Genomic DNA, 218,182 nt, shown 5'->3' on the forward strand with positions numbered 1-218,182 from the left:
GAATTATTTTATTGATTTCCTTATCATATATCACAAAGAAAAATTATGTATATAAGTTGAAATTTTAATTAAAAAATTTCCTATAACCAGTTGGCTTTAGGGATTATTTTTTCCTAGGATGCATTATCATTTATTAGTAGTAGTTGTAGTACTAGTATTGTAATTAGTGTTACTGATCAAAATTACATAAACACTTAATGAAATTTAATAATTATTAAATACAAAAAGTAAAATGTCATTCAAAATACATTGCTTAATGCGACAAGTTTGTTTCTTCTTTTTTTTTTTTTTCAGTTAGTTCATTTATCCTTTCTCAAGTACAATTTATTCTTAGAATGAGTCAAGGCCACTGGTACCTGAGGCGCTAATAATGTTCATTAATGATAATTGTTAAATGTCTTATTTTTAGAGGAATGCATACTGTATTCCCATTAAACCACTCTAAATTTAATAGGTTCATGGGTGAAATAATAAATGAGCAGAAATGTGGTTGATCAACAATAGAGAGTTCAAGTAAAAATTAATAGGATTTAGAAGTATGTAACAAACTTCTGGGAAAGGTTAACAAAAATGTTTCCTCTGCAAGTCTAACTAAATATTCATGTAAATAGAAAACACCACTTGCTAAAAAAGATAAAAAATGCTGAAAACCTTCCCTCCACCCTCACAGCACAATAAAGATGCATTTATAAAGGACACAGACGAGAAAAATGTATAATAGAAGAAACCTACATTTCAGAGTTCATCTCTTTTCCCCAACGAATTTGTAATAACCAGGAGTAGAAGTGATTAACACAAAAGAAAGTGCATTATTTGCAGGGCTCTTCTCTACTGAAACTGAATGCTTTGGCTCAGAATAACAGGTAAGAGGGACTCATTTGGCAGAACTTCACAGACACTAGAAAGTGATGCAATCAACATCATGTTCACACATGTGTGACAGCACAGTAATTTCTGCCTTTCGTTATAAATGGCCATGATTGGTGTGATAAAGATGTCTCATTTGGGAATAAACATGGAATGTTTGTATTTTCCAGTTATTGCCAACAATTATTTCTTACATTTAATCCCCTTCATGCTGGGTAATAGGACTGTTGGTAAAGACAGTCTTTTTTTTTTTTTTTAATTTTTACTTAGTTAGTTACCATACAGTGCAATATTGGTTTTTGGAATAGAATTCATTGCTTACATACAACACCCAGTGCTCAGCAGAACAATCCCCCTCCTTAATACCCATCACCCATCTAGCACACCCCCCACCCACCTCCTTCCATCAACACTCAGTTCTCTATCATTGAGAGTCCCTTATGGCTTGTTTTCCTCTCTCCTTTTTTTTCTTTTCCCCCTTTCCATATGTTCATCTGTTTTCTTTCTTACATGCCACATATGAGTGAGATCATATGGTATTTGCCTTTCTATGACTGACTTACTTCACTTAGTATAATACACTCTAGCTCTATCCGTGTCATCGCAAATGGCAAGATTTCATTCTTTTTGAAGGCTGAATAATATTCCTTTGTTTTATATTTATTTATATATATACACACATATGAATATATGTAAGAATAATATTTATATATATAAATACACACACACACAAATACACACACACACACACACACACACACACACACATCTTCTTTATCCATTCATCGGTTGATGGACATCTGGGCTCTCTCCATGGTTTGGCTATTGTTGATAATGCTGCTGTGAACATCTGGGTATAATGACATTGTCTTTCTCATGGGACTATGATGCTTGAGTACTTACAAAGCATTCTTAGTGTCACAAAGCTAAGAATGGGGGAAGAACTGATAGGAATAGTGCTATGGAATTCATGCAAAATCAGTTGAGGTAATTCCTTTCAGTCTTCAAATGATAACTTTAAATCCCTGCAGTCATTGATTCTGTCTGTCCAACATTCCTTCCTTCCTTCCTCATATCCAACTTCTGGTCTCTCTTCCTCTCACTTGGCAGTCATGGGTTTAAGAGCAAGGCTGAGCCTCCCACAGTCCCCCGATCTAGATGTAGTGTGGTTCCAGAACTACACAAATGGAGATAAAGCAATTATCTCCCCTCTTCTTGGGTAGAAGAATGATTTATAAATTTCTAGGCTCTTAACGTTCCAAATTTGGGTATTTTGTATTAAACACACTTTAAATATCTAAAAGGACAGGGGTGCCTGGGTGGCTCAGTTGGCTAAGCATCTGCCTTTGGCTCAGGTCATGATCTCAGGGTCCTGGGATCAAGCCCTGCATCATGCTTCCTGCTCAGTGGGGAGTCTGCTTCTCCCTCTCTTTCTCCCTCTCTCCCCTGCTTGTGCTGTCTCTCTCACTCCCTCTGAAATAAAAAAATAAAACTTTAAATATCGAAAAGGAGGGACACCTGGGTGGTTCAGTCAGTTAGGTGTATGCCTTTGGCTCAGGTCATGATCCCAAGGTGCTGGGATCAAGTCCCACATTGGGCTCCTTGCTCCTCCCACTGCCTGCTGCTCCCCCAGCTTGTGCTCCCTTGCTCTCTCTCTCTGACAAATAAATAAATAAAGTCTTCAAAAAATAAAAATCTAAAAGGTTAAATATTCTACAATGAATCTGGGAGACTTAATTTCTTGCCTTAATTTTTAAAGAATATAGCTTTATTGGTTTTCTTAATAGTGATAAGTACAGTTACTAAATACCAAATTGGGAACTGGGATATGGCATGTTTGGTTGCATACACAAATGTACAAATTTAGAATTGTGTTCCAACATTAAATAGTTATATTTATGTAAATTTAATGTAAGTATAGGGTTTCAAATGTATTTTTATACATTTATACAGTGTGCAGGGTTTTAAATGTATAGAGCAGAAATGTATTATGCCTGGAATGTGTAAACATTTGTACATTTTGTGAATTACTTCTAGCATGAGTTAGGAAAATTGAAAAATTCCAGAACCAATAGAGAAGTTTCTGCTTTGAAATTCTAGGTAAAGTTTAAATGTTTTGCATTTGACACTTTTTTTTTTTAAGTGATTATATCAGTCAGGTGTGTGTATATGTGTGTGTATGGTAGGGGCAGAGAAAGAGACAGAGAGACACAGAAAGAGCAAGAGTCAGGGAGATATTTTAAAGAACTAGCTCATGGGATTATAGGGACTGGCAAATCCAAAATACATAGGCAGGATAGTAACTCAGAGAGGATTTCTTTGTTACAGTCTTGAGGCAGAATTCCTTTTCTAGGAAACCTCAATCTTTGCTCTTAAAGCCTTCAGCTGATTGGATGAGGCCCACACACACTATGGAGGGTAAGCAACTTTCCTTAAAGACAGTTGTAGTAAATGTTAGTCATTCTACAAAATACCTTCATAGCAACATCTGGACTGGGGTTTGTACAAACCGGGAAATCTAACCAAGTTGACACACAAAATTAACCATCACATGGCCAATGCACACATGAAAAGATGCTCAACATCACTAATCATCAGGGAAATGCAAATTAGAAACATGATGAGAGACTACCTCATACCTGTCAGAATTGCTAAAATCAAAAACATAGGAAATAACAAGTGCTGGTGAGGATGTGGAGAAAAAGGAACCCTCACGCACTGTTGGTGGGAATGAAAAGTGGTGTAGCTACTGTGGAAAACAGTATGAAGGTCCCTCAAAAAATTAAAAATAGAACTATCGTGTAATCCAGTATTTCCTATTGCTGAGTGTTTACCCAACAAAAATGACAACACTAATCTGAAAAGATATATGCACCCCTATGTTTATTATAGCATTATTTACAATAGTGAAACTATCAAAACAGCCCTAGTGTCCATCAATAGATGAATAGATAAAGATGTGGTATATATACACAATGGAATATTAGTCAGCCATAAAAAAGAATGAAATCTTTCTATTTGCAACAACATGGAAGGCTCTAGAGAGTATTGTGCTAAATGAAATAAGTCAGTCAGAGAAAGACAAATACCATTTGATTTAACTCCTATGTGGAATTTAAGACACAAAACAAAGAAAAAAGAGACAAAGCAAAAAATAAACTCTTACCTATAGAGAACAAACTGATGGCTATCAGAATGGAGGTGGGTGGGGGGGATGGGTGAAATAGGTAAGGATTAAGAGTACACTTGTGATGAGGACTGAGTAATGTATGGAACTATTGAATCAGTATATTGTACACGTGAAACTAATATAACATTGTATGGTAACTACACTGGATTTAAGTTATTAAAAAATAAACCAGTAATCAATTTAATTAATTGATATTATCCAGATAAAATATGATTTTTAAACATTTTCTTTGTTGGCTTTTGGAGATTTTAGTTCTCAAACTAGTAAGACAATAAATATTTGTATTTGTTCAAATGTCTCTTCTAAACTGGAATTGTATATTAGAGGTAAGAGATATTTGTAATTAAAATAAAGGAGAAATAAACGTGACATTTTGGCCCATACATCAAAAGAGGATTTCAGACAATCTCAAGGATAGCCTATATTTGTATGTATTAATCTTTGCTATTCTTATGGAATTGTAAGATATCAAGATTATCTTTGATCATCTCACTGGAAAATGAAAGACTATAACTGATACTGGGTAAAGATATTTATTAACTGGGAGAATCATTTGAATTCATACTAGCATCCCCTTTTAATATAATAATGATACATAACATGATATAAATTTGGTGGGGTAGATAAACATCTTTTTAAAGAAGAAAAACTTACAGCTGAGGAAAGGGAGCAAAGTAAATTTAGAAGTTTCACCTGAAGAATCTCCTTTAATTTTTCTGAGACTCAAATTACATGTATTTTAGATCACTTGATATTATTCCACAGATCACTAGGCCCTCTCATTTTTTCGTCAGTGGGTCTTTTTTTTTTTTTCTGTGTGTTTTTATTACATCAGTTTCCTTGGTCATTTCTTCCATAGTGTCTAATTTGTTATTAACCCCATCCAAGCAAACTTTAAACTACTGTATTTGGGGGGAGGCTGAATGGCTCTTCGGTTAAGCATCCAACTCTTGATTTCAGTTCAGGTCATGATCTCAGGGTCATGAGATTGAGCCCTATGTGGGGCTTTGCTCTAGGCATGAAGCCCGCTTGAGATTCTCTCTCTCTCTCTCCCTCTGACTCTCCTACTCACGTGCTCTCTCACCCTCTCTCTCTTTCCCCTCTAAAATAAACTACTATATTTTTCACATCTAGAAATGCCATTTGGTTCTTTGTTACATCTTCCATTTCTTTTCTCATTATGGCCTTGTGTGCTTTTGCATTCTTGAGAAGTTGTGAATATTTATAATATCTGTTACAATGTTCCCAATCTACTAATCGCATCATCCCTGTCATTTCTGAGACTGTTTCTACAACTGATTTCTGTCCTTGTTAAAAGTCCCATTTTTCTCTCTTCTTTGTTGTCTGGTAAGTTTTGCTAGGATGGGAGGTGTTCTGTGTTTTACTTTATTAAATGTTTTATTTATGTTATTTTTCTTTAAAGGGTATCTGATTTCTTCTGGCAAGCAATTACTTATTTATGGGTGAACTTACTTGTTCCTAAACTCATTCACAGCAGGGCTAAGTGACCTTTATGCAAGAGGTAATCTAGCTCACTTCTCTGGTATGGATCTTCTGGAATCTCTTACAAATGTTCTATTACTAGGTGAGTTCTCTCCACTCTGGCGGGAGAAGATCCAAATTATTCTCAACTCTGTGTGATGCTAGAGTTCTCTGATACTCTACTCTTTCCTCAGAGGGTGTTTTTGTCTGGCCCTATGAGGTTTTATCCTGTGCACGTGCAGTCTGGTATCAAAGACTTGAAGGTCTTGTGTGCAGATTTCTGGAATTCTCTCTCTTTATAGCTTCCTCCTCTTGGACACTCTGTACTTCACATTCTAATGGCTTAGCCTCCCCCATTCCAATTTTTTATCTTCAACCAAAGATATCTGGCTTCTGTTGCAGTTTTCTTTCCCTGCACAACTATCCAGAAATTCCCTCCTGACAGAACCATCTCAATTTTATATCGTCTTTCAAGGTTCACAGCCTTGTACTGCCTGTTGTCTGGTATCTGAAAATATAAGAAGTAGAAAGTTGTAGATAATGTGCTATCATTTTATTAAGAAAGTGACACATACACTGTGTGTGTGTATGTGTGTATGCTTTTGTATTACAAAATTTAGTGAAAATATAACATTTTACTTTAAAAAAAGTTATCTGGATCTCTGATTCCAGCTGTAAAAGAGAAATAGGACCTAGAATTATCCTCTCAGTATAAATCACTAGAAAACTAGAAAAAAAATGGTCATGTAGAATAGTCTACTGTCCTTTTTATGGCTGCATGGTAGGTACTCTATTTAGTGGATATATCAGAGTTTATTAAACCAGTTCCTGATAGATGAATGCTTGAGTGATTTTTAATTTTTTTTTTGCTATTGTAAATAGTACCAAAATGAACAACCTTGTAAAAATGTCTTTCACAATTTTACCAGTGTATATTTGAAATGTGTTTTTAGAAGTGGGATTGCTGTCTACACATTTAATGCAATCCCTATCAAAATCCCATCCATTTTTTTTAAAGAAATAGAACAAATAATCCTAAAATTTATATGGAACCAGAAAAGACCTCGAATAGCCAAAGGAATATTGAAAAAGAAAGCCAAAGTCGGTGGCATCACAATTCCAGACTTCAAGCTCTATTACAAAGCTGTCATCATAAAGACAGTATGGTACTGGCACAAAAACAGACATATAGATCAATGGAACAGAATAGAGAGCCCAGAAATAGACCCTCAACTCTATGGTCAACTAATCTTCGACAAAGCAGGAAAGAATATCCAATGGAAAAAAGACAGCCTCTTCAACAAATGGTGCTGGGAAAATTGGACAGCCACATGCAGAAAAATGAAATTGGACTATTTCCTTACACCACACACGAAAATAGACTCAAAGTGGATGAAGGACCTCAATGTGCGAAAGGAATCTATCAAAATCCTTGAGGACAATGCAGGCAGCAACCTCTTTGACCTCAACCGCAGCAACTTCTTCCTAGGAACATCGCCAAAGGCAACAGAAGCAAGGGCAAAAATGAACTATTGGGATTTCATCAAGATCAAAAGCTTTTGCACAGCAAAGGAAACAGTAAACAAAACCAAAAGACAACTGACAGAATGGGAGAAGATATTTGCAAACGACCTATCAGATAAAGGGCTCGTATCCAAAATCTATAAAGAGCTTATCAAACTCAATACCCAAAGAACAAATAATCCAGTCAAGAAATGGGCAGAGGACATGAACAGACATTTCTGCAAGGAAGACATCCAGATGGCCAACAGACACATGAAAAAATGCTCCACATCACTCGGCATCAGGGAAATACAAATCAAAACCACAATGAGATACCACCTCACACCAGTCAGAATGGCTAAAATTAACAAGTCAGTAAACGACAGATGCTGGCGAGGATGCGGAGAGAGGGGAACCCTCCTACACTGTTGGTGGGAATGCAAGCTGGTGCAACCACTCTGGAAAACAGTGTGGAGGTTCCTCAAAAAACTGAAAATAGAGCTACCCTACGACCCAGCAATTGCACTCCTGGGTATATATCCTAAAGATACAAACGTGGTGCTCCGAAGGGGCACGTGCACCCGAATGTTTATAGCAGCAATGTCCACAATAGCCAAACTGTGGAAAGCGCCTAGATGTCCATCAACAGATGAATGGATAAAGAAGATGTGGTATATATACACAATGGAATACTATGCAGCCATCAAAAGACATGAAATCTTGCCATTTGCGACGACGTGGATGGAACTAGAGGGTATCATGCTTAGCGAAATAAGTCAATCGGAGAAATATAACTATCATATGATCTCTTTGATATGAGGAAGGGGAGATGCAAGGTGGGGGGGTTTGGGGGGAGGTAGGAAAAGAAAAAATGAAAAGATGGGATTGGGAGGGAGACAAACCATAAAAGACTCAATCTCAAGAAACAGACTGAGGGTTGCGGGGGGGAAGGGGGACGGGAGAGGGTGGTGGGGAAATGGACATTGGGGAGGGTATGGGCTATGATGAGTGCTGTGAAATGTGTAAACCAGATGATTCACAGACCTGTACCCCTGGGGATAAAAATACATTATATGTTTATTAAAATAAAAAATTAAAAAAAAAAAAAAGAAGTGGGATTGCTGGCTTGAAGGCTACGTGCATATATAATTTTGCTAGTTATTGACAAATTTTCCTTTGCAGGTATTTTATCATTTTTTTATTCCCACCAGAAATGAACAAATGCCCATTTTCTTATAGTGTGTTGTCAGACTTCTGGATTTTTGCCAACATCTTAGGTGAAAAGTGGACTATTAGTGTAATTTTAATTTGTATTTCTCATTATGAATTATTTCTCACTGAACATCTTTTTATATGAGTTAAAGACACCTGTACTTCCATCTTTATGAATCACCTATGACTTCCCATAGCTCATTTTCTATAGGTTTTTTTTTTATCTCTTCTTTATTTTTAGAAATTCATTTTATGAGGTCTGAATCAGTTGTAGATATTTTTCTCAGTTTGTTATTTGTCTGTCTAGTTTGCTTGTGGTATCTTTTCCCATGTAAAGATTTTTTATTTCTATGTTATCAAGTTTATCTATTTTTTCCTTTCTTGCTTTTGGATTTTGAGTCATGGTCCTGAAAGTTTTTCTTGCTCCTAGGTTGAAAAGAATGTACCCACAAATTTACGGAGTACTCATATAGCTTCATTTTTTATAATTAAATCTCATCGCCATTTGGAATTTTTCTTGGTGTATGGTATGGAGAATGAATCCAATTTTATCTTTTCCATATGGCTTTGCAGTTATTCCAACATGACTTTTTAAAGTCCTTCTTTTGCAATCGTCTAAAAGGCTGTTTTTATCTTATGCTAAATTTTCATATGTAATTGAATCTATTTCAGATTTTCTATTCTGTCACATTGATTTATTTATTCATGAACCAGCACTATTAATTTTAGAGATCTTACATCTTTAACAATTACAGTGTTCAAAAAAAATAGTCATGACAAAATCACAGGTACCGTTGCTGTGGAGTGACTTAGACTGTAACTCCTTACCTTTGAGGCCTGCTGGTTTCTGTATTTTTGAGCCTGGGCCCCAACCTTGCTATGATGCCTTTAAGCCCTAATATCTTTGCAAAAAATTTTATTTTTAGTTTTGGTAGTCAAAGCTGGTTTCTGTTACTGATACAAAAACTCTTACTGTGGCTCTGTGTATATATTTTTCATGAGTTGTTTATCTAAATTAAAGGGATGCCTTTAATAGTAAGAATTTTAGTCAAGGTTGGGAGTGGGGAGAAGAAGGTAAGACTCTGACACTCTGGAAATGGGTGGATCGGGGCAACATGGGGCAATTTTAAATAGAGGAGGCTTTGGTGTTCCTTTCACAAAATGTGGCGAGAACCATTTCTCTATATTAAAATTGCCTTAACTTCCTAGGGCATAAAGAGAAATGAAAATGTTGGCAAGGATGCTTTTAGAAGAAGCGTATCAAAGAAAAATAATCATTCCCACTAGAGGAGACGTGAGAAACATCAAGATCACTGCTCCCTCTCTAGTCAAGGGCTGGACTATTGTAGAAGCGTCTCCACTTCCTTTTGTGGTTAGCTGCAGGCCGAGATGTCGACATCAGAGAGTTTTCTTTTTAAAATATAGATTGGATCCTATTACTCCTCTGCTCAAAATCCTTGAATGTCTCTTTTTCTTAGAGGATGAAGTTAAATTTATCTTTCATCAAGATGCTTCAAAATCTGGCCTCAGCCTTGGTTTCCAAACTTGTTTTTTAACAACCACCGCATCAAACGTGCACTATAGTAGTAGTAATAAGAGTAATTTTAGGGGCGCCTGGGTGGCTCAGTGGGTTAAAGCCTCTGCCTACGGCTCGGGTCATGGTCCCAGAGTTCTGGGATCGAACCCCGTATCGGGCTCTCTGCTCAGCAGGGAGCCTGCTTCCTCCCCTCTCTCTCTGCCTGCCTCTCTGCCTACTTGTAATCTCTGTCTGTGAAATGAATGAATAAAATCTTAAAAAAAAAAGAGTAATTTTAAAGTAATAAGAGGTAGTAAGTAGTGTTGGTGATTGTCTAGCTATCAACACAAGCAGCATTCACCCCTGTTGACTTTAGCCTCAGATCATTCCCCAGGACTTCACTCTCCCTGGCTTCCGGTGAAAGAGCTTGCACACATAACTACTATGCACAACTTCCAGAATAACAAGTAAGAATGGTCTTTTGACATGTTATTTTAACTTCAAATTAGACAAATAGATTACTTCAACTTCTCATTGCCCTTCCTTTAAACTTTATGCAGCTATGAAATGAAATGGTTGCATGTCTTCACACCAGAGCCAAAAAAAAAAAAAAAAAGCAAGCTGTTTGGTATTTTCTGAAGTAATGATCTTATGCCTTCATTACAATAAGGAGCAGTGGGTAATAGCATAGGCTCTGGATTGAAACCCTGGTTTTGTTACTCACTCCTTGTTTGACACTGGGTAATCTTTTCTCTCTGGGCGTCTCTGCTGAATGGGAGACTGGAGATATGCATATAAAGCAGTCAGTGTGGTGTTGGACACTTACTGTTTCAACTGGAAAAGTCCCTAAGACACATTTGACCATGTTATGACTAGACAATGAACTTAGCGTCTGTTACAGTGGTAGTAACTTACTTGTGTAAGAAAATGAGCCGACCAATTTACAGAGTTTGCCACAGTTTCAATTCTATGAGTTGCATCTCCAAAATGTTTTAACCTGTTTTGGTCCTCCATATTTCTGGGAATTACTTGTGGAATCTCAGCCTTGGAGTCTGGGGCTTTGTTGAGATTCACACCCACTGTTTTTAGTATGATTACCTTATAATTGGTGGTGTGTTTTTCCTGGTTCTCTCTCTTTTCGTGATGTTAGTGCCACCATCATTGATGATCCATACCTGGATCCAAACTCATTAAAAGTTGCAAAATGGTGATATTGTAACTACCTCAGACTTTTTTATGTATATTCGCTAGAATATTTCTATAAAGAGAAAGTTCCCCCATGTACTATTTTGTTACCCGGTGGTATTTTTGTTCTTTACACATTTCAATTTAGTATAAGAACTGGTATTTCGACTGAATACTTAAACACAACACATTAGAGCTTCAAGGGATTTTCCGTTTAATCTAATTCAACACTTGATTTTATGGGTGAGGAAACAGACCCAAAGAGGTTAAATTAGTTTTCCAATTTCTAAAAGCTCATTAGTAGTTATCAGAGTCAATAGGAAACAAGATAATTTGAGGTGGGTTTATTTGCAAAAAGACTAATTACAAAGGTGTGGAAGAGGTATAAAGGAAGTTTCAAAGGATTGTGCTGAAACTTGGGGCTAAAGTCTTCAGAGTTATCATCATTTCTACGTACCAAAGGACAAGATGAGGGACAGTTACAAAGCCCTGTAGGAAAGTGGATCCTGTAGGATCTGCCCCTTGAGAAAAGCAGTGACTTACTGTTGAGGAACAAAGTTAGCCTGAGGTGACTCATAAAGTCCCAATCCCCTTCCTCCCTCAGATCCCCTACCTGGCCATTGATCAACCCTGATTGATAAAAAGAAAGCAAGGAAGCCCATTGATTTAATTCATACAGATTAGCCTCCCAAAGCAGAGACTAGGGGGGATATGAATGGAGAGGGATCTGGAAGAGAGACTCAGGAACAGATGGCAAAGTCAGGATTCGGTTCATATTCTTCTCCTCTACCATTCTACCATGCATTCAAATATTTGACTACACGCACACGTCTTATATTTGTAGAATCCATGGTCCAGGATCATGTTATCTTCCTGTAGAATAGCTTTTGTTTGTTGAAGGTCTGGAATTACCTTAAGCCAATTTCAACTTTTTTCTGGGTTACTCAGATACCTGGAGACAAGGTGCTATCCATGTAAGGGTCATTTCACTTTTATTTCACTCCTACTTTTTGATTATATCTTCCTCGCTTTTGTCCTTCCAGGTGTTGTCAAAAATGTAGCTCAGCCTTTCAGCTGCGTAATTCAGACTCTCAGAAACTGCCAGGCCCAAAGCAGCTCCAACTGTGAAAACACCCTCCAGATCCCTGGCCTCTCTTCCAAAATCTGGCCAGCTAGTTCCTCATTATCTCATTAGTGCCTCAATGTCTTCATTTTAAATTTCAAATTTTGTCTAGCATTCTTAGGCTTATTCAGGGAGAAGGAAAGACCTAATCTGTCATAATCAGAAGCAGAAATCTCTCCCTTGTATTTCTCTAGTTCTTTATTAGGAAAATTCTTTACTCTATCTGTAGGTGTTCTCAAAGGTGTCCCAAGACCTGTCTCTGAGTGGAAGAGGACTAGACTCTGAGTGAGAATATGATTCTGACCAGTACGCTTCAGTTTTGCTGCCATGCCTTTCTTTTTTTTTTTTTTTTTTTTTTTTTTTTTTTTTTTTTTTTTTTTTTTAAAGATTTTATTTATTTATTTGACAGAGAGAGATCACAAGTAGCAGAGAGGCAGGCAGAGAGAGAGAGAGGGAAGCAGGCTCCCTGCTGAGCAGAGAGCCCGATGTGGGACTCGATCCCAGGACCCTGAGATCATGACCTGAGCCAAAGGCAGCGGCTTAACCCACTGAGCCACCCAGGTGCCCCATGCCTTTCAAAAGTGTAAAGAGGTCATAGTCTTCATGATATTATGCTGCTATCATTCAGTGACTGTGATTTAATTCTTGTCAAAAGCTTCTCGGGAAGCCTGCTGTTTATGATAGGATCTAAGCAATATGTTACCTATTTCCTTGGGTTCCTTCTTTCCTCCATGCAGAATACTAAGTTATGAGCTTATAATACCCTCAATTCCCCGCATTTGTTAAGGTAATATAACCAGAAAGTATTGCATCTGATTTATATTATTTTAGATTCCTCTGAAATGCTTTCATTGAATTAATATTCAATATTATGTTCTTGGTGTCTAAAAATATCAAATATAAACTTGAAAAACATATATAATATTTTACAAATCCACATTCAATTCTATTGTATTGCTTAATGTACTCTATATCAGATTCTATAATAAAGTCTTTATAGAATTCCATGCCAGGACAAGACTTGACTCTTTGTATGAATATATGTACTCTTATGTATTTTCTTTTTATTTTGGCAGCCAAAATACATGGAGCTAAATTTAGCAATAATTAAACTATTAATTCATCCCAGGCACTTGATCCTTCTTTACTGACTTCCTTATTGATTTCTGATAATTTGAATGATATTTACATTACTACATATAAAACATTATGTTGTTTTGTCTGTAGCCTTAAATACTTTTTGGAATTAAGAATATATTGTATTTCCATTTATCTTATCTGAGGATACAGAGAAAGGCAAACTTGTCATCTAAAACAAAAGCAGGAGATCCTTGTCCATTTCAGGCTTAAAATTCACCATTTTACCTTTTCAAGAACAAACATTGCCCCAAGATAGGCAATGATTTTTCCCTGTTGACCACTACCATATTAGATGTCTTTTTGGATTAGAAAAATTGCTCCTTCTTTACAGACAAATTGCAAAGGCACAACTTCTAAGCAGACCAATTAGAAAAAGGCTTTCATTCCTCTAGGACACACTAAACCAGGCTCGGCAAGCTAAGATCAGACTGGGTCTCAGTACCCCACCTGTCCTCTCTGCCTCCACAGAGGCCCCACATCTGAGTTGAGCCATCTGAATTTAGGTGTATTTGAGTGTTGATCAGCTGTAAAAATGGAAATTTCACATGGTTCAATCTAATACATGGCATTTAAGTTTCATTAGCTAAACCAGCCATTCAGGTAGCGAGAAAGCCTTAGCACCAACTAGAATCCATCATATTGTACTGGGGGTTTGGGTGATCTTTAAAGTTACTACATCAATTCAAAGTGAAACAAAGCAAACAAAGTAAAACAAAAATAAAAATTGTGTGTATGAAAAAATGGCTCTGAAAAGATCTGGAAGGGGTCAAAGCTGAAATGATCTAAAAAGGTATAGGTTTTAGAAAATAGTTTTATATATAATCTCATATCTTATTTGTGTAGCAAAATGCAATTTGAGAGTTTAGGCATTTTAGTTTTCCACACCTGGTCCTAATGAATTTCCAGCATGTATTGTTTGGGGCCAGGATGGGGCAGAGGCTTATGTACTGCCACAAGAGTTTGGAGGTTTGACAAGTTGTTGGAAATAATAGTGTATATCTATTAGGAGCCTGTCAATATTTTACTCCAGTATGATAGCTGATTCACTAAATATCTACTTTCCTAATGAGATCAAGTCCTAAAGCAGACAGAGAGCATATAGATCCCAGCTCACATAATTTCCTTACTATAAATTTACTTCTATCATTTTACACACCTTTAGAAAAAGCTAATGTCACTTGCTTTGTTGAGGATATGATTGTGTAGCTGCTAGGTGTTTTTCTCACTATTATTTCCTTCCTTCTTTTAACTCTACTATTCAACTGTTTTATCCTTCCTTTTCTTCCAAACTTGAATTCGCACTAATAATTTGCATCATTCTACTTTATTTACAGAACTCATTAATCTCGGTTCCCATCTCTGAGATGGGAAGTCCAAAGCCGTTACCTTATTTCGTTGCAATTTTCACCGGTTTTCCCAATTAGAGCATGCTGAAGAAGTTCAGTGAGAACTTACACATGTTTTTGCTCCCCAAAGAAGTAGATCTCTTCCTTTTCATCGCTCTTAAGCAATCCAGGTATCCTCCCCCCTCCCCCATAGTGCATTTTGAAAGAATAGAATGTCTCTTAATTTCCTCCTTTCATCTGGTGGATGATGCTTTGCGGAGTGGGGTATAGTCCCCTTATTCTGTGTCCAAAAAGCATATTGAGCGTGGGGAGGGGTACTTTATAAGAACCTAAGTGAGAATGCGAAGTCGTTCAGAAGTTGGAACCAATCAATTACTCATTAGTGTTAACATAGCCGCTGGCATTTTCTAAATGGAAAGTAGCAGAGGCCGACCTGATAAATGATGCCAGCCACTTCCCGAGCGCCGCGGTCGGGAATCGATCGTGGTCCAGTTCGGTCCCCGGCTGCGGCGCGCGGGTGGAAATCCTCCGGCTTTGCGCAACGCGTGCGTCCCGGTTCAGCCCCAGCGCCTCTGCGCTGCTCCGTACCAGACTGCGCGCAGGGCGAGCCCGGCAGGCGACGGAGGGGGGCGCCCTGTCCACGGGGACCGCAGCAAAAGCTCTCGAAGCCCAGAGCGTTCTCAGAAGAGACTTTCTTTTTTCTTTTTCTTTCTTTCTTTCTTTTTTTTTTTCTTTTTTTTTTTTTTTGCCAAGCCGCCGTCGTTTGCGCTCCGGGCTTTGGCTGACTCCGAGTCTTCTTAGGTGGGGCCCGGTGGGTGACGGCAGAGAACCCCGGGCCGGCGCCGCGCTCGGGGCCCAGCCGACGTCCCGGAGCCGCGGCGCCGTCGGTTTCGTCCCGGCTGGAGCTTCCCAGCAGGGCCCTCCTCCGGGGCGGGCCCTGACTCTCGTGGCCGCGACGAGTGGGCGGCCGAAGCCAGTGGCCCACGGAGCGAGCGGCTCCGAGGAGCGGCGAGACTGCAGCGACGAGGCTGGCGCTGGGACTAAGCGGCCGCGGCGCGCTCTGGCGAGAAACGAGGCCAGGGGAGGAGGAGGAGGAAATAGAGCAGATGAAGGGGAGCTGCCGCCGAGGAGGGAGGCGGGTCCTTTCGGCTGCTGCTGTTCCGGGACGCAGCCCGGGGAGCCTGCCCGCCCGAGAGGTGCTGGCCAGGTAGCTCCCCACCCAGCGGGCACCCTCCCCGGCCCCTCCCAGCGCCCGGCACGGAAGACGCCGGGGCCGTGCTCCGGTGGTCAGGGCGCACCGAACCCCGAGCGCGGCGCCCTTGAGCTGCACGGCGGCGCACGTTTGCGAGGCGACTTGTCTGCGGGCCAAGAGAAGGAAGCACTGTCCCTTCCCGCTCAACCTGGCGTCCCCACCCCTTGTACTCTACACCCTGCCTCGGACAAGCGGCGCGGCCACGGAGGCGCAGAGGAGGGGTGAGCCGCCGCCGGGCAGCGGCGTCCCTTCGGGGGAGAGGGCGCCTGACAGGAGGCGGCGGCGCGGCGCAGAGGGCGCGACGCGCGATGGCAGCTGCTTAGCCCGGCGCGCGCGGAGCAGCCCGGAGCTGTGGCTGGCCAGACGGTGCGGCTGGGCGGGGGACGCCGCCGCAGCCCGGCCGGGAGAGATGAGCGCCGAAGCGGGCGAGGGCATCACTTTCTCGGTGCCATCCTTCGCTGAGGGTGGAAGCTGCCGGAGGGGAGGAGCGGCGGTGGCAGCCGAGGACGAGGAGAGCCAGCTACCGCCGCCGGGCAGCTTCTGGAACGTAGAGACTGCCGCCGCCCCTGGCACCGGTTGTCCCGCCGCCACCTCTGGGAGCAGCGCCACCCGGTGCCGGGGCAACTCTAGTAGCGGAGGCGGCCGACGGACCACGGTGGCATACGTTATCAACGAAGCAAGCCAGGGGCAGCTGGTGGTGGCCGAGAGCGAGGCCCTGCAGAGCCTGCGGGAGGCATGTGAGACGGTGGGCGCCACACTGGAGACCCTGCATTTTGGTAAACTGGACTTTGGAGAAACGACCGTGCTGGACCGTTTTTACAATGCAGGTGCGTGTGCAACCCCTTCCCCATCCTACACGGTCAGGGGCCACGTTTTCCCTGGCCGCCGCAGGGGGGGCAGATGTTCTTCTAGGCAGCAAGCGTGCTTCCTTACTTCTTTACTTCTTGCCCCCACCTTAGGGGCAGCGAGCGGCGCTGCGTGACTGCTCCTGGCGCTCGCTGCTCCTGGGAAAGAGTGGGTGCTGGTGCAAGATCCTATGTGTATTTGTGCTAGACCGACTGACTCACCCACACCCACCGGCCCGCGCTGGAGCCATGGGTCCTTGTGGTCCTCATAAAGAACTTTTCAGTTGAGCAGTGAGAGATAGTGCCCCAATCAGCCTTTGTCCATTTGGTGTCTTGGTTTCTCTTCTGTTAGGTTTGGCGCATATTTTCCTTCTATATATACCTGTGACTGTGTTAGATGACGCTCTCATTTTTTTCTCTGTGTAGTTTTGGGAGTACCGGAACCGCGCAGCCGGTCCCTCGCGGAGTAGATCTATACGAATTTGCATGCTATGTCGTGATCTTACTTGAACATGTTTAGTGGCTTGGATGTCCCAGTCTTACCGTTTTGAACTTCCACCTAATTACTTCCGAAAGCAATAACCTTGTCGCTTGCACTAGACTTAGGTGGTATCTTTGTAAGGATTTTGGTGGGAGAACCAGGGTCTAATAAAAAACCAGGGTTTTTTATTACCCTGTATACCATGATGGGCTGGAAAGTACATAATTTAGCATTGTTTAAAATGCTACTGGCTATTTTAATAACTAAGATTAGTTTGGCTATTTAAAGTGATTGCTAGCATAATCCATAAAAAATGTATCTTTTCATCCTATCACAGATTCCAGAAAGTGTCATTGCAGTTCCAGTGACTGATGCAATTAGCTATCTGTTCGCCAATGTCAGGAATAGTAACATGCTATTGAAATTAACATTTGGTATCCTGTACAACCAAATATGAGAATATATACATATTTTTGTAAGTGTGGGTGGAAAATTTGATTTAATGGTGGTTTCAGACAATAAGGTTCTTGCATTTGTGATCACATAAAAGGTTTTATATTCCAGTCTTGCTTTCAGTTCTGATTTTCTTCATTCTCTTCAAAACACCTGAAGTAGGCTTATGTCAGCTTTGGAATTCAGCCAACGCTGAATATTTTTAAGACCAAGAAGAACTTCATGTTAAGGAAGCCAGACTAAATAAACTAGGGCTTTCTGGTGCTGGTATTTTTTACAGTCTCGGTCTTCATAACTGAACATGAATATGATGTAGCCTAGCTTTTTGTGTGGCTTGCTATAAAAATTGCATAAACGTAACTTTTCTAAAAATTATAGTGCTCTTATTTTTGGATTATGATTTGGAAGAAGCTTCAAAGGACTGAAAGATATGTAAGGAAAACACCCAAGCAAATACTGAGCTTATTTTTATTGCTCTGATAGGTTCCATATCTTTTATAGGGCTCTGTAAAAAACATCTTAAACTCTAAGCTAATTTGAAAGAAAGTTTCCTAACAAGGCTCACTTACTGTTTATTCTCCAAATAACTATCTCTGGGAAAGGGAGAGAGGAAGATGACAAGGCAACTGACATTTGAACGGTATCTTTAACCCCCAAAACAAGCTCGTGGAGGAAGTGCTTAACTATTCTTAGATGAGAAAACCAAGGGCTCCATAACTGACCTGGACTTATAGGTAGTAACTAGTACAGGGTTTGTCTTCAGTTGGCTGACCCTAAAAGGTCATCTTTGCCCTTGCCGCCTGCATTCAGCTGGGTTGATTTACTCTGGGTTGAGGGAAGCTCTCTATCTTGGAGTCATGTGATGGAGAGCTGGCAGGGACCTCGGGAGCCATGGAGGTGCAGTGTGGAAGAGTGGGGAGGACACTCTGGGAAGACCTGCGTTTCTCAGCCAGCTCTGTCCTATCTGCTGCCTCATTCAACCCAGGGAAGGCCCCAGTTTAACGCCTGCTTGTTCGTGTGATATGAACTTGGAGCCTTGTCATTCAACATGAAGGTGTGACTGAGTGAAGAGGGTATCAGTTTTGTCCAAATCCTCTGTTTTTCCCCACCAAGGGCTGCTGAGTTTGATGGTAGTAGAACTTTTTTTTTCTGATTTCTGAGAGAGCGCTTGCTCCTCCTCCACCAGGCATGGATTTTTCTGGGAAGGGCCAGATGGTAAATATTTTAGACTTTGCAGGAGATCCCTCTCACAGCTCATCAGCTCTGTGGTTGTTGCGACAGCAGCCACAACAGTCCCTAAACAAGTGACTGTGGCTGTATTCCAGTAAAACTTTATTAATGGACACTGAATTTGCATTTCAGATTCTTTTGAATATTTTTCTACCATTTAAAAATGTACAAGACTATGCTTAGTCTGCAAGCGATACAAAACTGGCCCTGTGAGATTTTTGGCCCCTGGGCCATGCTATCTTTTGTTCTACATTCACTCCCTCCACGGGAAAGTTGAAATCACTATGATATACTGGGAAGAACATTGTCCCGCAAGTTAGATCTGCTTCTCCATCCTGGCTCTGCTCTGAACCACGTCATTGTGAGCAAAATCCTTCATCTCCTCCAAAGGCCTATAAACTTGACCAGGGGCCAAAGTGGAGGGGGAAATGGAGCTAAATTTCTAAGGCTCCCTCATTTAATTCTGTGTGTTTACAAAGGCAGGGCAGCATGGTATCCTGGGACAGAGCATCAGAACAAGAGTGTCATGGTCTGCATTCTGGTTTTTGGTTCTTGTCTAATTTGGAGCAAGTCATTTTAAAAAATCTCAGAAAAGAGGGAAAGCTTGGAATAATTGGTCTGTGAAATTTTCTCCAGCTCTCAAATTCTGTACTTTAAAATTACATGCATACAAAATGAATTATTTCCATCCCCAGAGGTGAATGAAGTGCTTTTTTATTTCGTGTTCTTGGCCCCTCAGGGAGTTCAGGGTTAGTGGGTAGGGCACATGCAAAACCTGGTTGTGGTGCGGCCTCTGTGAAGGTCTGCACAGAACGCCTGCATTCCCAGGAAACAGATTCTAGAATCAGACTGGGGTTCAGAGGTGACAGGTGAACTGGGGTGGACAGGTGAGCAAGGACTTCTTGAAATAGCTCAGTTAATGGAGTGGACAAGGACTTGAAGCTTGGTTCCATTTTTACCAGCTTCCCCTATCTGTGTTTCCTGGAGCCTTTCTAAAGAACAGATTGCAGTTCAAGGTTTTCCCTATTTGATTATTGTTTAACTGTAATCTAGTTTGTTCTTTGACTACACTTGTCATTCTCTCTTTCATTTCTGTTCTGAGGGGAAACTAATGTTCTATCAAAGCTTTTGTGAAAATTCATCATGTTTACGTGTGTAAGACTATCACTCAGAGATGGCAAATGGCAAGCTAACAATGTGCCTTCCCAGCCCCCTGCATGGTAGGCAGTAAATTTCTATAAAAGCAAAGAGATATCAGTGATAACAGATGTTAATGAGACAGAGCTGCTCTATTCAGGCAGACAGATCCAACTGTAGCATCTTAAAAAAAACACAGATCTTTTTTAATGAACATCAGTTCTGTGATGTCTAGCTAGAGTAGACTTTATTGCCCCCCTCCCATTTTGCTTAAAAGGAAACTGAACCATAAAGTGATTATATTCATTCATTCAAGTGAAATGACTCAAGGAAGTAGCCTTGGGTCCATGTGGTCCTTTTCTTTTCTTTTCTTCAGAAGCAGTGTTATAGATGATGGTGCAAATCTGAGACTAGCCTGTGAGAAGCTTTGTTAACTCTGGGTACTTGAAGTATGGAGCCCACTCACCACTTTTAAACATTCAGGAAAGTTGTGTTCCCAAGACCGAAAACTGGGGCTTTGAACACAGCTCTCCCTATGTTTGAATCTGTAACTTCTGCTTTCATCTAGTTTCTGGTAATATTGGGCCAGATGTTACCTCAGCATCACTTTGGGGGGATGAGGATGACAGGAGATGATGTGGTAAGGTAAGGGACACAGGAAGGATGGGAAAGGCTACATGGGGAGGAGGGAGGCTGGGCAGGGGAGAAGAAGGATGCTTGGTGATGCTCAGTGCTTGGTGCATGGTGATGCTCAGTGCTCAGTACTTGATGATGTTCAGTGCTCAGTATTTGGTGACTGGACCTGGAGGAAGCGGTGCCAGCTGGGGATCCATTCATGCTTTCACCTCTTTCAGCCTTCTTCCCCTCTTGACTTTCTATTTATGGCCCTCCGCTTCCTGTTGATGTAAGAGCCAGGGACATCGCTCTGCTCAAGGCCACTCTTCATCCTCAGTGGGCACGGGATTAGATGGGCTGTCTGCTCCCCCCCGCCCCCCACCCAGCCATTACATGCACCAGCGTCTTTCTCCTCACCAGGCTCCCTGCAGATTGCAGCCTGGTCTTCAGCCCTTCCCCCTGTAGCAACAGTGGGTAATAGGAAGGAAACACACGCTGGTTGAAACGGTAAGAATTTAGCTTTTATCCTCTCATCTCTATTATCTTCCTGCTTGATTTGGGCTTGGGATGAAAGTCACCCATGTAGGCCTTGTCACTGGAGAGTTTTCTGAACTTTCTGATGGCATCTAAACTTTCTTTGGTTCCACTGGCTCCCAGCATAGCTCCTTGGGACTTTCAATCTTATTTGATAAAAAGCAAAACAAACACAACCTTTGTCTCCTGTCTATCTCAGACTGACAAGTTCTTGAAAGTCTTCCAGCCCATTTCTTCATTTTTCTATTTTTAAATCCAGGGAGGCTTTTGTGTGTGTGTGTATATATATATATATATATATATATATATATATATATATATGTGTGTGTGTGTGTGTGTGTGTGTGTGTGTGTATGTATGTATAGTTTCATATACTTTGAGGGAGAGGGTGAAGTCTGTATTTCTTTAATATTGGTTCCTATGAACAAGTTAAAAAACAATTGGAAGACTGACATGTGTTTGTCAACCTTTCATTTTTCCAAGTAAGCCTGCTGAAGAGAAGAGAGAGAGAACTCAACAACCCGCCATCTACTGCCATGAACTCTTAAAAAGAAAAGCCATGTCGGGTGCCTAGGTAGCTTAGTCAATTGAGTGTCTGCCTTCAGCTTGGGTCATGATCTCAGGGTCCTGGGGTCAAGCCCCACATTGGACTCCCTGCTCGCGGGGATCCTGCTTCTCCCTTTCCTCCCCGCTTATGTTCTCTCTTGCTATCTCCCTCTGTCTCTCTCAAATAAATAAAGAAAAGAAAAGAAAAGAAAAGCCATTTTTATGTTCAGTTAGGGAAGGCATAACCTTAAAGAGTCGCTCTTCACATGCAGTAAATGTACAGGAAGACTTGGTATTACTCTTTTATCCCCCATTTTGCTAAAGGATGAGTGAAACCTTATGTCACCAATCAACAGAGCAATGGAGCAGTGTGTTGGGAACCTCTGATGTAAACCATCTTGTAGTCCCATCATATCTTTCATCGCTGCTTCTTTGCACAAGTAACAGAGCTTAGCAAAATTATCCAAAGAGTAAACAGAGACAAACTTACACAGAAAACTCTGGTAAGGATGGTATTTTTAAAAATCCCAGTGGTGTCCCACACATGGTTGTTCTCCCGGCTTTTAACTGTTTGCTGGCACACCGTTGGGGCAATTGCCGCCTACCCCCTGTGAACACAGAGCACCGGGCTTGGCTTCCTCTTGGGTTTTTTGTTTTTGTTGTTGTTGTTGTTGTTGTTTTGGATAACTGGCCAATCGAAGCAAAATTATAATGTTCCAAAAAGAGCTTTATTAGAAAATTGGAAAAAAGTAAAACTAAAAAGAGAATTCCAAAGCATACAAATGCATTTGTTCTTAGAGCACCCACTTCTTACCCCAAATCTTCAACCGCAGATTGTCATGACTGCCCCTGCTTTCCAGATTCTTGGGATCCTGATTTCTTTCCTCAACTGGGTCACCTCTGGTCAGCTTGAGACATCCATCAGTTGGTAGTTCGAGTCCACCTCGAAGGTGAAACCTCCTGGTGAAGCCTAATTATAAGTGAACAGTTGTGGCCTTGGCTCACCCATGGCCTTGGTTGGTGCCAGCCTTCTGGGAGTTTTCTGCTACAGCTCAGTTCCCCTCTGGTGGCTACAGGGACTGTCCCCTGCTTCCTGTTTCAGAGGCCTTGTTAGAGGCCTGTTCGGTTCCTCTTTCTGATTGCAGGATAAAATTGGTTCACAGCTTCTTTGTGGAGCAATGGGGGATCGACAAGTGCAAAACCCAGTGAATACGCAGATCTCCACCAATAGGCACCAACTGTTTCTGCCTTCCAAGTTGTTGGCCCGAGTGGTCTCTTCAAACACCACCCTACTCTGTGTGGGGCAAGATGAAAGTTGAGAATGTGGTAAATGAGCGGTGTGGGCAGTGTTGTAGGAACCCACCACTCTGTGGATTGCAGGGAGAAACCCAGAACCCACAGCCTTGAGAAGGTCTTAAAAACAGCCTCACCCTCCCATAGTTTGAATATAGGTAAATGGGGACACTGACTATAGTTAAGAAAGATACCATTATTTTCAGGGAGCCAAATTAAATTAGCCAACTTTATCGTGGCATATAAAACAAAAAAGGAAAGCAAAACAAAATTACAAAAATTTTTAAAAATCCACTGGTGATTCTAATACATTGGTTTCCTTAGCTGGTTTAATATATTAGCTTTTCTCTCTGACTGGAGATACTGGTTAAAGAAACTGATCCAAAGCTGTACCAGATCATTGGAGAAGGAGGAAGGGTACAAGAGAAGGCTGATTTTTAAGATCTTACCTAATCCCAAAATTTAAAAAAGTGAGTACTTGTATCTTGATTTATTTTGTAGTGGTTTCCCGCCCCCCCAAAAGAAAACAAAAACTCAGAGACTCATAAACCAGGCTAGATCTTGGTAATTTTCTTAGGGGAGATAGAAAGGAGGCGAGAACATTTAAATGTTAACAGCATCTCCTACTGAAAATCCCAGCTGAGCAGATCTGTGTAACTTAAATGCCACAGGTTGCACAAGGAACAGTAAACATTCCATTACAAGCAAACATTTTCTATTACAGTAGGTAATCAACAATGAGGAAAACAGTTGCCTTTGGTAAATGATTCATACAGGAAGGAAGTTATATTCCTTTGTATAGCAAGTCTCTTAAAATGGTTGTGACCAATTATATCAGTATTCTCCACCACTTTTAGTGGCTTCTAAGAACTCTTAAGAAATATGGGGAAGGACTACCCTAGGGAATGTCCGTGAACTTCAAGCCATGTGTTCATTGACTCTAAGTCATGTCAAACCAAGTATTTGCCTAAGCCAAAGAATTCATTCTCCTTTAAAAAATCTTGGTTACCCCTATTTCTTATGAAAAAAAATCATCCCAGGAGAAGGAGTCAATGGAGACTATTGCGTGTCAAGTACCTCTTCATGTCACATTTAATTTTTCTAATATGTTGATTGTGACAAGTATCAGCTTGTAGCCCAGGCAGCCAGCACAAGCAGTGTGATTCCTAACACACAGGGCCCATGCGTTCATAACTCCAGCTAGGTATTTTCCACTTCATAGTTTGGTTATGTTGGGGTGCAGGTGATTTTATTTGACTAGATCAGAATGATAATATAAATATATGTTGTCCTGTGCAATGTCATCCTCTTTGGATCATCTTATCAGCTCTATAGAATAAATTAATGTGGCCAAGTAAGTACCTGGATTTTGCAGTTGAGGAAATGCCTCCTTGGAGAAGGTGTATGATTTGGCTAGAATAAATCACATGGTGGAGTAGGAGTCAAAGTCGGGTCTTCTGACTTCCAAATCGGGGTGGTTTTTCCACAGTGCCATACCTTTCTCTTGCAATGAAGGGCATTTCCAAGCACATTTGCTCTTGGAAAGGATCTGTGCTAACATCTTGGCCCATGGTAGTAGGATTATTATGAGGAAGAGGCATGGGAGTAAGACGTGACTCCTGGACTCCTCTTGCTCACAAATTTCAGTGACTTCTTATTAATAATCTGGTAAAATAACCCATCAGGAGGCTGGGGCGATCCACTGGGCTTCCTCCAGGTAAATGTTAGGCTATTTTCTGGACATGGTTCATCAGAGGGACTTGCCAAGTGTAAACCAAAACAAGCCTTTCTCTAGAGGGAACCCAAGAGCTGGGTTTACAACGTATCCTGGGGACTGTTTCTTTCCTTGGGTCCCTGAGAAATTCACCTTCCTGTGCCTGAGTCACTTTCCTCTAATGTTAGAGTAGATATGCTCAGTAATTCAATTCCATGAGCATTTATCATTTGCCTTTAATGTGCCTCTTACTCTGACGGATGCGCTGAAGAATCATGGAACAGAAGCAGGTGTGCATCTGCAGGGGAATGGAAGCTTATTACATGTGTTTGTTTTCATGGGAAAAAATGATGCTGAGGAAGAAGTCAGGAGGAGCTACCTGTACTCCCATTCTTCCTGCCCAGCTAGTTCTTTCTAAAAATCCTCTGTACCTTGTTATCTAGCTTTTCATTTGTATCCTTTACAATAAATGTGTAATAGTAAGTAAAAAAAAAATGACTTCTAAAAATGAAGCAATGAAACAGTTCAGTCATGAAGAAAGTGTATAGTTTATGACACTCATTCATTCACTACCTAGATATAGTAGCCGTTGAACATTTTGACATTTGTTTCACTTCTCCGTTCCTTTTAGAGAAATTAATTGGTCTGGACAAAACTAAAAGTCCCTTTCTGCCACCTCAGTTTCCCTTCCTGGGAAAAATGCTTCCTTTACCAAAAGTGCTAAATTATAATTTTCCAAAAATCCAAAATCATGGCTTTCTGCAAATATATGTCCAATATTTAATTAACTCATTATTTAATAAGAAAACCAGTAAGATACTAGAATCAGTTAAAGGAAAATTTGAAGAGCAGATATTATCCACACATACAGTCAGGAATGCAGAATGCAGAAATGAATTTGCTGATAGAAACTGACTAATGTTCCTTAAGGCAAATCTGTGAGTGTAAATGTTGGAGTGATCTTCATTATGGAACGGAAATCAGTTGTATCTCTACCGAACAATAATCACTTGTGTTGCTGGAGACAAGAATTATTTGCATTACTGTCAGTTCTTCACAACTTAGTGTTTATCCCAATAGCTTTGTAAAATGGACTCATGCCTTGCAGGACAAATCAGGGGCACATCCTTTAAAAAATTCAGGTAGTTCCCAGAGGAATGCACTGCCCAAAGCCAGCCCTCCACTGAAAGGATACCCAGTATTCCCTTTTACCCATTTCCAAGTCTTCGACAACTTCTCTTCACAGAAGGCTGGTCGTTCTCAGCAGGCTGTATGCCCATGATTTCCTCAGGTACTCTGACCCAACCTGATTTAGAGGGGCCCACTGTTCTCCTTTCTGAGCTGCTCTGTCCTCTAAAGTAGTGCGTGCCCTGAGAAGGTCCCAGAATCCCCCCGCTTAAGCCAGGGCTCCTGATCATAGTTGTTTCAAGTCAGGAAACACATAAAAATTGGAAATTATGGTATCAGTCACCTAAGTTTGGGATGTGATAAGCAGTCCAAACCCTGTGGCCAGAACCGTCGGAAGTATACCCGCGTGATGCCTGCAGTGTCTGCAAATCTGGTTTCCTTCTTCTATTAGGAAATCATCATCATTACTCATGGGAACTTCAGTAATCCAGGCTGCTCCAAATAGGTTTAGTTTTTGGAGGACAGAAAGTCCTTGTAATATTTTAGAGGGCTGGCAAATGGCTGTAAAATTCCACATGCCAATATCTTACTCTGGCCTGTAATTTAAGGTGTCATACCCAAATGGGCCTCATGCCTTACCATGCCCTGAGTGCTGTGCCAGTCGCTACATTCCTGATCATTTCCAATCTCTATACCAGCCTAATGAGGCAAATAGCATACGGGGATCAGTTTTATATATGGAGAAGTTGAGACCCTGCAAGGATTATCAACTTTCCCCATGTCACATGCCACTGAGGGGCAGAGCCAAGTTTTGAAGCCAAGACTGATTCCAGAGTCTGTTCATTTATAACTGTGCTCTCCTGTCCCTCTGAAACAAACTATTTGAAAACATTTAAATTATTATTAATCCCATAATTACAGTCTTCTCATCAGTAATCATTTGTCGACTACTTAAAATCTGCAAGATTTCTTTCTAAGGTCTACACAAAATTAGGTTGAAAGAGTACAATCTCTGCCTTTCATGATCTTACAGCCTACCCACTGAGTTCAACAATGTAATAAATAATTATTGGGAGGCTACCAGATGCACAGCGGTGCTCTAAGTAGTAAATAAGTGAAAAATCCAAGGGGACCTTTTTGAGGACTTTGTAATGTGGGTGATTTCATTGAACACTACACAGGAGAACAATGTTTATTACTACTATAATATGTGTGGGAATGCATTGAAAATAAAAATCTTACACAGTTGTAAACTGTGAATTAGACTCCCTACTTTATTTTTATATGAAATTAGTATCATACTGAAAATTATTTAAGTAAATTCCCAGATTTTATTAAACAACTTTAAGATCTTTTGTAACTATTGATAAAATATCATTAATTTGAATTGCAAGGGAATGTTGGAATTCTTTAAGTAGAAGAATTTTTTTACACTGACTTTTATGGAAGCAAGTAGACTTATCGCCTGAGACTCAGAGCCTTTTTTCTTACATGCTGTTTTTCTAGTCGTAGAATTTGATCTGTATTTTAATTCTCCTTGTAATTGTCTCTTCATTTTGTAAAAAAATGTAGGCTGTTCTACATAATTGAAATACACCAAAAACATAATTCTAATATACATACGAATGACTAAGTTTGAAATCTGGGCTACCTTTGGAGGTTCTAAACAATATTTTTGAATTAATACTTTACATAGCATCTCTAATTATTTGCGAGTCACATTTATACAGTTGATACATGTTAGTTCTACCAAGACAAGAGTTCCTAGATTTTTAAGAATTGGGTCTTAGGAATCTAGCTTTCATTGATCGAGTGAAAATTTAGCTATTCAGGACTGGACAGTAGGATTTTAGTTCTTCAAAAGGAACTTCTGGACAGTTTCCCAGATACACTGGCCCAGTGCTTACTGTTTATATACAAACAGGGTTAAGAAAAGTTTGTAGACAATCAGTAGAGGTAGGAAGTCTAGCTTTAACACTTTATGTGTATGTATGCATTTATTATTAGTTGGAAAGCGTGGTTGGGGTACAAGTTGCTTGGCTTGACCTAGTGAAATTAGAGAACAATGTGGTAGCTTACACATGAGTTATGACAAGAATAGTTGGCTTGGCCTTCCTTGCCAAGCAACTTAGTGCTGCCAGTATTTTATGTGCTTAAATATACTTGGCAGTTGTTAAATCTGAAATAAAATTGGAAAGGAAATGCTAGCTTAGACTTTTAACAAAACCTTAGACTCTTCTCCTTTATAAAATCAGTAGTGTAGAAAATTCATTTAATTATTGAATATGACACATGAGTGGGTTACCCGAGGACTGATACTGCTGTGTTTGTTAGAATTTCAACCAGGAAATCTGCATTGTTTCTAAAGTCTGAAATTAAGGGTTGTCAGCATTGCAAAATATTTGCATTCATTTACGCTTTTAACTTAACATTTATTTCCAGGTATATTTTGTTAGTGTTTACTAGTCCACTTAACATGTATTCAAATGAGTGGCACGGTGCTAAGTGTTAATTTTGATTAGTTTGTGTCACACTAAAACTGACAAAAACTCATACTTACCATAAACATAGTATATTGACAATGTTCACTTTTTAGGATTCTGTTTAAGAAATGAGTTAGATGCAAAGATACGTTAGTTAAGAAGACAAATTGCAGGAGCATTTAAAAGCTGCTAACATGTAAATATTCATCAGGGTTTATTAAGGACAGGGCTAGGGAATGGGTTTATGGGAAGTTTTAAAGTTCAGACAGGATCCTTCTGTTCTTGACTCTTTTGTTGAAGGCAACATTAAGGGAAGAAAAATGCAGACAACTCCCAACAAGAATTTGTAGGTGACTGAGCTTAAGTAACCTTCATGGGTTTTATGACTACATTTATAATGATCATTACCTCTGGCTCATTTGTGCCATTTATGAAATCTTTGAGAAGGTAAAACCTTGTATCCTAAGAGTGACACTCTTCTACTTCAGCCAAATCTCTTACACACTTAGAACTAAGATTAAGATATTGCTCTATGTACCTGGTTTGCCCCCAGCATTGACCCATGTTTTCACTGTTTGGTGAGATGTAAGCAAGTAATGGGAAAGCACAGCCTCATACTTTCCAAAGCTGCATGGAACTCAGGACTCTGCATTTAGTCAGATATTAGTAAAGAAGCAGGTTTCATCTCGTTGAATGTATAGTGAAAATTCTTTTTGATGGATAATCTTTTGATTATCCAGTCTCATAGCTCATGTACATGACATATTTCCATGCATTTTTATTCTGGAGAAGGCCAAGAAGGGCCAGATGCCATCCTCAAGTGGTTCCAGAAGCAAGAGAATGGTTGCCTCTGTGTTGTGACACTGGGAATTTTGAAGCAAAATTGTGCTGTGATATTTATGTGTTGTCATGCCTTGATTTTTCCCAAGACAACTGCTATGTAATAGATGTGGGCTTTCCCCTAAAAAATATCATTAGGTATATTGGAATAACTTTGCAGAGGCAGATATATGAGGCAACCATGATTTTTCTATCTTCAAATTTCACTTTTTTGTTGTTGTTGTTTGTTCTCCTTAGTTGATTTCTCAGGGGAATAAGAACATGTTACCTAAACAGACGGCTGTGCCAGAGGATAAGCCACACTTAATTTGAGAAGATTTTCTGAGCGCATTAAAGGAGAAAAAGGCTATGATTGGAGAATCCAAGGCCCTAATCTGCTTTCAGTTTTCAGTTACCTGATCTAAATGCTGGAAGCTCAATTTAAAATCTGGACTGGCTTAGAAGCTTCTGATGACTTTATGGCCAGTCTATGAGAATTGCCTTTTCAAGACTTTAGCTTTTAGCAATAGAAGGAAGCATTGCTCAACTTTAAGGCCAAAATGTGTACCTGATTCCCAGTTACCAGGGAAATTCCTTCATCCAGTATATTGCTTGGTTATTGATGAGTTTAAGCTTAACATTCTTATTCATTTAAGCTAAGAACAATCATGGAACTATTATCCTCCTATTTGTTATTCTCCCTTTAAGATCTGCATAATTTTTTATTGCATATGTGTCAATAGCACCTATTCTCTCCTAAAATGATCTCTTAAAAGCTATTAAATAAACCTTGATTTGCTTTAAGATGCAGTATTCAATGCATACTTGGTTCTTTGGGGGATATTAGAAAAAGGGTATTACTCCATAAATCTTGCATCATATGTGAAATGACTAAGAAGGAACAACTGAAAAAGTCCAGTCCAGTGTTGTAGGATAATAAGAAATCCTTCATTTGAAAGGTCTGATGTAGTAGAAGCAGTCCCAGGGTATTTAGGGGATTGTTAAAATGTAATTCCACATCTCTTTTCCTTGTCTGTCTTGTTTATCCTGTATCTCTAGTACCTAATAGCGTACTTGGCACGTAATAGGCACTTAATACATATTGATGGGTTGAACTAAGGAATATTGCACTTTCCCCTTCCGGTGTTTACTAATTGGTTTTGCTGTCTGTCTTTCCTACTTAAGTGTGAGTTAAGCTCCTAAATGGTAGAGATCACCTTGTATGGCTCTTGACATCCCCCAGGTCTTGTGTGTCTGTGCTTGACCTGTAGATGTGTTCTTGATCACAGTTAATGCTGCCGTAGAATAGAGTTCAATGAAATCAACCTTTCCCTTGGGGAGCTCACAGTCTAGTGCAGGAGACCCGCCTATAACCATAGAGTAGGTTGTGCTGATTGTGATACTGGAGGTTTATATGATGTGCTTGGAGAACACAAATGACAGGATTCTTCTCGGGGAGGAAGGGAGGGTGGAGGAGGTTGGCTAAAGCTTTGGACAAGAGGTGACATTTGAATCAGGTCTGAAGGGTAACAGTGAAACCACTTATTATGTGCCAGGCATTTTAAATTACAGGACTAAGTGAGTCTTCCCTTAAGAAAGAGGTAGAATAAAAAAGAGAGCCTATTATGGAAAACAACAACAAAAAAAACCCCACCAGCATTAAAGATGGACGGAAGCATCGACTAGTGAAAAAGAGAAATGGTCAGGAGGTTGGGCAACAGATTGGGCAGAGTTCTGAGAGAGCAAGAGTGAAAAGGAGAGTGAGCTCCCTGAAGGTGCCTAAAGAAGGCCTTCAGGTCAGTAAAGCAAACTGTTTCAGAGAAATAACTGAGGTGGTTAGAAGGCCCCTGATAACTTTTGGCAGAGTAGTTTCAAGAAAGCAGGTGCTAGCAGCCGTCAGGATAGCGTCTTGAATAAACAGCAAGAGGCACATAATGAAGAATACTATTTGAAGAAATGCATTGGTCAGAGAAGTGGAAAGAGAAGGTAGTCCTGCTCCCCGAAGTCACCTGGCCTGGTCCTGCTGTACTTATCTGTGCCTCAGAGATAGGCTGCCACGAGGAATCCTTTGTGTTCTCAGGTATTATCGCTTCTGTGGGAACGTGGAATACAAATTCCAAACCCCTTTGTTCCAGAAGGAACTTTCGGAGCATTGCCTTTTTGTAAAGGTCCTTGTTTTCTTCCTAGTCGGAATTAGCTTTTCCTTATTCTGTGACTTAGACCACTTTGAAATCACAGTGATAGCACTTGCATGAGGGGTTCTTTACTGGTTGAACTCAGTTTACAGAAGTGTAGGACTTGTTCAGGAAGTGCAGGTGTTCCCTAAGCCAATGGCTAGGTCAGGCTAGGGACGTGTCTCATTCGTCTGTCTCCAGGGGCCGGATTTCTTGGGCTTTTGAAACTAAAGAATAAGAACTGGGACCAACAATGCTTTCATAGTTTTGTCAGCCACTTGAAACACTTCATTGCTTATAACGCTGGCCATTTAGAAGTATAAATGATTCCTTTTTTAAAGGAGACGTTTTTGCTGAGTGCCATCTCACTTTGTAAACTTCCATTGAAAACACTTGTAAAAAACAAACAAACAAATAAAAAAACCTCTTGGTTCCTTTTTAGGCTTTCCTCACCTTGGGTTCCAAACCTCTCCTAAGAGGAGGACTGCTCTGAGTAGGTCACTAGAACAAACCTTGTGTTCTGAAGTTACTCTCACTACTGTATGTGTGCTTCCATTTGTACTCATTGTCTGTCCAAAGAAGCTCCCTCCTCCTCAAAAAATCAGATTATCTGAGTAGTTACAGTTGTTTTACTGGCTTCACTTGGAATCACCTCCCTTGGGCCTTATCTTTTATTTGTCCTGCACACAGAAGAGAACACGGTACTGGCTGATATTCCTGATGACACCCCCTCCCCCTTTCAGAGGGAGTCTGAAGTGCCACACTTACCAAAATGGGAGAGGGAAGGGACATATTGGCCTAGAAGACTTTTGTATATTCAAGGATGACTTTGAGGACCGAGGTCTCCCCACCCCCTTTTTTATAATAGGAGACCATTACTTAGCCAAACCTTCGATAACATATCTTGAAAATCAGTTCTTGGAGTGAAACTTGAATTTTCTAAAAGTGCATTTCCAGAGAAAACCTATTTTTAAATATTGAGTTGTTGAGATAGTACAGACTCTTTTTTGATCATAGTAATAATAAGGGTAAATATATTAATAAAAAGATAGGGTAGATGGGTTAATTGTATGGTTTTCTAGCAACCAGCCAGCCAGGTTTTTTTCCTTTGTTCATGTGGAATGAACAGAAATACCCTCTTCTGGTGTCAGATGTCTCCTGAGTTTGTGTTTTTAGCCCAGGCCCTACTCCCTACTCCCTGCAAAGCTGTAGGCTTAGCCGTCTGATTACACACCTGCCATTACACAGGTACCTCCAACTCGTTTCCCTAGAGAAACTAGTCTCCTCTCCTTAAACATCTCATCACATGGCTCTCAGTTTTCAAAACCCAAAACCTGCTCTAGATTCCTTTCAAATGATCAGGAATTGTGTATATATTAGGCATTAGTATTGTGTGGTGACAGATGGTAACAACATTTGTGGGGAGCATAGCATAACTTGGAGAAAAGTCGATTCACCATGTTCTGCACCTGAAACTAATGTAACAATGTGTGTCAGCCATATTCAAATAAAAAAAATTAAGGAAAATTTTTCCAAATGTATGACCTAATTTCCTTAATTTGAGGCTTATCATAGCATTTTAATTCTTTACCCAGATCTTTTTATTAGTTAAAACTGATCATTTACAAATTGTGCTCTTGCTTTCAAATGCAGATTCTTGCTCCATACGTAGATCTGAGAATTATTCATTTGGCTTTAGAAAGTTTAATAGATTTTTCTTCTTCTACACTTGATTCTTTCCTCCATCTTGAATTTATTTTGTTTTATGATGTAGGAGAAGTAATGTATCTGTATTCCAGTGTACTGTGACTGGTAAAAGGAAACAACATGTAAGCTACTTGAAATTGACAACTGTAACATTTCTTTAAATATCATTTAATATTTGTTCATGGCATGTTCTGAACTACATCAGTTACTTTTTTTTTTTAAGATTTCTTTATTGGAGAGAGAGAGAGAGACAGCATGCAGGGTGTGCGGGCAGACAGAGAGGGAGAAGGAGAATCTCAAGCAGACTTCCGCTGAACTTGGTGCATGGGGCGCCTGTCTCGGGACTTCATCTCTGGACCCCGAGACCATGACCTGAGCCGAAATCAAGAGTTGGACCTTTGACAGATTGAGCCACCCAGGTGCCCCTACCTCAGTTATTTTTATAAATGATCTTCTCCCTCACTCTTAACAAGAATTCTACCGAAGATAATTTAACCCTTTATACTTTGCTCAGAGTTGCTGTGACAAACATCAGTTGTTGTACTGAACTGTTAAGCTGTAATAAAATTCTGTGAAAGGAGCTGAGTTTTTTTTTTTTTTTCTTTTTAAAAAGATTTATTTATTTATTTGTCAAAGAGAAAGAGGGAGGGAGAGAGAGCATGAGCAGGGGGAACCACAGGCAGAGGGAGAAGCAGGCTCTGGGTGGGGCAAGGAGCCCGATGTGGGACTCAGTCCCAGGACTCTGGGATCAAGGCAGATGCTTAACCAACCGAGCACCCAGGACCCCCTGAGCTGCTTCTTTTACTAATGTGGCAAGCCCATTTCTTGTTGGGGTGGGGGGGCTGGGGGGGAGGTGCAGAGGTAACCCCACATGGCCTCCCCTTCCATTGAAGAAATAGGCAAGCTTAGTAACAGCCATTTGGTTACTTTTGTTAGTGTAGAGCAGCGATATGCTTGGGAGCTACTTTTGTGTGTAGTAGCTGCATACACCAAACCTTCCTTCCCCCTCCCTCTCTTCCACCCCGATCCCTCCCTCCCTTCCTCCCTTCTTCCTTCAGTAAACATCGGTTGGATCTACATCCTGAGCCACACATTGGGGATAGAAAGGCTGTGACATGAGCTCTGCCCGCAGAATAGTCAGGTGTTCATCTTCCTCTTGCTTCTCCTCACTATTTGTTTTTCTGTTTACTCTTACCCCATCCCACTTCTGGGTACTTTTTTCTATTTTTTTTACATCAGTTCTTCAAATCGAGATATAACTCACATATCGTAAAGGTTACCCTCTTAAAGTTTATTAATTCAGTGTTTTTAGTAGATTTACCAACTATGCAACCATCTCCAATATTTAATTCCAGAACATTTTCAACAACCTCACATATAAACTCTCTACCCATTAGTAGTCACTCCCCACATTCTCTGTTGTAGCAATTACTGTTCTGCTTTCTCTCTCTGAATTTGCCTATGCTAGATATTTCATAGAAGAAGAATCATACAATACGTGGTATTTTGTGACCGGCTTCTTTCACTTGGCATAATGTTTTCAAATGACATTCATGTTGTAACAAGTGTTAGTCCTTCCTTTTTTCTGGCTGAATACTATGTCATTCTATAGGTATATAACACATTTGGTTTACCCATTTATCAGTTGACAGATATTTGGATTATTTCTGCTTTGGGGCTGTTCTGAATAAAGCAATAATATACATGTTTTGGGGTGGATACATATTTTCCATTCTCTTGATTATATATCTAGGAGTGAAGTTGCTGATTCACATGGTATCTCTGCTTACCTTTTGAAGAACCATTAATCCAATTTCTGAGGTGTGTACGCCATGTTCTGGTACCACCAATAATGTATGAGTGCTCCATTTATCCACATCCTTACTAATGTTTGTTATTGTCTTTTTGATTCTAGATATCCTAGTGGGAATTAAGTGGTATGTCATTGTGGTTTTCGTTTGCCTTTCCCGAGTGACTAATGATATCGAGTGTCTTCTCATGGACTTACCGGTCATTTGTATGACTTCTTTGGAGAGCTATGTATTAAGATCTTTTGCCCATTTAAAAATTTTCTTTTATTGTTGAGCTGTAATCGTTTTTTACATATTGTACATATTCCACATGTAAGTCCCATATTAGATATCTGATTTGTAAATATTCCTTCTATTTGGTGGGGTTTTTTTTTTTTTTTCATTTTCCTTGCTAGTTTGCTAGTGTCCTTTGAAATGCAAACAGTTTTAATTCTGATGAAATTCACCTTATGTTTTCTTTGGTTGCTTATACTTTTGATGTCTTACATAAGAAACCACTGCCCGATGGTGAGGTCATGAAGATTTTCACCCATGCTCTCTTCTAAGAGTTTTATAGTTTTCACTCTTGAATACAGGACATGGATCCATGTTGAGTTGATTTTTATGTATCAGGTGAGGCAGGGGTCCATCTTCAGTTCTTTTGCATATGGATGTCCAGTTGTTTCAGCACCATTTGTTGAAAAGACTGTTGCTTCTTTCACTCCTGAATTCTCTTTGGCACCCTTGTCAAAAATCAATTGACTATAAGTGTTCGAGTTTATTTCTCAATTCTGTTCCATTGATCTACATATATTTATCCTTATGCCAGAACCACATAGTCTTGATTACTTCAACTTCGTATTAAGTTTTAGAAAGGAAGTAAAGGAAACATGAGACCTCCAACTTTGTTCTTTTTAAAGACTGCTTTGGCTGTTTTGCTTACCTTGTATTTACGTATGAATTGTAGGCTTATAATTTCTGCAAAAAAGATAGTTGGGTCTTCTTCTTATTTTTTAACTGTCCCTCATACTCTTTCCTTTCTCATTAATTTTTTTGCTTCTATTTCTTTTGCATTTCTTGGCTTTCATGACAACTGGCCTCGACTTTTGCTTCTTACTTTTTGGCTGTTGAACTGCTCGGTGAACCATGACTATAGGGTTTCCAGGTCTTAGACATTTATTGTCATTTATCACACTTAGGAATGGGTAGGTTTCACTTCCTTCTTTCATCCTGCCCTTCTCTCCTCCCTCCCTTCCTTCCTTTCTTCTCTCTTTCCTCTTTTCCTTCCTCCCTTTCTTCCTTCCTTCCAGTGGGTTTGATACTTACCAGAATTATCAATGTTAGCAGAGTCTGACTTAAGAATTAATAAGAGTCACTGCTCTGTCTGCTTATTCCCTATAACTTAAATGTTTAAATATGAAAAGTCAAAATGTTTCCTGATAGGGTTATTATGGTGATAAACTTGTTCCTTGTGATTTGGTTTCTTATACAAAACATAGAAAATCTGGGGCGTCTGGGTGGCTCAGTGGGTTAAGCCTCTGCCTTCAGCTCTGGTCATGATCTCAAGGTCCTGGGATCCCCCTCATCAGGCTCTCTGCTTGGCGGCGGGCCTGCTTCCCCCTCTCTCTCTGCCTGCCTCTCTGCCTACTTGTGATCTCTCTCTCTTTCTGTCAAATATATAAATAAATAAAATCTTTTTAAAAAATAGAAAACCTGATTTTTATAAGAAAAAAAAATTACTGGAAAGTTAATTTGCCTGTAACATACTTAGCTATTGAAGCTCTTTCTGAAAGTAGGCCCAGTCTGTAAATATTTCTAGGGCAGGAGTGGTTTAGCATTCTGTATTTTGCAGATTCAACATCTCGGTGTTAAGAGAGTAGATGAGGAAATGGAATTTATTATAGATTTAAATTTTCTGGCATGGTCTTGATTTGCTTTGAAACCTCAGAAATGTTACCTTTACTTGGGTCATCACATTGACTTGCTCTTTCTTCTATAGATATTTCAGTGACTCTGTCCCCAATCACAAATTCTGACCTGTCCAGTTTTGTTGAATTAGATCTCCTAAAACCTCCTGCCCTAAAACCCAGTTGTTGGCTGCCGTGTCTGATAATGAAGGAAATGAATCCAAACCCCCCAGATAACTCACCAGTCTGTCCCTTACCACAGGTGAGTTGAAGGAAAGCAGGTTTGAAAGGGCACAGCAGTGACCCACTTGGCGATGAGATCTGCAGTGCTCAGCTATTTTTGCTTTTAAATTGTGAAGTGATCCCAGAGGTCCTCCTTATGGGCCACTTTTTGCCAAGTGATGACTTGGCCTTGTTCTGAAAGGTACACCAGCGCTTTGACTCAGAAACCTATCTCGCACAACAGTGGGTGTGGATTTGCAGGTGAGGTGATCCTGCGGCCAGTCTCCGATGGCCCTCACTCCCCAGTGTGGGGAGCTGGGGGTAGGAGCTGGCTTGGGTCCTGGCCTCACCTGAGCTTCCAGGATTTGTTTGCTGCTGGCCCAGACAGATTCTTGTCCACCTCATGACTGGGGGTACAACCAGGATAGCTCTGCGGGGAAGGGACTGTTCTTGGCATATGGAGAATCTGAGTGTGTTCACCTTGGGGATCTATATCTCCACTGATCAGAGAACCAGAAAAAACAAAATCATGTCTTCTTAGGGAAGGGAGGGAAGCCATATGATGCGATGATCAAAACATGGACGGTGCCTCCGACAGACCTCTCTGTTTGAGTCTTGGCCGTTGCCACTTCCTGAATCTGTGCTCTTCTCTGGCCGTAGTTTTCCCAAGTCAAAAACAGCAAAGCAGCCTCTGCTTTCCAGGCCTGTCGAGGGGGTTAAATGGCATGGTGCACCTAAGGAGCTTTGCGCGGTGCCCGGCAGGTCAGAGACTGTTGGAATACAAAGGACTGTGAAGGCTGTTTAATCCAGCACTTCATCTGATGCATCAATCTATCAGGAGGCACTTATGTGCTTTTGTTATGTTGCTAAATGGCCTCATACATTTGATTTTTGAAGGGGGGAATCAAATGATGAATTCTGGGGAAAAAAAAAGAATTTTGACTTTTTTGTTAAGAGACCATTTCAGAAGCTCCCCACTGCCTGGGTATTTGGTGGCAGGATGATAGAAGCCCGCAAGCCTAGAAGCAGGTACATGGCGAGAGTGGGCCCCACAGAGACAGATTTGCAGAGAGCTGACCCCAAAGAGTGCACATGGCTCTGCTCCTGAGCTGAGCTGTGGAGGGAAGCTCAGGTGCTTCAGAGTTAGGAGGCTCCTTTGTGTTTCAATCCTGCCTCACCTAGCCTCTCTGCAGCGGGAAAGCCTGTATTTTACCACAGTTGGTTTTTTTTTTTAAAGATATTTATTTATTTATTTATTTATTTATTTATTTATTTATTTGACAGAGATCACAAGTGGGCAGAGAGGCAGGCAGAGAGAGAGGGGGGAAGCAGGCTCCCTGCTGAGCAGAGAGCCCAATGCAGGACTTGATCCCAGGACCCTGAGACCATGACCTGAGCTGAAGGCAGAGGCTTAACCCACTGAGCCACCCAGGTGCCCCATATTTTACCACAGTTTTGAGGATTTTCGGAGAAAAGAAATCTGAAAGGAGCAGGCACACAGTCGGTGCTCAGCCTACATACATTTATTCACCGTATTGACTTCCTATTTTGAGAGGTCCGTGTTTCATTTCCCTGCTGCTGCCTAACTAACTCTACAAAACCCAGGAGCTTGAAACAACAACCTGTTACTATCTCTCGCAGCTCAGGGGGGTGACTAGATCCAGCTGGGGTTTCTTTCATTTCACAAGAAGTTGGTAGGGTCTGCAGTCATCCGGGCTCTGGACGGGTTTGGAATGTCCTGGAAGGTTCATTCCCATCAGCAGATGCCAGTGTGGGCGATGTGTGGGAGCCTCAGTACTCCTCCTGTGGCCTCTCCACATGGCCAGGTTGGATTTCTCACAGAGTGTTTGCATTCTGAGAGAGAATGTCTTTGGGTAAGTGTTCCAGGAAGACTGAAGGGAAAGCTCTCAGTTCTCATGGGTTTGCTTTCAAAATCCTCAGAATATTATGTCTGCACCATTCAACTGGCTAAAGCAGTTCCAATACCAACTTAGACTCGAGGGGAAGTGGAGAGTTCAGTGGGGGAAGAAGTAGGCAAGTGCCTACAGTGGGATAAGGAATACAAGTCAGGAGCTCTGTGCCTGCTTCACTCCCATATTGTAGCTAAGTCATGGAGAGAAACTGAGGCCTGGACCTTGAGGAGAGGCATTTGATTTTGAGAAAGAAACAATTAAAATTCAAAACTGCAGGTATGTGAATAGATTCAGCAAGAGTACACTTTACATGGAAAAAAGTTTTTCCTCTCTAAATTTTCCATTTCCACAGATAAGACTGGTAGAAATTTACTGTCAAAATACTGTCCTGACACTTTTTGCTGTCTACCAGAAGAACATCAGCTTGAAAGCTGACCTGTTTCCCCACACATTGGGACCCATTGGGATTAGATGGTTAAACAGAGATAGGACAGCTAAACATTTGCTTGAAGTAGAGAAGACAATGAACAATTTTGTGAAAATTTTGTTTAGACCTCTAAGACTTCATCTTCACTGTCCAGTTATGCAAGGAAGTGGAGATTGTGACCTTTTTAAAAAGCTATACAAATTAGCCTGCATCCAAGACTCTCTACCCCATCTCAGCCTTGTGAATGGACAAGAATTTTGACATTTTTTTCCCCCTCCAGCTATGTAGAGGGTGAAACAGTGCAGGAATAGGTCTCCAGAGAAGCCCAGGCAGGAGCAGTGGCAGTTAGCCAAGAGACCTCAGGAGGTTGGGAGGGGGAGGGGGCAGTGGCCTCTCCCAAGGCCAAGTGAAAATAGGAGCATGTGGTTCATGGGCTGGTTTAATCTGCAGGCAACCTGCCTATCCCTAGAGGGGTTTGCAGCCAGTGTTCAAATTTCCAAAAAGATAAAGACAGAATACAGGACGTACTTTCTCTTGTACAATTCCCTTGTTTCTCACCCCCCACCCTTTAATTCTACTTGGCTTTAGAAACCCCAGTGGGAAGTTTATTCTTCTTTTTGTATTTTTCCTAATCTAAGCCCTCTTCGCACTTTACCCACATATACTCTGTGTCTTATTTCTGGTACTGTCCGTGGACGGCTGAACCCATGAGGAATGTAAGCCAACCTCTTTCCCTAAACTTTGCCCAGAGAACACCTGAGAGTCATGTGCAAACATGGGCAGACAGTTCTTGGCTGGGCGTCCCATCAAATGTACTGTTTATCTTTGGAAAAAGCATTGGTTCTTCTATTTGGCAAACAAAAAGTTTCCAGCTTTAAATGCATAAAGTCAGGAGCTTTGTTGATCTGTTTGCTTATGCCCATACCCATTCCCTTCGCCATCAACTGCTCTGTTTCTTTCTTCTAACTCCCTGGCTGCACCATCAGGATAGATTTTTCTTTCTTATTTTTGTCCCTTGCTGCAAACTGACAGCATTGCTGTCTACTAACATTGGAAACAAAAAGTATTTGTGTGACTATCTTTAAGGGTCAAGGATTTTAAATGTAAAGAGCCAAAAGTTAATTTTCAAATTCTTTTGTTTCCTTTTCTAACATTTTATTGGGCAATGAAGACATCCTATTAATCTTTTAGTTTGGGCTGGATTGCTGTGGACTGAGTCAGTCTTTCTGCAAAGCATGCATTATATCTGCCTTTGCTCTCAAGAGGGCCATTTGGTGGCTCACCTCTCTCACCTCCTTTTCCATCACTTCTTTGTGCTGAATAGTTGCTATGAAATGACTTTCTAATCAGTACAGTTTTCCAGGATTTCTGACCAACTCAAGGAGGAAACTCAACTTGTTAGCACAGCGTGCCAAGTCAGCCTCCTGCCCCCTCTCCACAAGCCCTATGATTGGACCCAGACCCCTGTTTCCCCAATAAACTAAGCCCAGGGATCTTGCCATTCTTGCGTGTAAATGTCATTCTACTTTTATTTTTCCATTTTCCCCTTGTAAGTTCTATAGTTTTACTGTGATGAGAGTTGCAGGACCCAAGGATTTGGGAAAATGAACCGATAGAATCTTCTAAGCTCCTTCTCCCTTCCTGCCTGGAATTCTCTTCTCACACTTCCTGGGGAATTCCTTTGCATCTTCTAGGTCAGCTCTGTGTACCTTCTCTTCTCAAAGAGTCCCCACCCAGGCATCTAGTTGTTCCCTGTTCTGTCTCCCCATAGTGCCAGCTGCTCGCGCTTCTGCATTTTTATGATTGACCTCCCTGTAGGGTGGTGAGTATTTTTAGTTTGATTAAGGTCTGGTTTTCTTTCATTTTTGTGTCCCTAGTGCTCGCATATAATAAATGTTCAATAAGTGTTTCTTGAATAAATAAATTAATAAATAGTGCCATTCTTTAAATTCATTGAACATGTGGGTGTTGACGATTTGATCATTTTCATAAGCAAAACTTCATGCCAGAGCTTCATGCAGAAAATCTTTTGCCTTTTATTCTAGTCGTTGCTCCTGGTTAAAAAGAAAAGCTAATCAATATGTAAAGTGACACATGCCGTGAAATTTGGTGTAAGATTTACTAACCCTAGGCGCCTGGGTGGCTCAGTGGGTTAAAGCCTCTGCTTTCGGCTCAGGTCATGATCTCAGGGTCCTGGGATGGAGCCCCACATCGGGCTCTCTGCTCGGCAGGGAGCCTGCTTCCCAATCTCTCTGCCTGCCTCGCTGCTGCTACTTGTGATCTCTCTCTCTGTCAAATAAATAAATAAAATCTTAAAAAAAAAAAAAGATTTACTAGCCTTAACTGCCTTTAAGTCTTTTATTGTTTTGGGGGGAAAAATAGTCTGGTGACAATCATATATATGATTGGCTGCTGACTATGCTTTGCTGTTTAGGTGTAAGTTTGCATGTTCGTGTCATCATATAGCAATTGAAATACCCTGATGGCTGAGCTTTTATTAAAAATACTATCTTGCTTTACCACAAGATGACAGAAGACCATTTGAATGGTCCCATGTGCATTCTATCCTACTTGCCTTGGTGTCTGTCCCTCAGAAGAGGCTCAAAAGTGAGGCAGTGACTGGCATCCCCTGTCCTTGCTGGTTGCATTTGTTGGGCAGTTTTCAGATAATAAAACATTAGCTGAAGACTTTAAACGTGTTCCCTGCCTCCAAAATTTAAAACATGTAAAAATAGTATTTTAGCTTATTTTTACTTCTCCTCCAAAGTTGTGCAGACTTTTCCTATTATAGTAGTAGGTGGAACCTGTTCTTTGAAAATAGGGGGTAGTTTGTCTAGGAATAGTTTTTTTATGTTCCAGACTTCTACTTTAAGTGTAGTTTCAGCTAAAGGCTACTTTAAGAAATTTCTTCTTGAAAGATCTATTCAGAACTATGTTATTCTTAAATTACAGTAGGGACTCTTGTTACTGATTCCTGCTTATTTTCAACAGTGGGAAATATGACACAATCAGGAACCAACTTCTTATTCATCTTTGTCCCTATTGTTCGGCCTAATGCCTGCTGCATAATACCTATTCAATAAATATTTATCGAGTGAACAAGTAAATAAGGCTGTGTAGAGAACAATTTATTTTCAAAAGGCTGTACTTCATAGAAACATAGGTAAGAACAGGATTCCACTGTGAATGTAAGATGTGCAGAAACAAAACACTTGTGTTTTTTTCCTCAAAAGAATGAACAATTTTAATCAAGACAGAAGAATATACTTAAGCCTATTGATTGATTCTTTATACATTATTAAACTATAAACAAATCCTTAATTTATGAATTTGCCGATTGCTTCCTGCTAGTCTGTCTTTATTTTATTGACTTTTCTAAAGCTCAGGTATGGAGGGGTAAAAAGTGGTGCTTCTAAAATCTGAGGATCTGGACTGTGAAAATTGTGTGCTATGCCAATTGAAACTAATTGGGAGGATGGGCAGAGCCCATGGATTCTTAAATGGAAAGCAGAGAGCTACTCTTGTTTATAGGAGCTTAGAGTCCTAGAAGCATGTGTCAGAGAGCTATAAATGCAGAATAAAATCAGAGAATTTCCGTTTTGGTTCAGTTTTCGTGAAATGTAAAGTTATGGCTTTTTAAAAAACACAATGGGAACAGCATGAATGATAGAAATTAAAATAATAAAAATGAAAAATTACAAGGCTTCATTATGTAATGATTTTCTTGCTATGGCTTTCAAATGTTATGCAAGAATAAACTTTTCAGGGGCAAAGAAACTTACTTTTAAAATGCAGGGAGAGTGGGGCTCCTGGGTGGCTCAGTGGGTTAGAGCCTCTGCCTTCGGCTCAGGTCATGATCCCAGGGTTCTGGGATCAAGCCCCGCATTGGGCTCTCTGCTCGGCAGGGAGTCTGCTTCTCTCTCTCTCTCTGCCTGCCTGTCTGCCTACTTGTAATCTCTATCAAATAAATAAAAATAAATAAATTAAATAAAATGCAGGGAGATTATTAAATTATTTAAATTTTATTTAATTAAATTTTATTTTTAAATTAAATTTTAAATTACATTTTATTTTATTAAAACTGTATTATGATTTAAAATTATTAATTATTTAAATTTTAGTGTGATAAAAGGACACTCAGTTATGGAATATGTAAGTGAAAATCAAATCAAAATAGTATTTGCTCCTAAACTACAAAAGAACCTAATGTACTAAAATTGACTACTTAAAATAGAAATTTTACATTGGCACCCATATCAAAATAGGCTTCAATTATTGGTACGAAGACTATTCCTTTACTATTACTTTCATTGTAATACTTTTCTGTAGTACTTATTACTACTTTACCACTTCAGGTAGTTTCATTTTTACATTCCTGATTTCATATCTAAAGTATATTCAGCTATTTCAAGTATGAAAAGGTGATCTATGAAAGGAGTTCTCTAATATGCCTAATGAAGTTTTAATTAATAGGCAAAAGTGAATCTTGTTAATAGTTGAACATTGCACAGATCTGTGGTGCTGACTAGATGGACAGGTCTTGTATAAATTCTTGCCTCCCAGTATTAAAATAGCTCCCTTGACCTTAGTTCTCCATACACCCATCCCTGACTTTCTCCTGTAAGTTATGTTGAAACTGAAATTCTGTTATGACTGTATTTGGCTGAGTTCCTAAGGAATACCATAATCCTGCCCTGCAACTTACTTCCTTGAGAGGTCCCAGAGGTAGGTATATAGTCAGAAAATGAAGTAGAGCAAGGAATCTCTTGATTATTAGATGGAGCTCTGATACCAGACCCCAGTGGAAAACTCTGGTGAACTAGGCTGGAGCCCTCAACAACCCCCTTCTCTGGGGCAGGGAGCTTGAATGGTCTAGAACTAGAGCAAGTCTAAGTGCCTTCCTACCAATTTCTGCTGCAGCACTGAGATCTGAGTTTCCTCTTGTCCTAACACTAATTCAAAAGAAGACCACAAAGGTGCTGGAGAAGCTGCGGGGAGCTTTGCTTTAAGGCCTAGAATGGATCTGAAGGGAAAGCCCATGTATATACTTAGGAAAGAGTCTTTTGGAGGAGGCTTGGGGTAACTCTTTTGACATGGTGGAAGAAGAAAGGGAAATCTTATCCATGTCCTGGACCATCAGTTCCCTTGAGATGACATGTCTCTGATAAAATTCTCAAAAAAGTAGTCTTTGTTCTCTCACTCATGTTCTTCACCTACCTCTTAACAGTTGTCTTTTTCCCTGTCACTTGATAGAAACTGTCTTCTGATGAATCAGCAGGGACTTCAAGCATCAAATAATATGGCCTTTGGTTTTCATTCCCCTTAACAGGAAAGTGGATAGGGCTGACAACTCCCCTTTTCTTGAAGTACCATTCTCTCATTATGTAGGTTACCTGGGATAAAAAGATGGGACCTTAGCCAGTTCTGGCTGCTGTCACAGAGTACCATGAACCAGGTAGCTTAAACACAAACATTTATTATCGTTCTGGAGGCTGGGAAGCCCATGATCAAGGTGCTAGGAGATATGGCATCTGGTGAGAGCCTGCTTCCCGGTTCAAGGATGGCTTTTTGCTTGCCATGTCCTCACGTGGCAGAAGGGGTGAGGGAGCTTTTTGAGGTCTCTTTTGTAAGAGTCCTAATTCCATTCCTGTGGGCTCCACCCTTGTGACCTAGTCACCCCCCAAAGTCCCCATCTCCAAATACTATCTCAATGATTAGGTTTCAACATATGAATTTAGGGGGGACACAGTCATTCAGTCTACAACAGATGGGTACACCATGGGTAGTACCCTTAAGGAGCTCACTGTTTAAGCTCCATTTGTTTCTAGCCCATTCTTCCCTCCTTAGCTTTATTTCTAGGTATCCAACAATCTAGCGAATGAATATCTCTTTCAGCCTCAAATTTAATGTCCTCATCTTCCCTGTGAAACCCATATCCCTTTGTTTATCAGTGGCAGTATTTTCTCCCCAGTCACTAGATGAGAAACATCAGTGTCATTTTTTATTCTTTGCTCCTTATTCATCCATTCATCTAAAGATGAATCCTAGCCTCTATGGATACAGTAAACCATGCAGTCTCAGCTTTGGGGTGGGAGTGGAAGATAGGAGGGTTTATCCAAGGAGACAGTCATTAAGAAGTGTCTTTTCCATTATTACAAGCTTTCTAAGGAAAGTATAAAGGGCTATGAGAGGAGGCTGCCCTCATCTGAGAAGCCGGGGAATAGGCATTTCTCGTGTGGAAGCTTTGAGAGAGAAAAGAGCAGAGCTGAGCCTGAGAATCTGGAAGGAAGCCGGGGTGGAGAGGAGCTTGATGAGGCTGGTGAAGGAGGCAGGAGCTAAACAGGGGCTAAGAGACTAAAGTGAGGAGTTTCAAGCTTTTCCTCAGCCATTAAAGGTTTTTCTGTGCAAGAGAATGCCATTATCAAGCTAGCCTTTTTTTTTAAAAGATCAAGATGACTATCTTGTGGCAAAGGGAGTGCCTAAGAATGCTTTAGGAGGCCAGATAGGCAACATGGATGGAAAGAAGTAAATTGACTCATCAGGAAGTAGAATTGGCAGGACTTCATGACTGAGTAGATGAGGAGGAAAGGGAGATTCTAAGGATAACCCCTAGATTTGGGGCAAGAGGAACTGAATGAATTGAATAATAATTTTCCCAACATCCTGAGAATTCCAGGTCTTGTAAGTGGACCTCAGGAATTGTCCCAACCTAGTTCCCTTCTTCAAGTCTGCACCGCATTATCCATCTTTCTTTCCTGTGCCATGGAAGACGGTCCTGGAAATTTCCCCACCTGTTAACTTGCTCCCCTCTGGGCTGGTGCCTGGATATTCTTCCTGAAGTGTTCCCCTGGACATAATCCTCTGCTGATGAAATAACTTTAGTGGCTGCCCATTTTCTGCAGATTAAGCATGGGGCAGTGGAGTGCTGAGATCAAACTGAACCTTCTAGCATCCTTTCTCTTCCACCAGGTGGATCTCCTTGCAGCTCCTGATAAGCACCGTCTGCTTCCCTGCATCTCTGCCCCTGCCCCTTCAGTCCCAGGTGCCTGAAACTCCCCTCCACCTCCACTGGGCTACATTCTCCCTTGGCTTCGGAGCCTGCTCCAGTATCCCTGCTCTGTCTCATCTGCCTGCAAACGCTTGGATGCCTAAACAAAACCTAGCAGGTTATTTGTGGAAGACTGAAGATGCATTCAGTGGGTACTTTTTCCCGTGACCCAGGAATAATGAATGTTCAGGCAATTTACTGTACATCATTATTGAATGCAGTGCCTTGCTTCCTATAGTATTTTCCCAAGACGATCAAAATGATTTTTTTTTCAAAGTGATTTTCAAGGGGGAAAATAAATCTGCAGTGATATTCACTTGTTGCCACAGAATTTTCCTTTCTACAAGTTATAACCTCTGGAGGCCAAGAAGGAGCCTTGCCCCCTGTCCTTACCATCCTTCACGCAGTACGCAGGATGTTTCCACTGACAAGATAGTGACCCATGTGCCCAGAGTAAGTTCTGTGGCTGCTTAACACTGGGTTCATATGGTTTCATGGGAAGAGAAGGTGGGGAATTCAGTGTTTACAGGGGGGAAAAAAAAAGCAGTAAAGCCCTCTGTCATTGTTTTAATGGGTTGATGACTCAGATTTATTTAAATACAGGCCTCCCACAGTCAGCAAAAATACTTAACATGTAGACATTCTTTTGCATGGCATCCGTTGGTCATACGGGATGTCTTTGAAGAATGTCATTCAATAAACAAACAGACAAATAAACAAATGTTGACTACCTATTAGGATAAGCACCATGAATTAAAAACAAGACGTCAGAGAGCAGAGGTGGGCTAGAGCCAGGATGCAGAAAGAATTAGGAGGAGGTGGTGTTGGAACAGAGCCTGAATGATGTGAAGGAACCACTCAGAGCCCGGAGAGGGACATGTTCAAGGCAGAGGAAGCAGAGCCGACTTTCCAGAACCTTACATTGGAACTGGACCCTAGATCCTTGAGCCCTTGAGCCCCGGCTTGACCTCTCCCTCCCTTGCCTCCAGCCCACTGTTGCAGCCTCTGTTCTTTTATAGCCCTATTCCTGTGCATGATTTCCTCTGTCTAGAGTGCCCTTCCTCTACTTCCTTGGGTGAAATCATACTCCAGAACACAGCTGAAATGCCCTGTGTGATCCACGTACCCACAAGTCTCCTTGCCTCACACCTTTCTATCCCTCGTCCGAAGAGGTGGTCTCTCTCATCTTTTTTTAAAACATTATTTATTTACTTATTTATTTGGTCTCTCATCTTAATGCTTCCTCTGCTCCTCCCCACCCCAGATTATAAACCTTCAAAAACACAGATCATGACTTAACCATCTCAGTAACACCAGTTCCTAGAACCATGCCTGGAATGTGACAGGTGCTAAGTCATTGGGGAATACATGAATGAATGGGGGAGAGAGGGAAGGGGAAAAGAGGGGAGGGTTGGAGTGAGGGAATGCATGTAAAAATCTTTCCTTGAAGGTATAAGCTCACTGAAAAAGATGAACTAAAATTAAATGAACATGACTTCAAGATCAGAAAACGGAGTTGTTGTCATGAATTGAGTTAGAGCCCAAGTGTTTGCCATGATCATTGGGATTCCAGTCAAGGCATAACCAAACTAAATGTTCATGTCTATTTCTAGGGTGGTAACCTTCTGAAAGTAGGAGTGGCTTAGTTTTTTTCTTTTAAGTCAGTGTGTTTTTGAGATTTCACATGTTTGGTGGGTGGGATTACAAGAATGCAAGCCAAAATCTACTTTCTGTATAACCACATCCCTTCTTGAGCAGCTTGGGTTGGGAAATAATACTCGGTGCCTGAAAACAAGAAACATCAACATGCTGTCTTCTTCCCGAGCAGTGCTCACGGCCTTTTTTGGCTGAGGTCATGTTTTTAAACTTCATAGAACATTGCTGATGGTTGAGCGGAGTGGGGAAGGTGGGTTTAATTCAGCACCTGTGGGCTGTGACTGCCAGCCGATTTCTACATTAGAGGCATTTGGGTATTTTTATGTTCGTTGGATAGAAGGATGAAATAAGCAGGTCTTTATTTATCGGTATGTTCCTTTGTGAAAATCATTACTATATTTGGCCAAAGTCCTCATAACTATATTTAACATTCTGTTAATGTTTGCTCTCATGTTTCTTTAATACTGGTAAACTCCACCTCTCACAAATTCCCATGGGCTATAGTAATGCAATCTAGATTCAGTTCCTCTTACTAATCTGTGATTTAAACTTCAGGAAGATAGTGCTGTAATCCCCAAATAAACACTTAGCATGTGGGAAGATTCAGGATGACAGATCTTTTGGTGACCTAATCCGAAACGCAGGTGATAAAATCATAAGCCAAAAGAGCAGCCGGAGCCCAAGGAGAAGCAAATATGATGAGCAGATTTTTGCACAGCTCTTGACTTAGAGCAAAGGAATGCTGTTCTGGAAGGACTAAAGCAGTGAGGAAGTGGGGGGGAAGCAAAAAGAATGAAATGCACTCACTGGGGCTAGAAGTCATGAGAAGATTGGGCTAAACAAGGGTCCCCAAAGAGAGGAGCAAATTCTCTGTTCAGTTATTCTGAGAAGCAAAGTTGAAAAGTGACATCAGAAATTCCTGAGCTTTTAACATCCCTGAAATACTCGGTAAGAACATTAGTGGAAAGTTTTGCACTTGCTAGTTGCTTCTTAGAAGCAGGAGACAATTGGGTAAACACATTGCAGGAATAGGATTTTGAACTGCCTTCTTTAGAAATTGGGAAAAAATGAAATGTGTGAGAATGACAGATTTTGACAAGCTCAAGACTTTTTTTTAATCTATCAATTGAAACCAAAGATAAATTGGGGAAAAGAAACCTTTTTTAAAAAACAAACAAGGGGGAACCTGGGTGGCTCAGTGGGTTAAAGCCTCTGCTTTCGGCTCGGGTCATGATCCCAGGGTCCTGGGATCGAATCCCGCATCGGGCTCTCTGCTCAGCGGGGAGCCTGCTTCCTCCTGCCTCTCTGCTTGCTTGTGATCTCTGTCTGTCAAATAAATAAAATATTTAAACAAACAAACAAACAAACAAACAAACAAGGGGTGCGTGGGTGGCTCAGTCGTTAAGGGTCTGCCTTCGGCTCTGGTCATGATCCCAGGGTCCTGGGATCAAGCCCCACGTCAGGCTCCCTGCTTGGCGGGAAGCCTGCTTCTGACTTTCCCACTCCCCTTGCCTGTGTTCCCTCTCTCACTGTCTCTCCCTATCAAATAAATAAAATCTTTAAAAAAAAAAATTAAAAAATTTAAAAAAACACAAAAAATCTTGACTCTGAAATACCTATTAAGAGCAATATATTCTAAATCTATCTAAAGATGAAACATGTTCTTGTTGAAGAAGTAATTTGACAAGTTGTTTTTAACAACAAAAATACTTAAATGCATCATGAACCTTCATCACTGAGAACTAGTTCTTTGCAACACCTAACTGGCTCATAATTACTGTGCTGCAGAGATCCATAAGGAATGTTTCAGAGCCGTTCTGTATTGGCTAATGAAAAACTAGAAGGACAGTGGGCTGCAACTTTCCTGAATCAGTAGGGTATGGAGAGAAGGGAACCACATTTTGTCCCTACTTTCTGTTTTGATGAGTATGTTGGGGCACGCGTGTTCGTATATTAACTGGTCGTTTGCCTGTTTATAGTTTGAAGAGGATGAATTTGAAAGGAGCATCAGTGGGTGGTTTACCAACACAGTTGTTCATCCAGAGCATTCTTGGGTAACTCCGTAAACACCAGATGGAGGGTTGCTGCAGGGCACAGCCTGCCCTGGGGCCCTCCGTGAGCCTCTTTCTTCCCTGACCTCTGACTTCTGGCCTTCTTCACCCTGTCATCTGGACAAGACTGACATAAGTGACAGATTCTAAATTCATGGTAATTGAAACCAGACTTGGTGCGGTGGGCAGGTCTTATAGGAGGTCATGTTTAAGCTCAGCCTTTTGGAAGACGAGTGAGCATTCTGTAGGTGCTGAAGAGGATCGTCTGGCTATATGACAATGGTCCTGAGACCCCAAAGTTGAGATTCACATTAGAGAGTACCCCCTGCCAACCAGAAGTCATGGGATGATATTTTCTCTGGTGACCTTAACATATACCTTAATGGGGCCCCCATAATTAAGTCAATTTTAGTATTTTATAACTTTTTAACTACATTATATGGTTTGCTTTATATTCTACTTTTATTTCCTAAGATCAATAATTTGCCTGTAACTGTATATGGAAGATATTAAGTAAAACCTCTTCCATGGCTGTATCTTTCCTCCTTAATTATAAATAAGTATGTGTATAGGTGTCCAAGAGCCTTAATTGGTATTGATCTATTTAAAGCTGTTCTAAAGTATTCTGTACCTTTTCCTTGGAATTTCCCTCATTTTTGACCACAGCTTTTTTTTTTTAAGAGTTTATTTATTTATTTGAGAGAGAGAGAGAGACAGAAGTGCAAGCTATGGGGAGGAACAGAGGGAGAGGGACAAGCTGATTCCATGCTCAGCAGGGAGCCTGATGTGGCGGCTCAACCCCACAACCCTGAGATCAGGACCCTGAGATCACAACCTGAGCTGAAATCAAGAGTGGGACGCTTAACTGACTAGCCACCCAGGTGCCTTTGACCATAGTTTCTACAAATACCTACTTCAGTCTTTAACTTCCTTAAATTTGCCTTCAACTTTAAGCTCTTAATCTCTAGTATTTTTTATTGCTATATGCCAAGTGTTAAATTCTCTAACTTCACCTTCATTCTTGAAAAAAAGACATGTTGATATCATGTAGTCTTTTATATATTTTCCCAGATTTTGTTTGCCCTATGCCTTTTCTTTGCATATATTTTATAAAGAATCCCACCCTACTTTTTTCTTTTTTCCCGAAGAAAATTTTCAGCTTCAGCTTTTTCTAAGTAAACATTTGTGTGAACGCACATAAATTCCCATACTTGGGATTCGTGATGGATAGTTACAGGGTCCAGGTGTGGATATTTAGCGGTAAATATTAACATTTTTGCAAGTGCCTCCTTTGTTGGACTACACTTCGGAAGCTTATCAGCTAAGATCTTCATGCCTGATGCAGAAAGGAGGGCGAAGCTGGGGAGGGCCGTGAAATGGGTAGCATCGCGCGCACAGTACGGACACATCCGCGCTCGCAACTCTATGCATGCTTCAGGGAATACGGCTTTATTTGGGATTTCTCGCTCGGGGACAGAAAATGGAAATGTGTTTCTTTTAGAAACTTGGCGTTTTGAAATCTCTCAGATCATGGTGAGAGATGTGATTGCCTGAAAAGATATATTTGATAGACCTCGGTGGTTTTTTTTTTCTTTTTCTTTTTAACGTAACAGTATGTGCCATGCTGGCTAAAGTTTGTTTCATTGTGGGCTTAAAACATTTCTTTTGTCCTGTTTATGGGTTTACAGTCTGACTGTGCTTCGAAATGTGGTCCCTGTGCCAGCAATATGGGTGTTATGGGTGCTTGTGGGAAAGGCGGCCTCATCATTCCCTCCTTCCACAACTGCATCAAAATCTGTTGTTTTACACGATTCCCTGGTGATTCGTGTACACAGTAAATTTGAGAACACTGGTCTGCACTCTTCAACAGTGATTATAGGTAGATTTTTTCTCCCTTTCTTGGGTACTAGAACCCTATATGGTTTTCTGTAGAAATGGACCACTCCTTTCTATTAGGATAGTTAGTAGAATGCATACCTCTTTCAATTTTATATGTAGGATTCTTTTTGTGGTGGTCAGTGCTTCGCTGGACAATTTGTTCTAAGGAGACCATTGAGCCGATATCTTTAGGGAATAGTGTTTGGAAACTCCTAAATTTCTAATTGGATTGCAATTAAAGTTGTAACTAACAGCTCACAGTCAGATATCTTATTACAGTTTAGATATCTTCTCCTATGTGTATCATTTTTCACAGACTTGTAAATGAACATATTTGTATTTTTCGGCCCACCCAAAATTTTATACTTTTACATTTGATTCCCTTATACACGGTTTTTTATAATAGAGACCTAGGCCATAAATGTGCTTGTATTTACCATGGAAGGTACTTGTTCTATTGGGGAAGTCAAGAATTTAAATCTAAATTTTATTGGAGTTTTATTGGGATACTAGCTGAGCCTTAGCAGTGGTGTAGAAAATGCCTACAGATGAGGCTTTCTGAAATTGATGACATTTCACTATTAATTTCCTCTTCTAAAATTTTTTATTTTTATTTTTTTGAGTAGGTAATAATATATTTATAAGATTGAGAGTTTAAAAGTTACAAGAATATACAGTCACCCTCTTACCCTTGTCTTATTACCACCTGATTATTCTCTCTAGACTCAGCCCATGATACTAACTTCTGTATCCTTTAGATAAATTCTTTAATGCATAAGCAATTCTCTGGAATGCGTGTCTTTTTACAGTCGGTGATAGCAGACTTTACTTTTCTGCGTGTCTTTTTTTGTTTTTTCACTTACTATATTTTGGAGAGAGAAAAGGGAATTTAGATACTAAATCATTTTAAGTAGCTGATGATCCTCCAAAGTGTGTCTAGAACCTATTTATACCTTGCCATCATTATGCTGCCTCCCAGCTGAAACTTCATCTCACACCTGCACCTCTGCAGTTACCACCCAATCTGTTTCTCTGCTTCTACCCTCCCCTGCATCCAGGCTCTGCTCCCCACGCAGCTGGCATGATTCACTACAAACTCAAGTCCCACCAGCAGACTACCCAGAATCAACCCAGGTTTAGCAAGAAGAAGAAATGTTAGCGGTCAACCCAATTTTGTTATTAACTTGGGATCTGACTAAGAACTTACTGGACTGTCCTTGAAATTACCTAGATTAAATAACCTCCTATAAAAAAGGACAGATTATACATGCCTTTATTGAAAATACCATTGCAAAACAGCACACGCAGATTTGACCTCTTTCTCAAGGGTGTGTGTGCTCTTTTTCTCTGCGTGTAGCTGGAAAGCATGGAGCAAAGAAGCCGTAGAAACCCGCAGAACACCTGCAGGAAAACTGAGACCTTGGCAAGAGCCAAGCTCATGAATAAAGGGATTTTATCTTCAAAGTCCTCCTTGTGTATAGGGTGTTGTGATTTTCACGGGCAGGATTGTAGGTATTCGGGGAGTCAGGGCACCTCTATACTCCCAGATCAGAGACCAGGGTGGGAGGAGGCATGCAGGGGGAGAAAGAATTCCCACCATCCTCCCTTTCTCCCTACATCACTCACAATCAGAGAGCTGGCTGGCCTTTCATTTAACTGTGTGCCTGGATAAAACCTCTTTTTTTTAGGCCATGTAAGTGTTATTTCGTTATTGAAAAGTGTGTTTATGAGTTGCGTGTGGGAAGCCGAAATCACAAGGAAACCAGTTTTCTGCCCCCGTGTGTGTGTGTGTTGGTGAAATACATGATTATAACTAACTGTAGTGAGTCCTTTTTTAAAAAGATAATTTGACATAAGAAAAAGGAAAAGGAGTCACTATTCAACCAGTTTAAAGAAACTTTTCTAACAGATGCAAAAGCTCCAATTAAATTGCTCAAAAAATAAAAATATTTAATAACTGCCAAGTGTATGGCAGCTGCTGCCCCGTCAGCATTCTGAACAGGAAAAATTGGGTTCCATCCAAACACTGCTTACACTGGTCTTCATTATAAGAACCATTTATTTCCACTATTATGCAAATTAGTGTTTCTTGCCAAAATTTGTAAGGAGCACAATAATGGGTCAAAATGCTGAAAGAAGCAGTCTGTGCTTTGTTTCTGGACAAGTTGCAGGGTTGATGAATGAGTGAAATCTTTGAAACAGCTGCCAAATTAGCGATTCTCAGCCCTATTGAAAATTAGAACCACCTGATTCTAAAAATCCTAATGCCCACACCACACCCCCTACCCAGTAAATCAGGATCTCTGCAATGGATTTGCAGGCTCAGTATGGTTTAGGAGCTCCTAGGTGATTACAACCTGTAGCCAAGGCTGTGAGTCATCCTTTCAATGACTAGACCTGGGAGCTGTACTTCATCCAACCAGGCTCCAGGTGTGGGCTTGGTGAGTGCTGTGCAGGGTGTGGATTGCCAAGCACACTGGGGCTGATGGGATTGAAGCGATCTGTTTTCTGCTCCCAGAGTGGAGCTGCCAGGTTCCAGACGTGGTGGCATGGACCAGCTCCTTCTTCTAGCACAATCTCAGGATGTCCAGGGGAGCGCTATGGCTTCTGCCAAAAGACCCTCTTTATAAACTCTGACATCATGAACACAGCCTTTTTGGAGGGAGGGACATCCAGGATTCTTTTTTTTTTTTTTTAATAGACTTTAGTTTTTAGAGCAGTTTTAGGTTCACAGCAAAATAGAGAAGGTACGGAGGTGTCCCATATGCCCCCTGCTTCCACGCAAGCACAGCCTCCTCCATAATCAGAATCCCCCACCAGAGTGGCATGTTTGTTCAATTGATGAACCTACATTGACCCATCATCACTCAAAATCCGTAGTCAATCCATAGCTAACATTAGAGCTCAGATATTGTACATTCTGAGAGTTTTGGGAAAAGTATAATGACACATATCCACAATTACAGTATTGTGCAAAGTATTTTCAGTGCCCCCCAAATCCTCTGTGCTCTGCCTGTTCATCCCTCTCCTCCCAAACTCCTGACAACCACTGACCTGTTAACTCTCTCCGTAATTTTATCACATAGCTGGAATCATACAGTATGCATTTTTTTTTTTCCAAATTGGCTTCTTTCACTAGTAATATGCATTTAAGGTCCCTGCATGTCTTCTTATGGCCTGCCAGCTCATTTCTTTTTAGTGCCAAATAGTACTCAATTGTCTGGATGTACCACAGTTTATTTATGCATTTGCCTGCTGAAAACATCTTGGTTGGTTCCAAGTTTGTGGCAATTATTAACAAAGTTGCTGCAGACATTTGTGTACAGGTTTTTGTGTAGACACAAGTTTCAGGTCCTTTGGTTAAATACCAGGGAGCATGATTGCTGGATCATAGGGTAAGAGTATCTTTAGTTTCCTATGAAACTTCCAGAATTCTTCCAAAGTGGCTGTACCAGTTTGCATTTCCGCAGCAGTGAATGAGAGTTACTGTTGCCCTGCATCCCCACCAGCATTTGGTGTTGTCTGTATTTTGAATTTTAGCCATTCTAATGGGTAGGTAGTGGTATCTCACTGCTGTAGTGTGCAATTCCCTAATGACATATGATTTTAAGCATCTTTTCATATGCTTACTTGCCATCTGTTCATCTTTTTTGGTGAGGTGCCTATTTGGATTTTTTTGCCCATTTTTTAGACTGGCTGTGTATTTCCTCCTTTTTGAGCTTGCATTCTTTGTATATTCGGGGAAACAGTCCTTCATCAGGTATGCCTTTTACAAATATTTTCTCTTGGTCTGTGGCTTATCTTCTCATTCTCTTAGCAGTGTCTTTCACAGAGCAGAAGTTTTTAATTTTAATGAATTCCCCTTATCAATTATTTCTTTCAGTTTATATCTAAAAAGTCATTGCTATATCCAAGGTCATCCAGATTTTCACCTGTGGTATCTTTTAGTAGTTTTATAATGTTGCATTTTACATTTAGGTCTGTGATCCATTTTGAGTTAGTTTTTGTGAAGGGTATAAGGTCTATATCTAGATCCATTTTTTTTGCATGTGAACGTGCAGTTGTTCTAGCACTGTTCGGTGAAAAGGCTATCTTTCATTGTATTGCCTTTGCTCCTTTGTCAAAGATCCATTGACTGTATTCATGTGGGTCTGTTTCTGGGTCCTCCGTCCTGTTCCATCAGTCTGTTTGTCTGTTCTTTCACCAATATCACATTGTCTTGGTTGCTGTAGCTTTATGGTAGGTCTTAAAGTCAGGTATTGTCAGACCTCCAACTTTGCTCTTCTTTAATATTGTTTGGACATCCTTGGTCTTTTTGCCTCTCCGTACAAACTTTGGAATCAGTTTTTCTCCACGAAATAACTTTCCAGGATTTTAATTGGGATTCCATTACATCTATAGGTCAAGTTAGAAAGAACTGGTATCTTGACAATAGTGAGTCTTCCTATGCATGAACGTGGACGATCTCTCTATTTACTTCTTTGACTTTCATCAGTTTTATACTTTTCCTCATATAGATCTTATACACATTTTGTTATATTTATACCTAAGTGTTTCCTTTTGGGGATCCTAATATAGGTGGTAATAATTTGTTTTTAATTATACATCCCCCTTGTTCGCTGCTGGCGTATAGGAAAGCAATTGATGTTTGTAATGTTAACCCTGAATCCTATAACCTTGCTGTCACCCCTTATAAGTTCTAAGGATTGTTTTGTCGATTCTTTCAGGTTTTCTATGTAGATAATCATGTCATCTGCGAACAAAGACAATTTTATTTCTTCCTTCCCAATCAATATACCTCTTATTTCCTTTTCTTACTCTGTTAGTTAGGACTTCTAGTTATCATGTTGAAAGGAGTGATGAAGAAGCCCTGTTTCTGATCTTAGCAGGAAAGCTTTTTGTTTGTCACCACTAAGTATGATGCTAGCTGTAGGTGTAGGGATTTTGTGAATGTTTGAGCACAGATTTTTAGTATCTTGATTCAACAGCAAATTGTGAACATCGTATTTGAGCTTCACCGCATGCAAAGTTAGCAATCAGAAGTGGTTATAATAGGAACATTATATATAAATTGCTGTTTTGCAAGCATACCATGTAAGTGTGTGCATGCATGTAGGTTTGCGTATATATTATAATTGTATAGGGAAAAGCTTAGAAGTAAATAAACCAGGTGAGAAATATTAATAAAAGATAATTTAAATTTGTATAACAATTTACTGCACTGATACTGAGGGATAGATACACTATTTATTTTGAGAATTGACAACACTGAAATTTTTATCACTTACCTGGATGTAGTCTTACAGTCTATAAGTTGAGTAAAGAGGGTGATGTTGCTGGATTCCTGTTGATCGTCCATTTGGCTTTAACCAAGACAGCCTTATTTATAGAAAGGCAAGAGTACATTTTATAATGAGTTGTGATGAGAAATCACGGGATGGGAATTCAACATGATAAAGTAAATAGTAGTTCTAGGAATGAAAAAAACCACTATTTTATTATTTTTAAAAAATATTTTATTTATTTATGATAGAGAATAAGTAGAGAGTGAGAGAGGGAACACAAGCACAGGGAGCTGAAGAGGAAGAAGCAGTTTCCCTGCTGAGCAGGCAGCCCAACATAGGGCTCAATCCCAGGACGCCGGGATCATGACCTGAGCCGAACGCAGATGCCCAACAACTGAGCCACTCAGGCACCCCAAAAATCACCATTTTAATTTAACTCTTCCTTCTTTCCTTTTTTTTTTTTCTTTAAAGATTTCATTTATTTGAGAGAGAGAGAATGAGCGGTGGAGAGGGTAAAGGCAGAGAGAGAGAGAGAGAGAGAGAAGCAGACTCCATGCTGAGCAGGGAGCCCAATGTGGGGCTCAGCCCCAGAACCTGGAGATAATGACCTGAGCCAAAGGCAGACACTTAACCAACTGAGCCACCCAGGCATCCCAATTTAACTCTTATTTCTAAGAAAAGTGAAAAATGTGGCTCTTTTTCAGAGTGGTAAGATCTAAATAAATGGCAAAAAGTTGCTCCATTCTTCTGCAGCACTCAGGCTCCTTCTCACAAGTCTGGGAGGTTTAAGAAAATAATTTATATAGCACATATTCTAAAACCAAGCTAACGTAAAAATGAATTCAGGAACTGTAGTAAAAATGGCATCTGGGTTCATAGTGGTGAGAGTATGGATGATGGAATTTCAGGTAATTTTTCTGTTCTTTTGTTTTTTGTGGGGTCTCAATCTTGCTCTTTTTTTTTAGAAGATTTTATTTATTTATTTGGGAGAGAGAGTGAGCATGTGTGTGTGTGTGTGAGAGAGAGAGAGAGAGAGAGAGAGAAAGAGTAGGAGTTGGGGGAGAGGGAGAAGCAAACTCCCTGCTATGCGGGGAGACCCAGGACTCTGGATCATGACCTAAGCAGAAGGCAGATACTTAATCCACTGAGCCAGAGACGCTCCTCAATCTCCTAAAAAAAAAAAATCACATGGGAGAAGCAGTGGCTGGGGAGAATAATCTTTAGATTTGGCTGCCTGGTTTCAACCAGTTCCCAAAGAGCATTTGGGACTTTCAGTCTAAGACCCAGGAGTCACATGGTCTCCTGCAAAACCAGCTCTGGCTAGTTGATGTCTGAAAGAAACTTGACCCTGGCATGGGTATTTTCAGTCAGAAATGGTGAGTAAACAGCAGAAACACAGAGGACAAACATAAGCCCTTGGAGGAAGATGTAGATTCCAAAAAAGGGAAACCAGGATTGAAGGTAAAGGAGGGGCAAGGTAAAAAGGGAAATGCTCACACGCACACACATACACACACAGAAAATGACCATGGAAAAGGTGAAAACTCCCAGCAAAAATGAAATGCATTTTACTGGGAGGAGCAAGGGGTTAGAGTCTACCCCATGCCATTTGTAAAATGTCCCTCATCGCCTTGGCCTGGGATATTTGGAAAAAGCAGCTCTGTATCTGAAAGCAATCTGAGAAATGCCGAGGGCTGAGGTCTTCATCTGGTGAAAGCCCCAGGGCCGTGCAGCGGAGGGGGATTCTTACTGAGATTTTTGGCAGCTGCAGTCAGTCCCCTTGCTGCCACTGCCCTATGGAAGGTGACAGAGGACTGCCCTTCCTGCTGCTCACGGTGACAGGGTGAAGGGTTCTCTACCAGAAATGACAGTGGGACAGTAGGCAGAATCTGGGACTGTTGGACGCCATCCAGGGTGTATATTGAACTGGCTATTCTAGTACCTTCCGAGAGAGGGGCTTGTAGGTATTTACTCTGATCTGTCCCCTTTAGACTCCAAAAGAGTAACTCTAGATATGGGTTGTTTCTGTATGGCCTAAGGCTTCTCTCAAAGATGCTCTTCAACTAGAGATTTTGTCAAAGCAGCAGGAGGGTCTGTTGAGAAGAGTGAATTGTATGGATTTCATTGTCTCCTGGTTACTAAACCAGAAAAGAACAGAAACCTATCTCTAAATTATTGACAGTTCTCTGTGGTGGGAATAAGGTGTGAGGGTAACTTCCAGTCCACGGTTCGCTCTCTAATGATGGGTAATATTTATTAAGTGCTCGTTGTTCAATCCTTTATGTGACAGTGCCTATTATTATTGTCATTTGACAGAAACGGGCTTGGGGTGGGGGGTTTCAGGCCCTGGGTCCCCAGGAATGCTTGCTGCACGGCCGAAATGCAGACCTGGGCGGCCTGCTTCAGCCAGCCACACCCAGATATATAAACAGCCGAGGAACACCCGGCTATTTGTAGTGCTGGTCCGTACTGACTGCGGATGGGCCACATTTATTTCAATCTTCCTTTATCTCTGTGCCTCCCTCAGAGCCCATCACTTTGCCAGGGAGGCCCCACCAACAATCCGTTCTCACTGTCCCTGTCCAGATGCCCTGGATTTTGTCATCTCTCCTGGAGGTTGATTTTCCTTTTTGTCTCTCCTGCTTCAGCAACGTGAATTAAAAGCTGTCTTCTTACTCTCAAATGCCTCCTCAGCAGGATTTTCTGTTCAGCTATTAAGCACCTCCTGGCTTCTGGTGAACAGACCGACATATCCTTAGCTGTGGGCTTGGGAGAGGAGCTAGGGAAGGGATGTGTGAAACTCCCCTGGGACCCAGGAGTAGGGGAGATTAGTAACGGGGCAGCCCAGCGGTACCTAAGGGAAGTGGGTATGTTTAGTAATACAATTCAGAATGTGTGAAAGCACAAGCAAAATGAAATATCTCCCTTCCTAGTAAGAAAAATGTTTTTTACTGAAAAGCGTTCCAAAGAAATGATTGTGCAATTTATTTCACTGCTTGTAAACTTCCTGCAGGAAGCCTGGATAGACAGAGTGATAAGCCTTTCCTCACTCGCAGGGAGATTGTACACATGTCCATTCTTAGGTGGTGGAACAGTTTTTCTGGTGGAGAGAAACTCCTTTATTATGCAGTGTCGGGCAGCCAGAAATGCCCTTCCTTCCCTGTCTGTGACCAGAAAGACAGCCTTTCTCAAGGCTTCCTTTGAAACTGTTGTTCCTGCAGGGCCTTCTCTGAGACCCCCATGGGAATTAATAACCCCTGGTTCTGTGCCCCTGTCAAAGATTTACATATATTTCATTTGACCTTGGACTTCTGCAGCTCACAGGCATTTAGAGATTATAAGCTCATCATGGGGTTGGTGTTGATTTCTTTGACCCGTTCACAGTACCCTGTGTGGAACAGATAATAAATGCTTGTTGAACAAATGTGAGAGCCAAGGAAGCATTTCCAGAATGCGTGATGGCTGGGATTGAAGCAAGGTTAAGAAACCCGAGCTTCCAGTGTGGTGTGATGAGAAGCTGTTGAAAGGCTCTAAGGAGGGCATAACTTCGTGGGGAGTATGCGGGGGGGGGGGGGCTCTGCCACGTCCGTTCCTCTCTGGTCTGTTGTTGTGTCTGTGGACCAGAATTGTCCCATTTTCGCCATTGGAGGGCTGCCGAGGGGGTTCTGTTCTTTCCCGTTTTCATCTCCATGTGACTGTCCTTTGAGGTGTACTGCCAGCTCCCGTTCTAAGTGATGTTTTTTATAACCACATGAATCTGTCACACTTAAACAAACCTTAACTTTCCTAGAGAGTTAAGCGAACTCCTGGCATTTAATTTTAATTGGAAGGGGAAAAAAAAACGGGGGATCCAGACTATTCCATTACAGTCAGTTAAGGTCAGCCACCCAAGTCAGCAATAAAAAGCTCCTTTAACAATAAATTGTTCTGACTCCAGTAGGTCATCCTCAAGAAGGAAGCTTTAAAAACCCCCAAAATGAATTGTTGAACTCCAAGGCCATGTCAACATGTAAGCCATGGAGGGAAATCATTCCCGGCAGAGTCATATTTACACATCTGCTGTGCGAACAGCATCACAGATCCCCTTCGAAGAAGTTGTAGGAATCTGAACACATTTTGACTAGATGTTGATTGTTTAAGTGTTGAACATAACTTTGAGGGAGTACAAAGGTCGGGAAAGCAGAGCATTCTGACTCAGATGCCTCTGCCTGCTGACCCTGAGAACCCAGGAGCAAAGCGCAACTCCCGGGCACTCACCCAGGCTTCTTAGATCCAGTTGGGTTTTTCAGTACCGGGGCTGACAGCCATCAACGCAAGAAGGAAAAAAAAAACCTTTTCAAACTGGCCTGCTCACTAGGGCGAGTAACTGTTTCGGCCTAACAAGTAGTGTGTGAGTCGGGTTTTTTTCATTTTACTACCTATATCCTTCCTGCAGCGTGAACAAGTTTAGTGTTTATTGCTTGCAAGTAAATTGCCTATTAACATGAGGAGTAACACTCTTTGATAAAGAATGTATGTTTTGTGGGGCACCATACACGAAGAATTCATTTGTTAATTTTTATTTATTTTTTAAAAAGATTTTATTTATTTGAGAGATAGAGAGTGAGAGATCTTGAGCAGGGGGGAGGCAGAAGCAGATGGGCTCAGTCGTAGGACCCTGGGATCATGACCTGAGCCAAAGGCAGACGCTTAACCTACCAAACCACCCAGGCACCCAATGGTTCATTTTTAACTTTCTAAACCATAAGGGTTCCTGCCACAGTTTCTTATCACACACTTCAAGTAATTTCTTTCATATCATCAAAAATCTTGTCAGTTGTCAAATATTCTCATGAATGTCGTGATTTTTTTAAGTTTGCTTTAGTCATAATCCAAATAAGGTATATACATGGTCATTGACAGTGTTCCTAAAGTCTTTACTATCTCTTTTCTCCCTCTTTTTTGGTTTCCCATTCCCAGTGGTTTTGTGAGGAAATCTGGTCATCTTTCCTGTAGACTTTTTCGTAATTCGAATTGTGTTGATTGTATCCCTGTGCCACACTATTTTAGTAGCTCCTATTGTTTATGTAGATATAACACATACACTCTAACTCTTTCCCTAGAATGCAAAAAATCTCAGAACAACCTCAGACATGAATGAGATTGCCACGGTCTATGGCCATTTTTTGCCAGAGAACATGGTCAGATCATGTTTCCAGTGTTCCCTGGCTACTCTCTGCTGTCTCTGTGAAAAGTTGTAAATGTATAAAACAATTAGGAATAATAGGTCACTCAGGAAGCACATCTGTGAAGCACAGTCAGATTCTCTTCAAAAATTACCACAAATCAACTCTTGCAACCATATACAACCTGACACAACTTAACACAAGTGCCAATTAAAAGAGGCAGGTTATTGGGTCCAGTTGACAAGGGGAACTCTTGTGTAAGATTCTGATACAAAGTGCTATGCTGTGTGCTTGGGAATTTCACTGAGGCAAGAATGAAGACAGCTTTGCAGATTGAGAGACCCCTCTCCCCCCAAAATGGCATGTACCTTAACCACAGTAAAAGCTATAGTAAACTCTAAAAGAGCCTGTTCCAAATTTCAGGAATAGCTTTCTCAGCATCCGATGAAAATTGATTGATTAGTTAAGTACTGAAATTTGTTACATAAAATGAGTTTATACAGATCTAAATTTATGATTATAGACTCTTCAACCCAGTATACCTTTAGGAAATGTAATAATTTCAGAGAGAAAAATAGTTTTCAGTGGGGATAAAGAAATTTTTACCGTCAAAGCCACTTTGTATCCTATTTTGGCATGTAATGGGCAGCGTGGTCCTGTCACGTAATAACCTGAGAGTTAAGTTTGACTTACACTTTTTCTTATATTCCCTGCTCTTAGATCAGTGACCAGGTCGAGTGTTATTGCCCTTACATTAAAAAATAAATTCTTAAGGTAGAATCTGGACCCTACTTTAACTTGGAAAGGGAATAACACTCTTTGATGTAGGGCCTGCTTCTATCTGTTTAATAAGCAAAATGATGTTGAAGACTGCGTTGCCCACAACCAAGGAAGGATCCCTTTATGAAACACTTGCTGTGCACCAAAGACCTAAATTGTGATTTATCTGCTTTCCTTGTGCTTTGATAGGAAGGATTCACTCGAAGACTGCATCTAATTAGAGCATTTTTACAGAGCTCTCTTAATAATACTTCCTAAACCACCATCAAAGTGCTGGGTGCTGGGAATTCTTTAAGAATAGGACAGAAGGATCCTTTATTACCCCAGTCTTCCTTGTGGCCAAGAATATTCATTGGTGATACTGAAATTTTAATATCTGGTTAAGACCTATGGCCAGTAAGAAGAATAAAACCGAAATCTGTTCTGTCTTCCTCTTTTCATCACATGCTCCTTTATTTTCATCTTAGGCCTATAGAAGTAAGGGGGAAAAATAGAGTTTTGGTTCTTTTAGGGCTTGGCTCACATCTTGCTTCTGTTGGCTGTAGTAGTTAGCATTCATAATATAGCAAGCAATAGATATGCTTACATAAATTCCTTGGAAAAAAAAAAAGGAATGGTTCATTAGTTGCATATAACACCCAGTGCTCATCACATCACTACGTCAAAACTGATGATGTACTATATGTTGGCTAATTGAACATAATAAAGAAAAGAAAAGAAAAGAAAAGGGACCACAACCTCCCAGAGGAGAGATGGTGCTACCTTCAGGTGTGTTTCTGGTCATGTTCACGGGACACAGGCTCATCCCCGCCGTCTCCGGGGCTGGGCTTTGCTTTCTGTTGGCAACCTGTACCCCAGCTCTATTGCATGGAGTCACTACCTAAATGAAAGAATCTCATCATTCTTCCTTTTACTTCATTATTTCTTGGTCTTTGCCTTTCATTAGCTCCCTTCAAGGATCCCTTCTTTTTTCCAAGACTGACTTTTCTCCCCAACTTAAATCCAGACCTTTCTATCTTATCTTAGAATATAGAGATTGTCTCCACTAATCACCTACCCACCCCCCTTTAAAATCTTCTCTTTCTACTAATGTTCAGATCCTCCACCTTGCAACTGAAGTATTAAAGTATTATCTGACCTCTTGGTTTCCATATCGAATGTAAAAATCTCTACTGTGGATCTTAGTAAATGTTAATCTTCTTCCTTTCTCTTCCTCTTTTGGAAACTTGTCTGTGCTACTTAATCTCCATTCCCTCACCTCAAATTCAACCCTTTTAATTCTGCTGTACTCACCTTCTAAATCCTCGTGGTAGGCTGAGAAATGCTCACCCCTATGCTCCAATGTCTATGCCAAAACCCTGAGATGGGGGAATGCAACCATATTTGGAAAAAGGGTCTTTGCAGACATGATTAAATTAAGGGTCTTGATAATTGGGTGATCTTGAATTACTGAGGTGGGCCCTCTCTGCCCTCAGAAGGGTCTTTCTAAGAGAGAGGCAGGGGCAGTTGGAGACCACGTGTATACACACAAGCCAAGGAATGCCCCAAGCGGCGACATAGGGGAAGAGGCAGGGAATAGATTCTGCTGTAGACCCCTTGGAGGTAGCACAGCCCTGGCCCTGCTGACCCTTTGATTTGGAGATGCCATGGAGCCTCTGAAACTGTGACAGAGGAACTTTGTGTTGTTTCAGGGACCAGGTTTATGGGACTTTGTTATAGTGTCTACAGGAAACTAAATACAGCCCTCTTTTAACACTCTTGGCAAAATTATTAACCAGCGATGCATTGATTTTCACAAAGTGAACATGCCTGAATCGCCAGCACCCATATCAAGAGGCAGAACCTTACCAGCTCTCCAGAAGACCTCCCCAAGTCCCCTTTCAGCCATTGTCCTCCACCAAAGTGTCTGCTGTTTTGACTTTTAATACCAAATTTTTGAACCTCATGTAAACAGAATCATAAGGTATCTACTCTTTTTTATTCGGGTTCTTTTAACAGTCTGTGAGATTCATTCATGTTGCCACAGGTAGTCAGATTTTTAATTCTCACTGCTGTATGGCATCCATTATCTCTGTATAGCATGCTTTATTCCTTCTACTATTGATGGTTTGCAAACAGTACTGTTATGAACATTTATTACATGTATTTTGATGAACTGTGTTTCTGTTGGGTATATGAGGAGGAAGGGATTTCCTGAATCATAGGTGCCTTTTCATTTTTCTCTATATTGTCTATGTTGTCAATCTCATCTACATGTGCTGCTTCAACTGTTACGTCATCGTGATTCTTAACTCTGATTCTGATCTCTGCTGAGATTCAAAATAACAGCTGTCAGTTAGATACACACGCATACACACACACAGGTTTAATGTGTCTCAATCCAATCTCAAGTTCCTACCAAAAAAGATATTTTTTTCTTGTGTCACTTATGTTAATGGCAAGCCATAAATGTTAACTATTCAAGTTTGAAATCACCTTTAATTCTTTCTTTATCCTGCATCCACCCAATCCCTAAAGCCTCTTGAACTCCTTGCCATGTATTCTCTGTATTAGTTTAGGGGCACACTCTCCTTTAAAGGACTCCTCACTGATCTCCCAGCTTCCAGTCTGTATTATCTGTCAGTCCATCCACAAAAATCTAGATTTATCTTCCCTAAATTTGATCCTGCCATACCCCTTCTCAAAACTCATAGATATGGATGGATCACTACTGATTATAGAATCAAGTCAAAATTCTTTATGTGGGCTTTGTGTGTTTTCATAATTGGACTTCAAACTCATTTCTATGAGTATTCATACAAGGCTTCACTGGGAATATTATATTTTAACACTGTCTTCAATAACATTTTTATGTTAAATTGTTCAAAGGGCTTCCTATTAACATTTCTTTCTTCTTTTATTTGAGAGAGAGAATGTGTATGTGAGTATGAGCAGAGGGAAGGGCCGAGAGATAAGGAGATTCCCCACTAGCGGGGAGCTTGACTTGGGGCTTGATCCCAGGACTCTGGGATCATGACCTGAGCCACCCATGTGCCCCCCCATTAATATTTCTTGTAGTAGCTCCTTATAATAGCCATATATTGAGAGTTTGCTCTGCCTAGTGCACATGTAATCCTAACAACAGCTTTGTACCGTGAATGCCTGTTCTTATTCTCCTTTGACAGCTGAGGAAACCATAGCTCAGTGAACTTAAGGTCTTGTCCAAGGTCATCCATCCAGAAACTTAATTAGGATTCAAGCACTGGAAGTCATGAAACAGCTTGTCTGCCATTTACATGTTCATCCCTCCTCTCAAGGCCCCTGGAGATGTTCTCCTTCTAGCTTTTCACCTCTGTGGTGTGCTTTCCTGAGGCTGCATCTCTTCTTGGCAGACAGCTGTGGTTCTGGGTCCTGCCACTCTGGGATGGGCGCCTTCTATGGATATGTGCTAATTTGCCCCTCATGTTCTCTAAAGCTGGAGCATCATGAACTGGATTCTTGTGGCTATTGTCTGGACAAGGGGACTTTCATTTTTATAATACCAGTCTTGTTTGATTTTGCTCCTTCCTTCTCTCCTCCCCCCACTTCCCCTTTTTCTTTCCCTTTGTCTCTTTCTTCTTTCTTTCTCTGGGCTTCTCCCTCTTCTCCCCCCCTTCCTTTTACAGGAGCCATGACTCTCAACATTTTTAAAAGCCAACTTCTGGAGGTTGATCACCTCTGATCACCTATCCCCCAGTCCTCACTTTCTAGATTTAAAAAAAAAAAATCAACACCTCTGTGTAATAATTAAACAAGCATTAAACAAGCAAATTAGGCTGGGGTGGGGACATTACGTATACACTTGTTTTAGCAATATAAGAATGAACCATGTTTTAATCATTATGCATACATGTATTTATGGATCAAAATATTTATTGTTGACACAAATATGTATCATTATACATGATAGGGTTAACTAAATAATGTACAGGGAAATAAAATACTGATGAAGCTACAGGAGTAGTAATTCGCAGCAGGAATTGCTAAATCATGATTAATTCGAGACAGCAGGGATGGTAGATTATTCTTCTGTCCTTCATGAAAATCACAACAGTTTTACCTCTGCAATAGGAGGTTTGCAATTTCCCAACATTGTATATCTGCCAAATTTTAGTAAACCGACCCTGAGTCTCTAGGGAACTCTACCGGGGCACTACTAGGTCATGAATACCATTTTAGTAATTTGCATACAGTAGATTCATGGTAATTATCCCTTATGTATTCATAATATAGAAGAATCAATGGAGGGGCACCTGGGTGGCTCAGTCAGTTAAGCATCTGCCCTTGGCTCAGGTCATGATCTGAGGGTCCTGGGATCGAGTGCCACATCAGGCTCCCTGCCCAGTGGGGAGTCTGCTTCTTCCTCTGCTCTCCCCTCTGTTCATTCTCTCTCTTCTTCTCTAGTAAATAAAGAATCTTAAAGAAAAAAGAAAAATCAATAAAATGCAAGATATACTTCCTTTAAGAATCTAAGATGGGATAAGCATTTGGGGGTTAGTATCTGTTATTTAGGGGATCTCTGTTGGTTTATCAGTTCAGAATTCCCTGGGAACTGACTCAGTTCCCCACTGAGTTTCCTCCATTGCTCTGACCAAGCCCCAGGCATCTTGCCTCTTTCCTTTTCCTATGGTGCCTTTGATATGCAGTGCTTTTGTTTTTTGTCTATGATTTGAGGTGCTCCATTCCAACTCCATGGCCTGATGATGCCTCTTTCACGTTGGCTTCTGTCATCCCTTCCATCAGGCTTGGCCTCCCTGGTCCTTGAGTGTCACCCTCTGTATGTTCCCACTGCTGGCCACATTCTGCCCTATGTCAGTATCTGCCAACTCATGATTCTGTCCCACAAGAGATGGTAAAAACCACATCCAGTTAATTTTTTCTTTTAACTTTCATAACAGCAAATAACAAAACTTTTTAAATAATAAGTGGTCAGGACATTTGTAGAATTAAATTGGTACTGGTGGGTCATCCTGGTTGATTAACCTGTCATGACTGAATGGCTAGTTCTGTGTGATAACTTGGGAAGCTCATGTATGTATGTATGTATGTGTATATATATATACGTGTATATATACGTATATATGTATGTATGTATGTATGTGTGTATATATACGTGTATATATATATACACATATATATATACGTATATATACGTGTATATATACGTATATATATACACATACATACATACATGAGCTTCCCAAGTTCCCAAGTTATCACACAGAACTAGCCATGTATATACGTATATATATGTGTATATATACGTGTGTGTATATATATATATATATACGTGTATATATACACATACATATATATATGCACACATATACCTATATGTAAAACTTGGGAAGTTGACAATGGAGTTTGGGAGTGCTTTGTAGACTATAGCACAGTCCAAATCACTACTGGGCTCTTGTTGTCATCGGTTATCTAATGCCTAAGGAAAGCATTGAATAGATAAAAAGTAACTGAACATTAATGTTCTGTTTCAACTCTACTTTTTACAAGCAACAGAAGCTCATGTAAGATATTTAACTAACAGATACAGCATTATAAAGGAAAAATGAGATAAAAAAAGAAAAACAGACCGTGAACCACTGCCATTTAATGACCAAAATGTAATTAGGCACAACAGTTTTATGTTATGCCCTAAAAATTTATTATGCTTTAATAAACCCCTGGTAAACCTAATTTTGTGCTCCATTTAACATTAACCCATTTGGAAGAAAGGAAAGAAACAATACCTCGGGTAAAAATGTAAGAGATTTTTGTACCTTTCTGTATATTTTTAAACAGACTTAGTCTTCAGTTTGTTAAATATAGCTATTTTACTCACAATATTACCATAAAAACTCAATCAGAAAATTACTAAGTTCATTTGGTCACAAAATACATAACAGAAATATACGCTTTGGTCCCCAAATCTTTTTTGTACCTCCAAATTTATGTTGTGATCTTGAGAACCTCGATATCCTGTAAATATAGGGTGTGTCAGTGAAGAATTAAGAGTGTGGTCTCTCCAGCTAGATTGCTTGGGGTCAGATCCCTCAAAGGATAGAAGTGGTACCACCACTTCCTAGCTGATTTTGGACAGATAGTTTATACATTCTCTGCCTCTGTGTCCTGAAATAGTAATATTACCTACCACAAAGGAGTATTATGAAGATCAAGTTAATATTTGATAAGCATACAGTTCCTGGCACATCGTAATTATTAAATACATGTTTGTGAAATAAAGTGGATAAAGGGTAACCCATATGAATGAGTTTCAAGAATTGTGGAGTATCAGGTGTTTATTTATTATAATTACATCCTTTTTTTTTTGCATTTTAGGCATGATTTAATATCATTTCACAAGGAAGATAATTTTCACCTGTTTGTTTTACTATTTTTGAAAAGATAGTCATCAGAGTCAGGAGGTAGCCATGATAAGATGTTATTTTTGTTAAATAATGAAGTGTTCCTATTTTAAAAATGCTGTGTTACTGGAAGCCCCAACCAGTATATCCAGGTAAAACAAGACACACAACAACAAAAACCCCAAACCATAAAAGACATACAGATTAGAAAGGAAAAAATAAAACCGTTTCTAGTTTCAAATGACATGATTGTTCATGTAGAAAATTCCAGACATGTGCAAATAAAAAAAATAAGGTCTGGAACAAATAAGTGAGCTTAGCAAAGTTTCAGGATAGAAAGTCAATATATAAAAATCAACTGTATTTTTACATACTAGCAGTGAACAATTGGGATTTGAAATTTGAAAGGATACCATCTATAATAGCATCAAAAAAAAACATTTAGGTGTAAATCTAGCAAAATACATGCAGAACCTGTGTATTGAAAATTATAAAATGCTGAGGACAGAATCAAAGAAGACCTAAATAAATGGAGAGATATACTATTTTCATGGATAGAAAGACTCAATACATGAAGATGTTAGTTCTCCCCAAAATGATCTATACATTTAATATATAATATCAGTCAAAATCCCAGGAAGATTTTTTTATAGCTATCAACTGATAGCTCTAATCACAATGATTCTAAAATTTACACAGGAAATCGAATAAAACTAAACACTTTTGAAAACAGAATAATCTAGTTGGAAGACTTGCAGGGCTTAATTTCAATACCTACCATAAATCCACAATTATCAAAACAGTGTAGTGTTGGCAAAAGATAGACACATAGATCAATGGAACAGAATCACCCAACAACAGACCCATATAAATGTAGCCAATTGGTGTTTGATGAAGAAGCAGAAGCAATTCAACAGAGAATGGAAAGTCTTTACAACAAATATGAACCTTGACCCACACCCCACGTTATTTACAAAAATTATTTTAACATGGATCATAGACCAAAATGTAAAATGTAAACTACAAAACTTCTAGAGAAAACTTTCTCTAGAGAGAAAACTTTCATGACCTTGGATTAGGCAAAGATTTTTTTTAAAGATACCACACCTAAACCGCAATCATAAAAGGAAAAAATTGATGCTTTGGACTTAAAGTTAGAAACTTCTGCTCTTCTAAAAATCTGTTAGCAGTTTGGAAAGACAAGTCACAAACCTGGAGAAAGTATTTGCAAATCCCCTTATTTGACCAAGGAAAAATATCTAGATAATATAAAGGACCCGCAAACCTTGACAATAAGAAAATAGATTCAACAATTTAAGAAATGGGGCATAGACTTTGATCACTTCACCAGAGAGACAGAAAAGTACATTTTACTCCATGGATATTAAAAAAATACATTTAGAAAAGAATATACATCTATCAGAACCCATCACACACCTGAACCTGAAGTAGAAAAAAAGTCAGTCTTTTTCTGAGTGGTTGTACTGTATTCAGTATTTTAAAATTATACAAACAAGCATTTTTAATGTCCTATATAACATCCCAAAATGGAGCTGTTCCTGCTCAGACATTCAGACCTGATGACTATGCCTTATTTTGCCTGTACCATTTATTTTGAATGTCTAATTTCTCTCTTAATCTGAGTGCCTTCTCTAGTGCCTTTATTAATTTTAGCATCAAATCCCAGGAGCCCATTCTCTCGAAATCACCATTTCCCCTCTTCTTGTGACAACTTTAACTTAACTAGTATTTTTCTTTGTGTGGCTCTCATTTATTTCTTGTCAACTACTGTTTGGTTTGGTTTCTTTCAGCCCCATTTTACGCTCTCTCTTGATTTTCAAGCACTGTGACTGACGGCGAGTGGCTGACATCTGTGGGAAGAGGAAACAGTGGGCGCAGGAGGCAGATGGGGTGTGTAGGTGGGATGCGATGACTCATTTTCTCATGTGTTGGTTTTTGGTGTAGAAATGTTAAGGACCCCAAAAGAAAACCCTTTATTTGGGTTATAAAGCCCGTAAGTCATTTTAGCCTTGGAAAAATATCTTTTGAAGCTCCTTTGACTTGGCTGCCTCTTTCGTAACCTCATTAAATTCTGTGTCTTCAGCCTTCGTTTGATCTGATCTATTTCTCTTTCACAGAATGTGAATTCTAATCTCACACTCACTAGACAAGGCCAACTGCCCCAAACAGTTTCTTGAGAGTCTGTGTTATTTTTTGTGCTGCTGTTTGGTTTTACATCCACTTGGGTTTTTAGTGTTTTTTTTTTCTTTTATTTTGGTGGGTTCCTAAATTATAAAAGTAATCAATGTTCGTAAGAGAAATTGTTAAAAAAAAATATAGAAGGGGGACACCTGGGTGGCTCAGTGGGTTAAGCCTCTGCTTTCAGCTCAGGTCATGATCTCAGGGTCCTGGGATCGAGCCCCGCATCGGGCGCTCTGCTCAGCAGGGAGCCTGCTTCCCCACCGCCCCCCCCCCCGCCTCTGCCTGCCTCTCTGCCTACTTGTGATCTCTCTCTGTGACAAATAAATAAATAAAATCTTTAAAATATATATATAAAAGGAATAAAGAAAAAAATGCACAATCCCATTACGTAGCTATTATCATGGTTTACATTTCAGTGTACAACTTTGTAGAATTTTTAAATTTCTAAATACACATATGTATATTCACATAGAATATATACATTATAATGTATTATATCTTAATTTATTTTTTTTACTTAATATACCTTGAGTTTACCTCCATTGCTAAATATTCTTCTACAATATAGTTTTCTTTTTAAAATTATTTTAATTCCAGGGTAGTTAACTTATAGTGTTATGTTAGTTTCAGGTGTACAATATAGTGACTCAACGATTTGGTTCTCAATGATACATAATAAACCACTATTTGGGGGTGCCTGGGTGGCTCAGAGGGTTAAGCCTCTGCCTTTGGCTCAGGTTATGATCTCAGGGTCATGGGATCAAGCCCTGCATCGGGCTCTCTGCTTGGCAGGGAGCCTGCTTCCCCCTGTCTCTCTGCCTGCCTGCTTGTGATCTCTCTCTCTCTCTCTCTCTCTCTGTCAAATAAATAAATGAAATCTAAAAACAAAAACAAAACCAAACCACTATTTGAATCTGTCTGTGTACCTACGTACCTATCTGCCTACCTACCTATCTAACCATTTTCCTGTTAATGGATATTTAGGTATTTTCCATTTTTATTGTAAAAATATATTTCAGTCGACATACTTACAAGTAAACCTGACATATTTATGGGGAGTTTCTCAGGGTAAATTCTCAGGAGTAGAGTTATTGGGTCAAAAAGTGTACATAGCTTTAAGGATTACTAAGGTCTCCTGGGAAGTTTAAAATTCTCCTTGGGTTGTCAGAATGTCATTTCTCTGCATCTCCACTGGGAATTCTTTAATTTTTTTGACTACTTGTTAGACAAAAAAATTGGCACTTTAGAGTTTGCTTAATGTGCATTTGTTCATAGTAAGGTATAGATTTCTTTGTGTATTTATTTATCATTTTAGTTATTCTCTTGTGAATTTGCCCGCCCGTGCCCATAGCCTAATTTTCTATTGTAATGTCTTTATGGCTGCTTCTTTGCTCTAAACTGACCGATAAGAGATAATTTATAGTGATATTAACCTTTCATCTGTCACACATTGCAAATATGTTTAACAAATTATCATCTGTTAAATTTGTGGTAAGGTATGTTAACATTTGCATTGTAATTGTGATTTGGAATTGTTTTGCCATCATATTTTCTAGATACTATGATTACAAAGGGAGCTCTTGGTTTTCTTAATGATTTTGCATCTCAACACCTTATTAAATTATATTATTGCTTATAATAGTTATTTAGTTGATTCTACTGGGTTTTCTTGGTTGACAACCAAAACATCTGCAAGTAATGATAATTGTGTGTTTTATTTTATAGTATTACATCTCCTTACTTTGTGACATTAGCTGGGATTTTCAGAAAGCCAACTAGTAGTAGGAATAATTGACTGCCTTGTCTTTTTCCTGATTTTTACAGAATACTTATAAACACAAAGTTGGTAGTTGCTGTGCATATATAATTTTTTTAGAGAGGGAGACTGAGAGCAGGGTGTGTAGGGGCAGAGGGAGAGAGAGAAAATCCCAAGCAGGCGCCACACCCAGCCTAGAGCCTGGTGTGGGCCTGGATCTCACAACCCTGAGATCATGACCTGAACCTGGAATCAGGAGTCAGATGCTCAACTCAATGAGCTACCCAGGCGCCCCAGAATATATATATTGTTTTTCATGTTAAAAGAGTGCTCTTCTATTTTTGTTTTGCAGTTATTTTTAATAAGAAATGCGTTTTGAATCTTAATTAAAAGCACTTGGGGCATCTGTTTAGATGCAGATGAATTTTTTTTTTCCCCATTGAGATATCCCTGCATTCCCAAAATAAATTTTAAACCCATGATCTAGTTTTCTTATAGTATAATGCTTGGTGCATTTTTTTTCATTTTTGTTTCATAGTTTTGTCCATGTATAAAGTGAGTTTGAGACTAACCTATATTTCATTCTTTTGACATTAGTATCAGATATTGCTATCAGGTTTATACTACCTTGGTATAGTCATCTCTGAGCTTTGGTAGAATTTTTATCTGTGTTTATATTTTCTTTCTCAGTCATAATTTTCTATACCTTTGCTTTCTTTCTTTCTTGAGTACACTTGCTGGAGGCTTGCTATATATTAATAATAATGATTAATTAGTTATAAAGTAACAGCTCTGGGGACACCTGGGTGGCTCAGTCGGTTAGGCCGCTGCCTTCAGCTCAGGTCATGATCCCAGGGTCCTGAGATGGAGTCCCACATCGGGCTCCTTGCTCGGCAGGGAGCCTGCTTCTCTCTCCACCTCTGCCTGCCACTCTACCTGCTTGTGCACTCTCTCTCTCTCTCTGACAAATAAATAAATAAATAAAATCTTAAAAACAAAATAAAATACAGCTCTGGATTAATTTATAATCTTACCTATTTCCTTTTTTTAAAAAATATTTATTTATTTAATTGGGGGAGGAAGGGCAGAGGCAGAGGGAGAGAATCTTCAGGAGACTCCACGCGGAGTGTGGAACTGGTCGTGAGGCTCTGTCACTTGGCCCTGAGATCATGACCTGAGCTGAAACCAAGAATCGGCCATTTAACTGACTGAGCCATCCAGACGCTCCCCTGCTTGCTTTCTTAAATCTCATTTTACATTTACTGCTTATTGCAATAAATGGACCTGCTTCTGGAAATTATTTTAATGTTGAAATTCAACAGTGAGCGTTAGCCCCAGCATCCCACCATTGTAGATTTTGCTCAGTTTCCAGTAATTACAGGATCACCTTCGTGCTTAAAAAAAAACAAACAAACAAACAAACAAAAAACGATGGGGGCGCCTAGGTGGCTCAAGTGGGTTAAAGCCTCTGCCTTTGGCTCAGGTCATGATCCCGGGGTCCTGGGATTGGGTCCTGGGATTGAGCCCCGCATTGGGCTCTCTGCTCAGTGGGGAGCCTGCTTCCCCCTCTCTCTCTGCCTACTTGTGATCTCTGTCTGTCAAATAAATAAATTTAAAAAGAAAAGAAATGTTCAAAAAAAAAAAGATGCAGGTTTGCTGCATTTTCTAAAAACCACTTCCGTCCGGGTAGAGCTACAAATTCAAAATTCAGTGGTAAGCAAGGAGGGAAAATCCCTATCCGTTCCTCATTTCCTCTTTGAATACTCAGTCGTTGAAACCAAAATGTGCTTACTGGGCATTATTCAGGTGTCATCTCCTGGGGGGGACTTTGTTCTCTGTTTGCAGATATCGCTGTGGTGGAGATGAGTGATGCCTTCCGACAGCCGTCCTTGTTTTACCATCTCGGAGTGAGAGAAAGCTTCAGCATGGCCAACAACATCATCCTCTACTGTGATAACAACTCAGACTCTCTGCAGTCCCTGAAGGTACCTGACCTGTTTGCTAAGTATTTACTCGGGGCACCAGGGTCCTAGCGATACCTCTTGTCCTTGTGATAACCAAAGCAACGGAAGCAGCTTACATTTGTGAAAGCTTGTTTTTGCCAGTCCAATAGTTATACAATTCCTCATGACAGTTATCTAGAATTCAATGTAGAAATTTGATAATACACAGGTAGGAGAAACTTAGTGTTGAGTTCTGAGCTGGAGTTTGAGTTGCTGTTCAGGAAACTGCGTTACTAGAAGTCGTCCGTGCCCGCTGCCTGCCCGAGAAAGACCTGGAAGTTGCGTAAGCATGGTCAGGCCCTGAGCTGTATCACCATTGGGGGTTTTTCATTGGGCACACCTGTCTTCGACTGGAAATCCACCTCCTACTGGAAGGACTCTAAATAGACCTTCTCTCACTGCTTATCACCAGAAAACTGCCATCCTCTTGACTGGGAAATGCTTTCAATAACTTAATAACTTAGGGAAAGGGGAGATAAGAACCTACCATATTTGTCTACAAATTCAGCGGATCCCATGTCATTCTCTCCAGGATAGGAACATAATGATATGAAGGCGTTTCTTCCGTCCAGAAAGATTAACTAAAATGCTTTTGCAATACAATCATTGTGCGATTCTTTGAAAAGCATTTAACAATTCAGTGAAACTCATGCTGAACCTGATATCATCCATTTCCTTTGTGAAACTTCCAGCTAGCTTTATGTGGCTTTTTCTCATCTATATCTTCCAGTTTTCAAATCGAAGCCAACCTTGGGATGTGGAGTCCTAAAATCCAGAGCCATATTTCTAGTGGCTTAGTAATTGTTATATGAAGATCTCTAACTCCACGACCATCGTGCAAAAAAAAAAAAAAAAAAAAAAAAAAAAGACAAAAAAGAAAGTAACATTTTGCTTTTATCTGAGTGTCTAAAGCTTATATGGCTTTTTCTGAGAAATCTACAGTTACTTTTAGCAAATACATTTGCTGCATGCCAGGCAATGATAGGCTAACCCTTTCCAGAATACTCTGAAATTCAAGTCCAAGGATATTTGCCCGCTCTGTCTGCATCTGTTTTTTTTTAAACCTGGGGCAATTCTTTAAGCTGCCCTACTTTATTTTACCTTAAATTTACCACTTTAAGTAAAGCATCATAAAATTTTGTGTGTTGTATTTTAATTAAATATTTTGATTTGCTACTATTTACATTAACAGTGATAAAGGAATGAGATAGTTTTATTTATTCTTTTTATTGTACTATTTTATTTTCTTTACATTAAGTATTCTAAGCAAGCAGTATAGTGTTAGACATTTTTCACTCTACCCTCTTTTTATTCTTGCCCTACTGGTAGCTGGTGATTTCATTTAGGACTGCTCTTTCCTGGGGAAATTTTTAAAAGCTCATTAAAATTACATTAGAGAGAAAGAATTGAAGCTAATATTATCAGAAATTTGTATGGGACAAATACACTGATTTATTTAATTGCTTTTTACCAGCCTTTGCTTAAAAGTATTATTGGTATATGAATACAATAGTTCTTTAAAAAGGCTAGTCTAGCTAAAACACACTCATTTATCTTGTACATAATAGCTGCTAGTAACCGAGCACTTACTCTGTGCTTTCCCCACTTATATTTTCACATCTAATTCTAAAAACATCCCTGTGGGGTATATTATGTCCTATTATATCACTGTTTTGTAGAACTGCAAACTAAGGCTCAAATAAATTCAGTCATTTGCCCTAGATCATGTAACTAGTAAAGTAAAGCCTAGGTCTGCCTAACTCCCAAGCCCAACCTCCAAACCACTAAACTTTATTGCAATTTCTTCTAGTTAGAAGGATATCCAACTTTCCCTGCTTAGTGTTTTCCTTTAGAAAACCCATCAACTATGTCTGCCCCCCGCCCCTGAGTTGTTCCATGAGACACCCATCCTTTCTTTTCTGTCCCTCTTTCCATTAACTTAAGTTTTTGCCATTGTTGTTGTTTTTAGTTTGTTCCTGGCCCAAATAAGTGTCTAGTTGCAGAGAACAAAGGCCTCTGGGATAGAAAATGTTTTTTTCAATCTAATAATTTCCCGAGCCCTAGAAATTTTTCTGGTCCTCTGCTGTTGAGAAAAGTCTGTGTGTGTGTGTGTGTGTGTGTGTGTGTGTGTGTGTGTGTGTGTGTGTGTGTTTAATTTTACTAATTTCTATTACAGTTCATTATAGGTGTAATCCCTGCCTTCTACCAATAGAAAAGAAAATTGCTACGAAATAAGGCAGAACAAGAGTTATTATACATAAGCTGTTCTGTATAGATCAGCCTAATAAAATAAAAATGAAGCTTGTCCCTGTTTTTGCAGAGCAAATACAAAATGAGAATGCTATTCTTGTCACATAGCTAGCTTCCCTTACGTTGATTCTTTGGACATCTAGAAAGTACAGCGACACCAGTTTAATTTTCATTTGCTGTTCTTTGTTGAAGACAGCAGTTTCTCTTTGGCAGTAAATTCTCTGGATGAAATCATAGGAAAAAACCTTTAAGGTTCAGCTCCTAAAAAATAATCGATAGGAATCCATAAAAGTACCTGAAAGCTACATCTGAGTTTTCATATGCAAGGATATTGGGAATTTAATCAAATCACATACTTGCAGTAAGCTTTGTATCCATTGGAAATCACAAGTACTCTTCTAGAAGAATGAAATAGTTAATTTTTTTTCCAAAAAAGAAAAGATCATTGCACGTTGAGAAAGAGAAGTTGATATTTTTCCCCTTAGCATTTTAACAACACAATTTTCACAGTTTTCTTTAAATATCGTCACAACTTCTTAGGTGTCTGCCAGTGAGACTCTATGCTAAGACTTATATTTGCTTGAAAATAAGAAATGGTCGAAATGGTATTTTTTGGATTACCTTCATGCATTACAGAAATGATCCGACCTCCACTTGGGGTCTCTCAGTAAATGGGAGCGTTAGGTCTGGACACTACTGACCAGTGAGCTCTGAGGCGGCAATGAACGGCCATTGTGTAGAGTGTGGAAATTATTTTAATGAGCCATTTCTTCTAGCATCGAAAATTCCTGTTTAACGACAGCTCTCAGCTCCACTCCTTGAGATTCTTCCCCCTTTTCCCTTCTTCAGCTCCCTCTCTTCCTTGTAGGCCACTCCCCACTTACTTCAGACAATGCTGCTTAGAAAAACAAAGCAAAACAAAACAAGGAAATACCACTGCTCACCATCAGATAGTCAACAGTTAAAAGCCCTTATGATGCCCAGGCCAAGGCTGTAGAGAGTGGGAAGCAGGCCCAGCTGATGGGAGGGGATGCTGGCACTGCTTCCAAAGAGCAGTTTGGCAACACCTACTATTATCAGATGAGCGTGGCACCAAGACTCAGCAACTCTTGCCTCTCGATTTGCACCACAGAACGAGTCTGTGGCATGCAGAAGGAGATCTAATCAACAATATTATATTGACATTGTAATAACCCCTCCCCCAAAGGAATTGGTAAATACCTATCAAGGAGAGAATGAACAAACACCTTCTGGTGTAGTCAGTTAGTGGACTATTACAGAGAACTTCACATGAGTTAACTAGAGCTTTCGTGTCACTGTCCATACAGCTCAAGAACAGTGTTGGGAGCAAAAACAAATTACAGAAGCATGTGTGTGGTATGATGCCATCCGTACAAAATCGAATCACATGCAAGACAGTGCTTTTATACCTACTTGGGTTACAAAGGACTGACATTTGCGTGGGAATCACAAACAACAAATTCAGAATAGTTAGCTCTTTGGGGGGTAGGAGTAGAACAGAACCAGGGGGAAAGACAAGCATCTTCAAGCTTACCTATAATATTAGATTTCTAAGTCAAGGTGGTATATACATGGGTGTGTACTGATTTCTGTACTTTTTATATAGTTGAAATATTTCACAATTAATTCTTTTTTTAAGGAAGAAGTCTGTGATACTTTGTTATTGTATCTACCAGGATAGTTATTTTGGGCATTTGAATCCCCAAATCGTTTATAATTTTTTTTTTCCTAATGTTCTAACTGTGATTAAAAAGTCTCAGATGCGTTCGGGTCTTTCTGCACCAAGATGGGCTTTATTCCCATTTTATCTACTACAGAGTAAAAATATCTTAGAGATTGATATGTATGTCAGTTAGTGAGGACAGAGCTTGTGTTGAAAAGTAATGATTATGTGAGAGTATTCCCTTTTCAGGAAATTTAGTTGGATTTTTCTCTTTACTCATTGCTGGAAAAGTTGTTTTACAGATGGGATTCTCCTTAGTAGATTGTTCTCTGCAGCAATCTATCTATGTGCTTAATCTTTCACAATCCCACTGAGGAGATCCACACATACGTGATAGCGGAACCTCTTCCTCTGCCTCAGTGCATCTAGTATTTTCTAGATTGGGATCTGACTAGCATGAAATCATGGGTGCACAAACCAGAATTTGTATACCATCACTAAAATAGCCCTTTAAGAATTTTTAACAGTATGGCAGTTCCTCAAAAAATTAAAAATAATACTCTATAGTGTATATGGACCACATCTTCCTTATCCATTCATCCGTCGAAGGGCATCTTGGTTCTTTCCACAGTTTGGCAACCGTGGCCATTGCTGCTATAAACATTGGGGTACAGATGGCCCTTCTTTTCACTACATCTGTATCTTTGGGGTAAATACCCAGCAGGGCAATTGCAGGGTCATAGGGAAGATCTATTTTTAATTTCCTGAGGAATCTCCACACTGTTCTCCAAAGTGGCTGCACCAGTTTGCATTCCCACCAACAGTGTAAGAGGGTTCCCCTTTCTCCACATCCTCTCCAACACACGTTGTTTCCTGTCTTGCTAATTTTGGCCATTCTAACTGGTGTAAGGTGGTATCTCAATGTGGTTTTGATTTGAATCTCCCTGATGGCTAGTGATGATGAACATTTTTTCATGTGTCTGGTAGCCATTTGTATGTCTTCCTTGGAGAAGTGTCTGTTCATATCTTCTGCCCATTTTTTAATATGATTATCTGTTTTGTGTGTGTTGAGTTTGAGGAGTTCTTTATAGATCCTGGATATCAGCACTGGGTGTGGTGAAAAAACAATGAATACTGTTACGCTGAAAATAAATAAAAAATTAAAAAAAAAAAAAAAGAAAAGAAAATATGGTCCATACATACAATGGAATATTGCACAGCCATCAGAAAGGATGAATACCCAACTTTTGTATCAACATGGACAGGACTGAAGGAGATTATGCTGAGTGAAATAAGTCAAGCAGAGAAAATCAATTATCATATTGTTTCACTTACTTGTGGAGCATAAGGAATGATATGGTGGACATCAGGAGAAGGAAAGGAAAAGTGAACAGGGGTAAATTGAAGGGGGAGATGAACCATGAGCGACTGTGGACTCTGAGAAACAAACTGAGGGTTTTGGAGGGAAGGAGGGTGGGTGGATAGGGGAGACTGCAGGTGCGTATTAAGGAGGGCACGGGTTGTATGGATCACTGGGTGTCGTGCATAAACAATGAATCTTGGAACACTGAAAAAAATAAAATCAAGATGTGAGAAATAAAAAAAAAAATTAAAAATAGAATTACCACATGATCAAACATTTTCACCTCTGGACATATACCCAAAAGAGTTGAAAGCAGGCTCTCAAAGAGATGTCTGTGCACCCGTGTCCCTAGCAGCATTAATTCACAGTAGCCAGAAGGTAGAAGTGACCTAAATGTCCATCAGTAAATGAATGGATAAAACAAAATGGTATATGCACACAATGAAGTATTATTTAGTCTTAAAAAGGAAGGAAATTCTGACACATGCTACAACAGGGGTAAAACTTGAGAACTGTCACAGTTGCTCATTCAGACAGTTCTGTGGTACTTACGCTCCTTTCTCTGCAGGTACAGGGGATCCAATCTCTTTTAGAACTTATTGTGAGAAATTGCATATTAAGTCTGTTTTTCTGATACTTATTCATTTCCACTTAAAGCAAATTGTGATAGTTTTGAAAAGAGTCGTGATGTTCTTGTTGTCCATTTCAGTGATTACGCCAGTTTCCAATAAATTGATGAAGACGTGGGGTCATTTTTGGTACAAATACCTCAAACCTAAATTGAATTACTTATGTCTGATGAATCCACTCAGATTCCATAATGTTCTCAAACCCATCAGTTTTTCCCCTCTCACACCCCCAATTCCTCTTCTTAAAGTTTTTTTTTCTTTTTTTTTTTAAGATTTTATTTATTTATTTGACAGAGAGAGATCACAAGTAGGCTGAGAGGCAGGCAGAGAGAGAAGGGGGGAAGCAGGATCCCTGCTGAGCAGAGAGCCCGATGCGGGGCTCAATCCCAGGACCCTGAGATCATGACCTGAGCCGAAGGCAGAGGCTTAACCCACTGAGCCACCCAGGTGCCCCCTCTTCTTAAAAGTTTTACCTCACCTATCAAAGTTAATTATTAAGAGGAATTTAGTTTTTGTTCGAATTGTGTATGAAATCAACATTTGTATTTTTCCAATGGTTTGTGATTTTTTTTTTAGTTTAACAGTGAATTTTACTGGATTCTTTTCAGCACTTTTTAATAGCACCTAACTTGGCCAGTAGTATAAATTACACACTCAATAAATGTTAGGGAAAGAGTCATTTGAAAATATGATCCTATAAAGTAGCTTAACAATTTAATAGTGAACTGGAAGCAATGAACCTGTGCACTTTTACTAGGAAATGCTGCCTCTGGACATTCCCGCAAGCATCTTGCTTACTTGATAACCGACCACTGATTGGTAAATCATGGCACTCTGTCCTGTCTCTGGTGCGACAAAGCCCTCACACACACTTCGTATTATTTCATGGTGAGATCTTTCTTTCTGATGAGAGAGGAGACCATCTTGTTTCTTTATTTTACTTCTAGGAATGGTCTACCTTTTCTTTGAGCTATAGTCGTTCCACGTCAAATTAGGTGGGGGGAGGAGTAATTTTGGGGAGGAGCGGATGAGCAGTACACGTGAGCACTGCTTTCTCAAGACTTGAATTGACAAACTAGACGCATGGTTTATTTAGCGCAAGTTGATTCCCAGTTGTAGAATCCATCCCTGAGGTTTGGGAAAGGGCTGGAGACTGGAGAATCCAGTTTTCTTTCATGTCAGTTAGCAGTATCACCTGAGGAATTTTCTGTATACTGGATAGATTATACCTTTGCTTTCCTTTCTAGTACCTCCTTTATCCTCCCCACCCCCACCCACCATTTCTAGTGTCTAATTACCATTTTGTCAAAGAGAGGAGAAGTCTGTGCTGCAGTGTGAATGGAAGATGTCATCATATCACTGTCTTGGCCCCAGATATTTTTCATTGGTAGAGACTTTCATCATAGGCCCATGAGTTTGAATACCTTAAAGAGCAAGAAGGAATGCTTCTGCATGCAGAAGATAGATGTCTGAAAGCCTCCTGACTCCCACCCAAAGGGGGCAAGGCTTGTCTGAATTCTATTCCCTTTTGCTCAGTATAAATAAATGATCCTTCTAGGCAGGTTGATCTCTGTGGCACTCCCACCCATCATCCGATTCTCCAATTCGTCATCTGATTTAGGTCTTTTAGAATACATCCTTGACATTTTTACTGAAATTTATGTGAAAAATGTGATTTAGTGTACAGAAATTCATGATACCTCTAGCTATACAACAATAGGGTTTTGTTTTTTTTTTTGAGAAGAAATACCTGCATTTGAATAATTTGGTCCAATTAGGTGTTGTTGAAAGAAACAGCTGGTGTCAAAGAAGAGGAAGTTAATTATAATAGCAACACATTATAAGGAGAAGTTTGTGTTAAAAAGCTGTTTCCAATTCTCTATGTGTAAAATGTTACTCGTCAGCATCCCTGCCCCATTTAAAGACCCATATCTACTTACACCAAGACATATTTATTTAAATATAAAATAAAACTCAGAGGGAAGGAGAAGAGAGTCTAGAATTTCTTTTAGGATTGCTTTCCCGCTTTGGTATAATTTAACTTGACTTTTGGTACAGGTTGTTTTAATTGACAGTTGCTTATATCAGGAGAAGGTTGTGTTTACACTACGGATCACAAAACAATACAGGTATACAGTGTCTCTAGATCTGGTAAAATAGGAACCAATTTGGGGTTGTTTACATTATAATAGTAATACTCATACTGCGTATGTCCTTAAAATGCGTAAAGTACTTTCATAAGCTTATTTCAGTTGTTCTTTAAAAGCAATCCAAGGAGATAAGACATGTTAGGTACTTGCTACATAGATTAGGCAGATAAAAGATACTTTCTTTCCAGGTAGGAAATAAACCCAGAGAGTCATAGTGACTTAGAGACACACACAGTGTGTCAGATCAGGGGGAGCCCGAGATTGTCTGACTTGTCGTTGTGTATACTTCTAAGTCTGCACACAGATTTTGTATGTCCTGTAAAAATAGGATTTTCTGGATTCTTTTTAGATTATCGAGGTTGGTTTTTTTTTTTCTTTTTTAACTTGAGCTTTTATACAAGCATAACGTATAAGCACAAGTCTAATGTGTTTCCTAACTTTAGAGATGGGCCAATTCTGTGACACCTGTGTTGGAGTGTTCTTCCTAACCTGGCTCAGCTTTATTTTAGCAGCATGCTTGAGGGGAAGGACGAGACCCACCTCCTCAGTGAGGCCCAGGGTATTCACAACAGCCCATCTAATATTTCCTAGTCTTATTTTGAAGTTTTGAAATTAGGTAAGAGAATGGAGCTGGGGAGCATAAGAAATATTCCTCTTTTACCCAACTTTGGTGGAAAACTTGCCCAGTTCCTCTTAGACAGGAAGAGGGATCAGAAGGGAGGACCCAGAAGGTCACCAGCTGGGGACCATGTTCTTTCCTGGCCAGGAACTCCCAGCCTGCTCCTTTTCTTTCAGGAAACTAAGATCCTGCTTGCTAGTTCTGCTTCTCCCACCCTGAGTCAATTTAACTTGGCAAGCCCACACCAGCTGTTCCCATTTCCTTCCCCTGGCTGTAATTACCTAAATTCTAGGCACAAACACTTTCCAATTTTGGAGATACTCCATTTATTTCTCCTTAAAATGACCTCTTCCAAGTTACATTGTCCCAAATAGCTATCAAAAGTTGTCTTTGTCTTCCCTTGCAAAGAGATGTTTGATTAGATTGTCTCTTTTGTCTTCCTTCCTTCTTTGGTTATCAAAGGGTACTGGAGAATGGGGTAAAAATTTCTGCGGTGGCGGGGGGGGGGGGGGGGGGGGGGGGGGGGAGTGTTTCTGGTACAGGCAGGGGTTGCACTGACTAGAAGGCCCCGAAAGACTTCAGACAAGTCTGAAGTTGTAGTGAGGCAATGCACCCTCAAAACATTTCACTGGGAATGTTTATTTTACTGTCTTATTTCAAGGAACTTCAGATGAGAAGCTTCCATGCTGTGATGTGAAATAGAGCAATTGTGTCTTAAATTGATTCCCCTTCCTCCTTTTTTTCTCCTTTGATGGGTTTAGTACACATTAAACGTTCACTAGTCTGCCTAAGTAGGGAGATACCTTGCAAGGTCTTGTTTGCTATTTATTTGTACTAAGTTAAAATGCACAGATTGTCCTTTTTTCTTCCGAGTGGATGCATCATGTAAGGTTACATCATAAACTGTGAGTAAACTCTGTCTCCTTCAAGAGAATAACTTATATTCATTTAGCTTCTACAAAACATAAGCATTAGTTAATAAGAATTCAGTAGATCCTAGGATTTTTTGTTTGTTTGTTTCACAGTGAATTTTTATTGGATTCTTTTCAGTACTTCTAAATAGCAGCTAACTTAGTAGTATAAATTACACAATCAGTAAATGTTAGGGAAACAATCATTTGAAAATGTGACCCTATAAAGTGGTTTAGCAGTTTAGTAGTGAACTGGAAAGAATGAACCTGTGCCCTTTTAATAGAAGTGCTGCCTCTGGACATTCCCGCAAGCATCTTGCTTACTTGATAACCGACCACTGATTTGTAAATCATGCCACTGTGCCCTGTCTCTGGTGCGACATAGCCCTCACACACACTTCGTATTATTTCTTGGGGAGATTTTTTATGGGAATGATTTTAATATAGTTTCCTAATTTGTTATATTGCAAAATGAAATGAAAGCAAAGACGACTTTTAAGAGGCTTGTTTTTCCAATGAGCCATTCTTCAGGAAGATGTAGCATATTGGTTCTAAGCCAACAGCGGCTTATTTTCTGTGGGGGCAAGCAGAGGGAGCCGTCAGCCTGCTCAGTGTTCCCCACTGCTCCTTTCATTACAACTTCCATTTCTGGGCCCAGTGCACCAAAAGAGAGATGCTGGGAGGGGAGCTCCTGTGTTGGGCATGAGGACATCTCTCCTTCCTTTGGCACAAGGACAGTGCTCACTGTGATAGGCCTTTAGCCAAAAGCAAATGCTAGAACACAGAGTTGGAAGAGATGGGCATTTGCTCAACCCAGCTCTTAGTGTGTTCCGTTAGAGGGAGGGGAAGTGACAGATGGCTAGTCAGGAGCAGAGCCAGGACTTACACATTTCTACTGTGATTCCAGAGCCCAATATTTTATACTTTCATTAACTTATTCATTTCTTCATGCTTTTATTGAGTACCTACTGTATGCCATTCGATTTACTAGGCAACCATTGGGGTATGAAGATGAATAAAACATCCAAGTTGCTCATGACGTAGGATGGGAGAATCATATGATAACACTTTTGCAATTGGTACATGTGTTGTTGTCATAGAGGTCTGTATGAGGGGTAGTCGGGGCAGAAATAAGGACATCATCTACTTCTGTTGGGAAAATTGGCATCATTGAAGGCACCTTCACGAAGAACAGACTTCTTATGCAGTCAGTGCATGAGGATATTGTGTGGTAGAGGAAGAAGAGAAGGACATTCCCTTGTTACTTGGAGGGAGGAGAGGAGCGTGTGACTGTCACAAGAGAGCAGCATCCCAAAGACTGTGATTTGCTTCTCTGAAGAGATGCTCCCTAAATCAAGTCTGGAAAATTCTGCATACTGTGTTCCTAATTTTGTGATTATCCAGCATTTTTGTATTTATTTTTTTTGTGAACAGTTGTGTGTGTGTGTGCGTGTATGTGTGTGTGAGAGAGAGAGTGCATGCGCAGGGGGAGGGGGTGGAGAAAGAGAGATGGACTAACTATCTATGAAACACCTGTGGGAAAAGCCACCTGAATTTTCCTCCACAATGTCACTCATCCATCTCTTGATTTCTGTCCCCCCGGCACCACTGTCATCCAAGGCCTTAATTTGATGTCCCTGAACTTTTGCAATGTCACCTAAATGCTCTTTTCCCTCCAATACTACATACCACCATTGAATTAGTATTTTTTTAGACTTTAACAAGGTTTACATTTTACGTATTTGTCTTTCTTGGGTAACACACTCACCTGATAGAAAAATTTAAAAGTGGAAAGGATATATAGTGAAAAATCATTCTCTCATCTTTGTTCTGCACCCAGCCAACTTCCCCTCTGCTGGCAACCACTATGACTAGATTCTTGTCTATTCCTCTAGAGAGATTTTATGAATGTACAAATTAGAATTTTCTTTTTCTCTCTTTGATACGTAAATAGGAGCATATGTTTGAAAACCATTCTGTACTTTGCTTTTTTCCACTTAGCAGTATATCTTGGAGATCTTTCCATATTGTTGCATGAAGAACTTCCTCTTTCTTGGTTCAGCTGCATTGTATTCCATTGAATGGACATACCATGGTTTATTCAACCAGTTTCTAGTTGATAGACATTGATGATGTTCCCAGCCTTTGCTTATACAGTGTCCCATGTGCTGATTCTTCTTTATGTATGTTGCTCACCTTAAAAAAACATTTTGACTGCCAGTTGCTCACAAAACAAAGTACTTTATTTTGGCATTCAGGGCCTTTTCCAGTAAGGCCCCAAGTAACTTTCTAATATTATTGGTACATGCCAAAATGAACTTTCTTCTTAGTCTAATGATTCAACACAAGATCTTTTTCATATGCCTCTTTTATTCTCTCCTTTTTACTTCCCCAAATGAACTGTCTTCTCTAGTCCCTGATAATTATGTTATTCTCCAAAGGGACCTTTGGTGTTCCTGGTCCTCTAACTTGTATCTCCACCTTCCTGCTTTGTCTTTGGAAGTTGTTCGTCCTCCTTGGCTCATCTTGAGTTCCACCTTCTCTGCTGATCTTTCCAGACTTCCTTACTGCTTAGTAAAATCCTCCTTCTCTCAGAAACACAAGGCCTTATTGGAGTGTTACTCTTTTGATTTAGCATATGTGTACATGCATGCATGTGGACCCAGGCATGTAATGTTTCTTTTTAAATGTGTACGTGTCTTTTTTTTTTCTTTTCCATTTGTGAAGTATTGAAGGGCCTCTTGTACTGTTTTATATATATCATTATGACTTTCAAAATTACCCAACACCATTCCTTCTTCTATAGCTTTTTATTTACTCATCCATTACCCTTAAACATTCAAAACTCCTACATACTGCCCTAAGCCGAAGAACTTCTCAGTTCCCCGTTGCCCCCATGTTGATCTTGGGATGAAGAGTGATGGCCAGTTGGCTGAACCTTGAATTGCTCCTCTGCTCATTCCTTACCTCACCAGATCTGGCTCTTCTTCTTAGCCAGATGGACCCACCCTTGAGGCACCACAAAAGTCTCGCAGTCCCTGTTTCCATGACAACATACATGCCATCATTTCCAAAATTCTGTCCCATTTCTCTTTCTAAATCATGATTCCCCAGCCTCAGTGAAGCCTTTATGCCACAGGATATTCCAGATTGTCTCTTCCATGCCTCTACTCGTTTAAACATCCAGAAATCATGATGATGACAGCAAGCTTTATCACGAGTTTTTATGCACCTGACACAGTATAGCTACATTATTTGCACAATCTCACTCCTCACAACCTAGAAGATAGGGAAAATGCCGTCAGTGTATTTCTCCCATTCCACTTTTTAATTGAACAATATGTAAATTATATTTGTGACTGTTTATTGTCAGATGATCTTACATAGGTGTGGATTTGCCCACTCTGATAAGTAGCCAATACCCTTTATTTCCCAGGAGACAGCATCTGCATGGTCCCATGGTCCACACCCCCCCAGAGTGTGAGTGATGTTGTACATCAGAAAACTGAACTTTTAGCCTTTTCCTAAAAAGGTTGTGGCTGATAATTCTGTGCTTACATATTCTGCAAGAATGGTTTTTAAATTATTCAGCTTTCAGATTTTATATGTTTGTACAGTTTCCTTTAAACCATTGAGAATCCTTTTATTTTTCTCTTATTTTCATCAGACTGTAAATTTCTCTGATACAGAAACTCATGGTACACTCCCTGAAATTTCAGATTGCTAAGACATTTTCCCGCATCAAATAGTTAAATTAATTATTGAATTAATTTTATATTAACTTCAACTTAATTTTTTTCCTTTTCTCATTTTTCAGGAAATCATTTGCCAGAAGAATACTGTGAGTATTTTCTTTAACTCTTTCAGAAATTTTTTATCTTTTCTGTTCCATCAACTAATCTCTGGCCTTTTTTTAATCTCTACAAATTATTAATTTCTTTTTTTTCCCTCTTTAGAGTTTCTGATAGATCAATATAAATTTGGTTATTTTATCAAAACATTTCTTTAAAAGCAAAACTTTACTGGAGAGGACACTGATGCCTATTTATTGCATATATATTTATATTTTGGAAAAAAATGTTTCCATAGTGTATCCAATTTTGTGTAATTCTGAGTGGCACTCAGGCATCATATATACACATACTGCATATATGTGTATGTGTGTGTATATATGTTTATACACATGTATATATGTTTATATACACACATATATAGATATCTGTACCTATGTATATGCTGTATAACAAATTACAGGTACAAATGTGCCCATGTATGCACATACATATATAGGTACATGTATATCTATTATCTAACTATCTATACAGTTTGATCTAAGTTCCAGAGTCTTGTAATCTGCCTTTGAGACCACACCACAGAATTCTTACCTTCCATACAGTATTAAATAAAAGCTAAAAAGTGATAAAAATAAATTTCAAATTTTAAAAATGCATGAAGAAAAATTATACTATTTAATGTCTAAGGACATCAGCCTTCTTATGCTAGTGGTTATACTTTTCATTTGGAAAATAAACCAGTATTTAAAAACCACAAAGAGTGCATCTTTGCAACTTACAACAAATAATATCCTACCTAAAGATCTGCACCTGATTTGATTTACGATGATAAGATTAAAAAATACAATTGTAATTTTTCCTTAGACCAGAAAGATTTAAAACTTACGGTTAAGATTGTACCGAGTCAGAGACTCATGGCAACATAAATAAAGTTGTCATTATGCACTTTTATTCTGCCCATCTCCACAGGAAATGAGCAGTTATTGCTTCAGGCATCTATTTCATGTAACATTTTTATTAAACAAATAGTGATTGAACACGTACCGTGTGCCAGGCTTTGGGCTTGGTGCCGCAGGGATTCACTATAGCGGCTGAAAATCGAGGCAGTCAGATTCTTAACTGCTCCGGGAGATGACCAGTGACTAGGCCCAGAGTCTAGTTTGGGGAGAAGATTGGTAAACAAATCAGCAAAGACACAGATTAGAAAACTAATGCAAGGCAATGTGCTGAAGAGTGGGTGGCCATATACCAGATGGTCACAGGTCTTTGAGAGGAGGTGGTCTTTACCAGAAACTTGGAGGAAAGAGCTAATCATACCCACTGGCAGGTCAGACCTGTGGAGAAACGGGGTTTTAAGGTTTCCAAATACTGCACATGATGAACAGGTCACCTCTTGGCTTGAGTAAGCTGCTGGATTTCAGGGGCTGGGTGTCCTTCTCAAAAGTTGAGGATTTTGAGCTGGTATATCAATATGTTTGAATGCTGAGAGCATTTCTTCCCAGAAACTTAATTCATTTTCCACACATATATATGTATGTTCATCCTTATGTAACTTTTAAAAATTGAAAAACAGAGCCAGCATTATTCTTTTAACTAAAGATCATAGAATAGGACGAGGTTTTGAATTGCAGGTTTTTATAGCTGTGAACACAGGCGTGGGCCAGAGAGATCGCTGTTGTTATTTTATGAGCACACCTCAGGTGTTTTGAAATTTAAGGAGATGTGGGCTTTCTTTTTCAAGAATCAAGCTTAAATATTTTAGAATTAGTACCTTATTAATAAAAGGCAGTTGCTATGCCCAAGGTGTCTATTCTTGATCACACGGTGTTTTCTTTTTTAATTTGCTTTGAATGATCAGTTATTTCAAACTAGGGGTGCAACAACCATCTATAAACAGAAATTGCAGTAATAAGATTCCTGAGGTATAGGTGAGCCAACCCAGGGAAAAAAGATTGCCATAGTATTAGTTTTCATTGTTCTGAAAAATGTGCTTTTTTAAGCAGAAAAAAAAAATGGTGTCACAAGCAACCCTCCCACTTTCCCCCACCGCACGCTCACAGGGGTCTCAGCTTAGGCCTACGAGCATCCCTGTGGCTCCTGAAGCTTCATCACCCGCCCCTGTGTTTCCCCAACAATGGGAGATTGGCAAAAAATACATTTATTGCCTTAGAAACATAGGGAAGAGACTCCAGAAAGTATAGTGAGGCCAGGCACTTAGAAAGACCTTAGCATGTTGGTTATTTTCTGTGAGGGCTCTGAAGCCTTATTCCATGGGGTTTGAAGGAGGCAGTTGCAAGAATCCATTTTTCTCTGCTGTTTGCATGACTCTCGTTTTTCTGTCTCTACCCCTCCGCTGCTGCTATGCACCCAGACATCCGAGAGTCATTCTCTCCCAGAATTAGTTTTACACAGATGCATTATTCCCCGATGCCCAGTATTTGAGTAGTGATGTATCTTATTTCATGTCTTAGGCATAATGACATGTGGTATTAAGGCTTCTGAGGATACAGAACTTTATCCGGCGGCAGCAGCAGCAGAATACTGTTTTGAAACGCTAATAGTGCTTTTCTGGTTTATTGGCTTTTCATCTGTTTGTCCTAACTTTTGACTTGGAATATTCAGAGCATTTTCTTTTTGAATTGTGAGTTATAGTACTTACCTAAGGAGTATTTTGTTCTGTTGCTCTTTTGTAACCCACTCATAGTTAAAGCTCTATAAGCTTTGGGAGGCAGCCTCTTGGTACACTTGCCTTTCTTTTCTGCTCAGGCAATGGATCAGGTCAAAGGATTAAATTGGTGGACATGCTGAGGGATGTCAGAAACATTTTAGAAGCAGGATATGTTTATTTTTCCTCTTCCTGACTAGCCTTCCAAATTATTTGTCCATGGAGGAGAGCTTAAGAAGGGAACAGTTTCTGGGGCGCCTGGGTGGCTCAGTGGGTTAAAGCCTCTCTGCCTTCGGCTCAGGTCATGATCTCAGGGTCCTGGGATCGAGCCCCACATCGGGCTCTCTGCTCAGCAGGGAGCCTGCTTCCTCCTCTATCTCTGCCTACCTCTTTGCCTACTTGTGATCTCTGTCTGTCAAATAAATAAATAAATAATCTTAAAAAAAAAAAAAAAAGAAAGGAACAGTTTCATGTGTTTGATTGAAAAATCAAATCTCAACCTCTGGAAGTTCCTCTCATACTCTAAATGGAAGTCAGGTCCAGTTTCTGCTTCACAACCTGACATACAACAAGTGCCTGAGAGACTATGTTCATAAATAATTCAGTCTGGCCATAAAGCCATTTATCAGTTCTCGTCTGTTTGCTGTGAGGCAGTAGCTTGGCTCATGCAGGGTTCCACGAAAGTGACCTGAGGTGAGGTGTTGGTGTGTCAGCCTGTAGAGGCCCTTTGGAAGGGTGTTGACCCCTCTAATGGATAATGGGATACCCTCTAGAGAAGAGCCCCAGGGCTAGAGTCCCAAACACGTCATGGACCAGATGCATGACCTTATCTGAGCCTTGTCTGAATTCTCACCTATAAAACAGACACTAGTCCTCCCTGCTTGGTAGAGAATCTGTTTCTTCCTCTGCCTCTGCTCCTCCCTCTCTCTGCTCATGCTCTCTCTCTCTCTCTCAAATAAATAAATAAATAAATAAATAAAATCTTTGAAAAAAAAAAACAAAACAACAAAACAGAGACAATAGTACCTTCTTTGGTAGGTTATTGGGAATGCATGACTGTTCATTCTTGACACATGGCAAGTGTGAGTCAATGTTTGCTCTCGTTGGTTTGTTTCTAAGCGAAGTGATGTATTGTTCCCCGTAATGCTGATATGGCTAGGATCCGATTATCTGGGCTCGCTGTGCTCCCCAGAACAGTGATGGGGTTTCCCACATAACTCATTTTACTTGTCAACCTTCTGCCTTTTTTTTTCCTCTCCTCTGTATGGTTTTTCTCATAGAGGTCCCTCATGTTTCCTTAGATTCAACCACACCAAATGCTTCCCAGGTCTGTACTGTTGTTGGAAACTCTCTTATGTTCCAATCATATATTTCTGGCTTTCTTCTAGACATTCTGACTCTCGGTGTCCTGCCCTCCTTAAATCTCAGCCTTTTTAATCGTGAACATTTCACGCTTCCCACCCCAGCTCAGGTTTCAACCTCTTGAAGTTCCTGTCATATATTAACGGGCAGTCAGGTTCTGTTTGTAATTTATTACCTGATATACAACAAGTGCCCTCAACTGTAATATGTTCATAAATAATGAAGTCTGCTTCTGCTGAGTTTTCGTTTTGCTAATGATACCACTCATTTTAGGTAGCCCCATTTAAGACTGTGCTCATGTGTTCTTTACTGCTCTGAATCCTTCCATGATTCCCATGCCCAGAACATACAGTTTAAGGTCCTGAGCTTTGCATCCGCATCCCTCCCCCGAGCTCTTAGATCCAGGCAGGCTGACTTACTCAGGGATGTCCAATCCAGTTTCCTTTTTATTCCTCCCAGCTCACCCTTTGTTTGCACTAATGTTCTTACCTGACATCATTGGGGATCTAGGGAAGCTCGGGAGGAGTGAGTGGAGAGTGGCGTGGGCTGAGGGCAGAGAGAGAAGTAGGATTTGGGTGGTCAGTCCCTTGTAGGCCCCCGGGACGTGTCTTATTTTCCTCCCAGGAGCAAGGGAGTGGGCCTTAGGCAGCTGAGGAAAGCGGTCTGATATAGGTTGCTAAGAGGTTGGGGTAAGTGATGAATCACTAAATTCTACACCTGAAACCAATTTTACCATGTATCTTAACTAACTAGAATTTAAATAAAAACTTGAAAATGTAAGGGAAAAAAAGATCACTTTGACTGGTGGGTAGAGAACAGATTGAGGGGGGAGAGTGGAAGCAGGACGGCCAACTGAAGGCCAGTGATGGTAGCTCAGGCTGGGTATGTTGGCCTTGTCTTCCATGTGGGCAGAGAAGATGGAGGGAAATGGACAAATAGGAGATCGATTTTGGAGGTAGAATAGACTGGATTTCAATAGGATGTGGGTGGTGAAGGAAATGGGAGCATCAGGGAAAACTTCTGGGTCTCTAGTTTTAGTAGCTAGGAGGCTAATGGAGCCGTGACCATGACAGAGCAGCCTGGAGAGAGCAGCTTTGTTTCCGCATCACTCGCAGCATAGCCTGTCAGGTGCAGAGCCCTTAAATGTTAGCTCTTATTCTTGTCATGTATTTATGCTGTGTCTCTGTGATTAAATTTTAAATTCCCCAGAAGACTGAAGGCTGTGTTTTAAACTCCTCTGTTTTTCCTGCAGCATGCATATATCATAATGCCTTAGCCATCAGAGATGGTGGATAAATATTTAATTGACTGATGGAAACCCTCCTACTGGTTTGTTGTTGTTTTTGTTTTTTGGCTTTTTAGGTTTTTTTGTTTGTTTGTTTGTTTTTTGCATCATCTGTAAGTCCTAATTATTTGCATTCAGCAATTAAAGAAATTGGAGGAAATTTCCACTTTCATAGGTCATAAATAAGAAACGAGGTTTTTCTATTTTGCTTCACATTCAGGATGACTATTTAAAATGACTCAGTGCAGTAGGACTTGGGATTTTGTTAGTGTGGAGTCTCCAGGCCAGCTCACCCGCTCCTGGCACCTCTTCTTTATACAGATGTGCACTGGGAACTATACATTCGTCCCTTACATGATCACTCCACACAACAAGGTCTACTGCTGTGATAGCAGCTTCATGAAGGGGTTGACGGAGCTCATGCAACCGAACTTCGAGCTGCTTCTTGGACCCATTTGCTTACCTCTTGTGGATCGTTTCATTCAGCTTCTGAAGGTGGCACAAGCAAGTTCTAGGTAAAGTTGAATAATGCCGTTTGATGATGATAACAGAGTTATGTCCTACTTCCTTTATTTGTGCATCTTATCAGATGTTTCTCAGATACAGCACACAGCCAACAACCAGGAAAATGAAAGTATGATATCTTCTAAGTAGATAAAAGAGATGCCTGACAGTTTACTGTATTCAGAAGAGAACCACTTGAGATCAGAAAGGGGAAAAAAAAGACTGCTAAGTACATTATGGTAATGGTAGGGATAAAAAAATATATATACATACATATATATATATATATGTATATATATGTATATATATTCAAAGTACAGAAACACTGTCAGAACTAATGTCCACAGACTTTTACTATAAGAACAGGAACTTTTCGAGAATTGCTGATGACATTATTATATTTTAGTTAAGAACAACCAGTTAGGGTAATCTGTGATGAGGCTGAGTCAGAAAGTCAGGGATATATTATATTCAAATCATAGGCACACCTGATTTATTTGGAACAATTTCTACTCAAAACAGTGCAGTGAAAAATAAAGTTGTGGTATTTCAAGTGGCACATGGCAGGTTCTTGGAAAAGTCATTAAGATGCAGTATATTTACATAAGTTTTTCTAAAGCAAAGCAGAGTATTAAAAAATACATATAGGACTCCCAAAATTCTTTATAATGCAAAATCCATGAGGTGTTCCATCTATGCATCCTGTGAACTGAAGGTTACAAATGCCGCAGATGTCATTCATTTCCTTATGCAATCATTGCTTTTCATTGAAATCCCTTCTAGTATTAACTCTTTGAAATGTGTTCTCCCACCAGCCAGTATTTCCGGGAATCTATACTCAATGATATCAGGAAAGCTCGAAATTTATACACTGGTAAAGAATTGGCGGCTGAATTGGCAAGAATTCGGCAACGAGTAGATAATATCGAAGTCTTGACAGCAGATATTGTCATAAACCTCTTACTTTCCTACAGAGATATCCAGGTGAGAAGATGCTTACAGGAAATTCTTCGTCATGTAGCATGTTGAAGGAATAAGGGAGAGTTAGCATCACATTTCAGTTAGTTGAGAGGTCATTCAGGTCACTACATGTGATTTTTTTATTGCCTTTTCTAAGCTCTCCATCCTGAGAATTTATGATGAATGAAAAAGACTCCTATGAGTTAGCCATCCTTGATTATGTAACAAAGTACTTTCATGGTAAAGGTCCAAGTTTTTCCTCCAGAAGAACAAAAAGAAAAATCTGTGTACATAGCTAACCTGTGGACAACCTATACTAATTTGTTAGCTTCAGACACACCTGTCAGATAATAAGTGAAAGTTTTGTTGTGGCAAATAGCAGAAGTGGGAGGGAGAGCTTTCTGGACATAGCTCTTACTCCTTGGAATTCTGTTGCTTGAAATTGGTAGTGCTAGATCTGACTAGCCAGGACCAAGAAATATGCAACTGATTAATTATAAAAATAACTTAGAAAATTTTTCATGTAAAACACACCAATGTGCCATTTAATTTTATTGACATGTCTTAAAATTTTTTAAATATGGTAAATAGAAGGCAATCCTCTCTGAGTTGAGAATTTGTTTTTAGATTTTTATATAGTAAAATCTAAGTGACTTCTAGTTTCTTATCCTGCCCCCCCCCCCCCCACAGCCTTTCAGGCCCAAGTAAAGCTTCATGAGAATAACAGAAATTAACATATATGTAGAGGTGTGGTATTTCAGATCCCAAGACTAGGGGAACTTGAAATGATATCATCTTGTGACTTATAAGAGAGGTTCAATCATTTGCTCCATGTCCTTGATATTTTGAAAATTCTTTCTTTGAAAATAATTGATAGGACACCATGCCAGGAATCTGGCTCCATGGGAGAGGCAAACCACCCATAGTTAGACAATAGAGTGTTATCATGCTAATGGGGGCCAGTTGTGGTAACTCTATATTTTAAGGTTTTTACCTATGTAATCCAAATTCCTTATTTAAGAAAAATCAATTTCTTTTTGCTTCTAGATTCTTCAAAGTAGTTCATGGATCCTAGTTCTCTTTTTAACACTCTTCTACAAAGATTTAGATATATGCTTGTCAAAAGTCCTCTCATTGTCAGAACTTTGTCCTAGTGGTTTAATTCTGTGTTATTCTCCTTTTGTTTGAAAGGACTATGATTCTATAGTGAAGCTGGTAGAGACCTTAGAAAAGCTGCCAACCTTTGATTTGGCTTCCCATCACCATGTGAAGTTTCATTATGCATTTGCACTGAATAGGTAAGAAGAAAAGGTTCTGTTCGTACTATGCTAACATACTATTTTATAACCTGCATTTTCTTCCTAGGATATGTTTTTGCTGTAGCATTGCAGCCACTCCCTATTGGAATGTAATATTAATATTTCTGCTTCAACCATGTGAAATATAGGGAGCATATGCATTCTGTTTTTTTATTTTTTTGACAGTAAAAAAAAGCCCCTACAGTTTATATATTTAAATTCTTTATTTTTGTTTTGTTTTGTTTAATTTATTTTTCATCATGTTCTGTGAGACACCATACAGTACATCATTAGTTTTTTGATATAGTGTTCCATGATTCATTTTTTGCATGTAACATGCAGTGTTCATTACAACCTGTGACCTCCTTAATTCCCATTTCCCCCCACTCGGGTGGCTCCCCTCTGAAACTCTCAGTTTGTTTCCCAGAGTCTTTAGTCTCTCATGGTTTGTCTCCCTGACTGATTCCCCCCCTTCAGTTTTCCCCTCCTTCCCCTAATGTCCTCCATGCTATTCCTTAAATTCTTACAATTCTTTTTTCTCGGGGCGCCTGGGTGGCTCAGTGGGTTAAAGCTTCTGCCTTCGGCTCAGGTCGTGATCCCAGAGTCCTGGGATCGAGCCCCACGTTGGGCTCGAGCCTGCTTCCTCCTCTCTCTCTGCCTGCCTCTCTGCCTACTTCTGATCTCTGTCTGTCAAATAAATAAATAAAATCTTTTAAAAAAATTCTTTTTTCTCTGAGTTTGTATTTGCTATTTATACTTGCTTAGAATTTTTTTAATTGCATGAATATAATGTTATTTTTAGGCAAATATGCTCAACCCCAAATGGTTCTTTACTTAAAAATTTACAAAGTAGGGGGGCATCTGGGTCACTCAGTTCGTTAAGTGTCGGACTCTTGGTTTCGGCTGCAGTTATGATCTTGGGGTCATGGAATCAATTTCAGTGTCAGGCTCTGTGCTGAGTGCAGAGTCTGCTTAAGACTCTCCCTCTCTCCCTCTGCCCCTTCCCCTCTGCCCCAACTCTTTCTCTCTCTCTCCCATAAATAAATAAATCTTTAAAAAAATTTGCTAAGTAGGGTAATGGTAGTTATATCTAGATGAACATATTCCTAACCAGAGAATATTTTCATTTTCACTGCCCTGAACATATCTAATTACAATCAGAACTCTGTTGGCCACATTTTAGGGCATGTATCCAGAAATCTGCTAAGACCCGCATGAAGGCTGCTACTTCCAGTCCTGCCTGTCGGCCTTCTGTCCACATCATGGCACATACGTCAGTGCCACGTCCTACCCAGAATTACCAAGGAGGCTGGCCATGCTTGGAGAGGCATGGAGAGGCCCAAAGCACTGAGCTGTCCAAAGCTTGTTAGTTGTGCTGCTGTCTTCCCTGGTGGCGAGTTAAATATATATACAGTTGCTACAACTAAAGAGAATGAGCGAAAGAGAAAGGGAGGGACATCATGACTCTGGACCACTTGCTGTGTGTCACTTAAGGCTTGATTATTTTACAGATGAGGAAGCTGAAGGTTGGAGACATTGAATCGCTTTTCTTCAGAACCCATAGTTAGCAAGTCTTAAAACTGAGGCTCAAACCTGGATCTGTCCCATACTGATGTCTCTTTGCTCTTTATCACTAGTTCCTCCTGCCTCCGTCTGCAACGAAAGAAGTCAGCACACTATTCAACCAGAGATTCTTTCTTTCCTCCTTTATCCTTGCTAACTTTATCAATAAGTGTAGAATGGAAGTATATTTCATTTCCCCATTTATTAAACATCTTTTTCTTTAGATTTGACAGAGTGAGATGAGACCTCCAGAGATTACCAGCTCCAGCTGACTCTCAAATAAATCTTTCTTGAGAGACAGAATGGAATATGTTCTTTTTTATGGAATGAAAAATCAAAGTCCATAGAGCCTGTTAGATTTTTCTTTGTGTTTTATCCTTACCTTTCCTAAAATACAGTATGATGAATTGATAAACATATTTGTATGAAGGGTTATTATAAGCTCAAGGTATTTAGGACAAAGTGTAAAAAGGTATTTCATAGACCAGATGTATTTGAAGTCATAGTGGAGAAGAGAAATAACTTTATGTAGCAGCTTTATTGAAATATAATTCATATATCATACAATTCACCCATTTAAGGTGTACAATTTGATGGTTTTTTAATATAGTAACAGAATTGTATGACCGTCAACACAATATAACATTTTCATCTCCCTAAAAGGAAACCCATTAGTAGTCACTCTCCCCTTGCCCCCAAAATCTCCCAGACCTAGGCAACCACTAATCTCTTTTTGGTCTCTAGATTTGCCTATTTTGGACATTTCATATAAATGGAATCATATTATATGTAATCTTTTGTGACTGTCTTCTTTCACTTAGCACAATGTTCTTAAGGTCCAAGAAATAATTTTTAAGAGAATTTTTTTAAAGATTTTATTTATGGGGTGCCTGGGTGGCTCAGTGGGTTAAGCCTCTACCTTCAGCTCAGGTCATGGTCCCAGGGTCCTGGGATTGAGCCCCACATCGGGCTCTCTGCTCAGCAGGGAGCCTGCTTCCTCCTCTCGCTCTGCCTGCCTCTCTGCCTACTTGTGATCTCTCTCTGCCAAATAAGCAAAAATTTAAAAAAAGATTTTATTTATTTATTCATCAGAGACTATGCAAACGTGCACATGTGAGCAAGCAGAAATAGGGGAGCAGCAGGCAGAGGGAGAAGCATGTTCCCTGCTGAGCAAAGCACCTGATGCAAGACTCAGTCCCAGAACCCTGGGATCATGACCTGAGCTGAAGGCAGACACTTAACCAATTGAGCCACCCAGGCTTCCCTTTAAGAGAATTTTTATCTGGTTTTGAGAATGAACTACACATATTTGCTATTTTAAAATGACCTACCTAAAACATCTTCCTTAGATCATCATCTGATCACACATGGACATTAGGCAACTCTTGACTTAAAGTTGGTTTGTTGGTATTGTCTGTGAATAAGTTTGTACAGTGTTTTGGAGCAAAAGCCGTTGAAACCTAAAGTCAGGGTTTGGTCCTTGTCTGGATTGGTCAGCTGCCCCATGTAAGGCCACAGACTGCATTCCTAATTGTACTTCATGCCCTTGAACCTATGAACCATGAACCTATGGACTGCGAAATTAGAAGGACTATATAGATGGGTTAATGCAAACCTATCACTGTCGTCAGGAAAGCAGCTCAAAAGTGATCCTTGTTAAATCCAGTAGACATGCAGTAGGATGAAAAGACGAAAAGGCTTAGGACAGAGCTTTACAGGGAACTCTCAAAATCTATGGTTGTCTTTATCCTGCCAGACTTCACTAGTGTGAATCAAAATATCAAGCAGAGTTTTAAAAAGGCCTACATTGCTTCTGTGATCTATATTGAAACAGTGATGTTTTTTCTCCCCCTACCTTAGGAGAAATCTCCCTGGAGATAGAGCCAAAGCTCTTGATGTTATGATCCCGCTGGTGCAAAGTGAAGGGCAGGTTGCCTCTGATATGTATTGCCTAGTTGGTCGAATCTACAAAGACATGTTTTTGGACTCTAATTTCCTGGATACTGAAAGTAGAGACCATGGAGCTTCTTGGTGAGTATATCGGATAAGATACTTGATAAATCCATGACATGAAAAAAATGGTTTATGGATGGGAGTGCTAAATTACTGTTATCCTGTAGCTTGTGTATTACAAGTAAATCTTAGAGTTTATAGCTTCAGTAAACAACTTTGATGAAATTCATTTGATATGGTAGAGTGCATTGGGGTAAGTTGGATGAAAAGATACTTTGAGAAAGTAACATTTTAAAAAGATGTTCTAAAATATAGAGTATAGCAACAAAAATATCATTTTTGGAGAATTTATAGAAATTGATAGAAAGACATGAAGGAATTCTAGAATGTATGAAAAAATATACCAGATTTGTGGATGAGAAGATTTAATATTTTAAAGATGTTAGTTCTCCCCCAACAGAGCTTTCATGTGACATGAAAAATTGATTCTAAAATTTATTTGAAAAATACAAAGGGCCAAGAAAAGGCAAAGCAATCTTGGAGAATAAAGTGGAAGAACTTGCTCTACCAGATAACAAGACCTACTATAAAGATGTAATAATTAAGATATTGCAATATAAGTGTAAGCGTAGACAGACACTGGAACAGAAGAGAGAGCCTGGAACAGACTGAGATGTTTATGAGACTAGATTTATGACAGTGCACTTCATGGATCAGAGTGAAAAGGGTGGACTCTTCAGGAATGGGACTGGGAAAATTTGTTCATCTGCTCGTAAAAATAAAATGAAATTGTATTTCTACTTTAAGCCATGTTTAAGAAGTGAAATTCCAAGTGAATTAAAGACCAAAATATTTTTTTAAATACTTCAGAAAAAAATCTTTTAGAATAAAATATACAAGTTGACCTTGGGATAGGAAAGCATTTCTTAAACAAGGCTTAAAAATACCATTAATCATAGAAAGAACAGATTGGGAAATGAGAGTGCATCAAGATTTGCTTCTGTTCATCAAGGTTCTGCCTTTTGGAAATGGCAGAGTGGGTTCTATTGCCTGCTAATCCTGCCAATTTTAACAATTATAAACTTTGGAAAAACACTTAAGAAGGAAAGCAGTTTGAAAGCACTGAAGAGTGACTATTAAGTGGTCAGAAACTGGAGAAATTTTGGTTCTTGGATGAAGGGTACCACATTGGGTAAGATCCACATTTTTCTCTTAGGGGCATTCTCCAATCTGTAAGCCCAAGGACAGATAGAACTCAAGAAGAAAATCAGAGTCTTAATGGTCAGAGGGCTTAGTTTGAGGCAGCCAGAGTGCCTGGAGATTGAGTGAGATACCACCTACATGAAGGAGCCACAAAGAGAGAGCCCCAAAATCTGTGTATAAACTCTTGTTCAATTCTCAGCTGCCCCTGGCATGTGTGAGTTTTACCCTAGGAGCCCAGGTGGAACACAGTAGCTAGAAGTCTTTGAGAGCTGAACAGAAATTTCAGCAGCTGCCCAGTGTAGGAGAGACAGACTTTGGAATTTGAACCTGATGTTAGAAGGGCTTCACGAGCAATCTGAGCTTTCCACTGAAAGTCCCGAAGGGCCACACCATAAGAATAAAAAACTACATCCCAGGACTAAAGAAGTGCACTAAAAATTAAGAGCAAAATGATACAGAGCCACTCTAATAAAACTTAAAACCAAGCCCCCACATGATCAAGGTAAACTACCAACAATTTATTTGCCTGTTAGAGTAAGACCAAATACTCTTAAGAGGAGTGTAACAGAATCCAAACTCTACAATGTAGCATCCAAAATGTCTAGAACACCATTAGAAACTACTAGATTTATAAAGAAATAGTTAAGTGTGACAATATCAGTTGTTGGCAAGGATGTTAGAGGAAAGGCAGTCTCTCCTGGCTGTGGCAGAAATGTTTATGACCACTTAAAGATTTTGATCCTATCAAGGCAAGTTGACAGCTAGCCTATCCTAGATCCAGCAGATCTACTTATATACTCTAGAGAAATTCTTAAAGTTCTTCTGTATAAAACTTCTGACATGCAAAAAAAAAAAAAAATCTTTTAAAAAAAAGTTGAGCAAGGGGTGCCTGGGTGGCTCAGTGGTTAAAGCCTCTGCCTTTGGCTCTGGTCGTGGTCTCAGGGTCCTGGGATTGAGCCCAGCAACAGGCTCTTTGCTCAGCAGGGTGCCTGCTTCCCCCTCTCTCTAGTTCTGCCTCTCTGCCTAGTTGTGATTTCTCTGTCTGTCAAATAAATAAATAAAATCTTAAAAAAAAAAAAGTTGAGCAAAATCAGCAAATGGCAGAAGATTCATGGAGTACAATATCATTTATGGGAACTTTAAAAGCAATCATATACGCCTAGTAAAGGTATATATGCATGAGTACACATCATAAATTCTCAATTCAGTATACTGGTTACCAGTGGGGATAAAGGAGTAGAAGGGAGGGATTCACATACAGCTGTAAGAATAATTACAACATTTCCTTTCTTAGCAGAACAGTGGGTATGTGGGAGTGTTGCTTATATTATTTTTCTGTATTTCTTAATATTCCTAAACTATTCTCTAATTTAAATGTATACATTAAAAGAGGTTGGCTTACCTCAGGAATTCCTCAGTGATAGCCATAAAATCTTTTTAAGTTGTGAAAGGATAAACCTTAATTTTCAAAATCTTGTATAATTTTCGCCACTGAATGAGGGACTGAAATTGGGATAATGGATTACAACCGGGGAGGAAAACTTGGGGACAGTGATTTTCTGGATCCTCATGGAAAACTTTGGTTTGGACTTTTAAATTTGTATTACAAATTTTTAGTATAATCCAGAGAGTTTTATGGTTTCTCTTAACCAAGTTTTTTGTTTTTTTTTTTCCTGCTGTTACAAAAGAGGAATGCAACTATGCAGCCTTTGTATTGCCGGATTTACACTTTAAGAAAATTCTGAGTTGTAGGAGAATTAGAATCTGGTATTTGGAAGCATTGTGTCAGTAGAAATGCTCTGATATGGTTGTGATAATGATATGCATGGGTCATCTTCACAAACCTAAGTTTCATGGTCAGTGAAATCAAATGGAAAACACCTCCTATGAAGTTAGTGCATGTCGTGCACAGAAATAAAATAAAGTATTTCCCTATTTGAAAATCAAACAGTTTAGACTACTGTGAGCTTTCAAGGTCACATAAAGTTCAGTTAAGGAACAGAGTTTTTTCCAGTTGTGTATTGTTTTAATTTTCTGTACTTCCAGATTCTGACTCCTTTTTTATGGTTCCCCTTTAGCTGAGGACTATTAACAGTCTCTCAAAAGAGCTTTGTGTCAAGGTCTTTGGGTCAAATTGAAGATGTCAGAATTTTTATGATTTTATTTTAAGCTGTCCATTAATTTTCTAGTAAGAACAAGGAAGGCTGTTAGAGATCAAAGCCTTTTAATGGTAGGGCCCCTAGGAGTTGATCTTGTGTCACTCACAAACTTATTTGGTATTAAAAGAATGTCACTTTTACTGTAGATTAGCTATCCATAACCTACCATTACTGTCGTGTAGATCCATATATATCCGTTTGTCCCAAGGGTTGCTAAGAAGTTACCCCCCACCTCCCTTTTTAAATACGGTTGTTGTTGTTTTGTTTTTTGTTTTTTTTCCCACACCCCCACACTTGTAAAGCTTCTTCGGTATTTCTTAATGTTTTGATCCAACTCCCACAGTGCTGCAAACACACTCATTCATATTGGTGTGTTGGCATCGTCCCTAACCTCCCTTCCTGTTCGAGCTGAGCTGTGAAAGCACATTGTCAAGGTGCTGACACAAGAGGGTGTCCCTGAGGTTATGAGACATCCTGCCAGATTTACCCAGGATTATATATGTCCTGAGTCATGGGTCCCACAGGGATGTTTCCACTGACTTTGTCTGAGCCATCATCTCTCTGAGTTTTCACTTGTCAGATGCCGGTGCGAGGACAAGGAGAGAGATGTCATGGCAGGTAAGTCAGTCCCTCAAGGCCTCTTTCCATGGACATTTGCCATGGCCTGAATCATTTTTTGCTGGGTTGCAGAGACAGTGATGTACTGACCACAGAAAATTTAAGGACAGGAACTTTCACTCAATAGTATAAGAGCCCCAAGCAATTGTGATTTGAGTGGCTCATCCAGCTCTTTCTTCCAGTTTCCCATTGTAACACCTTTGATGAGTTCAGGGTTCTGCTCCGTGCCAGAGGGAGAATATGTTGCCCCCCTCTGAGCATGGAACCTGGTACAGGAGCTGTGGTGAGGCACTGTTTTACACCTGGGCGCATCTATTTTTCTGAGAGCTTTTCCTGGGGGTTCAGAGTACAAAAGAAGGAAATGAGAAAAAAGTTTATGGTTTCAATTTTTTTTTAAGTTTGCAGAATTGTGATACGTTGTTCGAATAATTTTTTTTTTTCTCTTCTGCTAGAACAAACTTTGGTTGTTGAATCTTATCTGGGACAGAGGCCGAGTGGTTTGAATGAACACATCCTGCTGATTTAAGTATAAAAAAAGACTAGTTCTCTGACATTTGATGTTTTTCATTGTCACTTCCTTCATTATTTTAGTCCACTGAAGCTCTTGGGGCTGGCTAAAATAATGCTGTTTTTTTCTATAGTTAAATTTCTATAATCCAACTTAGGGTAGGAAAAATGCCTTTTTGACCTTTCCATAATTAAACTGAGTTTAGCTCTTAGTCATGAAGAGGTTGTCACTTTTTATCATAGCTGTTAAACATACAGGTAAATCTAAGTTGGACAAAACAGTAATTGTGTGGGTCACAGGCTCTGGTTAGAGGATGTTTGGGGCTGCGAGAGGATATCACACAAGATGAGGCAGTGACGCCAGGGGGGGATACTCAGCTTTCAAAGTAGGAAATATTGTGACCCCAAAGCCTAGACTCACATCCTAAAAAGAGGCCACAGAGTTTCTGAAGTGACAGACTTAACTAGAATGGCTCAAGGAAATACTGTGTACTGACTTGGAGAGCCATGGAAAATTCATTGCAAAGATTATCTCCACCATTCCTTTGTTAACCTAATCTAACAAAGAAGTAACCACGAAACAGTCATGCTGAATTCCCGTGGAGAGTGGCTTACTTAGAACATTTTGTTATGTGCAGTATTTGTTCAGTTGGTGGAAATAATTATCAATCCCTTCAACTTTGGAGTCGACACAAGGTTTCTGTATATGCTGTTAGCTGTTGCAGACTTAGAAGCACCTTGTACAGAAAGCAATGCTGACATTTTTTCCTCCCACGTTACAACCAAGGCCATTGAAACTGGAAGAACTTAAGTCAATTTTTTGATGTGCTGTTACTAATAAAATCTCAAATCTAATTTTTCAGATTCAGTGTTGTTTTTACTACATCCGAGGCTCTCTTTCCTAGAATTTTCAGGAACAGATATTTCCGGGAATGTCTATACTGTTTTGTGGAAGAGGACTTTGGGGAGACTGATGTGAGATAAATACTGAGTCAACACTTAGAAACAGTGTGATCTTAGAAAAGATACCCTTTAGAAAATTCCATTTTCTTAAAAAATGAGGATAATATTTACCTGCAGGAATTGGAATGCTCTTAGCATCTTATAAGTAGCAGAACACCTTACTCCGATGAGCTTCAACAATAAGACAGTGTATTGAAGTCCAAAAGTGAGGCTGGGTCTGAGTAGGTTGAGTCAAAACTTAAAAGTATCAGCCAAGGTCTGTTGCCTCATTATTGCTGTCGGTGGCTCTGCCCTTGGGCTGGCTTTCATAGGCTTGCAAAGTGGCCATGGTCGTTCCAGGCATCAATCCAGTTTAGCTACACCATGGCCTGGAGAGGAAGTGGAAGCCATCTTTTTCTTAGAACTGGGAAGGCACGCTCACAAAAACCTACCCCAGACTTTCCTTACTTCTTTATGCTTCTGGTATTCCTTTATCAGCCCAATACTACACAAATCACTGGGAAGGAGGACAGGATTGTTACAACTCCAACTGGCTTAAACTTACTGTTTGGGGAGGAATAAATGCTCTGTTGTGAGAATTAAAAGAAGCAGCATATGTTAAAGTCCTAGAATTTCGTAGGGACCTAGTACTATAGTTTTAGTGTAGAATATGTGAAAATATTTTGTATTTCTTTATATATTGTTACATTTATCTGCATTCAACATGAACACTAACTAGATGACGTTTCCCTTTTCCTAAAATATTCCCATGTTTTCTTTCTGTTCTTCCTGCATCTACCTGCAACTAGCTGAACATGTAGTTGATGAGGGAAAAATTAGAGTTTGTATACTTTTTATATGGGTCTTATTTAAATTTCACGTACCAGAGCTGTTGTGGGGTACTGTGGATAGGCCGTGCATGTTTGCAATTATATTTGGTTTTAGACATGATGGCATTCTCATTCTTAAGGGGAGATATGAAGTCATTTGCAGAAATTTGAAAGGAAATTAGGTGCCTGTACAATATTAATGTAATCATGTCTCTCCTGTTTTAATGCGAAAAAGGTCCATAACCAGGAAATTGAAAGCATTCAGCCTGTTTTTAGCATTAATATGTTCGTTTTTCCATAGTAACTTGCAAGAGGACAGACAGCTTTGCCTTATCAACTAATTTTCTTTGACGTCAGTGACAGTGCTATTCAAACAGTAATGTGTACCTAATAACTACTTAGTTTTTACATTATTAATAGGGTTGGCTTTACTTTGGGAGAGTTATGTAACAAGCCAATCGACCTACAAATAGAGACCAATGCCTATTTTCCATTTGCCAGATTAGCCCTTTTTTTCTTTTTCTTGGCTTCGAGATATCTTTCTCTGTGTTATCTCCATTTCCACTACCCTCTGTGTCCCCCAGAGTTTTATCTCACCATTCCCCTGACATTATTTTTGATCAGTCCTTTATTGTGTCTGTTAGGTGAGTTTCCAAATTTTAGATGATTTTTTTAAAATGTTATTTATTTATTTGAGAGAGGGAGAGAGAGCACAGCAGAGGGAGAAGGAGAAAGAGGCTCCCTGCTGAGCAAGGAGCCTGATGTAGGGTTCGATCCCAGGAGCCTGGGACCATGACCTGAGCTGAAGGCAGACATTTAATTGACTGAGCCACCCAGGCACACCCCCCCACCACCACCACTATTTTTTTTTTAAAGAACTCAAAGCCTGAAGAGTTCGTAGTAACTCAGCATGACCCCTAGCTCATTGATGTTCAGATGTAGAGGGCTCCTAAGGGACCAGCAGCTCCAGGATGACCTGGAGACCCGGGTAGAACATACACTGAACCCACAGGTGCTTTATTTATTTATTTAATTTTTTAAAAAGATTTTATTTATTTATTTGACACAGAGAGAGAGATCAAAAGTAGGCAGAACAGCAGGCAGAGAGAGAGAGGGGGGAAGTAGGCTCCCTCCTGAGCAGAGAGCCCAATGAGGGGCTTGATCCCAGGACCTTAAGATCATGACCTGAGCCAAAGGCAGAGGCTTTAACCTACTGAGCCACCCAGGTGCCCTCACAGTTGCTTTATAAGCTAGCACCCTGGTAAATTGGTTGCATGCCTTGGCCTTGCTTTAATGTCACACCCAGCAAACAATAGATTGGATGAAGCTCTGTTATGGCCTAACCAAGTTGAAATCCAGGAATGGTAGTATTCAGGATGTCACTGTGAAGATTCCTAATTGTGGCTAACAAATACTCAGCACCTAAGGAGGGCAACTAAGGCTTGCTTTATGTAACTCAGTTGTCAGAGGGTTGAGTGAGAAAACTAGATGTTTGCCAAGCATTATGCTGAAAAGGAAGGAGAACGTGGAAGAATATGGCTGATTTCACTCAGTGAATTAAAGCGATCGTTTCCAAGCCTGGCTGAACATTACAGTCTTTTGTGGAGTTTTTCAACTATGTGGATGGAGTTCTTTGCCCCTGGAGATTCTGCATAGTGAGTCCGTGTTATTGAATAGATTAACCACAATTGATAATATGCTTATTCTCTTTTTAGTAAAGGTTAGGTTTTCTCCATATTTTGCTGTCACTCCCTTCCTCCTAAATCTTCACTGTTCTTCACATCTTTAAAGATTAAGTTTAAAACCCTGATCCCATTTTTATCTGCCCTTTAGAGCTTCCCTAGATGTATCTCCTTCCATCTTCCCAGCCTTCTTAGAATATGGGGTTTACATTTTAATTTGAGAAAATTGGCAGTTATTGGAAGGGTAAGTTTAGATTGGTCATAAACACGTGAAAACAGTTCATTCTCAAGAGCAGTCGAATAAGTACATGTTTAAATCCCAAGCTAGGCTTTCTTGTTGTTATCAATTGGCAAAGATGAAAAGAGATGAGGGTACTCTATTTCGGCATGAATGCAATGGAAATGTCTCTCTCCTACACTGCTCCTAGGAAAGTGAACTGGTAAGATCTTTGTGGAAAGCAATTTGGCATTATGCATCAAAAGCCTTGACATACTTCATGTTCTTTAATCCAGTTATGTCCTTTGGAAACTATCCTGAAGAAATAGCAGATACAGAAACAAAGATGTGTTTGCAGCAGTGTTTATGACACTGAATTTTATGGTAACAAAAAATTGGAAGAAACCTAAATGTCCAACCGTTGGCGAAAATGTTAAACGAAGGATAGCCTCCCCATATGATGGACTATCACTCATTCAAAATTGTGGTGATGGGGTTTGGTGATAAAAATATAGGTACCATAAAACTTACCATTTTAACTGTTTGAAGCCTCGTTCAATAGCATTAAGTACATTTGGCTTGCTTTGCAACCATCGCCACTCTCCATCCACAACACTTCTCATCTTACAAAACTCAAACTCTATACCCATCAGACAACTTCCCATTTTCCCCTCTTCCCAGCCCCTGGTGACCAGCATTCTACTTTCTGTCTCTATGAATTTGACTACTCTAGGTATTTCATATAGGTGGAATCTTATGGCATTTAAGGCAGACTAATACTCTATTTTATGTATACAGCATATTATATTTGTCCATTCATCCGTTGATGGACATCTGTCTTGTTGTCACCCTCTGGGCCATTGTGAATGAATAATGTTGCTATGAACACTGGTGTACAGATATCTGAGTTTCCTGCTTTCAGTTCTTTTAGGTATATACCCAGAAGAAAATGGTGGTTTAAAAAAATTTTTTGATAGTAACATGCATCATGCCATCCAATCAAAATTTTAAAACAGATTATAAAAATAACATGATTCTCTTTTTTTTGGAAAAAAAAATGTCTGTGAAGAGGAAAAGGACTGGAAGAAGATAGTTAGAATTTGGGGGTGTTTTATTTTCTTCTGACTTTTCTGTATAATAAGGATCATATACAAATAACTAGTTTGAAATGAAGAGAAGGTCTCTCCCCTCCCCAATCTAAATTGATGGAGTGATTTGGCACTAGTTTTCTTCTTACACTGTCCTGCTTTGTCTGTGAGTTATTTTATGAGTGATAATTTAAGAAATATCCCTAGAGATGCAAAGCATCATGAAATTCTAATTTAATTACTTTTATGTCTCCCAGAAAGAATCACAGCTGTTATATCACAAAGCAAGAAAAATGACAGCTAAATAGAGAGAACTTGACTTGAGCTCAGTTTCTTCTTTGATAGAAAGTAGATGCTCTCTAGCTAGAAATAATCAACTCAAGAATATTTCCTTTATTCTTGACTTTGTTGAACATCTCAGTGCAGATGCAAAAAATGAGCTGTCTTTGTTCTAAAGACTTCATCACTCACTTCATAATCAAGTACTTGCCTCTTTTAGAGCTAGTTTGCAATCAGGTGACAAATACAGTTGCTAATAATAAGGCAGCCTTGAACAAAAATCTCTTGCTTTGGAAGCTCAACTAAGAAGTATGCATCTTTTCAATGTAATAATGAATTGAAGAATGCAAAGTACTTACTTTTTCCGGTAAACATTTAGTATTAAAATAGGGAAAAAATCAACAGTAGTGGACATAACTTCATACAGTTATTCAAATGTAGTCACTAGAATCCTCTTAAGATGTGAATATCTAATTTCATCCTCAAGATTTCTTTATTTCATGAAGTCATCTTTAGTTTAGCTTACTCACCTCTGGCGATTTTATTTCTCTATAGATAGCTTTACACTATTAATCATTGTTTATAGATTTCTTTATGTAAGGACTAACATTCACATTCATTTATCCTCTTGCCAGTTAAACGGTGAAGTTTTCAACAACATAGAACTTCTTTGGGGGATTTTTATGGGCACATTCAGCAGTATTGCTATATCATTCTTTTAAAAATATTAGTCTCTAATAAGATCAATCAAATATATTTTGTGACAAAATATATATAAAGAATATATCAATAGCTGTTTCTGTTGTATATGGAATATAAACTTTATCCTTGATGTAAAAGCAGTTCTTCCTGCTTTTATTTGTCATAATTTTTCCCGCTTCACCCAACTCCCTTTAACTAAAACACAAAAACAAAACAAAGCAAAAAAACGAGAAAGTAATGAAAAAGGACTAAAATTTTTTTGAACATACACCAAAGGATAAAGCAGGGTGATACCAAGAGCTCAGCTTTGGAATTGAGCAGAATTGGGTCAAGTTCCTACTGTACCATTTCTAATGTGCATGACTTAATATGTCCAGTCTTTAGTGTCCTGATCAGTAATCTTGAGAGAATCCTCTCTGCCTTGAAGAATTGTCAGAATTAGAAATACTATGCTTGAAGCATCTAATGCAATCCTTTGTACCTAGTAGGTGCTCAGTAATGAGAGGCAGCTATTACTAGTGTGTCTGTTTGGTATCGTTACTATTTGGTATTAACCACAGCTTTCTTGGGTGGAGAATATCATCTGTGCTATGTCATACTATTGTTAGAAATATCCTATCCCTGTTCATAGGTAGGCGATCTGTCCCACCCATGACACCAGGTTTGGGTGTATGTCTTGCTTGTTGCTCGTTATCAGCAGAAGCTTTAAAACCCATGTTGTGGTTGTGCTGTGTATATTTTTCCTTGGTCATTTTTCCTGGGGAAAACTGCTCCTGCAGGCTGAGTCCCAGGAGGAAAACAATGTGGAGCAAAGCTGAGCCAACTAATGTAGAAATGTGGCATGAACAGGTGTTGCTAGTTCCTAGGATTTGCAGTTGTTTGATACTGTGACACACTTTCCCTAAAATGACTGCTGCATCACCTTCAGCTAAAATGGATGCTTTCGTTCTTTCAACATCTATATGTTAACATCTATATTTTAACATTATTTTAGCATCTGCATTTTAACAGTAATTTATCAAGTTTGAGTCTTAAAAAAAAAACCAGTGAAATGATAAACTATGTTTGGAAAATTAGCATCAAGGAAGTAGAGAATACAAATATGCCCATTGTAAGGACCAACATGCTTGGTATAACTGACCTCCAAATCAATAGGCATTTTAGTAGAGCAAGAAAAAAGAATCATATGCTACTTCTTCAGAAGAAACTGTGCACTCCCTAGGAATAAATTAAAGGAATTTCTCATATAAGATACTCAATAGACAACAGTGCAAGCTATATAAACAGTATCCTCAGTATTTTATGAAACGTGAATTTCAGCAACTTTAAAATGTAATCTGGCGAAGGGGATATGCAGTGCATTAATTTAATGTGGTCAAAGGATGTAGCTTTCTGGGCATATGGTTTTTATCAAAGTCAGGGTTTAGACTACTGAAGAAAGTGAATAGATACTTGAGTCTTCTGTGAACCACTGTATTTATCACTTGTCTCAGCTTGGTTCTTGGTAAGAAATGGATGCAGACTTTCTTCACTCAGTAAGTATTTCATATTCACCTGCAATGTATCAGGCATCCTGATGATTTAGGCATTGGAGATTCAGTGTCCAACAGGAATGACAAGGTCCCTGCTCTCATGGAGTTTGCAGTCTGTTGGGGGAGACAGATGATAGAATAAAAAGTAATTTCAGATTGTTATAAATTCTATAACAGATATAAAATTACACAGTTTTCTTTTTTTCTCTTAAATCATGTTACTATGTGGTTTTCAAGAAATTTTTCCATTTTACCTAAGTTGCCATAGTTATTGGCACTAAGTTATTCTGAATATCATTTTACTTTTAAGAACTTTGTTTTGGGGGCATCTGGGTGGCTCAGTCAGTTAAGTGTCTGCCTTAGGCTCAGGTCATGATCCTAGGGTCTTGGGATGGAGCCTAGCATCAGGCTTCCTGCTCAGCAGGGAGTCTCCTTCTCCATCTGCCCCTCCCGCCGGCTCATGTTTGCTCTCTCTCTTTCTCTCTCTCTGAAATAAATCTTTAGAAAATAAAATCTAAAAATATTTTAAAACTTTATAAAAATATAATTTATTTTTAAGTAATCTCTGCACCCAGTGTTGGGGCTTGAACTCACAACCCCCAGATCAAGAGTCACATGCTCTCCCAACTAAGCCAGCTGGGCACCCCTCCTTTTCACTTCTTTTTAATACTAACAGGACGTGTACTAATGTCCTCCTTTTTGTTCCCAGTAGTGCAGCATAAGAGTAGTTTATATTCTCTCTCTTTCTCTCTCTCTCCTCTCTCTCTTGTTGTCTGATGAGCGGTTTGCCTTGGAGTTTATCATTTTATTAGTCTTCTCATGCAGAGCCAACTTTTGGCACTGCTGATTTTTTTATTACACTTTTTATTTCATTAATTTCTGCTCTTTCCTTTATTGTATCTTTCCTTCTACTTTGGGGATAATATGCTGTAATTTTTCTAGATGGGAGCTTGTGGCATTGATTTTTCAACCCTGCTCTTTTTCCAACATATGCATTTAAAGGTATAAATTATTCTACATCCCAGAAATTTTGATATATTGAATTTTCAGTATTGTTCAGCTCAAATATCTTTTCATTATCAGCATGACTTTTCTTTGACCCCTAGGTTATTCAGAAGAAGGTTGCTCAATGTCCAAACATATCTTTCTTTCTTATTCTTTAGTTTAATTCTATTGCAGTGAGAGAACACACTCTGCATTATTTTAGTTCTTTGAAATTTGTTGATAATTGCCTTGTGACCCAGGATATGGTGCACTGTTGTTGGACGTAGTTTTCCACATAAGTCAGTTAGATTACCTTGGTTAATCTTGTTGTTCCAATCTTCCATATCCTCATTAATATTTTTTGTCTGCTTGTTTGATCATCACTGCGAGAAGCGTTTTAAAATCTCCAGCTATGAATATAATTCTATCTAATTTTTAGTCCTGTCAATTTTTGCTTTTATGAATCCATGTTAATTGGTAAGTTTAGGATTATAAATTTTTTCATTCCCTTTTATTATTATGAAATGTCCCTCCTATGTCTTTTAATAACTTTTGCCTTAAAGTCTTTTATCTGATATTAATATATAATCACAACAAACTTCTTTCAGTTAGTATTTGAGCAATATGTCTTCTTGCATCATTTTACCTTCAACTTAACTGTGTCCTTGTATTTAAAGTGTGTCTCTTAAATGTGTATAATGGAAATTGCCCTTTCCTTCCTTCTTCCCTCCCTCCCTTCCTTCCTTTGCTGCTGTTGTTCAGTCTAACTTGACAAAACTCTCCTATTTGTAGTGTTTGGGTCATTTATATTTGTTGTGATAACTGATATTTTCAGTTATGTTTATCATCTGGCTATTTATTTTCTGTTTGTTTCATTGTTCTTTTTTCTTTTAGTCTTCCACCCCCCCTTTTCTATTAATTTAATATTATATTTTATCCTCTACTAGCCCTTTACTAATACTTTTTTATATTATTAGTTTAGTACTTCCCTAGAGATTGCCATCTACATCCTTGACTTTCATAGTCTACCTTAAATTTGTACTTTACCACCTCCTGAACAAGGAAAGAAACTTAGGGCAGTTTAAATTATCAAGTTTTTGAAATGTTAATATCTTTTATATACAGTCACCCATTTACCCTTTCTGATGTTCTTTCTTTCTGCAGTTCAGTGTTTCAACTGGAATTATTTTTCTTTAGTCTGAAGAAATACTTTTAGTATTTTGTGTAGTGTGAATCTGTTGGCAATTAAACCTCCCAGGTTTTGCTTGCTTGAAAGCATCTTTCTTATACTTTTTCTTTTTTCCTTTTATCACTCTAAAAATGTCATTGCATTATCTTTTGGCTTCCATAATTTGTATTGCTAAATCTGTTTCATTTTTCCTTTATAGGAATGTATCTTTTTCACTCTGGCTGATTTTAGGATTTTTCTGAGTCTTTGGTTTCGGCATTTAGACTGTGATTATTTCATTTTATCCTAACTTGAAGTTTGCTGAATTTCTTGAATCTGTGGGTTAATGTTTTCAACAGTTTGGTAGTATTTTTGGCCATTATGTCTTCAGATATTTCTTGTGTTCTGTATTCTCCCTTCTTTCTGGAGTAACAATAATACATATGTTGGATAGCTTAACTGTGTCCCATATGTCTCATGCTTTGTTGTGTTTTCCCCCTCTTTTTTTCTGTCTGCTTCCATTTAGGTACGTTGTATTGACCTGTTCATTTCACCAACTCTGTCTTTGCTCTGTCTGGTCTATTAAACCCATCCAAAGATTCCTTTTGATTCTTTTTCCTTAAGATTCCAACACTCTATTGAAATTGTTTATCTTTTTATTCCTTTGTCCATCTTTTTCTTGATTTTATCATATTTGTAATAATTAGTTTAAACTCCTTGTTTATAAACTCCAGCATCTGAATTATCTCTAAGTCAGCTACTCTTGTCTGTTTTTGCTCTTTTATTTATTGGTCACATTTTTCTGGCTTTTCGCATGTCTCATAGTTATTATATCCCATATATTTTCTATTTAAGAATTTTTAAGACTGAAGATAGTTTATTTTCTCTCACAGGAAGTTCTTACTTTCCTTTTTAGCCAGATAGGATAAAAAGATGATTACTTCAAAGAATGCAATTGAGTTGGGGCACCTGGGTAACACAGTTAATTAAGCTAAGACTCTTGGTTTTGGCTCAGGTCATGATCTCAGGGTCCTTAGATTGAGCCCACACAGGGTTCTGCATTCAGTACGGAGTCTGCTTATGATTCTTTCTCCCTTGGAGCGCCTGAGTGGTTCAGATTGTTACACCTCTGCCTTTGGCTCAGTTATGACCTTGGAGTCCTGGGATGAAGCCTCACATCTGGTTCCCAGCTGCCCCAGTGGGAATTCTGCTTCTCCCTCTCCCTCTGCCTCTCTCCCTGCTTGTGTGCTCTCTCTGTCTCTCTCTTAAATAAATAAATAAAATATTTTTTTAAAAAAAAGATTCCTTCTCCCTTGCCCTCTGCCCCTTCCCCCCAATAAATAAATAAGTCTTTATGGAAAAATGCAATTGAATTGAGTTGGTCTGGGTTTCAGTTTTGGTTGACCCAGTCTATCTTGATTTTGTCTCAGCTTTTGATTGAGAGCCAAACAGGTCTCTATCTCCTTATATCTGAGTGCTGTGAGTGATTTCATGTCTGCCCTTTGAAGTTTTGAGTTTAACTCTTTGTTCTTTCACATCATACAGCTCTAAAATTTGGCAATTTTTTTAGGGAGGAGACTGTCATATATTTGTTGCCAGCTCCTCTTGCTAGTGGCACTTTACTTCTAAGTCCTGCCAGACTTGAGGAGATTTCACTCTGCCATCCCAGCCCTGCCTCATCTCCCAGCTGCCTATACAACCCAGCATTCAACAAATGCCCTGTGGAGAGGTTCCTCCAGGTTTCATTCCATCATGCCAACCCATGCAACTATCAGGAAATCCACTAGTTTCTCTTTTCCCTGGTAGAGTTTCAAATAGGAAGTTCCTCTGCCTATGCCAAGCCCAACCCTCATCTTGTGGTCAGAATGAGCAAATGCCCCTGTAGAAGACAAAGCAATTCAGCTCATCTTGGAAGGGCACTTTCCCTCTCTGAAGCTTTATTTGAATGGTGTTTTTAAATGTTGCCGCCATAGATCTCCAGTGTCTATAAAAATATATTTTTGATTATGTATCCTTTTCCCCATAGTTGGTACAGCAGAAGTGATGGCTTCTAACTAGACTACTACATCTACTTTGAAGCTTAAGTTTTCCCCCAGGCATTGAATAGTTTTCTATAATTTAAATGGTATATAGCTTTCAAACATTTAGAATACATTTTATTCCATATCATACTTTATAATATTGGAAATTTAGAGTAGTTTTTCAACTTACAACAAATATCCTTATAACTGAATTTTTGATTACATATTTGATGCTTTTCCTTAGGAAAAATTCATTGATGTATAATTGTTGTATCAACAGGTATGCTTAATTTTTTTTAATTTTACAATTTTGATATATACTGACAAATTTTAGGCAAGAAATACTGTACTAATTTACTTTGACAGTGTGTGAGAATTTTTAATTCCTGTGGGTGGTATATTAATAATATATGACAGGGTTTTATTTCTCTTGTAACACAGCCTACATGTTATCTTAATCTCCAGGAAAATCCAGAAAACGCTAAAACTTTCTCCTCAGTACTAAAGTCATTCTCCTGGAATGCAATGAATCCTAGAAATTATTAATTTAATTGGCATTCATATTTTGGTTAAAAAATATAAAAATATATATGTACACTATATATTGTAACATACAAACACATGTAAGCCAAACTTTTTCATTTTGGTTGGTTTTGGGACATAGGAAGTCCTTAGTCAATTTTTACTGATTGGTTTGGGCATGTCTTGCTTTTTGCATTTTTACTTTAATATCTTTAAGAGAAATTCCATGTTCTTTGGTTTCAGGAAAAAGGAAAGAATTTATTTGTTGGAAAATATTGCATATCTTGATATGAATTGGGAGAAAATAAAATATACAACTTCTTTCTTCTCCTATGCTCTTTGTAGTGGGATGTTCTACTTGTCTCTGAACAAACAAAAAAACTTCTGAGACCTAAATGAGTCTAAGATTTAAAAATCATGTCTTTCCTTTATATGACTAGTTTTAAATATCAGCAGTCTGGGTGCATGTTTTTTCCATCTTAGAACTGGGAAACACCTGTACTTCTAGAGAGGTAAAAATGCTTTTTGATCACTAACAGTGGTGTACTTGGAAATTTTCTGTTCTTCCTCCCATGTCGTAATTATTTAAGCGAACTAGTTAAGATTAATACTTGCTTGATTTTTGTTTCCATTCAGAGATACTTATTCTATTTAAAAAGAAATGGGGCACCTGGGTGGCTCAGTGAGTTACAGCCTCTGCCTTCGGCTCAGGTCACCATCCCAGGGTCCTGGGATCGAGCCCCGCATCGGGCTCTCTGTTCAGTGGAGAGCCTGCTTCCCTTTCTCTCTCTCTGCCTGCCTCTCTGCCTACTTGTGATCTCTCTCTGTGCAATAAATAAATAAAATCTTTTAAAAAAATGTTTAAAAAAAAATAAAATAAAAATAAAAAGTAAGACCCGGGTGCCTGGGTGGCTCAAGTGGATTAAGCATCTGACTCTTGGTTTTGACTCGGGTCATGATATCATGGGTAGTGAGATGAGGCACTGTGTCAGGCTCTGCGCTCTGCATGGAGTCTGCTTGAGATTCTCTCCCTCTGCCCCTCTCCCCATTCACACGTGTGCACATGCTCTCTCAAATAAATAACTAAATTAAAAAAAAATAAAAACCTGGGGCGCCTGGGTGGCTCAGTGGGTTAAATCCTCTGCCTTCGGCTCAGGTCATGATCCCAGGGTCCTGGGATCGAGCCCCACATCGGGCTCTCGGCTCAGCGGGGAGCCTGCTTCCCCTCTCTCTCTGTCTGCCTCTCTGCCTATTTGTGATCTCTGTCTGTCAAAAAAATAAATGAAATCTTAAAATAAAATAAAATAAAATAAAAACCTATTGTGCATTAAAAGTGACTGTTGTGCATTAAAAAAAGAAAAGACCCTTAAACAGGTCACATAATCCTTAATATGCAGAAAAATGTACTTTTTCTTTCCTTTTGAAGCTTAACTTACCATTTTAAGTTATGGAAAATTTCAAGCATGTATAAAAGCCAAGAAGAGTATACTGTAATGCATACTGCTGTGCCTGCCACCACTTTTGCTATTCCTATCTTTTAACAGTTAATAATTTAAGTGGGAATGCCTTTATCTTGGAATTGTAGTGTATTTTTTTCTGTATAACCTTTTTTTTTGGTATCATCAAATCATCATTCATTCAGCATGTAGCCCTTAAATTTTCCTTGATTTGATTTTTTAAAGTAAAAATTTCATTTTTCATGTTTGTATCAAGCAATTTCTAGCAGTCACCAGGGTGTTTATTTTCATTTTTTTTCTTCATGCTCCAAAATGTGATAATATTGCATATGGTTGCCTGTTCAGCAATGGATGTAAGGAAATCCTTGGACAGAATCTAAAGTATCACCTTGAAAATACAGTGATGTGCAAACGCTGAAGTCTTTTCAGATGTCGAAGTGTTTTTCAAAGGTTGATATTTAGTTTCATGCATATTCAGAAAATTGTTCTTATTCTCTTTGAGCCAGAATTAGCATGCACAGCCACAGTCTCTGTTTTTCTTAATGTCTTAGTGCAATTGACATTCTTTACTTCATTTCTGCATCACTCTTGTGAAACTCATTGTTTCAGTGTTTACCTAGATGGGCTCCTCTTTGCTTTGTATATTTTTCAGGCTTTTTAAAAACCACTTTGAAAAATAGGTAGAGGGTTCTTATGTTTTAATTACCACTGCTTACACATGTGAACGAACACACGCACACACACACACACTCTCTCACATTTCTGCTAGATTGTTGAAAAGAGGATTTTTTAAAAAGACAAAGGCTACTATGGTAAAGGTAAGCTAAGCAAAGGAATGCAGTGGAGGGAGGGCAAAGAAAGGCAAAGTTACTTAAGCATTAAATCCTAATAGCACAGCACACTACATTCTGGGGTGAAGGCCAGTGGAATATTTTTGCTTGCTCAGGCATCAGAGTTATGCAAACAGAAGCTGTTGCACACCCAGAGTTTCATGATTGAGGAAGTAAACTTGTACATTTGTGGTTTTTTTGTTTTGTTTTTTTTTATTAGGTTCAAAAAGGCATTTGAATCTGAGCCATCGCTACAGTCGGGAATTAATTATGCGGTCCTTCTCCTGGCAGCTGGGCATCAGTTTGAATCTTCCTTTGAGCTCCGGAAAGTTGGTAATTGCTGCTTGATATTTTACATGGAAGTCAAGAAACTGGACCCAACTTGGTACAAAAAAAAGAATCATTGACAGATAGACCCTTTGCTTTTTAGTTCTATAGGTTTTCTGTTACTGTATCTCCTTGTTTAGTGTTTCATATTATTGCGCAGAATCCTGATATTAGGATGTAACTTGGTTTTTCATTTATTTTGCCTGTTTCTAAAAACACCCTGGTTAATATTTATTGTCCCAGCACAAACTAGTATTGAAAATATGGGCTCTGCATTCAGCCTCAACTCCCAAATAAGGTAATGTTTGGAACATCGGAAACATTTCCTGTTTTAGATTTAGAGGATGAGGAGGAGGAGGAAAGAAGGAGAAGTAGGAGAAGATGAAGAAAAGACCTCTGATATTTTCTATTTCTGATTCTCTTATACACCTTCAAGCACTGTGATTTCAGTGGTATTGGAGGTGAGCCTTCCAAAGCCCCAGAACAGTAGGTCACGCAGATGGCAATCTTGGCAGTGATGAGTCTTCTGAGAGACCATCTCTGAATTGTAACCATTGATAGAATGTGCTTTTGTCCCTTTTATCTGTGGACATTATCTCTGCTCACCCTTCTTTGGAATTTGAAGATAGACTGCATCTTAGTGAATAAATTTTGTGGGTTTTTTTTCTTCTGTCTTTAATAACATTTTTTAAAGTTTTGCGTATTGGAAAACTGTCTCTGGTAGTGAGATTTTGCTGTCTTTCAGAGAATCTTTCCAACACTTTTGGAGTCATTACTACAGACCTAGAATAATATTATGCCATATTTTTCATAAAGGAAAAAAAGCGATCTTAGTGAATCTATAAATTGTAGAAGAAGCTTTCCTTCCATTAAGATTTTAACTGGAGACTGTTTCTGTTTAATTTTTCTTCAAGAAAAATGAGTCCTAGACTTTTTTTTACATCATTTGGGAAGGGCTTATAAATGTGTAATGTTCTAGAAAATCCTTTACAACAAAGTTTGAGTATTAAATAATTTTTGAAAGGGCCCCAACTAAAAGAATGATAAAATACTTGTTGCTGCTGGATTGCACTGGTATTCAATGCACAGAGCTTTATTTGAAATAATTTTTTTAGTTGGTAAATGAAATCAGAGAAAATATGTGGCAACTTGTACTCAGGACCAGTGATTATAAAAAAAATTTTGTATCTGAGTTTGATTTTCAAACTCTACATAAGCCAAAATTCTTCAAGTACTAGTGAGCTAAAAATAATTTGTACTGCTATGTTCCTGAACTTAAGGTCAAGTTTTATTAAGGCCTCCAGATCATTATAGGAATTGACACTGATTTGCATGTGTTGATGGAGCAGTAACACAGTGGCTTGAAAATGTACCTCCTCTGAATTCTCATTTTTAAGTTAAGTACAGATTAAAATGATCAGCACTCAGCTAAGAGAGTAGATCTCATTGCAAAAAAGAAATGATAATTACGTGATGTGATGAAAGTATTAGCTAACACCATGGTGGTAACCATTTTACAGTATGTAAGTGTATCAAAGAAACACATTTTACACCTTAAACTTTCAAGATGTTATAATTAAATGTATATTACAATAAAGCTGAGGGAAAAGAAGAATGGTCAGCACTCTGAGATTTGAGGCACTATGAATAACACAACTTTGTAAAGAAAACGTACCTTACTTTTTTTTCCCAAAAGAACTCATTCATAATATATGTTAAGCAAGCATTTGGAAACATATAAGTTGAATTTTAAATTTTGGAAAATGCAAAAACATACACAGACTGAAAATGTGACTTTTTAGGTTTCTAAAACACTGTGACATGCACTCCAAATTGTATGTCCTTTATAACTAAAATGCAATTAAAACTCACTACTTTAGATTCTACTCAATAATAAATTATGCTCATCATCATAGGCTGACCTAAAGTTAATTTTTATGGCAAAATAGAATTAAAATGATTTTCAAGGAAAAACAGATCAAATAAACTGTCTAATGTAGTATTAGTTAATAGTATATAATAAAAAGATTAATAAATAACACATTTTGCCTATTTTATTTATTTTTTTAAAGATTTATTTATTTATTTATCTGACAGAGAGAGAGAGAGATCACAAGTAAGCAGAGAGGCAGGCAGAGAGAGAAGAGGAAGCAGGCTCTCTTCCAAGCAGTGAGCCCGCCACGGGGCTTGATCCCAAGACCCTGGGATCATAACCCTGCAGAGGCTTAACCCACTGAGCCACCCAGGCGCCCCACATTTTGCATATTTTAAAGATATACTTTTAAAAAGTATTTCAAATTTCAAATTTCTCAGAATTTGTATCTTCTTCTATTCCTTCTCTTGGCCCCCTGCAAATGTACAAATTAGCTTGAACTTGGAGTTCCCTTTAGTAATCAGACTTTTTAAAAAATAAGATCCCTTCTTCAGGTGAATTTTGAAATTTTGATTTATTTATAAAAGGTAAGTAATTAAAAATTAAGATACCAAAAGATAACCACTAAATTGAAGCATCTAAACATACCATCTTAAGTTTCAGACCTCTACAGTAAGACCTGATTCTTAGTTCTCCTTGCCTATGCCCAAAGACTCTCAATTCTAGTTGTGTGAGTATCTGAGATTAAGACTGTTTCATGATCTGTATTTCACTTTCCCAGTTTTTGGAAAAGCATTAATGTTTAGACTACTTAAAACACAGAACCACATCTTACATGTTCTTCCTCTTTTCAGCTTCACAAGACTTAAAATTAATGTTCAGATGTTAGCCTAATAATAGATGATTTTCCCATATTCTGGGGACCTTTTCAACTATGAGACATTTTATGGGAGAGAGTCAGAATTATAGGTTTGGGTCCCCAACAATAATGATGGTGTAATGAAAGAACATTGTGCTTGGAATTAAGACAAACCACTATTTGAATCTCATCTTCAGGGAGCAATAAAAATGAAATCTGTACTACTGAATATGAAAGTCCATGATTCTATAAAGATAATTTTAAAAAGGAAATCAAAACAAAAACAAAATCCATCACCAACTACAGAACAAATAATTTGTCCTGTATGGAGGTGACCAATTGCTCAGATACTTGGAAATTATAGGGAAGAAATTCGGTACCTTCCCTTCTTTTTCAAGAGCTATTATAGCTCATCTAGTTAATGAGGTAGACACTCTTCTTAAAGTATGCTTCTTACTAAATGTATTATTCTAAAAGAGAACATACTCCTCAAAAGAATTCTAGTTAATGAAGTAGAACGATAAGGCTCACAATGATGTTGAAATAATGATTCTGGCAAGGGTCATCAATTAGAACTAAAATCATTAAGTGAAAATGTTTATTTTTTTTAATTTCATTTTACCATATTTACCCGATACCAAAGCTCCCTCACAGGTTGCTTGTTAGTTGCAAAGGACAAATGTACCTACACAGTCCATTCTATATATGCCCTCCAGAGATCTGGCCCTCAGTGATCCAATCAGCATCCCTAACAGTGGGATGGCCCAGGGGTGCCTCTTCCTGCAATGAACAGGGGGTAAAGCAACATCTCCAGTAAAACAGTCTCACCAAAATGTTTAACCCAAATTGTAAGCTCTAATGTCCAGCTAATAGGAATTGCAGTGGCTATAAAAATAAGTCAAACAACACAAACATGTGACACATTCATGCCAAGGTCAAAGCTAAATGTCACCCTTATAATATGAACTTCCGGCATGCAAGAGTAAGTAAACCTGAAATTTTCTTTTAAAACTTTTACTGTAATTTTATGATCATACATTTTCATAGTCCCTATTTAAATGTTTGACGTGATTTGCTACTAGATCAATCCTTGGCTCATTTCCTGCAAGCATGACACAATAAAAATAGCTCATTTTCAGACGAAGTTAGTAGAAATACCCATTTTTACTATCTCATTTTCCTTCTACACTTTCTTCTTTCCTTTGTATTTGTTGGTTTTTGTTTTTTTTTTTTTTATACTCAAATAGGAGATCATGGATGTTGTCGCATACCTGGGTATAATTTTTTCATCTTATGAAATTTTTAGGAACAAAGCCATTCTCTTTCTAACTTATCACAAAATGTGAAGGATTCCCAAATGGACTTTTTCTTAAAATACTCAGGGCTTAAATGTATTATATCATAAAAAGTAGCACTGAGTTTTTTAAGGATTATTTTGTTTTGTTAAAGTATAATTTTCCAAAAAATTTTACAGTTCTCAGGAAATATAAAATATAACACTTGGAAATATTTTTAGGGGTGCCTGGGTGGCTCAGCTGACTGAGTATCTGACTCTTAATTTTTTTTTTTTTTTAAAGATTTTATTTATTTTATTTGACAGAGAGAGAGAGATCACAAGTAGGCAGAGAGGTAGGCGGAGAGAGTGAGAGAGGGAAGCAGGCTCCCTGCCAAGCAGAGAGCCCGATGTGGGACTCGATCCCAGGACCCTGAGATCATGACCTGAGCCGAAGGCAGCGGCTTAAACCACTGAGCCACCCAGGCGCCCTCTGACTCTTAATTTTGGCTCAGGTCGTGATCTCAGGGTTGTGAGATCGAGCCCCACATCGGGCTCCACACTTAGATGGGAGTCTGCTTGGTATTCTCTCTCTCCCTCTGCCCCACCCTCTGTGCTCTCTCTCTCTGTGTCTAAAAAATAAATAACATAAATCTTTAAAAAAAATTTTTATCTAACTTTGTTAATATGGAAAACAGTAAGAGGATATGTGTAGTTCAAAGTGCACTTTAGAAGCTGAGGTATTCATAGACAATTTAACAAACATTTCTGAGTTTGATTGGAAAAAAACAGAACTAGTTCAGGGATTATCTGTTTTACTAGACAGAAAGTATTCGAATCTCTACTAAACCAAAACATGCAAGTTAACAAGTAAACTTCTCTAAATCTGAGATCTTTAATGAATGGTAAACAGTGAAATTAACTTATTACACTTTCCGTAGACAGTCCTTAAATGTGGCCTGATGCCCCTGTGAAGTATTGAGATGACATGGCCCATCTATTTTACCTTGGCCTCAAATCTCAGATAATTTTCCTGATTCTTTAATGTTGTGAAAGCTAGTGGCACTTAACAATTCTACAAGGATATATTCTCTTTAAGCAAACAAAGGTTTACAAATGCAAAAATAACACAGCGCAGAGTAGAGAAAAATTTATAATGAAATGCAAAACACCAGGAAGAATCAAAATGATCTTGAAGAATGAAATTGGGAGGATTTACATTACCTAACTTTCAAGTCTTGTTATAAAGCAACAGTAATCAAACAGTACTGTCAGTTTCCTTATTTCCTTAACTTTTAAGTGTCTAATTGTTCTTGCATATTTGTAGCATTTTACTCTTGCAAAATACATATACTATATACTTTAATACTGCAAATGAGTGATCGTGTTGCGTGTTTCTGTTTCAAGCAACTAAAGAATTCATGATATTATAAGGGAAGCAAGGTGCTTTCATAACAAAATATTACCACCTTTTGATTTATGCATATGAAATGCAAGCATACATTAAAATTCAGGAATGATGTACACCAAAGTGACAGTGGCATTTATCTTTGGATCTTCAAAATAAAGGGGTTTTTTTTTCCACAATGAACGTAAGCCACTTTTATAATTCAACCTTAAAGCTATTTGAATCTAAAAGGAGGAATGAAAACTTAATTTAGTTTTTTAATAAAAAGTCTGCTCTGTCTTGGTGCTGTGTGTTTGTAACATTATGCTTCCTGATGATCTTCTAGGGGTGAAGCTGAGTAGCCTCCTTGGCAAAAAAGGAAACTTAGAAAAACTTCAGAGCTACTGGGAAGTTGGATTTTTTCTGGGTGCCAGTGTCCTGGCCAATGACCACATGAGAGTGATCCAAGCATCTGAAAAGCTTTTTAAACTGAAGACACCAGCATGGTAATAGTAAACTCTTAGGTGTTTGAGCAAGTACTTTTAATAAACAACACTTATCACTTATTTCCAAATTGTTATATTTGTTGAACTGACAATTAGATGATTTTGTTTGCTTACAGAATGAAATGCAGAATTTAGAGGGAAAACTGTGTTTATAAATGTGTTGCGTATAAGTTCTGATGACTTTGGATGCAGGTGATGTCCTCTGGCCTTCGGCTTAGCCTTGTCATGACACTGACCAATGGCTAGCCCAGGTTGGCCAGCGGTCCCCACAGGAAGCCAAATTTGACACCTGTGCATCGATTTGGTATTTTCACAATTTTCCATGTCAGCCTCCCACGTTTCTGCCCCAAACACACACCCTTTGTTCTCTTTATGGCCCTGTCTCAGTTTGGGGGTTCTTATTCTTGATTTTCACTTCTCTAGGCTTAAGGCTTATTCACACCATTGAATGTTTCATCTATGTGTGTTTTTCTAATTTCAACTTGTTCTTGGAGTGCCCCCAAGTCTCATCCTTCTGTCTGTGGTAATTGAAGAGATGAAAGCACTTAGGAGTGCATTTAGGACTATTTTGGAAAACAATGCTGATTTTATTGTGCATCCCAGGTAATGATTACTAGCTGTAAAGGCTTCAAAAGGTTTACCATGATACCAAGAAAGGCTCAGGTTGGCTCAGAGCCTGCGCCACTGACTTGTTTTCATCAGAGAAACTACTTCAGGACATGCTTCCCCAAGTAGGTTCCCATGGCTCCCCAAAGAGTTTCCTCACATTCAGGTCTTCTCATTGGCAAACCCTCCCCAGTGTCACACCCATAGAGATCCTTCCAAAATTCATGTCTGACCCTTCCCCCTTGCCACAGAAATCCTTATTACATTAAAGGAGTTTAACAGCTCTTCACAGTCTAGGGTATAAAGTCCACCTTCTTGGTTTAGGGAACAATGTTTGTCTTTAGTCACTCCAGACTCAGATCATGTCACATGCCCCCAATTACGTGGCTCTCTAGTCACACAGAACGGGCCAGGCTGTGGCTTCAGGTGCATGCTGCGCGTGCCTCTTCTGGCCTTCTTCTCCACCTGTGGATGCTCCTAGATCACCTCCACACGCAAACCAGACCCTGACCTAAAACCCTTTACTGCCTGCATCCAGATAGAAGCACGTGTGTGATTAGTTCATCTTATGAAATCTGCTTTCGTGTTTCTCTCATTTTTAAATCATACTTCTCTGGAGAGTGACTAGTCATATCTCTGCATAGTTGTAGCCCCATTGAGACGTAGGTCGCTGTGCTGTGTACCTTTCACATTTCTATCTCGTCAGCACTCTGTGCTACATAGGGACACAGCTGTGCTCTCCGTGGGATGTCTACAGTTGGTGTTTGACAAGGAATGGAGTAAATGAATCAGTCAATGCATGTGTTACATGAAGCCTCTTTTGTCATTGCCTTACAATGATCATCATGATGGTACAGAAGGGGATGGAAGCACAGGTCAAAAGAGCTCTGGTTTGAGGTGTCCCAGCTTCTGTTGACAACAGAGAAAACATTATTTTATGCAGTAGTAATAACAACTGCAAAACCATGCCTTAAGTTCCCATTCACTTACTGTTAATTTCCATGTTTATAGTTTACAACCCAGTATCTCATATAATTATCGTGCTCCTCATTTTTTCCTAGCTTTTTCCTTCGAGGCACCATCTGTCTTGTTAGGTTGGAGGATATTTGTATAACATATAAGCTAAGTTGCTTCACAGCAAAATAATGATCTCTTATGAAGGGTCTATTTAGAAAAGCTTTCTCAAGGAAGCATATTTTAAAACAAGTGCGTTAACCACTCCCTTGAAGAGGATAGGCATTATTTTAAAAGGCATGTTTTCAGTTGATGTATCATCCAGCCCAAGCAATTTGAGCTCTCTACCCCTCAATTGACTCATCTTTAAAATGGGGATAAAACAGCCTACTTTATTGGGGCACCTGGGTGGCTCAGTCAGTTAAGCAGCTGACTCTGGATTTCAGCTCAAGTTGAGGTCTCAGGGCACTTACATGGAGCCCGGCATCCAGCTCTGCACTCAGTATGGGGTCTGCTTGCCTCTCCCCCTACCCCTCCCCCTCAGGCTCTCTCTCTCCTCTCTCTCAAATAAATAAATCTTTTTTCTTTTTTTTAAAGCCCACTTTATTGAATTTCTGTAAGATTTAAATGAGAGAATGTGTATGAAAGTGCATGACATGTCATAAATAGTGAATAATGTTTGGTGAAATCTGAATGCATAAATACTGAAATCATATTTAGATCTGCCTGTTACGTGTCTTATATCTTTTCATTTTTAGGTACCTCAAGTCGATTGTAGAGACAATTTTGATATATAAGCATTTTGTGAAACTAACTACAGAGCAGCCTGTGGCCAAGCAGGAGCTCGTGGACTTTTGGATGGACTTCTTGGTCGAGGCCACAAAGACCAATGTTACTGTCGTTAGGTTTCCAGTGAGTACTCTTCGTTTAGCTTAACTTTAGCTGTACTTCTCGTTTGCTTCTTTTATTTAAAGAACATTTTTGCACGTGATTCTAACAGTACTAGTGTTACTTTTTTTTAAAATAACTTCTCAAAATCGGGGACGTGAGATACATTTTTATGTTTTTGCCGTGGAATTTGGTGATTTCTTTCGATAAGTTGTGAAGCATGCTTTCCAAGAAAAGATTGTCTCTTGCTTAGCCTCAGTCAGTCAACACGTAGCTTCAGACCAGAGCCAAGGTTGCTGTTAATTCCTACAACAGTTGTGTGAACATTGTCATCAATGTCGACACCATTACTGTGGTGAGAAGTGCTGTTACTCACCTCGGTCATTATTCCCTCTCCACTGCTCATTACCCACATGGGTCAGAGTTAGATGGAGTGTCCTCAGTTCCCAGTCACATTTTACAGTCGTTCAGATCGTGAGAAATGGTGACTCATAGGTTCCGATTTGCTGCGCATGTTGGCTAGATATAGATACAGATATATGTATAGTAGACACACACACACTTTTAAAAATATATTGCTCATCTTCTCAGCTGGTGCCTTTCCCATCCTGATGGTTCTCAGAATACTGTCCAAAGCAGTATACGCTTTAGCATCCAATTCAAGAACCACTGACAAGTCACTGTGTGCCCTCAGCTCTTCCCACGTCCAAGTGATGCCATCAATCTCTCTGTGTGAGCTCTCGGGTCCAATCCTCCATACTCAGGTGGTGACAACTCTCAGTTCTTTTTCTAAGATCTTGTTCCCTAATTCTTGTTTATAGGATCATCTGTTTCATTTAATTAAATCCATTGCTGGCATTAACAGGCTTTCTTTACTCTCCCTTCCTGATGAAGCCTTCAGCTCAGCAGGATCTTCAGCTGAAAAGCCTTTCAAACTAAAAACACTTTGTTTTCCAGCCTAGATAATGTGTAGCCTAGGAAAATACTTGTCTCACAGTGAGCTGGCAGCATGCCCACAGCTGGGGCTCCGATGGGAGCAAATGCCGTGAAAGAAGACAGCGCAGAACTGTCTATATTGAGTTGACTGTTGACTTGATCGACTAGAAAATTGGCGATGAAAGGAAACCACTCCTCTTAGCTATTCTGAGCTCATTTAAATTAGTTTAGTATGAATTTGTCTGTCATACTATGAATGTCAAAAAATAAAACCAGCAGATATTAAGAAGTTAGGAGAATATAGGTATATACTCCAGGTGAGAGAGGCTTTCTTAAGCAAGAAAGGGACCTGTAAGCCTTAAAGACAAATATTGACCAATTTGATTCATTAAAAATCCTAACTTTTGTTCAATAAAGAGCATCACAAACATGGCAAATTCTAGAGAGGGAGAAGGTATTTAATACGAATGCAGCAAAGTTATTGATTTGCCTCATAGGCAAAAAGAAAAAAAAACAACTACTAATTGGTAAGGAAAAAAAATGGGCAAATCATATGAAAAGATAATTAACCTCATTAGGTAGTCAAAACATGCAAATTGAAATGAGACACCATTGTACCTGTGCCATTTTGCACACGTGTGCATAAATCTGTAGTATCAGTTCCCTGAAGTGGAACTGATTGAGATTGCCATGTGCCCTCTATAGGAATTGTATCAGTTGGCATCCTCACTGGCAACATACGAGACTGACCACTTTCCTAAAGTCCCTCCCCAAAAAGTATGTTTATCATATTTGTACTTTTGCTGAACTTACAGATGAAAAAATGGTATATTGGGATCATTTTAATTAGTATTTCTCTTATTAAGTGTGGGGTTGTGCATATGATTGTGTTTGTGTTTAAAAGACCACTTGGTGATTAAAAAAAAAAAAAAAGAATTTGTTGCCTACATTTAAAAAATAAGGAGAGTTAGATCATCAGTGCTGGCTATAAATGGTATTGGTATTGGTATAAATAACTATAATCTGAATAAAATATATAAAATACTGTTTCTAGACATTAAATAGCAATTATCACAGGGTTGTGATCCCTGGGCAGAGAGGCACTTGAAGTGAGTCCCACCTCACCTACTTTTTTTCCCTTAAGGCCTTTTTCTGGCTGCCACACCAGGAAGTAGAGCCCTAGCAGGGTGCGGCTGTCTCTCTGGGCAGAGCAGGCTGGAGGAGTGTTTGGGACTCTAAGACAGGTGGAATATGAGAAGCAGGGTGTTGGAGAAGGGGGAGTCTTAAAGAGTGAATCCCAAAATTCTGCCTGGGTATTTCCCTTGAGCCACAGAGCAACTCCTAGATAGTGTGAGCAAGGGGTAAGCACAGCATGAATAAACACAACTAACTACTGGTCCCAGTATTTGACCAAAATTGGGTTTTAGATGAAACCTATGTGGCTTAAGTAAACCTTATCAAGGTAAATCCCCTCGCTAGTTAGAAGATCAGGACCAGAAGTAGTAGAGAGCATTCTTTGGAAGGTTGAGACCTGAGCAGATATCCCAGAACTTAAACAATGCAGGAGGAGTAAGATGTTGGACTTTGTGTCTAGCTGGAATGATGAGATCTTGATGAATACCCCAAGGATTTAGAGGAGACAGAGAAAACCCATGCCCTAGGAGTAAAGGCAAAAATAAAAGACCCACCCTAACAAAACTGTGATAAAACTAAGCCTCCATAGAATGAAGGTGATGCACTAAAAATTTGACTGCTAGCTAGGGGGCAGGGGTAGGGAAACCTCTGGAAAGATGCGGTTCAGAGCCTCTGCATTGAGTCAGACACCCAATGTGTCTGGACATTCTAATTATCTGGACATTCTAAGAAGCAGAAAAAAAAAGTGACCGATAACGAAGAGCTTAAAGAGCCCATAGAGGCGGGCCCAGAAGTGATTCACATATTGAAGTTACCAGATAAGAACTTCAAATAACTGTAATTACCATGTTAAAGAAGACAGAGGAAAAGATAGACAAAATACATGAAAGGTAGAGTATTTCAACTGAAAATAAAGTTTATTAAAGAGTCAGATGAAAAATAAGGAGAGTTCACATAAAAATCTAGATTTTCATCTATTGAAAAATTGAAGGGACTGGCAGTTGGACTGCCTTTTTCAGAAGCAACAGCATACTAAGTCAACTATCTGTATGCTGCCTTTCTAGACATTGATTACAGTGCCATCCTTCCTGCTTCACTCATCTGTCTTTCTCACTGGGCCCGCTCCCTGAAACCATTGGAATTTGCTCCCCATGTTCTACCGCATAGAGAAAGGCAGGTGTCTAGTACCTGTGGTGCCATGTCAGTCACTAACTCATTGCATCCTCAGAGTAGCATCCTTAGCTCATACTTACGAAGGCCACAGTAGGTCTTGATAGGGGGTGATAACATTTTCCTTCTTTTAAAGTGGATCTGGTTAGGGGCGCCTGGCTGGCTCAGTGGGTTAAAGCCTCTGTCTTCAGCTCAGGTCATGATCCCAGAGTCTTGGGATCGAGCCCCTCAGCCGGGAGCCTGCTTCTTCCTCTCTCTCTGCCTACTTGTGATCTCTGTCTGTCAAATAAATAAAAAATCTTTTAAAAAAATAAATAAATAAAGTGGATCTGGTTAAAACCTAGATTACTTATAGAAAATATTTTATTTGATTGCTTCTATTTATTTCACTACCATATCCATTCTCATTCCTCAAAGAAATAACAGTGACCCTGGGTAAAAGAAGACAGACCAAAGTTTCTTTGCAAAATGATTTAAATAGTCCCCTCACTTATTATTATTATTTAGGTTTAGTTCCATTGATTCTTTTTTCTCACCTCTCTTCTCTGTGTATTTTCTTTCCTTCCTACGTTGAAAAGTTAGGGGACCATCAAACCCTCACCCCAGGTCGGGTGAGAGGAAGTGGAGTGTGATGCTTCTGCAGACTCTTGTAGGAGCTGAGACATGTAACGATTTAATTTCTACCCTGTATAGTTTATAGGTCTCATTGCCCTCCTTCCTACTTCAGATACAAGGTGTTAGATGTTCATTTTTTAAAAAATTTTAGCCATCGATTTTAATGTTACCAGTAGAAAAGTTTAGGAACTAAAAGCAAGAATGTTCATACTTTCAAGTGAGTTTTATCTGTTTTTGTCAAATTGCCTCCTCTTCCTCCCCCTTCTCTCTGTCTTTCTGTGACCTCTGTAATGTATGCGATGAATTCCTCCCATTTTTGTGATTTCAAGGGCAGATCAAAGGGCTGGACAAAGGTTAATGATAATTACAACCAATTTTGATTTCCTATCTTGACATAGGAAAACATAGGTCAGATTTTATCTGTTAGAAATATGTGAAACAACGATAAAGACATAAATTTAAGAAGAGGAGATAACCTGGTGCTGTGCTTTTCTAATGTTAAGTTCTGTGCCCACATGATTAGGGAACAAGGTATATTCTCATTTGTGTGTACAGTGACTTGGATGCTATTTTGGAAGACCTGCCTTTTATTCCCTATTATTCATCTTGTTTCACCAACCCTAGGATACTCAGATTTGAGAGCACCAATTCTGCCAAAATTTTTTGAAATATTAATCAGCACCACTTCACTGTCTGTTGATTGGAATTTGGGCCTTGATTCTCCTGGTATGTTCCTAAGTCAGAGTATGTTCCCAGTGGGCTCTTCTTGTGCTTTATTTTGTGGTCTCTTCTATCTTATTTTCATAACTGGAGCCTGACTGAGAATTAAGCCCTTATGTTTGTTTGTTTTTTAATAATCAAAAGTAAAGAAAATTTTGTTTTCTTAATCCCCTTTCTGTAGTTCTCTGTACCCTAATTTAAATAAATTTTACTCTTGTGGTAAATATAGTGTAAAATCAGTACACTGTGTTTGCAGCGGGTGGCCAATCCACATACCTTCTCACCCAGATTGCGTGTTAGCTCACTCTGTACTGTGAGTCCATAATCCCTTGCTGATGAAGTCTTCTGAAGAGTTTTCCTCCACTTTTATTTGGTCAACTTACTTCATATAAGATTCTTTCTAAAAGCCAATTTTCTTGCGTTTTTTAGTAGGGTAGAAAGAACTAGTCTAGGTTCTCTGATAATTTAGTATTGACTTTTCTTTCCTTTTTTGAATGTTCCTACTTAAGACTGCAGAGGAAATTTGAGTTAGGTGGGCGCTTTTCAGCATCTGTGTAAAAAGTTAATAGTTGCATCACCTTTAAAATCAGTGCCTGTGTGGTATCTTAATGTTATTCGCACCTAGTATCAGATATTAGTAATACTGTACTACATCCTTTGAGAGAGATTGTCAACTCCATGGTTATGTACACCTCATACATCTCCAAAACAGGAGTAAGTTTTACTTCCCTCTTTTTCTCTCATAAGACTAAATATATCATTATTGAAGAGCCCAGTTTTATCTTGAAAGCAACACAAAAACATTTTTATTGTTTCAAAGAGCTGTGTCCATTCCTTTGGCTTATATATAAAAGTCTTTCAATAATAACCAAAATCATTTTTCAATCCATTCACGTAGGGAGGAGAACCATCCTGCCACATCTTGTTGATAAGGTGTGGCAGGAGAAAACCGAAAATAGTGCGTGATGCTCTATATGTGGAATCTTTTCTATGTACAGAATTATTTGCTTTACCACATTTCTGCCTTTTTTGGACACATTTAGATTTATAGAAATAGATTTTGCACTTACAGCAAGATAAAATAAAAGACCTTAAAAATATCTTTAGAGTAGATTCCCTGGGGATAGTCAAACCAATATATGGACTTCAAAAATTTATTTCTAATTTCTTTAGCAGAAAAAGTGACATATTACTGGAACTTAGGATAATTGTGTAAGACCAAAAGTGCTCAAAGGACTCATAGGGAAGGCAACAGTTAGGAGTTAAAATGGTTTTCCTGCAGTTGTGGACCCAAAGCCTCACCCGATAATCTCCCACATCAGTTCAGTATTGCTCTAACAGCTCTAAATGGCTTAAATCTGCAGTCACTAATATGTGTTTCTTTGCCTTATGTTTTCAAGGTATTAATATTGGAACCAACCAAAATCTATCAACCTTCATATTTGTCTATCAACAATGAAGTTGAGGAAAAGACGATATCTATTTGGCACGTGCTTCCTGATGACAAGGTAAATTATGTAATTATTAAGACAAGAACATTAATAGTGAAGGACTTTACTCCCTTCCAGCACTTATGTATTCTAGCAAATATCTGCATTACTCAGGAAGAAATAGCTTCACTGTGTGTTTATCTTGGCATAGATACATCTTGTAGTATAAATTTGTTAAAGTTGGTTTACAAATTTCACTCATTTAGTAAAACATAACTGAACTTATTCGGATTTTTAATAACCATCCAAAGTACACTTAAAATGAGACAGTTTCTCTGTTTTATAAATTCATGCTATAAATTATGTGTGGGAGACCTGAGACTTAAAAGATGCATATCTTAATTCTAGGAAGCCTATCAGAATAAGACCACTCTAGTCTTACCCGAATATGATTATAGTTATCATTTCATGACACTGTTTGGTTATCTAAGCAGCTGCTCGATTTCAGATTAGCCCCTGGCTCCATGAGCTGGCATAGCCTCAGTGGGGCTGTGCTGCCCTGGTTTGCAGATGGGTCTGAAATGCTCTCATTTCTCCCTCCAGTATTCATTTTAATAACTCCTTCCACTTCTGGATTTTATCAGTTTTGATGCATGTGTAAATCTTACTATTTTTTTAAGTTAGAAAAATTGCAAGACCTGATTCCAATCCATTGGATCAACCACAGAAATGAGAGAAGTCTTGTGGCAAAGTAGTTTTGTGGGGTTTTTGGTAATTGTTTTCCAAAATACCCTTAGATTTTCCTTAACAGTCATCCTTAACAACTCAACAAATATTTCTGGAGCACTTACTCTGTGATAGGAGCTCCCAGGCACTGTGTTAGGCACGAGGGAAGATGTATGCAAAATAAGCAAAATTCCTGCTGTCTACTCAGGCAATAAGTAAATACAATATAGAAGTATATTAAAGGGGAAAATATGGCAGAAAGGGGGAGTTAGGGAGTACATTTGGAAGCATGAGTTTGCAATTTTTAAAAATATCCATGTCAGCTTTAAAAATGTCTTTGAGTCAACAGTCTTGGGTTCAAATTCCATCTCTGGCCTTGGCAGCATGGCTTCTCCACATCCCAGTGTCCTCATCTGGAGAATGGGATAATAATAATATCCACCTCAAAAGGTTGTTGTTAAAAGTAAATGAAATATTATTAGTAGGGTGTATTGCACAGATCCTAACATGTAATATATGCTTACTATATTGTAACAACAATAATCCACATATGAACTGAGCCCTAATGTTGAAACCCCAGAACTTAACCTGGCTTGGCTCTTTAGCAATCATTTGGGAGGTCATTGGTATTATATTAGGACACTGTGATATTGTAATTTATAGTAAGAAATAAGGATTTGGTCTTCATCCACTTCTGGCACAGATTTCCTAAAGCCCTTAGAATTTCCAAAGCGCTCAAAGCCATAAAAGTGTTTTTTTATTATGTTAATAAGATGACTTTTGGACCCACCAAAGGATGAGGCCTGCCTGCCAAGAGAACCAACTATGGGATTAGAGGATTAGAAATTTCAGTCCTATCCCTTGACGTCTGGGAAGGGGGGAGGGGATAAATTGAATGGATCTCCCATGGTCGGTGGAGTTAATCGATCATACTTACGTCATGAAGGCCCCCCCCCCAAACCCAAAAAGGACGGGTTTAAAGAGCTTCCAGGTGGGTGAACAAGTGGAGATTTGGAGACGATGGCAGCCGTAGAGAGTTCAGGGAAGTTCTTAGCCTTTCTCCATACCTTGCCCTATGCATCTTGTCCATCTGGCTATTTCCTGGGTCATATCCTTTTATAATAAACCAGTAATCTAGTAACTAAAATGTTTTCCGGAGTTCTATGAGCCACTGTAGCAAATTAGTCAAACACAAGAAGGGGGTCCTTGGAGCGCCCCATCTATGGCCAGGATGATGGCATAACTCCAGGTAGAGTTGTCTAGAGACAAAACCAAGAATAACTAATGTAACTATATACATGTTGTTCACATTGTTTAAAGTACACAGTGTTTTATTTACATTATTTTAAAGTATATGCCTGTATGTTCTCACAAGCAGAAGTAATCATCCGTAGAAAGTACAAAATCTAAGAGGTTAGGAAACAGGAACATTATCTGGGAGAGGAGATTTTCAAAGGCTTGATTGGAAAGAGCAAGGTTATCCGAGGACACTTGGAAACAGAATGGGACTAAAGGAATTAGCAATTAGCAGGGCCAGGAGAATGAGTGGACAGCCAGAAGACAGAAAAAGAACAGAAAGTAAGCCAGAGATTTTTGGAAAATGAGTACTATTTCCAGCTAGTTGTCTGGAAGTTCTTTGTTGAATAAAGTTAGCCTTGTATTGACTCTCTTATGTTTTGTGACAACTGTAGGGACAATTTTTATATTATACTGAGAAATAAATAAATGAAGATGTAAAAGAGTTCATTAAGAAGGGTTATGGAATTAGGCCGTGAGTTGTCCAGTTTCCACTTTTACCATCTTTTGATCAAGAAAAATTACATTTGCATTGTCCCCACTGTGCTAAAAATTCTCCTTGTTCAAAAATTTAAGCTTTCTTAAATCAGTTTCCATTTTGAATGTTATGTCAGTTTCTTTGCAATCCCTGGTTCTATCCATAGCACGTTCATTACCACTGTCTTTGTCTGTGCTATTTGAAATAGAAGTGATACCATTGGAATGAGGACAAGTAATAAAAATAAGATAACTCTGCTAATGTTATGTTAGTTTAAAGCAACTGGAATAACTATAAATAATGACAGATAAATAGCAGGGGTATAGATCTGATGTTAAACTAAAAATGGATTCTTTTTGTCATAGAATGGGTTTTTTTTTTTTTAAGATTTTATTTTTGAGAGAGAGAGAGCATGAGTGCAAGCTGTGGAATGGAAGTTGGGGGGAGGGGCAGAGGGCGAGGGAGAGGGAGAATCCCAAGCAATCTCCTCGCAGGGCTCACAATCCTGACCCTCCCCCAACAGACCATGACCTGAGCCAAAATCAAGAGTCAGAGGCCCAATCAACTGAGCCACCCAGGCACACCTTGTCATAAAAAGTTTTAAATTTTTTTCTAAGAATAGAGCAGAGTGTGTTGCTTTTCATTTATCGCTTATTTCTTTACTCCTTTTCTCAGGATTTTCATTCTAAAATGTGGAATGAACAGTTAGTATATACTTTATATTGCAGCGGTCAAAACGTTAATATCATTCAATTCCTAAGAGTCTCGGGACTCTTATTAGGGAGTTACTCTAAGTCAAGGACAAAATAAATTGAAATCCTAATCTTCAAACAGTTCTCCCTTTGTTCAATGGTTGGTTGTTGTTTGAAGTCAGGTTAGTACTTGAAAAAAAGTCTGCGTGTGCACAGGAAAGAAAAACTTAGACTGAGGAAGAGAAACATTTCTAAGATATTTTAAATGGTTGTTATTTAGAATCCCTTCCTTTTTTGGAGTCTGAGTACTCCTGTCCTGTCTGGTGGTCTCTCAGGGAAAGGTAGCAGGCAGCAGGGTCCCAGTGGAATATGAGGTGCTGACCTCACACCGGCTCTAGCCATGGCCCCTCTGCGAAGACCCAGGAAATTTATGAGGGGAATGTGTTTACCTCAGATTCTAGATTTTGATAATATGATCGTCTCATCCATCAAGGATGCTTTTAGATACAAAACTCCACCTAAAAGTGGCTTCACAGATAAGGAAATGTTATCTCACATAACAGGAACTTCTCAGGGGCAGAGGATCATGCTGGCGGTACATCAGTGGTTGAACAGCATCAGAATTCTCGGGTGGCTTCTCTATATGCTCTTGATTTTTCTCTCCTTGTCTTAAATAGCCGCTCAAAGCATCAGTTCACACACAGCTTCCCAAGGAAAAGGGTCCGGCCCTCCTTTTGTACCATAAATTGTGCCATGTGTTCGTGCCTAAACCAATCACTAGCAAGGAGAATGGACTTACATCGCCGATTTAGACCAATCATTACCCCTCACTGCTAAACACGGCCACCTGAATGCCAATGACGTTCAGCTCTCAGCAAAGAAGGAAGAGCGTGTCTGTTGTCTAGGGAGCGAACAGTATCTGCCAATGGAGAACTCCCGCCATTTTAGCTCAATGTTAACTCCTAGTCCCGACTCTAGGGACGAGGGCATAGGATCTGACACTAACCAGTTCCTGCAGTATGGTGCTTGTGCCGAGTCAATTAGCTTGAGTGTCCGTCTGGGGCTTGTTGAGGCTAATTATTCTAGCTCTGCCTTTGGCAGCCCCTTTCCCCAAATTCCCAGACGGGCCCCAGGAACTTTTTAACCGCACCTGTTGGCCTTGTGGCTCACCAGCGCCTCCATGTGGTGAGTCCCAGTAGCAAAGGCGCTGGGGAGCTGGGCCTCCTTATTCCAGATCTCCATCGCAGGCCCTGGGCTTCACACCAGTAAGATATAACATTCACTGGCAGCACTTGCAACCTTTCAGGAACCTAACATTCTGGAAATGCTGTTCTCCTTACCTACAAACCCAACCCAATCTATCTGGGAAATCTCTCCTTGCCTGTTCCCAGAACGGGGCTGATATGAGATAGATTTTACCAGCGCTGTCCTGTGGGTGTTTCCCAGTTTCCCTGTTCAGTTGCATGTTTGCCTAAGCGCCCTACTGGCTCTGCCTTCCTCCACCACCTCCTGATCCTGGACGCAGGCTCTGAGGATAAGGCTGAACTGTACGCAAGTAGCATGCGGGTAACAGCTACAGCTCCGGGGTCCCATCTATTTAGAAGGTCACCTGAGGCCACCAGGATTTAGAACCAACTTTCCATATTACCAGCTGAAGCTGCAGGGTGCTATTTTAATTTAACTCCCTCTGTACTCTGGTGAAAGAGAGCCACATTCCAGGAGCACCTTTCCATGATCCCTTCCTTTCCTGGGCGAGTGCACAACATTTGCTCTGTGTTAATTCGGGTCACATACCCGTGACCTGACTGGTGTGCGTTGAAACTAGTTTTTTCATACATCTCCTTTGGGCTTGGGAGGTTCTATTTTTATTTTAAGTTGCATGGTCCTAGCAAAGAACTAGGTGCTGTGGATATAAATTGTGGCTTTTTGATTTGCTTCAGCCAAAAGGAGAGTTCTGGTCCATCTCAGAGCCACAGGCTTCCTTACCCATTTCACAAGTCCAGCCAAGACCTCAAGCTCCTGGCAGTATTTTAAGTGGGTGGGTAAGAGCTTGTTTTCCTGGTTGTTTCCCATTTACAAAGTTGAATTGGCCATCTGAATGGACTATTGTAGAGCACTTGCTAAACTTGGACATGTGTATCGACTACTTTATTTCTACTAAAATATTTATGTTGTCAATTCTGTGTTGTTACCAGACATATTTTTATAGGGAATGTGATCCAATTTGTAACTTATTTAATTTAAAGACATGGATGTAATAATTTAAATTTAGCATGAGAAATAAACTCAAAAAATAAATTTGCACATTTTTTTCATCTTGGTCCTGCAATCACCCATGTTTATTATATGACAATCAAATTTTTATGTTCAGACTTTATTACTATATTGAATTTTGCATATATCAGGTCATAAGGCATTGTAGCTATGACAGACACTATCTACATGCATGTACATACAGACATACTTGGTGTATTATTTTCTGGAGGAATGGAACTACCATTTCAGTTGAAAATTTAACTAAAGATAATTCAGAAATAATCATCTGTAAAGCCTTGCAGAGGCTTTATTCAAATTAATGTTTTTCTTTCTCAGAAAAGAAATATTACTCAGCTATAATAATTGAATTACCTTGATCACTGGGTTTTTATTTAAAAAATTAAGACACGACAGTTATTAGGTTAATTTGCTAAAGATCAAGTTTTTAGGATTTAATGAAAATAATTCCCCTAGATCCTCTTGGAAGCTGTTTTATTGAAGTACAGAAATTATTAAGCAGTGTAAACATCACCCTTGTGGCTTGGAAATGAATTACAATTTCCATCCAGATTATTAAAGAATTATGTACCGGGGAAAATTATTCTGTGTATATTATTTTAAAATAATAAAACAAAATTATGTTATTTTCATTCGGATGACTCAATGTTTGTTGTTCTTGTCATTCTTCCCCTGTGTTCTAGAAAGGTATACATGAGTGGAATTTTAGTGCTGCTTCTATCAGGGGAGTGAGGTAAGTTTACTTGGTACTTTTTTTTTTTTACTTAGAAGACAATAGAACTGTTAGTCAGGATTTTAAAATGCAGAGAACTTGAAGAACCCTTCTCTTGATGAAAATGCTCAGCCTCCTTTTCTGTCTTCGTTATGAAAACATCTTTAACAAATCTTTGTTAGTCGAACTGACTCTGTGTCTGTCACCTGCTTCAGATGTGGAGAACAAAGGGTAAATGTGGACTGTGGACCAGAATCAAGGTGTCGATAAAAGTGAGCTATTCGGGTCCTCTCTAGCTGATTGAGCTGTGGGTTTATGTGCTAGGATGGGTTTCTAGTCGTTTGAGATGCCAGGAACTAATCTCTTCTTAGGTGTAACCAAAAAATCCACATGCCATCGATCACATTGTCTCCTAGAGTTAACGCAACCTATTAGTGAGACTATGAGAAATTCATTTTTTAAAAACTTTTCCTCGGCTTGCTGCTAATGACGTGTTCTTGAGATTATAGTGGCTCGCTTCAGTTTAGTTCCGTTCTGACATTGCCATCATAAAGCCAGTAGGTCAGGAAATGCCATTTCCTGGGATTTAGAAATGAGATTTTTTCCAGAACCAAGAGCCACTAGTTAAACATTTAAATACTTACTTTATAGAATCTCAGGCTAAACCAACTCTTGGAAATTTCAAACCAAATTACTTGTGTTTACTACTATTTATCTCCACATAATAAAGAGAAATGAGAAAAAACAGATTTCTGGAGGGTGGTTACACAATACCCTGTTGCTTTTGGCATTATAATAATTGGTTTTGTTGGAGCATGAACTGGTAGAGCCGTCTGAGTCACTGATAATTGGAGTTTGCCTGGTAAAACCACCTGTTACCTCTTGAGGGATCTGCAGAGAAACAAGCAAGATAATGGACTGACTCATTTGCTATCTTTCCAACCAATGCCTTCTCAAATAGAGTTTTACTCTCTTAATATTTAATTTTTAAAACCAGTCATTAGCAAGGCAATTGTTATTTATTACTGCATTTCTAAACAGTTTAGGAAAGTACAGTAATAGAAATTCCACCTTATCATATCTATTTTCCAATGAAATTTTTAAAATTAAATATGGCATCACTCCATAAACTTTTGTTGTGACTTGCCCCATATACGTAGAATCCTTCCAGATGGCTTTCTGCTGGTTTATATGTTGAGAAACTTAAGCTGTAGTTGTGTGTCTTCAGAGGGAGCTAACTTTTCTTGGCTTCCTCCTTTATAAAGAGATAACCACAAAAAAAAAAAACAAAAAAACAAAAAAAAACAAAAAAAAACACCAAAACCACACCAAAAACCCGAGTCAGCAGTTTGTCTTGCATCATCTCAGAACTTGCTTGCTCAGCTCAGTCAACGGGCATGTATTGAGCACCAGCTGTATGTCAAATGTTGAGTCCTATTCTGCTAATACAACAATGACTAAGACATGAACTCGCACTCTCAAAGAGCTCACAACACATCAGTGGAACATTTAACAAGGAAGGACTGTACAGTCATTACTGAGCTGACAGTGAGCCAAGAAATGACAGATCTATGTTTAAGGAACAGAGACGCAAGAGAAAGTCTTCCTGTTTAAGTAGAAGTAGGGAAGGAAGAGGGTAGGATCTAAGCTGAGCCTTGAATGAGGAATAGAATTTCTTTAACAAGTAAAAAATGATGTGCATTCCAAAGTGAAGGAACAGCAGATGCAAAGGCATAAAATAGGGATTGACAAAGGAGAGTCCACAGGCCAAATCTGGCCCACTGCCTGTTTTTGTAAATAAAGTTTTATTGGCACTCAGCCATGTTCATTCATTTGTGTATTGCCTAAGACTGCTCCAACACCCAAACTTGAAATATTTACTCTCTGGCCCATTACAGGAAATATTTGCTAATCTTTGGCATAAAACAGCATGGCCTGAATGGTAGACTCAAAATTATTTCAGTTGCTATAAAATCGCTTGCTGAGTCAGAACCAAGTGCCGTTCCACATCTCCTCACACCTCTAAAATCTCTACAACCCATGAGGTGCTTTGACTGCCTCCCCGCATTGCCTTCCTGGCTTTGGAAACATTTCGCTGCTCTGTAGATGCCAAAGAACTAGAATCGCGGAGCTCAGTCAGCCACTCCATACTTCTGCCTTTTCTCCCGTATTACAGTGTGGTGCTGTAGCAGGCAGGACAATTTCCCGTGCTCGGTTGCAGGGATACATAGCAGAGGTGTACTTAGAGCCCCCCGGAGCGACCCCACCCGCAGATATGAGTAGGAGCACAATTCTCAGACTGTTAAGTAATTTTAGTATTGTGGTATGGGGGGAAACATCACTTTTTCAAGTGCTACTTATTATATCTTTTTGTTATAAACAACATTGATATCATAATGGAGATTGGAAATAGAAGGTATTTGTTTTGCACTGCACATTCATAGAAGTATTGCTGTTTCCCTGAATAATTCTTTTTGTTTCTTTCAGTATTTCTAAATTTGAAGAACGATGCTGTTTTCTTTACGTACTTCATAATTCTGACGATTTCCAAATCTATTTCTGTACAGAACTGCATTGTAAAAAGTACGTATTCATCATTGTTTAGGTATAAAAAATACTGTTCTTACCTGATCATTATTTTTAATTAATGAGTGAACATGTAGCTCCTATAAGGAATTTGTGGCTGTGTGGTTATATAAATATTTCATTTGGCCTAATAGTTTATAATTATGGGGTATGTTTAACAATCAGAGAATGGGGGGGAGAGCTCTCTTTAATAAACCATGCTTTTTCTTAGTCATAATTTATTTTTCCACAGATAAAACATTAACAAAGACCTGCCAGTTAATGACCAACTGTTAATGTCTCATTTTTAAAGTGCTCACTTATTGCAATAGATGATTACCAAAATTTTCATTCTTGAATTCTTTGAACAGGGGCTCTTAACTCTGGTTCAGATTAGAATCAGCTGGTGCATTTTAACAAGTGCCTGGGCCCTACCCCTGATGAATTATGTTGGATTTCCTGGTGGGGAAACAGCTCGAGTTAAGAGCCAGTGATCTGATCTATACCCATAAAAGACAGTCCAAAAATCCATGATCTATACCCATAAAAGACAGTCCAAAAATCCATGCATTGCACTGTATGCTTGTGTTAACCTCCCTGGGTATATTTCTCTTGAGCTGATAATTAAGTACTTCGTACTCCTTTGGGACATAGTGACTAACTGTGGATACCTAGGCAAGTGAGTAGCAACTTAGAAACCAAAGTGCAGGTAAAAGCCAGCTTAGACTTAAAATTTTCCTGAGGATTGTTTTTATTTGAATAATCACCATCTGAGCCCATGGTAAATGACTAATATACTAGTTACAGTATACAGTTATTTTTATCTTAGTAAAAAAAAATTATAAATCCATAATTCTATAGTTAGCTATAGAACTATATGGTTATAGTTTTATCTTTATTATTATAAAATATATAGAAAAAGACTTAGAAATAAGAAATAATTCTTAGCACACATATGGTCTGCTTTTCTACTTAAATTCTCAAGGCTACTGATTTGTTTTTATGATAATGACAGCCAGGATTTATGGAGTACATACCCCAGATCTAGTATCTGCTTTAATCTTCAAATAAAAACTGTTAGGTAGCTAATATTAACATCTTCATTGAAAAGAGTCTTAAACAGTTCAATGAACTTAAAATCACATATAGTAAAAAATGAACATCTGGGATTTGGACCAAATACATGGACTCTAGAATCCAGGCTCCAAAAAATTACAGTGTTCCCATCCCACTGTATTGTATTCTGCTTAGAGATGTTCATAAAAACTTTGTGTGAACAGCTGATGGAAGTCTTTACCCCAGATCTTTAAGTCTGTTTTTAAAGTCAGATTTTTTTTTTTTTTTTAGGTTTTTCACTTTCTTCTTCCTCTTGGTTGAATTTGCCTTTGTCTCTAACTCATCAGGATATTTAACCTTCCCCAGAGCATACTGTTACTCTGATCAGACTTGGGAACTTCTTTTTCTTGTCAGTGACCTCCAAGAAATGTATACAGAGAAAGGAAAAGTAGGGAAGTAGGCACCACGTGCAAACTCCATAGACAGGTTCCAAATTCCCAAATGGGCTTTGTCTATTTTGTTCCTTGTCACAGTTCCAAAGGCCAGAATAGTTTTTTTATCCTAGTAGACACTCGATGAGTATTTGTTGGATGGATGAATGGATTAAAAAGAGGTACAGAAAAAAAAAAAAGAGAGAGAGAGAGATACAGAGATAGTAAAAAAGGTTCTGAGTTATAGAAGGTAGATTTTTCTTATCCCACATAACCTGCTCTTCCCTTCGGCTGGCAATACAGAGTGTGACCTGTGTGTGAGATCATCAGCCTCTAGTCATAGTGCCTCCCATGCTTTAAGTTTATGAACTGTTAGCAATCCCTCTGCATAGACTAGACACAGCTAGTGTTACAGGGAGCAAATCTGTTTCTTGTTGTGACTATTTTTCTTGGCTCTTAAATGGTCTACAGAAAAAAAAAAAAAAAAAGGAGAAGAAGAAGAAAATAAAAAACTTCACAAGAAGAGTTCCTGAAGAAAATGTCACCAAAAAAGAGGTGGCTTCTTTCACAAACGTACAAGCCAGCTGTTCCTAATTCATATTGGTGTTTTGCAGATTGTGTTTACAGAACACCATATTTATGGTAGTAAAGGCAAAATATTTAATGACTGACATCAGATGTTGTAGTGGCCCACACTATATCAAATAATCACCTCAGAATTTAGAGACACTATTCCAGATTATGGGTATTTTTGTTAATTCCCATTTTAAATAATAATATGACCATCAGCAAAACGATAGTAGCTTATTTTAATAAATGCATTCTGTTAAACACTTTACAAGTATTACATCAAGCAGTCTTCCTAACAACCTTTAAGTTAGATACTGCTATAGAACCTGTTGTGTGATAAAGGGGTGAGGCTCAGAGAGGTGGACGAGCTTGCCTCAAGTCACACAAATACTAACAATCTTGGCCTGACATCCAAGTCCCACAGTCTTCACATCTCTATGAATTTGTCTAGCTTCATTGTTCTAAATCTATATTACATTACTGTTATTTGAGGTGAGGCATTAGGTTGGACAATTCTACCAGCCTGTCTTTTTCTTTTTGAAAAATCCTATTTTTTGTGTTGATACTGATAGTTTATTGCCCGATTTTTTTAGAAAGTCTCTTCGTTCCCATTTTTGGCTCTGAAGTCACATTGGAACATACTTGCTTATATTTAATATCAGATGTATTCTGAGTGACCACATACCAACTCTCCTTGTAGGTTTTTTGAAATGGTGAACACCATCACTGAGGAGAAGGGGAGAAGCACGGAGGAAGGTGATTGTGAAGGTGACTCCTTGGAGGTAATGACTCTGGTTGCATGTTCATTTTACAAAGTTTTTCTGTGTTTTTTTTTTTTGTTTTTGTTTGTTTGTTTGTTTGTTTTAAGATTTTATTTATTGAGCACCTGGGTGGGTTGGTTGGTTGAGCATCTGCCTTCAGCTCAGGTCATGATCCCAGGGTCCTGGGATAGAGTCCCACATTGGGCTCCCTGCTTGGCAGGGAGTCTTATTTTTTTAAAGATTTTATTTACATATTTGAGAGAGTGTGAAAGACAGACCACAAGCAGGGGGACAGACAGAGAGAGAAGTAGGTTTCCCACTGAGCAGGGAGCCCCACACAGGGCTCAATCCCAGCACCCCTGGATCATGACGTGAGCCAAAGGCAGACACTTAACTGACTGAGCCACCCAGGCATCCTTCTCTATGGCTTAAAAAAAAAAGAACATTTAAAGTCTTACTGGGGGACGCATTGGGGGAGGACATGTAAGTGGTGGTGAGGGGTGAGGAGCTAGAGTCTGTGAGCTCTCCCTTAATGCTGAAGGCAGCTTCTGGATTTCCTTGTTTTAAAAAAGAGCTGAAAGGGCGCCTGGGAGGCTCAGTAGGTTGAGCGCCCAACTCTTGATTTTGGCTCTGGTCATGGTCTCAGGGTCCTAGGATGGAGCCCCATGTCTGGCTCCCCATTCAGCAGTGAGTCTGCTTGTCTCCCTCTCCCTCTGCCCCTCCCCCTGCTCATAGAGGCAGGCTTGTCCGTGCGTGCTCTCTGTCTCTCAAATAAATAAATCTTAAAAAAAAAAAAAAGCTAAAAAGCAAACATTGGAGAACTCTTACTTAGGAATACTGAGTTTTTATGTTTTGCTTACGTGATAGTAACTGTGCTTTAGCTCTGAGGATGCTGATTTACCCTCCACACACAGGCAACAGTGCCCTCGCATTTTTTTAATGCTCCTCTGAGATATGTGCAATTCAAACAAGCAAAATTCAGTGAAAATTCTGAATGGCACGACTGGCCATGGCCTTCCTCTGTGTGCTACACAGAGGACCTGGACCAACGGAAGATTAATGGAATACAGAGAGAAGGTAATAACAGTCACCTGAAATGCTGTTCCGCTCAAGCCCAGTCCTCTGACTTCTGCCTCAGGGACACAGGACACTGCAGACACCTATTCCTAGATGGTGTCCGTTTTTTTTTGTCGTGGCTCCTCAGTGATAAAGAGACTTTCATCTTTGTAAGGACCATGTGGAGTGTCCCAAGAGGGCTGACCCTCGTGCTTGACCCTCCTCCAGGCGTGACAGTAGGCCAGCTTCTTCTCTAAGTCCTGCCCAGTGCTAGACTTGAGAAAAATTTCAGAATCCAAGCAATCCTGAAAATGTCATTTCTAGTGTTAAAGTGAAACTGAGGAAGCTAGAGCACCAGCCTGTCTGGCATACTTATTTATTAGGTCACTTTGATAATGTCATCCCACATATTAGAATCTTTATAAAAACACTGAAGTCGTAGGGTAGCAGTTGAAGGAGAATTTAAATATAATAACCAAGTGTTAACTCTGTCCAGAGTTAAGTTCTATAATTAACTAGCAGTTCTCTAGCTTTGATGTTCCTAGGTAAGCCTAAGGCTCTTTCATTAAAGTTATAAAAAAATGATAGGACCTAATTTGGGGGGAAAATTTTTTTCCCCATGCATTAGCTTGTTGCCTATAGGAGGAATAGATAATATTTACTTGTATATGTTTTATATTTTACAACTTTTATTTTCTTATTCAAGTGATTTTGTTAGGAATTAGATCTCTTGGTTCCTACATCAGTGCACCTTGACTAGACTTCATTATCTTTGTGTTTATTTGGTTTAAATTTAGTCACTTGATACACAGCAATGACCAAGGTAAAAGGCAGCAAAGACAATGAAAATGAAATACTTTTATTAGTAAATATAAAATGATGAAGTAGGTGGACTGGAAAAATCCATAAAGTTCTGCTGCAATGTCATAAAATGCTGGCTTTTTTAAACCAGTGAGAGCCATCCTGTGTTTTCTGCCCTTTTTTAAGGAACTAAATCCGTCTTACCAAAAATACACAGAGCATAGCCAGGTTGTGGTCACCATATAAGACAACGTGGTCTTCTTAACTGATTAAATTCACAGTTTGGACTCTACTCCAAAAACCACTTTAACCATATTCATAGCACAACACGGGTCTAACAGCCTTAGAATTTGTGATAAATTTTGCCAGCTGATTTTTCTAAGACTCGGTTTCCTATAATGTAAAAAAAAAAAAAAAAAAAAAAAAAAGTAGGTAGATCACTTTTTAAGGAGCTTCCACAAAGATACAGAACCAAGATCCTTTGATCTGGATACAGTAATAAATGGGGTGACTGTGTGAGGCTCTTTCTGGTCAGGTAGTCCGCCTGCAAGCACTGAGAACAGTCACCAACCAAATAAGGAAGGGAATGTTCTGGATTCTCCATAGGAAGAGCCGGAGAGTTTTATAGTTGCTGGGCAGACCTCACAGAAACCAGCTTACACAGTATTGCTGATGCATCAAAGTGCTCCTAACTCACCCCTCTCGAGGAAGTGCAGGGATTCTATTCTTTTAATGTTAGAAAAACACTCTTCCACTCTGTCCTTTGCATGCTCTCAGAATAATTTAAAATCTTAGACACAGAATGGCTTCTACAGTATTCCCAGTGTACTGTATGGCATATATAGTGAATTCAAGCATACTTATTTTAAGTGTTGTGGGTAGTTTTCCATTAAACCCCAAGAAGTGACCTTGCTGGCATTCATGTGTTGGGTGGAGTGTGGGGTGGCAGTGTTCTGTGGGCACAATGGTAATGAACAGAGATTGCGGTGATGTTCTGGGCTGTGAACATGGGGAACTGTCTTCACTCTCCCTCTCACTGAGTGTCCCTTTGTAGCCAGAGCACCTTGGGGAGATGAGTCACTAAATAGCCTGACCTTACATTTTCGCCTAACTTTTGATAACTTCATGATTACATTTCTTATATACCTTCAACATTCTTAATTTAAAATGATCTTATTGGTGTTCTAAATATTTGATGAAAATTAATTCTTTAGGGGTGCCTGGGTGGCTCAGTGGGTTAAAGCCTCTGCTTTCAGCTCAGTTCAGGATCTCAGGATCCTGGGATCGAGCCCCGCATCGGGCTCTCTGCTCAGCAGAGAGCCTGCTTCCCCCTCTCTCTCTGCCTGCCGCTCTGCCTACTTGTGATCTCTGTCTCTCTGTCAAATCAATAAATAAAATCTTAAAAAAAAAAAAGAAAATTCTTTAATTTCATTACCACAAACTAGACTCAACCATCAGCCCATGAATGACACACAAAACATAATTCCTCTACTTCTTACTCGTGATAGTGTAAACTTAGAGACCATCTTTACACGACGATTAAGATTTATATGCAGAATCGTTGCTTTCTTATCATCACCTCAGCTGGGGATAGAACTAAACTTGTTTCAATGCATGTGTCAATTATTCTGAAGCCTTTGGGAAGCCAGGCCCACAGCAAAATTAAAATGTTGGAAAGGTGAAACGTTCTTTAATGTTAACTTCACTTAGGGTGTTGTCAACATTGGCAAATTTCAACTATCAACGTAGTTCTATAAACTACACATTTGAAGCTAATCCCTAGACTTCTGGATGTTTGACAGACTTCTAATCTGAAGCCCATATTAAGATCTACTTTTCCTTTTTATTTGACTCGTAAGGTTTCTTTGAAGCAGTACAGTTGTGGGAGGGATTCAGCCTCCTTCAGGTCATGGTCTGCCGCCTTCTTCAACTGATCAAGCCTGACTCTACTGAAATTGCTGTGTGGGAGTCAGGAGCCATGGGCTCTCGTTCTAACTTTGCTAACGGCCAGTTTTATAACTTTGGACAAAATTCATAGTCTTGGCTGGGCTAAAATGATTGGATTCCTCAAGTGTGAGTGGACCAAGAACACCTTAAATATGCTTTCCTAGCTCAAATTCATAGTTTTTCAAGCTTAGTACAAACTATGCAAGGTTATTTCAAATATAGATCAGTCCCACTTTCAGAGGACTTTCCTCTGACACGGAAAGGCAAGGAATCCGTCTTAAATAATTTAATGGTTTGGTAAAGTTATATTGAAGTCATCGAACACTGGATTGCCGTTAACTCTAAGAGTTCTAATACGTATCAGCTGTGGTCCCTATTTTGTTCTCAGCCTTCCATAGTTTTGCTAATACCTTGGGCATCTACCCAGTAGCCTCCTGGGAGAAACCCCTGTTCTGCCTCTCATCTTCCTCACATCACAACGTGTCTCCAGCCCAGTTACCTAATCCTCTCTGTCATTCCCCCATCTCAGGTCTTTACCACTGCTCCTGTGGCCTCCTCTCTTTCCTGCCATCAGTATGCATCTCTGTAATCATCAGAGAGATCTCTCACACGATTTTATCCTGCAACTCCCCTCATTAAAAACCTTTGATGCTACTCTCTGTAGAAGCAGGTTTCCTCAGATACAATGTTTTGGCCCTCTGGCTGGAACATAGCCTTGCCTTTCCACCTCGTGGGCTGGGATTGCCAGACTCTTCCATTTTGCAGAGGACCAAGCTTTTTTGCCCCTGGGCTTGATCCGTAGATCCCCAACTCCACATGCCTTTTCTTCTCTGTCCCACCTGGTGACTGCATCCTCATTTTTTGAGATGCAAGTCAAGTGTCATTTCTCAACACCACCTTTCACTTTCCTCTGCTCTCCTAGCATTTCAGGCCCCCTCCTCTGCCTCAGTTCTTCTCACTGCATTGTAATTTTGTAGTCCACGCCAGACTATAGACATCCCAGGACAGAGGCTATGGTTCTGTTTCCTTTCTAATCACGTTGTCTCACATGGTATGAGGCATCCAAGCAAAAGTAGTTCAATTAGATCAGAAGGCTTGGAAGGGCTCGAAGGTGGTGTGTGATAAAGCCAGGATTATTTGATAATATCTCAAACTGGGGGAGAGGGCTATGGATTGGAAGGGACAGAGTAGGTGCTGTGACACTGTCCTAGAAGTTGTTCAGTGTTAAGTCAATGAAAGAATGAACACCATAATCCAGCTGCATATCATAACCAAGGCATTATTGACTCATTCTCTTTTCATCTCTTTCTGTTTTTATCTCCTTGGAGGAAAAAATGCCAGACACAAATTACCAAGGTCCTTTTGGCCCTCAATACAAAATATGGTGTGTCTCCCTCCTCGCTCCTCTCCCAAACACATACATATACTCCACCTCTCCAAACCTCTGCCTCTCTCTCTTTCCTTCCCTCCTGTCATCCTTTTCCTCTTTATCTCTCTTTCTTATATATTCATGTGTACATCACTGTTTCATCAAAATGGGCACATGGCTGACCTGAACCTGAAGCAATCATAGTGCCTGGCCCTGTGCACCTGTGTGCACCGTGTACTTTCTAGTATGCAGAAGGAGAAAGTTGACCCCTTGAGGGGTGAAGTGGAGACAAGCAAGATAAAAGGAACATTTTCCTCTGACGTAAACATCTGCAGAATGATGAAATACCTTACCATTTCCTTTGCTGATGATTTGCTTCACAAACATTAACAGTGAATTATGGTTTAGAATTCATTGAAATCAATTTGGAATCATCAGCACATTGGTTTGTTTGTCTTTAACATCCCATTTCTATTTTTGCACATATCTGAAGCTCAACGCCCACATTTACTGCACTGAGAAAATGTATCCCTTACGGTGCTGTATGATATGAGTACCAATTTGTCACTCATTCTTTCCTTCTGTTGGGAAGGAAAAAAAAACAAAACTTTTTCCTCTATCAACTGTCCGGTGATTGGGGGCCTGCAAATTAACTGACAAAAGACAGATTAACAAGAGAAAAGGCAAGGTTTATTCAGGTATCTGGGAGCACTTAAAGTGGCTTCTGATCAGCTTGAGTTACCTTTGCTTATCCTCTTGAGAAAAGTCCTTCATAGGACTTTAAGGAAAAGCATGCGGTGGGAAACTAATGAGGAAAAAGTGGAAGGCACAGAACGTGTTGGCAAGGTTTTGTTTATGTAATATCTCATCTAGGTACGAATGGTCCTAAACCTCCCAGAGAGGGGATTTTGGCAGCAGTATTTTCAGGAGGCTTTGTTTAAGCCAGCCAAAAAGGTTTTAGATAAAGGTTTTTAATGCAGCCGCTATTGATTCACATGTTTTCAGCTTAAACTCATCTTCATACCACATTGATAGGTATAAATTCACTTCACTCAATGAATATTTATTCACACCTATTATGTGGTAGTCATTATCCTAGCTGCTGGGGATACAACAGAGAAGAATTTGAGAAAAATCCCTGCCTTCACTGAGCTTATATCCTAGTGAAAGACCAGCAATAAACAACATAAATAAGTAAAATACATAGCATTTTTGATAAGGATCAGTGTTAAGGAGAAAAATTAAGTAGGAAAGGGGTCAGAAAGTTACAGTGTAACAGAGCATGCAAGTTTAGACCAATAAGCAAGGGAAGGCTCATTGAGAAGGTGATATCTGAGTAAAGTCTGGAGGGAGAAGAGATCTATCAAACTGGTTATTTGAACCTAAGAATTTTTAGCATTTTATTAATGTTACTAATCGTTATTAATGTTTTTGACATTTACATATTAAGAAGGCAATACAGACTGAAAATTGATGAAGTTATCCTTTGGGTCTTTGAGGTGACCACTCACCTAATGTAATTAAGCCCCAGACAGAAGTGCATGGCCTTTGGAAGTTGGCTGTGTTACTGTAGGTCCCTTGACAGCGCGGGAACTAAGTGAATCACCACTCTGTTGTTTGGCCTTGTCAATATTGTCTTCCTACGCTGATTCCCTTTCCAGTACCAGACTTAGATTGTTCTGGGCAGGCAACAATAGAGGGATGATTCTAGAAGTATTCCCATCATTGCTTCGAAATGCAGTTGTTTCCCTTAGCAACAATCTAATTCACTAACTTATTGCCATAGAAATAGAATGCAGAGTATATAAGCAGTGTATTCTTACCTTTTATTTTTTTAAAACACTCTTTCCTCCACCCCTAACATTTTCCATGTTTCTAATTTAACACACCTTTTCTTTCCTGGGCCAGCTCTGTTCCCCTTTTTTTGACTTGTAGACCAGGCTAGTCTCCTCAAACCTGCCTTTCCAATTTATATGTCTATATGGTCAGAATAGAAAGAAATTTTTAAAATGAAGTAGCAATTACTCCCTGGAATGGTTGTCAGTCACTTTGGTTTTATGAAAAGGCCTTTCAATTTTAATGTGACTACTTTGTTCAACAGGAATCATCTGCCATACCTAACAAATAATCTTTCAAAAAGAGAAAAGTCTTTTGATGCTTTGGATTCCAGAGGGGAGCTAAAACTGGGGCAGCCTCATGGAGGTTTATATATTCTTCACCACACTGTATAAATATCCGTGTGGCAAAACTCCTTTCAACCAAGAATAAACTGATGCTGATTTTCAACGTTTTGTTTTGGCACCTGGTTTATTAAAAAAAAAAAAAAAAAGTGGTTCTCTTCAAGTTTTCTATATCCTGATTAATCAGTTAAGTAAATAATTACTGAGCATCTGCAAATCAGATACTGCCAAGACTAGAGGTAGAGCAATTAAAGATAAATCATAGCTCTCACAAAGCTCAGAGTCCAGACGGGGATGCAGACTGAGCAAGAGAAGGAAGGGTTACCAAAGCATGAGTAAGGGCAGAAAGCCTTGGAAGCACATCAGACCAGAAAGTAACCCAGCTCTTGAGGGTCAGGTGGGCAGTTCAGGAAAGCCTCTTCCAGCTTGGTTTTGAAAGACGAGGCAGAATTACCTAGGTAGAAAACACAGCCTGTGGAAAGGCACAAAGATCTCGGGAACGTCACTGAGAGATTTTGAAGGAGATTGTTGAGAGAGAAGGTTGGGCACAGAGGCAGCACAAAGAAGCCAAAGGGCATTTATCCCATGCTGAGGAGTTTGGCTTTGATTCTGAAAGTAATGAGAAACCTTTTAGTAAAGCAGAGGCAGTGGTACAGACATGGATAGCTCACTTTGGAAGTTTGGACTTTGGAAAATTCACTGCCATCTTAAAGATCGGGGAACAGCCAACGGGAGAGGAGGGGAAAAGGGAAAGCCAGTTAAGAGTCTGTAGAATGAGTATAGCAGAAAAGCATGGAAGGCCTGACTGAAGGCAAGAGCAGATACACCTGATAGCATTTGCCAATCAGTTGGATATGGGGAGTAAGGGAAAGGCAAGAATGGAGTCTTAGACGGGCACCGGCTGTCTCCCAGATATCTGTTTGAATAAGAGAATGAATGTTTCCGTGAATATTCATGACACACTGGAATGCCTTTATCGTAATGGTGTTTGGAAACGAAGTAAGAATATCCCTACAACAATGGAGTGGTAAGAACACTGAATCAGGAATCATGAGCTGGGTATAAACGACAGCTCTGATTGATTCACTGGAAAAGATATTTCTGATCATTTGTAAATTGAAGCTAATCATAGATCTTCCCTACTATGACACAGGTTTATTGTGACCATCAAATGAGATAGGTTATGGACAGTTTTTTTTTCTTTTAAATTATAAAGCATTATAATAATGTAAGGTGTACTAGGTTTCAGTGTGCAGGTTTCTATACCCTTGATAGGGCACACTAGCAAAAATAAGCATCTTTGGTGATGGTCCCTGCCCTGCCTTCTGCTGACCTGGGTCCTGGCTGGTAGATTTCCAGCATGTGTAGCACAGCACGGTGGAATTGGGTGTGGAGTCTTAGGCTCTTTCTGGTGGAATTTTTGGACTATTTTTGCTGCCTCTTTGCTGGAGCCCCATGTTATCTTCTAGTCTGAGGAAATGGCTAAATGATTCCTGCTCCCTCTTCCCTCACCCTGAAAACATGCCTGATGTTCTGCTCTGGACTAGGACAGTCTTCAGCCTTACATGAGACATCCAGAACAGGAATATTCTTTTATGTACATTGGGTACAGTGTTGCCAGTGGAAAGGTAAGATGTGTCCCTTCCAGAGCATGGTGTCTGTCCTTAGCCAGAGAAGGGTCCATGATAGGGAGGCCAGTGCTCACCCAGTCCCAGCTTGCTATTGGGCATAGTTTTCCCCAGGGGAATACAACTGATTGCCTTCTGTCAGTGCTTGGAAACCTGTTGGAAACAAATGAACTGAAGCTGGTAATGACAAAACCACATTTTCCTCATCTTCCTTGGCTATGGTCCCTCAAGTCAAGTGTGTGTACCCTGGAGAGTTTACAGAGTGATCTGATTACTACCTTTGTAGGTAATTTGTCCTTTTTAATGTCTGCTTCCTTTTTGATCTTCTGTTTTCTTTTCGTTTTGTAATTTCCCTGTACTATGTCTGCGTGTGAATATATTTTTTATTTTTCCTACTTAGGGTTCAGTTTCTGGAAGTTATGTTTGATTCTGTCTCAGATCTGCCTGGCATTTTTTAGAATGTCTTATCCTTTTCTCCTGCTTTTTGATTTCTTGTTTTATATCTTTATGTTAAGGGTACTTATTTTAAAGTTTTTGTGTCGTTTACTTTATGAAGTTTAGGAAGACTGCTATTTTTCAAACCTGCTAACTCACGGGCAGTGAATTATTTCCTTATATGTTTTATGTGTTTTAAAATTGGGGGTTGTGAGCTTAATTTCAATGATGTATTATGAGTACAAATCCTTCATAGTCCATCTTAAGGGAGTCTCCCTTTAAAATGTTTTTGCTAGCACTCCAGGGATGTCCCAGGCTCAAGACCAATTATGGTATCCTAATAAGTGTAAATTTGAACTAAACCAGCATGAGGATCAGCCTGTGGTTGAAAGTATTCAGAAAGTATTGTTTTTGTCCACCTAGAGCTTAGTTTAAGACAGATGAGCTGTATTTTTGTTTCCCACTGAAGTGGGCAAGTGGGCTGACTTTATTCTAATCTACCCTTTCATCAAATTACAGTCCTTCAAGAACCCTTGATTTCAAGGGCCCAGCTCTTCACCTGGTATAGGCACAAGGCCCTGTTTCATATCCCTTCATGGGTATTAAGACGAAAGTACTAGAAAAGGGGTTGACAGACTATAGCCCAAAGGTCAAATCCAGCCTGCCACTACCCTTAGTAAATGAAGTTTTATTGGAATGCAGCCATGCCCGTCCGTTTATGTATTGACTGAGCTTGTGCTACATGGCAGAGTTGAGAAGTTGCCGCAGAGATTGTATGGCCCACAAATCTTAAAGTATTCAATATCTGGCTCTTTGGAGACAGCATTTGCCAACCCTTGCCCAAGATTAATGAGACTGAAAGCCCAGCCTTCATCCCCACACCTTGGGCTGCAGGAACATCAGTTATGATTACTCTCAAGTGGTCCACTTTCTCTTTATTTCTAGATCCTGGCAGCCTTTATTTTTTTGTAAGCCCTGCTGGGCATTTGAAAGTGTGTCTGTTTGGGGGCATCTGGGTGCCTCAGTTGGTCAAGTGTCCAACTCTTGATTTTAACTCAGGTCATGATCTCAGGCTCCTGAGATCAAGCCCTGAGTCAGGCTCCACACTAAGCATGGAGCCTCCTTAAGATTCTCTCTCTCCCACTCCCCGTGCCCTTTCCTTGCCACTTGAGTGCTCGCTGTCTCTCTCAATCCCTCTAAAAAAAAGAAAAAGTGTATCTGTTTTATTTTACGGAGGGGTTTTTAGCAGGAAGTCTTCTAAATACCAAGTCTGCCATATTGCCAGTACCAGAACCCACTTTCTGTTTTCGTGGATAATATAGATTGCTATGTGCATAAGATGGTATGTATGAACTTAATGGCAACCACAAATCAAAAACCTGCCATAGATACACAAACAATATAGAGAAAGGAACCCAACCATATCGCTAAAGGAGGCTATCAAACCACAGGGGAAGAGAACAAAAGAAGAAAGGGACAGAGAACTACAAAAACAACCATAAAACAAGTAACAAAATGGCAGTAATTACATAGCTCAAAAATTACTTTGAATATAAATGGACTAAATGCTCCAAGCAAAAGACATAGGGTGACTGTATAAAAAAGCAAGACCCATCTATGTACTGCTTACGAGAGATTCGCTTCAGACCTAAAGACACCTGCAGACTGAAAATGAGGGGATAGAAAAACTTTTACTATGCAAATTGAACCAAAGAGAAACCTGGGATAGCAATATTTATATTGAACAAAAGAGACTAAAATAAAGACTAAGGAGACAAAAGGGGATACTACATAATGATACAGGCAGCAGTCCAACAAGAGGTTGTAAAATTGCATATATTTATGAACCCAACACTGGAGCACCTAAATACATAAAGCAGCTAATAACAGACATAAAGGAAGAAATTGATACAATAATAGTAGGGAACTTTAATCCCCCACTTACTTCAGTGGATAGATCATCAAGACAGAAAATCAACAAGGACACAGTGGCTTTGCATGAGACATTGGATCAAATGGACCTAACATATATTTAGAACATCCCATCCCAAAACCGTGGAATACTTATTTTTTGAAGTGCATATAGAACATTCTCCAGAATAGATCACATGAAGCCACAAAACAAGTCTCAATCAATTCAAAAAGATTGAAATCATATCATGCATCTTTTCTGACCACAATGGTGTGAAGCTAGAAATCAATCACATGAAAAATTCTGGAAAGAACACAAGTACATGGAGGCTAAATAACATGCCACTGAACAGTAAGGGCTCAATCAAGAAATCGAAGAGACTGCTGGGGAATGGTGGGGGAAGGATAGGGTGGCTGGGTTATGGACATTGGGGAGGGTGTGTGCTATGGTGAGTGCTGTGAAGTGTATAAACCTGGTGCCTGGGGCTAATAATACATGACATGTTAATTAAAAAATTTAAAAAAAATCGAAAAGACAATTTAAAAATGCATGGAGACAAATGAAAATGAAAATACAACAGTCCAAAATCTTTGGGATGCAGCAAAAGCTGTTCTGGGAGGGAAGATTGTAGCAATCCAGGGTAGCTCAAGAAGCAAGAATATCTCAAATAAACAACCTACCCTTATACTTAAAAGAACTAGAAAAAAGAAATCAAGCCCAACACCAGTAGAAAGAGGAAATAATAAAGATTAGAGCAGAAATAAATGAAATGGAGACTAAAAAAAAACGATAGGATAAATCAGTGAAACCAGGAGCTGGTTCTTTGAAAAGAGCAACAAAATTGATAAATTTTTAGCAAGACTCATTAAAGAAAGAAAGGAAGAAAGAGAAAAGAAAAGGGGGAAAAAGAACAAAGAAAGAGGAGTAGAATAAATCAGAAATGAAGGAGGAGAAATGACTGATACCACAGAAATACGAAAGATTATAAGAGAATATTATGAACAACTATATGCCAACAAATTGGACAATCTTGGAAAAAATGAGTAAGTTCCTAGAAACAGAAAACCTTTCAAAACTGAATCAGGAAGAAATAGAAAATTTAAACAGACCAATTACTAGCAATGAAATTGAGTCAGTAATCAAAAAGTCTCAAAAAAAAAAAAAAAGCCCACCACCAAATCATTTCACAGGTGAATTCTGCCAACCATTAAAGAGAGGTTATTACCTATTCTTTTCAAATTATTGTCCAAAAAAGGAGGGGTCAGGGAGGGGAAGGAAAGCTTCCAGTTCATTCTATGAGGTAAGCATTACCCTGATACCAAAACCAGATAAAGACACTTGAAAGAAAGAGGGAAGAAAGGAAGGAAAGAAGGAAGGGGAGAGGAGAGGTGGGGAGGGAAGGGAAGAAGGAAGGGAGGGAGGGAAGGGAACTTCAGGCAAATACCTGATGAACATAGATGTAACAATCCAAGGAGCACCTGGGTGGCTCAGTTGGTTAAGCAGCTGCCTTTGGCTCAGGTCATGATCCCAGGTTCCTGGGATAGAGCCCTGCGTCGGGCTTCCTGCTCGCCTGGAAGCCTGCTGCTCTCTCTCCCACTCCCTGTGCTTGTGTTCCCTCTCTCGCTGTCTCTTTCTGTCAAATAAATAAATAAAATCTTTTTTAAAATTTTTTAAATAATTTTTTTAACGCAACTCAAACCCTTCTGTGAGTTGAATCCAGCAATGGACTGCCTACTTTGCGCTACAGAAAAGTGTAGGCAGTAAAAAGAGCTCATCTCCTGTTGTGTGTAGTTTTACACTGGGTTTCTGCAGAGACATGGGCTTGACCTGGTAGTTCCAGTCTGATACCAAAAATCGGCCTTTTTGGATTACTCCTGCACATCCCATGAGGTCTCTACCAAATACTCTCTAAACCCCTTTTATTTTGATCAGTTTTCCATATTAGACTGAGATGCTTGACAGCTTGGGGTTTAGGACTGTAGCTATTTCCTTTTACATCAAAGATTAAAATTTTCCTCCTATTTTTCATTTTTTTAAAATTACATTTTAGTTAACATATAGGGCAATATTGGTTTCAGGAGTAGAATTCAGTGGTTCATCACTTAAATACAACACCCAGTGTCCATCACAAGTGCCCTCTTTAATATCCATCACCCATCTAGCCCATCCCCTACTCACCTCCCTCCATCAACCCTCCGTTTGTTCTCTATCGTTAAGAGTCTCTTATGGTTTGTTTCCCTCTCTTCCCCCTCACTCCTTTCCCATATGTTCATCTGTTTTCTTTCTTAAATTACACATCTGAGTGAGATCATATGTATTTGTCTTTCACTGACTGGCTTATTTTACTTAGCATTGTATACTCTATCTTCATCATTGCAAATGGCAAGATTTCATTTATGATGGCTGAGTAATATTCCATTCACACACACACATACCACATCTTCTTTACCCATTAAATAGTCAATGGACATTTGGGCTCTCTCCATAGTTTGGCTATTATTGATAATGCTGCTATAAACATCAGGGTGCGTGTACCCCTTTGAATCTTTTTTTGTGTATCCTTTGGGTAAATACCTGTAGTGCAATTGCTGGATCATAGGGTAGTTCTGTTTTTGACTTCTGAGGACCCTCCATACTGTTCTCCAGAGTGGCTACATGAGTTTACATTCCCACCAATAGTGCGCCCTTGCCAATACCTGTTGTTTATAACATTGTTAATTTTAGCCATTCTAACAAGTATGAAGTGGTATCTCATTGTGGTTTTGATTTGAATTTCCCTGATGATGAGTGATGTTGTGCATCTTTTCACGTGTCTGTTAGCCATCTGGATGTCTTCTTTGGAAAAGTGTCTATTCATGTCTTCTGCCCATTTTTTAACTGGATTATTTGGTTTTTTGGGTGTTGAGTTGTATAAGTTCTTTATATATTTTAGATACTAACCCTTTATCAGATATGTCATTTGCAAATATCTTTTCTTATTCTGTAGACTGCCATTTAGTTTTGTTGATTGTTTCCTTTACTATAAAGAAGGTTTTTATCTTTTTTTTATTATTATTATCATTTGACAGAGAGAGAGATCACAAGTAGGCATAGAGGCAGGCAGAGAGAGATGGGGAAGCAGGCTCCCTGCTAAGCAGAGAGCCTAATGTGGGGGTCAATCCCAGGACCCTGAGTTCATGACCTGAGCCAAAGGCAGAGGCTTAACCCACTGAGCCACCCAGGCACCCACAGAAGCTTTTTATCTTGAGGAAGTCCCAATAGTTCATTTTTGCTTTTGTTTCCCTTGCCTCCTAGCAATGTGTCTAGAAAGAAGTTACTCTGGCCTGTCAAAGAGGTTTCTCACGTTCTCCTCTATGATTTTAATAGTTTCCTGTTTCACGTTTAGGTCTTTCATTTATTTTGAATTTATTTTTGTGTATGATGTTAGAAAGTGGTCCAGTTTCATTCTTCTGCATGTGGCTGTCCATTTTTATTATCACCATTTGTTGAAGAGACTTTTTCCCACTGGACCTCAAAAATTTTCTTCTTGCCCAAAGCCTTTTTTTTTCAGTGGCTTTATTCTCTTGGCAGAGTATGAAATACTTGGACAGTATCAAAAGCTGAGAAATAAAAGAAAGATCAATTAGCTGTTGTAGATCTTGATAGACATTATTGCTAATCATACTCATCTCCTGGATCTATGAAAAACAGGAGTTAGTGGATAAAAGAATCCAAGTGGGCTTTGGAAGAAGCACTTTCCTGGATTTGAATACGTAGTCCCTACTGTGTTCATAGCGACTGTGAGAACGTGAACACATGCTCTGCTCTGTGTTGAGACGGTCCAGTGTTTGGCTCTCAGAGCTGCAGCTCAGAGCTTCATCACGTTTTGCTTGTTAAAGCCATTTGATAAAATAAGGGAAAATGCTCTTGGAAAAAGTTGATGTTTAAAATGTGGAATGCAGCTCACATTTTAACTTCTCTTCCCCCCATTTTTTTTTTTTTTTTGGAAGTATGACTACGAATATGACGAGAATGGTGACAGAGTCGTTTTAGGGAAAGGCACTTACGGGATCGTCTACGCAGGCCGAGACCTGAGCAATCAAGTCAGAATCGCTATAAAGGAAATCCCAGAGAGAGACAGCAGGTACAGTAACTGTGGCTAATTAACGCTGTTTTCAAAGTACTTTGGATTGTTTATAGCATTTTAGACAATGTTTTGGTGATATTTTAATTAATGAAACTGTCTGAAAACTCCAGTGTCTTAATCAGCTCCCTCTGAGGTTTAGCTGCTGCATCAATCAGTGACTTAAGCACAGCCCTCTGGTATCACCTCTCAGCGGTGACAAGGACAAGACTTCTAAAGAGTAGAAAAGACAATGGCCTGTGCGTGTTGGGCTCAGATGTGTCAAAGAATGGTTGATGTATTAGATGGATAGATGGGGAGTAAGCAGGATCAGAAATAGTTTGAACCATAGGTTCCAGTGTCCAATTTTGCACCTAAGGAGCTTGGAAGTCATCCCTCCATCTTAACAAGTGGAAAACTGACCCAACTAAGACCAAACTAAAAATTTTGGAATCCACTGGAGAAGGGAGGTCACAGGACAAGCCACTGCCCCCAAGCTTGGAGAAACAGTCATGGGAGGTGGGGCACACTTTTGTGAGTTTTGCCTCCAGAAGCCCTACCAGACCCTCACAGTGATATTGGAGAAAAATTCCCTCATGCTTCCAGCAGGGAAGAGGGGGAGAGGAACCATTTTGAAATATGCCACAGCTCTGTTCTTCCTAACAAGATCTGACCTCAAAGAGGCTATTTTTACCAGGCCCTAACCTATGAGAGTGTTATCAGAGCCTAACCAGCTGGGGGAAAGGAAATACCCAACTCTTGCCCACTGTAGCCATTCTGTCCCAGCTGAGGGCAGCAGGGGACAGGGGAGAAGGGAGACTGCAAAGCATTTGTGAGGCTCCCAGCCCAGTGGCACAGGCTCCTGAAGAGGCTGAGACCTAAGCATAAGACTATAGAATGCTTCCCCTCCAGGGGTTCCTTTTGCCTAAAACATCATGCCTGAGTTTCAACAAAAATTACAAAGCATACCAAAAGACAAAAACACAGTTTGGGTTTTTTTATTTTATTTATTTATTTTTTATTTGACAGAGAGGTAGAAGATCACAAGTAGGCAGAAAGGCAGGGGGAGGGGGAAAGCAGGCTCCCTGCTGAGCAGGGAGCCCGATGCAGGGCTCTATCTCAGGACCCTGAGATCATGACCTGAGCCAAGGCAGAGGCTTAACCCACTGAGCCACCCAGGTGCCCCCACAGTTTGAAGAGACAGAGCAAGCATCAGAACCAGACTCAGTTATGGCAGGGATGTTGGAACAATGAGAGCAGGAATTTAAAAACAACTTTAATATGCTGCAAGCTCTAATGGGTAAAGTAGACGGTGTACAGAAACAGAGGGAGTGTAAGCTGAGATGGAAATCCTAAGTAAGGGGCGCCTAAGTAAGGCTCAGCTCATGATATCAGGGTTGTGAAATCGAGTCCCATGTCAGGCTTCACGCTCAGCAGAGAGCGAGAGAGTCTGCTTAAGATTCTCTCCCTCTTAAAAAAAATAAAATAAAATAAGGGGCACCTGGGTGGCTCAGTGGGTTAAGGCCTCTGCCTTCGGCTCGGGTCGTGTTCCTGGGGTCCTGGGATCGAGCCCCATATGGGCCTCTCTGCTCAGCGGGGAGCCTACTTCCTCCTCTCTCTCTTTGCCTGCCTCTCCATCTACTTGTGATCTCTGTCAAATAAATAAATAAAATTTAAAAAAAAAAAAGATTCTCTCCCTCTTCTTCTCCTTCTGCTCCTTCCCCACTCTCTGTCAAATAAATAAATCTTTTAAAAAGGAAGGAAAGAAGGGAGGGAAGAAAGGAAGGAAGGAGGGAAGAAAGGAAGGAAGGAAAAGAGAGAGAGAGAGAAAGAAAGAGAAAGAAAGAAAGAAAAAAGAACTCCTAAAACTGAAAAATTAGAAGACTAGAAAGAACAAAACAGTATATCCAATGCCTAGGGCAATAGCAGAAGGAAAAGAAAGAGAAAAGAACAGAACTATTTGAAGAAATGGTGTGAACCACGCATAGTTTGGCTGTGTAGAAAATGGCAGGGTTTTTAGGAACAAGAAAGTTGTTGAGGGCATGGAACAGCTCTGCTCACAGAATTTGCTGTCGCTGCTCTGGTCCTCTGTTCTGTGGTTTGTTTCTCTAACCAGTAATTCTCTGTTGTCTCAGTCTCATGATTCCTGCTGCCCCGTGGCTTCCCTTACATCTTCTCTCCATAAGATAGAGCTCCTCCAATCAACTACATGCATTCTTTATGGGTTGCGTATTCAAACTCCGAAAGAGAGAGGACTGGATTGAGTCCATTGAGTCCATTGAGCCCATACTGGGCTACATCATGGCTTTGAGGATATATCCATAGGATCTTCCAGAACTGGGGCATCTGGGTGACTCAGTTGGTTAAGCATCTTGTTCTCAATTTCAGCCCAGGTCATGATCTCAGGGTCATAAGATCAAGTCCACTCAAGTCCACTTGTCTCTGGCCATGGTGACTGGGTTACATGAGCTTTCTTCGGAAGCTCTCTGGGTCATCTGTCTGACCCAGCCTCTCCACTTGTAAGTTTCCAGGGTAACGTGGCCAAAACAGAACTGTGGATTTTTACCCCCAGATGTACTTACCTGAAGTATTCCCTGCCTCAGTGAAGGTTATCCTGTCCATCATCTGCTCAGGCCAAAACCTAGGATTCCTTTAGATCCCTCTCCTTCCCTCGATGTCTCCTCTGTCAGTAAGTCGTACTGTGGTCTCGGCTTCTGTAACATCCTCAGTCTCCCCACTCCTGCCCGTCGCCACAGCTGCAAGTCCAGTCTAAGCCTTCAGGTCTCTCACACAGGATCCTTACTGCAGCCTTCTCGTAAGGAGTCTCTGCCTTCATTCTTTCTTTCCCGCTACTCAAGCCTTCCTCGGAGAAGCCACAGACATCTCTCTGAAGTGGAAAGCACATCATGTCACTGCTGCTTGAAACCCTTCAGTGGATCCTTATTGTAACCAGCATGAAACCCCCAGCGCTAGCATAGACCTCGGCCTCCCTTGGTGGCCCCCACTTCCTCCCCAGCAGCTACGCCGACCCCAGGTACACAGGGGCTCATTCCAGAGGACTCAGCAGCATTGCCTCATTTTCTTCAGTTCTCAGTTCAGACTTTAAACCAGCAGACAGGCCTTCCTTACCTCCCCCAAGCTGAAAAAACATCCTCCCAAAGCAGCCAGTGTCCCAGGTCCCAGCTCTTTTTGCCTTTCCATCCTTAGTGCGTGACTTTCCTCCGTGGCCACTTTTCCTCCAGCCTCTATATTAGCATTCGAGGTAGGAAGAAAAAAAAAGACAACTTTCCCTAAATGTCCAGAATACTTTCACCTCTGTTCCATTCACTGAAAGTGATCACCCTAACCCCCAATAGCATTTTTAGCTGACCCTACAAAAAAATCCTACAAAGATGGAAGGACAGATGTGAGGTAGGCAGACAGCTGTTGCTGTCTGCCCCACGTATGGTTTTCATTTTATTTTCTGTGATACTGTTGCAGAGTTTCCTCTTGGTTAATCCATGAGACATATTTATGAATTCCCTCTTATGAGATGATGATAGAAATTGTTAATGAAATACCTAGGGTAATATATACAAATTTGTCATCTTAAAAATGTTAAATATTCCCTTAGGTTCTTTTATTATTATTATTAATATATAATGTATTATTTGCCCCAGGGGTACAGGTCTGTGAATCATCAGTCTTACACAATTCACAGTACTCACCATAGCACACACCCTCCCCAGTGTCATTAACCCAGCTACCCTACCCCTAACCCTCCACACCCCCCAGCAACCCTCAGTTTGTTTTCTGAGATTAAGAGTCTCTTATGGTTTGTCCTCCTCCCAATCCCATCTTGTTTCATTTTTTCCCTCCCTACCCACCACGACCCTCCTGCCCTGCCTCTCAAATTCCTCATATCAGAGAGATCATATGATAATTGTCTTTCTCTGATCGACTTACTTCGCTCAGCATAATACCCTCTAGTTCCATCCACATCTTTCAGTAACACATACACAGATTTTGAAACTATAAAATTTAACAGGCTTATCACTATCCAATGACTGCAGCAAACCGACCAATCTTAAGCAACAGCCCTTCCACTCCCACCAGCAGGTGAATTTAAGTAGGTAGTTGGAAGCAAACCACTTTTAGAATCCCCTTTGTAACTTAAGTTTATTCAGCTGCCATTGAGCATTCACAAAGCACACCGACACCAACAAAGGTCCTGTTTGGTAGCCATGCATTTGGCAGAACATTTGTTGTTTGAAAACCCTCGAATGACAAGTGCTTCTCTTGAACAGCTGGAGCCCGGCATCTCCTTATTACCTGTAGAAGCAAAAGTGACGTCTCATGTTATCGTGAGAGACAACACACAAAGTTTTTTCCATCTATATGCCCTGGAGAGGTTTTCATGTTGCATGCAAAAAAATAGCAGTTAGAAAGGACAATTGCTAAGGTAATAGGATGCATGTGAATAATGCATGATCCAGCATCTACCATGCATGGCCATCTGGAATGAACGATCATAGCAACAAAAACAGTTGCTTCTTTGTTTCCTTCACACTTTAAAAGCACTTTGTTAGAGAATCGGAGGAGTTGTAGGAGAGAAGGGGTGGTGGGTTCCTAACCTGTCCCAACTAGTGGTTAAGCTCAGGTTGGCTTCCTCTTCCAACATTCTACTCGCAGCTGAACTATTTACTTAGATCAGTTATTCTCTACCCTGCTGCATATTAGAGCCAACTGGGGCACTTTAAGAATTACTGATGCTCAGGCCTTACCCCTCGAAATTCTGGAGTGGGTCGTAGGCATTGGTTATTTTTACAAAACCCTTTCAGGAGGTGAGATGTCCAGCCAAGGCTGGGAACCACTGGTGTGGATCAACGTAGTGGGGATTTGACTCAGAACATGCTCTGGAAATACATATGGGTTAATAATTTTTCAAAGCTAAATATATATAAGTAACTCTGATTATATGTACCATTTCTTCTTTCCACTGTCACGGCTAGTAGAGAAGAAATAAGATTTTCTTGTAACTCCCATAGATACACATTGCTGATTGACATGAACAAATTAACATTTCATGCTTATTCGGTGCTTGACACTTACCCTTTCACTTAGTGAGACTTTCTGAGTGTTACTAATCAATTTCATATTGGAGAAGAGTTCTTATTCTTAGCTAGGTTGAATAAAGACTATTATTGTAACTTTTAAGCTATCCTTTGGTTACATAATGGGGGAGGGGGGCAGGAGAGTGATGTATTTCCTTTTCCAGGATCTTATATTTAAACATTCATAATTGATTTTCAGTAGAGGCTCAGGAGGTGAGAACCCTTTGGCTTATCATAAACTGAATTAATCACTTGCTTTGTATTCATTTTTAATGCCCTAAATCTGTAGAACAGACCCAATATTGCTACTAATTTATCTCATGCATATCGAGAGCAATCTTACTGCTGAGTGTTTTCTTATTAACTAGTGTTTTAAACTGTTTTAAACACCATGGAAGAAGTAACTTGCAAATGTCCTGAGAATCACAATCTAAGTATCTTATTGGTAACACTACATATCTGTGTTTCTCAAGTTGTCTCAGTTACCAAATGGAGTTGTCTCTAACTGATATCCTGTTCAGGGATTCAGGTTAATACCTACTTTATAGTTCCTAGAGCAGTTCTACAGAAAAATAAAATGAGCAAAAGGTTTAAAATACAAGTTAATTTTTTTGTGGTCGTTGGAAGCATTCTGAGTAATATTTTACAGATTACAAAAGTTTGCTTAAAGGAATTTGGGTTTTTGTAACTTCCTAATTGCTTTAGCTTTGTAGCTTATCCTGAAAAACTTTATGACAATAGCATTATTCCATACTAGCCAATTCTAGTATTTTTATTCAAAAAAAAAAAAGCCATTCTGTTTATATGGATTTACCATCATAAGATCTAAGCATTTCTTATATGTAGCAGCAAAGGAAATAATGAGGCATCAGGTTTGTAGTTTATGGGCTGGTGGTTAGTGCCTTTCATACCTGTAACCTCCATTGTACAACAGAAAAAAATTAGAGAATAGTTTTGGGTCTCTAACATGCTACCATATAATAATCATATTAATATAAGTATATAATATTAATCTTCAAGATTGATAAGAGTCTAGAAGCTTAAGAGTACTTCAGATAATCATCAAAAGGGTTGTTCTGTCTGTTCCAGAAATATAAAACACTTTCACTGTATAATCTGATAAAGCAATGTACATCAAGTAAGTGATTTTGAAAGAAACCAGATGGTTTAATGCTGGTCTTTCAGCATGGAGGCCTGGATAGGACGGGGTTAAAAAAAAATCATGATGTATTAGAACTGATGGACCCAGTTAGATGAGGATTTGCCAGGAGCTCAGAGACTTGGGATATAAATGGTTTTATGTTTCCTACAGAAAAGTTGCTAGGCCTTTCGGTAAGTTCTGGAATGAAAATGAAAGTGATTTGTAATTTTTATCTCCCAGGGCCAGAGTCTCCTGGAATAGTAGAGTTATGTTACGAGGCCAGTGAAATAAAAAGTCATGTTAATGTAGACAGTGAGCTATGTGGGTGCATTCAGTTTTCCTGGACTAATATCTTAGCTCTGTCATTTACTAGCTTTAAGGTCTTGGACAGGTTAGTTATCATCCTGGTCAATCAATTCCTCATCTATAAAATGGGCACCTTAAAAGTACCTTCTCCTGGGGTTGTCATGAGAAATGAGTTAGTGTATACAAGAGGCTCAGATCAATGCCTGACACATTTCTCTTCAGGCCCTACCTACCACTGCTTCAACTTCACAGAATTTACGTTAGAGAAATAAACACTTTAGATAGTCATATTTTATTTTACGTATGGACATATAGCTGATGTTTTCAATTTGTATTGCTTACATTTATACACTAAAATCTGGCTACACGATTAGCTCATCAACATTGGCATGTCTTTTAGGTACTCCCAGCCCCTGCATGAAGAAATAGCATTGCATAAGCATCTGAAGCACAAAAATATTGTCCAGTATCTGGGCTCTTTCAGTGAGAATGGCTTTATCAAAATCTTCATGGAGCAGGTCCCAGGAGGTAAGAGAGGTTTTTCTTTCTTTAAAAAGTATAAATTTTTATGGACTTAAAGAGGAGTACGATTGAATGGGATTTACCAATTTACAGGTCTTAATTTGTCTAAGTTAAAAGATAAATCAGATTATGTTCATTGCAGCATTATTTACAATAGCCAAGATATGGAAACAAGCTAAGTGTCCATCATTGGATGAATGGATAAAGAAGATGTGTTTCATATACACAGTGAAATATTATTCATCCATATAAAAGAGTGACATCTTGCCATTTCGACAACACAGATAACTATGAGGGCATTATGCTAAGTGAAATAAGTTTTACAGGGAAAGACAAATACTCTATGATCTTACTTACATGTAGAATATTTAAAAAAAAAAAAAAACAAGCAAACAAACCAGAAAAACCAAGCTCCTAAATAACAGAGAAACAAATAGGTGGTTGCCAAAGCAGGGGGGTCGGGGGTAGGGGTGGGCAAAATGGGGGAAAAGGATCAAAAGGTACAAACTTCCAGTTATAAAATAAGTCCTGGGGATGTGATGTGCAGCCTCGTGACTAGAGTTACCAGTACTGTATTGTGTATTTGAAAGTTGCTAAAGAGTGTAGAACTTAAACTTTCTCATCATAAGAAAAGAATGTTTTTGTAACTGTGTGTGGTGACAGGTATTAACTAGACTTATTGTGGTGATCACAACCCGGTGTATATAAATATCCCATCATTGTATAGTACACCTGAAACTACACAATGTATGTCAATTATACTTCAATAAAATTTTTTTTTAATTAGACCTGTGACATCAGCTTGCTGTTTATTAGGAGACAATAAAAGTATGCTGAACCTTTTTAGTATCAATCATTGTGACTTGAATTAAAGTTAGGGACGGAGTGGCCTTTTATTTTGACTGTAATAATGAGCATCTTCAGAGCATGTAGTAATAGCCCAAACATCTAATACTCACTCTACTTCCTGGGCCCCCAGGAATAACCAATCAATGTTAGTTTAAGTTACTGTTCCACTATTAACATGCTTTGAAGAACTGATTGATAAGATTCTATCCACCGTTTCTCCCTACTTTACAGGAAGTCTTTCGGCTCTCCTTCGTTCCAAATGGGGCCCATTGAAGGACAATGAGCAAACAATCGGCTTTTATACAAAGCAGATACTTGAAGGATTAAAATACCTCCATGACAATCAGATAGTCCACCGGGATATAAAGGTAGGATGCACTAGGATTCACGCTTACAAGCTCCTTGGTAGGTCACTGTTTGCTTTGCAAAAGTCATAGCATGTTACGAGTATTAATTGAGAATCGTGAATAAATCAACCTTAGAAAGAGCAGAAATGTAAGACACTACCTCCTCTGCTCCAAGTCAGTTATTGATACGCCTTATCTCAAGGAATAAATCTCTCAGCCATGTTCAGCCAACAAAGATTGACCTTCCACTGCAGGCCTGACACTGTTTCACGTGCTCTGGGGAGGGGGTAACACAGCAGGACAAAACTGGGCAGGTTAGGGTCCCCATGCCTGAGGTGCTTACAGGCTGCTTAGTCTGTGTATCCTTGCCTGCACTGGCTACTCAGTAGATATTCACTACATCAATGGATGAATGATTAGGAGAGGAAAGGAAAAAAAAAAGATTCCCTCTTCTCACAAGTATCATATACTCGTTGTTAGAACTAAATTTAAGTAACTTATTTGCTTCTTTTTAAAAGAGAAAATTCAGAGCTAATAAATTTCTGACAAAGGGGGACTGTGGAAGGGAACTTACTATTGCTATTACTACCCCAGAATCAACCCAGATCTCCTTTCTTTGCCATATCCCATAAATATTCCAGGAAAAGAAACAAAACAACAGAAACAGTAAAATGACTAGGGAATCATGAATATCTTTGCTGAACACAGATAGCCCCGACAGTTTGCAAACTATAGCAAGCCCAAACCAGGCACCTGTTTGACCCTGTGGCCTGAGTAGCAGGTTGTGAATTGATAATATGTAAACAAAAATGGTGTCAGGAATTCACTCTCGAGGTTAACTATTAATGAAGAGCACAGACTGAGTCCTTATTTGCTCTAAGAACATCTTTTCTTGTTGGACTTACAACAACAAACAGTAATGGAAGAAAGAACATTTTTGACTCAAGTCTTTTGTTCTCCAGGGCGACAATGTGTTGATTAATACTTATAGTGGCGTTCTCAAGATCTCGGACTTCGGGACATCAAAGAGGCTAGCTGGCATAAATCCATGTACCGAAACTTTTACTGGTATGTTTTTGCAGTGATGATACAGATCTTATGTAATTAAAGAAATAATTGCTGCATTAGAGCCTAATGTGAGAGATAAAGTCAGTCTGGGTTCTCACAGACATTCTTGTGTGTATATTTTGGTGCTCACTGAAAAATGTTACGCAGAATTCGATCAGGCTCTTTTCTCATCTTGTATTTCTAGGATTTGCTCATTCTTCTGTTTAATGCCACGGAAATGTTTGTTGTTTTTTTTTTTAAGTTTCCATTTGTTATTTGTTTTCCCCTTTATGTCATTACTTCTCTCCTGGTTGGCTAAAGCCACTATAACCCTAACAAGATTTTTTTTTAACATTTTTTTAGCCCAACCTCTCTGTGATTCTTACTCATATCTTAATCACTTCCCATTTGAACTATAAGTTCCTAATCTGTTTACTCCCTGTGGCCTATTTCCTACTCACAATATAAATAACCCTTAGCATTTCAATTCAGAAAGAGGAAATGACTCACCAACTCAGAATTGGGGTGGGGAGAGAGCTTGCCTGAGAAATTAGGCAATCCAGCCACCAAGCTACCTCTGAACAAAGTCCTGGGGGAGTGGAGACAAAGTGATTGCCAAAAAGGTAACAAGAGGAAACCAAGGCTCGGAGAGATGAATGCCACCACCACCACCACCACCACCCCCAGGTACAGGAGGCCATCTGGAACTTAGACTCTGGTCTCCACTTGAAGTTCTTACTGCCCCACTCTGCTCAGTCTCATGAAGTGCTAAGTCCTTGTTATAATCATCAGAGAAAGACTAATCTAACCAAAAAATATAATGAATAATCTGTGGTCTAAGATAAAGCAAAATGGCCAGGTACCCCCATTTCTGAATTCTCTGAGGTAGGTGATGGTACCTCAATTTTGCAGGTGAGGGGACTGAGGGAGCAAAGAGAGATCATAGATAGAGGTCGCAACAGCTTGTAAACGGTAGAACTTGGGTTTTTAATCTACCCTTTGCTCTTTCCTTTGACCTTCTGGCTCTAGTCCATCTTCCTCTCCACTGTGCTGATGTATCTGTTCTGGTAGCCTGGGAAGGGAAAAGAAGAGAGAGAATTTCTGTATATTTTCTCCTCAGAACATTCCATCAACAGCACCTTTGACCCAGTTACTACCCTAACAGCAATGGGTATTTAGGGCACAGCATTAAACATATTTAAAATGTATTTTTTTTAACAAAATTAATTCCAGCCTACTAGTAACTTGAGATGTCTTTCCATTTCTTTCTCACACCCTCTCAATTTGGCAAGAGACATTTTAGATGCTGCCAAGACTCAGTAACTTCTGATGGGAGAATCCCTACTTTCAGACTTTTTATTTGAGTAAGATGTTAATGTAATGTCTTCTGCTAATCTTGAAGACATGTTTTCTAATCCCCAAAGGAGTTATAGTAAAGCAGTCCTTCCAGAATCCTTTGTTTGCACTTCTCACACTGGCCTTACATGAGTGACACAGGTCACTAACGTGCCTGGTCTGTCTCCAGGACTGATCAAGAGCACTTGGAGAGGCATACCTTGATCTGCTTATGGCCATAGCCCTCACAGTTGCTCAGTCAATTTCTGATGAACTGACTACAAAGACATTGACCTATTTGGTGATTTGGTGAGAGGGAAGGCAGCATCAACCACCATTTATAGAGTGCTTACTACCTATCTGACTGTGTTAAGTGCTTTACGTATTTCACTGAAATTCATACATCAGCTCTAATTATTTGGAATCAGTATCCCAATTTATGATGCAAAATTAAGGTTCAAAGAGGTTGAATAACTTGCCTGAGGTCACAGTGCTAGTAAGTAATAGAGCTACGATTCAAACTAGACTTAACATGCCAAGTAGAATTATCTTCTCCCCAAACCCATTCCACCCACACACTTCTCCATCTCAGTTGATGGCCACCCAAAACTTAGAGGGATCCATGGTGCCTCTCTTTTCTCACACCCCAGCCCAATCCACAAGGAAGCCTACAGGCTCTACCTTTCAGAAGGTGTCCAAAATTGGACCACTCCTCTCTGCCTCCACTGTTGCCACCCTCAGCTCTCAACTGCATTACCTCCAAAGCCTGTTCTCCCTCCTTTGGCTCTTGCTTCCTACTGTCTGCTCTTAACACTGCAGCCAGAGTGATCCTTTTGAAACATAAATCAAGCCCTGTTACTCAGAGACTTTGGTCGCTTTCTGTTTCTTTCAGAGCAAACAAATGCTGAAGTCCTAATATGATGGACAAGGCTCTGACCTGATTCGGAGTCCATTACCTTTTAGACTTCATTTTCTACTCTTCCCCTCGCTCGCTCTGTGCCAGAAACCCTGGCCTTCCTGCATTTCCTTCATATACCACATGGCAGGGCCTTTGCTCATGCTCTTTGTTCTGCTAATAACACTTTTCTCCCAGCTATGTGTGGCTAAGTCCCTCTCCTTCAAGTTTTTCCCAGATACCATCTCAGCGAGCCTACCATGACTACCCTATTGATGTGGCAGCCCTCCCTGTGCACTCTTGATCCCCCTTCCCTACTTTTTTTGGTCATTGACATATCACTTTCTAACATACTATATAATTTGTTGATTTATTATGCTATACTTTAATGTCTGTCTCCCACTGCAAAAAATGCAAGCTCCATGAGCCAAGGATTTAACTCCACTGCTATATTCTAAGTGCCTGGCCCACACTTTAGGCCCTTGATCTAAATCTGCTGAATGAATGAGTGGATTAAGCGGGATGTCAAAGTTCACACTTTTAGCCACTAAGTTGTAGTAGTTTCATGAGTGATTGCAATGGCAAAGAAATACTAAAAGAGATTATTTTAAAGTAATTTTTTAAATCTTTGGAATGAAGCTATATAAGATACGGATTTTAGAGTCAGTACTCTTAACTAGAGTCAATACTTTCCTTAGGCCAATGTACAGATTGGCTTGTGTCTTCATTATCTTGCTCTGTAAATCTCCTTATATAAAATATTATGTGTCATATGATTATGGAATAAAGAGAGCAGATATGAATACATAACTAAACCTGGGGGTATTTTGGCACTTGCTCTATGGGGGATAATTAAGCATGACTAGCAGATAGAGCTCTTCGAAATATCTGATGAATAAAAACATTGCATACTGTGTTACGATATGACGTGAATTGTCCAATTTTTAAAGTCCACTGTATTTTAATCAGTTGTGATTTGTACTCAAGATATTAGTACAACTTAAATTCTCTCATCAATTCTGTTTTAGACTCAGATACAGGAAAAACCAACTGGTAGACTTAAACACATAAACTTTTTCTAAAAGAACATTTGATTTTATTTACATCATAAAAATACACAAAAAACAGTCACCCTTGTTCATCATCTATAAATAGAGAAATCATAGCAGTTTTCTCCTAAGGGTAGGTGATTTGAAGAATGTAGTTACCTTACCCTTGGCCAGATGAAATGCTTCCCTCCAATAGTGTTGCTGATTTAAGCAGACAGCAGACATACATAGTCATATGTGAACTTGAACATGAGCTATTGCCACATAATAATGAGAGCTGGAAGATAACCTGGCAAGATGACAATACTTGACAAAAATAATATACTTTTATTTGGTTTTATGAACAACAAACAGCCAGTTTCTAGCATATGTTGCTGCGTTTCCTAGGAACAATTTAGAGGAATGGTGCATAGCAGTTTCACCTATAAATCATGTATGAGGCGTTCATAAAAGGTGTCTGTATTTATCAAAATGTCTGTCAGTTTGGTTATGAATCAGAAAATACTGAAGTAGCTCTTTTAGCAAATGCCTCAGTATTTGAAATAATTGAATATGGCATCTTGGATGAGTTCCTGTTTGCTGATTATATCATTTGTATGAGTCTATCAGTAGCAGGGGATATGGCAATAATCTGTTCTGTTCACACTTCTGACTCATTGTTGGATTTGGAGGAATCACTCTAGGGGGTAGTAGAAGCCAATTCAGCCCTCTTGTTCCATCCACTGAGACAACTGCAGTTGAGTGTTTATCTGATGTACCAGACCAGAGCCAGAACCAAGCATACTTGGCTCTCCGTTTGGTGTTCTTTCTATCATACCAAACTCTTCCACTGTCTGATTCCACGTGGCCTTTTAAATCTCCTATGTTTCATTGTATTCTTCTGCACTCTGTGTCTGGTGATTTGTCTGTACTGATGGCTCCTGACCTGTCTTTGATCTGTTAAACCTGTTATGCCGTGGACCGCAGCACAGCAGAAGCCATATATATTTGACTTACAGAATGAAATACACCAAAAATGATTTACATTACTTTTAACAATGGCTTTCAGAAACTTCATGCTTTTGTGATTTAGAAATAAGAATCAAAACAGAAGAATTAAGCATTCAATTTAGAAACTGAGAAATAGAGATCTAAGAAAAATAGATGATTGACCTAGACTTTTCTTGGAAAGATTAGACATATACATAATAGGAATCTTCATGTATTTGAAAAACTAATTGCAAAATATGTGTGTTGATATATTCTCTGTTGTCCTCAAATGACTCATTCTTTGAAGTTTCTAAGCGGTCCCAACAAAATGATACCTCACTTATACTCTACGATCTAGGAGATGAGAAAGTATCTCTTCATGACCAGATCATGTTGGCAAGCTATTCTTATATCCCTGATAAAATCCACTATAACAACTGCTATTTCCACTTTTCTTAATGACAGAAAACTGGAACTCAAGAAAGATGAGATATTAAGACCTGAATCATACTTTTAAAGTTGTCTTATTTATGTGAATAATGAAAGCTGTCAGTAGATATTCATCTGTTTTCTCTCCTTTAAAGTAGAAGTGTGTTTGAATTATCCCCAGGTACCCTTCAGTATATGGCACCAGAAATCATAGACAAAGGACCACGAGGCTATGGGAAAGCAGCAGACATCTGGTCTTTGGGCTGCACCATCATCGAAATGGCCACAGGGAAACCACCTTTTTATGAACTGGGAGAACCACAAGCAGCTATGTTCAAGGTCACATTTCATATGTCTTAAATGTCTTAAAAACCATTGGGTAAAGCTCTTGGCTGGTCCATTTATGTGTATGATATTTTTTTAGGCAAAAGGAAAAGAACCTAGGTAGGCACCTTAAATGTGCTCTCCGAGCCCAGTAAAGTCAAGAAGATTCACTCCCCTCGAAGTCAGTGCCTGTGCCTCACACTGCGGCTCTTTCCCTGCGTTAGATTTCTCAGCTTCAAAGTGAGATTCCGTATAACTTTGTCCGACCACCTTTCACAACTCAGCATAAATAACACACTACTCCCTGGAAGATGATTTAAGCTCTTTGGGAAACGGTCTGAAATCTTCCATAGAGGGAGATGGGAAGACATTTACTTCATTTAAGTATTAAATCAAAGCAATATTTTCCTTCTCTATCATAAGAGTTTGGAGGCTCCACTAAGAAAGGGGTGGACAGTAATTGCTATTTTAAGGACGTCAGTTGTGTTCTTAGTATAGCTATTCTTCTAGCTTGTCGCCATGCCCATTCATTTGTAACTCTCCTGGGAGTTACCTCCCAAAACAGGGAGTGCTGAATATGGAAATAGGGCTGGCAGACCCCAGGGGCCACAGCCTGGGAATCCAGGGACTGAGCAAAGCAGTGACCTACTCTGAGCCCCTGCTGTCCCCATCTGTCCTCACCTGCAACACTGCCAAGCCGGAGGAAGGTTTAAACTGAGCACCTGTTTCCCAAGAAGTAAAGCTCACCCGTCTGCTGTTCTCTAAGGCAGAGCACTTCTGATGAGAATTTGTGATTTCTTTCCCTGCCATTGACTGTGTTTCTAGCACTTATTCCATTGTGAATAGCCTCTCGTGAGGGGCCATGTGTCATATACCTTCTACTTATGTAGAAGGCTTGACTTCCTTTCAGCTTGAAGATGATCTGATAGGATACTGCTGATACAGAACCAAGGACTGTACCCAAACCAGAAGGGCAATGAGAGCTGCTAAGAGAGCTGCGATTCTTGACATAAATGATGTCTTTCTTTTCTGGGTCAATGTTTCAACTTTCAACTTTTCACCCATCTCTAGGATTTCCCTCTGAAATGCTGCTCTGTTACGTATTAGTGCAGGGATTATTATACATTAAGACTCTAGTACTGATTTACAGTGTTTGAATCTAGGCTCCAACACAGTCAAACTCTTTAATGACTTTGGGAAAATTGCTTAACCCTCTAGTATCACATTTTCCTCATCTATAAAATGGGTATTAAAAATAGTACTTATCTAATAAAGGTTTTTTGAGACATATATGAGATAAAGTACTTATAAGAGTATCTTACATATAATAAAGTGTTTAATTTTAAGGTATTTTAAAATATCTCTTCATATGGGCAATTTGATAGTGGTAGAGCATTTGAGTGCATATGGGCAATTTGAGACAGGAGAAATATTCATGTTTCATGGCATAGGGGAAAGAACACAGGCTTTAAGCCAAACAAATTAAGGTTTGAATCCCAGACCTGCCTTTCTAGAACGTGTCACTCACCCCTCTGAAACTCATTTTTTTCATTGTTGTAACAGAGATAATATTTAATCCAGTGAGTTGTTGGGAGTATTCAGTACATTTCATAAACCAAAAAGCCAAGCACAGTTCCTGGCACACAGCTATTATGGTCAACACAACGGTCTGAATTAAAAACCTCTTTCTTGCATGCCAGTGTGCTAACGTGTTCTAAAATGTCAAGGACCGAATTCTTACTTCATAGTGCTGTCTACTGTCTTAACATAATTGCTTGGTTTATGTCACTGACAAAGTTACAAAGACACTCTGGATACTTTCCATAACCTAGAGAAAAAAAATACCCTCTGTCGCTTTGAGGAAAGGCATGAGTCTGTAGAATACAGTAAAGGATTTTTTTTGTGCTAGGGGGCCAAGTTTTCAATCCTGGAGCTCATGTGATGAGATGGTCACTCAGAAGCTACATGTGTTGTGTCTTAGGTGGGAATGTTTAAAGTCCACCCAGAGATCCCAGAGTCCATGTCAGCAGAGGCCAAGGCATTCATACTGAAGTGTTTTGAACCTGACCCTGACAAGAGAGCCTGTGCTAACGACTTGCTTGTTGATGAGTTCTTAAAAGTTTCGAGCAAAAAGAAAAAGACACAACCTAAGCTTTCAGGTACGTGGTTGCATTGAAGAGGATACGGGTCAGAGTCACTATAAACCCTAAGCTTTTAAGGTAGAAGATTTTTCCAGAAGTAATATGCTTATAGATATCACTGGAAGTTGGTATAAACATTAGCACAGTGCACTTAGACATTCAGTTTTGGTTTCAGGAAGCCACCTTACCATCAATTTCATGAATGCTGGGACCTCATACATAGTAGTCCTTAATCGGCTGGTTAGTAGGTAGGTCATATATCAGGTTCTATAGCAATCTTGCATCACTGATACAAGGGTTAAAGTCTAAAAGGGGTAAAATATAGCCTTTTAGAGCTGAAACTCTAGATCACCACTGATGAGCTCCAGAGCTCTTATGGAGCTGTTAAAACTTCCAAGCCATCCAGTACTATGTTCTTTGAATTTTAGGCAAATACCTATTGCCTCTTAGAGGATATCTTTCTGAATCACTAACCCCCTGCAATGTGAAAGAAAGAAAAAAAAAAAAGAAAAGAAAAGAAAAGAAAAGAAGATTGCCAGTTACAAGTAAAACAGCAAAATTGTCTTTTGCAGTAATGTCCAAAACTTACTTCAGAAAGGAAAAGCAAGTAAATGATTCCTTTGTTGTTGACATTTTTGTGTTTATCGGGGATGAGGATAGACAGATTGAATGTTTGCAAAGGACATTGATCCCATTTCAAGCATCCGCTTTTTTGTTATCTGTGTTTAGCAACAAACCCAACGTGTGCTTATGTTGCTGTTTGCTCTTCTTCCCACAGCCCTTTCAGCTGGATCAAATGGTGAGTTCATTTTTATATTGCCCATTGAGCTGAAGTTTGGTACATGATCATGTGATAAGCTCTAGATTTCCCATTAAAAAGCCTCTGCGTTTTGCCTCCATGGGAGGCTCCCAGGTACCAAGGCTGTGTGCAGCTGCGGGCCTGGCTGGGCTCATTCCTTCGGAACCCCCTCTCCTCCTTAGGAAAGCAAAAACTGACGTGCTAACCCAGTTAGCGGCTACAGTCCCATTTATGAGTGTTCTTAGGTGTTACAGAGTACTTCATGCCTCCTGTTAATTATGACTACAAACTATAGCCTGGCTTTACCTCTCCTCAAAGAATGCAAGCTTCAGGACTCTTCCTTCCCCAGTTCTTTACGGGCCATAAACAGTTTCTGTCCAGAGCAGAGGGCACTGCCCTACCTCGAGGGGCGCCCACCTTCAGCAGAAAGAGTGGGAGGGTGGTGATGAGGAGGACCTCCTTCTGCCTTCGAGAGACAGGAGTTGTCCGATCTCAGACTGCTCTCTCATTGCCACACAGAGACCCAGAGAATGAAGCAGTTCATTTTAACCTAATAAACACTGTGGCTGTGTGCACAAGGAATGTGCTAGGCCTTGAATACATAAGGATGAGAAAAGCGTAGTTCCTGTCTTTAAGGAGCTGTTGTTCTTGTAGGGGAGACACACAAGGAAAAAATCCGCTGTTCTGTGGTGTAATGTAGTCAGTGCCGAGGGAGTCATGGAGGGCGAGTCGGGGAGCCAGGCGAGGTCAGTCCTAGCATGAGCTAATGCTGTAAGCGTGAAACACCACTGTGTGTGAAAGGGGCAGGAGGTTGCTCAGCATTGCTGGGCTTAAAATACGTGGGGAGGGGGCGCCGGGTGGCTCAGTGGCTTAAAGCCTCTGCCTTCAGCTCAGGTCATGATCCCAGGGTCCTGGGATCGAGCTCCACATCGGGCTCTCTGCTCAGCAGGGAGCCTGCTTCCTCCTCTCTCTCTCTGCCTGCCTCTCTCTCTGTCAAATAAATAAATAAAAATCTTAAAAAAAAAAAAATACATGGGGAGGAGTTGAATGTGGAGGGGGTAAGCAGGAGCATATCCCAAAGAGCTCCCTATGAGAATTATCAATCAGGAGGGGAGAGCCAGGGAAAGACTTTAATCTGGAATTAAAATCACGGGGTCTGTAATTCTGTGATAATAGAAACGTCCTCTATCTACACTGTCCAATCCCTTAGCCACTACATATGTGCTTTGAACAGTTGAAATGGGGCTACATTGACAGAGGCCCTGAATTTTTTTTTCTTTTTAAATTAAATTTTTTATTTATTTTCAGCGTAACAGTATTCATTGTTTTTTCACCACACCCAGTGCTCCATGCAATCTGTGCCCTCCCCAATACCTACCACCTGGTTCCCCCACCCTCCCACCCCCCGCCCCTTCAAAGCCCTCAGGTTGTTTTTCAGAGTCCATAGTCTCTCATGGTTCACCTCCCCTTCCAATTTCCCTCAACTCCCTTCTCCTCTCCATCCACCCTTGTCCTCTATATTATTTGTTATGCTCCACAAATAAGTGAAACCATATGATACTTGACTCTCTCTATTTGACTTATTTCACTCAGCATAATCTCTTCCAGTCCTGTCCATGTTGCTACAAAAGTTGGGTATTTGTCCTTTCTGATGGAGGCATAATACTCCATAGTGTATATGGACCACATCTTCCTTATCCATTCATCTGTCGAAGGGCATCTTGGTTCTTTCCACAGTTTGGCGACCGTGGCCATTGCTGCTATAAACATTGGGGTACAGATGGCCCTTCTTTTCACTACATTTGTATCTTTGGGGTAAATACCCAGCAGTGCAATTGCAGGGTCATAGGGAAGCTCTATTTTTAATTTCCTGAGGAATCTCCACACTGTTCTCCAAAGTGGCTGCACCAGTTTGCATTCCCACCAACAGTGTAAGAGGGTTCCCCTTTCTCCACATCCTCTCCAACACACGTTGTTTCCTGTCTTGCTAATTTTGGCCATTCTAACTGGTGTAAGGTGGTATCTCAATGTGGTTTTGATTTGAATCTCCCTGATGGCTAGCGATGATGAACATTTTTTCATGTGTCTGGTAGCCATTTGTATGTCTTCATTGGAGAAGTGTCTGTTCATATCTTCTGCCCATTTTTTAATATGATCATCTGTTTTGTGTGTGTTGAGTTTGAGGAGTTCTTTATAGATCCTGGATATCAACCTTTTGTCTGTACTGTCATTTGCAAATATCTTCTCCCATTCCGTGGGTTGCCAGAGGCCCTGAATTTTAATTTCATTGAAAGGTTCCTGTAAATAAGCACAGGGGGCTAGCAGCTACCATATTGAACTGTGAAGCTATTGATGGCTCGTTCTGAGAGCTGCCTGAAGAATCGTTTATTTAATAACATTTACTAGGTAACCTTTTTAAACCTCTGCTGTACACTTAGCACTCGGGATCTAGGGCCTAGGGCCTAGGCCCTCAAAATATAGGTGTGACTCAGGCCCAGATCTGCCTGCATGGGTCACTTGGAATGTTTGTTAAAAATTAAGATTTCTGGGGGCGCCTGGGTGGCTCAGTGGGTTAAAGCCTCTGCCTTCGGCTCAGGTCATGATCCCAGGGTCCTGGGATCGAGCCCCGCATCGGGCTCTCTGCTCAGCAGGGAGCCTGCTTCCCTCCCTCTCTCTCTCTCTCTCTCTGCCTGCCTCTATCTACTTGTGATCTCTGTCTGTCAAATAAATAAATAAAATCTTAAAAAAAAAATTAAGATTTCTGGTCCTTCCCAGAATCTATAGCTATAACCTAGAATGCTACACTTTTAAGTAAACAACCTGATGACTTCTTTGCTCGCTAAAGTGTGAGAACCTTTGAGATTTGGGCAGTCAGAGACAGAAGACAAGGTGACAGTTAGGAGTTGGCTCTGAGTGAGCTCTGTCCCTAGATTGTCCTGAACTCAGAGAACTTAGAGTCCCTGGTGCTTTCGAATAGCTGTTAGGATCCAAGGCAGCTCTCACAGTGATGGGAGGGAGTTAGAACCCCTTTCCCAGAATGGGCATAGCCAATTCGCTGAAGTTAGAGCCCTATCCCTCCCCTAGACAGAAGCTCCCAGCAGTCTGGGGCCCATAGATTGGTCCCATGTGCTCCCTCCCCACGCCAGTCTACCCATAATAAAGCCATCTTTTTAGGGAATTTTTATTGGGATGAGGATAGACATCCTAAGGGTTTAGGGAACCCTTACCCACCAGCTCCCACAAAAGAACAAGAAATACCCTTCCAGAGGCATACCTTTGACATTTCCCATCCTCAGAGAAGTCATCCAGCCTCTTTAAGACTTCCCATGGCCAGCCCTACAGCAAAGGATTTCTTAAGAGTTGACAAAGACATGGGGTGCCTGGGTGCCTCAGTTGGTTAAGCCTTTGCCTTCAGCTCAGGTCATGATCTCAGAGTCCTGGGATGGAGCCCAGGGATCGAGCTCCATGGTGAGCACCACGTCCTGCTTCTCCTTCTTTCTCTGCCCTTCTCCCGCTGCTCATGCCCATTCTCTCAGATAAGTAAATAAAATCTTAAAAAAAAAAAAAAAAAATTGACGAGAGAGTAACACACAGGCAAGTGACTGAACTCCTGCCAGGCTTCTCTCTGACATCTGGAGGCTCCAGAACCTCAGTGTATTTGAGCTGATATCAGGGGACTTGTGACCTCCGTGCACTCCAGAAACTGTCAGCATGCTTCTGTGATAACAGTTATACCTGAGTTTCTCCCCAGAAAGGCACTGTGGTTTCTCACTTACCTGGAAATCTTTTACAACTTTTAGAAGCTAGAAATATCAGGAATGGATTTCATCACGTTTCCACCAAGAATGTACATACTTGCCTGCCTCGGCATCCCCTTTTCTCCCTCTTTCCCCCTTATGGAGGAGGGAGTATTCATTTTCCTACAGAAGGTGAACCCCCACTTGGCTTCTGGACCCCACACAGCCCTGACTTCTTCAGCTTCCCCCTCTCCACATAACTCCCCATCTACCCATGCTCTAGTGTTTTCTGTCCTAAACTAACTTTTCCCCTGACACTACTTACTGCTTCATTGGCTAACACCCCACTTTTCCTGCTCCTTATCCCAGCTTCAGGTCTTGAAGAGCAGTGTCCTCTGATCTTCCCCACCTCTTTCCCACTAATCTAGTGTCTGGCCTACATTGTGTCTGGTGTCTGGTGTCACTGACCATTGACCCTGCCTTGTTCAGGGTCACTAATGGGATTCATTTGGTCAAATTCTGAATTTGCTCATCCTCTCAGTGGCTTTTGGCCCAGATACGCCTCCTCTCTTCTGTTAGCCCTCTCCTCTGGGGGGTTCCGTGACCCCCCCATTCACCTGATTTCCTCTAGCTTCATGGCTTCTCTGGTCATTCTCCTTTGCTACCTCCTTTTCCTCTAAATGTTCTTAAGATCTGGGACCTCTGCTCTCTCCTCATCCCTCCCTAAATTATGACATCCTTTGCTTTAAATACCATCTCTAGGCAGGGGACTGCTAGAGTTATGTCCCCAGCTCTGTCTTCTGAGCTCTAGACTCATCCCGTGGCCTTAATTTCTCAAATTAAATGCTCAGATCACACCTCTTCCCCACTAAAAATAACTTCCCGTTCAGCCTGGATTCTTTTTCATCTTAGTACATAAGTAGTTCATTCATTCATTCATTTCTTAAGCCAGACACCTCAGGGTCATTTTTGATTCCTCCCTTTCATACCCTCCCTTCAGTCCAGCAGCAAGTCCTGTTGGCTACCCCACAAATATTAGATATCTAGTAGATATATGCTGGATGAATGACTGCATGAGCCCAACAGAGAAGAGTAATCAAATTTAAGATTAAACTTAAATCTGGTAGAGGAGGGATTCAGGGCTGTGTACACAGAACATACAAAATATCTACAAGTCCCTTTTTTTCCTAGATGAGCCATAACGACCCTGGGCACTGGATTCCATCCTTAAACATAGACAGTGTTACCTCGTGAGACTTCCTTTAGGCAGTCGGTATCCATAGCAACCCTAATTCACAGGTACGACACAGGCCTTCTCAGTACTGGGCTATTAAATCACATAATGTGACCAAAAAACCAAAAAGCAAGACAAGTCAAATCCTCACTCCCTCTGTTCTTTAGAATCTTTACTTACAGAAACACAGGATAGAAACTCCACGTGGTAGCATTCTAAATAGAATTTAGTCCCAAGGAACAATTTTGTCTTTGGCATGAAACGATGCCTGCCCCCATTTCTGCATGGAACACATGTTGAGAGAGGATCTCCACTCTGTGAGCTGGTAAAGATGCCCTCACTGAGCCCAGGGGGTCTACAGTGAACCCCACTGCAGGGCTCTTGTGCCTTCCTCACAAAGATGTTGGCCATCCCATCGAGCCAAGAGAAGGGTGAGAGCTTGCTTCAGCTATCTTTTTCTACCAGCCACATTTAGCTTTAAGGGCTTGATAGCTAATAGCAATGCAAGCCCTGCTCCCGTGCCTTAAATTCATATTTGGCCGAGCCAGCAGCTGTTTTGTCCATTCAGCAATCTGTCCCCGGAAATGCAGAGTGCAACAAAGCACACTATAGGTCTTGAAAACTCCCAAAAACGTCCTCGCAAAAGCAGTCCTGTTTGGGCCCCCCGAAAGGCCTGTCTCCTCTTAGACAAACCTTACTGTTACCAGCAAGAGGTTGCTCATTTGCTTTCTGTTACAGCAGCACTTCCTAAAATCTAGTCCACGAAGTGCTGGGTCCATGAGCTGTCCCAGGAAAGAGGGCTTTCCGTGGTCAAGTAAGTTTGGGAAATGCTGCCTGCAGGTGCTTCCTCTCCTCCCCCCCATCCGACCCCCCATCTCTTCAATGTAGCTGTTTGCACTTAACCTTTAACTAAGGGATTGTGCTGTTGACTTGGTAAACCCAGAGCAGCTCTTCTTAGCTTCATCTCAGTTCCTACCTTCAAGTGAGTAAGCAGTGCAGCAAATTCAATGACAGAAGGTGGGTCAACCAATTCCTCCTTGGGAGACTTTCTAGTTAACTCATCACTGGGATGATTTCCTCAGAGAGGAACTATCCCAGGAAGCTGTATACATCTCTTCTTCCTCCCTACAGTTGAAACCAAGTATCCCTCTAACACCTGCTTTATTCATCTGAGCTACAAGTGGGATAGAATAATAGAACAGTAGTACATGACATCTTCAGTATAACCAAGGCGGGCAGGACGTGTCCTACCTGCAAGATTCTGTGATTAAGGAAGCTCCTAGATAGGGCTAAAAAACTTTTTCCAAGACTCAGCAGCTTCAGAAAGCTTCCCTGATGGGTATGGTCAGGGCAATCCATTTTCAGAGAAATGTCACTTCCTGCTATGTAATGGGATTTTTTTTTATCTTCTGGATCATCACTAAGTGTGTTATGAAGTAAATCAAGTTCTTGGTAAGGTGGTGTGACCGCCTATTGAGTATATGCTTGTGAAAAATATTTATAATAACATATATTTTTCTGATTACAAAAATAATACTTGTTTATTGTAGAAGGTTTGGAAATTTTGGAAAAATAAAGTCACAATCACCCCCAAATCACATCTTCTAGAAATAACTACCATTCATAATATGGTATATTTTCTTCCAAGTATATATATAGCAGATCATAAGACATATCTGCTTGTGGAATCATAGGGATAGAATCCAGAGATTGTTGGAGGAAAAGGGCAAAGAAAAGAAAGGGAAGGTCTGTTTGGCTTTCATATATTGGTAAATCAGATGAGTGCTTCTCAAACATGTCCATCTGTCTGATCAGTGTGGATGGCCCGCTGCCTCCACTCCTCGCTGTTAATCATTACTGATTTGCAGTCACCCTGAACAGAGGCAGGAGTTCACAGCTGAATGACCATCCCACATCTTTGAGCTTGGGGCCCTCATTGAAACAGCCCAGCCCAAGAGGAGTTAAGTAAAAAAGGGATTCTAGGCAACCTTGGATTTCCTTTTTTATAATTTTACATCTGCCTTCTTTGGTAAGACCTTTTGTAGTATTGGGACACTTGTTTGGTAAGGATGACTCTGTCAAAAGTTACTTCCTTTTAAAATTAGTGTTTGATGAAACATTGGTAACTCCTGCTGGGCTAACAGAATCTCCATCACAATAAAAGCCCATGTCTGAGGCAGGATCACAATCTCTGGGAACTGGGAAAGACCTAAAAGAGATCATGTGGTCTTTTGATTTCCAAAATTTGTGTTTAGCAAAGGACCCTTCTTTATATGACCCCTTAAGCAGAACCCTGATATATAAGACTGACAGAAGCTATTTCTGTTAGGCAAAACAGGGTTGAAACCTATGTTCTAGAATCACAGAATCCTCGATCACCCCGGCTACGGCAGTCCCAAGATGCTAAGGTGGACCCTTGAGCCTGTGAGGAAGATGGTTAAAAAAATATGAACCTGATCCTTTATTTTATTTTTAAATATATGTATGTATGTATGTATTTATTTATGTGAGAGAGAGAGAGAGCAAGCACAGCAAGGACAGGGGGAGAGGAAGGAAAAAGACTCCCCACTGAACATGGATCCCAATGCGGGGTTCGATCCCAGGACCCTGAGATCATGACCTGAGCTAAAGGCCGATGCTCAACCGACTGAGCCACCCAAATGCCCCCCTGATCCTTTATTTTGTAGACGTGAGAACTGAGACCCATAAATGACCTTCCTAATGTCTGACAGGTGGCCAATAGCAATGAGGGGATTGGAACCTAGGACTACTGGGCCTGGTTCTTCTTCTGCAGTTTCATGGCCCTGAGATATTCCTCCCAGGGCCCGGGAGACCCCTACCCTGCCAACCCCCTGCCTGGGTTGTATGTGGAGCATGGGATCCATGACCAGCCTCTTAGCATAATTTGACTAGTCATTGGAATGAGACACTTGACCACCAGTGTTGCTGTCTTTGCGTGCGTGTTTAGTATGTGTATCTTTTTAAAAGCATCAGTGATAATTTCCTCCCCTCTCCTGACAAGCAGAGTATCTTCGAAGCATATCCTTGCCTGTGCCTGTCCTGGTGGAGGACACAAGCAGCAGCAGCGAGTACGGCTCAGTTTCTCCTGACACGGAGTTAAAGGTGGACCCCTTCTCTTTCAAAACAAGAGCCAAATCCTGCGGAGAAAGAGATGTAAAAGGAATACGGACGCTCTTTTTGGGGTAAAGACCTGACCAACTTTGAGTGAAAGAAGTGTGTTGTGTGTCCTTTTATAAAGGACATGGTGATTTATGCTGTCTAAATTCTTCCAGCATTCCGGATGAAAATTTTGAAGATCACAGCGCTCCCCCTTCCCCTGAAGAAAAAGATTCTGGATTCTTCATGCTGAGGAAGGACAGTGAGAGACGCGCCACCCTTCACAGGATCCTGACGGAAGACCAAGACAAAGTTGTGAGAAACTTAATGGAATCATTGGCTCAGGTAAAACCTCTCATGGATCCTTCGTTTTCCAGAGTTAACGTATCTTAGCTGTGTCCTCACTGCTTGGAACTGTCCCATGCGACGTGGAGCCTTGAGAAAGGTGTAGAGCTCTTGATGATGAATCAGACATACCCAGGAGAGGTAAAAGGGAAAAACCTTGATGTAGAAACTGCATTTTTGAACATAGCCACTTGTAAGTCACTAGCAACTTGTTCATGGTGGCGAAGTTCCAACCAGCCCGCAAGCCCCTGTTACACTCCGTACATTTGTTTATTGATCGATCCACAAATACGCATTGAGCCACGTGACTTCCTAATTCCAATGGTAGCACAAGGCTCCCTGCCGGTCTCCTTTGAGCATTTAGGAAATACTGCAGACTCAACAAGGACCCCTGTGCTCGTGGGGCTACATCCAGATGGATGGAGGCTAATGGGCCATAATAAGTAAATTATATAGTGTGTTGAAGGCTGTGTGTGCTATGAAAAAAAAAAAAAAAAACTAAGCTTGTCAAACTCTCACTCCCTGGTATATTCGTTTGCTGGGACTGCAGTAACAGAATCCCACCGGCTGAGTAGCTGAAACAACAGAAATTTATTTCTCAGGGTTCTGGAGGCAGAAGCTCTAAGAGCGAGGTGTCGGCAGGTTTGCTTTCTCCTGAGGCCTCTCTCCTTGGCTTGTCTGTGGTACCTTCTTGCCACATCCTTACCCAGCCTTTTATCCCTGTGCACCCTGGTGGGTGTCTCTTCCTGTTGGATTAGAGCCCCATTGTTGTGATCTCACTTGACCTTAATTACCTCCTAAGATCCTTTCTCCGACCACAATCGCACTGGAGGTTAGGGCTTCTGATTGAGGTTGGGGGGACACAGTTCAGTCCGTAATACCTGGGAAAATATGTTCCCTAGGATTCTGCTTACAGACGCAAAGAAGAATCCCCTCCCCAGTTTTGTCCCAGTAGAAATGGTGTTTCCCCCAGCCCCGGGCCTCTGGTGCTGCCTCCCGAGTTTGGAGCTGAAGCTCACATCTCTTCAGGATGTCAGCCTCTACAGCCATGCTTGGCCTCAGGCTTGATACTTGGTACTTTCTTTCAGTGGCATGGGCACTGGGGACTTGTCTGCCTCCTCGGGCTCCTGTGACCACCAGCTGGCTATGCCTTCTTTCCTACCTTCCGTCTTGGGAAAACAGCTGCAGAAAGTGTGGAGCTAGAGGAGTTGGGTCAAATTTGTCTCTCAGTCCAGCCATCGCCCTGTTCTCAGCTATACTGGGATGTAAACAGGGCAAGACTCTCTTTCTTGGCTCCTGTCTTTATCTTGAGAACCCCACAAAGTTTCTTTGCTGATTTTTTCTCCTTAGCAGTTCTCTAATGCCCACCTCTTTTGATCCCATAGGAAGAGTCAAGGCCATATGTGTGCCAGCAGGGTCTCTGGTATGAGGAGAACTGAGATGAGCACCACCTACACTTTCTGGAAAGACCCTACGTGGGTCCTAGAGGAAATCCACCTCGAGCAGTTCCTCAGAGGCCCAGGAAGTGGGGGCTCTGGGCTGAGGGACAGTCGGGGCTCTGAGCTGGAGTTAGGGCGAGGGCTGAGGAGGCTGCACAGGAATGTGGGAGACGTGGCCGAGACAGGAGCCATCTTGAACCTTCGGCTTTCTCTCTTCTCTTGCCTTCTGCTTACTCTGGTCATTCAAGGATTGGGGATCGGAGGGCGTGAAATAAGAAGAGGAATCAAATTTAGATGGAAGGAGCAGCTGGGCAGCAGTTGGAGGTCATACATTCATTCAACAAATACTTATTAAACTTCTGCTGAATGCCAGGCACCCGTCTACTTGTTGTGGACATCACAGTGAACAAAACTGGGAAACAGAAATATCCCACTGAAGCTGGCATTCTAGCAGAGGAAGAAAAACAATAAATATTAGTAAATATTTCATAGTAGTAGTGGCACATCCGGTGACATAGTAATAATAGCAAACCTATAGTAATAATAGTAGTAAGAGGAAACATACTCAACATACACTAATAACAGCAGATGCTTCATAAGGGCCAGGTGTTATTCTTAGTAGTTCAGGTGTATTTACTAACTCCAGCCTCGTGGCAATAGCACTATAGTAATAGTTCTGTTGTCCTCATCTTGCGTACGACTCAGAGACACAGAGGAGCTGAGTAATTGCCACGACCACATAGCCCTAAGCAGTGGAGTCCAGATTTAGACCCACACAGTCTGGCTCCAGGGTCTGTGCTCCTAAGCACCACCCCGCTCTCCTCCCTGGGAGACAGCTCCCAGATGCTGACAGGGGCTAATGGAAACGGGAGGGACTGGTGCTTGGAGTGGGGGAAGGAAAGGAAATCACCCTTCGCTGCCGTGGAGCGAAGCCCTTTCAGAACTGTAGCCACTCGTGTCAGATGCCTGTTTCAGCTCCAAAACACGCAGAACGCAGGGATTGCCTAAATCTCATAATCATCCCTAGGGACAAGCTCTTCCAGTACAGAAAGCATCTGCTTGTTTGGGGTTTTTGAAGGTCCATCGGGCAGGACTGCCTCGGTCGTTGTCATGGTCCCAGCTCTTAGCACAGAGCCTGGCAAGAGACTTCCCTTCACGAGTGTGCTGAAATTCTTAACATTTCGCAGTTTGTTAATCCTATTCAGTCGTCTGTGGCCTCCTGGCTTTTTCAGCATGCCTGAGTGTTCTCTATAAAAGGAGAAAGAAGAAAAAACTCAGAGGGCATGCCTTGGTGCACCAGCACAAAGGGACCAGTGAGGACCAGAAACTATGGGTCAGAGTCACGTGCTGAATCTCAAATCATCCAGGGATAGCAAGGGTCCTTCTGATTGTATCGCTAAGGGTGTTGTGAATCCCTTGCACCATATCACATGGTGGCGTGGCAGTAGACAGGTTCCGATTCAGGCTCACTGCCCGCTCTTCCAGCTAACCAAGGCAAGAGAAGGCAATGATGAGGAGTCTGGGCTCTGCCTCAGCTTTCCTCTGCCGGAGGCCTGGCTTTACTGTTTATTAGCAGGCTGTGCGATTTGGGCAAGTTGCTTAACTTCTCTGAGGCTGATTTTCTAACCTACAAAACAGAGGAAACGCCAGTATCTACCTCATGGAGTTTCTATAAGGAATAACCAAGATCATGAGCAACTGAGAGACTAACAGAGTGTTTCACAAATGTTAACTATCATTATTGCTGTTGTGACCATTATCAAGCAGGCTAATCATAGTTGTCTAATCTCTTTATGTTTTTCTACAACCAGATGTAAACAATTATTTTCGTAGTGTTAAATATCTCTGGATACATCTTTACCTTTAAGCCCACCCCCTTTTTTAAGGGGGGAGGGGCAAAGAGAGAGGGAGAGAGAGAATCTCAATCAGGCTCCATGGCCCTGTTGAGGGGCTCGATCTCATGACCCTGAGATCATGCCTGAGCTGAAATCAAGAGTCAGGCACTTAACCAACTGAGCCACCCAGGTGCCCAAGCCTAACCTTTTTTAATAAGACCAAAAGTACTGCTGTCCCAAAGCAGCCCACAAAAGCCCTTTGGACTCATAACATCCTTCTGAAATTCACTCATCATTTTTGAGGAGGTTTAAAGGATAAAGAATAGAGTACGCCTTCACAGCAGAACCTGGACAGTGCTGTGCTCAAGAAAGGCGCACTCTCAAGGGCAACATTTGGATGCCGAATCCGCATCCTTGATACGGGAGATGCTCGTCTGCGTAAGCACGTTCAGGAGTGCGCATGAACACAGGAGTTAGAACAGAAGCCACGATCATGTAAGTGGATGAACCACTCCAGACAGAAAACATTTCCCAGAGCAGACAGTGTTCCTTTGTAGGACAGTGGCACACACGTCAGAAAACCAGAAGCAACATGTTCGTCTGTTGTGAAAACAAAGCTAATGTCAAAAAAATGTTTGCTATTTCCACTGCTGGCAAACATGGAGCTGATTCTTCACTAAGATAAGCTTCCAATTTCTGAATAACTCACATTTTTCTTCTTGAACATATTTTCATGTTATTATGATATTGCCTGTGAATCTTTACTTTGGGTGTAATTTAGTTGGTGGTAAGAAAAGAAAGTTTATAATTGTTCCCAGTCTCGTTCTAATTCCCTTAATGACAGCTTTCAAGCTTTTCAATATAATCTTGTCTCATGAAAACATAAACACAAGAGGGAGCTCCCAAATGCAACCATACTGAGGGAGAAAACTTGATGGTACATTGATTGTAATAGAATCCTAGAAATTGTAATTATCACACCCTGATTGAGGAATTAATTTTAATGACGCGGTAACAAAATTGTATAATAAGAGATAGAAATGAGCATAATAAAAATCTTGTTTCTTAAAGTTAAATGAGGATAAATAATACCCTACCATGTTTCCTTTGAGAAAAGGAACCCGCTTAAATATCGTATTATATTTTTAATATATAAACGTGTCCATTGATTCAGTCTTACAACCAATTACCTCATCGGTGGGTAAGGAATTGTATTAAGTGAAAGGCATCGACACATTTTAAGGGCAGTTAAAGTTCTGGGGGGCACATTGTAGGTGACCTCTCGTACCTGAAGAAGGTGGGGTCTTAAGGAATTCCAACCCCAGTGCCTAGCCGAGCCCCACAGAGACCAAAACTTGTGTGTGATTCTGATTACTTCATGTTCCAAGAGTTTGTACATCTCTTCTCAGCTTTGGCTGCTGTTGGCCCCCTTAGCATGCCATTTCTATTTCTGTCCATTCCCTTCTCCTTTCCATGTAGATAGTCACTCTCAATCCCATTGATTGTACTCTTCCTTCCTTACAACTAGAGGTACTCTTGCTGCTATCTTTTGACTTGTCTCTCTGGGCCAACTTTGAGCTTAAGATCCTGTGGCTCATTGCCTGTTCTCTCTTTAGTTCCCCATTAAAATTTCTGAGAGGTATTACCTCAGCCTGTCCCTGTTTGGGGAAAGCTCTGTATATCTGACTATATCATAGCTATTGGCTGAGGTGTGCAGTAGGTACTCTTCCTCCCAAAGTCTGATTATTTCTTGGGTTGGTGGTTGGTGAGGCTGGTGGGGCATAGAGTTGCAATATGGCCTCTTCCCTTTAGTGGGGGCGTTTTGAAGCCCAGGTCCCAAACGGGGCTGTGGGAATGGCGGGCTCATGACGAATGCATCTAGCACAGATCAACTGACCGGTTTTATTCACAGGGGGCTGAAGAACCTAAACTAAAATGGGAACATATCACAACCCTCATCGCAAGCCTCAGAGAATTCGTGAGATCCACAGACCGAAAAATCATCGCCACCACACTGTCCAAGCTGAAGCTGGAACTTGACTTCGACAGCCACGGCATTAGCCAGGTCCAGGTGGTGCTCTTTGGTTTTCAAGACGCTGTAAGTATGATATTTTGCCTATGTCTTTCCACAGACTCCCAACAAAAATTAGAAAAATAGGTTAAAACGTAAGTTCTGTTATCTTTTCTTTCTTTACTGACTTCGATGACCTCTTCTTTTTGATGGTGAGTAAGTGTGAGCTGGTTCCTCTCTGTGTGCTTCTAAGGAGCAGATTTGTTGTTATGTGTTTGTATCCCACAAAGTTGGATACCCATGAAATCGAATTCCATGGGAAAGAGCAAAAACTAACAAACATCTCCCGTGGCTGAACTCTGTTCTTATGAGATCTTGTAGCAGGTCACTGTTTTGGTGACTTGCCACAGAACTCATTTTCCTCATGCACTTTTAAATTCTGTACGAGAACTGCCATCTAGTGGTCACTGAGGAAAATGCAACCATGCGGATTGGAATGATGGCCCCTGAATAAATCCAGTGCTTTCCCCCCTCCCCTTTTTCTCTGGTTTCCATACCCAACACTTTAAACACGTTTGTTTAGTACACATTAATTCCTCACTGAATGAAAATTAATCCTCGAGAGATTGCTGAAGGCTCCAGCCTCTCAAGTAGAGTTGCTATGCAACATAACTAGACGCCAGTCTTTCTAAAGCCTGATTCAGCACCGGAGGTGCTCTTTGTGAGTGAGACTGATCTGTGGAACTCTGTACCAGAAAAGCCTGAAGCCACTCCTAGGCCTTCGAGGCCTTCGCAGAGTGCAGGAGACTGAAATAAGAGAGTTCCTGGCAGTGTCTGGTATAAATACGAAAGCACTTTGCACGAAGGGATTTAAATTCCCCCAAATTAACTCACTGCTAGCGTATGTATTTCTCCTGCGTAGATGTCTTGGCAGTTGTATTTGGCACATCAAATGATCCCTCATTTAAAACCAAAGTAAATCCTTCAACAGCCACTCATGTTCTCTGAAACTCTATGTAAGCCCCTTGGTCTTTGTGCCGTGCTGTGGTCAGGGACAACACTCCTGACTTGACTGAGGTCATGGGTGATTAAAGCAACGGGCGGCGCCTATCACTAATAGTTAAATGCTAAAGGCACACTTCACTGCAACTAGGGAAACCTAACCATCTGCAAATAGAAGGAATTAATTTATTGGTTTTGCACTTGCCCGCACATTTGGCTTCCAGCCTAGAGGCTGGAAAACAAATTGACCAGTAGAATTCAGATTGAGTGGTGTAGTTGTAATTGTGGGCCTTGAGCCCAGGTCACTCTCTCTGTCTCTGTCTGTCTATCTCTTGCGCTCTCTCTCTCTCTCTGTCTCTCTCTCTCTCTCCCTCTCACACACACACACCCCTGCTATTGCTCACTCACTATCCAGGATGGGAATGAACCCAAAGAATGTACCCTGTTTAATGAAGAGCTATGGGGAGTGGGTCATAGTTGTGGAGGATCCCCTTCCATCTGTGTGACACAGGAGAGAAATTTCTAGTTTACTAAATGCTATACCTTACATTAGTCAAATAAGCAGGCAGATCCTTTAAGAAATGAAGGTCTGAGAACAAACTCATTCTGAAAGGATGTCCTAGAACAAGTGTGAGCCTACCAATGGTTCACTTCCTTTTGGGAGCAACTACTATGGGGATTTTGATGAAGACAGACCAAGAGCAGGAGTAAGCAACTGGAACTCCAGCTTTTGGCCTGCAATTGCAGCTGGGGCATCTTCTCCATTGCTGCTTCTCAATTCTCTGGTCAGAGCCCAGACCTTTTCTTAGAGTATCGTGTCTACCAGCAGTTAGTGGAGTTAACCCCAGTTTTAAATAAGCTTCTCTTATGTCTTTATATTAATGGTTATTTTTAAAAAGATAACACATATGGCTTACACATGCAATGGGATATTATTCACCCTTGAAAAAGAAGAAAATTCTGGCACATTATACTACGTGAAATAAGCCCACCTCAAAATTACCATGTGAATCCACTTACGTGACAGACCTAGAGGAGTCAAATTCATGGAGATGGGAAGTAGAATGGTTTTCACCAGGGGCTGGGAGGGGAAGGCAGGGGGGAGTTATTGTTTAACAGGTGTAGAGTTTCAGTTTTGCGAGGTGCATGCAAAGAATTCTAGAGATGGATGCTGTGATGGTTGCATAACAGTGTGAATGTACTTAACGCCACTGAACTATATGCTTAAAAGTGGTTAAGGTGGCAAATTTTATGGCATGTGTATTTGATGACAATTTAAAAAAAGGTGATGCATGTATCTATTTCAGTGTCTATTTAAATATGTGAACTAGTACTAGTCACTAAAAAAAGATACCCTTATACCACAGACATTCAATGTGAACAGCCTTTCTGGAACATTCTAGCAGGTTCCTCCCCTGTTTGCTGAGATATAGACAACTGTGAGAAGAAAGATAAGGCATGCACTGTGGCAAATCTGTAGGAGCAACACACATGCTCATTTCCTCCCTTACCTGCTTTTCCAAGTCACCAGACTAGGCTGAAGCATGTGGTTATATTGAACCTCAGAGTCACAACACTAGAGACCAGTGTTTGTTTTTATTTCAAGCCCATTAGATTCTTTTTTCCTCCTTTGCCACCTCCACCATCCAGTTTGCAGACGCCATGAAAAGCCAAAGTAGCTTGTTCTGAGTTCCAAAGAAGCCACATTTCATTTAACCAGACTGCCTTTGATTTGCTCCCATGGGGATCACCAGACTTTGATTCAAAGTGGCCATTTTTCATTGTTTCCCAGTGACATAAAGAAATTATGCACAATTCAAGGTGAAGAAACCTTTTAGTTGTTGTTGTTGCTAGAATGTCATCCTGATGCTTGTGTCATCTAGGTTATTTGAAGTTAAAAATTAAAGCAGACTAAATGTCACCCTCTTTCTCCAGGTCAATAAAGTTCTTCGGAATCATAATATCAAGCCACACTGGATGTTTGCCTTAGACAGTATCATCCGAAAGGCGGTGCAGACGGCCATCACCATTCTGGTGCCAGGTCAGGAATATTTAGTTACTTGGCAAATATTTAGTGTGTGACGTTTTAAATTACTATTGATCTGTCATTTATGGTGTCTTCCTTACTGCCTTTCAGGCCAAGTTAGCCTTTTTGTTTAATCTTTTTAAAGCCACCAAATAATGTTTATCTAGTGCCTCCAGTCTAAGCGATGAACACCAAGCCAAATGTATACTATGGGTGAAGAAAATAGCTTCCTTGTCTTTAAAGAGCATATCTAGGTATGGTGAGAAAGAGAAGGTTATGTGGGACACCCAAACGCATATGCACTTCAATATGCAGATACTTGTGCCCACAAAGCACACCCTTGTGTCATCCTTTACTGGTGGTTCCCAAACCAGCTGGTGCACTGAGGGATGTCAGGAGCTCTTTAAAATTATAGCTCTCCAAGCCCCATCCCAGACTGAGTGAGTAAGAATCTGCTGGGAAAAAAGCCCAGGAATCTGATTTTAATCCAGTTCCCAGGTCATTTTGATACACAGCCAGGTTTGGAAATCACTGGTCTAGACAGATCCCAGCTATGCTTGCAATGAGGTACAAAAGGGGTAGTGTTGATGAAACAGAGTTTTATGGAGTGAGAGGCCCATTCATACTCCAAGGCAAACTTCCAAGTACTTTTGATAGTGTATTCACTAGTAAAAAATTTTAAGCAGAGCTCTTCCATCTTATATGTGTGTGTGGGAGGGTATGTGTGTGTGTGTGTGTGTGTGTAGAGATGATAAGTAGATAGATAAACAGATTTAGATACATAAATTAGAAATACACCACACTAATTTATACATGTATTATAAAGCAGTCTAAAATAGAAGTTTAAAAAGATTAGATAATGAAGTATCTTAAAATTTAGGTTATTTATTTACATGGCACCACAAACTTAAGTCATCACCCATCCTTCTGTGTTGTGGAATTCCATCTCTTCTCTCAAAATACCTTGTTTGAGAGTGAGGGCACATGTGTCAAAGTTGATATGAAACCTCAGTAAAGGTTAATTTATTTCCTCCTTCTGTAAGAAAGAAATATGGGAAGTTCCAATATCCCCAAACACGCTGATCCTTTACTCAGGCCACACCTCCACCCCCCATTGCTCTTGCCCTGTTCCTTCTCATTCTTCAGGTCTCCGTTTAAAAGATGCCTCCTCAGACAGTCCTGACCCACCACAAAGTCTAAAGTAGGCTTCACTGCTATTCTGTCTCCTTGGAAGTGCTTTTCCCCATTTGTGACGCCTTGCGTCAAACACAGTTTGAAACCGCCGTTATTTTCCTGTCTTGTGGCTGTTACCCTCACCGAGGGTAACCGTGTCCGCTTTATTCCGTGCAGAGCATATTGTCCAGCACGGTGCCTGTAAATCAGTGGACCCCTGATAAATACAAGTTGAAATAACACATAAATGAGTTTCACCTGATTATAACAAATGAGGGTAGAAAATTTGCATAACTTAGAAAAAATCCTAGAGGTGTGGAAACACGTAATTAGCAGTTGGATGTGAACTTAGGGAAGGTAATGCTAGTGTAGACCTAATGTAATGCTCTAACCAAGTTAACAGATTCTTATATTTCGGGGATATGTCGTTGGGATAAACCTGGTTGTGAGGAATATACCCTAGAGGGGTTATATATTCAGAAGATAGGAGGGGTGAAAGGAACTAGGTGCATATTAGTGAAAGGGATAGGTGTAGGCATAAGTTAAACACAGTAGCGATCTAAATGAGCAAAGGAGAGAGGGATTATACCTTGAAATATTTAAATAGCATATAAATGATCTATTGATCTAATTTATTAAAACTTCCCTCTAAAAATGGATTACCTAAATGCAATGGATTATATCCTGGAATAGAAAAAAAAAATCAGTGAAAAACTTGTATAATCTGAATAAAGTCTGTAGTTTAGTTAATAGTATTGTACCAGTGTTAATTTCTCAGTTTTGATGAGTATACCAGTTATATAAGATATATTGGGGGAACTGGAAGGTGTATGGGAATTCTCTGTATAACCTTTGCAATGTTTCTGTAAATGTAATACTCTTCCCAAATCGGAAGTTTAAAAAGCACACTGATCATCATACAGTAGTTGAAACACTGGTAAGTTTAGGGAGAGTGAAGAGAGGCACATCTTCTGCTCACATGGGTGTCTCGGGGGTACGAGGGTGGGGCGCATTGGTGAGCACTGCTTCTACCCAACATGTGTATGGAACAAGCCATGTTCTTTAAGAAGAGGGTTTGCTAAGGAAAGCTATTTGTCCTTCCACTGTGAAATTGTTTGAGGACATTAGGAGTCTCAGATGAAAACCCAAATTACTGTTCGTAAGCATTTTTAAGTAGCAATTTTGGAGAATTACTGGAGAGAGTATTTTTTATATTCCTCCTAGGAAAGGGGAAGACCGTATACATTTGTATACCAATATATAAATAATGAAATGTGTGACCAAGAGGAATTGATTTCAAGCACTTGAGAGTTCCATCTAATTTCTGAATGTCCCTAAAGATTTTGTTATACAATTGAGATTCAAAGACACTTTAACGTTCAAACAAATGTTAAAAATGCTTGTCTTCACCTTCCCCTGATAAAAATTCCTTCTAGGTGACAAAACAGTACAATTAGCCTACAAAATTTTGAAACATATACCAAAGAAAACCACAGATTTAAAAGTATGTCATTATCAGTGCATGATGTCCTAGGTCTCTCCTCAGAGTGGGTCCAGATCTTAGTATCTAAACACCATTCTCCAATAAAAGCAATCAGTGCTCCCTGGAGTGACAGTTGATTCCAGACCTGGGGCAGGGAAAATATACATGAGGCTAGAACATCCTGTGATGCCAAAAAGGATGGAGGCTTTTTGAAAGGACACTGGAGACTACACCCATTTGAAGGAGTTCCCGAAAATCTAAGCCAGAACAATTTGAACAATGAAATAAAATAATAATAGCCTTGGGTTATAGTATATAGAATAAACTAAGTATCTGTAAGTCTATACTGAAATAATTGAATAAATAAGTATATGAAGGAGAAGAGCCAGGTCTTTGTTATAGAATTCCAGAATTAATAATTCTGTAATAATAGAATTACAGAATTAATAAATGTAGAAGGTATGAGGAAAATAGACAATCACCATTAGGCAAACAGCACATTAACAATTATTGCAGGCAAGAAGCATCAATGGGTGCTAAAATTAGTAGGCAAAAGAGTAATGAGAAACAGGGATTTGAATGGCCACACAGTGTCTGCCCACAAGATATTTACTAATTTCAAAGGGAAAACAGTGATTTTACAGTAGAGGAAACTGACAGACACCTCTTGTACTAAATGATCAAGATCATCATCACTAGGAGTAAGACATCAGGATCCTGTACACCCTGATGTGATTCATTTAGTAGTGTACAACATCGTCTATGTGCTATTCTTGCAAAAAATGCATTGTCTCAACCTCATCATGACAAGACATTGGTGAACCCCAAACGAGGGTCATAGTACCAAAATAACTGACCAGTACTCCTCAAAAGTGTGGAGGAGGTCGTAGGAAACAAAGAAATACCTGGGTACTGTCTCAGACTGGAAGAGACTAAGGAGGCATGATGACCAAATGCAGTATGGGATTCTGCTTCGGAAGAAGGGCATCAGGGGTGCCTAGGTGGCTCAGTCAGTTAAGCATCTGCCTTCAGCTCAGGTCACGATCCCAGGGTCCTAGATCCAGCCCAACGTCTGGCTCCCTGCTCATCAGGGAGCCAGCTTCTCTCTGTGCATCCCTCTACCGCACCCCCTGCTTACGTGCTCTCTCTGTCTGTCAAAATAAATAAATAAAATCTTAAAAAAAAAAAAAAAAAAGAACTAGGGCATCATCCATCATCAGGAAACCTGGTGAAATTCAACAAGGTCTGTAGATTACGTAGTGTATGGTAGCAATGTCAGTTTCCTGGGTTTGGTCCTAGTGCCACAGTTGTGTAAGATGTCAAGTTTAGGGCAAGCTGAAGGGTATACAGGAACTCTGTATCATTTTTGCAACTTTTTTGTTATTCTGCCGTTCTTTCAAAATTGAAAAGTAAAAAAATTAAAAAGTATTCAATCTTTCTCCCTAAAGAGCACACAGAACAGAGAGTACAGTGCAAGCCCCTTAAGAGTTTTTTTTTTTTTTCCTCACGCTCTTTTCTCACTTGTCATCAGCAATCAGCCCAGCTGTGGATGACCAGATGGAGAAATGCTGAGCATAGAGACCATGTTGGCAATGCCAAGAGAGAATTGATAATGGAGGCATACTAACTACATTAACAATAATTTTTAATGCCAAAGTACTTGATATTATTACCAGTTCAGCTAAACTACTCATGTGCCCTGTGTCCACATGAAAGTAAAATGACCAGCATTCTGTACCATCTGAACTTATGGTGGGAGTCATACTCTGCACTGACAAGGACTGTAATCGTCTTTGGTGTCAGAAATACCCTGTGTTAAAGAAGCTGGGTCTGGTTATGTTCCTCTGGGGAAAGAACCGATTGGAGTGGTGTCTGGGGGCAGGGAAGTTGGAAGAGTACCGCAGTTTGAGTCCATCTTGCTGTATTGGAAACAGGCACCAGCTCTAGATTCCCACACATGGGCTTAAATACCACCTGCTCATTAAAGGCACCCCCCTTCCAAACCCCGGGTCCCTGCTTTTCTCCTCACACTTGGCTCTCTCCTGACAGTCCATTCTGCCTTCCATTCTTCTCAGGGAGCTCTGGACCACCATTTGAACTTCCTTCTCTCAAACTCCACTGCCCCTTTCCCCTCCAAGCAAGGCATTACCCTCCTCCAGAATCCTGCTTAAGCTCTTCTGCTTCCATGAATCAATCCATGAGCAAACCACTACTGAATTTAGTTATTGCAAATGTGCTTTATTTATCTCTTAGCATTCTTTTTTTTTTAAGATTTTATTTATTTATTTGACAGAGATCACAAGTAGGCAGAGAAGCAGCCAGAGAGACAGAGAGAGAGAGAGAGAGAGGAGGAAGCAGGCTTCCCATTGAGCAGAGAGCCCAATGCGGGGCTCGATCCCAGGACCCTGGGATCATGACCTGAGCCGAAGGCAGAGGCTTTAACCCACTGAGCCACCCAGGTGCCCCTCTTAGCATTCTTAATACATGCACATGTGAATTATATGCGTAGCTAGGTCTATAACTGAGATCATCAAGAAATTTTTAGCTGCTTTAATTTGTGCTTATAATTCCATGTCATCTTTGTGCCTGCTCTTACGGCTCTTCTGTATATTCCTTCTGGCTCTCCTTTAGATTGTTATCTCTTTGAGGACAAAGAGCAGTTGCTCCATCCACTTGCATATTTTACAGTATGGAATTTGATGATGTATAATCAGGGAGCTGCCACGAAAGACCAAAATAACAAAGTATTGCATTTGCTTACAATTTTGTACTTTCTTCAAATTATTTGAGAGAATTTTTCAATCATTTGTACATACATAAAATAGCAAAATGTAGAGTTAGGGCTATATGAGGGGGTATTTAAATATAATAATAAATATCAGAACATTTCCCTCCCCAAACGTGAGATAACAGCACAACAAAACTTTTTAATTGTTTTTAAAATTTCAGTTTGGATACCATAAAAGAAATTTAAGGATAATTTTAGAAAATTTTAAAAGGCCTAACCTTACATTCTAACTTAAGTTAGAATTGCAATTTCTTATTTTTTCTTTTTTTTAAGATTTTTAAATTTATTTTATAGAGAGAGAGTGGGGGTGGGAAGAGGGAGGGCAGAGGAGAATCTCAAGCAGACTCCTGGCTGAGCACAGAGCCAGATGCAGGCAGTGCCATCTCAGGACCCTGAGATCATGGCCTGAGCCAAAATCAAGAGTTGGATGCTTAACCGACTGAGCCACCCAGGTCCCCTAGGTTATTTATAAAGTGAAATTTTAAAAAATTATTTGGTACCCTTATAAATACAAATAATCCTAGTATTATAACTCTTCCATTTTGTCAACATTTCTTAGACTAAAATGTGTTAATCCCTGTTCTGGGTTCTGGGTTTGCAGCACTAAAACCCCTGATTTTGAGCCCCCTCCCCTTCTGTAGATGAGTTAGGAAATGGAATTTTGGAAAGAGATAATGTAGAAAGCAGAGTAGAGGTGGGACTTTGTTAACCTTAAGAGATAAAGGACAAGGATGTAGAGAGATTAGACCCTTTGTACACTCTTGGTGAAATTATCAAACAGTGCAGCCACCATAGAAAATAGCATAATGGCTCCTCAAAAAATTTAAAACTAGAATTGTCATACGAGGGTGCCTGGGTGGCTCAATCGGTTAGGCATCTGCCTTCAGCTCGGGTCACGATCTGAGGGTGCTGGGATCAAGCCCCACATCAGGCTCCCTGCTCAATGGGGAGTCTGCTTCTCCCTCTCTCTCCCATTCTGTGTTCTTTCTTTCTCAAATAAATAAATAAAGCCTCTAAAAAAAAAAAAAGAATTGTCATACGATCCAGCAGTTCCTCTTCTGGATATATATCCAAAGACAGAATTAAAAGCAGGATCTCAAAGAGATATTTGCATACCCACATTCATAACAGCATTAGTTACAATAAACCAAGAGATGGAGCCAACACAAATATCCACTGACAAATGAAAGGATAAACAAAATGTGGTCTGTACATGCAATGGAATATTATTCAGCCTTAAAAAGTAAGGAAATTCTGATACATGCTACAACATGAATGAATCTTAAGGACATTATGCTGAGTGAAGCAATAAGCTTGTCTCAAAAAAGACTAACACTGAATGATTCTCCTTTTATGAGGTATCATAGTAGTCAGACTCACAGAAACAGAAAGTAGAATGGGGGTTGCCAAGGACAGGGGCTAGGGGGAAATGGGGAGTTGGTATTTCATGGGTATAGAGTTTCAGTTTTGCAAGATGAAACTTACAAAAAGTTCGCAACTTTAAAACTAGCTCTAGAGAGTGAGTTACACTACTGAACTGGATACTTAAAAACGGTGACAGTGGACACGCATTTTATGCTACAATAAGAAGTGAGAAAAATAATAAAGAGAGATCAAGGAAGTCAGAGCTGCATAAACCTGGCCCCTGAAGAAGGGCACCCTGACTTTTGTTATGAGCAAGAGATGAGGGGGTTTTTTAGATGGTTGAATCTAAAATGCCTGCCCAGCAAGAATATCTGGGAGGTATTGGATGTAACCAGATCAAGTCTTGAAATATAGTTGGTCGTTCACACATTACAAGTACTTAACCTTGATAGATTTCCATGAGCTTAGCTATAGTAAATAGAAATATAAAAAAGTGAAGGATAGAATTCCAGGTTCCAGCTTTTAAGGGGCAGATGGTAGATTTAAAAAAAAGGGAAAAAAGGATCTGAAGAGAAGTAGCAGCCAGAGAGGAAAATACCATACACAGATCTAGTAAGGTGAGGAAAGAAAAGAGAATTTGTTAACTAGTCAGCCTTTGGTTGCCATGCCCTGGAGGCTAGATTGGGGGTGGGATGGGGTCTTCTATCACTCCCCCGGAGCCATCTCCCCACCAAGGGGCTCTTGACCTGTGGGTTCATGGACTCTCTGAACAAGCTTCGGGGAGTCTGTGAGCCCTCAGGATATCGAGGCAAAATGTTGTATGACTGTGCCTTTCTTTGACAGAGACTCTCCATGGTTTTCATCGTGTGCCATAGCATATGGAGTCAAGATCCAGTATTTCTACTACCCTGACTTCACTTAGATTATGAGTGTAATTCCTTTTTCTAGTTCATTTTGAGACCATAATCACAATTTATAGTATTGTTTTCCCTGGGAAGATATCATCCAAGTTGTTAAGTGACATGCAGATGAGCTCGTGCGATATATTTAAGTTGGAGACTTATAACGTTTGCACTTTTAATTTCAGTGGTTAGTCAACAGGGTAAAGAAGGACTCACACTAAGAATCCAGTAGTCAAAAACAGTCTTATTAGAGTGAATATAAGCACATGTGGCATTTTCAGGACCTCCTCCATCCCCTTACACTTTGACGGTTACAGGCAAAATGTATTCTGTGAATTTACTTTTATTTAGATAATCTCACTACATCTCATTTTCCTCATTCGAAGTGAGTTAATAGTTGCCAGATATTATATAATACAAAAAAATGAATTTTACTTGTATAAACAAATGTTTATATTAACAGGTTTTTACATAATTGCCTTTCTGATTTTAGCATTTTCCCACATATCTTTTTTTTTCCCTTAATTTGTCAGAGAGAGAGAGAGAGCACAGGCAGCCGGAGCAGCAGGCAAAGAGAAAAGCAGGCTCCCTGCTGATTAAGGAGCCTGATGCAGGGCTTGATCCCAGGCCCCTGAGATCATGACCTAAGCCCAAGGCCATTGCTTAACCCACTGAGGCCCCCAGGAATCCCCCCACATATCTTTTTTATTTTATTTTGTTTACTTGAGAGAAAAAGAGAGAGCATGCACAAGCAAAGGGAGAGGCAGAGAGAGAAGCAGACTCCCCAGTGAGCAGGGAGCCTGAACCTGGGGCTCAATCCCAGGACCCTGGGATCACAACCTGAACCGAAGGTAGATGTTTAACGAACTGAGCCACCCAGGCACTCTTTCCCACATGTCTTCTGTGTGGTGTAGCCATTTTTCCCTTGTTTGAATTAGGTCATTCAGAGTCAATAGATCCTGTGAATTTTTAGATTCACTGGAAGAAAAACTGTAAATTAATGCCCAGAAATCTATCCCTACATTTGGAAAACCAGTTTGGAATACATATCTTACTGATAGCAGGGAAGAGGACATTCATGTCAGAAGAAACTAAAGCAGTCATATTTTATTAACACTATTGTTGATGTTATGCCTCACAGAACTGAGGCCACACTTCAGCCTCGCATCTGAGAGCGATACCGCTGATCAAGAAGACTTGGAGGCAGAAGATGACCATGAGGAACGGCCTTCAAACCAAACTATCCGAAGACCTCATGCTGTCATTGAAGATGCTGTAGCTACCTCAGGGGTGAGCACGCTCAGTTCTACTGTATCCCACGACTCCCAAAATGCCCACCGGTCCCTCAATGTGCAACTTGGAAGAATGAAAATAGAAACTAATAGGTAAGTCCTATTCTGACGTGGGTGGGCTTTCTTTCCCTTACTTTTATATAAGTGCATGTGTTTGGGGTCTGTCTTAAAGTTTGGTCCACAGATGGGGCACCTGGGTGGCTCAGTCAGTTAAGCATCCAACTCTTGATTTTGGCTCAGGTCATGATCTCAGGTTCGTGAGGTCCAGCCCTGCACTGGGCTCCGCACTGGGTTCCATACGGGCCTCCACACTGGGCATGGAGCCTGCTTAAGATTTTCTCTCTCTCTTCCTCTGCCTCTCTCTCTCCCCCAACTTTCAATAATAATAATAAAGTTTGATCCAGAGAATACAAAATGATTCATCACTTTATCCTATTCACGTAAACTTGGTTTGATATCTTTCTTTATCAAACAAGAGAGATTTGTCTTAGTCTCTTTAGGTAAAATCATTTTCTGTTTCTACCAATTCAAGTCTTGTTCGGCAGCATTCTTTGATCCCTGCTTTTTCTCCAAGTACAGTGAGATTTTCGAAGTAGCTGTAACTTCAGAGACTGTCTTGGACACAGACTCAGAGCAGTGTGTACCATCCCAGAAAATAGCTGAAAGATAGAAAATCCATGTTCTTGAAAGCCTGTGATTTGGAATATCAAGTTCTCTTAGAAGAGGAAGATCTCTGTTCTTGAGAGTAAATTTAGTGATGCTAAAGCTTTACTTTTCAAAAAAAAAAAAAAAAAAAACCTTGAGAGGATGATAAGTTGACTGCATTTATGAACCTCTTTTATTTTGAGTATGTTCTGTCATATCTGGACTTTAATTTTCCTTTGAGAATTTGGTGACATAAAATCCACATGATCAGGTTATTAAGTGGAGAGTAAATATTTCCTGTTCTTTACAGATGTTGGCACAGTTCAAGTTCTGAGTCTATGATTTATAGCTTCCTGTACTGGCTACAGTTGACATGTGATCAACTGACTTTACAACTCTGGGCTTATAGTGAAACCTTTTTTTTTTTTTTTTTTGAGTGAATCAATACCAGTTATTCAAATATTTACTTAAAAATCTTGCTCACCAGGAAGATAAAACATATTTTACTTCTTGTCATAAGTTTAAGTTTTTAAAGTTAAGCTTGAATACCAAGCTTGGTACAAGTAGTACAAAGTTCATCTTATATTTAGAAACATGAATTTTGGTTGCATGATTGAGTAAATCCATTCATATCATCTACCGTTTCCATAGAGAAATCTTCCTGAATAAGGGGGAAATGGCTTTTGGACTTCCAGATCTTAATCTTGTCCTGGTAAAACCAGCTCTTAGTTGGCGTCTCTACTACTTAGTGGAAGACTTTGTGTCTTTCCTCCTCTGAGACTTCCGTGGAAATCCTCATTGCCTCCTCTTCTCAAGCAATACACCAACCTTGATAGTAGGTGTTAACTTTAGTTTACACCTGTTAACTTTAGTTTACACCTGTTTTTTAGTTTACTCTCTGTCACCCAGCTCTAGATGGAGTTGTTTTTTATACCCCTCTCTAATCTCTGGAGAATGAATGTTTACTCGATCTAGTTTTGGTCGCCAACTCCTCCTCCACCCATGGTCAGAATTATAAAGGCAATAAAGCTACTTTGTTTACCAATGAGCTGGTATATTTGTTTCTCTGGCCTTCAAACCTTCTGTCTATAGACCCTGGCTTGTGTCAATAGAACCTGCCTTTGCTACCTACAGCCTCTCCCTTTTCCCCTTAGACCATTGGAGTTCGCCGATTTCCATGCTGTCCCGCCCTCTGCTGCGCTTGCGCCCTCTGCAGGCCGGAAGGGCTGCTCTTCTGCGCAGCCCCGGTGGAGGGCCTGCTTCCCATATCGCTGTTGGAAGGGCTGCGACTGGCCGTATTTCTTTATTGTGTTCCTGTATTTTTCACAACAGCCCACATTCGTGTGTTTTTTCTCTACATATTCACCCTTATATCTGTGACATCTACGGGATTATGAGCCTCCTTTTTCTGTTTCTAGTAATATCTTCCACAGCTCCTCCCTGTCGCCCCCCAGAGAAGGGAGGCGAGGCACAGCATTCACCTCATGGCGTGATGTTAGAAAAGGGCAGCTGCCTTAGTACTGGTACTAAGCAACAGAAATGAGAGGTGAATCATGTCCGTATCACTTTCAGTTATTACTTGATATACAGAAATTCATACAGTGCGGGCACCGCCTGGGTGGTTCAGTCAGTTGAGTGTCCCACTCTGGGTTTCAGCTCAGGTCATGATCTCAGGGTCCAGAGATCAAGTTCCCTGTCAGACCCCGTGCTCAGCGGGGAGTCAGCTTGAAGATTCTCTCCCTGTGCCCCTCCCCCCACTCATATTCTCTCTCTCTCCCCCTCTCGCTCTCTAAAATAAATAAATAAATTTTTTTTAAAAAGTTCATACACTGCAAAATAAACTTAAAGGAAATGTTAGCATGTTTTTCAGAAGGCTGTAGCTCTCATGTTAGAAATCTTAAGCTTGTATTTAGATAATCACTGATGAAGGTCAATCAGGTTTATCCAACTCTTGATTATTAGATCACCAATAAGAGACGGAGATAGAGAAAATAACATGGTGGCTTTAGAATGTATGTTTTACTTTCATTTCGGGGTATGTTTACATAACATGTTCTGGAAATAATTCACTTCACACCAGTGGTTGAGACAGTACTGGAGGACAGTAATAGAGTTAGCTAAAAATCTAACTCACGCAGTCAGCTAATCTATCAAACAATTCCGGAATTACCTACCTCCACTCACCTAAGTTAAAAAAAATTGACTTCAGGGCAGATGCTTGCCAAATTTTTCTGGAACAGAGAGGCAAGCAATTACCTTAATTTTGAAGAACTTCCCTCTTAACTGTAAGACAAAGCAAAAATAGAGCTGATGGACTGGGTAAATACATAATTTTTGAGAGCTGGCTTGGGACAAATGAAGTGGCCTGTCGGAGCTCTCCTTCTAAGGTTAAGTCTGGCTTTTAAAGATAAAAAGAAAACATCTAACCTAGATACACACAGGTTAAGTTCTAGAAAAAGTCACTGTGTTCTTTGAAAAAAATAAGAATATTCCATACATGTAAATCATCAAGGAAGACAAAAATACATACTAGACCGAGAAATTGCCAACTTAAAAATTCATGCTGAGCTTGCTGTCCATTTCCTGGAATATCATTCTTGCTGGAGTGGTAAACATCTCCTTTGATCCTCTGCTTTCCTCTGGCCCTCAGTTCCTGCAGCTCAGTCCACCAGATTGTGTGCTGCTTAACTCTGCTTATCTTTAAATAATCTGTCTTTCTCAAATCACCTTCTCTGGCTGCCTCTCAAGAGTCTTCCTTTTTGTCCTGCTTCTACTACCCACTCTACTCAGTCCTTTCTCCTAAGGGCCCCCCATCTCTGCCCTGTGGGAAAGGAGCAGCCTCCTGAGCCCTGGGCCCGAAGCTGTGGCTGGGGACAGGATGGCCCTCCCTGATGGCCCGGCACTGTCCTTGGCATGTTAGCTACAGCTGTCTCATTGAACGTTCACAGTCATTCTTTGGGGAAGTTTTACTTTTCCTTTCCACAGATGAGAAAATTGAAGGCTAAAAGTGTTACGTGATTTGTTGAAGTTAACACAGGAAGTGTGGGGCTGAACCAGGATTCAAGCCCAGGGTTATCTTTCAGTTGGGCCTGTGCTGCCTTCAAACATGCCAACTGAAACAGAAACAAACTTTTGGAATGGAATCTGGTCCCAAGTTAAATCTATCCATATTGAGAAAATGAAACAAATACAGTTGGCTAAGAACTGTAGGGCATGCAACAATTTATCCTGATGATCTTATGAATAATTCTGTACCTTAACTTTAAATTCTGAATTCAAGTCACCCAATGATCATTTTCTATAAAAATCAGAGCATCTCCCTTTCTATCTGGAAATATTTTTTCAGAGAGTAGTGTTAGAAATGGTGAGTAGGACACCAGTTGGCTCTTAGTTGCATAGTGAACCTTTCATGAATAAGAATTCTGATATAAATGATATGTTAGTTTCTCCTTGTTTCTTTGGAGAATACAAAAGATGCCAACAAAGAACTGAATGTACCAGGAACGCAGCTATCCTTTTACCCACTTCACCAGTCCCCTTAGGAGGGAGAGGAATAATAGTAACATCCTCAACAATCCTAGCAACAACCATTACCATTTACTGAGTACTATAGGGGACCTCACCTATCAAACTTCCAGTTAAAAAAAAAATGATTGCCTTTCTGCTTTGCATTGATTATTATGTCATCTATCATCAACTTTTTTGATGAGGAGTCACACATGTAAAATATAGCTCTGTTAATATCGTATATATTTTATTTTACTTTATTTATTTGCCATTTACAGTCATAAAAAGAAACAAAATATCTCTGAAGATTTGGGCAGACAATTGAGGTGGTAGTTTTGAATTCTTGTCTGGAAGTACAAGCCTTCTAGAGTTTTGCCACTCAGCATGGAGCCGGGGGGGCGGTCTGTGGACCAGCAACATGAGTATCACCTGGGGGAGCTCATTAGAAATTCAGAATCATGGGGCGCCTGGCTGGCTCAATTGGAAGAGTGTGTGACTCTTGATCTCTGGGTTGTGAGTCCGAACACCACACTGGGTATAGAGATAACTAAAAAAATAAATAAATAATAAACTTAAAAAAAAAAAAAAAAAGGAATGCAGAATCTCAAACCTATCCGCAAAATTACTGGATGAGAATCTGCGTTTCAATAAAATCCCAGGGATGTCTGTGTTCCCTGTAGCTTGAGAAGTTCAGATCTAGAAGGTCACTCTGGCTGCTCCAACTTTATTATCCTGTCAACCAATATAATCTTCTTCTACAGATTACTGGAAGAATTGGTTCGGAAAGAGAAAGAATTACAAGCACTCCTTCATCAAGCTATTGAAGAAAAAGACCAAGAAATTAAACACCTGAAGCTTAAGTCCCAACCAATAGGTGAATAGCAGAAACTTTTTAAGTGATACTATTAAACTAGGCTGCCACAGAAAGGGGAGAAAGCTAACGGGAAGTTTTATTTCATGGCTTACTTGACATCCATCATTTGTACCATGACTACAAGCAGAAATTGCTTTTAAGAAATATCCAATTTTGAGGGTCCTTGGGTGGCTCAGTTCGTTGGGCGACTGCCTTTGGCTTAGGTCAGGATCCTGGAGTCCTGGGATTGAGTCCTGCATCGGCCTCTCTGCTCAGCAAGCGTCTGCTTCTCCCTCTGATCTCTCCCCTCTCATGCTCTCTCTCTCAAATAAATAAGTAAAAATAATATCTTTAAAAAAAAGAAATATCCAGTTTTTAGTAGCAGCAAAATAGAATTTCAGTATAACTTGATTTCATGTAAGATGATTCATGGTCATTTTTTTCCTGAGATTATTTGAGGTGAATATGGCTCTAACACTTTTTTGGTCTTTATTTTAATTTTCAAATGAGATTACTACAATAAAATACTATTTTTGGTCACTTGTGCATTTGTATTCTTCATATTCTAGGTTTTTTCTATTTTATTGCAAATAGTGAAAAAAGAGATTATTATATGATTATATGGTTTTCTGCTAATTATGCTCATGTTTGTCACATGAAAAACCCACAGTACGATTTTGGTGAAACTATAGAATTGTTTCAAAGAAACCATATTTCTTTAAATTCAGAGCAACTATAGATTTGATATAAAAGTATGAGGTGGGGATATCATTACATTATTACTTCTGTCCCTCCATTTATTAGTAGTCTTTAAGCGTTTTGTTTATATTTATAGTGCCAATCTCAAGTGTTTCTGTTATTTTCTGATAGAGCAAAATCTTTTAAAGTATTAATAAATGTCTGTGGCCTGGGAGGGTCCCAGATGGCCTCTGTGAAGAGAAGCTAAGAATGTCCCTTCCTCCCCAATTCTGTCCTAGATATTCCTGGATTGCCCGCATGCCCCCGGGATTCTCCTGGCACAAATACTGAAGAGTCTGAGCTTACTGAGTGGCTGAGAGATAAAGGAGCTGATGAAGACACTATAAGTCGGGTAAAGAAAACTATCCGTGGGACAAGCTTTTCTTTCACTCCATAATGTTGAGTGCCTGTGGTGTGTGAGGCACGGGGCATGTACACTGGTGAGCCCTCGTGCGGCCTGCAGACTAGGGCCTGCAGGTGGTCATCAAATAATTCCACAGATAAAGTGTAATGATACCCTGATAAGCTCTATGAAGGAGAGGTTATCAGGTGTTTGGAGACAGAGAGAGGAAGAGGTTGGTGAATGAGCTGGAGTCTAAAGGCGTATGTAGGAATAAACCATGCCATCTGTATGTGTATTTGGGGAGGGGCAGGTGAGGAGGGGAAAGTCATTCGGGGGCTGGGATGCTGTATGTGCAAAACAGTGAGGCAGGCAAAAGCTCTGTGGTCCAGGACTCCTCTAAGGAGTTTTTATATTTTTGAACTGAAAATAAGGAAGAGTGGAAAAATCAAGACAAAACCAAAAATTGTAAAGTTTCTAATTCTCTCTTCTGTTTAACTCTTTAGTTCTCTCACAACATTATTAGACTCTGCTGGGCAGTGGCTATTTATTAACATTTAATAAAATAGACCTAGTCAGTTAACTTGTGTCAGGAGCACTTTCTAGATCTATAATGACCTGATTCCCCTCTGCTCCTTACAGACTTTGGGAAATTGGCAGGAGGAGTAGCACTTATGTTTGAAGATTACATATATGTATACACACATACACACAAGAAGAGGTTATATTTTTTATTATTTTATAGAAAGGGCCCCAATACAATATTACATCAATTTTAGTTTTATGTTTAAATTTTTTAAATAACAAAGAATAAAGTTTTTTTCCTCTTTACTTGGTAATTCATTGGGCTACTAAATAGAATAGGGTTTCCTTAGAAATCTGCTTTGAACAAGTTACTGCTACCTAAACCGCTCTCTTGCTTATGGAGAATGATGTGTCCATTCAAGTTCTCTGAAATATTTATTTCTCAAACTAAGACTCAAGTCACAATTAAAGAGTAGTAATTGATGATCCACTAAATCATTGCCTTTTTTAATTTAAAATTAAAGCTTCAGTTTAAATTCAGGACTCTGATTTTATAGTAATTATTTTAAAAGTACCTTTTATCAGCTGTGAAAAACAAATTCAGAAATTCAGTGTAAACAATACCTTTTCAGGAACACTTTTTATCCACTTGAGAAAAATAAAGCTACACAGCAACAAACCTCTCAAATATAAACATTATGGGGGAGCAGATGAGGTAACTGGGTGATGGGCATTAAGGAGGGCATGTGTTGTGATGAGCACTGGGTGTTAAATGCAACGGATGAATTACTGAGCTCTACATGTGAAACTAATGATACGTTCTATGTTAACTAATTGAATTTCAATAAGTTAAAAAATATATAAATGTTATCTTACGAACAGCAGATGTAATTACAAATGAGTTTTATATGTTTGTTAGAAGGCCGTTCAGAAATTGTGTTGCTTGTGATCTTTATGCATTTGGAAGTCATTTGAATGCATTCTTTGTTTTGTAATGGGGGGACGTTTTCCTAATCACTCCAGAAGATTATGTTTTTAGTAGATTTCCTTTTAGATTCATTTTTAAATTATTGCCATTTATATTGTGAATAAGAGTTTACTATTTATTAAAGGTGTATATAAAATGTCTTACTTTTGTGCATGTTTTACTTTCTCCACAGTTTTTGGCTGAGGATTATTCACTAGAGGATGTTCTCTACTATGTTACACGTGATGATTTAAAATGCCTCAGACTAAGGTACCACTCTTTTCTTTATGTCCATTTGTCTTGGTGGAAAGAGCGCTGGGCTGAGAAGTCTGGGCTCCTGCCCTGGCTGGGCCCCTCCCCAGCCCTCACCATCTCAGCAGTCCTGGGGCCCATTCTGTGGTTCACATTTGCTCTGAGTAAATGGAGTTTGTTTCCCCAGGCTATTACTGGGTACTCTTATAACCAAAATTTCTATATTAGTAAATGCAAATCAACTCAAAGAATTTCTTGATAATAAAGTAGACTGAGGCTATGCAGTTATTTAAAGCTGCCGTAAACAACTGCTCTCATTTAGTTCACGATTGTACCATAATTATTAGAAATAATAGGATAGGTGCCCAATTGCCATCCTGTAACATGTATAAGGTGATACAGTTTCTTATCATAGTTTCCTCTATCAGGCCAAGCACACGCATAAGTGACTCACACAGAATTCTGTAAAGACCCATTTCAAATGTGCTAAAAACCTGAAATGATGCTTTGGGAACTGGTAGTCTGTGGGAATGGAAAGGAGAGGTAGGGAGGGATGATGACAATGGGAATGGAAAGGAGAGGTAGGGAGGGATGATGACAAAACACAGAAAGAATTACATGAGGACCGATAAGACTTTGGGATTTCCGTGTTCTGATCAGAGCGGCGCCAGGCGAAGGTCACTTGTATATGTCAAGAGCAGTGTTTCAAATGAGGTGTTCTCTTCCCTGTGTTCTTGTGTCTTAAACAGAGGAGGGATGCTCTGCACGCTGTGGAAGGCCATCACCGACTTTCGAGACACACAGACTTGACTGTTGCTCGGTTTGTGTCCAGCCTTCCGTGGAGAGTCTAACAGAACTGGTCTTCGCAGGGGAGGAGAATCTAAGGGAGAGGAGAAAGAAGCTGCACTTTAAATCCAGTATTTGTTTACTTGTGTTAAAAGAAAAAAAAAGACAAAATACACTGAAATTTCCTAACTGCTTCTATTTCTACTGTTCATAAGGACTCTTTGTAAGGACTCTCAGAAATAATCCTAAACATCAGGATGCTTGGGATTATTTTCGTCTAAACATTTTTATGGAAATATTTTTAACTTAGCAGCTGTTGCACTTCAGCCATATGTCTCTTTTACACGAAACGGATAGAACATTTCATGTGATTGTGCATCACTGGAACAAAACCAAAATGTGACCATAACTTTTTAGACTTCTGTGTGTGTGTAGGATACTCAGAGTAGAAATGCATAATTTCGGTTATTGTGTAAAGTTTATGTTTGTTTGGCTTTTTTTTTTTAAGTGTGCAGAATCTGAGAAGCGGTGGTTTTTACTTACTGATCTGTATTAATTGTAATATTGACTCTATTTTGTAACTTAAGTTTCTGGCCCATAGTACGTTCATTTGAGTCGTGTATGCACTACTGAACTGTACCAGTTGCACATGTCTGAATCCTAGTAATGTTAGCTTGTTCTAAAGCTATCCATTGTGTCATATTTACTCTAAAAAGTAAAGACTCTTAACATACTGTTCGATAAATTCTGAAGAGTTCTTATTTTGTTTTGGCAATGAGATGAACTACTGTGTCAAATTTCTAGTTGTTTCTTTTGTTCTTCAATAGAATCTATTCAAGTAATCAAAGAACAATTGATCTGCAGGTTGTCCCTCAGGGCACCCGAGTGGTAAGAGAGAGGGTGAAGGAAAAAAAAAAGAAGAATTTATGTAAAAGAAAGTCCCTGTGTTTTTTCTCAAGGTCACAAGTTATCTTGAGTGGCTACTGTATATCTCAAAGGGTCTGCAAATAGCATCCCAGTGGAGAACACTGCATTTTCTGTCTCCTTAATTGTTTAGTTCTCATATTTGAGGGAAATGTTTTTATTTGAAGCTGAATATTATAGTTTATAAGCCTGCCCGTGTTAATAGGGTAAAGTCTGCAGCTCCTAGATAGATGGATAAGATAAACACAAAATTCTAACACACAGAGGAACTTGCTTGTTATGCAAGACAGAAATAACGTATGTATCGTGACTTGACCCATACGTAACAGTCTTTGAAAGAATAAGAGTCATCTTTATTTCTATGTGAAAATCAAGGTCCGATATTTCTTGTATTGCATTATACTGCATAGAAAGTTCTCACCTTATTTTCTCATTTGATACTTGGAACAACATGGCTGCATCTTTTTTTACATCCCGATCTCAAGGACAGATAGTTGCTTCTTGTAGCCTGTGGGGATATTTCGAACGAGGGGAGGTATAAATTAAATGATATGTCATTTCACTCATACTGACACAGCGTAATTCTCTTTTTTTAAGGATTTATTTACTTATTTTAGAGAGAGAGAGAGAGAGAGAGAGAGAGAGCATGTGCAGGAGGGGACCACAACTTGAGCCCAAACCAAGTCAGTTGCTTAACTGACTGTGCCACCTGGGCACCCCAACATAGGATAGTTCTTAATTAAGCCACAGTTCATCTCCCCAGTTCTAACGGTAGCTGCTTCTTTTAGACTGTGCATAAGGATCAAGCTACCCATCTTCAACCAATTCTTTAATGATAGGTTTTCCTTGGGATCTTCCTCCTACCTTATCTTTGTGGGCTTTGTGGGTTCCTCAGTCCCTGCATGGTTCATAATATATTCCCAGGCCAGCATCATTAGGTTTTTGCCAGAACATTGGGCCTCAGTCACAAAAAGTAGCAGTTCCATTATCATCCAAGTTCCGTTAAAAGTTTCACTTTGAAGGCGTTTGGTGTTAGTCTAGACCAGTGATTCTCAACCCAGCTTCACATTAAAATTACTGGGATACTTTTTAAAATATACTGATGAGGGCACCTGGGTGGCTCAGTTGGTTAAGCATCTGACTTCAGCTCAGGTCATGATCCCATTGTCCTGGGATCAAGACTAGCATGGGGCTCCCTGCTTAGCAGAGGGTCTGTTTCTCCCCCTGCCCTTCCCCCTGCTCGTACTGTCTCTCAAATAAATAAGTAAAATCTTTAAAAAAATAATAAAAATAAAATATACAGATGCCAACACCTTAGAGAAACTGTGTTTATTGGTCTGGGATAGGCCCATAGGTCCTATTTTAAAAAAGCTCTGCAGATGATCTAACAGTATCAAGTCCCATCTTCTTATTTCAAGAGACACCTGGACAGAGAAATAAAGAGTCCCTTTCCATAGAGCTGGTGGTAAGATGGTTAGTGTTCATTTTCCATTTGGTGTAGCATGAATCTAGACACCTAGGCCTGGAGCAAAACCATCACTTCCCTTTTGACCTTGGGCAGATTAATTAACCTCTCCAGGTCTCAGGTTCCTCATCTGAAATAGGGGAAATCACGTACCTTCCTCATGGGGTTGTTGTCAGATTTAAATAAAACCATGCAGATAAGAAGCTTAGTGCAATGCTCAGCAGATGGTAAGCAATCAGACGCTGCCTGCCACTGTTACCTCTTTCCATTCAGAAGTGTTTATGAAATACTTACTGGGTACTACTATTGTGGTGCAGGAACAAGACACAGTTCTTGCCCCCTGAAGTTCACTGTCAGAGGAGGAATCGAGGCAAAGCAGAAACAACAGAATATGCAGTAAGTGCTACAGTTCCATCTGACTGCCAAGGGGTGGGAGGGTCAAGAAAAGCTTTCCGGAGGAGTGAGGTTCCGGAGGAGTGAGGTTCAGAGCTGTGCCTGGAAAGATGATTTGTAACAGAACAGTTACGCATGGGTGGTGGAGGCAGCCTCATAAGAGAAACAAAACCAGAATTTGCTGGGAAAAAGGAGAATTCATGTTTCTTTTTAACCCTATTTTTATTTTTCTCCAAATTCTGTCATTGCATATTTTGTTTCATTCATTCCTAAGGCATCACATAAAACAGTTTGGCGATGAGGAATTATTGTGAAGCCCCTGGAATGCCTGTGTGTGAAGCAATGTGGCAGCAGAAGAGATAAGCATGATGCCTATCGAGTTGAGAAGGCACACACATTAGGTCATCAAGAACATCTGCAATTGGTAAACAAGGAAAATAATCAATGGTCAGACTTTATAGATACCCTATAGAGAAGGAGAAAACAAAGTCCCTGCCAACAAGTAATTCATATCAGATTGAAGAGACAAATTTGCAAAAACAAATCACACCCACTCTATGTTAAAGGCCAGATGAATACAAACCCAGAAGCCCTGGAGAGCTTCAGAGGACAAGCTGGCTGGGAGCCAGGGCCACGGAACCAGCTGTACTGAGGAGGCAGACCTCAACTGGGGCATCAGAAAGAAGGAATTCAACAACTCAGGACCAGGGAAGTCAATGAGCATATAGAGTTCCCAGAACAAAGGCAGAAAGTGGGGATTTGCAAGATGTTCTGGAGAAAGTGAACAACTTTTATATTAGAGCATACACAAATTTTAACTTGACTCATATTTGGCTGGAAATAGGAGTTCTAGAAATAAAAAGTGGAAAGTGGGATAGGAGAGAGAGCTCAGGGTGTGATGGGGATGGTGGTTAGGGAAGGAAGTGGTACTGGCATTTAATGTAGAAATGGGAATCTGTTAAAGGTTTTTGAGCAAGGGAGGGCTGGGTGTGAAGCAGTGTAAAGGAAGATTAATCCAGTGAAGTGGAGAAATTAGAACAGAACTGGGACAGAGTGGTTCAGAGACTGATTCAGATGTGAATGAGAGTCCGGTAGCAGAGCAGTAGGAATTGAGAGGGTGGAATTAAAACCATGAGTTGACAAGACTGAGGAACCACGATTTGGGCAGTGATGACAAGGGACAGGAAAGAATAGATGTTGAAGCTATGCAAGTAAGAGAAGAATTTGAGAACAGGCAAGTTTGAAAGGAAGCTTGTTTGACATGATGAACTAATGCAGAGCATTCCGATAGAAATGTGCAGATACCACTGAGAATGGACTGGTGGAAGTTAGAGCAGAGGTCAAGGACATATATTCCTGATCTAGGAGTCACCTTGCTAGAGATGACCGTAAATCAGGGCTATGAGAGCTGGAAAGGTTGTGGCCTAAAATTTTGGGAAAAGGAAGGTTTGAGGATGGTTTGGGAGGAAGGAAGAATTTAAATCAGCCAAAGACAAAAGAACTGGTCACAGTGGAATGAGAAAAACCAGGTCAGTGGTGTAAGCCAAGAGGAAAATGATCAGATGTGCAGAACAACAGATTAAAAAATAACAGGTAAATTGATTTTGTGACCTGGAAAGTTTATTTACAGACAGGCAACAAAGACTAATAAAGCTGGTTAAACAAAGATAAAAAAACAATGGCACATTTATTATCTTTGGTGAACAAAAGGTATGACCATAGATTTGGGAGGGTGGGATGTCAAGGGAAGACGTTTTCAGAATCAGCCCTGAATGTCCTTGTTGGGGTAGAGGTCCTGAATGGAGATGGTTTTAAGAGAAGAGAGGGTTGAGTTTTCAAAGGAGGCAGGAATGGAGGGGGTGATGGCATCAGGAGGTCCCCTGGAAGAGGGAACCGTGATTATTCGGAGAGATTCTGAGATGGGTGTGGGAACTCCAGACAGATGGTTTCTCTGTGCTAAGTACAGCACAAAGTGCAACATGGTGGTGTGTGACATTTAACAGATGTTGTCCCTCACCGAATTTTCATGCAACAGCTCACCCTGTTCCAGACACCGCATTAAGTTTGAAACACATAGCCAATTCAGGGCTAAGTGCAGGATTTTGGTGTGTTTCTTATAGCACTTATTTTTGTGTAACTTGTGACAGACTAAAACATAAGTTAGCGAAAAAATGCAAGAAGAGATAAGCACATACCCAAACCAAACCAAACCACAAAAGACACACACAAACACCAGTAAGTCTTGACTTGGGAGGGGGGGTGGTGGTAATGTATCACAGAAAGAATCCATTGGCTTACTGAAGTAGGTAGTAAATCAATGTTCTTCCAGAGTTCAACTCTTTAAATTCAAGTAAGAGAATCTTTCTGATGTTCACAGGAGTGTCTCAAACTGATGACTTCATGTAGTAAAAGATGTCTTTGGGGTACCTGGGTGGCTCAGTGGATTAAGCCTCTGCCTTCAGCTCAGGTCATGATCTCAGGGTCCTGGGATCGAGCCCTGCATGGAGCCCCGCATCGGGCTCTCTGCTCAGCAGGGAGCCTGCTTCCTCCCCACTCTCTCTGCCTGCCTCTCTGCCTACTTGTGATCTCTCTCTGTTGAATAAATAAAATCTTTAAAAAAAAAAAAAAGTCTGTGCTGAGACCCAAGCTGAGGTCTACAACCACCTCCACCCACCTGGTACTTTATTTTTATTGATGAGGCACCTGAGATGAGTGATGTGAATGTGATTGAGGAAAATCGAACAGCTAAATGATCAGTTTGCCTAACCCACTGTAGAAATGGCACTAAGGGAAAAATCCATTACTATAAACCATGGCATCAGTGCCCCTTGGTCAAAACCCCTACCAGGTCAGCCAGGGAACCCGTAAACCAAATAAAAACAGTCCACTCCCGAGTTGAGTGGCCCGGTTTATATGCAAGGATGGTGAGAATGAATTGTCACTTTAACAAGAACTCC

General features: G+C 39.9%; 1 protein-coding gene across 1 annotated transcript; it reads left to right on the forward strand.

Moving 5' to 3' along the window:
- The first annotated feature begins 15,317 nt into the window (after positions 1-15,317).
- Positions 15,318-213,350, forward strand: MAP3K5 (mitogen-activated protein kinase kinase kinase 5). The gene is made up of 30 exons (XM_080806936.1): positions 15,318-16,643; positions 75,278-75,417; positions 88,859-88,882; positions 94,469-94,662; positions 95,467-95,635; positions 96,803-96,909; positions 100,333-100,503; positions 119,387-119,499; positions 125,232-125,391; positions 127,710-127,863; positions 133,815-133,922; positions 139,994-140,043; positions 142,510-142,605; positions 145,345-145,426; positions 160,723-160,856; positions 167,776-167,903; positions 168,978-169,114; positions 170,056-170,161; positions 174,999-175,156; positions 177,123-177,300; positions 178,061-178,081; positions 186,078-186,255; positions 186,346-186,514; positions 191,701-191,886; positions 194,737-194,842; positions 203,680-203,923; positions 208,744-208,856; positions 209,813-209,925; positions 211,599-211,675; positions 212,407-213,350. Exons 1-30 carry the CDS (start codon positions 16,226-16,228, stop codon positions 212,465-212,467), a joined length of 4,095 nt encoding a protein of 1,364 aa, XP_080663062.1. The 5' UTR covers positions 15,318-16,225; the 3' UTR covers positions 212,468-213,350.
- The last annotated feature ends 4,832 nt before the right edge of the window (positions 213,351-218,182 follow it).

The sequence above is a fragment of the Martes martes genome (assembly GCF_963455335.1).
Source record: "Martes martes genome assembly, chromosome: 6".
In the NCBI taxonomy this organism is placed as follows: domain Eukaryota; kingdom Metazoa; phylum Chordata; class Mammalia; order Carnivora; family Mustelidae; genus Martes; species Martes martes.

What these genes read in the sequence shown, in the direction of transcription:
- MAP3K5 (XM_080806936.1), top strand. Translation starts at nt 16,226, where the DNA reads ATGAGCGCCGAAGCGGGCGAGGGCATCACTTTCTCGGTGCCATCCTTC. An exon ending in TTTCCTACAGAGATATCCAG is followed by an intron (nt 95,636 to 96,802) that starts GTGAGAAGATGC and finishes TTTGTTTGAAAG; the next exon opens with GACTATGATTCTATAGTGAA. An exon ending in CCTTTCAGCTGGATCAAATG is followed by an intron (nt 178,082 to 186,077) that starts GTGAGTTCATTT and finishes CCTGACAAGCAG; the next exon opens with AGTATCTTCGAAGCATATCC.